Source organism: Monodelphis domestica, chromosome 6 (assembly GCF_027887165.1).
Source record: "Monodelphis domestica isolate mMonDom1 chromosome 6, mMonDom1.pri, whole genome shotgun sequence".
In the NCBI taxonomy this organism is placed as follows: domain Eukaryota; kingdom Metazoa; phylum Chordata; class Mammalia; order Didelphimorphia; family Didelphidae; genus Monodelphis; species Monodelphis domestica.
Window position 1 is genome coordinate 98,732,489 of NC_077232.1, and position 266,466 is coordinate 98,998,954.

General features: G+C 37.8%; 1 protein-coding gene across 8 annotated transcripts; it reads right to left on the bottom strand.

Moving 5' to 3' along the window:
* Positions 1–12,688: 12,688 nt before the first annotated feature.
* PROM1 (prominin 1) lies at positions 12,689–164,582 on the bottom strand. Of its 8 annotated transcripts, XM_056802443.1 has the most exons (30): positions 163,987–164,467; positions 157,040–157,143; positions 153,896–154,366; positions 89,508–89,566; positions 82,178–82,204; positions 79,518–79,723; positions 62,994–63,114; positions 60,681–60,744; positions 58,536–58,625; positions 49,314–49,531; positions 48,248–48,322; positions 45,907–45,970; positions 42,737–42,896; positions 40,545–40,697; positions 37,230–37,353; positions 36,027–36,130; positions 33,786–33,870; positions 33,014–33,160; positions 32,532–32,603; positions 30,858–30,950; positions 30,426–30,443; positions 28,662–28,715; positions 26,944–27,024; positions 26,747–26,815; positions 24,082–24,174; positions 20,622–20,737; positions 20,041–20,064; positions 19,582–19,650; positions 14,808–14,847; positions 12,689–13,998 (listed from the first exon to the last, which is right to left on the bottom strand). In XM_056802443.1, the coding sequence occupies exons 3-29, from the start codon at positions 154,116–154,118 to the stop codon at positions 14,829–14,831; spliced, it is 2,628 nt and encodes an 875-aa protein (XP_056658421.1). In that variant the 5' UTR covers positions 154,119–154,366; positions 157,040–157,143; positions 163,987–164,467; the 3' UTR covers positions 12,689–13,998; positions 14,808–14,828. The 8 variants fall into 8 exon arrangements, with proteins under 8 accessions (XP_056658421.1, XP_007496754.1, XP_056658423.1 ...); XM_007496692.3 differs by lacking the exon at positions 157,040–157,143 and having other exon boundaries at positions 163,987–164,582; XM_056802445.1 differs by lacking the exons at positions 82,178–82,204; positions 157,040–157,143 and having other exon boundaries at positions 163,987–164,582.
* Between the last annotated feature and the right edge of the window lie 101,884 nt (positions 164,583–266,466).

The following is a 266,466-nucleotide window of genomic DNA, read 5'->3' on the forward strand; positions in this document are numbered from 1 at the left end:
AATGAAGATTTGCCTTCAATGGCAATGACAGCTCAAAATCCTGTGGCCCTCTGGGTTGAAAGCCTTTTCTCTAGTTAAAAGTCTAGCTCAGATGCTGTTACCTCCTCATCTTGCATTTCTCCTCAAAGATCTTTTTTTTTTCCTCTTCACATTCTACAATGCAGCATACTCACTTGAACATGTATCATATCCCCAAGGAAAAACAACCAAAATAAAAAAGCCAGACTTTGATGGTAATGCACATTTGTTGCCACTTTAAGAATTCTAAAATATTATTGTTACACAGCCCTTAGAAGCAGATAATGTAAGTTTTATTGGCCCATTTTATAGATTAAAAAAAAAAAGCTTCAGAAGGATTAAGGAACTTGCTAGTGATTAAACACTAGTTAGGAAGTTGTCCAGGTATTCTGACTTCAGGTCCAGGACTCTCTATTACATTTCTCATTGCCTAGGCAGAAGTCACTACTTCAAAAACGGACAACTCATTTAGAAATAGAAGATCTGGCATATTTGTTTTAAATTCTTCTCATTATCCTCTGGGCAACTGTATTTTGTGTGAGAGGTCCCCAATGTAGGCATCTCTATGAGAATCTGCAGGTGTTTTCAAGGCCATGTGATCAACCTTTTTTCTTCTTTTTAAAAAAATTAATTTGTCTTATTTGTGACATTAACATGTTACATTAAAACACAAGGCACCTCTCTCCCTCCTTCTGCCCCCATTAGAAAAGACATCATATGACAAAAAGATATATCAAGATCAATAGATATAACTATATTTTGCCTCTTTAAAAATTAAATTTTATTTTTTCCATTTCATATAGAAAAAAATTTTGATAATGGCTTTCTGACATTTTGTGATTCAGATTCCCTCTCTCCCTTCTCTCACCCCAAGAATGTAAATAGGCTATTATAGGTTATACTAGTGCTTTCATGCAATATATATTTCCATATTCATGTCATGACTGAAGATATAGCAAATATGTAATAAAAATACTCATGAAGGATTTATTTCCCCAGGATATTGTGCTTTGATTTGTAATCAGACTCTAACAGTTCCTTCTTTAGCTTATGGATTGCTTTTTAAAAATTTTAATCATGAGTCCCTTGGGGTTATCTTGGAACTTTGTTTCACTGATAAGAGTTAAATTCTTCACAATTGATCATTAAACAATATTTCCATTACTATATACATTGTTGTCCTGGTTCTGCTCATTTCACTTCTCATTACTTCACATAAATCTTATTCGTATCCCTTGACCATTTATCAATTGGGAAATACTTTGTATTTTTATAATTTGGTACAGTTCTCTATATATTTGAGAAATGAGATCTTTGTCAGAAATACTTGCTAAAATCCGCCCCCCCCCCATTTGTTGTTTCCCATATAATCTTGGTGGGTAGAGAAATTTTATAAATTTAATGTAATCAAGATTATCCATTTCATTTTTCATAATGTTCTCTATGTCTCATTTAGTCATAAATTCTTCCCTTCCTCCTAAGTATGTATGTCTTACTTATTTCTATTTATTAGTTCTGATTGACCTTTTGACATGAGTTAATACTATTCATAACTTTGATGGTTCCTGGACCCAGGTAAGACCTTAGGCATTTTATAGCACAAGATGATACATGAGTTACTACAGGGACACAGATACCACAACCCTTACCCTTCAGGAGAACCCTAATACATCCAGATTATCTAACTCTTCCCCAGATTATCAATCCCTTCAGGCCATAGTTTTGCTTTAACAAAAAGAAGTCTTAATTGACCTCTAGCTCTGCCATTATTTTACCCTCTCTGTGCAATTATATGTCTAAATACCAGTCCAGAGACCTAGGCATTTCTTGTGTTTAGTTGTACCCTCTAGGCAGTGTTGGAGTGAGAAAGAAAAGATCCATCCATCAATCCACCCATCCATCCATCCATCCCTTAAGCAACTAGCATTTGCTAAATCTACTATGTGTCAGGCACCATGATAAGTTCAAGAAGCCCAAAAACAAAAGTGAAAACAGACCCTGATCTAGAAGAGATTATAGCCCAGCAAAGGAGGGAACATGTACATAGAAAAATGTATATAAAATTATTACAAGGTCTTAGAGGAAGGGAAGGAGGCACTAAAAGGTGGGCAAATCAGGGAAATTGCTTATTGAGCTGAGCTTTGAAGGAAATCATAGATTCTGGGGCAAAGGAGAATAGGGAAGTTCATTTTAGGAGCAGAAGGACAGACAACACAAAGGCAGACAGAAAATGTAATGCCACGTGTAAGGACTGTATTATAGGTTAAAGGGCATAATAGGGGAGACTGGAATGGTAGGATGAGGTCAAGTTGTGAAATGCTTTAAATGTTAAACAGAAGAGTTTATATTCATATTGGAGAAAGCTGGGTAGCTCAGTGAAGAGTGTTATACTTAGAATCAGGAAGACCCAACTTCAAATCTTAACTCAGACACAAATTGGAGCTAATAATAGCATCTATTATTGTGCTGAGGGCCAAATGAGATAACCTTTAAAATACTATATAAGTTCTAGCTACATTCATTTGATCCTATAGGAATGGTGTCCTAATTAAGCTATTAGGAGGAACATTATCTTTGCACTGTAAGATTTAAAATAATATATGGCTTAAACTGTAATAATTAAAATTAGTTGACTGCCATAAACTGTGGCAGTTAAAAGAGTGGGAGCCATAAACTGTTAGATTTAAAATGGTTGAAGGCCTTAAACTGTAATAGTTAAAAGAGTGATGTTGTAAACTGTAGTGAGTTAAAATGGTGGAAGATATAAATTGTGATAGATATAAGAGAGGGTGAGTAAATTTGACCGCAGGAAATATGTTTCACTACAGTGTCTTGGTTTTTAAATCAAATATAAGGTGGTCGCCAGGGAAATATTCCCAATTATTCAAATACCCAAGTCAACTGGGTTTTATAGAGATTTTAATTAATACAAATGTGGAATTAAAGAAAAGAGAGAAAGAGAGAAAAAGGAAATAAGTATGAAGGGCCTTAAGCCAACATGGCCTAGACCTGAGTCTTAAGAGAGAAAGATCAGTCAGTCAGTCTTTTAACACTCACCAAAAGGTCTGTCTAAGCAAGGATTCTAGTGACAACAGGCCAGCTCCATCTCAGCTGACTTCACCAGAGAGAGTTCCAGCCAGAGACTGTTCCAAAGGGCCTCTCTCCAGAGCCTCCAGAGGGACAGAGTCCCCTCAGAGGAGCTCCAGTAAGACTTCCTTAGAGATTGTCCTCCAAGAGCTTCCCTTCTCCAGAGCCTCTCTCAAGAGATTCTTCCCGAGCGATCCTCATCAGAGATCCTCCAAAAGGATTTTTCTCTCAAGAGATTCTGCTTTTTCTTATATAGGGGTTTTTTCTCCTATGTCACCTCCCCTAAGTCCTTACATCTACCAATCACTGTAGACGTTTTCCAAAGGACTGCCCATCTGAATTCCTTCTAAGTCGACTAATCTCCTCAGTAAGTCTGAACCAGAAAAAATGCTGCTGTGTAGACTAATCTCCTCAGTAAGTCTGAACCAGTGAAAACACAGCTGAGTCAACTAATCTCATTAAGAGAAAACTTGCCCAACCCTTTTAGGTACCTAGCATCTCATTGTATCAATTCTAAAAAACAGGCATGGCTCAAAGAACTCCTTGCCTTATTATAAGCATGGGTCCAAGTACTTTCATTGTTTAGCAAGGATTTTTCTCCCCTAAAGCAGTCTTAAGTATGGGTGGAGTTGAGGTCCTCCCATAGCAAGGATTTTTCTCCCCTAAAGCAGTCTTAAGTATGGGTGGAGTAGAGGTCCTCCCATTTCTGATCCTGACGAGTTCTCACATCAAAAAGGGGAATGTTTCCCAGTAGGGAATTTGTTCCCATGGAGGATTCCTCAGTGTGGAAATTTTTACACAAGTCTGAGAAATTTCAAGATTTACAGCACCCAACAGTTCAACTTTGTGATGAACCTTTCCCAGTCATTTATTATCTTGCCATATACAACAGAATAAAATACAATTGTGTTAATGTTGATTCTGGACCGGACCGAGATTTTGAACCCAACCAATCCTATATGATTGAATCACCACATTTGATATAAAGTACATTTTAATGCCTTTTCCCTTGTTTTCCACTGCTCATTTTTAAAAATAAGGAATATTGTTCAAGTTATGTGTATTCACCTATTTAAAGTATTACCTTCCCATCTCACAAATATCCTCATTTGATAAGTAAGGGCTGTCCTATCAGACAGTTGGTGTGACCAAGATTAGAGTTTAGAGCCAAGATTTTATCAATTCAGTGCAATCAAATGTCCAGTCCACACCAAAAAAAAAAAAGGAAGACTGTGTTGGAAGCCAGGAAAAGAGAAATTAAATGTATATTAACCTATGATGCTGAGTCAGAACAAGAGAAGAGTTGCCATAGTAATGGATATTGTAGAAGAGTAAGGGTACAGCATAGATTAGGTCCAGTCTAAAGGAATTACCAGACAGAAAAAGAAACAGGTTGAGAGTAAAATATAAGGTTTATCCAAAAGGAATGAGAGATAAGGTAAAACAAAACAAGGTGAGAACAGAGCTATTCATTCATGATCCAACTACATGCCGTGCTCAGTATATGCTCTAGCAAAGTGTCTTTTCAGTGGGTTTGTATCAGACCATGAAGTCTTCTTTTAATAAAAATCGGTATTAATTGCTTTTATATCATCTGAACACCTCCCCTATCCTGAGAACTATCCCTTATTTAAAAAAAGAGAGAAAAGAGGAGTTCAGCAAAATTACTACATTAATAAAATCTGAGCTTATTCCATCTTCCACATTCATAGTGTCACACTTTTGCAAAAGAAGGGGACACATTTTTTTCAATTCTTTTCCATTGTCAAACTTGGTCACTATAACTATATAACATTTACTTTCATTCTCTTGTGCTTTCCATTTACAATGTTGTGGTCATTAAATATATATATGTATTTATATACACGTACATGTGCACACACATAGTTCTGTTTATGCCATTCTTCATTAGTTCATGTCTTTTCATTTTTTTGAATTTTTCACATACATCCTTACTGTGTAGTAAAACTCTATCATACAAATATGCCACAATCAATATGGCTATTCACCAATTGATAGGCATCAGCTTGGTTTCCAGCTCTTCCCTACCACAGAAAGTGCTGCTACACATATCTTGGTGGATACTGGATGTTCCGTTCTGCCTTTAACCTTTTTGACATCTATCCCTATAAGTGAAATCTCTGGGTTCAAGATTATGGGCACTTGAGTCACTTTTTCAGCATAATTCCAAGTTGCTTTCCAGCATGGTTGGACCAATTCATCAACCCACCAACATGCTTCTCTTCAAAGGGTAATGCTGTCATAGAGTAGATGATGCTTAGTTAGGTTTGGAGACTTGTCAGAACCTCTCACATTCTGCGTCTTGCTACATAGATTTGACCTAATGACTACCTCTTCAAATAGTCATATACCAGTGTAACTCTATTGGGGAATGATTACTTGATTATATTCTTGGTCTTTTATTCATTCCTACTACATGGATGTCTGATGGAAAACTTATAAAGGAAGACCACTGCTATGCAATTGATGCATCGCCTATCCCACACTAGCTTAATAATACAACTGTCAGCACTTACAAGAATTTCTTTTTTGTGTATTTTTAAATCTTCCACCCAAATCATAACTACTTATTGTAGTTTTTGGCCAATTCCATCATTATTGAACTTTGCCTGGCAAGTAAGATAATTTGGCTTCAAATCAACTCATTAGTCTAAGAATATTTACAAAGAGGAAATGCCTACAGACTTGAGGCAACAGGAACACATGGCTATTGGCAGTTTCCAGTTATTCCCCAGGCTTATTTGAGAGGCATCGATGATGATGTTTGAAGTATTGTGGGAATTAGAGGGGACCATAGAGGTCAACTAATTGAACCATTCTTTATTTACAGACGAGAAAGCTTGATACTAAAAGAGAAGTGACTTGACAAGTTTGGAGCCCAGATCTTTTTTGACTCTTAATCCAGCTATTTCCAAGGTACTGTGCTTCCAGGAAACCTGAACATAATATACACTCAACAAAAATTTGAATTGTCCAGATGGCAACATTCATATACAGTTTTTAATATTATTTTAAAAATAATAATTAGCCATGCATTGTGGTGCATAACTATAATCCTTGCTATTGGAGTGGTTGAGATTGGCAGATTGCTTGAGCTGAAGGGTTCTGAGCTGCAGTAGGGCTAAAGCTAATTGGGTATTCACACTAAGACAGGAATTAATGTGGTGAGCCCCTTAGGGGCAGTGCCTCCAGAAGGAGTGAAACAGCCTACGTGGGAAATGAAGCAAGCCAAAACTTCAGTTTCTGTGCCAATCAATGGTGGGATTTGGCTCATGAATGTGGAAGAGGCATGAAGGAAGAGAGAATTTACATGTATGCAACACAAGAGTAAAAGACCTCAGCTGTCAATCAAGGTGAACATTCCAAAATAGAATGTTCCCAGGAAAGTGAGTTGGAGCCTGGCCAGGAGAGGAACTGAGAGACTTCCTTAGCTTCTGGATGAAGAGGGAAGATACTGAGAACTGATCCCTATTAGCTTTTGTCCTAGGCTGAAGGACCCTTGGGGGGCTTCTGGAGTTAGGCTGAGAAGAAATTAACTTTTGTTAGTGGCTTTGTGTAATTAGAAGAAGAAAGAAGATTTAACAGTTGTCCTTCCATCTCCCTAATAGACTTTTGTGTCACAGTTGTGACAGGACTGACATTTCCCCAAATCCTCCTAATCCTCCTTATAGATTAGGGACAACCTCATCCCTCTCACCTCAATTTCCATCCTGTCCTATTTTTCACAATAAACCTCCTTACCTGAGAAAGAGAACAAGAGTATCTTCTCTAGACTTCACAGTTCACCTTTGAGTTACATAGAAAGGTGGCTGACTAACAAGGGGGAAGGGAAAGGGAGGCAGGAGGGCGTGGGTGGAAACTGGGAGGTGAAGAGAGGAGGAGGGTAGGAAATATCTTGATCTATTAGTCATCAATAGTGATCAACAGGCAACCCCAGAGTACCTCTCTAGTAGCATCTCTCTAGTCAAGCCAGAGTATCCATTTACTACAACCAGAAATGTCTCTCACACATTATCTATTTCTAATACATGAGTAACTGCTGCTCTTCTAGGTTGGGTGACATAGATATCCAACCTTTAAAAAAAATTAATGAGAAACTGGACTTGGGATACTTTAAGATGAACGGTACATTGCTTTGTACTATACATTTGAAAATAAAAGCTTTGGGTGAATCAATTACTAACTACCTCAGGGTCAATATTTATGGCTCCACTGTCCAATTCTTGTTTTTTAAAATTCAAAATCATTTTATTTTAGGTCCATTGAGAAATAAAACAAGATGCCTGTCATCTTAATGACTTTGGGACATCATATAAACCATTAACATATTTATCATATCAATTTAATGGTGTTTCCAGTACACAAATACAGACAGGACTCTGCTGGTATTTGATTTAGCAAGGAATAATTACTGACTTATTTTGCTTCTCTGCCATCAAATAAACTATACAAAGGTTCAATCCACTCAAGGCCCCATCTGAATGATTAGAAATTTCAAATCAGGATATGAATTAGATATGCATTTTTAACTATGGGATTATAAACTGCTAGTGCATAAAGAGCTACTATGTTTGGTGCAAACTCATCTTTCAGTAGGGATAAATTACCATAAAGAATTTAACCCTTAAAATTTTTCAAATCAAACAGTTTAACTTGAAATAAATTACTTTACAATTATTTTCTTTTTAAAGTCAAGGACTGGTTTAGAATACATATGATTTGTTTTCAGTTCAAAGACCCTAACCCTAACCATTACAAAACAAGCAATATGCTATCAATTATACATGTGAAATCATGCAAAATATATTTTTATTTTAGCCATGTTGTGCCCCTTCCCTCCAAGGCAGTTAAAATAACGTGAAAAAATTTTTTTTCAATTTATTGTAGGGTCAGCTAGGTGGCTACTCAGTGGATAAAGTCAGGCTTGGAGATGGGAAGTCTTGGGTTCAAATGTGACCTCAGACACTTCCTAGTTGTGTGACCGAAGCAAGTCACTTACCCCCTCCCCCACCCCACCCCCAATTGCCTAGCCTTTACTACTCTTCTGCTAGGAACCAATACACAGAATTGATTCTAAGACAAAATTTAGAAAAGGTTTTTTTTTTTAAATTTACTATGCCTTATTTTTAATGTAGTCTAATATTATATCAATTTTTTGGCTGTTATGTCAAACTGTTGGAACCATTCAGAAAGGATGATTTTATCTATCATATTTGTATCCTCAGTACTTAGTACAAAAAGGTCCTCACCTGATGATTAATACTTGTTGATGCATATTGAATTTGTATTCCACTAAAGGCTCTAGGTATTGTTTATGTAAACTACTGTCTAGTCATGCCTTTTATCTTATTCCTTTACAGGAAGCGTTTTGAACCCAACTATAGGATTTTCTATTAAATGGTATTCAATTTCATCTCAAGAAGATTCAGCTCAGATGCTGGGAACTCACATGGCCCGTCTGAGCTCCTGAAAAACTTGCTGCTGTGTTTCTAGGATCTTTGCTTGGGGTCAATAACATTCAAGGATGTGGCTGTGGACTTCACCCAGGAAGAGTGGAGTCTATTGGACAGTTCCCAGAAGGAGCTGTACCTGGAGGTGATGCTGGAGAATGTGCAGAAACTAATCTCTGTAGGTCTTCCAGTTCCTAGAGAATATTTTACCTCCTGTTTTGAGAAAGGGAAAGTACTGTGATTGCTAGAGCAAAAAGGGCCCAGGAGCTCATGTCCAGAGGCAGAGACTAATTTTGAAGTGAAGGAGATGTTTACAAAGCTGAGGCTTTTTGTGGAAGGATCTGGCCCCAAAGAAGCATGAATGCGGATCTTCATGACTTCATTTTGATTTTTTTTTTGCTTTAAAATTGCAATGTTTAACATTATCCTTTTAGTTGTAGTGCTTAATATTAGACACAATGGCATCTGTAGAATAACTTCAGTCTAAGGATGAATACAGTTCATAAGATTGTGGGCAATAAGAGTACATTTCATATAAAGGCACAATAGTTCTTTCAGGGATCAACAAATTGTTACATTATTATTGTAAAATAAAATCAGTGCCTTTCAATGCTTTTTGTCGTTTTAGAGCTCGAAGAGACCATTCGCAAATTATTTTGTAGAGACCCTCTCATTTTAGAGCTGAAGAAACTGAGGTCGTGACTTCATTTTGAAAGAAATCTGTGACTCTGAAATCAAAGTAAATAAAAATCTAAAGAGTGGCTGTAAATTTGATGTAACTGCAGAAAAATTCAGCCAATATTCAGTCCTAAATCAGTATATGAAATTGTCTTCAGGAAATTAATTTTGCCAGGATGGTGAATACAGAAAATGCTTTCCTGAAGAAGTAGGACTTGTTCAGTCAACTGAGAAGCCTCCTGAAAAGCCCATGTATCAAGGTAATCTAGGAGGAATGGCCTTTGACTGCAGTTTAGACTTTATTAGACATCCAAAAAGTAAACATGCAGAGATGGTTTCTGTGAATGATAAGGGAGACTTTCAGTCAAAACTCTGAGCTTGCTATACATCAAATAATCCATTTAGGAAAGAAACTTTGTGAATGTCAACACTGTGGAAAGTCTTTCATGAAAAGGGTCCAACTTGCTGCACATCAGAGAATCCACACTGGAGAGAAACCTCATGAATGCAAACAGTGTGGAAAGACTTTCACACGGAGGAACAGTCTTGCTACACATCAGAGAATCCACACTGGAGAGAAACCTTATGAATGTAAACATTGTGGATAGCTTTTCACACATAGGAGCCATCTTGCTGCACATCAGAGAATCCACACTGGAGAAAAACTTTATGAATGTAAACTCTCTTGCTGAACATGAGAGAATATACACTGGAGAGAAACCTTATGAATGTTAACAGTGTGGAAAGGCTTTCCCAGAGAGGGGCCATCTTGCAGTACATCAGGGAATCCATGCTGGAGAGAAATCTTATAAATGTAAACAGTGTGGAAAGACTTTCACACATAGGAGCCATCTTGCTGCACATCAGAGAATCCATACTGGAGAGAAAACTTATTTAGTGGGATAAAATCCTGCAATATTCTATATAATACATTTTTCAATATTAGTAATGTTAGATTGGAAATTTCCTATAAAAAATTAGTGAAAGTTAGGTGCCCTTCTCAAGGGAGATACTAATCTCTCCTTATGAAGAGAAATCCCCCCTCCCCCAGGAACTTTTTCATATTTACTTAAATGTCTGTCTTGTATTCACTATTCTAATATGGCCCAAACTCCCCTTTTCAAATTTTTTAAATTAATGGTTTAAGAGTTAAGATTGCCATTCCCATGGGAAAAGTCTTAAAACTTACAGCTACAATTTTAACTCTTTGTCCTAAGTGTTTCAATCTGAAAGGCCTTGGTCATGTCTAAATTCTGACTCAATTTAGAAATTGCAAACTTAAATGCTCCAATGGGTTCAACAATGCTGAGAAATGTAAGGAGGGTAGAACAAGTGTGTAATTAGAATATGTTACCCTAAAAAAAACTATGATTTCCAGCAACTCACTCTCTGTCCTTACATGCTGATATAGAGAGGATATAAATTCTGTAGAGTTCCATCTCTATCTCTCTTCTCTTCCTGTGAGGGCAGCTGTGGAAATGGGACTTTTGAGAGGTAGAAAAACTTAAGTCATATGGTTCCCTTTTGTTAGATAATAAACTTTATAAAATATAATACTTGGAGTATTAAGACATTAATTTAAATCTTACAAAGTTTCTTATCTGCTCATTTGAGCAGGGATACAGACCCTGAGATTCCACTCCACACATTATGAATGTAAAGAATGTGAAAAGGCTTTCACCAACAGGGGCCATCTTGCTGGACATCAGAGAATCTACACTGGAGAAAAACTTTATTAAGGTATACAATGTGGAAAAGTTTTCACACTGAAGAGAAATTGTATGAATGGCATCAATTTGGATAGGCTTTCACATAAAGCCCTACAGTTGCTTCATGCCAGAAAATCTCCACTGGAGAGAAGCTTAATAAGTGAGGTTGATCTTATAGTTGCCACTTTTTGATTATTTAACATAAGAGGACCCATACTTGAGAGAAACGTTAGAAAGATGACTTTAGGCCCTTAGGCAACAATCATCTCTTCTTCCCAGATGAGAATTTCTTTTGGATAGGAGTCTTATTACTGTCCTGATAGAAGACAATGAAATGGAGAATCCAGAGCTTGTTCATTATGAGAAAATGTCTTCTGATCAGACCAGTTCTAGATGGATTCCCTCTAAGAAGGCTTTCATCCAGAGATCATCTCTTTCTTCATCAGAGAATTCACAGTGCAGAAAAACTTAATGAATGTGCTCATCATGTATGTGTTTTCCTGAGGAGGGTGATGATTTTTACTTATAAATCTGAGGAACCACCCTACAGCTATTAAATTAAAAGGACAAAAGTTGAAGGAGAAGTGGGAAAACTGAGATTAACGAACTATTGAGTGGAGTTGTGAAGTGGATAGAGCAATTTTGAACTATGTCCGAAGGGCAGTAAGAAACAAAAATGACCTATATGTATTTTTTAAACCCCCAACACTTAAAGCTGCTCTTTTTAGGGTGACAAAAAGTAAGAAGGAACTTATAAATTGGGAGATGGCTGAGTAAATTGTGGCATATTATTTTAATGTAATCCTATTGTTTTATGATTAATGAGGAGGAGCTGCAAAAAAACCTAGAAAGACTTGAGAACTGATAGACACAGCAATACCAGAAGAATCACTGAACATTATGACAGAAATATTGAATACAGAACAACTATGAATTGAGTTATTCTCAACAATACAATGATGCAAAACAATCCCAGAGGACTGATAATCAAAACTTTTATCTGTTTCCAAAGAACTGATGAAATCTGAATCCAGACCAAAGAAAACATTTTTCACTTTTTATATCTTAGTTCTTTGTTCAAGTTTAAGTTCCACAGAAGGATCAATATGGGAAAATGTTTTATATGATTCTACATGCAGAATTTATGAGATTACTTAACATCTCTTGGTCATGGGAGAGAAAATCCAAGACTCAAAGTTTGAAAAAATATTGGATGTTGTTTTTACACATAATTGTGAAAAAATAAAATATTAAATGATGGGGGAAAAAAAGAAGATTCAGCTCATTGTCTCAGCCTGCTGAAATATTTTTGGATCCTACACCCAACGTATTAGCATCCCTTCTAACTTTGTGGAACCTGCCAATTGTATAAGCATGTTACTCATATCTTCATATGAATATAATAATAATTAATAATAATGATGAACAATAGTACAAGACCAAGGACAGATCATACCAGACGATGTTCTAATGGGATGAGTGGATAAAAAATGTACCATCTCATTCATTATTTGAAGAAATTTCATAGCATATACTTTAAGTGTATGTGTAATATATTACTATTTCCAATTTATGCCTTAAAGAGATTTTTCTGTATTTCTAGGGCTGGGCACACAGTAGATACTTAATAAACGCAGGCTAAATGGAACCTAACAAATTTAAGTTTTTACTTGTAAATCTTGTTGTTCCCCCCACAAATGAATAAAAACAATTGTCATCCACAAATCAATTAGGCCATATTATTTTTATTGGAATGAGTTGGGGACATCATTTTTTCAAATGAAAAATATAACTCTTAAAAAAACTCTGACATTCTGTATAATTTTATACATGTGCTACATTTTGCCTATCTGAAATGTCTTTTCTGACCCAATGGGTAAGTAATCTAACAGAAAAAATTCAGAGCAAACAATCATTATGCATGTTCACATATTTTTTGGATCTCTTCCCAAAGAATTATTTATCATAGAAACAGAAAAACAGGGGATCTGGAAGATAATAGTACTCTTCTGGCATCATGTCTATCTGAAAATTGTGAGCATTTTCCAGGTGGTCTCATTTTAATAGCTGAGTCATTTAAAAACCATACAAATTATTTTTGTGGTCAAATAATCTTGAATCTCTCAATTCCATTCCAGGTGTCACTTCTAAGAGATACAGCTTCAATTTTTTTTTCACCCAGCTTCACAGATCAGAGAAACTGATTTAAAATCTCCTCGAGGGGATACCTATAAAAACATTCCAGTTTCCAATGACCTGAAGAAACTAAGCACCCTATATAGCTTTAATTTTTTAAAATCACTATGAAACTGGTCTGATTCTCAGACTTATCTTCTGTGTATTCTTTTCAAAATGATCTTAATGGATCATTAAAAGAGTAGAAGAAATACCCTGTAGGTGGTAGGTGGGCCCCAAAGGACATACTGTAGAATTCACACACACACTTTTAGTGAAAAACGGATTTTTCAACAATACCGACAGTCAACACCAATCATGCTGGTATACTCGTTTTAAAAGTAAATCACGCAATACTAAGGTTTTTTTAAACACTCATAAGACCGTAGTAATAAAAAGAATATATATACAAAATTGCTGCATATAAAATGTATTTTAAATGTAAACATTGTCAGTTTAATGCATTTTCCATGTAATAAAATGAAACAATCACACATGAGCAGTTGTTCCATGAAAAATCATTAAACAGAGCCAATAAAAAGGAATGGGTGATTTTGAGATAGAAACCCAGTGTAAAAAAGTAAAAACCAAAAACTAAACACCGCCCCCCCAAATTTAAAATCCAGTGGCATTAGCCTTGAACAGTGGTCAACCAGTGAATGTACCAGTGATAGAGCTCTAGTCGTGAAATGCACCATGTGTTAGCTCATATCAGAGCATTCCAAGTCATGTCATATGGTCTGTTGATTTAAAACTCTGTGACTAGGAAGCCATCAAAAACCATACTGGCTTTGAAAGGTGCTTGTAGATCCCCAATATAGGTAGAATTCTATATTTTCTTCCATGTAAATATCTTGAGGCTGGAAATTAAGGATCAAAAACTAAGTTAAGAAACAATTAAAATCATCAAAATAGGTTCAATGTAATTCAGAATCCTAAATAAACCCTTAAAACAAATATGTAACAGACTAATGGTTTGGTACCTGGGGCAAACAGCACAAAATATTCTCAACTGACCTTTGCAATTCATTATATGAAAAAACATAAAATAATTAAAATGACCTTTACTTATAGATTTCAACACTACTGAAAAAAATTTATTGCTATGATACAAAACCTCCCAGTTAAGGAAATTTCCTCTATCGATGGAGATTGATACTTTTTCTGAATTGATAATCTCAGGGGGCTGCCTAGAGCATCTGTGTCAAACTCACATAGAAATAGGGGCCAGTAAATGGTACATAGGCACTCTGGAAGCTATATATTGACATAGTTTTAAAAGGCAATACCACCTATGTTTTAGTGCATTTTTTATTTATTTTGTTAAATATTTTCCAATTATATCTTAATCTATTAGGTGGGAGAACACTGAGCCACAGGTGTGTTTGACACTTTTTTGTACTAAGCCATGAAAGAATTGCTTCAAGGTCATGCAGTGTGATTTCAGAGGCAGACATAAAACTCAAGTATTTCAGGCTCTATGGCCAGTTCTCTATCCATTATGTCACAATGATCTCAACTAGCCCTGGACATATATAATGTTTAACAGGCTGGCTGATTTAAAGGGTAAAGTTTCTATCATAATTCACCACATATGGCCAGGTTCTAGAAACTAAAAATTGATTCTGCTGGAGTCACAAATTATTTAGTGTAGAAATTTCTAGCTTACCTCATCCAATTTCAATCTCTTCTACCACCGTCCCGTGGCACTAAAAAAAGAAAGGAAGATGTAACAATCGTGGAATGGGGTGTTATAGAACAACCACAGTAACAAGGAAAAGAAGACCTAAAGCCTTCTAGGACAAACCAACCTCCTGAATACCAGTGGCAAAGAAAGCTTCTTAAATGTTTAAGATGTAATGGTATCCTTATAGTAAAGTCATGGAAATAAAACATTGTCATTTAAATCAATGGTTCCCATTTAATGGTCTGCAAACCCTTTGAAGTTTTATGTTACAAATCTATTTTTCCTGTGTAACAAGAAGCATGTGCCTCTCTTTAGATCTTACAATTATGACTATAGAATATAAAATTTAACACAAAACTTTTAAGGACAAAAGTTATCACTAGAAATTGGAAGTACTTAATAAATCTAAAAGAATATTATCAGGAGATCCCTGAGGACAACAATCATAACACATTGTTGTAAGGGGTTCACAGAACAAAAAATTAGGAAACAATGATCTAAATGTTTCTAGCATTTTTTACTGATTTTTTAAAAAGTAAAAACCACTAAGAAATTGTATTAATGTTGGCTCCTTTGTACACTGTCAGGTACAGGGGAAAAAAAAACCCAACACTTCCCTTAAAACAACATGTAGGGAAAACGTAAACTAGCAAAAGCTACAAAAAGAAGAAAGCCAGGAAAGAATTGCTCCCCAATAGGATGTTGATTTTTTCCTCTCATTTCTCTAAAGGATTGAAGGCAAACTGTATTTTAGAATAGACTTTATAACAGACAAGAACCTGTGCTTGAAAGCAAACTAATGCTTAATTTCTACTTTATAGTCAGCCTAATGATTTAGAGTCCAGTCATTTGAATCACAAGCTAATTATGGTTGTCTAAAGTAAATCTGTCCTGCTAATGCATTACTCAGCTCAAAAAAACTGCAAAAAGAGTCTCTCTTTTCTAGTCACCAATAATAAAAAATTATAGCCTAAATGTAACTTGAAAAATGTCTCCCAAATCTGCTTCTCCTCTTCATTCACTGTCCTAAGCCCCAAGTTTATACACACATATACGGATATACATTTATGTATACACAAACATAAATTTCTTTCTCACTAGATTTCTTATCTTTCTCCTTACTGTACTCCAACCAATTCTTTGTATAGTAATACAAAGTAACACAAATGCCTATTTTTGGACCCCAGAATTAATGGGTAACAACAAAGCTTTCAGAAAACCTAGAAAACTCCAAGTCCAGTAGCCCTAGAAACGCACTAGTAGTGTGATGCTGGAAAATCACTTAACCTCTGTCTAATTCTGTTTCCTCAACTACAAAATGAGAAAAATAATAGCACCCATGTTCCAGGGTGGTTGGTTGTGAAGATCAAATGAGATAATATTTTTAAAGCACTTAGCACAATGCCTGGCACATAGTAAGTGCTAACCATTATATGTTGTTCCTTTTCCCTCTCAGATTAGTACCATTTGATCTGTTCCTTCTTAAAGTAAATAGCCCAGACTTGCTATTCCCTTCAAGCCTCAGTGGTTTAGGCAGAAGCAACATTCTTATGCCCAAAGGGCTTTAAAAGAATGCATGCCCTTTGATCCAGTCACACCACTTACTAGGTTTGTATCTCAGAGATAAAAAAAATGGTATTGGTTCTGTTTGTACAAAAATATTTATAGCTTCATTTTTTGTGGTGGCAAAAAACTGGCAAATGAGGGGTTTCCATCAATTGGGGAATGGTTGAACAAATTGTGGTATCTGATGGTGATGGAATACTTTTGTACTGTAAGGAATGATGGACTGCTTGACTTTTATAAGAAATGGAAAGACCTCCATGAACATTATACACAGTAACTCAAACACTGTGGGACAATCAAATGGTATAGACTTTGCTACTAAAAGCAAATTTAATAATAATAATAATAGTTCCCACTTATATTATGCTCCACACATATGCATCCTCAAAAAAGCCCTGTGAAACAGGTATTACTGCTGTTTTGCAAAGGAAGAAACCAACAGTCACTAAGATGAAGTGACTTGTCTGGGATCCCAAAACTACTAAGTATTAAATGTAGGATTCAAACTGAGGTCAACCTTGACTCCAAGTCTAGTTCTCTGTCTTACTCTTCCACCCCACCTTTGTAAAGGGCATCACAGACCTGTTTTTTTTTTCCTTTTGGGAAATTGTATCCCTATGTTTGATTTATCTTGCTGCAGATTCAGTTCCTCACCAGAGACAAATTAAAGTTACTGAGAAACTATATATTAAAAAACCAGGGGAAATCCAACTCTCTGCTCCCCCCATTCTTCCATCATGGTCCATAAAACTGAAAGTTCTATTCTGAGCCATCAAAACATCCCACTAGCTCCATAACATAAATTCAAAAGAAGTTTTCAGAACCCATCATGCAACAGTGTTTCTGTTAAATTTTATGGGACTTGGTAAGCCCGAGTGGCTTCCTGCAAGAATGTTTCTCACCAAAGGACTCCACTTTCTTCCTTTCCAACCTTGAACACTTTGCTACCAAATATGTTCCCGCATGTAATATGTATCTCTCGCTTAAAAACACTATCATAAACTCATGGAAACGTCCCAGAGGCACAAGCTTCTAAAGAGAAGTATTTAAGTTCATTTTGTCAAATTCATTTCCATTAAGCATCATACTCTTCTCAGAGGAGAAACCTTGGCTCCACAAACTCCCCAAAGGCTCTGTGGATAGACTTCAAGGAGTTTGTGAACTGGAGTGGGAAAACAATTACACTTTTATTTTCACTAACTTCTAGGAGAAATTTAGCATTCCCTTCAATTATTTAAAAAAAAGTTTTTCTCAGAAGGGGTCCATCATCTTCACCAGAATGCCAATGGGGTCTATAAACAAAAATCTTAAGAAGTGCTATCTTAGAGTGAGTTATATATGAGGGGAGCTGATGTTCCAGACACTCAATTCATCTCCAGATTGCTCCCTTCATTTGAATAAAGTTCTAATGGAAGAAGAACCCATGTGGCTAACCAAGACTGCCCAGATGATAGATGGTTCATTTTCTAAGTATTATCACGACCAGAAAGTAAACTGTTCTTTAATGACTCCAAATCTCAATGGATTTCACTCCCTGATTTGTACTGGAGAAGAAAATGACTTGAATTTTTATCATCAAAATTTGCTATTAAGCATTGGGTGTGGAGGGGATTTATTTTTTTGTTATAAATTTTTTTTCAAGATTATTTAAGAAGAGACCAAGTATCCAGGGTCCAGTGTTTTTTTGTTTTTTTGTTTTTTGTTTTTTTCCCCTACAGGAAGAAAACTTGAAGAGAATGTCAGCACTGTGGCACAGAGTGGGTAAGCCTATATTTCTTTCAATGTATGTCTGTGATCTCAAAAGTGGCTAATCCTTCTAATGATACAGGTTGTAATCTGTCCTTGTCTGTCCACCCTGTGAGATTCTAACCCACGTTATTTCCTAAACCTAGTGCAGGAGGCTTTCCTCCATACCTCCTGGACAATGTGCACAGTAAGGAAGCTTGAAAGCTGTCTTTCAGAAGGTCAAATGATGTGGAATTCAGAAGACTTGAGACAGAACCAGTATTTACTGCAGACTAACTCCCATACTCACAGACATCAATTAACTCTTGCATTAAATGAACTGACTACTCTTGTCAACACTAGTTTCCAAAATGGGCAAAATAATTCTCTAAAATTGACCCTGTAAAAGTCCGTATAATGTGCACGTTTTAAACAAATAAAGGGATTTCTCTTGGGGCAGCTAGCTGGAGCAGTGAATAGGGTGGGAGAGAGATTCATCTTCCCAGGTTCAAATCTGGCCTCAGATATTTACTAGCTGTGTAATCCTGAGCAAGTCATTTCACCCTGTTGGCCTCAATTTCCTCATCTGTAAAATGAGTTGAAGAAGGAAATAGTAAGCCACTCTAGTATCACCCAAATACACAGCTTAAGTGAAGGAACAACAAAATCAAGTGATTTCTTGCACCCTAAATTTCAGAATAATTACTCTGTCTTCTTACCCCCGTAGCAACACCACCATTAATTGGTGGGTGCTACATTTCAACACAGCTTTTCACTGAGTGATAAAAATGAAGCACGCATTCTGTGTCACTGCTAATGACAATCTCCCTCTGTTGCTATTACTGTAACTATAACTATTAGATCCCAAACTTCAAGGTAAAAGTTCCTAGAGCATCACTCACAAATGTTTGCTGACACGTTCAACATTACAGAAAACTCTAGATTACATGTTTTTAAAACTTTTCTTTCAGAAGTCTCTGGTCAAATATGCTCTGCATTATCTGTCTCTCTCCATGGCAAAGCAGCAAAAAACAAACTCCACGGAGGTCTGCTGTATAAACTGAATGAGCCTCAGCACAATGTGACTCAGTGATTGTGGAGTAAGAGAACCAAAGATTAAATAAAACATATGCATGCACTTAATCATCAGTGGCCTTTCACCTGCTCTACCTGGCCCTTTTAAGATGACTTCATTCCGTGGTATTTTATAGAATTATTCATTGTTTTCTTGACATACCCAAAATAAGTGAAAGGATTACCAAATCTAACACAGTAAAGGGCACAATTGAAAAGACCAACCACTTAAAACAAGAGTTGTCATGCAAAAATAAAAGGGGGTGGGGGAGGATTTAAAAACAAAAATTTTAAGAGTGATTTTATGCATGCAGAAAATTTAATTGAAGGATTAATACAATACACAAAGAGCCAGGACTACAAGGCATGCAGTTTCGGATTTTCATGTTACCTTGTCATAACAGGATTGTGAAGACCATATAAATGATCTTTATGATAACCATAATTACCATTTTCCATACTGTAACAAAATAAATATACCAAAAAAAGACTTATGTTATTGCTAAGATGAAGAGTGACAACATGGATTACAAAGACAATGTAAATGGCAATGGAGAATATGTAAAAATAAGCTAATGTTGAAAGGTCAACTCAAAGTCAGCATCCTTTAGAAACCACCACCAAACACCCTAAACAACTACTTCTGTACATTAAAGATAGATTATATATATTATATATGCATATAAATCTGTTTTTAAGAAGCTTTATATTTACTTTATTTTCATCTGGACCTGTTTTATCATAAACCTGTTTCTTATTAATGAATGGTCCAGCACTGAGCAACATAAATTCCCCCATACCCGCTTTATGACAAAATTTTAATAAATACTGTTTAAAAAAAAAGTCTTACTTTTTCATGGGTATAGTTTCAACACTAAAAGATATAAAAAAGGGAAATAATTGTTATTTTAAAAATTCTCATGGAAGTCACAGCTGCTTTCCCAGATTGCCTTTCTACTGCAGTAGAATGGATATGTAAAAGGATGTGCAAACTTGGAGAGAAAACAGGCTGAGGGGCACAATGGGTGAAATTTAAAAAAACACACAAAGAAACATAGTGTTTAAGTTTACTGGACAGTGATGGGGGGGAAACATATATGGCTAAATGAAAAGTAGTAAAAACAGTTATCATAAAGTGAAATGCCAAGTCCCTGAGACAGAAGAACTGTAAAGAAGAAACAGAAGATTGGTTAAAGAAGGCAAGGAAGTGAAGGAGAAAATAATTAAGGCAAAGACCACTGAAGAGAGCAATATTTAGTGTGCCTAATAATTGTTCACACTGGGGAGGCAGCTATTAACAAGAGTAGCCATACAAGGCCATCTCGGTTGTAATGTCAAAGGAGATTACTTGGCTGGGGGTGATGGGGAGACTTTGAGAAATCTTTATTTTAATGTCAGGTCCTCATTCTTCCTTTAAGTACTCATACTTACTCATCATACACATCTTCTGAATCCATTCGACGATAAAATTTGGATAGCTTTACAGCAAAAATTATAGCAGGAATCAAAAATACTGTGGCAGCTCCTAAGCCAAACCAGAATGTGTTCTAGAAAACAAAAGGCAAAATTTAAGTTATGTATCATTTGAAGCACAGGAGTGATAAGAACAGTGGATTAGTTACATTAAAGTTCCTAGGTTCAAAACTGAGCTCTGGTACTTAATATCTGGATAACTTTGGGGAAGTCGATGGTGTCCTCTGGGCATCAGTTTTGGAATTTGTAAAATGACAGCATTGGTCTAAATAAAGGGTCTGAAGCCCCCTTCTAATCTGTCCTTCACATACCTGCCAAATGATATTCCTAAAAGCACAGATATGTTATGCCTCTCATCTACTCAAGAAGTTCCTATGACTCTTCTTGCTCCTAATATAACAAACTTTTTTTTTTTGGCTTTTAAATGAAAGGTTCTTAAACTGGGGCTTAGAGATTCCACAGAGTCCCATGGATTGATCTTAGGAAGTCCATGAACTTGACTGGGATGGGAAATTTTTTTTAATTTTATTTTTACTAACCTCTGACTGAAATTTAACATTTCTTTCAATTATGAATGAAAAAAAAAATTAGGAAGGGGATTCCATAGGCTTCACCAGATTGCCGAAGGGTAATGCCAAAAAAAAAAAAATAAAAAAGGATTAAGACTCCCTAGACTACTATATCATACCTAATTATCCTTTTCTCTCTCAGAACTCTATGAAGCTGCATATTGCTAGTGGAAAGAATGTTGGAGCTGGGTTAACATCACCTGCTAAGTGTAGATGTCTTATCTTACCTACTGAACAATGGGCACTTTATGGGCAGAAGACCACGTCTTACTGGCCTTCCTTTTAGTGATATAATCTGTATATAACAGGGAATTAAGTGTTTATTGAATTAAATTTTATCAAATCACAATCTTCTCTTACAAAGTCTATCATCTATCTATAATACTTTATATGCATGTGTTTTCTCTGATAGCCACAACAAATATAATACCCCAAAAAGGTTTTATAGGAATGCAGGCATCTGCCAAAATGAATTCTTCATGTGAATGACTAAAATAAAGACTTCAATGGCTTCCTCCCCCTCCCCAACCTCAAACTCCCAAAGTTTCTTTTCTTCAGGTCACACATGCACAGCTCCTTGAACAATTCCTCACGTGATGGTGACCATTGCCAAAATATTCTGATCACTTCCCCTCCATGTGCACTAATTTGTCAATGTCCTTCTTTACATGATGAGCCCAGGATTGAAACCCAGCATCCAGATGTGATCTGATCAGGGCAGAGGACACTGGGACCTCTATCTCCCTTTTTCTGGGTACCATTCATTTATGAAAACAGCTTTAAGTCTGCATGAGCTTTCTTTGGCAGACTTCTGACACGATCCATTCACAAAAGGGATTACAGCCAACTGAAAATATCAAGCCCTTTCACAAGAAATCAGGTGGCACCCATTCCACAGGGCCAGTATTTGACCTTAACTGCAGAACTTGACACATATTTCCATTCTATGGCATTTTATTTGATCCAGCTCATGAAGACAAGAACATTTTGCCTAATAATTCTGGCCATGTCTCCTAGCTTTGTGTCACCCATACTTCTGACAATCATTTCCCTTTGTTTTCAAAGAATCAAAGATTTAAGAGTTGAAAGGTAACTCAGATTCCAATCTCCTTATTTTATGTAAGAGGAAACTGAAGCCTAGGGAAGCTTCATGATTTGTCCATTATAACAGGAGTCCCCAGGTTATTGGACTCCAGACCCAGTACTCTTCTCACTGTTCCACATTGCCTCCTCAAGTTATTAGTTAAAATGTCAATCAGTATAGAATAAAACAGAGCATTTTTTGACATTTATTTCCTGACATGTTAAACTGAAAGAAGGCAGCGGCAAATAGTAATTGCTCCAAAGCACTACAAAGTTCTAAAGAAAGTTCCGAATCTGGGATTAAGTTATGGTTACCATAGTTTTAATGCCAAGAACATTTTATGTTGCCCTGATTCTTTGAGTAAAAGAATTAGCCAGGAACTGTTTATCCATGCTTTATTATAATTGATAGGTACTAAGGATAGCTTACATTTATGTGATATTTTACAACTATAAGCACTCTTCCCATATTAGTTACTTTGATTCTGACAATCCTTGGTAACCAGAGCAGGTGTTATTACCTCCATTTAACAGGTGAAGAAACCGAGGCACAGAGAAAATTACATGACTTTCCCAAGCTTACATGTGCAAGTATATTTGGAGTTTGGAATCACAGAAAGTTAGAACTGGAAATAACTTTACAATATATTTAGTCTAACTAGTGTGTAATTGGAAACCTGTTATCCTAAAAACTACATTTCCTGGGAGGCCACTGACTTCCTGTTATTACGTACTTCCTGTAGATAGGGGATATTAGGCAGTGGGGTGGCTGATCCCAGCTATCTTTGCTTCTTGTCATGACCATGGTTGTGGTAAGTAGGGATTCTAAATAGACTGATTAGCCATGGGAATGTGGTTTTAAAATTTTGTTACCTTTTTATTCCTTTATTTCTAATGATCAATAATAAATCTCTTAAATATAACATTTTTACTACTTGACATTAATTTTAATTTTTACACTAGATAGAATACAGTTGTCCTAACTTGGAAGTCCATTCCCTCCTCCTGCATTGTAAAAGACAACACAGTCTTTCCTAACCATGATACAATTAATTTGATTACCCAATCATTTTGGATTCAGGGGAGTTTACTCTAACAAAATTATCCAGAATCTTAGCTTTATTTCTGAGATAATATTTGTTTAAAATATTAAGAAATGAACACACACACAGTGTTATAGAATTTAGTTGTTCACTCCTATCTGACTATTTGAGACCCCATGGATCACTGCTATCTATCCATGAGGTTTTCTTGGCAAGGATACTAAAGGGGTTTGCCATTTCCTTCTCCAATGAATCCAGTGTATCTTTGTCAGGCAATCAGAGGTTAAGTGATTTGTCCAGAGTCACACAGCTAAGACGTGTTTGAGGCTAGATTTGAGCTCAGGAATTTCTGACTGCAGGCTTAGCACTCAATCCACTGAGCCACCTAACTGCTTCCTTGGCTTACAGAGGTTGAGTTGCCCAGGGTCACACAGTTAGGAAGAGTCTCAAGCAGATTTGAACTCAGAGACTTCCTAGCTGTCTGATCCTGGGCAAGTCACTTAATCCTGTTGACGTTAGTTTCCTTATCTTTATGGCAAAATATTCCAGACTCTGTCAAAAAAACCCAAAATGGGATGAAGAATTGGAGGTGACTGGAAAATGACTAACAACAACAAAACTAAATAAGATTTTTCCTTGGAAATTGGATAATACCAATGAAAAATGACTTGGGAAACTACAGCAACAAAGTTGAGTCAATATTTTCAGACAAAAATCTCTTACCACAGAGTTAGTTATGTAGCTACATAGAAACACCTCCACAGCAGTATCTACAATGTTGGCAAGGGGTTTGCAGGTTGCCACATCCATGGTGACCTAAAGAGGGAATTAGAAGGAAAAAAAATGCTTAAAGAAAAGTATTTCCAAACTTGAGATTCCTCTTAACCCAACCCAAACCTTTATAATAATAAAATTCTGGCTTTAAAAACCTTTGCAAAAATGTATTAACAACTTCCCAAACTTGTGTATATCGACAGAATCCTTTATTTATAAAAACAATACTACCCCTCGTATGTTGGGTGGATTATTTCCCAGAAGTCAAGAGAGATCTGTCCTGAGTCATCTACACTCTGCTGTTTCCCCAAAAGCTAAACAGTCATAGGACAGATAGCTTATGTTTAGAGTACAGCTTATGGCCAATGGATCAGAGAGAAGCAAAATGGAACAGTTCAGAATCAAATCCATGCCACTTTCATGTATGCCCCATCATTTTGGGGGCATGATTAAGCCCACCTCCCAATACTTCTTGTCCTCCTCCAGAGGCCCATTGCCACCACAACAATACAAACTTATTACCATCATCTGGACTATTTCAAGAAGAGCCACTTTCATGCCTCCTACATCGTTAATTCTACTGCCATATTATTCCTTATGTACAGATATCCCCAAGTTATTGTCCTGTGTAAACTCTTTCATGACTATTATTTCCTTAATGAAATTCACAAATTTCACAAGAGGAAAAAAGCATGTACAAAAGTAAAAAAATTGATAGAGTAAGATAAGTTAAAATAATGGCTACAGAAAATTTTCTTATGAAAAATCTAGGCTGGAGAGATCATTTTCATTGGGGTGGGGGGCAGAGGAAAAAGTTTCAAAGGTCTTTATTGAAGGAAGAGAATTCAACAGAAATACATGGAGAGGGAGCAGCTGGGTGGCTCAGTGGACTGAGAGCCGGGTCTAGAGATGGGAGGTCCTGGGTTCAAATCTAACTTCAGATACTGCCTAGCTGTGTGACCCCAGGTAAGTCACTTAACCCCCATTGCCTAGCCTTTACCAATCCACTGCCTTAGAACCAACATTATTCATTCTAAGACAGACGGTATGGACTTTAAAAAAAAGAAAGAAATACATGGAGAGTCAGTATTGGTCAAAGTCTAAAAAGGTAAATTGAAGTCAGATTGGAGAAGGACTTGAATGCTAGAATCAGGCAATAGGGAGGAACTGAAGGCTTTGGTTTTTTTTTAAGTACAGGTGTAATGTGATTACAGAAGCATGCTTGCAAGATTACATACACCAAAGAACAATATGGAAGATAGTTTGGAGATAGAATGGGCTGGAGGCAGGAATATAAGTTAAGAAGAAAATTAAAATTATGTCTACATGAGAAGAGATGGGGACTTCAATTAGAGTAGCTCCAGTATTAGTAGAGAAGAAAGGACTGGTAGAGAAAAATGTCTTGGGAGACAGATAGACAGGATTTGGAAACAATGGATTTTGGTGGTGAAAACCAAGAGGAAAAGGTAAAAGAAAACTTGTGTCTAAGATGATGGGGAAAGTGATGGTGCCATCAACAGAAACAGAAGTTAAGAGGAAGGACAGGTTTTAGATGGAGAGTGATGAGTTCAATATTGATGATGAGTTGGAGGTGCTGGCAAGATATCTGGAAATCTACTGGAAGTAGCTAGAAGAGGGACTGGAATAGGGTATGTAGAAATGGAAGTCACCTACAGAGAAGTGTCATTGAAAGCAATCGAACTGGGTGGGATCACAAAGAAAGAGAAGCTAGAGAAGCCTGAACCTGGAGTTTAATGTCTTCCAAAATGTGATAAAATCCTTCCACTGAATTTCCAGAATCCCACTGTTCTTCCCCTCTTGGAATATGAGCTGGTCCCAATGTACTCTGTGCATATCCCATGCTCTTCTGCCCCTATTACTCCATTATTCTATATGCCTGGAACATTTGGCCTCCCTCACCTGATCCTTCATTCATGCTCCAAGTCTCACATAACACTTGTGAATTCATTGTTCTGATCCACTAGGATGGAAACAGAATACAGTGAAGGGCTGTGTCTTATTTCATTTTTGTGGGACTATTTTTAACATGGTTCTTTGTTCACATGTGCGTCAATCACTGTAATGTCCAACTAATTCAATTAAAGAGAGGAAACTTAAGATGAAGGAAGTGACTTGTTCAAGGTCACGCAGCCAGTTGGCAGTAGAGTCTATGGTAGAACACAACCACTAGGCTGGAAGTCTAGCTAAGCTGAAAGCTTTTAAAAATCCCCAACACTGGAGACCAATCTAGGCAAGCAGCTCCTAATAAAAATTCTCCAGGTGTGATGGAGTTATCAGCACATGAAGATATAGGTTTGAGACAACCTTTGGGTAACAGCCTCTTTCCTTACAACAAGTAACCTCACCAAGGAATGTAAAGGGGGAGGGGGGAGATATAGCACTGCATAGAATTAAGTCAAGAACATCATTCCTTTTTCACAAATCTGGTTTTTCTTCACATTCTGCTAAGTCTCTCCCCTGTTCAAGGAGCTCCAAATTAATTTTATTTGCAGCTAACCAAGTGATAAGAAAATTCACTTGTTAATTTTACTGTTTAGGCATCCGAAATGATATGACTGGACACTGCCAGGCTCATGAAAGATGGCGCACTTACCGAATCTTTGACCCATTGAATATACCGTTCAAAGTAGCCTATGATCACATTCATGTACTTCTTAGTTTCCTAAAAATTTGTAAAATATAAAGTTTTTTAAATATTTGTAACTATATATTCACCCATAAATACATATTATATATTACATATATATTAAATGTACACAGAGACACATTTTAAAAATAAAAAATATTTACCTCAATAATAACAGAGGAAGCATTATTGTTAATGAGGAACTGAGCAGCATTCACGATGGAAATGACCTGATTTACTTTAACCTAGGAAGAAATTATAATAATAGCACTAAACCATATAAGGATATAGTTAAGATTCTTATACAGATATGTAAGATTAACAATAATAGCAGCTTAATAAGTCATATATAAATTTTAAAGTTTAAAAGGCTCTCCCCTGATTTGGGGGGCATGCCTGCACATGTATTACCTATATCAAATTGCTTGCCTTCTCAATAAAGGGGAAGGGGGTGGAGGACATATGAACTCAAAAATTTAAAAAACAAATGTAAAAAATGATTTTAATAGAATAAAAATTTTAATTTAAAATGTTTTAAAATAAAAATATTTTATTATATTTTAATAAAAATTTTAATTAAAATATTTTTTAAAAAATAAAAAGCATTTTCTTCATTTCACTGAGCTGTTGTTAGATAACATAAGAGTTATCTATCAATACTTTCCAAATAAGGAAACTGAGGTTAAAATAACTTGTCAAAAGTCACATTTGAAGAAAATGTCAGAGTTGAGGTATGAACCCTGTTCTCCAAATTCCAGGGCCAGCCCTCTTTCTCTCAGCAGTGACCGGAGAAATTGTTTAATCTCAACCTTGTCTTTACAAATGAGGAAAAGGAGGGGGAGGGATATCTGATCCATGTTTCAAAGGCAGTTTGTGGCAGGAAGTAGACTGGCATCTAAATCTCCTGACTTCTTTCAATTCCATACCCTTTTCCATGATTCCATTCTGCCTGTGGAACCATTATCCATGTGAAAAATGGAGCTTTGAACCCCAGACTTCATTTCCCAGAAGTCCTTGGTAGTTCCCAGAATTCCCTAAAATATCATCCTGAGTCCTCACCTGAGTGCAAGAACACAATTGGTATTTAAACTGACTCTCCGCCTACTTGACTCTCTCCCTGCTTTCGCTTCTAAGCACATGCATCTCTCTACCAGGCAGGCAAGATGTAGGTTGCACGTGCTTTTCTTATTTTGTATTTTCTTTATTTCTTAATCTTTAATAAACCTCATAAAAATACTATACTTTTGACAGAGAAACTAATTTTAATTTTAACACATGACAGCTACAAAGAATGCTAAATGACAGCATTGACTATTAGCACAAAGACATACAGGCTGGAGGGGCTGGCCAGGAGTGGCAAAACATCGACATAGATCATTCTGCACTAAGCTAAATTGTGGTCTCTTGGCACTCAGGCATTTTTGAAATGGATGGAGAAGATGAAGGGTCCAGTCTTTGGCTTTGGAAAACAGATGCTCAACTGGCTCAGATGAACATCTAAATCCATGACTGTGACTCCATCAGTGAGTAGAGTGGTCTATGGCAAATGGGTTCATTGGAGGTCTTTTATGATAACTAAAAATTGAGAAGATCTGTTCTACACCACCAGGACTGCCCACTCTACTGAACTACACTCCAACACCCTGAGTTGGTCATAAAATACTGCCAGATAGTCTTTCATTTTCCTGCTATTGTTCCTAGATACTTACCAATACTTGTATAGAAGCTATTTGTCTGGAATTTAAAAGGAGCTGAGGGCAAAAAGACTTTTATTTATCTAAAATGTACAACAAAGTAACTCTTCTCCTTAAACTGGATAGAGAACATTTTAAAATATTAGAATCTCCCCCAAAGACAAGAACAACATATAATAACAACTTACCATAAGTTCAGTTGCTGTCTTTTGTAATAACCTGATGCTCTGATTTAAAGTGCTCTGGGAAATAAGCAGAAATCACATTTTCCACATCATTATAAGAGACAGCCCAGTCCCTTGTTTTCAGTCCATCACTATTCTGATTTGACAATAATTGTCAATAGGCATAAGTCACGTTCTATGAAAAGCGCTAGAACTGATAACAGAATGACCTTACAAATTTCCCTCTAATACAAGAATTGTCGGAAAATAAAAAAAATAAGCAATTACTTTTGGATAAATTAATTAGAATGAAAAATAATAGTAAATTATAAAAAGCTGATTAGTAATTATTGACTTTATGAATTTAAAGTATCTCTTTTTTAGTATTTTGGGTGCATTGTATGTACATGGGAGGGAGACAACAATGAATATAAACAAAGGAAAAATATAGGGAGACAGAAAATTGGCTAATGAGCCTTGTCTGAATTTTTCTAAATGAAAGTATAGTTAAAAAATGAAACTTAAAGATCAAGATTTTTTTAAAGTATATTAGCAACATAGTAATACAAGCTCATTTCTTTAAATAGCAGTCCATTTTAGGTCTGCACTAATGGATATGAAATTCATATTCAAAATAGATCTCCCCAAACATATCCATGCCTGCTAGTTCTATTCGTTGGGTATATACAGATTAAGATAAAACTTCAAATAACTGAAGATAGTAACAACACCTTTATGGATCTCCTCGCTTATCTCTCTCTTCCCCTTAAGTATTCCTCATCAATCCTTATATGACACTTTTTCATCAAATTAAATACAAGAAAAATGTATTAAGCATTTGTGATGTCAGTAAGTCAGTAAGTACATTAAGCTATGGGTAGACCAAGACGAATTGAAAACCAATCTCTGACCACAGTTCCATTCTCCTGGCAACTACTTGGCTTTGACCCAATGAAATCAACTGGTTGGTTTTGGTCTTGGAATGGTTGATCACCCTTCCTAAATAATAGTTGATCCCATAATAGTTGATCCTCTATTCACCTAACAATTATTTTCCTAAAGCTCAGATTTAACTATTACCCCAATCCTGTCAAACACCCTTCAGTGGCTCCCTATTACCTTCATGATGGAAAATGGAAAAAATCCTCTACTTGGCTTTCAAAGCTACCCTCCCTATCTTTCTGGTTTTCTTGTCTTTTCCTTCCTCCTCATACTCTATGATCCAGCGATACTGGTTCACTTGCTGTTCTTCAAACACAACACCCATCTCCATAGTAAAAACTTTTGCAATGGCTCTCCCTTATGCGTGGGATGCTCTCAGCATCTCCTGGCTTCCTTGCCCTCTCCCACCCTCAACAATGAGTTGAATTGAGTGTCTTTCTTCTGAGATTGACACTCAAGTTATTGAGTATAGATCTTCCAAGGACATAGTTGTTCACCAACTGTCTCATCTCCTCTAATAGAATGTGAGCCCCTTGTGGGCAGGGATTGGTTTGTAGCCATTTGTAGTGCTTATCTTTATCTTAGGTGCTTTTAGCATAGTGTCCAGCACACAAGTGCTTAATCAATATTTGTTGATAATGAGGATCATGCCCATTTGTGAAAGATTCAGTTTCTCCAAACACTTCATAGCATACACATAATTATGTTCAATTTTATTAAGGGGAAAGAGGTAATGGTGACAATAAGGACAAAAAGAGAATCAAAAACAGTGAAGAGGACCAAAAAAATGGAGAAAGACAACAATGATTCATAAGGTTATCTATTGTATAAAAATAAGGCACTTACCCTGGCTTTAACATATTTCTTGACAGTCAGTTAGGAGAGAAAGAATTGGAAAATAAGTAAGAGCCAATTTGAAAAGAAATATAAGCATAAAGATGGACCCACAAGGCATTCTTACAACAGTGGAATTTTTAAAAGGATGTACCTCACTCACACAAATAGGAACTCAGACAAGGAAAGTCAAAGTAGAAACCAGCAAGATGGCAGAAGCAATGGCTATTTTGTTTTCAAATGTCTTCAAAGTTTGCAGACATTTGAGTAAAGCAGTCAAAATTTTTTTTAAAGGTGCATGTTTGTAAACACTAAAACCTAGCTTAATGTATATGAAATGGAAACATGCCATTCCTCTAATCTAGAGATGATTTTATGAAATGGATTTTTGGCAAGGAAAAGAAAATGACAATAGTGAGCTATGTCTTAGATACTCATGTTTACCATTTCTTGCTCCATAGGGATCACATGTTGATGATGGATCATTCGAATGTTACTCGCATGCCCTTTCAGGGCATTTTCCAAAGCTCCTTTGGGCTAGAAATATTGTAAAAATAACTCACGATCAGTAGGCACTTTAGACTTCCTAGGAAAAATAACATTAGTAACACGAACTGATCTGGGAGCATGGGATGGACATGCATTGCTTCATTTAGAGGGATCAGCTGGGGGTGTAGACAGATCCATTTGGAGACTGATTTTTAAACTTTTCTGGTTCATTTGTTTTTACAAAAAGTGAATGGGTAAGGGAAAGAAAAAACAACTGCCTAGTGAATGGAACCCCAAATCAAGGATGCTTATTCAACTTCTCTGCTACCCTCTCTCCATTTAATGCTCCTTTGTTATACATTCTACAGGGTAATATTTAAAATACCAAGTCTCTGGGCTCTCTTATGCCCTTAACATGAGAACTCATGATAATTTTTTCAATGCTTTTGGTAGAATTACATCAAATTCCCATTCTCTGCCTTGCCTGAAGTCAAACGGATTTCAGTAGGATGTGGTTATAATAATAACTCTTTTTTTTATTTGAGGCCTTAAGGTTTGTGCAAAGCTTTTTCTTTGATAACAACTCTGGGTGAAAGAGAGGACAAATATTATTATGTCCATTTATACAAATGAGAGAACTGGGATTCTGAAACTTAAGTCAAATGCTTTTCCCCAGAGCTATAGGACCAGGAAGTAAGAATGCTGGGATTCAAACTCAGGTCTCCAGACTTTAAGTCCAGGTTCTCTTGCTCTATATCACATTGCCTCCCTCTAATAGTAGCAACCTGAATAAAGTGACAATATTTACGTCTTCCTTCATAGAATCAAAAATAATGCTACAGACATTCTTATCTAAAACCTTTATTTTCTCACTAAGATGCATCCCTGATTTTTCCTGCTTAAGAGCCCAAATCACTTGCACTATGCTTTGGGAGCATCATTGTAACATAAAACCTGAGTTCTAAAAGGCAAACAATGAAAATATGCAATGAATCCATGGAGGCTCTCTACAACGAATGGGTGAAAAAGACCAGTAAAGCACCTAGTGGAATGCCAGCATCAATACAAATTTTCAAAAGCATCAAGCCTCTCGTTTTTTTCTCTATTGCACACATTGTCAAAGCAAAAGTGAAAATGGAGTCATTAATAAAATGATGTATGCTTGAAGTTGTGAAAGTTAAATGGGCAAATGTTGAAGATTAACTATATATCAACATGCACTTATGAGTCATTTTTAAGTACTTTTTGTTGTGTTGGAGGAAATCTACTTTATAATACTGAATTCCCTTCTAGAATGGACCATATTAATCCCTCCTGTGGAAGACCTCCACACAAGCCATTCCTAAGCTTTGTTGAAGAGGTTTTCCGAAAGTTCTATTCCAGAGTGGGGGACATAATGTGGTAGACAATTCCCTCTTTTAAAGGTCAAGTTCCTCCAAGAGTGGGGCCTGATTCATGCAATTCTCAAGCTGAGATTCCTTAGTAGGAAAAGTGGGAGTCCAAGGGTTGTTCCACATAGAATGAAAATAATAAAAATCTTTTGCATTTAATGTCTGCCAAGCAAATTACATACATTATCTCATAACAGTTGTCAACAAGATATCATTCAAATCAATAATTTAGCCTTACCAACTGTTCTGCTCTTGCTTCTAAGTCATTGGCAAATGATAAAAGATCCACTTTTGTTATACTTTTATTGACCTGAAAAAGGATGTCGGGAGATTCAGGTGAGAAAAGCAGTAGAAATATTTAATTCACCTGTGAATGAATGGGTGAATGAAAAAGTACTCCTTAATAAGTGCGTGCCAGACATCATGCCGACTGTTGATAATACAAAAAACAAATACAAAAACGCAATAGTTTTGGCCATTGGCCAACAAGGAGCTTACACTGTACCGTATATGTCATTCAAAGAAATTAAGCGACTTCTTTGGAGTCACCTAATTGATAAGCCTCAGAACTAGAATTCAAAGCTGGATCACCAGATTCCATATCCAGGTTTGAGCTATTTTTACAGGTCAGAGAATCTGTATCATCATTTGTAAAAGGCATAAATACCTTCCAAGTTTTAATTTTCTTTAAAAAATGATTCAAGAATATAAAAATCTTACCTCAGCCAAATAAGCTGCAAAATCGATTCCGTCTATTCCTGAGTAACTGAAATTCATGAGGTTCTCTTTTCCTACTTCATCCAGTAAAACAATGCTGCTAAGGTTTATTTTAATACTTTCAAATTTAATCGTTAGATCTTCGGTATACTGTTTTAAAAGTACAAAAAAACAGAGGAAACAAATGAATTTATTCTGCTGAGATTTGGAAACTGAATTCTTTAAAGTCCAAAGAAAAAAGCATTATTAAGTTGATTTCAAAAGACATTTATTAAAAATCTCCTGAGTGCATGGCTTTAGGATAGGAATTGGGGACACAGACAAAAGCATAAACAGTAGACAGCACCTAACAATGGGAAGAGAGCAGGATTTAGTTAGATAAAATGGGTTCAAATTCTGACAGATCTTAGGGGCTAGTTACTACAGACATGATTATCCCTATTTGACCAATTGTCAAATTGAAGTTTAGATATCTTAATAACTTGTCCAAGATCACCCAGGCTAGGAAGTGCCAGAGATGGCTATCTGAATCAGGTCTTCCTGACTCCAAAAGTCCAGGGAAAGAATTCTGGTCTTGTAATGAAAGGAAGAATAGTCCTTTACATGATGATTAATCTCTCTCAGACTTGGGGAAGGGGAAATCATGTACCAAGAGACTCCACTGTTAAGACCATTTATTACTAGTAAACCCACAAGGGATGTTCTGCAGCATATGAGAGATAACTTCGTTACATGGAGTAATATGTCCATTACACACTGAGTTCTATTGACTTACCTGACTAATGGTCAGAAAATTGCTGATATTGTAGAATTTATCAAGTTGCAGAGAGGTATAAATGCCTTTATTTTCCTTGCAGTCACTATAGGAAATAAACACATCGATCATATTCAGAAAGGCAGAGCTGGTGCTATCTCTGCTTTTGCTGATGATTAAGAGCAGATATCTGACATTTCTAGTTCTTGGGTTGGTTTGTTTTTCAATCTGAGAAGTGAGAAGGGGTTCTTATTTCCGACGTCAGGAAAACCAAGGCCCATGGATACCTTTCCCTCCAATCTTGGAATTATACCCAGACATTCAGTCAGTATTGCCTCCTGGATTTTTCCTGGTTCCTTTCCAATATAGATATAAGCAACAAATGGCCATGGAAAAATATCCTAGGAAACAAATCTCCAAAACTCTATAAGGAAGAGTGGAAGGGATCAGAATATTTAAAGCAATAAGGAAATGTTTGATTAGAAATGGAAGTAGGTGTATCCTTCACCCAGAAGAAAGGGTGAGAGATGGGTGTCCTGAGTAATAATTAATAATATATATTGTATAATTTTATATAACTTATATATGACATTATAAATAATATTGTATAATAATAAGCTTTAAGGTTTGTAAAACACTTAGCATATACTCTTTTCATTTGTCCCTCACTAGAACCCTCTGAAATAGGTGCTATCATTATCTCCATTTTTCAGGTAAACAAATTGAGGATAAAAGACTGAGACTTGCCCAGGTCACACTGCTAGTAAAATCTCAGGCAGAAATTGAACTTGGAGGTTATCTCAAGTCCAATACTCAATTCTCTAAAGGCTACCAGCACATTGGATATAGGGAAGAATAGGACAAAACCCAAAGGATAAGAAGGCTCTATGGATAGAGGGAATCCCCACATCAGTGAGAAGGCAGAATCTTTGAAGCGTTATGTAGCTATCAAAGACTTCTCTCCATCTTCCCTTAGGACTGCAATTCTTCCCCTATTCCACCTCTGCTCCTATTTTATTTGGACCTAGTACAGATAAAATTAAATTATACGGACTGATCATATCCAGGGAAATCTATAAAACCAGCATTAACTTTCCAAATCAAGAGCAATATTCCGTTATATGACCCTGAGCTAGTCACCAAATTCTCTGTGCTAAAGTTTCCTTATCTGTAAAGATGAGTAACGGTGGCCAAAGATTCACCTCCCAATTGGAATCACCCACTTGAACTATATTCTTCTCTCCTGGTGTGACACCCTCATCCTACCCCTTCCCACAGTCTCAGATCCTTACCGCTCTCCTGTCTTCTTCTGGAAATCCTACCCGGGATGCTACCAGTGTTGGTGAACTGGGACAAATCACTTGATCTCTCCGTAATGCTCTCAGACTATAATTTTCAGAGGGGGGCTGACCTGTGTTAGTACAGGGATTTTCCTTATCTAGCTGTTCCTCCATCAAGAAAAATCACATCTCATCCTTATACATATTTTAAGATTTCATATTTGATTTCTTTCCTCATTAGAATCTGTTCATAGTGCTAAGTATACAAAACTCAAAACAAACAGGCATTTCTCTGGGTGAAGTAATGGGTGGGATACTTTTAAGATTAATACTTTATTTAATGCTTTGTTTAACATTTTAATGTTAATGAGTGACAAAATGGAGCACACAATGAATTCTCCATATTTGCAGAAGACAATAGGCTTTTGCAGGTTGTTAAGTGCTCGTTCAATGAAGATAGTTGTAGCAAGGTCTTATAAGACCTTGTGAATGGGGAGAACAAAAGGACATGATTTTCAATGTGTAAACTAATGCATTTAAGGAAAAGAGATACAGAATTGTGTGTTGTGGGATTTACACTACCCAGGAAAGAGTTCTAAAAATGCTTATATACTGTCTCCTGGTTAATGGTCTACAATGAACTTTCTTCAGAACCTCGTGAGATGGTTAGTGCAAATAGAGTTAATTCCTATTCGACAGATGAAGAAGAAGGTCACAGAAATGAAGTGACTTGTCCATAGTCATACAGCTGATAAGTAAAAGAGCTGAGATTCAAACTCAGATCTTTTGATTACAAATCTAGTTCCACTTCCAGAGTAGAAGGCAAAATGGAGCTCTGGGGGTATGGAGAAGAGCCACTAAAATAATGAAGGGATCGTATAAGGAAACAAACCAACACGAAGGCAATGCTCTCAGTCTGAAGACAAACAAATAAAAGCACCATCATATATCAGACTAAAACTTGCAAGGATGATTTCTTTACCTATAAACTTGTTCAAAGGTGAGATTCACATCAGGCTTTTGAAACAGGCGACCCGAAAGAAAGCTACTCCATTGGTCATTGAATAAATAAGGAGTATCCAAAACCTAGAATCCAAAAGGCCTCTTATTAAGAGTTTCACATTTGAAAGCATATAGGTAATTACGTTAATAGGAAAAATAACCTCAACATTACCCCTTCCTCTTCACTTGCTTTATATGTGAGGCATTTCAAAGACTGCTTAATTTTCCCATTTTACTCTTCCAGATCTTTGCTTTCCAGTTAAAAGGTAAGAAATGGATCCTAAGACTAGTATGGATTTTAAATACAGGGTTCTACCAAGAGGAAGCATATCCAATAAAACACCAGCACCTTTACTCAGTACAGGAAGATGCTGACATGCAAGAGTAATTGGTTTGTATTCCAGTATAAAGCCAAAAGGATTTAATTGAACAAAATAGTCTCTAGGATCTAGTTTCTGCTAGTACAGTCAAATAACTAAAATATCTTTACTACAACCAGCACATTTAATGGCATAATTAGCAGTTGTTTTTTTTCTGTAGGGAGAGAGCTAAAACCAAATGGGAATAAAGACTCTTTAATCGAATATTCCCTCTCCTGATGGCTGAAGAAGATCTTTGGTATGGATTTCTGCTTCACAAAATACTTTTTCTTTTTTTAAAATTTATTTAGAATATTTTTCCATGATTACATGATTCATGACACATCCCTCCCCCCCCCCCCCAGGAGCTAACAAGCCGTTCCACTGGGTTATACATGTATCATTGTTCAAAACCTATTTCCATATTATTCATATTTGCAGTAGTGATCCCCAATCATATCCCCTTTGAACTATGTGATCAATCATGTTTTTCTTCTGCATTTAAAACTTTTTCAAATATAATTTATTTATAAATTGATTCTACAAAGAATGCTCATTGTTCTAAAGGACAAATACTACTAATAAATGCAGCTTATTTTATTTACAACCAAGAATCTAAACTAATTAGTTCCTTTCTCTTACTGACATAAAGGCCTTCAATTCATTTGATTAATCACTTCCTCCTATCTTCTCCTTTATAGTTTTTGCCTCTTTGCTCAAGCCCTGCCTCCTATCCCCCAAGTCAAACCCCTAAGGAATTGAAAAGTTTGCATAATGGCATCAAAATACATAGGCACAAAAAAACCCATTATTAATATCTTTACCTGAAAAATAGTCCTTTCTTTAAAGGGTTCACAGACCAATTTTTCTACATTTCCGCCCAAAACAAATGTGAAAACCACTACGATCATCAATGCCCAAGAAAACAGGAAACTGAAACCAACTCCACTGGAGGGACAGAAAAAAAAAAAACCAACACATACCCCAATCATATTTTAAGATGCACAAAATATTCATTATCTTTGAAAACAATATGTGAAAACATGGATTTATGGACTATAGCTTTATATAGGTTGCAAGTCAGTCCAAACCATTAAAGAAATAATCTCCCCTTTGAATGCAATCAAGCTCATCTTTGTTCTCCATATGGCCTTAAAAATTGGTGAATTTATGCCTGTTCTATCAAATAAGGTATTAGGGTCCTAATGTCAGATATGAATAAGTGTTATCTGATGACATTCCTAATAACTATGGGATGCTTCAACATCAAAGGTTTAATTAGAGCAAACAAACAAAAAACTGTCTTGTGGGTTATATTTATGGATAGTTCATTAACATTCATTAAGGCATGGATGAAAGTTAATGGTAGAAATGGAGTTCAAGGTAGGAGGTCCTGCATGTAAGGGAGAAAGTCAAAGTTGATCACTTCTAGGAGATAAGAGCCTAGAAGCATCTGGAAGAGTAAAAGTCATCAAGAATTAAGGAGAAGGAAAAGGAATAAAGGTGGGATCAACACTAACTTGAGGAGTTGATTCAATGGCTAAATTGGGCACATTTCAATCCAATGAGGCTAAATTGGGACATTATAAAGAACTCTTTCCTCTCCAGGTTTAGTGGCACCCCTCTTACTCATATGGGATCAAAATGGGGGGCAGATTAGGGGAAATGTTCCCCTCTCTCCTCCCAGTCAATTCTGTGTCCACGTTTGCTATCAAGGATTTTATTATTATGAACAATTTGCCATTTCACTCGGTTCAACTCAGCATATAGGCTTTTAAGCTACAGCTAATTCTTTTTTTTGCAGGTACCTTTTTGTTCTCTCTACCCCTCCAGGCTGAATTTGATAGGGGAGTCATATCACCATTTCCCTCCATCCTCCCCCCAAAAGATAGAAGAAACTGCGGCTTAAATGTTGCCACAACTAAATTCACTTCTTCCTTCTGGGCTTCAAAGATCATTTGAATAGTTTTCCAAATGAAATAACACATTTTCCTAACAATTCTAATTAGTCTGATTATCCTGACTGCGCTCACCATATTTTCTACTCCTGCAATTCTCTGGTTCTTTACCAGATGTCTACAAGAGATGCATTATGTCTATAAAACAAATAAACGCATGAGTTGTGTTGAGGGAACTGACACAAAAGACAAGGGATCACCACCAAACCCTCAGGATCACCTGAAATAAACTTTGCAATAACTTGGTGTTAAAACCCATTATAGACAATGAATGAATTAAATTAATTAAACTGAAATTAAATGAATAAAAATACTCATCTATTTTTGGGGTTAGTATCTCCCTCTTTGTTAATCACAGAATATGTTACATAAACTACAGGAATAATATATCATATTAAATCATATATAAGGGGGGGAGAGAGGAGAGAGAGAGAGAGAGAGAGAGAGAGAGAGAGAGAGAGAGAGAGAGAGAGAGAGAGAGAGAGAGAGAGAGAGAGAGAGAAAGAGAAAGAGAGAGAGAGAGAGAATATTTTTAAGCAGAAGGGGGGGGTGGCACTTGTTTTCTGACCTGAATGTCACACTTTGCTTTTATCTCTAACTGTAGTTTTGCTGGGCTGGGTTTGAGATTTTATGAAAGGTACACTCAGTGACTACACAGCAATTTAATTTCCCTTGTTCAAATCACTTACAAAAATGGAAATCTAATTCCAATGCTGCTTTTGAGTTAAGGGACTTCAAAGTATAAGGATTTTAAATAGCAAACTCATAATCAATAGTTCTCTAAATATGGTTTCAATTTTTGGATCCAATAAGCACATAAATGGACCTTTCCTTTGGGAATTTAACATCTTAGATTTAAGTGAATGAATATATGTCCTTGCTCTCAATTTCTATTTTAGGGAGGCAGAGAAAGAAGAGTTTCTTCCTCTGCTGGACCCTGATAGCAGTCTGGTTCATAGGAAGATTATAAAGCAAGATTCTACTGTTATTTTCATTTCTCCTTACTCTCTTCCACTCCTCATATCTAATCAGCTGCTAAGTCCTATATTTCTATACTTATTATATCTATCATATTTGTCCCCCTCTCCTTCCTCTAGCACTGCTGCTACCCTGGTGCAGTTCTTCATCACTTCACACCTAGATCACTGTAATAACACAGGCTGGATGATCTTACATTTTTACCAATTGAGTTCAAAACCTGTAACTACACATTTAGAAGAATCTGAAACTGGTTGGGCAATTATCTCCAACTTTTAAAAATGTAAAAATATGTGAATTTTTAGAAGAGACAAAACGATATCAATTGGGGCAATAATGTTTTTAAATGTCTTGCTATTCACTAACAATTAAGGAGACTGACTGAATGTCAATGCATGTTTCAAATAATCTTTTTGATAAATTCAAATTATTTTGATCGACTCCTTTGTAAAATGATTAAATCATCACTATTTTTGACCTTGAGATCTGACTAATCAAGTACTCATACTAGCAAGTAGAAGCAGCCTCATTTCAGCCTTTTTTTAGTATTATCCTTAATCAAGCATTTCTTTGAAGGCATTATCTTAAGTCATTTGTATGTTTCATAATCATTAATTTAGTTAAAACTAAATAATGTAATCCATAAATCCATTTAACCATGCCTTGTAAAGTACAATATACAGAAAACAGAGCCATGGTCAACCTCTCCACTTTGTGGCGACACCACTTTTCTCATAGGATACCTTGAATATTATCTGTAACATGGGAGATAATCTGACATATAGACCTAGTGAGGGCATCTCAATTTCCAAATGATTAAATCAAATATTTAAACTTAATTTCTTCCTTATTTCAGCCAAAAAAAAGTAAACAGAATTTCTAATATTTTCTTTCCACATTGAAAGGATCATCTTGTTTGCTCCCTTCTTCCATAGGGTTCATGAATCCCACTTGGAGATCACTAGCTCAGATGCTCATTTACCCACTGGAAAGGTACCCAAACAAATGAAACTATATATGAAAAGCTGCACATTTACCTTTTAGATCCATAATTTGGAGGACCCAGAAATGGGCTTTTGGTTTCTTTATATTATTAGATTCTATTGTAATAATATAATGGAGATCAATCCATTTATCCTTTCTTCAACCTGGAAACTCTGGACCACTTCCCCTGAATGTGTTATAAACAAAGAAACAACTCACGCCATTAGGAAGTTGCCTCCAGTGTTTGATACACAACCACGGTTGGTAGGAGTCGTGTGCTTGCTATAACCACAGGCACCACATAATAATCCCAGGTAGTAAAAGACCAGAATCAAGACCAGCAAACAGCAGATGATTAAACAACCCAGCCACCTAATGGAAATGACAATCAATATATGCATAACATAGAATTTGCACATTATGCAACAAATACTGGAAACTGCAATGGGAGAGGTCACTTTCTTCATTAAAGTCTTTTTTTTTTTAACTCAAAACTGCCACGGATGTTCACCTATATTTTAAAAAAAATGTATGTCTTTCCTCAACCAAGCCTAATTAAAAAAAAACTCTAGCTCCTCTCAAAATATAGCTCAGATGCCACGATCTACAATTCTTTCTCATTCCTCAGTTGTTAGAGCTTTCCCAAAATTACTTTGTAGTGACTTCTTTGAAATTACTTATCTAGTACATGCTGCATTTCCCCAGAAGAATATATAAACAATTTGAGAACAGGAGCTAGTTTATTTTTATCTTTGAATCTCTAGGATCTTGAAAGTAGAAAGTACTTAATACATGTTTGTTGACTTCAATTGCATCAGATGGAAAGTGGTCCCATAAGCAGGTCCTAGAGTGAGATGGAGAAACTCTTTATTTTGGTGTTGCTTTTGAGATTTTCTACCTGGTTTATTAGAAGGTATTGGATTAGTATTGATTGCAACACACATTTTTCATGCCACTTTATTGGGGTCTAGACTTCTGATTTTATCAGTATAGAACAATTCTATATGAGGAGAAAGACTCATCCACCACTGCAAATCAGCAATGTGCCTCAATTTACTGTCATCAAGAGTTGACATGGGCTCCAAAAGGTCAAGTGATTTGTCCAGAGCCAATATACCAAGATGGGGCATTGGCAGGTCTTGAAACTAAGAATAGCCTGACTCCTAGGCTAAAACTATTCACTGATCGTTGCTGCCTCTCAGTCAATGAATATACCTTAAGTGCTTATTATGTGCCAGGGAATACTTAAATAAGCTTTCTTTAGAGACTATTAATAAATATTTCTTTTAGCCTTGTCAAGTCTTTTCAAGGTCAACGCACATTTTGAGTATTTTTTGCAATGCTTAGGAAAAGGAGCAAAGGAAAACTAATTAGAAGAAACACTAGGCTTCTTCCCAAGGACTTTACCTACAATGCACTGCAATTATAGGAATGAACTTCAGGAGCATTATTCCATTTTCTAGGGTGGAAAAAAGATCCAGATGCATTAAATATTTAGAAATGTTATGAGCATCCTAAATCAGGTGCCCAAAGAACGTCAATCTCCATTTTACAGAGATACTGTCAGTTTGGCTAGGCGTTCTAGAATAATGGATGTTCAATTAGTTTTAACTGGCATGCCCACAAGCTTTAGCAGTCTGTCCCAGCAGCTGAGGAGTCTTCAAGAATGGGAGATGTGCAATGAAATATTTGAAAACAGTGAAATAAAACCAAATGAAATCACTTTAACGCTATACTGCCTGGCAGAATGTCTCACTGAACTACTTTCTTAGAAAATGTGGCAGAGCATATAAAGTGGTCTCAGAGCTGGAATTATATGGGTTCATAGCTGTGTGATCATATAAAAATACCAATCTCTCTGAATCTCATTTTCTTCATATAAAAATAATAGCTCACATTTATATAGCAAGTTCTCTGTGCCAGGCTCTGTGCTAAGTGTTATATAATTATTATCTCATTTGAACTTCATGATGCCAGGAGGTAGATACTATTATTATCCCCATTTATAAATTGAGGAACACAACATTTAAGTGATTCGCCCAGGGTCACGTAGCTAGTAAATAATATTTGAGGCTGGATTTTAACTCAGATCTTCCTGATTCCAAGCTCATGCTCTGGCTATTGTGCCACCCAGTTGTACTATTCAAATATAGGATAAACCAAATAGTTTCTGAGGTCCCTTTCCATGCTGAAATTCTTTAAAAATATGAAATTTTCAGAAGACTTTGCTTCATCTTCACTCGAGAATTTCTTAAGTCAATTATTTCTGACCATATAGACTTAACAACTACCAACCCATTCCCTTGGTAGGTGATTTCCTTACACATAAATGTCCAGAAAATCTAGAATTTAAAAATCCGTGTACCACTGAAGGTCTTATCTACTTTACCATCGCCAAGACAAGCACTCACCTATAGAAATCATATTGTTCAACTAATGGGAAATACTCTTCAACGTACGTCTCAGTCTGAGTAAGATAAATTACGGAATCTGTTAGTATCTTCTGAATAGGAAGCTTCTTTATTAAAATGGTGATATTTGTACCAATGGAATCCAAAACACTTTTGACATCTGGAAATAAACACATCTCTGTTGTAAAATCATCGACCTGGAGGGGAAATGTTTCAGAAGCAAAAAGAAAAACACAAACCCATACCAATGCTGACTCCCCAACCCTCCTTACTCACATGCTCAAAACAAAACCAGGTGCTCAGGAAAGAATAAATATGCCCAGACCATCAAAAAGTGGCTACTTCACCAAAAAAAAACCACTATATTTACACATAATGAGATGAGACAGAAGGTACAATCAAGCCAGAGTTTTGGGGGGGTTTTGTTTTTTCCTATTTAATTGAATAAAAGATGAAAAGTTCTTGGAGATGATGAAATTGTATTTCCTGCACGGAGGAATAGTCCATCAGAAGCAGGTAATTTCCAAAGACATTTCTGGATAAATTCCACCAGGTGACTTAATTCTGAGATGAAACACAGTCTTTTGGAGTCTTTGACCTTTTCTCAGGGTGCAAAATGAAGCATTTAACTCACATTCCATTACACTTTCACCACATACTCAAAAAAGGCTCAGGACCTCATAGCTGAAAAAACCTGCCATTTCTCAGAAACTGAAATGGGTTAAAGATGTATCCAGTGATGAGTCTGGGCCAATCATGCCACACCACAGAAACATAAGCTTTGAGAAAGGGGAACGAACTTGAAACTCTAAAGTTGGCTCACCTATCGTCCTCTTTCTACCCTGGTAGCTCTTTACCCCCTCCTGATCACTGACACATAACTACTATGGCCACAGTTTTCCCAGGCTAAATGTACTCAGTTATTGTTGTCTGACAGAAATTAAAGTTGGACCAGGGAGAAAGCTTATGTCAGGGGTCCTTAGTGTAGTTTGGGGCTTCTGGGAGGCTTTGGAGGTCTACCATCTGTTTCTGACTTAAGGGTAATTACTAAGACAGAAATAGAGGTTTTTTTTAATGGATATAACTAGATTCTTTCTCTTTTAGGAGAATGCATGTTCCTCTCATCTTCTGCCCAGAATTAATCTTTCCTTCTAATGATGAATATTTTCCCCCCAAAATGTCAATACATAAATAAGTTCCAAGATACAAGCTGTACTAACACTGTGATCATTGTGTAATTTTAAAGCACTGGGAACAAGATCATATAAAGAAGTTGCTAAGAGTTTAGGGATAGTATCTGGCCCTAGAAGCAACCCAAGAAAGAAGTAGCAGATGTCCTTAAGAGGAGTGACTAACTGCATCTTGTATTTTATCTTTCATAGCACCTAAAATACACCATAGAGGGAATGCTATAAACATGGCGACTCATGGCTGATTTCATAGACAAGCTTTGAACCATACTCTGAACTCCAGTGACCTAACTCTATCCTTGGTGCTTTGGCACAAAATCTATGTCTGTAGACAGAAACTAATCCAATTACTTTTCATTCAAAGCTTTTCTTTTTAGCTGTTTTAATGACTTGTTTCCCCTATATAATGGTGTGACTTTGGACTTGGTCCAATGCCACTTTTAGTAAGATGGTCATTATCATCTCATTCAATTGTGTGTTTACACTAGGGCCTAAATACCCAAGACTTTTCTCAGGAAAATTAGTCAATTCCAGGTGGAATCTACTCAATGAAATTTGAAATGGCCTTCTGAGAAAACTCTGGCTTATTTTCAGACAACTCCACATGGTACATGTAATTTATCACCCACACTGTGAATATGACTTGACAACACTTACAAGGAAGGGCTGTGTATATTGGTGGACAGGTCCACAGAGGAAGCAAAAATTAAATAGAGATTAGTAAGCAAATTTATATGAACATTAGCCACACATATAGTCTTTAGACTATAGCAGGTTAACAATAACATTGCTGTTGACATGTCTTGAGGAAGCATGAAAAGATTTCCTTGAAAAATACCACAAAAATCATCTATAATCTATACAATGGGAGAAAATTATTTTAATAAAGAGTGTTACTTTAATGGAGAAATTTCACAAAAAAAGTATTTTGTAATATAAATATATCTAAAGAGATAGACTATTTCCACAACTCGAGTGTAAGCTCCTTAATGACACATAGCATGTATTTATCTTTGCAACTCTCCTAGCCCCTGGCACAGGACTTTATACACAGTAGGCACTTAATCAATATCTATTGAAGGAATCCATGTTTTAATGGTGCTTTGACAGCAATCCTAATAAAGGAGGCACTGAAAATATGGTTTATAGTTTTTGCAATCAGAATGATTAATCTAAGACATATCTGTAGAGACAGATTGCCTCTGTAAAATGACCAGTCTCAGTTTATCACAGTAACACCAAAAATAATTAATTATAGTGTACTTTCTTGCTTGTAGTGACAAGCAACCATATCCTACTGGAACAGATTTCCAACTTTTAAGACCTGTAGAATTGTTTTAAAATTTCATCTGACTCTGGAATTATTAGGAGGAATTATGTGTATTTCAAACACCATCTCATCAGCACTGTAGAAAATAGAAGTTTTTCTTAAAAAGCTTACAGGAAAAAAATAGTATATGCATAAGCTATCTAAGAGTTAACTAGTGGTATAAAAACACAGTTACAGATGAGAAACTTTGGGGGCAAGGGCGAGTTATGGCCATAGAAAAAGGATTTAAATAGGATATAAATAGAAGGATAGTGCTAGAATTTAATGCCACTTGGGTTCAAACGTTGATTTAAATTATCACCATTGTGTGTCCTTGGACAATCAGCCAAATGACATTACTATGAAGTCTGTCATAATGGCAAAGTTTGACAGGAGGAAACATGTGGATATACTCCATAAAATATTAAACTGGAAGAAAAAGTGAAATATATATATATATAACAATTTTGGTTTTGCTGATAGCTACCATTCAAGTGAAAGAAGATTAACATATCAAGAATGTCATTTTCTGAAGATTCAAGGGCCAAAGGGACACCATTTTTCTAACCACTTCTTTAATTAGAAGACCTGGATAGAAGCATGTTTCAGATATTGTAATGCAAGCATCAGCCACACAGATGGAAAATTATTCTATGCTTTATCAGTCTCACCTGACAGAATATTCTTGGTTTGATTCTGCACCAAATCAGGCGTATCATTAAATGCTGCATAGCCCTAAAATATATGTTGGGGGGAAAAAGGTGGATTCATACAATGATAAAAAAATTAGTTCATACTTATTCTCAGCCTTGACAATGACAGAAATGTATTATCTGATTTATAGACACAAATAACACCAAAAACAAACAGCTCCCACTTTGCCCTTTTAGATTTTTTTAAAATAACTTTCTAGCAAAGAACTTGAATAATGTTTTTCAATAAGAAATTCAGAGCAAATATTAGCTTACAAATCCTCACAGCAGCCTCAGGAAGAGGGAGCGACTTAACTAATTCAAATAGAGGTAGGGTATAAGATGTCTTTGTGGAAATATATTCCCGAAAATTGGGCCATAAAGTGAATTTCTGAAACATATTTTCCAATTTATTTCCAGTGTAAAATTGGAGATCTGTTCCCACAGACAGCTTAGAGAGATGGGCTAGCCTTAAAACAATAATAAACTTTACTAGTCAAAGTATATATGATGTAGTAAAACTTGAGATTAAAAAAAAAACCCAGCCTTTTTTAAAGACCTTTTTTAGGGGTCTCTTTTAAAAGTCTGTATATATATTTGCTGGATTTCTTAATTACTTATTAAGTCTCTCTGGGTCAGTTATTGGCAGTTCAAGTGTTCATTTAGTATTTTGGTAAGATATATATATATATATATATATAAGCTATTTTATGGTTCTGCCAAGAGGGGTATCATAGGGTACGAAAAGGATTACTATGATTTATTTTTTTCACTAAGTGTAAATTTTCATATATTGGATTTGCCCTAAGCTAAGCATTATCAATGTTTGAACATATTTATGTACATGTCATATCCTTTACCCATCTTGCCCATTTGAAATTAGGACTTACATCGTATCTTCCATGACACTCCTATTTTGTTGTGTCTGATTCTATGTGCCAGTACTCCTCATTCTCCTAATGAAATGATCCTTCATCTCCTATGTGTGGCCATCTACCAGATATCTATACAGTCTCCTCTTCTCTCTCTACATTTTCACCCTTAATGGACTATTCCAGCTGGTACCACATTTCTCACACTCATCCTTTGTACTTACTATCCCTTAAGTCTGAAATTTATTCTCTCCCCTACCCGCCATGTCCCATGGTTCCTCCTATGGAAAACTTTCCTTGATTTCCCACTTCCCCTCCACCATATATTACCATTCTGACCCTCTTCAAATGATATATGATTGAATCATCTGTAGTGCCTTCACTTTGCATGTCACTTAATAATAATGACAGCACCAGCTGACATTTATCTAGTGTCTTACAAAGATCATCTCATGTGGTCCCAATAGAAATCCTTTCCCCTCTTACAATAAAACCAAAATATTAAACTGGAAATTAATTAGAAAATATGATTCCACATATAGAAGTTACCTCCACAGTTTTAAAATAAAGCCCCACTCTAATGCAAGGAGTACATCTTCCTTTTTCTGTGCCTGTAGCACAAAAGTCTAAACTCTGGCAGGTTCTACCAGCCTGGAAAAGTTTCAAATCCATTTCCAACCACAGAACCTCCAAGGTCATGAACACCCAGTTAAGTGGTTACTTGATGATAAATTCTCTGATCATGGTAACCCAAGAAACAAAAGGTATAACAGTCATGATTTGGATTATGTATTGTCAACCTATGTATTTTGTATGTATGTGCATTTTTATTTTATTTCATAAAAATTTATTTAATTAATTAATTTAGAATATTTTCCCATAGTTATATGATTCATGTTCTCTCTCCCCTCTTCCCACCCCCTCCCATAGCCAATGAGCAATTTCATATGTGCATTTTCAGAAAGAGGACTGTAATAAATTAGAAAGGAGGACTTGTTAAGACACTGACAAACATCTATGAGCAGAAAAAAGGGCAGGCCAATCCTAGAGAGCAAGGTCTATCTAACAGGGTGACTCTCCTGAATATTGCAGTAGTACTTACAAGATATTCAAAGCCCCAGGGAAAGTCCTCTAGCTCACCAAGGTGATTTTCAGTGTCATATTTATGAGATGACATGGTTGAGAATAGCAAAGAATACAAGGTAATGCTGGGACGCAACAGGCAGCAGTGAGAAAGAATACCTGCTTGGAGATCATAGTTTCAAGGGAGTCCATAGAGGTATATAGTCCTTCATTCATTTAACAGTAAAGAATGACATTATCTTGGAGAAAAAACCCTCTTACCTCTTAACATTTCACCATTTCTTTTCTTGCCTCTCCTTCCATTAAATACAGTTCTATCATTCAAAATTAATCAGGATAAGCTACAGTACCTTCCAGAAACATACCTGTTGGACCAGACTGGTTAAATCAATTTTAAGAACTTCATTGACTTTGGCAAGCTGTGAGGTCACTGGTAGAAGCTAAAAAGGGAACAGAATTTCCATCCCCCCCAAAATGTCAAAACATGTAATAATATTGGTAAATCAGTCATTCAGGCAGTAAACAAACATTTACTTACTAAACATTTGCTATGATAAGACACTGTGCCATGGGTTGAAAATACAAAGAGGAGCAGAAACACAGTTCTTGCCCTCAGGGGGAGTTATATTCTAAATGGGGGAAGATGACATATAAAAGGGAGCTAACCAGCAAGATTAGTTTAAAAAGATGTTAATGGGAGGATGAGGAGTAGCAAGGTTGATTGTAAAGATACAGACATGTGAGATCAGTAGGAAATCCTCAAGGAGAGAGTTTCTCCCACTAACTTGAGTTTTCTTCAGTTACTTAGAGCCATTGGCAAATAAAGGGATACAGTCACATTTAGACAAAGAACTCAAAGCCAGGATTTCCTGACTCCAAGACTGACTTTCCTAGATGTTTTTAAAAATTTCTTCTGTACAAGTGTGGGTAAAAAGTTTACATGCCTATAATCAGTGCTATTAGGGAGCCTGAAGCTGGGGGGCTGAAGCCTATTAATTCTGTGCTGCAATGGGGCTGAAGCCTGCAGAATTAAACCTGGCACCAATATGGCGAGCCCCCAGGAGGTTCCAGGCTACCCAAGAAAGGATAAGGAAATGTAGAAGCAAGATCAGAATGGTGAGCAATTAAAAGTTAGGGAGACCGATATCAAAAAACAGAATACATCCATTATGTAAAAAGTCCCTATAATTTTCTTTAAAAAAAGGCTCCATCTGATAAAAGCTGAGCTTCCTCTTGTCCATATTCACCACTTGACCCAGCACTGAATTTTAATGCAAGAGGTCTACATTCACCTTATTCTCCCTTGGTGCCAAATCGAAAAGGAGCCCAGTGGATAACAGCTTCACCCCATAAGCTACTTTTCTCTTAGGGTGTTAAGGCTAAGCTTGAGAAATGAAACTCTACCATTAGAGACGAAAGAGCTTTTCTTACCCGACTGAAGTTGGCGTTGATACTCAGCTGGTTTAAGGAATTTCTAATAGCATTGCAGGTAGAGGTGGCCTGAGCCATTGAGCAGGAAGCATCACTGAGGGTATTTCTCAGATTCTCTTTGGCATCTGTCAGGTTAGCACTGAGACTTGTGGTACCCTCCTGCAGGATCTCCAACGAAGCACTTACATTTTCTAATGCCTCTCGGGTTTCTCGGATTGCTGTGGACACGACACACACACACGTATATTCTTTAGGACACAGGAAGTCATTTAGATGATGAATGACAATCAGTTCTGCGGCCGCCATGATGTTGGCGATTATATAGCTAATGATACTGTTATGAATTTGGATTACTATTTTATTTTAAGAAGCAATCAATCAGAGATATATGCCAGGCGGAAAAGGCAGGGAGAAGCAAAGAGGCCATGAAGAAGTGGTTTCTCTTCAACCCTGGCATGCCAGGGACTTCCCCTCAGATGCCCAATTTGGGTTTGAACCAGGAGATAATGGTTAGTACCAACTACAGGTACCTGCCATTACAAGTTAGTAACGTCATCCTGACTGCTTTGGATGAGCCTGGATAGACTGGAAAACATGGGATTTGGGTGAGTCAACCTTAGAGGGATCACACTGTTGTGTTCTTCAAGGAGTTTTGTCTCAAAATCTTAATGATCCATCAGTGTCTAAGGCTTCGCCAAATAGCCTTGATTAGAAGTCACCTAATCCATCTCTTTCTACTACTCTAGTAGACTGAAAGCCCCTGAGGACAAAAGGCATTTACTTTTGTTAACTCTCTATAAATGATTGATTCAATGGATTGAGAACCTGACAAGCCCTACAAATTCCAAATGATTTGGGTCAAAATTTACACTGAGAAATACTTTACCTAAACCCCCCCCCAAAAAAAAATGCCTACACTTCCAGCATAATATCTAAGTCTCTTATTTGCTTCCCCAGTTTACTGGGTCAAATATTAGACATTTCTGGCCTCCAGACCTAATTTGAAATTTAAAAGATTTGAAAGAGATGATGAGAAATCCCAGGCAATGACTTCAATGAGCCTGGAGATTCTCAGTGCTATTTGTTGAGGCTCACTCAGTTTCACTATAGTAGTAGATGTAATAATATTGCAATTATGATCTATCCAATTTTCTCTCCTTTTGGGATCTCCTTAACTTTGACTCATCAGGCAAATATAAGAGTGTAGAAAAAGATTTCAATTACAATTCTATGATGACCAGGAGAAAATAGGCAACTTGAGAATACAGTAACTAATTTCTTCTTTTTTTTAAACCCTTACCTTCCGTCTTGGAATCAATAATGTGTATTGGTTCCAAGGCAGAAGAGTGGTAAGGGCTAAACAACGGGGGTCAAATATCTTATCCAGGGACACACAGCTGGAAAGTGTCTGAGGCCATATTTGAACCCAGGACCTCCCATCTCTAGGCCTGACTCTCAATTCACTGAGCTACCCAGTTGCCCCATACAGTAACTAATTTCTAAATTAAAAATACTGTTTTAAAAAGTTTTCCTTTCTTTTTTTTTAAAGAATAAATTACTTTGTAAACTCAATTGCCCCAGCTAAGATTCCCCTTTTTAAGTCATTTTTTGGTCATTACACGTAATTGGTAAAAAAAAAAATAAATAGATGAAAAGTCAACTTTTGATGAATTTGAGATTCAAACAAAAAATTACTATGAACTAAAAATTCAAGTAAAACTGTATTTTTCAACCACCAGGAATTGGTCCCAAGAGTGGTAGTTATATGGCCTTCCATGAGTGATGTTGGGGCAAAGCCAAAGAATACGATGGAAAATTGTTAAAATGTTCAGCTTGTGAAAGAGAGCTAACACCTATATTCTGAACAAACTTGGTGACAGCATGTTACACTGAGTAGGAGGCTAAGTCTTGGGAGAAGACCTGTGGTTGCCTAATAATTCACATAATACTTTCAAGTTTAAAAAGTACTTTTCTTACAAAAATCCCATAAAAGGAGGTAACATAAGCATTATTATCCCCATTTTAAAGATGAGGACACTGAGCTTCAGGGAGCTTTATTGACTTTCCCAAGGTTATGCAGCTAGTAAGTCAGATAAGCATATAAAGCATTTATTAACTTAATATGTGCCCCACACCAGTAAGCCCCTGCAGTAGACCCAGGTCTCTTGACTCCAAACCAAGAACTCTTTCATTCTATGCAGAGGACATTCCTACTGGATTTGCAGTCAGAAGACCCAGATATGAGTACAAGCTCTGCCATTTGCTAGCTCTGTGGCCTTGGGAAAGTTGCTTCATCTCTGGTTTCTCAGAGTGACCTCAGGGACCCTTGTGTATCAAATGAGGACAGTAATACTTGCATGACCTACCTCATTGGGTTATACTAAAGGAATTGCTCTCTAAGCCTTAAAAGTGCAACAGAAATGTCAGTTTTATCCATGTGATAGTATCAAACATTTTTCCTAGGAAGCTCCTTCTTGGGTAACTGAGGCATAATCTTGGCTAGACACTAGAGAATGAATTAGAAGGACTCACCATCGCCAGCTGCATGGGCTTTTCATTAACTCAGTCCAACACTTAAACCAGGATTCTGCTTCAAACAGTCTTTTCCCTGAGTCTTGAGGCCACCCATGCCATAAGCACCAATGGTCAAGATTTCACTGTATTACCCACCCCACCCCAATAAAACACAGCACAGATAACACTAGGCACACACAAGGATAAAATACACCAAAATGAGGAACAGAGTACTAGAATATAGACTCCACACCACATAGCACACATTTTAACTTAGGGTTTGGGTTTTTAATTTTTTTACCTTTGGTGACCCTTTCCACTTTGACTACAAATTAAAAAAAAAAGCAAAAGAATGATGGATAATGAGGAAAATAGAATGACCTGGACAAAGACCGTAGTGCATGGATACAATCAGATCTATGACATTTCAGGTGCGTGACCAACATCCCCCTTCATATCTCATGTGGTCCCCCAAGGCACTAAATAATACATACTTGTATTTTTTTTCTGAACCAGAACATTATTCATAGACCCATCCTGACCCCACTGCCAACACATACAACATACAATACATACAACTTTTTACCACTATTCTAGATCCAATACCCAGTCATAGAAATAAAACCTTGAAAGTGCCCAAACATCATCCAGAACACAGTATGCTAAAGGTTTTAGGTTCAATTTTCTATTTTAACTCAAGGCTTCCTTAGCCCATTGCATGATGCACTTTTCAATCTCTCAGACAGGTGGGACAGTGGATAGGATGCTGGAGCTGCAGTCACAAAGACTCATCTTCCTGGGTTCAAATCTGGCTTCATACACTTCCTACCTATGTGATCCTCGATGAGTCACTTCATCCTGCTGGCCTCAATTTCCTCATCCATAAAATGAGCCAGAGAAGGAAATGGCACACCATTCTAGTATCTTTGTCAAGAAAACCCCAAACGGTGTCAAGAAGAGTCAGACATGACCGAACGACAACACGTCTTCATGTCTCCTTCCCATCCCACTTCTCAGGCAAGGTTCCTCACAGAGAAAATCTCCTAAAGGAAACTTGACTGACACTCTTAAATGCTCCAAATTCATTTGAAATCTCATCACTATCAATATTCTATCCTTAATACATTTATTCTAAGTTCTGGTAACATAAGAGGAAAAGATCATGAAGTCAGAAGAAAAGGGACCTCAAAGGTTATCTAGTCCAACCTTCTTATTTTATAGTTCGGGGATAGTAAATTTTAGTTATTTATGCTGATAAGAAAAAAACCCAAAACCTATAACTCTAGAAGTATAAGAAAAATTTCTTTATCAACATTTAAAATTTTTAATTAAAAAATATGCTATATCCAGTCACTACGCTCCTTCATCCAAAGATGCTTCAAATCTCACCTCATACACACAATGGCTGTGTAACTCTGAATAGCATCACCTAGCCTCTTGCAGCCTGTTTTCTCATCTTTTAAGCAAGGATTATAACAGGGCTATTGTAAGGCCCAAATGAAATGACATATAAAGTTATAAATAACTATATGAAAACTGCACTAAACATTAGTGATTATAGAAATGCAAATCAAAACACCTCTGAGATATTATGTCACACTTATCAAATTGGCTAAAATGAAAAGGGCAAAATGATAAATGTTAGATGGAACTGTAAAATGATCCACTATTTTGGAGAGCAATCTGGAATTATACAAAGAATTATAAAACAGTGTATATACCTTTTGACCCAACAATGCCACAATTAGGTTTATTTCTTAAGGTGATCAGGGAAAAAGGAAAAGAACCCCTTTGTTTTAAACATCCATAGCATCTCCCCTGAGTGACAAAGAACTGGAAATTGAAGGGATGCCCATCCATTGGGGATTGACTAAACAAGTTGTGGCATATGATTGTGAAGGAATACTACTGAGCCATAAGAAATGACAAACAAATTAATTTTTTTAAAACCTGGAAAGACCTACATGAAATGATAAAAACAATTAGAACAAGAGAAAATTATAAACAGCAACATAAATATTGTTTAAAGAATAACTTGTGTTGTCTATCTCTAGAAAAGGTGCCAATATGCATATTTCTTTTTGTCAAATGACTGCTTCTATAAGTGGCTCAGTGGATTGAGAACCAGACCTAGAGATCGGAGGTCTTGGGTTTAAATTTGTACTCAGACACTTCCTAGCTTGTGACCCTGGCAAGTCACTTTGCCCTCAATTGCCTAGCCCTTACTGCTCTTCTGCCTTGGAAGAGATATTTAGTATTGCTTCTAAGAGAGAAGTTAAAGAGTTAAAAATCAAAAAAATATATCTATTTTTAAATTGGAGGAGAGGGAGGGATCTAATGTAACAAATAAATAAATTTTAAACTATCTAATATATACATATATACACATATATGTATATCTACATATACAGGGAGGAGGGAGAAGAGGGGAAGGAAAGAGGGGCAGAGAGAAAGGAGGATGGAGAGGATAAAAGGGAAAAAGAGAGGAAAAGAAGAAATGAGAAAGGAAAGAGTGAAATAGAAAAAGGGTGCAGGGAGAAAGAGAGAAGGGGAAACAGAGAATGTGTGTCTTATGCAGAAAGTGAACATTGCCTAGATTTCAATGTATGTGTTCTCTTTTGAAACAGAAGCCTAGGATTTTGAATGTGAAGGCACCACATATCTGGTCCAATCCCCTACCCACCTCCCATTTTGCAGCAGCAGAAAGTGAGGATCATATAAGTGAAGTGAACTGTCCATGATCATTCAATTTATTAGTTTCAGTTACAACAGGACTAAAGCACTGGTCTCTTTATCCTTTGGTAAGTGATACTTCCAAGGTGCTAGGCTGCCTGTGACGAGACCATCATCATTCAGCAATGCACATTATAGGACCCCAAAGAATAATTACTATGAATTGCTAAAATAAGACAATGATCATTTAATGCAAAATTATTTAAATGGTTATAAGAAGTTTAAATAGAATAAGTGAATAAAAGACACACTAATAGAAAAAAGATATCTCTTTTTAAAGATTAAACAATTTAGTCCATCAGTTCAGAGAAATCACCATTGCTGAAATGCATACTTAGAATTTTGCTTTTCTCTGAAGCTCATTATCTGCTTTAATGTGCATTTCACAGACTTCACGGAATCACAGAGTTAAAAAGAAGCCTCAGGGCCCTTGAAATCAAACCCAGTCCTTTGACAGATGAGGAAATTCCAGACCCAAAAGAAAGGTGTAGGGTCTATGCTTTCAAATTACCAATGCAATGCATCTTACTTCCAAAGATGACATAAAGATTCCATTCCATCCCATTAAACTAGATAGTACCTGAGGATATCACACATGCAATCCCTGCTAAAAGAATTCAGAACCATATGTGTGTGTTCCCCCTCTCTTCCCCTTTACTGGCTCTAACATCTAGGCAAATTGATCTTATTGTTATTCAATACACAGAGTATTCCATCTCCCACCATACAGCATCATACAGTCAGCTCTCTCCAGTCCTGGAATGCACTCCCTCCTATCTCCAATGTCTTAGATACTTTAGTTTCCACGAAAGCTTAGGCTCAAGGACCCTCTCCCCCCCTTATCTAAGGCTTTCCACAATCTCTCAAGATACCAGTGCTTCCCACTCTCACCCTCAGCAAAATGATTGTGTGTTTGATCTGGATATATTGTGTGTATATTTATAAATGTACAGCTTGTCTTTGTATTCCTAGTACCTGTGCTAGTGCCTATCAATCAATGATGCCGATTGATTGAAGAAAAGGAAAATGGCATAGGAAAAAAATACCTTCTCTGGAAAAACAAAAACAAACACTTTTGTCCTGATTTTAATCTCATTTAATTCTAATTTGTATAAGGGGCAAATGTTTCTAAGACATTAAGGTCAATAAAACTAAGGAGCCAACCAACCCTTAAAAATATTACTTTCTGCTATTGGTAAACTGTGCTTGCAGACTTTGTATAGATGACAAAATGAGGTCCAAGAGAGATTAAGTGACTTTCCCAAAGTCATATAGCTAAGTTGGCCAAGGGAAGATTGGAACCCAGTTTCTGATTCCAACACTTTCTCAAATTTTAATTATTTTCTAGCAGAAGAGTTTAACTACTTTGAATAGACTGAAAAGTCAAAGAATAAATTTTAATCAGAGATTTATTTTATGGTTTTAATATGGAGGCAATAGCACAACTCTTTTTTCAAAGCACAAAACAGAGATTGAATGTATGAGCATTGCCATCTCATTGATAGAAACGAATCTCAGGAAGCAATTTACCCTTCTTGAAGCCTGAGAGTCTATAAATTTAAGAGTCATATTTTTAAAAGTGAAACTTTTAAATTCTCATTTGTTATTCAGGCATTTCAGTTACATCCAGCTCCTTCATAACCTATTTGGGATCTTCTTGGCAAAGATACTGAAGTGGTTTATCATTTCCTTCTCCAACTCATTTTATAGATAAGAAACTGAGGCAAACAGGGTAGAGTGACTTGTATAAAGTCACACAGATAGTAAGTATCTAAGACCAGATTTAAACTCACTTGACTCCAGGGTCAGAACTCTACCCATTGTACCACTTAGCTTACTTTCTCATATATGTGAAATCATAAGAGACATTAGAGATCTTTTTCAATCCCCTAATTTCACTGGGGATTGATTACTGTGTAGTGCAGTTACATGATTTACCCAATCTTGCTAAGGGATGGATTTGAAAATATTTTTGAAAAGTCTAATTTTCCTTTGATTTGTCCAAAAGCTCATCAATTCAACAGCATTCACCTAAAACCCAGAAGCCCAGAATGCCCTTTCTTCTAATCTTCCCCTGCTGAATGTCTATGAATCTTTTAGAGCTTTATTTAAATGCTATTCCTTTCATTAAACCTTTCTAACGACCTTCCCTCACAGACCTAGCAGAGCATATTTCAGGTGTCTCTCATACATGTATCGTGTATGTATGATGATCTGTGTGTGTTTCTTATTTTCCCCCTACTAGTCTATACGCTTCATAAGGGCAGAGACCCACTTGTCTGACCTCTGTATCTATCTCTCCCAGCCCATGGCACAGGGGTCTGCACGAACTGAGGTGGGGGCTCAGGAATTATTAGCTCAATAAATAATATTCCCAAAGCCTATGATATGAAAAGCATCTCCACATAATTGAAATAAGCTTATATAGGAAAATCCAAACCTAAATACAGAAGCTAATGGGTGACTCTACAGCGACAAAAGGATGTAAATAAATAATTTAATATGAATCATGGAATTATTAATTAATTAAAATGAAAATTTTCATAATATTAATTTAATAAAAAAGACTTTGAATAGGATTCTTCTAAATATTAAGTCCCAAGAATATAAAAATGATTCTGGTTTTAACCATTACATTGATTTATCACTTTAGGAGAATGCCTAAGGTATTTGCTATGAATAGTATGTTATTTATATTCATCACATTATATGTAATGATGTTATAAATAGTATAAGAGGTAAGGTGGCATCGTGGAGAGAGAGAGAATTTTGGAGTCAAGAAAAGGAGGTTATAAATCCAGTTTCTGGCATGTACTAGCTCTGGGATCATGGGCAAGTTCTTTCCCATCTGATTGCATCCCAGGGAGCTCCCTTAAGATTACAGATTACTAGCAGTTTCCAGTCTATCATTTTACTAGCCTAAATCTCAATTTCCTCATCTGTAAAAGGAGGTCACCGTAGATGGTCTCCAAAATCCTTTCTAACTGAAGATCTAGGATTGTAAGGATAATTTTAGGGTTGTGACTTAAATTAAGAGCTAAGTACCTTCATTGTTACAATCAGGAGATAGCTAAATCCAATCTTCACAGGATTTATAGCAAAGGAAAAAGTATTTATAACAGGCATTCTCAACACGAACAAAATCCTCAGGCCAGATCAAAAAAGAAAAACATAATCCTCTAAGAGCAAAATTAATAGAAAGTTTGAAAAGCAATATTGAATGACATTTCTATAAATGCTTATTTATTTCTATAAATATTAGCTAAGTATGCAGGTGGCTAGAGTGCTTCAAGATCTGGAGTTAAGAAGACTAATCTTTGGGAGTTCCAATCCAGCCTCAAAACATTTACTAGCTGTGTGATCAGTTAACCCTTTCATCTTAGTTTCCTCATCTGCAAAATGAGGAAATGTCAAACCACTCTAGTATCTTTGCCAAGAAAACCCCAAATGGGGTTACTGAGATTTAGACATGACTGAAATAATGGAACACCTAGAGATTAAAGCAGATGGTAGAAGCTACCTCTTATAAAATTCCTCTTCAATGCACTTAATTTTTTTATTTTAATTTTTTAACTCTTTTCATCTGTTTTATAATCAATACTATATATCGGTTCCAAGGGGTAAGGGATAGGCAATGGGGGTTAAGTGTCAGAAGCCAGATAGGAACTTAGGACCTCCCGTCTCCATGCCTGGCTCTCTATTCCTTCACTGTACTTTAAATAAATATGGAAGATGCTAATATACTATTTTAAGTTGTTGATGGTATCAAAATGAAATTTCTACCTAAAGTTATGTGTTTTCTCCTATCCTGTGGCCCCCAAAATAGCCTTAACTGCACCCATCAGGATACAGGAAACCTGGTTATGAAAGAGGGACTATATTGGTAGAAAGCATCCCAAAGACTAAACACTCTCCACTCACCATGCCATTTGTATAATAGACTCAGTTAGCAGTAAAACGCAACATGGTTCTTACCTCCTGCCATAGTTAGAACTGCATCAAGCGCTGGAAGGACACGTTTTCCTAATTGATTTCGAACTCGGCCGCCCAGCAATGGTCCAATATCTGCGATAAAAGGAACCAAACTGACCATGAGGAAAAGGCTCTGTGCATTTCCTTTTCATTCCATTGAGGTTGTGACAGACACACTTGAAGAGACCTTTACTTAAGACCCTAAATGGGAAATAGGCTGGATTCTAGACCAATAAGAGCCTTAAGGTTTTTTCCTTAGGTAAACACAGGTATGATTAAAGAATACATGCCTGGTCCCTCTTTACTACACACTGAATTGGAAAGATTTCAGCCTCTGGTGCCATGAAAAGGTGTGTTTCTGGCATGTATCTAAAGTGTAATGGCAACCACAAGTATTTATATACATATATATGTATGCATACATACATAATTTAGATAAATAACTATTGTTCTAAATCATACTATTAAAGAAAAGAGAAAAAAAAATTGGGGAGAAGGAAAATATATATATAAATAAATCTCCAGGATTTGGAAACCACTCACTTAAGATCTGTGATAGCTTGAATTAGCTTGACCAAAGTCAATGAGATTCCATTAGTAGAATGGGTTTCCCACATGAATTTGTGATATCTAAAAAATTATAGGAATTTATAGGAATAAACTATTTTTTAAAAGGATTCTGCAAAGTGACTGTTCATCTACAAAGAGAGTGAATTTCAAATGAGGCTTTTTCTATTCATTGAAGACAGTCAGGAGGCTTCTATCTTGAAAAGTCTGGTTGGCAATCAGTTGATTATATGTATGTGAAATATAAATATTGGAAGGTTGATCTACCCCAGGGCCTTGTACATAGTAAGATCTTAATAAATCCTGGGTGAAATGAATTAAAATATTAAAATGGTTATTTCTATTTTAAAAAATTATAACTGTTTCCTCCTAGTAATTCATATTTGCTCTCTCCAAAATTATTCTCTAACTATAGAGATTTAAGAGTATTCACACATTTATGACCGCCACAGTTCAGCTTCATCAAGTTAACAACCAAGTCTACCACAATTTGCTGCATAATCATCTATATTCAATCACAGATGGGCAAACAAAACACAACTTTTAAAAATATTTTTGCTTTCTAATGCCATGGATTTTAATGCAATTTAATGTATTTTTAAACGTAAAAATGTTAATGCAAAAGTCTTTTCAGAGGGAAGTATCAGAACCACCAAAATACACAAACTGAGAGAGTTTCTCCCATTATATATTCTCTTCTTTGGCAGGAATAGCAACCCAGAAACCAAAAACAGTAAAGGCTCCCTCAATCTTGGAGTCACCAGTGCTCCAGAAAGAACTGACCACACTGTGATGAAACACCATTATCAATGACTATAGAGAAACTAAAAAGGCAAAACTATACTGATTGACTTTGAAAGAACATTAGAAGGTATGCAGATTACACTTGGAATAAACTCTAGCTCTTTGCTATCTCTCTCAAACTTCGAACCACAGACTACTGGCACCAGAAAGGGCTTCAGAGATGATCTAGTTCAACCTTTATTTCATAGATAAGCCCCTGTCTGTCCAACCCCATCCTGACTGGCATCACTTGGATAGAGGCAGCAAGGCTAAATGGAGAGAGTTAACCTTGAAGTTAGGGTCCAAATCCAAGTCTTGGGTTCAAGTCCTATCCCTTTGTACAAACTGAATTCAAGACCCTTTCAGTTACTTTTGGGCAACTCTCTAAGATTAAGTTGCATAAAAGGTAGAGATTAGGTAAGGGAGTTTCTGATCTCTCTCTCTCTCTCTCTCTCTCTCTCTCTCTCTCTCTCTCTCTCTCTGTCTTCCCTCTGATTCTCTCTCTCTCTGTGTTTCTCTCATATGCACACACAAAACTAAGAAGATGACTAACACGCTGATCAGATACTACTCTGAAGCAAATTTAAAAGATGAAAGTTGCATAAAATATACAATTATATATATATATAGTTTTGGACTGTATCATTGAAAGAAAAACCACTATGAACTTGCGAGTCAATGGAATATTGACTTATGTTGTATATAATTATAATGTGGACTAGATTGAACTTTCTATGCTTTATGAGATATTTTCCAGACTTATAAAAAATAATAAATGAAATGGCTATAATTACTTACTATTGAGATCTAATAGTGCTTTATTCTTTGGCGCATCATATTGGTTCAATAGATAATCAATTTGCTAAAAACAAAAAATATAGAAAAAGATTAAGCATTGCTCATAAAAATTCAAACAAAATGGCACAAATATCTCTTACATATTAGTAAACATTTTTTCCAAACTACCTTGTATTCATTTTATATATTTATTACATATGCATGGTGTCTCTCCTATTATAAGGTAACCTCCATAAAGGCAAGCATTTCAATTTTGTCTTTGTATTCTCATTACTTAGCCCAGTACCTGGCACACAGAAAGTCCTTAATAAATCCTTATTTTAAAAATACCCTTATTTCTATCTTAGTAACAATTTGAAGACAAAACAGACAAAAGGGTAGGGGCTAGGGAAATGGGATTAAGTGACTCACTCAGGGTCACACAGCTAAAAAAATCATCTAAAGCAAGATTTGAATCCAGGTCCTCCTGACTCCAGGACTGATGCTATCTATATCCACAGAGCTATCTAACTGACCAAATAAATGCTTATTGACTGATTTGAAGTTCTGCTCAGTATCTATGCTTTTAGCAAAAGAGAAAGAAATGTAGATAGGTTTAACTTGCATTTAGGGTTTTTTTACATTTAGTTTTTTAAGTGATAAAGTTTTATAATAAATCATATAAGAATCTTAAAAATGGTTCAAGTAGGAGGATTGTAAGTAGAAATTATTGCAGTTCTTATTAACGGGATTAAGAAAATTAGATAAAAATAACTAGAAATAAAATTCATCTCCTCTGGCCCTCTGTTCCAAACAAGATCTAGACTCTATTAAACAGCTTCTCAAAATCCAATGGAAGGTTTAATATTCATTGTCTGTTAGAACATGACAGTCTTGGATGTTGAGTGAGCAATAATCTCATTGGACAGAATTTTTCCAGGTACCAAGGATATTGGGGAATCTAACAGAGACAATCCAACACCACTGGCTAGAGTTTTATTATTGTCTCTGCCCCCACCACCTACATAGACATCACCATTACAGCTCATCACTCAAAGTGCTTCATAGTTGATTTATAAAGCCCATTTCTCACAGCGAGTATGGGAGGCAGGAAGTGCAAATGCGAGGACTAGTTAACAGGATTTGGGACCTAAAAAGTCCCAAAGACCAGTCCCCAAATTCTCATTTTACAAGTTAGGAGCACAAAGCCTGGTGAGGTAGAGGTTGGGACCCCAAGTAGGTAAGTCACAAAGCTGGGAGCTGAACCTACTAATTCCTGTGACTCTCAAATCTAGGATATTTCCTACCATGCCATGCTGCCTCACATTGTACAGAGGATAAAACCAAGGCTTAAGGTTGTTATTTAGTAGTTTCAGTCATATCTGCCTCTTCATGACACCATTTGGAATTTTCTTGGCAAGGATACCAGAATGGTTTGCCATTTCCTTCTCTAGTTCATTTTACAAATGAGGAAACACAAGGCTAAGTGACTTATCCAGGGCCTCCCAGCTAATAAGAATCTGAAGTCACATTTGAACTCTGGTCCTCCTGACTCCAGACCTGGGGCTCTATTCCACTCTGCCACCTAGCTGCCCCATCCTCAGGGGTTACATATGCATTATTCTTTACTCTGTTGTGATGGCTTTCTTGTAAAGGAGTAAGAGAAGCCAGAAACAACAGAAGACATCATCTACCCTACTTAAAGCACAGCTTACCCTAAGAACCAAATAATTTGATTCCTCATAATAGCAAATCACATTTCCCAGGATGTCCCAGAAGTCTTAGTGCAGGTCAAAGATATTAAAAGCTTGAAATGACACCAGATTTGGGGGACACACTGGATAGCACGGTTTCCTTCACCACTCCATGAAGTAGAGCAATTACAATGACTATTATTCCCATTTTACAAATGGCCAACCTGGGGCCCAGAGAGGTTAAGAAATATGTCCAGTCACACAGATGGGTAGAATTCGCTTTCAAAATAAGATTTTCTGATTTCCTATCTAGTACTCTTTCTATTAGACCAAACTCCCGCTTTTAAAGTCACTATTTCTAGGGGCATCCAAGTGGCTCAGTGGATGAAGAGCCAGTCCTAGAGATGGGAGGTCTTGGGTTCAAATTTTGCCTCTAACACTTCCTAGCTATGTGACCCTGGTCAAGTCACTTAACCCTCATTGCCTAGTCCTTACTACTCTTCTTCCTTGGAACCAATACACAGTATCAATTCTAAGATAAAACAATTAAAAAAAAGTCACCATTTCCCCTCACAAAAGAGTTATAAAATCATTCGAAAGCAGGATTTCGTCATCTTATACTAAGAAATTATATTATTACCCTTGGCGTATCAGTCAGCAGAGCTCTCATGTCTTTAAAATTACTGTTTAATAGCCTCCGGGCTCCTCGAACTTGAGTCGTGAGGTGCTGGTTTGCAACAAAAGCACACAGAACACCAAGACTGCAGAGACAAGAAAGAAAGGAGAGATGTTGACTGGCATGGTGGGGGATGCTCTGGCAGAAACAGACATGGAACAGTCAATATGGTCCAGTCATTCTGGTTCTTCAGGGACCCACACTCTTTCTACAGTCATAAAGAAGAGGCAGATTTCTCCCCACCCTCCTGTAAACCTTTACAAGGCTTCTGGAACAGAGTTCACAGCACTTCTACTGCTGATCTGTGGTCCAGAGAATTAAATGGAATACTCTCATGAAAGCCATTTCCCTCTCCTTTCCCCCCCTTTCCCTCTTACCTCCCCCCAACTCCCCACATCCTGCCCCAAACTACACATTCCCCCCCAAGACCATATGTTCTCTGAAGGCAGAGAGCATTATCTTCCTTCACCTTCTCACTTCAAACTATTTCTTTCCCATTGTGTAGATGCCTGATAATTGTGTCTCATTTCATCAAATGAGAAATCACCTTAACCCACATCTTTTAAGGAAGTTGTTCCCACGCCATGAAATTCTCAAATGTGTTTTCTTTTTTTAAAAAAGGAATCAAATGTGTTTGCAAGATATTGTTTAATTGACTTAATTTAATTTTTGTAATTTATCATATATTTATATATTACATAAATATATTTATATTGAAGCAACTAGGTAATTCAATGGATAGAGCTCTGGACCTGGAATCAGAGACCTAAATTCAAATCTGGCCTGAGGCTCTTAGTAGCTCTGCATGACTCTGTACACCTTTATTCCTCAGAGAAAAAAATGGCAAATATTTGAGTATTTTTGCCAAGCTGTGGTCCACAAGGTCACAGAGTAAGACACAACAGAAAAACAATGAATTAGGCCAGAGTAATTTATTGATGTAAATGTATTTGGTCATTAATTTTCACAATGACTCAATGTCTTTTAGTGAAATGACAGAGAAACTAGATTCAAATCCTGCTTCTGATATTAGTGTCCTTTAAAAAGTCACTTAATTTCAATGGGCTTCATCTCTGAAAAATAATAATATTGGACAAAGCCAGTTCTAACTATGATTCTATGTGCTTGCAAACATTTCAAACATCTTTTAAATGTCAACTGCTCCTTAATTCACGGGTTCATTTTTATTCCAGAAGTTCATTCAGCCACTAGGTGGAGATATGGAACTAAATACAATTTCACAAAACTAGCAATGATACATGACACATTTTTCTATAGTCTTAGTATGGAAATCTTGCCCAGTGGAATTCAGTTTGAAGGTGTGCTCCCCCTTTGAGGTGCTCAAAAATGACTAGTGAGAATTTGTTTTGCAAGTGTCCAGGCCAAAAGCTAAATTTGTCTATTTTCCTTTTTTTTTTTTAAGATAAAAGTAACTGCTGATATTTGCATTAAGTTTACAGGAATTATCTATCACCTCACACAAGGATTGGGCTACAAAAATTAGCAAATATTTTGTTCTGAATGTTGATTTCCCGATTAAAATAAAACAACAATGCTCTATATGGTCATTAGGTTTCTAAATAAGCCAGACAAAGATGTATTTTGTCCAGAAAGTATTTGAAGTTCTGGAAATAATCTGGTATTGTTTCCATTGGGGAAAAATGCTTTTGTATTCTCAGCTTGGAAGAGCAAAATCCCAATTCCCCCTTATATGGCTGGTGATGTTGGGATCCTTGATTCTTCTTGTCTGCTTGTGCTCCAGGCTTAGAATGGGGATTTCTCCATTGCAGGAGATTAACAATAGCCCTGAAGATTGCCCTTCCTTCTCTTTACTCTTGATCAGATTTTAGGTATGGAAGAGCCCTTAGAGATTTTCTCGTGAAGCTAGGACATGAACCAAGGTGTTGGTGCTCCAAATCCAGTTTTGTTTCCACCTGTTTCTCTTTTGATTCAGGTCAACCTCACCCCCAAACATTTCCCACTTGACCCATAGTAAACCTCCAAGAATTGGGAGGTAGAGAAGGGTTACTGGGGAGCGATCCTAGCATCTAGAGTGGAGGAGGGGAGGAAAGTGGATTTCTTGTAATGGGCTCTTCTTGGGGAGTCATTTATATGGAAGGCATGGGCTGCTTCATTCCTTTTTCTCAAGAAATCATTTTAACTCCTACAGTATAAAGACTAACAATCAGAAAAGGAACCCAGCTGTTGCATATTGAGTGCTAGACATGTACAAGTCCCTGCTGATTCCAAATGAATTCAATTAAGATAAAACAACAGAATGTGAAATAGATACCATACAAGTGAATAGCACCATTGATGCTAATCTCAGATCAAATTTTAAGATATCATGAAATTTCTATTTGAACCATCTACCTCGATCAGCCTGTTGAAGTGCCAGCCACTTGTAAGGCACTGGAGATGAAAAACATCACAAAGATGTAATCCCTGCCTTCAAGTAATTTACAGTGTAACACAGAGCTGGAGATGAAAGACTTAGACATTTACAGTAACTAAAATATGTATCTTGAATGGTATAAGCAGAATCACTCTGAATATGTCTGTGGGTATGAAGCCAAATGGATAATTCAAAGGCAGTGACTTATCAAGTGAACAAGAGAAAGATGTTAGATTTTCTGTTCATATTGTCAAATGGATTTTACTGTACTAACTAAATAGCAAATTATTTTTTAAAATCAGAAGCTTATAATTATCTATTTTCTTCCCACTTTGACAGAAGGGCTTTTGTACTACTTTGAATCAGAAGCTATTGTCAAGGGTAACCAGACTTAATGTTGTTTTGACAGAAGAGGCTGCTCTCTCTACTTTTTACTTCTCTGAAATGCAAGCATTTCAAGGAAAATCAATTTTTCAAATGTACATAGAAAAGTACAGCTAATACTCCTAAGCTTCAACTTTTTAAAAGAGTGACATTTATAAAGCATTACTTTTGTGGTAACAAAGAACTAGAAACAAACTCAATGTTCTATTATTTATATAGGTGTGTATATGTGTTTACATGTATACATACATACCTATATACATGTATATATACACATATGAAGAAATGAAATATTATTATCCATCAAGAAATTACAACCACAAAGAAATGAGAACATCTTCCTAACTAAGGGCTCTTAATCTGATGTTGGTTTAAAAAATGTTTTGCTAAGTATAATTAGTTTCTATTTCTTAAGTATTTAATTTTATACAATTAAATGTTTTTAATTATCAATTTTAAATTTAATTTTTCTTAGAAAAGAGGTCTGTGAGCTTTACCAGGTTGTCGAGGAGGGGGTGTTGTTCATGACACAAAAATATTAATTAACATATTAGTAATTTACAGTGAAATAAACAGAAACATATACACAATGGCTAGAATAATATCAATGGAAAGAATACAGAAGGAAACTAACTTCTGGATAATTATAACAACTAATTTTGGTATCAGAGAAGAAAAAAATCATAAAATTCATTTCTCGTTTCTGCAAAATCCTTGATGCGGTACTTAGGAAAGAAGACCCAGTGTTGAAAAAGACCTCAAAAGTGAGCCTTTCATTCCTTAAAAGGAATTCCTCACTTTGGGAAACTTGCTTCAGTTCACTAGGAAAGCAAGAATTTAGAGTCTGATTTGGTTTCCCCAAATTAGCCATTGTTGATAAGGAAAACCTCCAAATTTTAAAGTGCTAAAGTGTAGCACTTTAAAAGAGGACTTTTTTCACAATCTCAGGATCTGAATGATGTGGTAATAAATAAGGAAACCCACATGTCTGACAAGAGTGAGAATGATGTTTGATGAATCATGGAGCAAAGCGGTTTGAAAAAATAACACGGGAAAACCACTCTCCTATTGGATTAAAACGTGTGTGTGTGTGTGTGTGTGTGTGTGTGTGTGTGTGTGTGTGTGTGTATGTGTGTGTGTGTGTGTTGGCACTATATAACTGTATCAGATTAATGTGGTGATATAAAATATTTATGATATGAGATAGCTATAATTATATTTATATCCACAACTAAATATCTGTATTTACTCATTAATATATTTTAAAGTTTTTATTAAGCATTACGTTCTTAGCACTGGGGATACAAACAAAAAATTGAGATATTTGTCTATATAGATGGATATCTATTTTTTCTTTTTTAATTGGTCATATCTGACTCTTCATGACATCATTTGGGGTTTTCTTGGCAAAGATACTAGAGTAAATTTACCATTTCCTTCCAGCTTATTTTACAGATGAGGAAACTGAAGGAAATAGGATTGAGTAACAAATATAGCTAGTAAATATCTGAAGCCATATTAGAACTCAGGAAGATAAGTTTTCCTGACTTCAGGTCCAGCACTTTATCCACTGTGCCACTTTCTTACCTACCTACCTATCTATGTGATTAGAATGACTAATCCTTGAACCCAAGCTCACAAAAGCTTTTTTACTTTCTAGGGCTGCTGTTTCTCTAGCCCTAGGTGATTTACATTTACCAAAGCAGAATCAGTAATTACATTTTCTTAAGAATGAATTCACTTCTGGGCAGCTAGGGGCTCAGTAGACTGAGAACCAGACCAAGAGATGGGAGGTCCTGGGTTCAAATCTGGATTCAGATGCTTCCTAGTTGTGTGACTATGGGCAATCCACATAATCCTCATTGCCTAGCTCTTGCAATTCTTCTGTCTTGGAACCAATATGCAATATTAATTCTAAGATGGAAGGAAAGGTTTTTTTTTTTTTTTAAGGATAAACTCAGTCTGAAAAGGATCAAGATTCAAATGTCACTGATATTAAATTACCAAAATTCATTTTCTTTACTAAGATCTGGAAACCTCATTCAGCTTAGTAATTTGGACAAGTCAAGGGAATATCTGGTTTTTCTTCACCTTAAGAAAAGCTTTGTAAAAATTCAACGATAAAAAGGAAACAGGAGGTGGGAGAAGAGTGAGGAAGAACTTGACATTTTCTAGAATAAAGACAAACGCATCTGTTTAAATAGTCAACTCAGAGAAGGGTAGATATTGTACCTTCTAGTGATGACCAAACAGATTACATGAACAGATGTTAGCCATACCAATCTGGTGGAATTCTAGCTCTTTCGACATCTGCAGCTGGGAAAGGGCTCAGACAAAGAGAGGCCAAGATAGAAGATTCCCCAGTGTAAAATATTTCTTCCCTACTACCTGCTCATTTTTATAAAAAAGGAAGAAAAGGAAAAAGAAAAGGAAAATTGGACCAGAATTCTCACAATGAAATTAGCAATCAATTTCCTTCAAATGTGGGAGAGGACCCTGAACTTGTATTTAATATCCTCTTTTTGAACCAGATAATGGAGTGAGCTAAGAGTTCTGAGCTTTTTAAAAATAAAAGCTCTGTTAAGTCAAGAAGTATTGTTTTTGAAAATACACCAAGTCACTGAAATACTTCTTCAGGTGGTATAAAGTCAATTGTTTGGGATTATTATTAGGACTCAATTATTATTGACTTGATGTTTTATTATTAGGATTAAAAGGGCTATTAAAGATTATGCTGTCAGGTTTTCTTTATTTTAAAATTTTGTTAGCTTTGTTTTTCATTAGTGTGATGATGGTATAGAAATACCATCCACCAATGGCAACTCTTCTTTAATTTGAGATCTTAGAGAGTTGCTGAGGACCCTAAGAGGTTGCCCATGATCACAGCCAATATTTATTGGAAACATTAGGACCTAAATCTATATCAGATTGTTTCTTGGCTTAGGTATGGGGAGGGGCGAGAAAGTGAGAGAGGATGAGTGGAAGGGAGGAAGAGAATCTGGAATTCAAATTTTTTTTTTACGAATGTTAAAAATTATTTTTCCATGTAATTGGGAGAAGAAATATTAAAACTTTTTTAAAAAGTATTAGGACCTGAACCTAAGTTTTCCTTCTTTCAATCTCAGCCCAATGTTTGCTATATCACACTGCCCTCATTTTTATTTTACATATAAAGAAACTGAGGTCCAGTGAGCCTGATTAACTGAAGTAGGTAATCACATTATATGTAATATTAACTTTTACAAGGTACTTTCCTCAAAACTACACAGAATTGGTAGGTGGCACAATTTCCATTTTAGTGATCATAGTTTTGGGTTTTTGTTTTGATCATAAAAAAGAGAAGGAAGGCTTTCCATAAGTGTGTGTGTGTGTGTGTGTGTGTGTGTGTGTGTGTGTGTGTGTGTGTGTGTGTGTGTTTATTCATGGAACACTTTTAAATTTAATCTGCATCATTAACATTTTTGCTATTACTTTCTTAAGTCTAGACAATCAACAAAACAGTAAACCAAGCCCTGATTTTTAACATTTGCTGATTGCTGAGGTGCAGCTGGCTCTGGCACTACACTCCTTTGGTTATTGGAAAGTATCTGGATATCATCTATTGCAAACCCCTCATTTTAAAGATGAAGAACCTGAGGCTCAAGAGAGGAAAAAGTAAGTGATGGGGCCACAATTAGAAAGCTCATCAGTTGCAGAACTAGAAGTAAAACCCACAGTACTGTAACAGATAATATTTGAGGGTATATTTAAAGGATAAATGATAACTAATAGATCAGGTAGTTATCTTCTTTTTGCCTACCCTCCTCCCTTTAATACCTCCCTTCCTCCCCTCTTCCAATCTCCCTTCCTCTCTTCTTCTTACTTTCAGTTTCCCCTTCCCCCTTCTTCTTCAGCCTCCTTCTAAGTCACTCAAGGTGAGCTATGATGTTTCAGAGGAAATACTCCTTTCTCTTCTTTATCTCAATTAAGGGTTTATTGGGGAAGACAGGAAAAGATGAAAGATGGAGGATTTCAGTCACTAGCATGAAACAGAGTCAGTCAGAGAGAGAGATATGGACTATTGTCCTTCTTCTTCTGCCTTCAAATCAGCCAGGTCACTTCCAACTTGATTATCCCAAGTCCCAGAGATAAATCCAGCTTCTTCCTTCCAAGTCACCACCAGCCAAAAGACCTCAAAACAGTCAGCAGTTGGCTCTTGCCTCCAACTGTTTCCTGGTCACATTCCACATGGAATTTTCCTTTGATTGACAGCTGACCCATTTCCAGCTTCTGTCCTTTGCATGTATTTTCTTATAATTTCTCTCTTCTCAACAGTACCAGAATCTGATACTCATTCGATTCAATTAGTGCTTATGAAAATACCTGCTATATATTTTACCAAATACTATGATGTACACCATTGGTACAAAGATGAAACTCAAAAAACAACACTAAAAACAAAACAAAAAATATAGACCTTATTCATAAAGAACTGCTATTTGGAGAAGGCAGCTGGAAGGGGAGTGGAAGGAGGGACCCAATGTGTACATAGCTTTGAGGATTTTTTTTAATTGCACCAAGATGTTTCCTTCACTCTGTATCATCCCCTATTCCGCGTGTCTATTTTCCTTCTTTACAACATCAGGACATCTGGAATGTTCTTTCTGCATGTCGATGTTCATTTCACCTTTCTAGTTGATATCTTCTAATTTCACTGAAGAAATCTTGCTTTTCCTTTAGTCCTCATCTTTTAGTATTGCTTATAAAATCTGGAGTGATTAAATCCTGGTCAATGGACACTTGAATAAGTTCTTAAGAGGACTATGTGGGATTCAAAAGGGAAGGATTCACATAATACTTGTACTGGGTCCCCCAACCTGTACCTAAACAAAAAAGAAGCAAAAGGGGACTGTTGGGATGAATTAATATTGGGAAAGACCTCAAAGGTCAAGCTTGAATAGATTATAGTTCACATTTTTAGAGAGATGGTGGGATGCAGTGGAGGGAGCACTGAATTCAAAGATAGGAATCCTGACTCAGACACTTAGCAGCAGTGCCATCAACCCTGGCTAAATCACTGTAAACATTTTCTTCTGTTTGCTCACTTATAAAATAGGAATAAGGGAAGCTAGGTGGTGTGGTGGATAAAGTGCTGGTTCTGGAGTCAAGAAGAACCATCTTTTTGAGTTCAAATATGGCCTCAAGACACTTACTAGTTGTGTGACCATAAGCAAGTCACTTAACCCTGCTTACCTCAGTTTCCTCATATGTAAAATGAGCTGGAAAAGGAAATGGCAAGCCTAGTATTTTTGCCAAGAAAACCCCAAATGGGATCACAAAAAGTCAGACATGATTGAAAAACTAAATGACAAAAATGAGGATATCTGTAGTATTTCCTTCATAGAAGGATCCAATGAAAGATCCAATGAAATAAAATATACAAAAGGTTTTGCAAACCCGGAAATGCTATGTAAAATGTCAGACATGTAGTTGTTATATATACATATAAGTGTGTATACATACATTTATGTGACTATATGCATTATTTAAAATCACATCTAGTCCAATTCACTCATTTAACAGTTGAAGCCTCCAATACATCACTTTCCCAAGATCACACAGGTAAGCAAGGGGAAAGAAAAACCAAGATTCAAACCCAGTACTTCTGATTGTTGCACTCTTCCCATAGTACCAAACATTGCCTCTTTATACCCTATTCTCTGTCCAAATGAAGCCACTTGGCTATAACTATACCCCTACACCTTCTCTCTTCCATGTCTGTGTTCTCATCATTCTCTAAGCCTGAATTGTCCAATTGTCCTTTCTCACTCCAATCCTTGATTAGAGACTTTCTACTACCATTTTAAAAGACCCGGAAAATTCTACTCCCTTCCTGATGCCTTCCTTCATCTCCTCAATCAATTATTCAAAAAGGCACTTAGTGCCTTAAATATTTGTGTACCTCTCATATTTTACTAGACTGTGGACTTGGCGGGGAGGGACTGTGTTTCCTTTGTCCCTAAGCACAGTATTCTGTATACAACAAACAGTTAAGAATTCTGACTGGAGGTTAAAGAGCAGGGAAAAACTATCATAGCTAATAAGTCAGCTGAGACTCAAGTTCCATAATAAAAGAATCCTATGGACCAAAAAAAAAAAAAGAAAATTCCTCTGAATGTTTGATGCTAATGAGTTCTCAAGAGCAAAAGAAAAAAAAGGAAGATAAATTTAGCCACTATTATTTGCATGAATGGAAGTCAAGCATATTTCTGGTTTTAGGGCTTTAACAGGTTTATAAATTTTATATATTTTGACATTTTAAATATGTTGTAAATAATTCAGCCACTTAGGAAAGAATGTCTATGAGATATGACCAATATAGGTTTGAATTCCAGGAGAAGAAAAGTCCCAAATAGGAAATAAAAGCAAACTTTTTGCAAATAAATGGGTCATTATTTTATGCATATATTAATATGTAGATATGTATCTAACTATAAAGATATCCAGTAAAATATGCTCCCATAATTATCTCAAATATATTAAGCAGGAATGAAACAATCAGCTGTTATTTATCTAAAACAAAATGTTAAAAAAATAGATTTGGGGAAAGCCAACCTATTTCTAGGTTTTTCAGAATGACACTTTCTCAGTTACAGCTGATTAGTAAGGACACATCTACAGAATCAGCAACACTCTACCATATGTCTCCAAATGAAGCTGAATTCCATGGCTTACAGGAAATGCTCAGGGCTCCTTGCTGGGGATGACAAGTATTTTGGCTTTAATTGACATTTTTTTTTCTCATAGCTAGGGAGGTGGTTGGATCCCCCACAGCTTCAGGAGCTGTTCATTCCTAAGGACACTTCAGAGGAAGAAATGACAGTAAGGCATCTGGTGTTACCACTGATTCTTATCACAGACTGCCTTAAGCATCAAGTGTGAAGAGAATTCAGATCCCAAAAATGATGCTACACTTTTAATCTATTCTAACTCCAAATCTTGCTGAGGAACACCAACCACAAGATAAAACTTAGCCCTTTTCCACAGTGAAGAAAGATAACAGAATAATTAAATTGAAATTTAAAATTTAAAATTAGGGTTCTAATTTTTTATTATCAAAACCAATAATTTTGCTTTATTTTTTACTGATATTTAACTGTTTTAACTGATTTTTTGCTGATTTAACTGATAATAATATATGTGTTCTAGACCAGCCCAACCATGAAGTTTTTATTTTGCAATCGTTTTTTAAAATATATTTGTTATTTATTTTTAACATTCTTTTCTTTTCAAATTTTGAGTTTCAAATTCTCACCCTGCATCCTATCCACTCGCTCACCAAGTAATATATCAATTATACATGTGAAAATCATGCAAAATACATTTACATAATCCCTCCAAAAGCAAGAAAAATAAATAAAATAATGTGAGAAAGTTAAACTTCAATTTGCACTCCAGAGTTCATCAGCATTTTTTCATCATGAGTCCTCTGGAATTGTCTTGGATCAGTATATTCATCAGAGCAGCCAAGTCCTTCACAGTGGATCATTATTATACAACATTGCTGTTACTGTGTACAATGATCTCCCAGTTCTCACTTCAATCTGCATCAGCTCATCGAGGTACAGCCATTTTTCCCCCTAAAATCACCTTGGCTCATCTTTTCCCACAGAACAATAGTACTCCATGACAATCATATGACACAACTTGTCAGCCATTCCTCAACTGACTTTTCTCTGATTTTCCAAGTTTTTGCCACCACTGTGTTTTTTGTAAATATGTGATATTTACAAATATTACAAAAATATTATAAATATTTGGTCTGATTTTGTAGACTGTTGGGCCTAGTGCCTAATCATTCTCCAGAATGGTTGGACCAGTTCACTACTCTACCAATAGTTCATTAGAGTAACAATTTTTCCTTCCTCCCCTCCAGCAACTTTCATTTCTGATAGGTGAGAGGTGGTACCTCAAAGTGGTTTTAATTTGTCTTTCTCTTATCAATAATGATTTAGTGAATGTTTTTCACATGATTATAGATAGCTTTGATTTCTTCTGAAAATTGCCTGTTTATATGCCCTGTGACCATTTTTCAACTGGGGAATGGATCATCTTAAAATTTAACTCATTATATATTTTAGAAATGAAGCTTTTATCAGAAAAACTTACTGAGAAAATTCTTGGAGTATTTCATTGTCTATGGAACCTTTAAGCAAAATGTAATTTCCCTGATTTTCCTTTTTAATTGAGTTATTTTTGCTTTTGTTTTGTCTAAGATGATGTTTGCTATTCTTGCCTTTTCTTTTAGTTCAGCTGAAGCTTATTAGATTCTTATTAGATTAGATTAGTTCTAGCCCTTTATTATTATCCTCCATGTGTCTTTCTGTTTCAAATATACCTTATATAAAGAACATATTGTTGGATTCTGGTTTCTAATTCATCCTATTTTCTGCTTCCATCTTATGAGTGAGCACATCCCATTCACATTCACAGTTAGGATTACTCTGTATTTCCTTCCATCCAATTATCTTGTTTCTTCTGTTTTTTTTTTCTGTCCCTCTTTATAAGCTTATTTTGCTTCTAACCACTGCCTCTCTTAAATCTTTCCTTCCTTTTATCACTCAACCTCCTTTCTCTTATTCTCTTCCCCTCCTATTTCCTGAATGGGTAAGTTACATTTCTGTACACAACTGAGTATGTGTATGTATTTCTTCCATTTTTAAACCATTTCTGATAAGAGTGAGGTTCAAGAATTGCCCAACCCTGTCTCCCATTTCCCTCTCTACTATAAAAGTTATTTTTTATATTTATATTTGAAAGTAAAATTTTCCGTATAGCTCTGTTCTTTTCAACAGGAATGCTTGAGATTCTCTATTTAATTAAATATCATCCCCCCACCCCTCCAAGGATATTTTACCAGATAATTCTTGGTTGCAATCCTAGCACACATGCCTTCCTACATATCATATTATAAACCTTCTGTTCCTATAACTAGGAAATCATTAAATCTTGTGTGATTTTGGCTGTGGCTCCACAATATTTGAATTATTTCTTTCTGACTACTTGAAGTATTTTCTCTTTGTCCTATGAACTCTAGAATTTATCTACAATATTCCCAGGAGTTTTCATTTTGGAATCTCAGATTCTTTCAATTTCTATTTTACTCTCTGAATTCAAGATATTAGGGCAATTTTCCTTGACAATCTCTTGAAATATGATGTGTAGGCTTTCTTTGATTATGGCTTGCAGGTGGCACAATAATTCTTAAATTATCTCCCCTCCATCTATTTTTTCAGTCAATTGTTTCTCCAATAAAATGGTTCATATTTTCTTCTATTTTTCATTTTTTGACACTATTTTATTCTCAATGTCTCATATGGTTATTAGCTCCCACTTACCCAATCCTAATTTTTCAAATAAAAATTTCTCAGTAATATTTCCCCCAATTACATGTAAAAAAACAATTTTAACATTTTTTCCCTAACATTTTGAGTTGCAAATTCTCTCCCCCTTGCCCTTCTCCTTTCCTAAAATGGCAGGAAACATGTGCTATTGAACAAAACATATTTTCATAATCATCATGCTATGGAAGAAGCACCACACACCCACCCACCCACACACACATACCATGAAGAAAATAAGGTGAAAAAAAAAGTATGCTTCAATCTGCATTCAACTTGCATCCTTCAGATTCTAGGTCTCTGACTGGAAGTGGATAGCTTTGTCCATGAATCTTTTGGAGTTGTCTTAAGACACCCCAATTTTAATTTTTAAGAAATTACTTTCTTCAGTGAGATTTTGAGCCTCCTTTTCTACTAGTGTATTCTGCTTTTTTTAAAACTTTTTTTTTAATTTTTTTCCATAAACCTTTTTTATTTTATTATTTTTTTTGAAAAATTTTTTAAACTTTATTTAATTGATAAATTTAGAGCATTTTTCCAGGATTTCAAAAATCATGTTCTTTCCCTCCCCTCCCCTCAACTCCCTCCCATACCCAATGCACAATTCCATTGGGTTTTATATGTCTTTGGTCAAGACCTATTTCCATATTATTGATATTTGCACTAGGGAGATCATTTAGGGTTTATAACCCCAATCATATCTCCAATGATACCTGATCAAGCAGTTGTTTTTCTTCTGTGTTTCCATTCCCACAGATTTTCCTCTGAATGTGGATAGTGTTGTTTCTCATAAGTCTATTCTGCTTTTAAACAAGTTCCTTTTTTTTTTCCCCCAATGAACTTTTGTGTCTCTTCCCACTGGTCCATTTTTTATCAGCGCTATTCTTTTGTGCCTCTTGCCAAATGGTTAATTCTCTTTTCATAATTTCATTGCATTATTATAATTTATTTTCCCGATTTTTTCTACCATTTATCCCTTTAACTCTCCCAGAAATTCTTATTGGGATTGGATCCACTTGGCATTTTCTTTTGAGGCTTTCTTTGTACCTAGATTTTGAGAGGTTTGTTTTGTTCTTTACATTGCTTCTTTCTTCTGATTTTATGTCTTGGTCTTCTCTGCTACAATGGTAATATTTTATGGCAAAATTCTTTTTTTTTGTTTTTGCTGTTTGCACATTTTTTCTAGCCTATTTCTTGACTTTGAACTTTATGTTAAAGTTGGACTCTATTTACCCGAATAGAAGGCACTCTTCCAAGCTTCAACTTTTTCTTGCTCCTGTTTTCAGAGTTAATTTTGGGGTGTCTGCAAGTTTTGGGTGCTTACAAGATGGTATAATCCTGGCTACTGCTCTCCTGGTCTGTCCTCTGGTCTCCTGTAGCTACACACACTAGCACTCCTCTTTGCCTCATAAATGACCAGGGCCATAACCAACCACTAGCACTGCTCCCTACCATGGAACTATAGTCCAAAACTACTTAAGGGCAACAGAATAGCCAATCAGAACCAACTATACTCAGTACCAGGTAAGGGTTTCCTCTAATCTCTTTCTGACCCTTTGTATGACCCCCTTACTCTCTTCTGAGCTGAGAGCTTCTGAGGATACTATAGCTGACCTTGCACTCCAGTGTCACAAACTTCCTCTGCCAATCTGCTGAGTTTTATTAGGTCAGAAAATCATCTCCCTATGACTTTTTCTTGGCCTTGCCTCTCCAAAAATTGAGGTTTTATTTTAAAGTTCATTTTATTTTTAAATTTTATTTTAAAGTTTAAAGTTCAGCTGGGTTGCCTATAATCTACCATCTTGGCTCCCAATACTGTCATTTTAAATAAGACTCTACCTTCCTGAAGGCAAAACATTGTGACTAGTAGTAAAGCAGGTGTGCATGAATTTTCAAAATCTTGCATTTCACATGAACACATATGCAAATGACAGTTATAATCAAGATATAGAGACTCCTCTAAGTTATTTTCATAAAGAAATGTAAACAGAATCACAATTCTTAAATTTCCTAACTGCACTTTTTCCATCTAGACCCAATGGTCAGGTCAGTGTAATGTATGGCACACCACTAGTAATATTAGACAGACATCTAGGTATTCATGTATATTTACATTCAGGTACAAACTATTTCATGGAGGCATCTATGGGCCCACCCATAGTCTCTCTCCCTCTTTGAACTCTCCTGGAGTATTTTGATTGAGTATCTTTCTTGTTCCCATCATATTCAGTCTTATGTAATGCTTCAAACATGCTATGAACCTTTTTCATCTAAGGTTACAAGGTAGCTTGGTATATAAGATGCCAAACGTGGGAGTCAGAAAGATCTGGTTTCAATTCAGATATTTATTATCCTGATTCAATTCTGATATTTATTATCCGAGTGAGCCTGGGCAAGATCCCTCTCTGTGTGTCAGCCTAATAGAACAGTAGTGAGGATCAAGGCTTCCCTTAAACCAATAAGAGTGAAGCTGGGCTAGTGTCTTTCTGAATTTAGAGAGAATGACTCGTGTCTCACTCCCTTACCATCTTTAAGACTCTTGCCACCTCCTTCCCCTCACACTTCTGTCATGAAGTCTACTGCCACTATCCCCAAAGTCTTATCCTCTGATACCTGGCCCATTCCTTTCCCAACAGAACATGTGGAACCTACACTCCAAGAAGCTAGTATCTTATTATACCCCACTCCCTTCCACCACCTCCCAAGAAAACAGCAGAATTCAGCCTCCAAAATATCAGCAAAACTCAGTGTCTTTTCCTGAAGAGGATTGTGTGCAAATTAATCAGAATTCAGCTGTTAGCAATCAAGAAAAGGGTCAGTGAAATCAGGGTTCTCCTCATCTTACTACAATGACCACAGTCCCTTTAAAGAGATAGAAAATACAACCAATTATCTGAATTGGGACCTCAGGGAACCTCCTATCTCTGGTCCTAAAACTAGCAAACTTCCCTCTCTGAATCTCTGTGATTGAGCATTAAAGACTCACAGAGTGAAAACTCCTTTCCCCATCAACCATGCTTTTGGTCCCTCATCCCAAGCACCTTGTTCTTAACCCACCTGTGTCCTTTGGTTGTCTATTAATATTTCTGTGCCATCAATCAAGGGATCAGCCCAGGCTCCTTCAGGATCCTCCATGTAACAACCATATCCAAAATATATTATTTTTTTCTTTTTGTCTCAAATCAAAAGGATCATGATTATATGTGTAAATATAGTCATCTGCGAGAATCTGGGTAACTATTTCTAGTTATGCCTCATAAAACAGAAACTAGGTTATCATTAAAATCATTAGCATTATAATTGGATCAAGTAGGACCAATGGGTAGAAATTAGTTGGGAGAAGATTCTGGCTCAGCATCAGACTGAAGTTCCTAATAGCTCCAAAACCTGATTCTATGAAAGAGAGTTCATCCCCAAATGAAATGGGGTACAATCTAAGTCAGTGAGATCCCCATCACTGCACATATTCAACCAGAGGCGCTATGGTCATTTTTTCAAGATGTTTAACAAGAGGTAGGGGACTAGACCTAGATGATTTCTAAGGGCTCTTTCAGTGCCAAGATTCTCTTTTTTTCCCCAAAGATGAAAGGTACCAAATGGGTAAATAGCAGTTATCAAAATGAACCCCTAACCATAACTCTGAAGGAACTTGAATGAAATCCTCTGGAAGTTGCATTTTTTAAATTTTAAAATGTTAATTAATAACTGATTCGGATTTCTAACTAGCCAGCAGATTTCCTCCAGAGTCTGAACAGTCGCCAAAAACTTAAGCAGGATTCAAAAAAAGAGATATGAGGGTGAGCAACCAGGTAGTTAGGCTAAACTAGAGAGAAGAGAGGCTTAAGTGAGAGCAATTAAGCAACTAGTCAACAAGCCAAAAAAAAAAAAAAGGCATAAGTATGAGCAGCTAGGCAAGAAAGGTGTGAGAGAGCCATAAAAGAGGCTCACTTCCTCTCTATACCATCTTATACACCCCTTGTGACATCATCATTCAGTCCCTCTCTAGGACATCCTAAGAGGTTTCTAATTGAAAAACAGGCATGGATTGCAGCTAGGTGGCTCAGTGGATAGAGAGCCAGGCATAGAGATGGGAGATCCTGGGTTCAAATCTGGTCTCAAACACTTCCTAGCTTGATGAACCCCATTGCCTAGCCCTTACTGCTTTTCTGTCTAAGAACCAATACACAGTATTGGTTTTAAGACAGAAGGTAAGGTTTGTTTTTTAAACACATTTCTTTCTATTTTTCAAGTTTCTAAATAAGATTCAGAGCCATGGGCACAACCTGGGAGTATAACCAAGAATGAGAGTTGCACATTTTTTTTACTTGCCTCATTATCAAGGAAACCACTAAGAGTGATGCAGCAAAGCAGCCCCTGCGACATTCACCATTTTTCTTCTGCCTCTGATGCATCTCTCCTCCACAGTTGTTGCAGCAACGGCACATGCAGAAGCACAGCCCCACAAGAGGGAGAAGGAAGATAAATAGCAATCCCAGGCCAGCCAGAATAATAAAGCCGATTTCATAGTAGGCAGCCTGTGAGTCAAACAAAAGGAAGAGGACGTGTTATGCCCCAAAGCACTGCTGGCCCCACAGTTCTCATTTCATAGACAACCAATTTCCTATCCCACATCTTGATTCTCTTTTTCGAAAACCAAAAGAGAACAGAGGAATGAGTTATCGATAAGATGGTAAAGGGGACAAAGGTTTTGGGAACTTTTCTTGGTGTCTTCTGCTCCCAATGAACTTGGAAGAAATCAGAATGCAACTCTCTAAATGCAGATCAACCAATGGCTTGATTATAATAAATTAGAAAAGGGTTTGCCTTATTTTTGAGGCTTCCTGAGATGCTTAGATATCACAAATAAAGGAAAACATTGCTTCATATGATGGATAGAAAATGTATGGGTTGTGTTAAACCAAGGGATGGAATGAATGGATTCAAAAAAGGGATTAGAGAATTTTTAAGAGACAAATTTAAAAAAAAAAGGGGGGGGGACTCTGAGAACTTGTGAACTTTTGAGTATAGAGTAAAATAAAGCATTTTTTAAATTTTCTTTTTCTTGCAGTATGGATAACATGGAAATACATTTTACATGGTTTCACATGTATAATGGGTATTGTTTTGTCTTCTCAGTAGATAAGGAACAACTGGAGAGAGGGAAAGTATTTGGAATTGAAAATAAAAAATTTAAAAATTAACTATAAAAGAATCAAAAGCAACAAGAATAGACACCTCATCTTTAATGTTGACAGCAGGGAATACAATCATGCTCTCTTTTCTTTCCTTCACAGTATACTTCTCTGGACTTCTGCTGACAACAATATTCTAGAGAGCAAAGACCATGGGTATGACCCAGTATGGCTGCTCATGTATCACTACTATGTCAAGAGCCAAGATGATTTTGGTACATAGTTAAGTGATTCAATAATATCTTCTCTGAGCCGGGTCTCAACTTGCCTTAAACCCAGAAAACAGGATTCCAAAATATAGCATGAAAAGAAACTAACGAGATTCAGAGAATTCATCTCATTCCTTCAGCCATGCATACAATTACTTATGTTTGCTCAAAGCAATGCATTTACATAGGAGAAATGAGGAATTTTGTCATATGCATTTGATGGGAAACTCAATGTAGCAATGTTTTCTGCATCAGGACAAAGGAAAACCGTGTATGTGAGTGCATGTCTGTGTGTGTGCATGTGTGTTGTTTTATTCTGATATGGCATTCCATTGGCAATTTGAAAGAAAACTTCAAACAGCACTGAGTCAGACAGAACATGATACTTGAAGCTATCTTCTTTCATGTTGGAAAGGTTAAAAATCTCCTAACAGAATGGACTGACCAGCAATCAATATCACCCACCATTCATTCGGGGCCAACTTTAAAACCATGTGAATTTCTTAGAGCAGCTGGGTGGCTCAGTGAATTGAGAGCCAGGTAAAGAGACCGGCGATCCTGTTTTCAAATCTGGCTCAGATACTTTCTAGCTGTGGCAAATCATTTAACCCCTATTGCCTAGGAACCAAAACACAATATTGATTCTAAGATAGAAGGGAAGGATTTTTAACAAAAAATTTACTAAATCACAAAACTTTTTAAAGACTTCAAGAGTTACCAGATTGTCAGAAATCCAGTTACATATATGCTAAATTCTTACATTAATATTATATTGCAACTCTTACTGGATACTTTTGGCTTTTTCTAGTTCTTCTAATGAATTTTTTTAAAACCCCAAGAGTCTTTGAGATCAAATAGAAGATGAAAAATAAGTACTAAAATAAAATGCATCAAATTAATGATGTCAACAATATTTTACACCATTTTGCCTAACATCTCTACCTAAAGTTTGAAGATAATATCAGAAACCTGTCATTAAATATATGTGTGTGTGTGTGTGTATATATATATATATGTAAATATATATATTAATTTCATTCCAGTGATTCTTAAAAATACTGTTCTTTCCCCTCTTTTTTTTCTTAACCATTATTCTGTATCTTAGAATTGATTCCAAGGTAGAAGAGTAGTGAGGGCTGGGCAATTGAGGTTAAGTGACTTGCTCAGGGTCCCACAGCTAAGAAGTGTCCACAGTAAAATTTGAGGCCAAAATTTGAAGCCTCCCCATCTCCAGGCCTGGTTCTCAATCCACAGAGCCACCTAGTTGTCCATGTTATTTCTTAATACAAAGAGAAAATCTGAATTTTATAGGAAATAGCTTATTTTTAATATTGTGTACATGACGAAAATCTACATAAAACACACACACACACATATATATATACACACATACATAGGTGAATTCACAAAAGTTTAGAGTGAAGAGGAGAATTTAGGAACTAGAGAAGATACCCAGATAAAGTAGAACCCATGGATATTTCATTGAAATTACCCCAACAAAGACATTACAGGTCATCTTGGCAAAATTATTACCATTGGCTGCTTTTAGTCAAAGTACAACATAGAATAATATCAATGGGACAATTACCTTTAGTGCCAAGACTATATGTTCTGGCTGTGGAAGTCAAAGCAGATGAAGTGATTTTGTAAGGCAGGGACAGCATGCAGCAAAAAACAAAACAAAACACATAAATGTAAAATCATGGAAATAGTTAACCATAACTAAAACTAAGTATCTTGAACAGAAGAAATAAATGACAGACACAAAAAAGAGGGAAGCAGAAAAATACAATGCCTTTTTCTCTACTGGGGTGGTCTTATTCTCTACTTAAACCCTCATCTAATGCCTCTTTGTTGTATGGAGTTTTCCATTCTAAACTCTCAAAAGCTTTTATGAGCAGAGAGTTCAAAAGCTCCAAAGGGCACTCCCAAGCAGAAGGGCTTCCAAATGGCGCTAGTAAACAATGCTTGTTCAAATATCAACCTTACTAAGTTCAGAAATTCATCCACAGAAATTTGGCCACCAGGCAATGAATTTTTTTGGCCATAGTATCCCATAAAACCATCTGTTAAGGCCTGGAATATGGTTTAATTTATGTTAGAAGAAATGGAGTCTACCATAATAAATCCATAAGTCCTAAATCATTGGGTGCTTCATAGTTCTGGTAGTTGTATTTTGGTTTTAATTTCTTTTAATACTATCAGTAAGTGATTTTCTGCCACAGGATGGACTGTTCAGGTGTAGTTATTATAAATTCTAAATCAAGACTTCTTAGTCTTTTTTTGTATTGTGATCCCATTTGGCAGTCTGGTGAAAAGCCTGTGGACTCCTTCCAGTTTTTATTTTCCATTATTTTTAAATTCCATTATTTTATCTTCCATTATTTTTGATGCATATAATAAATAAGATTATAGTGGATACCAAATATATAGAAATAAAGCTTAACTCTTCACGTTCAAATGCATGGACACTCTCCCTCCCACTAAAATCTATCCACAGATTCCTTAGAAGTCTCTGGATTGACTCCATTGTCATCAACAAGGATTTATTGAGCACCTACCATGTGCCAAGCATTGTGTTAAAGGTTGAGATACAAAGAAAGCACAAAACATGGTCTCCACCCTCACAGAGCTCACTTTCTAACGAGGGAAGAAAAGACATATATACAAATTATATACAATATAAATGGGAGATATTCCCAGAAGGAAGGCATTAGCAATGGGGTGATTGGGTTTGAATTTGCGCTGGGTCTTGAAGGAAGCCAGGAGGTAGAAGTGAGGAGGAAGAACCCTCCAAGGATTGGGGACAGCTAGTGAAAAACAAGGAGTCAGGAGATAGAAGTACCACATTCCTGGAACAGAAAGAATAAATTAACCTCCCTGCCATCTAAACCCTTCTTCAGCAGTTCTTCAAGGAACTATGACCATTCAGAATTAGGATATCCCCCTTTTGCCAATTCAGATGGAAATCCCCCTAAGACATATTAGATATTCTCTTAGAGTTGCTGACCCCAAAATTCAACATTCTGTCACTGGTGACAAGTACCTCTGAACTTTCGCTAGGCTTGTCCTTTCGTCAACAAACCCAATCAATCTATCACCAGGCTTGTAGCCTGGACCTCTCCTGCCTGGTAGGACTTGTCAGAGTTTGTGCCATGGTAAAACCTTTGAGGATCTGGGGTCATCCATTTAGGTTTCTCATGACACGAGGCACAAATGTATTTTCGAAATAGAAGAAACTTTACCCCCTCAATTTTTTATTCCTGGGAAAAAAGTAGTTAGTCATGAAGGGTACTGGGGAGGGGAGGGGGTTGTATGCTCAGGTGACAGGAGAAAAGGATATTAAAAAAAAGGCAGATATGCTAAACTCTTAATTTTGTTCTTAAAGGAGCAAGGTGGCCATGGCAACACAGAGCCCAAAAACATGAGGTAGAAGGGAAAGCAAGGTAGACTTTGAAGACTAGATCTTCCCTGGGCCTCAGGCCTTAATAAATTAGAAAGGGAAATAGTTGCAATATTAATGAAACTTGTAGAAGACATTTAAAAACTCCTTGTATGCTCTCATTTTCATAAATGAATGAGCACTAGGACATGGAATTAAGGGAATGCCAGAAGGCCAGCAAGTCAAGTGCTGAACCTGGCCCTATCTCTTAGGATGCCAGCCCAGCTCCTCCATCCCCCAGGCCATGCATGCTAGGGTGGAAGGCCTGCTGTGTCCAGTTTCCAGATATCACATGGTCTGCTCTGGCCACATATAGATAAGCTTTCAGGAGAAAGCCTAAAGTTTCAAAAACAGCATCTACAAACAATAGCTACATCCTACCAAAACAGGTTGTTTTTGTCAACTGAGCCAAAGAATTCCTTAATTGAGGTTGTTTGAGGGTTTTTTTCTGTTTGTTTTAAAAGGTGAAGCAGTGATGTTGTATAAAAGAAAACCAGAAGCAGCTATTTGATTTAGGGCTTCTCTTTCAAGGTTTATGAACAAACACAACTCCTTGAAGATGGGAATTATAATTTAAGATTTCTTTGATTCTTCCATTAGCACCAAGATTCTTCCATTAGCTGGACCAGGCACACAATGGACACTTAAAAACTGCTAGGATGGCTAGTAATTCCAAATGTATGACCTGGTAACTACAAATAAGCCTCCCAGAAAAAACATTTCCTGAGGCACCTACACATCCCTCTGGGTGCACAAAAGAGTGCCCATTTTTTTTGTCTTTTACCCAATATGTGTTTCTCAGTGGAAGAAGTGTAGATCAAAAGATATCATCACCTGGGAGAGAAAGAACACTTAAACTGACTTACCTTACACAAAAATGGGTAACCAATCATTAGAAACTCAATTACAACTATGATGAATATTAAAGAAGCACTTCTTAAATTACACAAAAGGGTTTAATTAAAGGCAGTGGTGGGAAATTCAAACAAGACTGCACCTGGTCCAAGAAGAAAATTCAGGAAAGAAAAAGTAACAAAATGATTAACCAAATAAGGAAAACTTAAGTATTTAACACAGGTCCAAGGAAAATTAAGAAGGTGAAGAGATGATCAGTGGAAATAAACATGGAGGGGTTTAATGTGACCATACAAAGCTCTTACACTCAGTAATGAATTGGGAACCAACCATGAGGCAACTAAAGACTTTGGATGGAAATGATCAACAGTATGAAGATGAAGAGACAGCCAGCACTCACCTTGGAATCTGATTCTTGAGTAATTTAGCCATACAGGCAAAGGGGCAGGAATTTGAGGATTCATCAATGAAATCCAAGAAATAATACATTCCATTACTATAACACATCCAGTGACTATAAGGTAATGATGCTGAATTCAAAAGAAAAATTAAAACTTCTGCAGTCAAGTAAGTGTTGTCCCTGCTTTAAGAGTTGTTATTCATTTGTTTCAGTCCTGTATGATTCTTTGCTACCCCATTTGAGGTTTTCTCAGGAAAGATACTGAAGTGGTTTGCCATTTCCTTCTCCAGTTCCTTTTGCAGATTGCCCCAGCTTAAGTCTCCTGCATGCTTTTCAGCTGTTTTTTAAAAAAATTATTATTATTTTGTTGCCGTACCCCATGAGATTGTAACTTCCTTAAAGCAGGATTCTGAAGGGCTTCCTTTTTTATTGTATTCGTATTTGCAATTTAGCTCAGTGTCCAGTACATGGTAAATGCTTGATAAACATCTAATCTAATCTGTTGAACTTGTTATCTAATCTCTCTAAATAGTAACAACTCTGAAATAAATATCTGGTCTCTAAAGGTGATAATGTTCATTTGGAAGTTGAAATTTATTCATCTCTTGTTTTAAAAAAAATCAGTCTATTTTACAGCCATAATATTTTTTGGAGGTACAGATCTGTTACTAATGGATGCAGGAAATTCTTAAGGAAGAAACTTCTTCCAATACAGATCTGCAATTCTGCAAATTGGAATCTTGGAGAGTTACTAAAGAGGTTAACCTGTGGGATTAAATAACTGCTCATTGCCAGCCTGTCAGAGGAGGGATTTGAACCCAGGTTTTCCTGAATCTGAAGCTGGATAGAATCTACTCACTACATGACTGCCTACCTTGCAATAAGGATACTGGGAGGGAAGGGATGGCTTCCTAGACGGAACCAATTAGCTCTTTCATGATCAAGGTTATAAGTCAGAGAGATGTCAGTCTTCTCCCCTAAAAAGGTGACTTTTCTAAAGCCTCTGTGGCCTCAAGGGGCAGTTATAATTTCTTTAAGCATTAATTAAAATGAGTCACCCTTCTGTGACAACAAACCCTCCTTGATCCATAAACCGTGATAAGTCAATTGGATTATTTGTGACAGGAAGAGTATAATAAAGGTAATAAGGAACAAGGTCAGGTGGAAAGGACTCAAATCAGCCCTGGTGGGACTAGGAGAAGGGAGTAGAAGGGAAAGAAAGGTTAACTATTAATTTGCTATGCACATGTAGCAGTGACAAACAGAAAAGGATAGAAAATGGCCCCTAAAGATAACCTTTGCCCATACAATCCAGGGCAGGAGGAAAATGACTTAAAAGAAAAATATAAGTCACATCTAGGAAGATCGGGTCATGTCATAATTAATCTGGCTTCCAATGTAATCACTGATCTTGACTCCGGAAGACCGTTCATGACACATACTGCTCTCTTGTTAGTAAAAGGCTGAAGATTATAAAAGCAGAAATATGCCAAATAAGATGAATGTGTCAGTTAATTTTCCTTAAGCTGCTTTCTGATGGAAAGGACAGGGCTCCATGGAGAAAGGCTATTTGGAAATGGCAATGATTGTTCTTTAAAGAAGCACTAATACATTGTATGCATAGAGAGTGGACCTCAAAGTCCAGCACATCAGGGTTCAGGTTGGTGCCTCTCACATATCCTGGCTGTGTGACTCTGACCAAATAACTTAATCTCCTAATGCTCTAGTCAACTCTCCAGAGACTAGAAATTGCAGAGAAAATAGCTGCCTACGTAGGTGGAGGGAATTATTTCTACTGGGACAGTTCTCTATACCTGAGAAGCCACAGTGCTAGGCTGTAACCCTATACTAACATGAAGTCCTGGGTTCCAGAAATACAAGGAAACATACAATACATCTTTACCCACCTCACTTTACAGGGGAAGAAACTGAGGTTCAGGAAGGGAAGTGACTTACCCAATGGGGTTCAAACTCAGACTTTCTGACCCCCCAAAAAACTAGACCACATTTGGGTGAGTTCTAATAAAGCTAACTAACACTTCCCTAATGAAGTGATAGGAGACTCCCAAAGCACCCAATGAACATGTTGCTGCTACCCATCAACATTAGAGTCCTCAGACAGCCTATGATCCTACTCATGAGGGTTTCCAGGTAAATTACGTAGTTCTCCATCTTTTCTAAACTCAGCTCCTTTACCTCTAACGTACCCAACCAATTGGTGCATCTGATCTATTTGGGGGTAGGCTCAGAAGGACTCTTTGAAGGCCAGGAGAGACTCAACTCTACCACCTCACCAAGTGTAGCATGTTTTTGCAGCCCAAGAGTTAACTGCTGCCTTTTCCTAAAATCTAGCCTTCTGGCCCCAGTGCTCCTCAGGGACAGTGCTATGGTTTTAGAACTATCTCTTAGTAAGGAGTTCTTAACTTGGGGCCATGACTGTGGTTAAAAAATATTTTTATAACTATTTCAGTAGAATTGTTTTCTTTTGTAATCTAATGGTGTTCTATTCATAAAAATATTATTCAGGGGGGCAGCAAGGTTGCTCAAAGATTTGAGAGGCAGACCTAGAAATGGGAGGACAAATTTGGTCGGGGGGGGGGGCGGGAGAGGGAGAGCAGGAGAGGGAGAGCAGGAAAGGGAGAGAGAGGGAGACGGAAAGGGAGAGGGAGAGGGAAAAAAGAGGGAGAGGGAGAGGAGAGGGGAAAGGAGAGGGAGAGGGAGAGAGAGGCAGAGGGAGAGGGAGAGAGAGAAACAGAGGGGGAGAGAGAGGGAGAGACAGAGGGAGAGGGAGAGACAGAGGGAGAGAGAGAGACAGAGGGAGAGGGAGAGGAAGAGGGAGAGACAGGGAGAAGGAGAGACAGAGGGAGAGGGAGAGACAGAGAGAGGGAGAGACAGAGAGAGGGAGAGACAGAGGGAGAAGGAGAGACAGAGGGAGAAGGAGAGACAGAGGGAGAAGGAGAGAGAGGGAGAAGGAGAGACAGAGGGAGAGGGAGAGACAGAGGGAGAGGGAGAGACAGAGGGAGAGGGAGAGACAGAGGGAGAGGAGAGGGAAGAGGGAAAGACAGAGGGAGAGACAGAGGGAGAGGAGAGGGAAGAGGGAAAGACAGAGGGAGAGGAGAGGGAGAGGAGAGGGAGAGGGAAAGGGAGATTGATTATTCTCAGACCCACAAGCTTCACCAGGCTGCCAATCGAGTTCATGATACAAAAGCCCTGCTCTAGAATCTCAGGGTATGGTCTAAGCATTCTCTCACAGCCCAAAACCAGTTGCTAGTAGCCATACTAAATTGCAGTCAAATTACATGGCAGGCTTCAACTGCTAGACCAATTAATTCTTTAAGGTACAAAACAGTGGGAATCTTTCTCTTCCCAGAGACCAAAGGAGGGAAGGGCTGTAGGGTTGGCAGTGGTATACATTTTTTTCAGATATATAATAACATTAATGGCCTTAAAGAGTTAAGTATACCTCCCTGAGTATGAATAAATCTGATTCAATCTCCTTTCTGCATAATATAAGCATCATATAAATGTGTGAATCATTTGGGGTCTCCAGGGTATATGTTAGTGTCTCTTCAGAATATCTGCACTCATGTGACACACCAATCATCTAGATGAGTCAATGTCTCCATTAAAGTACTTTGTTGACTTCCAAGAAGTGACAGGTCAGTTATTGAGAAATTTCTTCTCCAAGAAACATTATTCAGATGTTATGTTGAAAAAGAATCCACCAACAGGGCATGACCACTGGCTGGTGATCTTACTACTCAGGACACACAAACCTTTGGCATTCCTCTTCCCACCCCCACTCCATCCCCCCAAACCCCAATATACCCTAACAATCTAAGATTAAAGGAACAGAAGTGTCCATTGTGAGGCTTAGTTTTACAGAGAATGGGTTATACCTTGCTGAGTGATGTCAAGTCAACACCTATGGAATTTCAATCTGAAATGAATCCACTCTGAACAAAGTTTTGCTTTTAGGTTCTGCTTTTAAAATATTTTATAAGTTTAGGAAATGTAATATATACGTCTAATGGAAATTTGACTAGTGCCCTACAGGGCCCTAACTCAACCTTCCCACAAACACATTAAGTCAAAATAGGTGTCAGACACAAATCTAGTAACGAGTCATTTACATGGTCAGTTCTGATTTCAGGTCAGACAAAGCACATTCCGACTTTGAAAAACACAAATGACCCACACAGAGGACTGAAAAAATATTACCTGCTGAGAATCACTCTTTGTGTCCTCAAACTGTAGTCGTATAACCTTTCTGATGAGGTCTAAGAACAAAACCAGAGACAAAAAAAAACCCATTAGAACAATGACAGTTATCAATAAAAAGATCAATAAGTAATTTATAATATCCCATGGTTGCATTCTGAAAATTAGGACCATGAAATTTTTTATCTCACTTTATTTTAGGCTTGGAATACAGATAACAAACACAAGCAATAATTATATAAGCACTGTACACTTGACCATTAAAAATAATAATAAATATTTATAGATATTTTTATTTGATTCTTAAAAATATTTTGATATTTACAGAATGCTTGAAAGGTTTGCAAATTGCTTTCACTAGTACTTCACAAAAATCTTGTGAAACTATTAGACCTTGTAGACAATCTTTTTGTACAATGAATCCTCTTATAATTTGCTTTCAGTCAGTTAATCAATCTGCATTTATTAAGCATCTACTGTGTGCCATGCACTATATTAAACTTTGGTAAAGTTTAGCTTTTTATGTTAGGTAAAATGGAATGCACCTGTATTTATTAGACTTTCCAGAAAATATTTGCTCCATCATTTTTTGATTTTAGTTTTTGTTTGTGGACACCAAACATCAGCAAATTGCAATGGGGAAAGGAAAGGCTTGCTGCCAGGGAAAGTGCATTAACCAGCAGATTTTACAAAGTGACAGCCTTAACTTTCCAATCTAAGCCCCCAAACTCAAGCACAACAGACTCCACTCTTTTACAACAATAATCCATTTCAAAGGCTCATTCATTCTTTCAAGTCTGCTTTTTTTAAACAGACCTTGAAAAGCTTTGATGTGGTGTGTGTCAAATACTGAGAAGGGATAAGGTGAAGCAAGCATGGGTTATCAGTCTCCTTATATATTTGGAACTGATGGGGTATGGGGGGGGGACAGAGAGACAGAGACAGAGACAGAGACAAAGACAAAGACAGAAACAGACAGAAAAGAGAGAGAGAGAGAGAGAGAGAGAGAGAGAGAGAGAGAGAGAGAGAGAGAGAGAGAGAGAGAGAGAAGGATAATCCAGTGTAGGATGTGATGAGGTTAAGAAAAAGATTTAGAAAAATACTCTCATAAAATCTGAGGAGAGAACACTTTCAGTTGGAGGGATCAAGGAAGACTTCTTAGAGAAGATAGTCACTATGCTGAGAGCCTAGTGATAGATTCTTAAATTGAAAATGAATAGGTTTTGAGTAGTCCTAAAAGGCATTTCATTCATTCATTCAACAAATATTCATGAAGTGCCTGCAGTATATACAGAGATTATTGTGTTTGGCTAAGTTGAGTTAAGGAATAATCATGTCCTCATTGATTTTAAACACTACTAAACAGAAAAAGTATACACAGCATTCACACATGAGCTTTGTGACCTCTATTTCTGCAGCTCAGAGACTGGGTAGGTTTTTTTGTTGTTTTGTTTTGCTTTTTTTTTCTGTTCTCAAAAATGTTTCAAAAGGATGAGAAGCAGGAAGTCCTGACTACTGAGAAGATTTTGGCAGAAACCTATATATCTTTAATAAAGAAAATGAACAACATTCATGTAGGTGAAAAAAGCCCTAAGATCTTCCACTGAGAGTGATAAGATGCTGCTGGGATCTCTCATCGATTTCTCTTCCTCAGCTCTCTTCAATAAAGCACTAAGTCACTGAAGAATGACTAAGTTGATAGCATTCCACAGTAATCTCAACCCAATTCTCAATCCCTTGGTTTTATGTCACCAGAGAAAGATTTCTGAGGGAAAGTTTCTTGGGTAAAATATGAATTTGGGTTGAAATCTTAAAAAACGTATTCTGAAAATACATTATGGAAAGGCTGAATATCACTCTTTCTGTAGAACCCAGAATGATTGGCAATTGTTCTTCTGAAATCTTGGGCAATAATCACAGAACTTTTGAAAGCCTAGAACTAATTAGATCCTAAAGCCTGCATGGCCTCTCCTTGATGAACCTCAACCACCCTTTACAGTCAACTTTTAATTATCTACGCTCTAATGATAGAGTGGGTCAGTGTTGGTAGGTATGTCAGATTTATTATGGCTATCAATTTGGAAACTCAGGGAAATCCAAGTTTGAGGAATTATCTACTATTTAATAAAGTAGTCTATCAACCCTTAAAGAGGAAGAAGAAGGCTGCAGAGTCTTGTGAAAGATTAAAGAATTTATATGCAAACAAGTAAGAAGAATCTTGTGTATATGGATGTGTATGTATATACACACATATGTGCATATATAATTAATGAAAGGGTTTACTAAGCTCTTCCTCTGTGCTAAGCATGGTGGTAAATGCTAGAGATATCAAGAGAAAAAGGAACACAGTCCCTGCCTTCAAAGAACTCACAATTCAATTTGGAAACAAAGCATATTAAAAAACATTCTGCGGCGATTTCCAGGTAAACATGGCTGCAATCTAGACATGAATTGCTTCCTCTCCCCAGCACCCAATGAAATAGATTACCTCAAAAGAGCATAAAAATCATCTTTGGAAGAACGGAGGGACTCTAAAGTAGGGCACAGCAATGAAGGTATGTGGGGTTTGAACATTTCCACACAATAAGGAGGAGAAAAAGGGGGGCAGCTGGGTAGCTCAGTGGATTGAGAACCAGGCCTAGAGACGGGGGTCCTAGGTTCAAATCTGGCCTCAGCCACTTCCTAGCTGTGTGACCCTGGGCAAGTCACTTGACCCCCATTGCCTAGCCCTTACCACTCTTATGCCTTGGAGCCAATACACAGTATCAATTCCAAGACGGAAGGTAAGGGTTTAAAAAAAAAAAAGGAGAAAAAGCTTGCACCCAAAATGTGATCTGAACTACCCTCCCCCACCTCACCTACAGAACAAGAGTAGGGACCAGCACGGTCACTGGAGACAGCAAGTAAGTGAGGAATGTCTCTGTAGTGACTGAGTGACTGGAGGGGGCACACCAAGATTATCACACCAGGGTCCTTGGGATCTAACTAGGACTGCCAGGGAACTACCCCTCAGAGCAGTTTCACAGGTAACTCCTGCACAAGGGAGAGAAGAGACTACAGACCATGCAGATGCAGGCACACTAACAAGGACACAGGCTCACTAACAAACTGCGGAGGCTGCTATGGAAGAACCAGCCTGAGGCAAAAGTACTGCCACTTAAATCCACAAAAACCTGCCCATCTCACTCAGACCTCTGACTAAAAAGAAAAGGGAAAATCACCAAAGGGATGGCTCATAGTGCCCAAGATCAACCCTCCAAGAGGAAAGGGGAAAAGTGACTACTGAAAACTTTTATGGACGGAAAACCCAGGCTACAGTGGAAAAAGAAGATGAAATTCAAACAAAATCAAAACCTTCCCAAAAAAATGGAAATTGTCCACAATCTCCAGAAGAACTCAAAATGGAGTTTATCGAAAGGATGGAAGCCTTCTGGCAAGAAAAATGGGAAAACTTTCAGAGAGAGGTCAACAATCTGACTGACAAGAACTCCCAATTGGAGAAACAGCTGGAAGCCTCAAACAACAGGGCAGAACAAACTGAAAAGAAAAACTAGCCCTTAAAGAACAGAATTAAGCAACTGGAAGACAATGAACTTGCAAAATATCAATAATTAATAAAGCAAAGTCAAAAACTTAATGAAGTAGAAGAAAACATAAAATATCTCACTGACAAAGTGATAGACAAGGAAAACAGAGGAAGGAAAGACAATTTGAAAATCATTGGGCTACCTGAAAAACCAGAGATAAACAAAAATCTCGATGCCATACTACAAGAAATAATCAAAGAAAATTGCCCTGATGTTCTTAAACAAGGGGGGATACAAATTGAAAGGGTACATAGAACACCCTCTATATTAAATCCCCAAAAGACAATCCCCAGGAATATAACTGCCAAATTCAAGAGCTTCCAAGCTAAGGAAAAAATCTTAAAAGAAGCTAAAAAGAGAAATATAAGATACAAAGGAACGTCAATAAGGATTACACAAGACCTAGCAGTAGCCAGGCTAAGAGACCGCAAAGCCTAGAACACGATATTCAGAAAGGCAATAGAAGTGGGTCTTCAACCAAGAATCAGCTACCCATCAAAACTGACTATATACTTCCAGGGGAAAGTATGGGCATTCAACAAAATAGAAGATTTCCAAGTATTTGTAAAGAAAAGACCAGAACTAAGTGGAAATTTTGGCTGATTTAAAATAAACCACTGTTTAAAAAGGTTATAGCAAAAGAAGAAAGGTCAGAATTAGGGGAGGATATCAAAATTCTGGGGAATTCACAAATGACAATCATAACTTTGAACGTAAATGGGATGAACTCATCCATAAAACGTAGACAAATAGCAGAATGGATTAGAATCTAAAACCCTACCATATGTTGTCTTCAAGAAACACACATGAGGTGGGTAGATACTCACAAGGTCAGAATTAAAGGTTGGAGTAAGACCTATTGGGCCTCAACTGACAGAAAGAAGGCAGGAGGTACAATCATATCTGACAAAGCCAAAGCAAAAATAGACCTGATTAAAGGGATAGGGAAGGTAAATACATCCTGATAAAAGGGAGTATAGACAATGATGAAATATCACTAATCAACATGTATGCACCAAATGGTATAGCATCCAAATTTCTAATGCAGAAACTAGGAGAATTGAAGGAGGAAATAGATAATAAAACTAAACAAGTGGGAGATCTGAAACAACCACTATCAAATTTAGATAAATCAAATAAAAAAATAAATAAGAAAGAGGTAAAAGAAGTGAATGAAATCTTAGAAAAATTAGAGTTAATAGATATATAGAGAAAAATAAATAGGGACAAAAAGAAATTCACCGTCTTTTCAGCAACACATGGCACATTCACAAAGACTGACCATACACTAGGTCATAAAAACATGGCATACAAGAGCAGAAAAGCATAAACAATTAATGCAACCTTTTTAGATCATAAGGTAATAAAAATAATGATCAGTAAGTATACGTGGAGAGTAAAATCAAAAAACAATTGGAAATTAAATAATATGATGCTCCAAAATTGGTTAGAGAACAAATCATAGAAACTATTAATAATTTCATTGAAGAAAATGACAATGATAAAACATCCTTTCAAACTTTATGGGATGCAACCAAAACAGTACTCAGAGGAAAATTCATATCCCTGAGTGCATATATGAGCAAATTAGGGAGGCAGAGATCAATGAATTGGAAATGCAAATCAAAAAACTTGAAAGTGAACACATTAAAAACCCCCAGAAGAAAACCAAATTAGAAATCCTAAAAATTAAGGGAGAAATTAATAAAATTGAATGTGATAGAACTATTGAACTAATAAATAAGACAAGAAGCTGATACTTTGAAAAAACAAACAAAATAGACAAAGTACTGGTCAATCTAATTAAAAAAAGGAGTGAAGAAAAGAAAATTAACAGTATCATAGATGATATGGGGGACCTTACCTCTAGTGAAGAAGAAATTAAGGCAATCATTAAAAGCTTCTTTACTCACTTATATGGCAATAAATATGCCAATCTAGGCAATATGGATGAATATTTACAAAAATATAAATTGCCTAGATTAAAAGAAGAAATACAGCTCTTAAATAATCCCATATCAGAAAAAGAAATCCAACAGGCCATCAAAGAACTTCCCAAGAAAAAAATCCCCAGGGCCTGATGGATTCACAAGTGAATTCTATCAAACATTCAAAGAACAGCTAATCCCAATACTATACAAACTGTTTGACATAATAAGCAAAGAGGGAGTGCTACCAAATTCCTTTTATGACACAAACATGGTACTGATTCCAAAGCCAGACAGATCAAAAACAGAGAAAGAAAACTACAGACCAATCTCCCTAATGAACATAGATGCAAAAATCTTAAATAGGATACTAGCAAAAAGACTCCAGCAAGTGATCAGAAGGGTCATCCACCATGATCAAGTAGGATTTATAGCAGGAATGCAGGACTGGTTCAATATTAGGAAAGCCATCCACATAATTGACCATATTAACAAGCAAACCAACAAGAACCACAATAGATGCAGAAAAAGCCTTTGATAAAATACAACACCCATTCCTATTAAATACAATAGAAAGCATAGGAATAGAAGGGCCTTTCCTAAAAATAATAAACAGTATATATCTAAAACCATCAGCAAACATCATCTGCAATGGGGATAAACTAGATGCATTCCTAATAAGATCAGGAGTGAAACAAGGATGCCCATTATCACCTCTATTATTTAACATTGTACTAGAAACACTAGCAGTAGCAATTAGAGAAGAAAAAGAAATTGAAGGCATTAAAATAGGCAAGGAGGAGACCATGTTATCACTCTTTGCAGATGATATGATGGTCTGCTTAAAGAATCCTAGAGAATCAACCAAAAAGCTAGTCGAAATAATCAACAACTTTAGCAAAGTTGCAGGATACAAAATAAACCCACATAAGTCATCAGCATTTCTATATATTTCCAACACATCTCAGCAGCAAGAATTAGAGAAACCCATTCAAAATCACCTTAGACAAAATAAAATACTTAGGAATCTATCTCCCAAGACAAACATAGGAACTATATGAACACAACTACAAAACACTCTCCACACAAATAAATAAAACTAGACTTGAGCAATTGGAAAAACATTTAACTGCTCATGTGTAGGACAGCCTAATATAATAAAAGTGACCATCCTACCCAAACTGATCTATCTATTTAGTGCCATACCCGTTGAACTTCCAAAATTTTTTTTTACTGAATTAGAAAAAACCATAACAAAGTTCATTTGGAAGAACAAAGGATCAGGGATATACAGGGAAATAACGAAAAAAAAATACAAAGGAAAGCAGCCTTGCAATCCCAGATCTCAAACTATATTATAAAGCAGTGGTCATCAAAACAATTTGGTACTGGCTAAGAGACAGAAAGGAGGATCAGTGGAATAGCCTTGGGATAAGTGACCTCAGCAAGACAGTCTATGACAAACCCAAAGACCCCAGCTTTTGGGACAAAAATCCACTATTTGACAAAAACTGCTGGGAAAATTGGAAGACAGTGTGGGAGAGATTAGGTTTGGATCAACACCTCACACCCTACACCAAGATAAACTCAGAATGGGTGAATGACTTAAACTTAAAGAAGGAAACTATAAGTAAATTAGGTGAACACAGAATAGTTTATATGTCAGACCTTTGAGAAGGGAAAGATTTTAAAACCAAGCAAGACAAAGAAAGAGTCACAAAATGTAAAATAAATAATTTTGATTATATCAAATTAAAAAGTTTTTGTACAAACAAAACCAATGTAACCAAAAAATTAGAAGGGAAGCAACAAATTGGGAAACAATCTTCATAACAAAAACCTCTGACAAAGGTCTAATTACTCAAATTTATGAAGAGCTAAATCAATTGTACAAAAAATCAAGCCATTCTCCAATTGATAAATGGGCAAGGGACATGAATACGCAATTTTCAGTCAAAGAAATCAAAACTATTAATAAGCACATGAAAAAGTGTTCTAAATCTCTTATAATCAGAGAGATGCAAATCAAAACAACTCTGAGGTATCACCTCACACCTAACAGATTGGCTAACATGACAGCTATGGAAAATAATGAATGCTGGAGGGGATGTGGCAAAGTCAGGACATTAATTCATTGCTGGTGGAGTTGTGAATTGATCCAGCCATTCTGGAGGGCAATTTGGAACTATGCCCAAAGAGCGCTAAAAGACTGTCTGCCCTTTGACCCAGCCATAGCACTGCTGGGTTCGTACCCCAAAGAGATAATAAGGAAAAAGACTTGTACAAGAATATTCATAGCTGCACTCTTTGTGGTGGCAAAAAACTGGAAAATGAGGGGATGCCCTTCAATTGGGGAATGGCTAAACAAATTTTCATATATGTTGGTGATGAAATACTATTGTGCTAAAAGGAATAATAAAGTGGAGGAATTCCATGGAGACTGGAACAACCTCCAGGAAGTAATGCAGAGTGAAAGAAGCAGAACCAGGAGAACATTGTACACAGAGACTGATACACTGTGGTACAACCCAAGGTAATGGACTTTTCCATTAGTGTCAATGCAATGTCCCTGAACAACCTGCAGGGATCGAGGAGAAAAAACCAGTACCTACAAGCAGAGGACAAACGGTGGGAGTAAAAACACCGAAGAAAGGAAACAGCTTGACTACAGGGGTGGAGGGGATATGATTGAGGAAAGACTCTAAATGAACCCCTTAATGCAAAAACGAATAACATGGAAATGAGTTCAGTTTGAGGACACATGTGATACCCATAGGAATCACGCATCGCCAATGGGAGGGGTGGTGGGAGGGGGGGAGGAAAAGAAAATGATCTTTGTTTCTAATGAATAATGTTTGAAAATGACCAAATAAAATAATGTTTAAAAAGGGAAAAAAAAAACATTCTGCTGCAGAGTAGATGGAAAGTTTGTCCAAGATATCTTAGGTTGTATAAGCTGGTTCATGGCAGTGTCGGGGAACTGCAGAGAATACAGACAAGACAGCAAAGATGGAGATTCAGTGGTTACTGGTCATGGAATCAAGAAGATCTGAATCAAATTTGGCCTCAGACTCCATCCTATCTGCCTCAGTCTCTTCAACTGTACAGTGGGGAGAATAATCATACCTACCTCCTAGGATTGTTAGGGGATGAGGAGAAAATATTTGAAAGCACTTAGCCCAGGACTTGGTATATTGTAGGTACTTAATAAATGTTTATTCCATATCTCTCTCTCTATACACACATACAAACACACACACACACACACACACACACACACACACACACACACACACACCATATATCTATGGTACCCTGGTGTTCCTCAATTTCATCAGATGGAATGAAATTTCCTATGATTGGTGAAACAGCCTGGCAATGACAAACAATGTAGAATGTGCCAGTTGATGGTGGATCTTCCCATCTTTTATATATATATTATATATATATATATATATATATATATATCCATTCATCTGTCCCAGATGGGTCTAAGGATATATTACCCTTCTTTCATCTGAATGTAAATGTTATCATAATTAGTAAAATCCAGTCATTTTTAAAAGGCTGCTTCTTTCTCCATCATCACTCATACATTTCCCCTCCTATGCTTTCCGTAAAGCCTGCTCATCAGAATAAGCACTGAAAGAGGTCATTGTGGCACAGCCTCCTACACAGCAGTCTATTACATGTGGTCCAGAACACTTCACCCTTGCTCCTGCCTTCTCCAATGAGTGAAATGTCTTTACATCAATTACTGCAGGAAATCGAGACTACAAATTCATCCTAGATCTACACTCATTGCCCATGAAGAAATTAAAAAGGATATAATTATATATCATTAACAAACATCTGCAAAACTCCAAATGCATTATGCCAATAACACATGCTATATCGGTAATATACCATCACTTGCCACTCCCTGGGTCAAATGATGGCCCCTGATCATTATCACAATCCCCAAGCTCCCTTCCTGGAAGGCACTGCTTAATTATACCAAAAGATGGTAATATCTAAAAATAGATTATCTCAGCTTCTCAAGATGTGTTAACAACATATATGCTTCCTACTCATAAAAAAAAAAGGCAATACCATCTTCTGAAATAGAGGTTAACACAAATCCACATGAAATGGATGTTCATTTTGTATAGAAATTCTCCCTAAAGCAGTCCACACCCCAGGAGATGATTCCTAATTGTATTTGTTGTTGAGAAGACCTCGGTCTGCTAAATCCTAAATCCCATCAAGAAGCTGCCAATCTAAATGTAAATTTATGTAAGATGAGTTATGACTATGGATGTTTTGACATCGTAAGATATAAAGCAAATGGCAGATGAATGGCACCCTCTTCAGATAACCGGTCAAAAAGGGAAGACCAGAAAGAAGAATGTCATCAGTGTAGCTACAATGGCAGTTCAGGGCAAAGGCTGTCCTAACCAGTAGTATTGAAAGCTGTGATCAACAAAGGTTGCTTTTGGAATGCAAATGTTTATTATGAAGCCCAGGAAGCAAAGCTGCAAAGAATATTCCATTCATCTTAACAAGTACACACCAACAATACAGATGAGGACATCAAATCTCAGGGATTGAGGAAAGTCAGGCTGTCCAATTACCTTTTCTATTCACCAAGCAAGCTTTTAATAGAAATCTGGTCAGAGATGCTGAATTTAATAACTTTGAACATGGATGTTGTATTGTTTTTCAGTCATGTCCAATTCTTCATGACCCTATTTGGAATGTTCTTAGCAAAAATACTGGACGGGCTAGCCATTTCCTTGTCCGGCTCCTTTTACATATGAAGAAACTAAGGCAAATAGAATTAAGGGATTTGACCAGGGTCACATAGCTAAGAGGTGTCTGAGGCCAGATTTGAACTCAGGAAGATGAATCTTTCTCTCTCCAGTCCAAGCAACTATATCCAATGCACCACCAAGTTGAACATTGTCAAAACACACACACACACACACACACACACACACACACACACACACACACACACACACATGGCCACAGGTGGAAAGAAAAGGCACAGTTCAGATATTCAGAAGCCAAATGTAATAAGGAAGTGCTGAGCCCTAAGGCAATGTGTGGAAAGAGAAAGAAACTGAGTTGAAACCAGGAGGTTCAGGAGTCTTCTCTCTCATCTACTTTGAGATTGGAGGAGCAGGGTAATCATTGTGATTGTCATGGGACATGATCAATGCATAGGCAGTGAGTATAGAGAAAATATACAAATGGATTCAATTTCCCACAATGCTTAGGGAAATAAAAATCCATTTACTAGGGATGGAGAAGAGGAAAAGAATAAGGCTGGAAAAAGAATATTCTTTTGTGAACTATATTTGTGGAATCCACTTCCCAGCAGGACTTGGGCTAAAACTCAGAAGAAGAGGCCAAAAGTCTATGAAATCTGTTTAAAAATTTCAAATTCTAAATTTAAAAAAAAATGTCCTTTTCATCCTGCTCCTGAAGCTACCAGGTAGCAAATGGCACTGATAAAGATTATAGTTGCTTGTATTCTGTTTGTGTCTCTCTCGATCTCTTTATCTTTATTTTTCTCCCTTTTCCTCTCCCTAGCTGCTTGTTAAGGCCAGGGAAAATGGGGTAGACACATCAGAGACCTTTTTCCTATACATGGTCTCATCTTCGTTGTCATATCTATGTGCCCAGGGCACTTCTCCCCCCACCCCTAAAAATGCCAAGAAATAAAACAATAACAAAGCTAATAGGAAACAGAACTATAGGGCAAAGAAGGGCAGTCGGTACCAAAGATGGCTGAGAAATAAACTAAAAAGTCTGATGATGGGTTATAACATTTCAGGTAAGGAATTAGCAATGTCCAATGTCCAATGGACATACTCAGGTTTACTCTTTGCTACCACAATGTAAAGGTGAAAGGATATGATTTTTCTCTTTAAAAGCTTTAACTCTGAGTCGTATTCTCATTTTCTCTAGAGTTGCCAGTGGTAACTCATTTCTCCTTAGTCCACTAAATTTTACTCTTCCTTCATTGATTCAATTATTTATTAATTTCCTTCCATGTAGAGAGCACATGAAGAAGATATAAAATTTAGATGGGGCAGCATGTATCATACTTTGGCTTACTCTTTGGTAGCTTATATCCAAATCATTCAAAGTGGCATATAATTCAGCATTTCAATGTGATGTGTTAATAATACAAATATCTTTTATAAAGATCTCATATCCCATATCTATAAGGAATTGGCACATTCTCCAATAGATGGTCAAAGGATATGATCTTGCAACTTTTAGTTTAAGAAACAAAAACTATTAACAGTCATATGAAAAATTTTCCCATTCACTCATAAGAGAAATACCAAGTAAAGCAACTCTGAGCAACTCATAACCATCAGATTAACAGAGATGACAAAAGAGGAATACGGTGGTTGTTTGAGGGGCCAAGAAAGGAGAGGGACATTGCTGCACTATTGATAAAGCTGTGGATTTTTTTTCAACCATTCTGGAAAGCAATTTGGAACCACAATCAATATTGCCTCTGTACCTATGTCCCATAGAGCTGTGCTGGAGAAGACCTGGTCCTTGCCCCTGCCAGAGGGGCCACTCCCCATCCCCCTTCTCCAGTGCTTGGATCCATTTTTCACTTGCCCCACCTCTCCGCCCAGCATCAGAAGGGAAGTACTTCCTCCCTCCCTGGAAATGCCCTGGCTCACAGACAGCTTGATAGTATAGTTTGGGCACATGATCTCTAAAATGTTTGCCAATGCTGCCATCGAGGTTGAGGACAGAGAAAGGATCCATATTACAACAATACCTAGAACAGTAGAGAAATGGGAAAAAAGCATTCATGACTTTGGGAAACAGATAAATGGTAATGTATGAATATGATTTGGCCATAAAATTGACAAAGAATGAATTCAGAGAAACACAGAGAGAACTGATACAAAGTAAAGTAAGCAGAACAAGTAAAACAATTTTCAGAATGACTCCAGTAACTTTAAAAAATAGAAAAACAACTTTGAAAAACATCAGGATTCTTGATGACATTGTAGACTTCAAAAATCCAATGACATACTATTTTTCATTTTACTTTATTTGTGTTTTTATTTTGGAGTTTTGGTTTTATATGAGTATTCTCTTATAACAATGAACAATGTGAAAAAATGTTTGGCATGATAATACATGTATAACCCAGATCAAATTGCTTACCATATTGTGGGGGGAGACACAATTTAGTTCTTATAAATTCAGAAAAGCATGTGAAAAATTGTTATTACATGAAATTGGGAAAATCAAATATCTTTCTTTAAAAGTCTGTTAACAATCTAGGTTGTTGGGGGGTTTTTTGACAAAGGATGGCTGATTATAGGTACAAAATAAAGACTGTTTCAGGACCCCTTTTCACTCCTAAAAATGATTAAGAATCCCTTCCTCCAGAGCTTTTAGTTTATGTGGTTCTCATAATATTTATAATATTCAAAATTAAAATATCTTAGTTTTATTATTAAAATAATTTTGATCTTACAGAACCTTTAACAGGTCTCAGGGACCCTCCCAAGCCCACTCTGGAGGTCCTTGTACCACAATTAAGTTTGCCCCAAACAATGCTGCCTTTCTGATTCTATGAAATAAAAACCAGGGAAATATATGTAAACATATAACTTACATTTAAAAATCATTTGTAGTGTTGAGACATATCTAACTGACCATATGTGCATAGAGTTTTAGATGACTAATAATCCTTGGTCTTAATGTCTAACATATTTTCTAACGAGTTAACGAGATCTGCTTGGTAGGGATCATTTCCAGGGCAAATTATGTTAATGCTTTCAATCTCTTCCCAGACTTCCATGTTCAGCCACTGGCCATCTGTCCTCACACATTGCTGTTGGAATATTTCTCTCATTACACTTTTACATTCTACCTTGCAGTATGATTTTAATTCTTCTGCTTTAGGGAAACTCCTTGAGGGCAAACCCTGTTACTGTCTTCTTTGTAGTCCCCACAATGCCTAGCAAAGGGCCTTGGATATAGGTATCATTGAATAAACAGCTACTGAATCAGTGTCAGTAATATACACATCTAACTCCATCTGTATAGACCAAAGCTCCTGCCTTCCTTCTCTTAGCATGGAGTCTGAGCACGTGGGCTCAAATCCCATCCCCGATATTTATTCCCTCATGTGACCTAAGGCAAGCTACTGAAATTGCTTGGGCCTCAATTTCCTTATTTGTAAAATGATAGGAATGAACCAACTGGCCTCCAAGGTTCCTTCTATGATCCTTCTATGTTTGTGATAAGTTTAGTTTCTGCCTAATTAATATATTAACCAGGTTGCTGTTAAATTTCTGAACCAAACTGTCCCCAAATGTCAAATATGACAGAAAAGAATTAATGAAATATACTGCCCTATATACACAGTTAACTCTCAAATCACATGTTCACTAATTCACTAATTCACTTATTAAGAGCTTATTAAGAGGTTCCTCCTATGAAACCTACAGGTTCATAGGAGATATATAGATATAAATAAATACAAAACCAGTACATACAAAATAATTTCTAGGAGGAGAAGGTACTGGGATGTGGGTGAAGGGACAGGGGAAAGAAAGGGGTGGCTTAAAATATGGGACTTGAGTTCAACCATGAAGGACGTTTGGGAGTCTTCAATTTGGGAGTGAGGAGGGAGGGCATTCCAGGCATAGGCAAAGGAAGAGAAACATTTCATCTCCTCCCAAAAGAGATGGAATAGGATGTACAGGGAATAGCAAGTAAGTCAGGTTAAACGTACCATGTAGAAAGGAGAATAATGTGCAACAAACCTGGAAAGTTTAAGGGTACTAAAGGCAAATAAACAGTTACATTATATTCGAGTTGCAAGAATGTACCAATGGAATTTCTCCAACAAGCATGGTATTTTCTGACGTGCTTGAAGAATATAGATTTGCAATTAAGTGGCTAAGAGATTAGAGAGGGGGAGAAACTGGATATGAGTTAGCCAATTAGGAGACCACTGAAATAGGGCATGTGAATGGCAGACCAAGAGATAAATTAAGTTAGTAGCTATATAATAGTATGCTATATAATAGCATATAATAGTAGCTATATAATAGTATGAAGGAAAGGTTTAGATGCTGAGAAAGAAGAGTCAAAATTTGGCAACTAAGTGGATATTAGGAAGGGTAGTTAACAACTACTGATCTGTATTAAGATGTATATCTAGGTACTAGGGGGGATGGTATTATCCTGTCATCAACAGAAAAAGAGAAGTTAGGAAAAAGGAAGATTAGTTTGGGGAAGAAAAGACCAACCAGTCCCCTTCTAACCATTGGCCATCTTCAAATGGAGAGCCCACAGATATATCAAACTCAACATGTCCAAAATGGAAATCACCAACTACTCTCCATGCCTCACCCACAACCCCCTTTCTTCCAACTTTCCTATCTTGGTTATGGGAATCATCATGCCCCTTCCATTATATCTTCCCAATATCTCTTACATCTGTTCCTTTGTATCTACTCACCAAGCCACTCTCTCAATTTAGGGTCTTCACCTCCTCTTGCTTAAATATTATAGCATACTATGCAGTGGGTAGACCAGTGGAATCTGAAGAGGCCTGGGGTCAAGAAGTCCTAAGTTTCCTGAGGTACCACTTCACACATATCAGATTGGCCATTATGACGGTAAAGGAAAATGACAAATGTTGAAGATGTGGCAAAATTGGGACATTAATGTATTGTTGGTGGAATTGTGAATTGATCCAATCAATCTAGAGGGAAATTTGTAATTATGCCCAAAGGCTATAAAACAATGCACACCCTTTGAACCAGTAATAATACCACTATATCCCAGAGATTTTTTTTAGTGGGAAAGGACCTACTTGTACAAAAATATTTATAGTTGCTCATTTTGTGGTGGCAAAGAATTGGAATCTAAAGGGATATCCCTCATTGAGGAATGGCTAAACAAAGTGTGGTATATGCTGGTGATGGAATATTATTGTGCTGTAAGAAATGATGAACCGGATGATTTCGGAAAGAGCTGGAAAGACCTACATGATGCAGAGTGAAATAAGCAGGACCAGAAAAGCATTGTACACAGTAACAGCAATAATGTAGAATGATCAACTGTGACAGCCTTGTCTATTATCAGCAATACACTGATCCAGGATAATTCTGAGAGATTTATGACAAAGAATGCTATCCACTTCCAGTGAAAGAATTGTTGGAGTTGGAATGCAGATGAAAGCATACAATTTATCACTTATTTATTTGGGTATATGTTGTGAGGTTGTTTTATAAGATTAGTCACTTACAAAAATAAACAATATGGAGGTTTGTGGACCAAGCCTAGAGACCAGAGGTCCTAGCTTCAAATCTGGCCTCAGATACTTCCTAGCTGAGTGACCTTGGGCAAGTCACTTAAACCCCATTACATAGGTACAAATCTGGGAATTTCAGTGTAAATTTAAGTTGAAAATGTATCATGATGGAAACAAATGAATTTGTTCCTTTTTCTTGCACTTTCACCTACAAATGTTCTCAGGGTTTGTGTGGTTTAAATATGTCTCATGACATATTTTATGTACTATTGGCTTTACACCTACTGCTTTTCACTATTTTATAAAGGGATCCTAGTCATATTCTACCATATTTCTTTGTAATGTTTTTTTAGTGTACTTAACATTTTTTGATATTGATAGCTTCCTGTTTTACATCAACTTTATTTCCAAGTATGTCCCTTCCCTTTCCATTCCTGGAGAGCTTCCTCTTGTAATAAAGAACAAAAAAGGAAGAGTAAGAAATTAGTTCAACAAAACCAAACAACACATCAGTCAAGTCCATTTCTTACGTATTCTATAACCTTGGTCTCTTACTTTTGCAAAGAAAGAAGGGAGAAAAAACAAAAACAAAAACTCTACAACAGATGCATATCTTCAAAGTAAAACAAATTCCCCCCATTATCCATATTCAAATTAATGCTTGTTAATTACAAAATAAATACAGGAAGAGAGGTCCATTCTAATAGTTCTTCTTTGGTGTCAAGCTCAGTCATTATACTTTTATGATACTCAGTTTTGGTCAATTTTTTGCTTTTCTTTCCAGTTACAAAGGTGTAGTCATTTGTGGATGACTTTATTCAGATGAATTTTTCATTCTAAACACATATTGCCCTTGATTGATACATATACCTGGAATAAGTCAGGCAATTTGAGGAAAGAACAGTTGGAAAGATCAGGGGTTTCACCAAGGAGCTAACATCTGAGATGAGTTTTAAAGGTTCTGCAAAGTAGAGATGAATAAAGGGCATATTTTAGATATGATGATGGTGAATGCTGCCGTGCTGTGTCCAGGAAACAGTTTGGCAGCAATGAAGAACATAGAAGAGAATAATATGAATAAATCTGGAAAGGCAGATTGGAACCAGATTATGGAGACACTTGAATTTGTATTTTTTCCTAGAAAAAATAGGGAGCCACTGAAAGCTTCTGAGCAAGGAAATGACATGGGCAGATCTGCTTTAGGAATATTACTGTGGTAGGTCTGTAGAGGGTACACTGTGTGGAGGAGTAGATTGGAAGGAAGAGAATAAGCATTTATATAGTACATACTATGTGCCAGGCACTTTCTACTGATGTTATTTTATCCTCACAACAACCATTTGAAGTATGTGCTCTTCCATTATTATCTCCATTTTACAGTTGAGTAAACTGAGACAACAGGTTGAATGAATTACCCAGGGTCAAATGGTTTATGTCAGAGATCATATTTCTATTCAGAACTTCTTTTATTTTAACCAGTTACATGTAAAAATTTCCACCTAAGTTTTCTGAAGTTATATAATCCAAACTGTCTCCCTCCCCGTTCCTGGACCTGGCAAGCAATTCAATCTGGGTTATACATGTATTATCACATGAAACATATTTCCAGGCCAACAACATGGTGAGGGAATCCTTGTGGTTGGGAACAAAATCTAGAATAGGCAGATTTTCACAGAATGATTTCTCAAAGCACTTTATATTATATTTGTATTTATATATATATTAAAAATCAGTACTGTATATTAGTTCTAGGGCAGAAGAGAGTAAGGGCTAGGCAATGGGGATTACGTGACTTGCCCAAGGTCACACAGCTGGGAAGTATCTGAGGCCAGATTTGAACCCAGTCTCTGAGTCTGGTTCTCCATCCACTGAGGCACTCAGCTACTGCTGATCCCCACTCTCTTTTAATTCATTATACACATGAAAAATGTCGATTTGACTTCAGAAAGCAAAATAGCCTCTTCCAAAAAAGGTCTCTTGTGCATCTATTCTGCTCATACAAGATTATTTGTGATACAATCATGGAGATAACTGTTTAATGGCCTTCTGATTATGAACAGGAAATGAGCCATAAAATGGTGAGGTGTAAGCTTGCCAAAGGTTTTTGCTACATTCATGGAGCATTTCCTGGGCAAAGTCCAACTGGAAGAGGGAACCTTCCTCCCCCCTTCACCCCCCCCCCCAGGGTTGGTGAATTTGTTCATCTGATACTGTTTGCAAGGGACTTAACTGATTGCATCAAGGACCAACATGCCCAGTCTTAACGTAATCCCAGATTACTCAAAAATTATTAGCCTAACAATACACACAGAAGAAATTAATAGAGGGAAAAGGTCTATTTTGTTCAGACTAAGACAAGGAAATGGATGGCCAGTTCACTGAATAATATACATAATAAATAGACATATCTAGGATTAGATCTGCAGAGGGAAATGAGTTGGACCCAGAAAGAAAGAGAGGGCAGATGGGTGATGATGCAGTGGATAGAGCACCAGGTATAGAGTGAGGGAACCCCTGGGTTCAAATTCGGCCTCAGACATCTACTAGGTGTGTGACTTAACCTTGTTGTCTCAGTTTCTTCATCTGCATGATGAGCCAGAGAAAGAAATGGCAAACGACTCCACTATTAAATGAGATAGTTGTAAAGTGCTTCATGAATCTAAAATGCCATGCTATTATTATCATTATTATCATCATGATACTTTTATTACTATTATTATTCCCCTTGCACAGAGTGATTGCTTAAGAAATATTTGTTGAATTAAGCTGAAATGTTTATAAAGTTTTACTTCCTATTAGCTATTCTTGACTAAAAGCCCATTCCTAATTGAAAAATTGCTATTGGGTTTACAGAAGGGAACGTACATGATCTCCAGCTTCTAGAGTATTTCTTGGGAAAAGAAATGTTGTAAATCAGATTGCAAAAAGACCAAGGAAATTTGGGAGGCAAAGCAATAGGCATACTTTGAATAACTTCATTAAGAATTCAATGGCTTTCAGAGGCAAAAGCAGCTGTTACTTAGCAAGTATGTCATAACTGAAACATAAAAAGGTGATCCCTTTGTTTATTCGAGGGTGGCATTTTCCTGGCCGCCTTCAAAATCATTTTAAACAATGTCTGGATCCCAGCCAAGCTGCTGAGTAAAATGAAATTTTATCTCTTGTATTATTTTCTCTTTGACTGGCATTATAAAGTGGAAAGAACTGCTCACTACTTCCAAATAGGAACAGAAAAGTGAATTGTGATCTCACAAATAAATGGACTTTGTAAAATTATAAAAATACTTTTCTGGACTAGAGGCTACAGAAATTGACAGATGAATGATGTGGTGAGCTGTCCAGGCTCAGGAGTTCATCTCATACAATCTCTTCCTTTTACAAAGGAGGAAACTGGGGACAGGTTAAACTTGCCAATACAGTTCAGCAAATCTTAGCAAGAATCAATTCCTGGAATGAATCAAACATATGAGGTTCATAAAGCTGGATCTAGAAGGGCCCTCAGGTTTTCCTGCCCCCAGGCCCAGCATTACACCACCAGCTGCTTCTCTGTTTTTAAATAATGGAAGGAAATGCTAAATTTCTATTTGAGTTTAGGGAAAATAAAGACATAACTTTTTCTCCCATCCAAGTTTATAAACCTCTTGTAATCTATCCACAGACCCCTTAGGGTATATGAACTCCAGGTTAAAAATCCTTGATTTAAAGGCAAAAAGAGGAGTTTGTACTTTGTGTTAGAAACAAGATGGGGAGCCTCAGGAGCTTTTTGAGAAGATAAGAGATACAGTTAGCCCTAGACTTTGGGAATATCAATTTGGTAGCTGTATGAAGAATGGATCAAAGAACAGAAAGTCGGGAGGGCAGGGGATCCCATTAGGATGCTAATACAATAGTCCAGGTGGGAGGTGATAAAGGTCTCAGCTAGAACAGTTGTTATGTGAGTAGAGAAGAGGGAATAGAAACTCACAGTGCTATAGAGCTACAATTGGTGGCTTTTTAAAAAAGAAGTTTAACTGTGAAAAGAAGGAGAGACATTAGATGAGAGCTTGAGGGTTTGTTGTTCAGTCTTTTCAATTTTCTCTGATTCTTTGTGACCCTGTATAGGATGTTTTGTTTTGTTTTTTTTGGGGGGGGCAGATTCTGGATTAGAGGGCCCTTTCCTTCTCTAGTTCATTTTATAGATGAGGAAATTGGAGTTAAATAGTGTGAATCAGGATCACAAAGCTATTAAACATTGGAGGCTGGACTTGAATTCAGCTCTTCCCAACTCCAGATTGAGTGCTCTATCCACTGTGCTACCTAGGATAGTATGAATATTTGTTAAGCTTGGAAGACTCATCTTCCTGACTTCAAAACTGGCCTTAGATATTTACTAGATGTGAGATCTTAGATAAGTCACTTAACCCTGTCTGCCTCAGTTTTCTCATCTGAAAAATAATCTAGAGAAGAAAATAGCAAACCATTCCAAGTATCTTTGCCAATGTGAAGATGGGATTAACTCTCCCCTAGCTATTTTTAGATTTTAACCACCAGAAATGTATAGACCCCAACTTAAGGGGAGGGGAGAGGTCTATGACCTACATGTGCTAGTGAGTGACAAATCAAAAACGACTAACTGCCCCCGGGGCAATTCAAAGCAAAGCTAAAGCTGCAATTGGTCCACATAGAAGTGAAAGGAAGGCACAGGAAGTGATGCAAAGAACTGTCTTTAAAAATGGTGGTAACTTCCTGTGACCAGCTTTTTCTCCTTCGAACTTGGCCTTGGAGGAGCTCAGTCTTGGGACCTCAGACTGCTCTGGGATTTTCCCTTAGAACTACCATGTGGTTGAGTGGAAAGGCTGACCTTTTTCCTGGCTTTCTGGAGGTACCAGCCTCCGGAGAGACCCCTTGTCTTGGAGGAGGACTTGTAGCTAGAACCCTTGTTTAATTTGCCTCTGGGCTCCCATTTGCTGGGGCCTCTGAAGTCCTGCCTGGTTTGGACCAGGCTGGAGTAATTATCTACTCTCTCTCTCATTTCCCTTACTTTCACTCTTTCTATTTTGTAAATAGACCACCATAAAAAGTCATTCTGACTTGAATAATATCTTTTTGGTAACCACATTTTTATATATTTAGTCCAACCATTTAATTGTAACCCTTACACCAGGAAAACCTCAAAATGGAAAAATAACTGAAATGAGAAAGACAATTTCTCCTCTGAAAAGGAGGAATGGAAGAGGGAAGTTTGGGAAGCTTGAGGAAGAAGCTACTATGGGACTGTGATGGTTGGTCATGGGGAAGATGAAAGGATTGTTTGATCTCAGTCAGTTAATCAGCAAGAACTTACCCAGTTTTCTACATGCCAGGTAGTCTGTTAAATTCTGGGTATGCAAAGAAAAGGTCAAAAAAAAAACACCCAACTCTCAAGGAGTTAGTTAACATTCTTTTTATTTAAACCCTTCCCTTCTGTCATTGAATCGACCCCAAGTATTGGTTCCAAAGTAGAAGAGTAGAAAGAGCTACAATTACTCCTTGCCCAGGGTCACACTGCTGGGAAGTGTCAGAGGCCCCATTTGAAGCCAGATCCTACAGATTTCAAGAATGGCTCCCTGTTTATTGAGTCTCCAAGCTGCCCTGGAGTTAACATTCTAATGAGAAAGATGGGTTAACAATGCATACCAGATACCTACAGGGAGTATATGGAAAGGAAACAGAAAGAAGACATTAGCAGCTTGGGAGCCTGGGAAATGCCTGATGTAGAAAGAAACCAGATAAATTTAGAGACAGAAGTGGGGAATGAGTGGAGTAGGGAGAGGGCATTCAGAAATGAAGACTAGCCCATGGAAAGGAACCAAAATGAGGGATGAAGTTCCATGTCTGAAGAACTTCAAGTAGTCCATAACTATTGGATTCAAGCCTGAATAGAGGCAAAAGGTATAAGAAGGCTTGAAAGGCAGAAAGGAGAGAGAGGAGAGAGGGGAGAGGAAAGGGGAGAGGGGAAAGAGTAGAAGGGAGATGGGAGAGGGAGAGGAAGGTGGGGGGGAAGGAGTTCAGAACAACAGCTGCTTTTGGGGACTGAGTTCTGGGTGGCACTTCCTTTTTGAATCCACTAAGCTGGACAGCCATAATGGAGTCAGTCAGAGGATAAGCCAACCCCTCATAGCCTTCTTCTTTTGATGAATTTGAAAAACTTCCCTCCTATTATATAGACTTTGAGACAGTTTTGCTATAATTTAAATTATCTAATTTATTTTCTTTTTTAAAATTTTTTTATTTTTTAAAAAACCCTTATCTTCCATCTAGGCAATGGGGGTTAAGTGACTTGACCAGGGTCACACAGCTGGGAAGTGTCTGAGGACAGATTTGAATCTAGGACCTCCCATCTCTAGGTCTGGCACTGCCCTCCTAATTTCTTTTCTTTTTTTTTTTTTAAACCCTTACCTTCCATCTTGGAGTCAATACTGTGTATTGGCTCCAAGGCAGAAGAGTGGTAAGGGCTAGGCAATGGGGGTCAAGTGACTTGCCCAGGGTCACACAGCTGGGAAGTAATTTATTTTCTTGAAAGCAAGGGAGAGAGGGTAGAGGGAAAACAGGGAGATCTCTGCTATTTCCTATGGCCACTTTTGATGGTGAGATCAAAAACTAGCTTCAAGGAATATAGCTTTGAGTTCCCCTAAGGGAAAATGTAATCCAAAATTGTCTTCAGTTTAGGGCAAGAAACTTTCATTCAGCTCAGTCAGGCAAAAAGGGTTTGAGAAAAGTATCTCTCTCATCCAGCTCTTTCCCAGGGTCTTAGATAAGAAGACTGACCAGAAATTTTCTTTGGCCAACAATTTTCCTTTTGAATCTTCATGAAACTACCCCATCCCCCACAGGTTCTGAATGCTCCATTGGCCCCTCCAGACACATTTTCTTCAACTTTGCAGATCTTCCTTGTTTTTGGCAAATTCCTTGTTCACACCGGGCTATTAAAAAACCTTTAAATGCCCCAAAAGAGGACTTGATATTTTTATCTTAGAGGCAATAAAGCCACCAGAGTAGCCCACTGCAATCCTGAAATCCCAAATGGAAACAACCCATTAGGCTATGCTTTCCCATCTGCAGGGATTATAGGAATGCTGCTACCACATTTTTTAAAATACAATGTGATATGGTCCAGCTATAGAGTGGCACATCCCACTAAGGATGAAGTGTTCTTGAAGGTGTGCGGAATGCCTGTGTGTCCCATGACTCCTGTATCTAGCTACACACATATGGAAAAGTTGTTTTTTGCTGGTACATCATTTTTTAACTACTTCCCTTGATTGTCTTTTGGGTGCGGTCCACGTCTTGAATATTTCTGTCATTGTATCTATAAGAGCTAGGGCATTGTTGATAGTTAAACCAAATGTTGCCCATTGTAACTGTGAAGGGTTGGCCAGAGACCTCAAACTTATGACTTCTTTTTTTAAAGAGATATGGGTCCCACAATTACAGAAATGAGAATTTTTCAACTTTGTCATTTTTAAGAGGTTTGACTTTTTCTCCCAAGCCAGTACAATTAGACTTCAGGGCAATCTCATGGCCACAGGAAACATGAATCAAATGGAAATGGAGGCAGTGGAGGCAGTAAACTAAGGAATAACATCAATTTTAATGCATCCCTTTCCAATTATCCTTAAGATTAACTTCCCCCAGAAACTTGTTTCCTAGACAATGATTGAATTGACAAATGAATAATAGAACCATCACCACATATGCAGAAAAGGCAGGGTGGCACAGTAAAAAGGGCCATGGATTTAGGGTCATAGGATCATGTGATTCGATTTGAGGTACAAGGTAATTAAATAATTTGCCAAAAGTCCACACCACTCCTGTGTCTTGGAAGATCTGATCCCAAGACATGAGCTCTTTCAGACTTCCACATGCCTATCCTCTACCCCAGCCTCCCAAACAGTTAATCCCAAATACACGGGGTCCAAATCCAAGATATCCTATTTAATCTGTAAGATTTTGAGGAAGTATTTTTTTTTTCCTGAGACTTGATTTCTCATGAGGGGATTGGACTAGATTCTAAACATATGATGACTCCAACGAGTTCTTTTAGGAATTCTATTTTCTAAGGATTCAAAAAGAAGTAAAATGAACCAAATTTCAAGATTCAAGCTAATAATATGGCTATATGCATGTCCCTTCTCCCTTGAAAGACAAGAGTGGCTAAAATCCAAATAGGAACTTGACTGGATCTGCAAATTGCTAAGATAAATGTTAGGTAGGAGAAGAGACGAGAGGCCACATAGTACAGTAGAGAGTGAGCCTTGGGAGGCAAGAAGACCTGAGTTCAACTCTTACCTCTGACATACGATAGCTGTGCAGCTCTAGAAATTACTTAACCTCTCATTCCCTTCTTCACAACTCTCTAAGATAGTAAATTGCTGAAAAAAATAATTAGCTGACCTGTGTTGGGGAGAGGGAGTGCCTCACTAGAAAGCTCCCTCTACTGATGAAAATTCTTTCTAGTGTTAAAAAAAAATGATAGCTCACATTGAGAGAGCGCTTTAAGATTTACGAAGTACTTTATATCCATGATCTCATCTAATCATCCCAACAACCTTAAGAGGTAGCTACCATTATTGTCTAACAGGACTTTCTCAGGGTCACAGCTTGTGTCAGAAACAAAACTTGAACACACATCTTCCTGAGTCCACATCCAATACTCTACTACAATTCATTGCCCTTCCAATGACTAATAATTGCTACTAATTGAACAAATCAATATTAATCATTACAGCTCTGAGGAACAGTCAAACAGGTTGTGGTATATGATGATAACAGAATACTGCTATGCCATAGAAAATGATGAACAAGATGATCACCAAAAAACCTAGAAAGATGTGTAACTGGAAAATCTTGGACCTTTGGACTCCATCTCCCAGAATTCTTTTCTTTTGTCCCAAGAATCCTTTCCCCCTTCCTTCACGTTTGCATTTGTTACATTTGGATATAAGTTTTGGGGAATGGCTCCCACGTCCTCACTTTTACACGTGTGAGGCTGGTGAGCTCTCTCTGTTTCTCTAGCCTTTTATTTTCTTTGCTTCAAGTTTTGTTATTAATAAATCTTATAAATATAATACTTGAAGTATTGGATATTAATTTTTAAAATTTGCAGACAATGAAATGATGGAAAGTGAAGTGAGCAGAACCGGGAGAACACTGTACATAGGAACAATAATAATGTGTGATCAATTGTGAATAAATTAACTATTTAGCAATGCAAAGATGCAAGACAACTGTAAGGAACTCATGGTGCAAAAGGCTATCTTCCACCACAGAAGGGATAGACGGAGTCTGAATGCAAACTGAAGTGTAACATTCTTCACTTTATTTCCTCCATAAATTTTTCTCTGATGTTAACTGATATGTGACTTCTTTCACAACATGATAATCATGGAAATATGTATAGTATGAAAAAGGTGAGAGTGAGAGAATATGGATTGCAAAATGTCAGAAGACAAATATTTGAAATTATATCAACATGAAAAGAAATTTGTAAAGAATATTAATAATTACAGCTCATCATTCTGATACTTTAAAGTGTAAAAAGTACTGTTTTTCATAACAACCTTTTACAGGTGACAAAATGAATATTCCAAGTGGTTGTAAGCTTCTCGTGCGGAGTAGTAGCAGAACCAGGTCTTCTGACTTCACACCCAGGGCTGTTTCTACGGTCCTGTTGCCTCTTGTAAGAAATCCAGTAACTGGAATCCTTTTGAACTTAGCTCAAAGCCAGCTGCTGTTCTTTAGTCCCAGAACAGGCCTTTTAAAGCAGTCTATCATTCTTAAAAGGGGCAAATGAATTCTTCAAGAGATCTTTATCTGGATCCTTTGCTTTGTCAGAAATTCCAAGTACCACATCACCATATGCTTCTAATAAATGATGTGGGGCAACATTTTTATTCCGGACTATATTCCATTGCAAAAAACACACTTTTGCTTATCCTGAAGAATTCTCAGTGATTAAGGGGCACTTAGACACACTGTAGCTTGGCAAGATAATATGTTCATGTATCATAAAGCATGAAGCAGAATTAAAACATGAGTATTTGCATGTTGAGGATGGGGTCAAAGGGAATCTGAACGGTGCCAAATATTTCAGCAACAGCAACTGAAATGACAGGGGATTTCCTGAGTTCCTTCCTTTGGATACAAGAGAGAGCCCCATCATTAATTCCAGCAAGACATAATGAATGTATGTCAGCTCCTAGGGGAGAAGTTACTCTAGTCATTCAATAAAAAGAAGGAAAACAGCACAGAGGAAAGTATTGACAGCTACAGTGAAAAAATATAACTATGGATTTTTAAAAATTATTTTTAGGGAAAAAAGAAGAGAGAGTGAAGGGAAGGGAAGGAGATGGAAAATTTAAACAAGAAGCTATCTTCCTGGGATACTTCCTCTATATACTGAGAGGCAGGGAAATAGAAGTGCTATGCATCCTAGTCTAAAGCCTGCTTAACTCCTAAATGCCTAAACATTAAAGTATCTCCTTGTATTCTGCAAAGCAATGTTTCACCCCTGTGTGGATGCCACAGAAAGTTTTTCTACTGCATGAAAGAGGGACTTTTCTGTAGAACCAAAGGGCTCCAACAAGGCTCCAATGGGCTCAAGGACTTGAAACAAAAGACTGAGAAGTCATTTTGTCTTTGTATCCCCACTGTCCAGCAGAGTACCTGGCACGTAGTAAGTGCTTAATAAATTTTTATCAATAGATAAATTGTTTAGCTCTCTGATTTGATACATTTGTTGTTGTTCAGTAGTTTTCAGTCTTGTCTGATTCTTCTTGACCCCACCAGGGGTTTTCTAGGCAAAGATGCAGGAGTGGTTTGCCATTTCCTTTTCTGGCTCATTTTATAGATGGTGCAAATGAATTACCCAGGGTCACACAGCAAATAAGTATCTAAAGTCAAATTTGAACTCAGAAATTTTGGACTCCAGGTCCACTGCTCTATACAGTAAGCCACCTAACTGCCTTAAAGGAAATCCTTTAAGAGTTTCAAGTTCATGTCTTATGAAGACTGACTGAAGAAATAGGGAATTTTTTTTAATCCTAGAGAAAAAAAATCAGGTGACATGTTAATTGTTTTCAAATATTTGAATATAGTCATATGTAAGAGAGACTGTTCTTGGTTTTGTACTGCTGGATCTCTGAAACAGAATTAAGGAATAAGGCACAGAAATCTCAGCGAGGTAAATTTAAGGTCAACAAAGGGGGGAAACTTTCTAACAATTAAAGGTATTCTGTGGCAGAATGACTCACATGGGAAGTCATAGTACCTGTCATTGTTAGAAATCTTTTGGTCAAGATTGGATCATCTCTTTTCAGATAGATAAAAGAAGGGGGTCTTAGGCACAGTTTTGCCTAGTTCTGTTTCTTTCCACTTCTGAGATGCTGCAATGTCTATAAATGGTTCACAGAAAAATTCATTCATTCCACTCAAGTATTTATTGAATGCCTACAAATTGAAGCTTTTTTAAAGCCCTTTAGGAGATATAGCCATCTTCTATCTAACCAATACCAGTTCTGTAAATTTGTTTCCTTGGGCAACAGGACATGGGCATAGGAAACCTCTATCCAAATGCATTTTCGCTACTTCCCTAGTAATCACTATTTTGAAGAATCATAGAATTTAGAGCTCTCAGGGGCCAAGTCCATTTTTTATTTTACAGATGAAAAAATTGAACAACTAAGGACATGTGATTTGCCCAAAGTCACACAGAAAGTAAGAGATAATGGAGTCAAGATCTGAAGCTGGGTCCTCTAATTCAAAAGCTATTGATCTTTCCATACTAAGAATTGGACCTGAAAAAAACAGTCTCATTTAATTAAGCTCATCTTGAAGATCCAGTTATCACAGCGTAGATCCAGGAACCTAGTCTTAAGAAAGCCTAGTACATTTGGTTATTTTGGTACAAAATGGCCAGTTTTTAGATAGTATCATATTTTTCAAAATAAATGAACAAAGTATCTCTGCTTATATCCCTTAAAAAAAAAGGAATACATAAGAGACCTGTTCTGTGAAATCTCTGCCATCCAAGACACTGACATAAAAGGATAGAGCAATTTAATACAGTTCAACATCCATTCACTAATCATAATACTCTAAAGTTGTAATCATCAAACACTCTGGTACTGGTTAAGAAATAAGAGTAGTGATCAATGGAATAGGTTAGGTAATCAATACACCGTAGTTAATGATCATAATAACCTAGTGTTTGAGAAACTCAAAGATCTAAGCTTTTGAGGTAAGAACTTGCTATTTGACAAAAACTGCTCAGAAAACTAGAAAGCAATATAACAGAAACTAGGCATAAACCAAGATCTCACATCATATATCAAGATAAAGTCAAAATGGATACTTTAACTAATCATCACACTTCCATGTAGAGAGTGCCATGATATACCCTGGAGATGACTCAAAGTTTAGGGAAGACATGGTCCCACCTAAAAAGGAGTTTCTAATCTAGTAGTGGGGGACAGGACACACACAAAGAACTAGGATACAAAATGTGCATAAGAGACACACAACCCAAGAATTACAAAATGTGGGGGTAGTGGATGCAGACCACTGAGAAGGTGGCATTAAAAAGATGGAAGTTCAATAGGCAAAGGAATTATTGGAAGAGGGATGAGAATTATTCTGTTTGGCCCCAGAGAACAGATTGAAAGAGGAATGGAGGAGGAAGTTGCCAAGAGACAAATTTAATAACAACAATAATTGTTTTTATTTATTTATATAGTTTACATATAATTTATATAATTCTTTAAGATCTTCAAAACCTTTTACAAATATTACCTTCCTAATAACTCTACAAGGTAAATGCTATTATTGTCCCCATTTCATAGAGGAGGAAACTGAGGCAGAAAGAGGGTGAGGGGCCTGCCCAAAGTCACACAAGTAGTAAATGTCTGAATGTTGGCCTTTCAGTCTCCAGGTCCAGCACCCTCTACTTCGCCCCCAGATGCCTTCAGACTTAACATCAGGAAAACTTCCCAATGTTTAGTTATCAATAAGTAGAATGGGATGCCTCAAGAAGTTGTCTTCAAATTGTGAGAGTAGAAATACAGAAGAAAAACAATTGCTTGATCACATAGGTTGACTGGGATATGATTGGGGATGTAGACTCTAAATGATCAACCTAGTGCAAATATCAATAATATGGAAATAGGTCTTGATCAATGACACAAGTAAAACCCAATGGAATTGTGGGTTGGCTACAGAGTGGGGGGAGGGGAGGGAAAGAACATGAATCATGTAAACATGGAAAAATATTCTAAACTAACTAAATTTTTCAATTAAAAAAAGTGGTCTTCAAACAGAGATTATGAAGATTCCTTTTGTGTATGGGTTAGACTAGATCCACTGAAGTTCCTTTTAATTCTCCAAATTCTGTGATTCTCAGCAAAAACAAAAAGATGGGGGTGTAAAGGTATTGTGGCAGGCAAGCAGAACTGAGTCTGTCTGGAACACAGAGCATTTGACAAGAAATAACATGAGATGATGCTAGAAAGACAGGGTACTTCCACATTGTAGGGGCCTTAAATGCCAAGCAAAAGTAGAAACTATCCTGCAGGCAACAGAAAGCCATTGATTGCTGAACAGTGATCTAGACAAATCCAAAAGATGTGCAGTTTCTTGCAGAAAATTTAAAATGGGTAGTGGGTTCAAACCCAGAGTCCATGAGATTATTTCCACAAAACCCCAATACAAATACTAATTTTGTTTGTTTAATCTTAATGGATCCTTTGTTTGCAACAAATGCTTATTAACATCAGGAGATAGGTCTATCCAGTCAGGGAAGGGAGTATTATGCCAAACCTCCTGTGAGTTTATATTTATATGTATTCATTAGCTGTAATAGATAGGAAATCCCCTAAGCCTGGATTGTGATAAAAAGGAATAATTTATTAAAACTTAGCCTGAACACCCAAGTTTCCCCACTGCAAATAAATGCACCAGAAAAATCCTTCATATAAATATGGAAAACATACCGTCTTTATCATGCCACCCAATCTGGAGGCACATAGAATCCATCCTAAGTCTCTGTATGGCTTCCCACTAACTTCTTTCTCTTTAGTAAAAAAAAAGATTATATGCATAAACTTCTAAATTGCTCCATACCTCATCCTCCCAAAATACCTATTTTTATGCCTTTGTCCAAATGTAAACTTTTTATGCTTTTTATGCCTTTGTCCAAATGCAAACTTACTCTGATCATCACTGATTAACTCACTGTCTCTCAATTTGGATAGACTTTCCTCAAGACCAGTTCTCAGGAAAGTTTATACAGCATTTGTCTGCTTTTCTATCTCTACATCTTTTCCCAAAACACACACAACCTTTAGACTGGACCATGTCCCTTATCTTGTTAATGTTCTTATCTATGGATCCCCTAATTCATGAACATTACAGCCAGGCAAGATGCTATTTGATTTTCTTCCGATTCCTCCCGACTCCATTCCCAAATGTCAACTTATATTTAGGAACACGATCATTGCTGTGAATCATTTTTATCATCCTATGGAACCCTTTCTGTTTACAGAGGAGGGAATTCTAGCCCAGAAAAGTTCAATGAGCTAAAAAGGTAGTTAAGGTGATTGGGGTATGTGAGGTGTTCAGGAATGACTAGCATCTCTCTGGTGGGTCTGTCAAGCCCTTCTCAGGGACACTTTCCCCTTTTGGTATACATCTACCACCCAGCTCTTACCTGAGGTTCCAAGAAGCTGCAAGGCTGCACCTCAGTAAAACCATCTTGGCAGATAAACCAAGTTTATCTAATTAATTAATTAACTAACTAATAAGCTTCAAGCCTATAAGTGAGTTAGGAGACATGTGAAGACTTCTCCCAGAGGAAGGACCAGGTGAGAACCATCTGTTCCAACAGCCATGAAGACAACAGAAACAAGCTTGGTCGGATGCCAAAGAAGCCAAAGTCACTCATTGCATCCTAGGCCATCATAGTCATCCTGACTGTTGTCCTCCTACTGTACTTCAGTGCCTGGAAGAAAGAGTGAGGCCAATGACTTTGTGCAACTCTGTCTCACAGAAATCGAATTCTCAATCCAGTCAAGACATCATCCCATGATATTATTGGTCCTCTTCAAAACAGAGGATAAGCCAATAGGTGAGAGAGCCCTCACTAGTTCATGTTCTGGCTTTTTCTATTAAAAAATACAGCTTGATTCCTGCAGCCTCTTCCTAGGAATGGCAGCTCTTCTCTTACCTCTCTACCTCCTTACCACAACCAAGAAGGATTCAAAGTGAGAGTAAATAAAACTCTCCCTGAAAGGGCAAAAATGCCAAAGAGCATTAAAAGGTGGTTTATGAAGACAGGGCAATACATGAAGAAAAAAAAAAGAGAGAGAGAAATAAAGCCAGCTTCATAGCATCAGAGGATTCTGGGTGTAGACCTAGAAAGAGACTTAAAAGGACATCTAATCCAAATCTTTCATTTTACAAATGACAAAACTGAGGTCCAAAAAGACTTTTAAGTGACCTGCCAGTTCTCAAAGCATTAAACATAAAGTGTATAGACATTAAGATTTTTTACTAACAGATCTAAAAAAGGTGTAAAATAACTAAAATTTATATAAAGTGTTAAGTACATCAGATCATTTGATTCTTACAGGGGGGTGGTTATCCCCATTTTTTTATGTATAAAGAAACTAAGGCAGACAAATGTTAAGCCTAGGATCACAGTGCTAATTAAAGGCCTGAGAAAGGATTTGAAGTTGGGATCTTTGTGATGCTCACCAACTCTAACCATTTCACCACACTGTCTCTCATTACACTCATAAGATCGCAGGATTTTAGATCAAGTCTTACTACCTGACTTTGCAGATCAGAAAACTAAGGTGAAATTAAATTAATTAATTAATTAGATCCCCTCCAAAAAAACTAAAATGAAATTAATTAAAGTAAAAAAAAAGAAAGAAAACTAAGATGTACAGAAACTAAATTACTTGCCTAGAGTCCTATAGCATGGAAGAGCAGAGCACCATAATCTCATCCCAATCTAATCTTTTCCACACACGAAGCAGTCTCTCATTACTTTGCAGCAATCTTTTACAAATTGTGCCACAAAACCCCAATGACTGTCATTCCCTTAAAATACTATATTTGGAGTCAGAAGACATGTCCAAGTTGTCCTCCTTATTAGATGTATGACCTTGTGGTAGTGGTGTTCTGCCATGTCTGATTCTCCATGACCCCATTTGGAGTTTTCTTGGCAAAGATACTGGAGTGGTTGGTCATTTCTTTCCCCAATTCATTTTACAGATGAGGAAACTGAGGCAAATAGATCATGTGAATTGCCCAAGGTCACACAACTAGTAAGTATCTGAGGCTGTATCTGAACTCCAGTTTTCCTGATTCCAGGCCAAGCACTCAATTCCCCTGTATGACTTTAGGCAAGCCATATGACCTCTCTCAACCTCAGTTTAACTCACAAGAGTGTTTTACCATAGTCTAATTAATTTCCCTTCAGCTCCAAATCCTGTGATTTGTCACAAAAGGGAAGAAAAAGATTTCTCTAGGTCACCTTGGATTATGGCCATCTCTAACTGTGTAGAATAGATGTAATTTACTAAAATTGGCTTATAGCCAGTCTTTTAAAAAAATTACTTATGTTTATTATAAAGTTGGAGATACTTTCACAAGTTTAAAAAAAATTCCAGGGCAGCTAGGAGACTCAATGGATAGAGGGCTAGACATGGTGACAGGAGATCCTAGATTCAAATATGGCCTCAGACAATTAATAGCTATGTGATCCTAGGCAAGTCACTTAATTTCCAGTGCCTAGCCCTTACTGTTCTTTTGCATTAGAACAATAGAGTATTGATTCTAAGATGGTAGTTAAGGGTTTAAAAAAAATTCCCCACATCTAAATGCTTATAACATTTTAGCAAAGAATGAGTTATAAGACATTTACCCCCATTGTATGCTGGATGGCACTGGGGCTTGGGTTCTCCCAATATGGCAATACTTTCATGATACAAGATTTCCCCACTAATACTGCTCTTCCACCAACTCCTCAGAACTCTCCAAATTTCAAGAAATTCTCCTACTTTTACTCTAATTATGCTTTAGATTACACACACATAATTTCTGTAATTTAGGTAATCTCCTTTGATGTGAGTCTTAAATGCCCTAGAGAGAACCTTAACCACTACTAAAATGGGTTAACATTTCCTCAAGACATTTTCTCTTTTTAAAATCCAGTACCTTCAAATTAAAGGAAGTATTACACCCTAAGATACAAAATGTGCTCATTTCAAGCATCTATGCATTTCTTTCTTTACATCTTCACTCTAGTTCACCTCAAAGAAGGTATAGAAGGATCCTAAATTCTTTGGAAAATTAAAATCTAGCCCAGGAGTTTTAAAGTTCAGAATAGGAAGCCCCTCAGCAACCCAAATGCAGATCTAGAAGAATATAGTAAGGGAATTATATAATGATAGGAGTTATGGAGTATGAAGCCTGAAAATCACTTCCCCTCTGGTTGACCTAGATCTGTGTTGGCAAATCTATGGCACCTGTGCTGGAGGGGACTGCTCCCTTTGCCCTCTCCACATGTGCCACATTTTTTCACATCACCCACCCCTCTACTCTGTAGCCCAATGGGAGTGATTGCTCCCTCCCCCATCTGGGGTAAAGCAGATAGACTCACATGTGGCATAAGGATTGCAGTTTGGGCACTTGGTTTCTAAAAGGTTCACCATCACTGGCTTAGATGGTCTCTAGAGTCTATTCTGAACTCTATGATCTTATTAACCCAGTGAGGATACCCTTACTGAATTAAAAGAACACAATGACCTTTAAAAAAGCCCTAAGCTATTGTCCCAGGTATGGGGTCCTGGGTAGAAGGGAACCCCACTTCTGACAGTAAGAAACTACCAGTGAATTTTCCCTTGGAATAGGTTATCCAGGGAGATCCAGGAAACTTCACTAGTTTAAAGAGTTGTCTTTGATCCTACCCACTTCATTGCCATTGGGAACCACCTCAATCTCATTCATGATACTAAAGATTTCTAGTCATTTTGACAATGGAAAAAAAATTCCCTCAAGCCTCTTGGTACCCCAAGCCTGCTGAAACAATGATTTGACAATGACGTGTACTCTGGAGGCTGGCTGGTCAACCCCAATGATGCCCATATCAAACCCATCAAGCCAATGATGACTATGTCAAGCCCAACCCATAGCCAGACCTTAATGACTCCACCTACTGTTCTGGCAACAGCGTTAACATTATCATTATATAAAGATAATCACATAAATTGACCCTGGCCAGCTTCATCTGAAAAGAATCATATTACCATACTTATTACTATCGTCCTTGTGTTAGCTCAGACCAGCCCAGGGGCCACCACAGAGGCTGCTATAATCCAAGTGTTGTAGGGAATGAGTATTGTATTTGCCAACCCAGAGAACCTGGGTTTGAATCTTTGATTCTTATTTACTATCTTTGTGCCTTTAGGCAAGTTATTTCACCTGGAAGAGGGGCAGTTTCCTCCTCTATAAAATAGAGTTTGAGTGAACTAAATGATTTCAAATGTGTCAAAACATTTCAAATGTTTTCAACTCTAAACTGATAATAAATTATATGCTATATATGTTTGAGGGCATACAAAGAAGTAACAGGAGCATGGAAAAAATTATGTAAAGCTATAGAAAACCTCATTTACAGTATTATTCCAATGATACCATCTCTTGTAATAATGCTCCATCTACCACTTTCCAACTAAGTCACAACACTGGGCAGACTATGCCTCCACTTTGAAGTCAGCTCTTTTTAGATCAGGAACCAGAGCCCCAAAGCGTTGGTAGACAGATTTCAGAAGGTTTGTGCCCTTGGAAGGAGGAAAAAAATCACATCTTTAATTTCACTTCTTGAAATTAGCATTTTCTTTCATTAAGTAAAAACAGTATTCTGAGAAGAGGACCATAGGCTTTGCCAGACTGCCAGAGGGACCCAGGACACACACACGAAAAATAAAGAATAGCAAAGCCACTGTATTCTTAATCCAGATTTTTTTTTCAATCAACATTGCATTAGGATCATAAATTTATGATTTTGAATGGAACTCTGAGATGAGATTATCCAGTCCAATCAATTCATTTTACCAATGTGGAAAATGATGTCCGCTGGAAATTATATGACCTGCTTGTGGCCATATACAGAAAAAAGCAGAGAAAGGATTAAGAGCCCACATTTTCCAACTGTACATTGCAATGACTCCTTCTCCTGCACCACACCATACCTCTTTGAATGGAGCTGCCTCAGTGAGGCAGATTGACTTCAGCTAATTGAGTGAGGGAAGAACAACATTCCCCTAGATTTTATAACCAGAGTTTCCTATACTCTTTCCATTAGACTTTGCTTTTCTCTAAAACAGAAGAGAGGCAAGGGGTAGGCTTTGGGATTAAGTGACTTGCCCAAATGCACATAGCTAGGAAGTATCTGAGATGAGATTGAACCCAACTCCAGGCTTGGCATTCTAACCACTACCTAGTTGCCCCTCATATACTCTTTAAGAAACTGATTATGCCCACTTATATAGAAAAGCAAAGGTAGAGATTACCCGGAACAGACCATGCAATACTCTTTGGTAACTGTTTTGGGTTTTTTTCTTGGGGGGGGGGCACTTAAAAAATTTTCCCTCTCTCCCCACCCTTCTAGCTCCGAAGTTCTATTTAATTTAATTCAGTATTTAATTGACTATATGCAAAGTATCAATTGTGTGTGACTCTGTGGCACTGTTTTGGCTTTTCTTGGCAAAGACACTGGAGTGGTTTGTCATTTCCTTCTCCAGGGGATTAAGGCAAAAAGAGATTAGGTGACTTGCCCAGGGTCACCCAGCTAGTGGATGCATGAGGTCAAATTTGAACTAAGGTCTTCCTGACTCCAGGGTCAGCATTATTCTATCCACAGCCACTACCTGCCTAATATTAATATATATAATATAATCTATGTAATATAATATACAATATAAAAATATAATATAAAATGAAATATATTTTATATATAAATTATATAAATATATTGTGTTATTTTATGTTGTTAATATATGACATATTAATATATTTAAGGTTATTAGAAATATACCCGATTTTTCATCACTCCTCCCCAACCTTTGCTGAGGGTAAAAAAACCATCAGTTCTGACTGACGTGAAATATTTGCCCTGAGTGCCATCCAGGTGCCTCACTGCATTCTTGGTACAAGTGGAGGGTAGAGGTAATTAGCTGTTTGGGTTTATATACTCTAGCATTAGTGATGAGTGCAATGTAGATTTAGAGGTACAACCTCATTTAGCTAGATTTCATTTATCTCACAACCTTAATTATCTAAAACTCAGCTGAGAAATTTTGTAACTTCATTGTTCTAAAATCTTGAAACAGTCAAAATAGAGGTTACAAAGTAGATGCGCTCATGACTCTTGGGTTCTCATTTGAAGCCTATTAACCCTTACTTTAGGCACTATGTTAATAAGCTTGTCTTTTCCCTCTTCAAATTAGAAACTGTCAAATTTTTAAGAAGGCATAAAATTGGAACAAGAGGTGACAGCTAGAAATCCTTGATGAGAAAAGAGTAAAAAAAAATTTAAAAAGCAGAAAGAACTAAAAAAACCAACAGCCCAATAGCCATCATGTATAAAGGTATTGCTGAATTATAAATATACTAAATAACATCCAAGTTTTCCCTTAGCCATAGAAAAAAAGGTTAATTCTACTCAGCACAATCTGTTTAAGAAGTTAAGAGAATGCACAAAATGTTAGAGCTGGAATGAAGCTCAGGAATCATCGCCCACCCCCTTAATTTTTATGATGGAATAGAGCAAAATGCAGGGGGCAACTAGGGGGAACAGCATAAAAAAATACCAAAACTGGAGTCAGGAAGACTTACCTCCCCAAGTTCAAATCTGGCCTCAGATACTTACCAGATGTATGACCCTGGGCAAGTCTCTTTTCCCTTTTTGCCTCAGTTTCCTTATCTGTATAATAAACTGGAGAAGTTAATGGCAAACCACTCTACTATCTTTGCCAAGAAAATCTCCCAGTGGAGTCGGTAAAGAGTCAGACATGCCTGAAAAAATGACCAAAAGAGGAAACTGCAGCCCTGAGGGGAGAAGTGACTGCTCAAAGCTCCTATAGCTAATCAGAGGTAGGGAGGACACTAGAGCTAAGCTGTAATGACTTTTCCATTAGGCCAAGATGCCCATGTAATATTTTTTGAGATCAGTTCCACAGAAAAATAAATAGCTTTATCATTTGAGGGGCCAAATTCTGGTTAGTAGGAGAGTTTACCCCAAAGGAATGGCTCATTCCCCCCAACAATTCCAAACAAATGAGATAATACCATAGTCTTTAAGACTCTTTCCTTTTAGACCCCAACAGGGCTTCCCGATGCATGGAAATTAAGAATAAACAGAATGTGATAGCATCAACAACAGAGCTGAAATCAAAGCGGCCCACGTCTAATTAAAAAACAACCCCCTCCCAAAAAAGGGGGGAATTTTCCCTCTGAATTTCTTTTCTGATGGCTCCATGACAAATGATGACTCAAATATCCAAAGAGACAAGTGAGAAGAGTCCACAGTGCCTAGTACTTTGTGCAGAGCCCAGGAAGGTCAGCAGCCTGGCTCAGACAAACTAAGGCAGATATGGAATTTACAAATATGTACCCTGCCTTCAGCTTCCCGTAGATGCAATTTGGGAAAAGTTATTAGCTACACCCCAGGCAATCTCAGCAACGACTCCATTTCTGCCCTCTCAGTGCCAGTGAACAACAAAATCCCCATTGAGAAACAATATAAGATCTCCCTTGCTCAGATACTACATGCTTTTTTTTTTTTTTTAAACAGAGCCAAGATGACCTCTCTAAGGATGATTCTAATCGCACCTCCTGCATTGGGGAAGACTGTCCTAGATTTAGACCTCATGTCTCTCCTAACAACAAACCACCCAAATTGCCTCTTTTGATATTTTTCTTTTCACCTTTTGTCAAATTCTTCCTCTCCTCCTTGCTTGCTAAGAATTCCTTTTTATTTCGTAAACTATAGACTGATCATTTTCTGGGGGTTTTTGTTTGCTTGGTTTTTAGTTTTACTTTCTAGGGAATTTAACATCTGGTCATGCCTGCCCCCCCTCAGCCCTAAATAACTTGAACTCAGGAAGGCATCCATTTGTGCCAAAGACACCAGATTCATGCTAGATGACGACAAAGTCTTGAGGCTGTGCCACATGAAGATGAGTTTAAAAGAATCAAGGATATTTAGCCTAGAATGAGAAAACTGGGGGTTGGGGGTAGAGAAAAAACATGCTGTCTACCTTTAAATAGTAGAGAGGATATCATATAAAAGAAGGATTCGGTATATATTCTCTCATCATGAAAGAAGGATTCAGTATATTCTCATTAAAATAGAGGTTCCTTTTGATAAAGGATTGTTTCATACATTGTATCTGAATCCTCAGTGCCAAGCCCAGTGCCGGGCAAACAGTAGGAGCTTAATCAATGCTTGAGGTTTTAATGATATTATTTGATTCTAGAGGGCAAAATCATGAACAAGGGGTTTGAGCTGTAAAGACATCAATTGACTCTTGATGTCAGACAAAACTTCAAAAAGAATCGTGTCAGTAAGCATTAAGCACCTACTATGTGCCAAGCATTGTACAAAACTCTTAAGTACAAAAAGAGAGGGGGAAAAAAAGTCCCTACTCCCAAGGAACTCACAGGCAATTGGGGAAGACAAAATGCAAACAATAAATAAACAAGATACATAAAGAATAAATTAGAGATAATCTTAAAGTGAAGATTCTAACATAAAAGGGATTCAGGAAAACCTCATTGCAGAAAGTGGGATTTTAGCTCAGAGTTGAAGCCAGAGAAGCCAGATTGAATGGAATGGGTTGCCTCAGATCATTATCTACTATAAATAAATATTTTTAGAATTGTAAAAATGTAAAGTGTCATCTCAACTACTCAGATGGTTCCATGATCTCACCTATGTGAGACCTCCAATGGTACAGACCACGAATGACCTCTCTATGCCTGCACAATCCTAGCATTCTTTGCTCTGTGTAATTAGAATTCGTCTCCCCAGAACTCTCTCTCCCAACAGCCATTTTCCTGCCCATCTTACATGCTTACATAGGTAGGATATATTTTTATGTGACTCCTCCCCTCGCTCTTTTTTCCCCTGTTCATGGATGGGAAAGTTGGCTTTTTGCCAGGCAGGAGAATTTTATTTCACGTGGTCATACTTAAGTTTTGTTCTTCTATTTCTTCTACTTCAAGTGATTATTAATAAATCTTATAAAAATAAAATATTTGGAGTAATTGGATATTAATTTAAATCTTACAGCTCCATATTATCATTGGATTGGTCACCAGGGAATCTAGTTCAAATGCTGGGGTACCTGCTCACATTTCATCATTCATTACTTTGAAGGCATCTCTTGCTTCAGTTCTTCATGGTCACTTATTAATTATTTCTGCTATCTTTTGTTCATATACATCAGATACTCAACTTAACCTGTCTGCCTCAGTTTCCTAAAATGGGCACCATAATAAAACCTATCTCACAGGGATGTTGTAACTGAGACAATATCTGAACACTGCTTAGCATAGTCTGGCACACAGAAGATGCTTCATAAATGTTTATTCCCATAGTTACAATTCTTCAGAAATTTCAGCATTCTAAAGTCTTACAGCCATACCATACCAGTAGACTATTGGTAGTAAAAAGGCAGCCATTATTTTAGGGAGAACTTTGGAATCATTAAAATAATCTTGCAATCTCCCAAATGTAATTGAATACATTTTATTCCTCTTTCTCTTCTATTTTGGGCCCAACCAATCCATTGCAGGGTCTATCCAATATATAAATCTGTGTATGTATGTACACCAAAAAAGGAAAAGGAGAAAAGAAAAATATAACAACAAAATAACTTCAATCAATGAACTCTGATCATAAAGGTCAGGTAGGGCAAAGCTGTTCACCACTCTCAGGGACATTCAGCACTGGTTCTTCATGGAACAGATTCTTTACAGAGCTAATGAGGTCTTCCAGATGTTTGAGGATGATGATGTGCTGGCTTCATCAAGCATAATCTTGCTTCAAAATGGCGTGCATTAGTTGGTGTTCTGTTCCCACTTAAATGGGTTGTAACCACTGAGAGTCTGAGAAGATGGTTTTATGAACTGTTATGGCCAACGAAAGTCAATGGCTGGTGGTCTGTCTTCTGACGGTAAGCCCCTCTCGACTTGGGAAGGCCAGTCCTCAGATACTTGGATCATTTGCGGCTAAGTTCACATTCTAAGTCTAAATTCTAGTGTCTAAGTGTTCTAAGTGTATAAGACACATTCTAAGTGTCCACTGGCAGAACCTATAGTTCTGTATAATAATGAAGGGAAAAGGGAAGATCTTAATGGAGATGATAAATATTAATCAAAATTCTTAAAATTTCTAAAGTACTCAAGCTCTTTTATTAATTTAATGTGATTAAGAAAAGTGATTTTTCCTTGTGGATTCATTGTTTATCTCAGGGAAAACATCTGAGAAGCTGTATATCTTGTTTCTAAAGGTGGTGAGACAGAAATTCAACATGTTTATTTCTATTTGCAAGCAATACTTTGGAATGACCTTTTAAAGAAACCCAATTACATGCTATGCAGGCTTCCCTTGGAATTCAGTCAGCTTATACTAGGGTGGATGGGGCTGCATTAAGCAGAATGTCATAGTCAATCCAACTCCTCCCAGTCCTGCTGTCTAAATCTCATTATTTCAGGCTTCTCGGTTATCCATCCTATACAGGGTTATTAAGCAGCTCCTACAGCCCATCTTTCTCCGACATGCCAGGCCATTTCAGGGCAATTAGGTTTGGAAGGGATCCATTTATAAGTTTCAGGCTCAATTATTGAACATGTTAGATTTAATAAATACTGGCACCAAACTAAAAACATTTGTTTTTTTTTAACTATTATCAATTATAACTTAGAATTTTATTTATGGATCCCTATCTGGGATGATCATTTGAAAAAGTTTACAGAATATGAGACATAAAGTCACTATATCAATATTTGTCTCCATCGCTTATAGTTCTCAGAAAGACTCTCAAGTCATTTATTTCTACAACTTAACTGATTATCCATAAAATCAAACAAAAAGAAATTATGGCATTTTGTTCTGTTTTTAAATCATTTGGCCTATTTAAAGTTGTTCCAAATTGATAAACTTTGTCTTTGAGGTTTGAAAAGTAATTTTATGACCTCTTATAATAAATATATCTTGTTTTTCTTGTCACCAGGACAAAATTTTATCTTTCTGAGGAACTGTTCAGGAGTCAGGCCCATCCAAGCCCTCTCTGATAGCCTCCTTAGCCCTTGGGTCCTAAGGTAAACAAGGAGGGGATATCTCTTCCTTGGAAAGAAGGTTATTAGGTATAATACAGTAACATCTGACAGATCCAAGCCTCAGCCTCTGACTGACCAGAATCTAACTCCTTTTTCACAATATGGTCAGCTAAAAAGCTAGACACAGAGGGAGGGTAGAATTCTGGGCATACACAAACCAGACAACTCACATTTGGTCAATGCTTCTCCAGCCAAAGCACATGTCATCTGAAGATCTTAGTTTATTTGCTACTTCTCATCGAGTCATTTTTTACTTTTTCATTTCCAGGTCAGAACAGTGCCTTTGGGTATTCAACTGAATAAGTATTTCTTAAGTGCCTACTACCAGCAAAAATAGTGCTTAAGGCACTAGGACACAGAATGAACCAAACCTGGAGCTTATAATCTAATAGGAATTAAGACAAAGGAAGAGTGGAAAAGGAGGGGTCCAAGCAAGGTGTTACAAGAAATAGAATTTTCTCACACGATTTTTTACTTCTTTCCCTTTGGCTCCAAGTTTCAAAGCCTTGCCTAGATCTTAAGACCTGGCTGGTGTAGGTACCCCTCATCCCACATCCCATCTCTGGTTCAATGATGGTTTCTATGATCATGGCAACCAAGAAATCCCTTGATGTGGAGAGTAAGGTGAGTGGAATGGGAAGAAAAGAAGGTACTAACCACGGGAAGAATCACGAAGAAGTTGTTCCAGTTGAAAATCCTATGTCCTTCTGTGATCCTCTAAGTGGCTTAACCCAGTGTACCAAGGCTAAGAGCAAACACCAGGTTTGATGGTTTGGCATTCTTTCCAGTATAATAAAATGCACAGTAGGTCTATTCCAAACCCTAAAATTCTAGGATTCAAACAGTTACTTTTTTGACTAGAAGTTCTATGGCAAGAGAAGTCTTACCCAGTGACTATCCTAGATTTATATTGTTGCAATATGGTAGCTGGGGAGGTGGGTTGGGAGAGGAATGGATTTAGTCCAAGATTCAGATTCGTTTGGGTGAAATTTTATCCTTAGGTTGAATAAGCAGAAGACACTGTAGAAGTCATCTAATCCAACTCATTTTACAGATGAGTTGAATGAGGCTCAATGAGGTTCAATGATCTACCCAGAGTCTCACAGCCTGAAAACTAGAGAACTGGGATCCCCAGGTCCCTTGCATTGAATCAAGTTTTCTTTCCACTCCAAAAACAAACAAACAAACAAACAGGTCCCAGCTTACCTTTGGTTATGATAAAGGCCATCCTATGTTATTTTAAATAATGATATAATTATAACACTACATAGTTGGTAGAACTGTAAATTGGTCCAACCATTTTGGAGAGCAATTTGGAATTATGCCCAAGGAGTTTTTAAACTATGTTATAGCCTTAGACCGAGTTATACTGGGTCTGTTTCCCAAAGAGATCAAGGTTGGGTCTATTTTCCAAGAAGATCAGGGAAAAAGGAAAAGAACCTCTGTTCTAAAATATTTGCAGCAGATTTCTTTGTGGTGGCAAACAACTGAAAATCGAGGGGATGTCCATCAATTAGGGGCTGGTTAAATAAGTTGTGGCATATGATTGTGATGGAATGCTACTACAACATAAGAAATGATGAGCAGGTTAAATTTTTTAAAACTTTGAAAGACTTACATGAAATAATGAAGAACTAAACAAGTAGAACCAAGAGAACATTAGATACAACTACAGAATTATTATTTGAAGAACAATTTATGAATGTCCACTTCCAAAGAAAGAACTGATATATAGAAACACAAAAGGCATAATTTATATATACTTAATTTTTTGGTGGGTGAGGTCTTCTATGGTACAAAGAAACAGAGAGGGGATGAAATATCTGTGAACTCTAGTACCCCAACAAATAAATAAATTAACAAAACATAAAGGAAGAAAAAATTATATATAATGAGTGCCATATTTCAAGAACACCCAGTTTCTTTGCTCTCCAAAGAAGCTATTCACTGATACTTTGCTAAAAAGTTCTTATTCTGACAACAAATACCACTTCTTGACAGGCTAGCTCAAGTCCCATATCTTCATTGAAAGTCTTTTTTCTGGATAACTGAAATCATATTGATCATTCCCCTTTGCCCTACCCCATCTTGATCATTATTTCTACCATCCTCTGAACATAGTAGGTGCCCAATATTTACTGAATAATAAAAAAAGACATGTTGGTATTTTGTTATACTCCATTTAGACTCAATTTCAGAGTTTGATCATATATTGTGGGAAAACTTCCCAATAATGAGATCAGTGTTTCTCAAAGGGTCTATGTGCTACAAGATAACCAAGTTTCCACTAGACATGCCATGAATTATGTTTCAGTTATACTTGAAAACTCAATCTATGCACAAGTCTCCTGATGGAGTCCCACAACTCCTCATGGGAGAAAATACCATGTCATCCATAAAAATGTTTAAGAGACACTGAATGAGAGCCATCTCAAACTATAAACAGACTGCTTGGGAATACTGTGTTGGGTTCTCCACAACATCAAAAGTCTTCCAGTGGAGACTAGATGGCCATTTGCCAAGTAATACTGTAGACAGCATCCCTGTTCAGATGCAGGATATACTAGATATTCTCTGAGGTTATTTTCAACTTTGAGATTCTTTTATTCTATGACATTGGAAGCAAGAGAGATTGGCTTTTTCTAAGGTCTCAGCATTTGCTAGCAACAAAGATCACACTGGCACCCATGATTCCTGACTCCCAGGCCAGAAAGCTGTTTTTGTTTACACAGCAACAGACGCATATCAAGCACTCAACAAGTATTTGGTCAATTAAATGGAGCTGAGTTATAAATGAGACCATATTATAAACAGGTCTTCAGTTACTTTTTAGTGACTTCTTTTGGACAAGGTCCAAGTCAGAAAGACTCAGATTACAATTATCTCAGTAAGAGATGCCCATGTCACTTGATGTTTCCTTGAAGGCTGGACTCAAGCCTCTATGCCCTTTTTGTTTTATCCCACTTTAGGCAGGCTCAAACCAATATGCCTTAAATGTGAAATACCAACCTCTAGGAACAATGATAGAAGAATCAATCTAAAACCAAGAGCCAATTTAAAGTGTTAGCCAAAACTTTAATCCTTGCTTTAAAACTTTCCATCTGGGAAAATTTCATGAGTGTTGTTTGAACAGGGAGAGAAAAAGCAGATCTGGGCTGTGGGGAGGAAAAATGGATTGTGGATTGAACCCAAACAAAGAAAACCATACTTGTAAAGCTGGTGGCTCAGTGGATAAAATGCTGGGACTGGAGTTAGGAAAGACTCATCATCCTCAGTTCAAATCCCATTCCAGACACTTACTAGCTATATGACCCTGGGCAATCACTTAGCCTTATTTGCCTCAGTTTCCTCAGCTGTAAAAGATGCTGGAGAAGGCAATGGCAAAGCATTCCAGTATCTTTGCCAAGAAACCCCATATGGGATAACAAAGGGAAAGGTACAAATGAACAACAAGTTTTTAAAATCAACCTGTCCTCAGGGATGGATGACTCCCACATAAAGAGATTAATAAAACAGACAATCAATTCTTTCTACCATATAGCATCTATTTATACAATTCACTTTTCACATATTCCAGTTTCCAACTAAATTGCACTTTTTCCAGCCTGTATGAGAGAACGTATCAGTGAGTTTACATGAAAGATGTAAACTTCTATCACAGGAGGTTTCCAAAGAAGATGTCAAAAAAGCAAAGGGAACAAGGCCTGAGGGAGGAGAGAAACATTCAGGACAGAAACCACCCAACAAAAGGCATCCCCTCAAAACAGGAATTTAAGACTAATGCAGGATTTCCTTAAACAGCCCAGGGTTCTAGAAAAGTGTTCCCCTGTTTCCCATCTCTGTATTTGTTCATGAGGCAGGTCTTTTCCCTTGAAAGCCCTTGAAAGTCACCCAGTTCTTTCCCTTCTCTCTCTCTTCATCTTCAAGATGACTTGCATCTATACTACCTTCAAATGGCATTTTAAAACTGCAATATTTTTTATAAAATCTTTTGGGATCTTCCTGATGCAGAGTAAAATAAAACTCTTTAGAACTATCATAACATTTTGTGCCTTTGCTGTGTTTAAATGATGTATCCTGCACAAGAGTCATCTCTGTTGCACCTCATTAATGAATCCTCCCTCCTGGAAGGTAAGCTCCCTGCCCTGAGGCTGAAGGACTAACATCCATCCCCCTACCACTGGACCTGGTAGATACTTGTGTCGATATTCTCTTCACCAGAAAACAAATCACAATCCCTCTTTGTCTTATTAGGTGGGTCTGGGAAAGCTGTCATGTTCTAAAGTTTCATTACAATATTCTAAATCAATTAATTAAATAAACATTTTCAATTCTTAAAAAAAAAATAAAGTTTCACTACACTGCGGCCAAACTGGTGATGGATTTCTCCAACTTATCTGAGCTAGGCTTCTAACAAGGATAGACATTCAGTAGTTATGAGGACACTTTAGAGCTGGAGGAGAAGAACTGTGAATTTACATCCATACATGGAAACTCTTTCCACTGATTCAAACCAGCAACCCACTGATAACTAACAAAATCAGAGAGTTGCTTATGGCATTAAAAAGTTAAGACTTGAATCTAGATCTCTGAACTCCAAGGACATCCTTCTATCCAAATCTATAACTTGTATGTGTAGCTCAACTTGCCAATAATCTACTCTTCTTCCTCCATTTCTCCTGTCTTTCTGGGACTCTGGCTACCCTACCTACCCATAGGATATATCTTCTTTCCACCTCCTTGAATGGACTCCTACCACAGCCAAAAGACAACTTTCTTGCCACCAATGTATCCACATATTCTCTTTACTAATCATGGATACGATTTTACATGGATCCTTTTCTTTCTACCACACCTTTTGAATTCCAAAAGACCATGCATGGCAAGAGCTCCATGGAACATTCCTTAGGAAGCCTTAAAATGACATTCCTTTCCTAGATACAGAGAATGGAATGCTAACTGACCTCCCACTGTTGCCATCCCCACAACAAAGCCAAAACCCAGAGCTGGAGTTTGTAGAGATGCCAAGGAAATCTGGGGGGGGGGGGGGTAGGGGGAATATATATATATATACATATATATATATATATATATATATATGTATGTATGTATGAAAGAAAAATTCAAAGATTCCTGAGTTTTGAGGGAAATTGGTTTATGGCTTCCCAGTTTCCACTTCGAAAGACATACCAATGCTTTATTACAGTTGCAGGCTGCAGGCTACAGGAATCATAGTGTCAACTTGTAACGGTTTAAATGATTGTTTGATATGTGGCCAACAAAAAAGCTACTTCTTCCCAAGCTGGTACCACAATGCACCGCTTTAAAGTTTCCTCAGTTATAAACTAAAAGCCGCTGCTAACTTCCATTGCAGGTTTCACCTAAAATATCCCAGACAGCTAGGGAGTTGGCTAGGCTTAAAGCTCTCCAGGGAAGAACATTTCACAGTCTCCTTCAATAAATCCCCTTCTAAAAAGTAAAGGTTGTTAAGCACTGGAAACAAGTCCTTATAGCTGTCCTGCTGTTAAAATTTAAACCTATTTTCTCTTTTTGGTTCCTCAGTGAGAATGCAGACCAGCTGCCTCTATTTTTCATTTAACCATCTTCATGTCCTTGAGGACAAGTCTCTTCATAAAAACTCTTGACTGCCACATTCAAATTCTTTTAACTTTTCTTGTTATTCTTATTTTCTAGTGATTAAAGTGACATTTCATCAAGCCTGAAACAGTGCACAGACAAACAACAACAAAAAGATCCAAAATTACTCAAAAGAAATTGACCTAACTATCTACACAGGAAAAAAGGAGTGGATGCAGAATAACTTTTGCCCAGATTGCAACCACTAGTTAACAGACAGGCCATACAGCTATGCAAGTATCTTCTTGAACGGATGATGCAAATGGATAATGAATTTATCCCAAAAATGAACAGGAGAGCAAGTGAGATTGCCTTTGGGGGATTTTACATGTGACCCCAGCACCCAGTGCAGTGCCTCATATAAAAATAAATAATAAATATTGTTGAACAATTTTAATTTCCTGATGCTTTTAATGGTGCCAAGCCTCTACCTAAAATAGTGAGCTTGCCCAGTAAGTAAAGGTGAAATTTATCCTACCCTCAGTCCATTTATTTTCTCAGCATTCATTCAACAAACATTTGTTAAGTATTTAATATGGCGGAGTACAAAGAATCTTGAATTGGGAGACCAGAAATCTGAATTCTAATTCTAGTTTTCTTATTAATTCATTATGTAATCTTGGGAAAGCTGATTAATTCTTCTATGTAAGGATAAGCAAACTTAAGGGACTGGACTGTAAAGTCATAAGATAATGGAAGTAGAGTTGGAAGAGCTCTTCAAAGTCCAATTCCCTCATTTCACAGAAGAAGACATGGAGGCCCAAGGAAATTAAGTGCATTGCCTAGGGTTACACTTAATATGTATCTGAGGTAGGATTCGAGCCTAGGTGTTCCTGACTCTAAGTCCAGCACTCAATCTGTTGTGGGGGGCTTTAGGTGAACCCTCAGGATTCGGGAAGGGTACCCTTTGCAAGGATGCAAGGCTGAAACTTAGCTTAAAAATAAAAAGAGAAATTTATTAATTTAGAAGGTAATGTTGAATCTGGCCAGGAGGAATCATAGGTGGAAAACTGCCTTCTGGGGGGACTAGCATAGATGGAAAGCTGCCTTCCCCAGCACACCAAGTCTGGGATCTTTATACTCTTTACAACAGTGAAGATGTGACTCAAGACGTATGCATTGAGGCATGAGGAGGGGGGAAGGATTGCCTGAAGACATAGGGGGTGACCCTCATAGTTTAGAGGACAGATGGATGTCTGAGATACAACTTGATGATGTCAAGGAAGTGCATCTCTCTGTCCATCTCAAATCTAAAGGACAAAGCAATGAGAATATTCACAAGAATGTAGGGAAGCAAAGGAATTTCCCTGCTTACAGTTTGCCTGAAATACTTCTATAATTTGGGGAGTACAATGTCCCATGCCATCTCCATGACACCATGTTGGCTCTCATGAGATCCTGCTACACAAAGCCTGTTGCCCTCCATTCTCCTGTCTACTCATCAACCTGTTTCACCTACCTTTTTCTCCCAGAGATGATCAGAACTCAGAATCCTCTCCCAGCAGAGACAGTTTTCCTCTTTTATTAAAATAAAATTTATTTATTTGCTATATTAAAAGATCCAGTTAACTCCCTCCTTCCCATCCTTCCATTAAAGAAGACATCATTTGGCAAAAAAGATATATGCTTATATAAAACTATGTCTTACTTCTTTCTATTTATAAGTTTCTTTCTCTGGAGGTACACATACAAGTCATTCTTCAAATAATATTTCTGTTGCTATATATAATGTTCTCTTGGTTCTGCTCATTTCACTCTTCATAATTTTATAGCATCTAGAAGGAACTTTGGCATACTGAAAAATGTCTGTCCTAAGCAATAAAGAGGAAATATAAAAGATGGAACCTTTAAAGAGTTCAAAAGTTCGTTTGAGAATGAGACAAATTCACAAATACTATATCAAATTCGGAGACCCAGATCTATGTTGTCCAAAGTCTACTCTGACCCTGAGAGCCTTTTTTCCTTACTGAATTTAACAAGGTCAGGAAAACTCCTCATTTAATGTAGCTCATTCTTCTACTTTAGTCATATCTATTTGTATGTGTTAGACTTGGAGGAAGGAGTTTCCCCAATCGTTCTCTCATCTGTCATTAACTGGATATATTTTACTCTTAGAATTTGATCACCATGTATGACCCAGTGATAAAAGAAAATAGACTTCCAAGGAGAGAGTGGCTATGTCTATTTTCTCCATACTAGTTTCTATCCTCAAACCAATTCATCCAATGTTCCAAGACCCATTTCTGCACAGCTTTTCCACTGCTGAGGACCATTCACATACCAGGGTTTTTTGATACCCTGGGCAGTGATGACTGAAAGAAGCATGGTCATGGACTCATCAGCAAAGTAGGTTTGGTGAGTTCACAGAAACTTCCTGACTACTCGGTTCAAGAAAAGAGTCTAAGTTCTGATCATCCCTTCAGAGAAAGGCAGAACGAGAAGGAAGGGCAATAGAGGACAGCAAGCCTTCTGGGTCCAGCACAAATCCCATGAAAGCAGAACACAGAGGATTCCAGTCAATGTGTCTCATGCATACATGGAAGCCATTCTTTGGAAATATTTCAATTAAAATCTTATAATTGACTTCCAGGTAATCATGGCTGCAATCTAGACGCCACACGCTTCCTCTCCCTGGCACTGAACGAAATAGACTACATCAAAGGATCATAAAAATCACCTCTGGAGGAACAGAAGGACTCCCCAGTTCCCCCCAGTACCCCACAGAGGCGAAGGTATGTGGGGTTTGAACATTTCCACACTATAAGAAGGAGGAAAAGCTTGCACAGAAACCTGAACTGAGCCGCCCTTCCCCCCCCTCCCCCACCAAACCAGAGTGAGCTACTGGAGCGCTCACTGGGACAGCGAGTGAGTGGGGAACGTCTCTGTCTGGGGGGGGCACTCCAGGATCCTTGGGATCTGGGGACCGCCAGGAAAAAACGTCTCAGGGCGGTTTCACGTGAGAACCCGGAGCTAAGCAGAGGGGGTCCACGGAGCTGTACTCGGGGTGGTTGCGCAGAGCATCTGGACAGAGCTAAACACCAGGGGCAGACTATGCGCAGATTATCTGGATGGAGCTGAACACAGGGAAGTTTGGCCTTGATCAGGGTCCCAGCTCTCTAAGAAACCTCGGAGGCTGGGAAGAACTAGTCTGAGGCAACCTAAATTCACAGAAAACCCGCCCATATCACCCAGACCCCAGACCAAAAAGGAAAGGGGAATAAAACCACCAAAAGGATGGCTCACATGGCCCAAAATCAAGCCTCCAGGAAGAAAGGGAAAAAGGTGACTATTGAAAACTTTTATGGTGGAAGTACCCAAGGAAAAGAAGGATGAAATCCAAAAAAAATCAGAACATGCCTCCCAAAATGGAAACTATCAACAAGCTCTGGAAGATCTCAAACTGGAACTTATCCAAAAGATGGAAACCTGGAAAGAAAAATGGGAGAAAGAGATCAGCAGTCTGACAGATAAGACTGCTCAATTGGAAAAAGAGCTCAAAGCATCCAATAGAAGGGCAGACAAGGCTGAAAAGCAAAACCGGTTCCTAATGACCAGAATTAAGCAACTCGAAGAAAGTGAGATCATAAAACCGCAAGAATCAATAAAGCAAGCCCAAAAAATTAATGAATTAGAAGAAAATATAAAATATCTCACTGAGAAGGTCACAGACTTGGAAAACAGAGGGAGAAGAGACAATCTCTGAATTATCGGTCTCCCAGAAAAACCAGAGATAAACAATAAACTTGATATTATTCTACAGGAGATTATAAAAGAAAATTGCCCACAAGTTCTGGAGCAAGGGGGCAAAATAGAAATAGAAAGGATTCATAGAACACCCTCTATACTAAATCCCCAAAAGACAACCCCTAGGAATGTAACTGCAAAATTCAAGAGCTTCCAAGAAAAGGAGAAAATCCTACAAGAAGCCAAGAAGAGGAGCTTCAGATATAAGGGGGCTCCCATAAGGATCACACACGACTTAGCGGCTAACACACTAAGAGAACGCAAAGCATGGAACACGATATTTAGAAAGGCAAGAGAGCTGGGTCTCCAACCAAGAATCAACTGCCCAGCAAAACTGACTATATACTTCCAGGGGAAAGTATGGGCATTCAACAAAATAGAAGATTTCCAAGCATTTGCTAAGAAAAGACCAGAACTTAGTGGAAAATTTGATATCCAAGCACAGAAAGCAAGAGAAACATGAAAAGGTAAATATGAAAGAAAGGGAAAAGGAGATAAATCTTATCTTTTTCTTTAAGTCAAACTCTCTTCTATAAGGACTACATTTACATCAAATTATATATATTAATATGTGGAGAAAATGTTTTGTGTAACTCTCAAAAATTGTAGCATCATAAGAGTAGTGAGAAGAAACATGCATAGGGAAAGATTGGGGCATTAAGAAGATTTTGGGAAAGTGGGGGCAAAGAAAGGAAAAGGGAGGGGGGAACCGTCGATAACACTAAGATTTACTTCAAGAAATGGGGGGACGTTAATAGAATAATCTTTCTCATATAAAGATGCACATGGGAAGGGGAGGGGAAGAACTCTCATATGAGAAGGAGAGGAAGAGAGCGTGAAGTGGAATTACTTAAACCTTACTCTCAGTGAAATCAAATCTGAGAGGGAAGAACATCTAGATCCAGTGGGATCCTGAATTCTATCTTATCCATTAGGGCAAGAAAGAAAGGAAAATTAAGGAGGGAGAGGGGGAAGGGAGTATAAAAAGGGAGGGAAGGAGAGGGAGGAGGGGAAGGGACCATAAAAATGGAGGGGCTAGAAAGGGAAGCATCTCAAGGGAGGGGACTAGAGGGACTGACCTAAAGTAAATCACTGGTTCAAAAGGAGATAGCTAAAGAAGAAAGGTCAGAACTAGGGGAAGATATCAAAATGCCAGCAAATCCACAAATGACAATCATAACTTTGAACGTGAATGGGATGAACTCACCCATAAAACGTAGACAAGTAACAGATTGGATTAGAACCCAAAACCCTACCATTTGTTGTCTTCAAGAAACACATATGAGGCGGGTTGATACTCACAAGGTTAGAATTAAAGGATGGAGTAAGACTTTTTGGGCCTCAACTGATAGAAAGAAGGCAGGAGTTGCAATCATGATATCTGACAAAGTCAAAGCAAAAATAGACCTGATCAAAAGGGATAGGGAAGGTAAATATATTCTGTTAAAAGGGAGTATAGACAATGAGGAAATATCATTAATCAACATGTATGCACCAAATGGTATAGCATCCAAATTTTTAATAGAGAAACTAGGAGAATTGAAGGAGGAAATAGACAATAAAACCATATTAGTGGGAGACTTGAACCAACCACTATCAAATTTAGATAAATCAAATAAAAAAATAAATAAGAAAGAGGTAAAAGAGGTGAATGAAATCTTAGAAAAATTAGAGTTCATAGACATATGGAGAAAAATAAAAGGGACAAAAAGGAATACACCTTCTTTTCAGCACCACATGGAACATTCACAAAAATAGATCATACACTAGGTCACAGAAACATGGCACTCAAATGCAAAAAAGCAGAAATGATAAATGCAGCCTTTTCAGATCACAAGGCAATAAAAATATTGATCAGTAAGGGTACATGGAGAGCCAAATCAAAAATTAATTGGAAATTAAATAATATGATACTCCAAAATTGGATAGTTAGAGAAGAAATCATAGAAACAATTAATAATTTCGTTGAAGAAAATGACAACAGCGAGACATCCTTTCAAACCTTATGGGATGCAGCCAAGGCAGTACTTAGAAGAAAATTCATATCCCTGAGTGCATATATTAACAAATTAGGGAGGACAGAGATCAAGGAATTGGAAATGCAAATCAAAAAACTTGAGAATGAACAAATTAAAAACCCCCAGAAGAAAACCAAACTAGAGATCCTAAAAATTAAGGGAGAAATTAATAAGATCAAAAGTGACAGAACTATTGAGCTAATAAACAAGACTAGAAGCTGGTACTTTGAAAAAACAGACAAAATAGACAAAGTACTGGTCAATCTGATTAAAAAAAGGAAAGAAGAAAGGCAAATTAACAGCATCAAGGATGAAAAGGGGGATCTCACCTCCAATGAAGAGGAAATTAAGGCAATCATTAAAAATTACTTTGTCCAATTATATGGCAATAAGTACACCAATTTAGGTGACATGGATGAATATATACAAAAATACAAACTGCCTAGACTAACAGAAGAAGAAATAGAATTCTTAAATAATCCCATATCAGAAAAAGAAATCCAACAGGCCATCAAAGAACTTCCTAAGAAAAAATCCCCAGGGCCTGATGGATTCACCAGTGAATTCTATCAAACATTCAGAGAACAGTTAATCCCAATACTATACAAACTATTTGACATAATAAGCAAAGAGGGAGTTCTACCAAACTCCTTTTACAACACAAACATGGTACTGATTCCAAAACCAGGCAGGTCAAAAACAGAGAAAGAAAACTATAGACCAATCTCCCTAATGAATATAGATGCAAAAATCTTAAATAGGATACTATCAAAAAGACTCCAGCAAGTGATCAGAAGGGTCATCCACCATGATCAAGTAGGATTCATACCAGGGATGCAGGGCTGGTTCAATATTAGGAAAACCATCCACATAATTGACCACATCAACAAGCAAACCAACAAGAACCACATGATTATCTCGATAGATGCAGAAAAAGCCTTTGATAAAATACAACACCCATTCCTACTAAAAACACTAGAAAGCATAGGAATAGAAGGGTCATTCCTAAAAATAATAAACAGTATATATCTAAAACCATCAGCTAATATCATCTGCAATGGGGATAAACTAAATCCATTCCCATTAAGATCAGGAGTGAAACAAGGATGCCCATTATCACCTCTATTATTTGACATTGTACTAGAAACACTAGCAGTAGCAATTAGAGAAGAAAAAGAAATTGAAGGCATTAAAATAGGCAATGAGGAGACCAAGTATCACTCTTTGCAGATGATATAATGGTCTACTTAAAGAATCCTAGAGATTCAACCAAAAAGCTAATTGAAATAATCAACAACTTTAGCAAAGTTGCAGGATACAAAATAAACCCACATAAGTCATCAGCATTTCTATATAATTCCAACACAGCTCAGCAGCAAGAACTAGAAAGAGAAATCCCATTCAAAATTACCTTAGACAAAATACTTAGGAATCTATCTCCCGAGACAAACACAGAAACTATATGAACACAACTACAAAACACTTTTCACACAACTAAAACTAGACTTGAACAATTGGAAGAACATTAACTGCTCATAGGTAGGACGAGCCAATATAATAAAAATGACCATCCTACCCAAACTCATCTGTCTATTTAGTGCCATACCCATGGAACTTCCAAAAATTTTTTTTACTGATTTAGAAAAAACCATAACAAAGTTCATTTGGAAGAACAAAAGATCAAGGATATCCAGGGAAATAATGAAAAAAAAATACATATGATGGGGGCCTTGCAGTCCCTGACCTAAAATTATATTATAAAGCAGCGGTCATCAAAACAATTTGGTACTGGCTAAGAGACAGAAAGGAGGATCAGTGGAATAGACTGGGGGCAAGCGACCTCAGCAAGACAGTATATGACAAACCCAAAGATTCTAGCTTTTGGGACAAAAATCCACTATTTCATAAAAACTGCTGGGAAAATTGGAAGACAGTGTGAGAAAGATTAGGTTTAGATCAACACCTCACACCCTACACCAAGATAAATTCAAAATGGGTGAATGACTTGAACATAAAGAAGGAAACTATAAAAAAATTAGATGAGCACAGAATAGCATACATGTCAGACCTTTGGGAAGGGAAAGACTTCAAAACCAAGCAAGAATTAGAGTTACAACATGCAAAATAAATAATCTGGAATACATCAAATTAAAAAGTTTTTGTACAAACAAAACCAATGTAACCAAAATCAGAAGGGTAGCAACAAATTGGGAAACAATCTTCATAAAAACCTCTGACAAAGGTTTAATTACTCAAATTTACAAAGAACTAAATCAATTGTACAAAAAAATCAAGCCATTCTCCAATTGATAAATGGGCAAGGGACATGAACAGGCAGTTCTCAGCCAAAGAAATCGAAACTATTAATAAGCACATGAAAATGTGCTCTACATCTCTTATTATCAGAGAGATGCAAATCAAAACAACTCTGAGGTATCACCTCACCTCACACCTAGCAGATTGGCTAACATGACAGCTATGGAAAGTAATGAATGCTGGAGGGGATGTGGCAAAGTGGGGACACTAATTCATTGCTGGTGGAATTGTGAATTGATCCAGCCATTCTGGAGGGCAATTTGGAACTATGCCCAAAGGGTGATAAAAGACTGTCTGCCCTTTGATCCAGCCATAGCACTGCTGGGTTTGTACCCCAAAGAGATAATAAGGAAAAAGACTTGTACAAGAATATTCATAGCTGCACTCTTTGTGGTGGCCAAAAATTGGAAAATGAGAGGATGCCCATCAATTGGGGAATGGCTGAACAAATTGTGGTATATATTGGTGATGGAATACTATTGCGCTAAAAGGAATAATAAAGTAGAGGAATTCCATGGAGACTGGAACAACCTCCAGGAAGTGATGCAGACGGAAAGGAGCAGAACCAGGAAAACATTGTACATAGAGACTGACACACTGTGGTACAATCAAAGGTGATGGACTTCTCCATTAGTGGCAATGCAATGTCCCTGAACAATCTGCAGGGATCTAAAAAATACTATCCACAAGCAGAGGATAAACTGTGGGAGTAAAAAACACCTATGAAAAGCAACTGCTTGACTACAGGGGTGGAAGGGATATGACTGAGGAGAGACTCTAAATGAACACTCTAATGCAAATACCAACAACAGGGAAATGGGTTCGAGTCAAGAACACATGTGATAACCAGTGGAATCGTGTGTCGGCTATGGGAGAGGGAAAGGTGGTGGGAGGGGTAGCGGGGAGGAAAAGAAAATGATCTTTGTTCCCAGTGAATAATGTTTGGAAATGACCAAATAAAATAATGTTTAAAATTTTAAAAAAAAATCTTATAATTACTCTGCCTGGGGACCATAACTATTGTATTTATCCATCACCTATCTGAAACCTCTGTTCAGTGACCAGTGACAAATGGGGGGGGCTCTCAGATCATGATTTCCAATGCTCCCCTAAAGACTGCTACATTTCTTAATTTTTTTTCCCCTGAGATTTTTGCTTACCAATCCACAATAATAAGTTCATATATCTTTCATCAAGAAGGCACAGTAGAAGAGAACCAAAACTCTTGGGAAAATGTAAAGGAACAGAGAAAGGGCCACCAAGATATTCAGGTTAGATTCCATTCAGTAGGGACCTTACTTTCTACTACAAAAAGAACTTTGGATTTAGGGAGGGAAGATCTAGACTGGAATCTTAGCTCTACTAGATCCCATTTAACCTGAGACAAGTTTCTTCATCTATAAAATGGAAGAGCTGGTCTAGATGACCTCTAAGGTCTTTTCCAACTCTAAGGCAATAAGCCCATCAATACTTAGATTAAAACAAAAATAGCCAGCTGCTTCTGAATGATACTTTTAGGCATTTCCAGAGCTTTTTCATAACATTTCCTCCACTGAGACAATCAGTCAAGGTAAGATATACTTAAAATAACCATAGTAATAACACTAACATTTATATGGTCCTTTGGTTGTCAAAGCACTTGTAAATCTCACTTTATCTTCACAACAACCTCTTATAGGTGATATTATGATGTAAATCTTACAGATAAGGAAGGGAATCTAGTGGAAATCAAATTACCTTTTTCACAAGCACTCAGCTAAGTAACAGAGACAGGAGTCTTCCTGTATTCAACAATCTACCCCTTCACCTGGAGGTCAGATTTGTGAATCACTTTACAAATATGATCTCATTTTATTCTCACACTAACCATTGGGAGGCAGATATTATCTTCATTTTATATATAAGAAAACTGAGGCAGAGATTAAATTACTTGCCCAAGTGCCCAAATAGCTAAACAGCTAGAAAATATCTGAGGTTACTTTTGAACTCAAGTTTTCTGGAGTCCAGGTCCATGCTCTGTCTACTCTTAACAGTCATCAAGAAACAATCCATAAGCCAATTGCCCAAGATGGCAGGGCTGTTTCAGAATAAAGCTGCCAGAAACAGGATGGATTTTCCCTTTGGGCAAGCAGATGCTCATAGGATTGGCAACCATCCATGGCCACCAGTCCTCATTCATATGGCTCCCCTAGTTATAATTCAGCTTCCTGGACAGCCAAGCTGGATTAGTAAACAAATACATGAATAAGTGAACTGCAAAAGCCCCTCATATTTATTTACAGGAAGTAATCCTTTGTATAGTACTTTCCTCCTAATCACCAGGGGAAAGGTGGTGCTAGCACTGTTTTCTCCATTTCAAAGATGAAGAAGCTGGGATTCCAGTAAGTGAAAAGAGGTCTAGAAGCCCAGATCTCCTCATGACAAGACCAGGGCCATCCCCAACATCCCAGGAGCTTACAATTAGTCCTCATGGCTAAATCCCTGCCTCCCAGGGAAGTCTGATCAACCAGGGCCCTGCTCTACCACCCCAAAGCTGCTAATGATCCAGGATAGGCATAAAGAAGAGAATCCAGTCCAGTCCCTGTGCCTGTACAAGTACAGTTTGCCCTGGGGAGACTTGTGAGATAGATAAGAGTGGTTGCAATAAGCACACTATCCAACCATCCAGAGATAAGAAAAGGACTTACAAGCACTTTTCTTGTATTTATTTACTATTACTCAATCTCTCCCTAGGGTTCCCAGCCTGATGTGGTAAAAAGTTGGCCTTCAAATAAAGGAATGACCAAAAAAAAAAGGCATTTATTACCCTCTTACACTACTAAGGATGTGAACAGAACAAGTTAGTCTTTGCTTTGGAGGGGTCCAAACTCTAATTGAGAAAGGTAATAAATAGAAGATAATTCATCTGCAGAGTAGATGAGAAAGGTCCAGAGTCCTCAGGAGGTGACTAGTGGGTGGCTGGAAAAGCCCAGGAGTCCTTACATCCCATCTTTGATAAATAAGGACATGGGGCTCAAGGCAAGTCACCTATGAGTATCCAGGTAATTATCCAGGACCATAGATTTCAGGCATTTTAAAATGCTTTACTATGTTCTGGACACAGTAGTTGGTAGGAGAAACACAGAGATAAAAGTGAAACAAACAGTCCTGGCCCTCAAAAGACTTTATATTCTATATTAGAAGGAGTTTCCCAGGAAGTCTCCTCTCAGGGTTGTTGTGGGGATCAAATGAGATATGTATAAAGCACTTGGCACAGCATTTGGCACATAGAAAGCAGTAAATAAATGTTAGCTATTATTATTATTATTATTATTATAAAGAAGTGCATTTTACTATTGTATATTGATTTTTTTCAAAGAAAGCAAAATTTAAGTATTTTTAAAATTCCAAATAACTAACCACTCTACCACCTAGCCACCCCAGAATCCCAAAAACAAATTACAAAATTTTCCAAGAGTTAAATTACTATGACTGAGGTGGGGGGGGGAGAGGAAAAGAAAACGATCTTTGTTTCCAATGAATAATGTTTGGAAATGACCAAATAATGCTTAAAAAAAAATACTATGACTATCTTGCCCCGTTGTTGTTCAATCATTCCAGTCATGTCCCACACTTCATGACCCCATTTGGGTATTCTTGGCAAAGATATTGGAATAGTTTGCCATTTTCTTCTGCAGCTCATTTTACACATGAGGAAATTGAGGAAAAGAGGATTAAGTGACTTGCCCAGGGTCACATAGCTAGTGTTTGAGGCCAGATTTGAACTCAAATCTTCTTGATTCCAGGCAGCACTCTCTATCCACTGTGTCAGCTAGCTGCCCCATTTGGCCCCAATTCATATCCAAAAAACAAATAATAAGAGAGAATCCAGCATTTCCCAAAGCAGTCCATTTTGCTTACCCCAACTCTTAGGAAGTTTTTCCTTGATATCAAGTCTAAATTTTTCCAGTTTCCAGTTTCCCCTTTGGGGAAAAGCTGAATAAATCTATTCCCTCCTGTCCATGGCAGACCTTTAAACATTTAAACACAAGATCTTCTCAAGTCACCATCTTCTTTTCTTAAGGCCAAACTAATTTTAGTTTGGATTCAGTAATCCTAAATCCAACATGGCAAAAATCAAAGTATGAGGTTGGTAGTTTCCTAATGATTATAGGTCACGTGGAACAAGTACGAAGAGACATTTTGGGGAAGAATTTACAGGGCTTGGTGACTGGTTCAAGGCTGTCTAAGAAAGAGAGGAATCAAAAATGACTCCCAATACTTTAAGCCTGAGAAAAAAGTGTTATAATCAACAAAAACAGAAAATTTTAAAGAAAAGGAAGATGAGAGGAAAAGGGAAGAGGGAGATTAGGGAAAGAATGATGAGTTCAGTCTTGGCCCTATTTAATTGAGAGGAGATCCAAAAAGCAATCAAACTAAACAAACCTACTCTCTGGCAAATTCTGGCAAAATAAGACTTCATTCCTGAATTCTGTGAATAATTTGGTTGGGTTTGACTGACTATAAATGGCTTCATTGAGTTTAGTCCGTTTTGTCTTGCCAGTTTATAAAATACCAAATAGACTTGTTTGAAGAAGTGGCCAGGCTCACTCTTGATAATCACAATAGATCTTCACATTTATCTATGTTGGATTTTTGTAGCTCAGCAGAATAAGAGAGGTGAGCAAGTGATGTCCCATGAGACTACTACAAGGCAGTTATCCCATTTATTGAGCTATAAAATAAGGCTGAAATATAGACATATTCCCTGTCCAGAGTATTTAGGGAAGGAAAAATGACCAGCAATGTTCTTTAGGGAAATTTTCTCTCTCATTTTTGTTGAAAGAATGAGGGTATGATTCAAACCCCAGAAGTTTGATCTGATGCTCAGAAATCCCACTTGAGGAGATATTTTTTTCTCTCCCAAGGAGAAAAATGAGAAATTCTTGGCAAAAGCTACTAGTGTGGTGTTAAACACTCATTGATTGGCTGAAGCAGACAAATATGGAAAAATTCCATTATATTTGGTATTGAATCTGTGAATTGGAATTTGCCATTGGTCAAATCACATCAGAAGAGATTCACATGGAAATGGCATGGTGAAGAGTTAGAAAAAGGTAGATCATCTCTGTTTAACAAGGAATTTATCTTCTAAAACATAGGATCAATATAGCTTGAAATAACCTTAGAAACTAGATTCATGTTACTTTTTTTTTTTTACAAATGAAAATAATGGAGACCCAATGAAGGGAAAAAAACCTTCCCAATGTCATGTGTCTAATAAGTAGCACAGACAGGGTACAAAAATCACAGCCTCAGGTCTAAATTTAAGGGTCTTTTTATTCCACTACAAATTGTATCTTAAATTATATATAGTTAAATGTGTGCGTGTGTGCTTATTAAAGGCCTTTAAATAACGACTCATTTTTTGAGCTTTTGTACTTTTGAGCTTATGAACACCAATGAAGAATAATCACAGATCCATTTCTTAAATCTGACTGCCCCCTCAAAAAGTTGGAATGATGAGATCAAAAATATAAATAGGTTTTCTGATTAAATAGATTGATTGAAAATTATAGGCAGACCTATACTATTACTAAACTTTTGAATTTGACCTCATGGAGGGATACAACATGGTACCAAACCAGCTTTTTATTGAGCATCTGTCTATGCCAGACAAAGTGAGAACCACTCTGGCTACCCATCCTTACCTGTGCCCCCAACTCTTTCTGGAATCAGCCTGGTCTCTTATTGATGAATTTTCATCTTCTCTTATTTGGAAGACCATTTTCCACTTGTTTTTCTTAGAATTGGGGTCCTAAGAAACCTGAGCTGTTAAGAGTGCTATCATCAGGGCAGTTATAGCACAGTGGATAGAACACCAAGGCTGGAGTGGGGAAGATCTGGGTTCAAATTTGACCTTAGATACCTCCTAACTGTGTGATCCTGGGGAAATACCTTAAACCCCATTGCCTAGCAATTGCCACTCTTCTGCCTTGGGGCCAGTACTTAGTGTTGATTCTAAGAAGGAAGGTGAGAGTTTAAAATATTTTTTTAAAGTGTTGTTATCTAACAGATCCAATTCTTCATCTAAATGGTCCCTAGCTGACTTCAAGGAGAGAGTGGTTCTCTGACAAGCCTCTGAAGGACATGACCCAAGTCCATCTTTCCACATGGGCTCTGGATAACTGGATGTGTCAGATATCACATTCAAAATCTGCCAGGCCATCTCCTATGTATCTAAAGCCCCCCTTTACTCCATGGGAGCTCTAAGTGGGCTACATAGCCCTAAGTAGCTTGGCAGCCACATTTAGCCAAAATGATGGAGAAAATTAATGTAAATGACACACATACAAGAAAAGGGGAGAAGCAGAATTTGAACCAATACCTTTCTAATTCTAATTTATTTACTTATGTCCCAAATACTCAGCACTGAGAATACAAAGACAAAAATGAAAAGGTTCCTACTCTCAAAGACCTTATTTTCTCAGGGGCTGGGGGGCTGGGAATAGCAGGTACACAAATTACATAAAAAGAAACTACATACAAAGTAAATACAAAGTAATTTCAATGAGATGGCAACTAAACATCTGGGAAGGGAAGTAGTTAAAAAATGGCGGCATGTAGAAGGTAGAACTTGAGCTGAGCCTTAATGGAAGGTAGAAATGGGAAGGGAGTGAATTCTGGGCATGAAGGGACAGTCTATGGGTGCAAGGGATAGGATATAGTTTGCCAAGAGCAGTTAGATCACATTGGTTGCATAAATCGCATGTGAAAGGAAGTATTGCAATAGTGTAGAAAGAGAGGTTGGAGCCAGACTGTGAGGTACTTAAATATGGGCCAGAATAGTGAGTATTTTATCCCTGAGGCAATCATGAGCCACTAAAGCTTACTGGGCTCCCAGTCCAGTATTCTACCCAATATACCAGTCTACCCTCTCTTTATTAGCCTGGTACAATTGGGTTCTTGAAAGGTAAAACGTCTCTGTCCTATATGTCCTTTTAAGTATGGTACATTTGGTGAATATCAAGCTTAAAAAATAAGGATCCAGGGAACAAGCTAATTAAGTGAGCCTCCTTTCAGTAACAGGTTATTCAATACAATCTATGCAAACTTTTTTCCCCTTCACTCTTCAAGCCTTGTTGCTAAAACATTTGGGATTCTCTTTCTTTGAAATAGGAAGACAAAAGTATTGATGAAGATTAAGAAGCAAACTAGGCCAAAAGCTCACAGATTATACTCAGATTGAAATTCTTCTGAAGTCTCAGCCTAATTAACAGCAGGGCTTTGAGTTATATACACTCCAGAGTGCAGCTAAAGCTTTATGGGCTGACAAAAGCTGCCTTCTAGCTTTATCACATTGATTGAAAACTAAAAATCAGTGCACTCTTAAAAAACAAATTACCAAGAAGCCTTCCCATTAAAAACAGAGACAGTGAAATGGAACAACATATGGAAAGAAAGATTATGGGATTAGCTAATTACATGATATGCCTAAGAATACTACACAGGAACCACTTCATAAGGGGGAGGGGAGTCACACAAAATTTCAAATAAAGCAAATGCATTTTCTCCATTAGCAACTTCCCAGCATCCTTTTTTTCCCCTTCAAGAAAGGAATACAAATTACAGAGACCACACTGAGCTACAGTTTCTTAATCTATAATATTTACACTTAAAAAAAAAAAGACCTTCAAGAAACTAAAAACTATTCAGAAATGATTACATTGGCATAATAATTATTATGCATATATTTTTATTCTTTTTAATAATAGTTTATTCTCCTTTCCCCTTCTGATGATTAGTCTCATATTTGAATTTTAATGTACTAACATAAATATCTGAAAAAAATCTCCACTTTTTTCAATTAAAAATGAACACTGGGTGCAAAGATATATTGTTTCCTGGAAGTCTGGTTCTTTAATAACAAGTGCTCCCTAACCTTCACTTCATCCTTGCAGCACCAAGACACTCCATGCCCCTCAATATACATAATATCTACCCCTGGGGCTCTGGACATATCAGAAACTCAGTTATGGTTACTGAATAGACTTTGTTGAATCTGAAAATATTTCCACTGCCAGGCTAGAGTAGCAGAAAAGTTTGTAAATTAAAAGTAGAAAAAAATTACTTTCAATTTAAAAAATGAACAAAAAGTTTACTAAAAATATATGCATATAAAATACATATACACACCTTTAATGAAAAGTGGTTGACATGCTTTATATTATTTTTTTGAAGCAGGAATTCTGGCTAATTTAATGAAAATGTCTTTCAAAATATACATCAATGAATGATAAGCAAGATGATTTTTTTAAAAATCTAGAAAGATCTGCAGGAACTGATGCAGGGCAAAATAAGCAGAACCAGGAGAACATTGTACACAATAAGAGGACAAGGATTATCTATGAAAACTTGGCTGCTTTCCGTAATGCAGTGATCTGGGACAATCCTGAAAGATTTATGACAGGGAATGCTAGCCACCTCCAGAGAAAGAACTGTCAATCATCTTTCATATCAAGTGTTTTATTTTGGGGTTTTGGTTATATATGAGTTTGCTCTTACAACAATGACCAATATGAAGTGTGCTTTGTATGTCAATAAAAATTAAAATTAAAAAATATATACAACAATAACTACCCCTCACAATAGTCCATATAACTATTATGGCAATTCCATAAAAGGAAAAATTGATTTAAAAAATAGCAAGCAATGAATACAGCTTTTAAGTTCAATGGAATTGGATAGCTAACCAAAAAGTAAACCAATAAATTATCCAAATTCCATACCTCATCTAACAGATCTTTCTCAAGAGCCATTTTTATTTTATAATCCCATTTTTACAAAGATAAATTAAACTTTTTAAAATAGGATGATAGGACTGAAATGATGCACCTAACATGACACATATTATGTGCATAAATGAAGAGCAGACATCCCCCAAATTAATTAGATAATTCCCTTCCCCCACAGTCCAAATACTTATAATTCATATGTATGCACATCTTATTTAACACCTGAGCACCTAAACAAGCTTGGCCAGGACTACCTTTGCCCAAAGCAAAGTCTAACATTTGCTCCAGAGATGGACTGGAGTTAAATTTTAACAATTCACACTTCAACGTTACCAAGAGTCACCTTTAAATAAAAATAATGAATTTTTTTGAAGTATGGGATGCTCCATTATGAAGTTTCTACACCCTCCCCCCAAAATTAACTTTCCCACTAAAAGCAAAAAAATAAACCCAAACCCACCATCCATAATTTGCATTCTACTTCTTTCCTTTCTCTCAGATATTCACATTCCAACTAAGACTCTTAACTAACTACATCTCCTTTGTCCATCCACCTTTCTGTCTTCCTGCCCTATATTTATGTGTATAAACTCCTGACAAAATAAAGGATTAAAAAAAGAAAGAAACAAGGAGAGTGCTCTGCCACCCATCTCACTTACCTTCAGGATAAGGATGGGGCTGCACCACAAAAAGGAAGGCCTTGACGATGCGAAACAAAATCTCTATTGGTCCAGGCTCGGAATGTACGTTAGTTTCATAGTTTATGGCAGGTAAAGAGCCCAGATCCAAAGTGTCAACAGTTGTCTTGTGCACAGAGTGGCCCTCTGAGACAGGACCTCCACTCAGTCCCAGCAACAGCAGGAAGCAGAGGACCCAAGCCATGGTTTAGCAAGATTCTGATAACATGGGAGAGGGTTTGGGGGGTTTGTTTCTTTTTTCTGAAGCTTGGAAATCTTCCTGGCAGGTGGAGTGATGGGTTTCTGTGAAGCTGGCCAGTGGCAGGGTCAGGTGTGCTCATCAGCCCTCGGCAGCCTCTGCTGCTGCTGCTGCTCCTCCTCCCCGGATTAAGAGGGCATCTGTTCTGAATTGATGGAGGAGATCTTGTCCAGGAGTGAGTCGGGGCACCAGGCCTGGCAGAGATTAAAAAGACATTTCACACCCACACCCTTCCTTATCCAGCAACTCACACCCTCCCTTAAAGAGCAATTCCAGGAGAATTTGAGTTTGAAACTCCCACCTAAAGTGTAAGAATGCACATTTCCCTTAGGTAAGGTAAAATATTAATAACAATAACTCACATTTACAAAGGCTGTAATGGTTGCCAGGTGATTTACAAAAGCTTTTTAGAGCCAAAAAAACAATGGAGAGATGCAGACTCCATTATCATCAGTTTTGATTTACAGATGAGGAAACTGAGGATCTAGATAAGGTGATTTCCTTCAGGGTCACCCAGAAGAGTAAGTAGGAAGGAAAGGAATGGACAAGGGCTTTCTACACTCCAAGCCCAGCATATTATCCACTCTACCATGTCAGCCATCATTCCTCCCCTTCCTTCCCCCCCAGCACCAGAAATGTTGGACCTCAACCCTGGAATGATGGCTCAGATAAGCTTTTGCCTCATCTTGCCCAGAACCATAACTACATTCCACATTTCCCAAACACCTCCACATTGTGTCACATCCAGCCTTGGGTTGGTTCCCCCATGAGAATGTTAGCTCCCAAATGGAAGAGGCTCTTTTGCTTGTTTTTTAATCCCCAAGCACTTAGGACATTACCTGGAGTCTTAAAAGTGCTTAATAAATGCCTGTGCCATCTATCAAAAATGGGATGCTTTTACATTAGAAATTAAACAGAAATTTGTAGTAATGCTCAGACAAGAAGAAAAGGAAGGGGGTGAGGGAGAGGACTTCTGAGTCCTCTGGAAGAAAAAAAGCATCACCTTCATTTGGAAAAATGATGAGTTTCAACTAGGATGATCTCTAAAGCTCCTTCCAGCTCTGGCTCAAACATTCAGTGAGTCTATTCTGGGATTGTTAAGAAGTCATACAATATGCTCTGGCCATGCCTTTCTTGTAGGATTCCAAAGTATGCAGCAACCTTATTGCATGCAGAGGGTCCACTCAATTTTCCCAGAGTGGGTAAGTGCTTCACATTATTACTACTTGTCAGTTTTATCTATATTCTATTTCCTAAAGAACAATACAGGTTGAATAAGGGGCTGGCTCTCAGGGGTCCAGAATTGCTTAGGCTGCTCAGATTTTTGAGGTCTGATAACCATTTAACAAAAAAAGAAAATATAGGGCACACAAAAAAGTAAGACATAATTAGAATTTATTATTTAGCAAATGCTTTTCTGGTCTTTTTCCATTGAAATGCCCTAATTTATTAAGAGGAAATCTGGCTTTCATACAATGTCATATTTGACATTAAACTTGATGAAACTATTCAAATGTTTGTGTACTGGTGTTCAGAGGATTTTATAGTTTAAAGGTATCTCATAGATCACCTAGTCCACCCCCATTAACTTATGAGTAAGTGAAATTGAGACCAAGGTCCATATAAATAATAAGTGGCAGAGCTAGTATTTCAAAGTTGCTATATTTGAAAATCTCATATTTAAGAATATGTCCAATGGCTCTCGTGTTCCATACCTGGGCCTCTTCACACAGTCATAAAGAAGGATGCTCCCTCCTATACCTCAGTCATTTCTAGAGTCTCCCCTTCGCCCCTTCCTTCAGCAAGCTCTTCCTCTTTTGAGTGCATCATGCTAGCCAAGTCCTGGTGGCTTTAAGTCATTCTCATTTCATAAAGAATTCAGTACTTGGCTCAGTCTTCCTCTTACCCCAGTCCTTACACTTGTACATGTTGTTATCTCCTCTAATGCTTCTCCTTTCTAGTTTGCCAACCCTAAAACTACCATGATCCTTAGCAGACAGAGATGCTCAGTGTTGATCACATTGTTAAGTGCTCCCACCTTCACAATCAATCTACAAGTAAAATTGCCTTCTTCTAACATAGCTTCTTATCCTGTCCCTAGAGCTCAGCCCTCCTAAACCTATTCTGCTCTTCACCCCACAGATCCTGCACTAGCTTTCTCTGCTCCAGCTTCAGTGTCCTCACTTCAAAATCTTGATCCCAGTTTATCTTCACTCTATTATATTCTAGTTCTATTCAACCCTATCCAAACCCCCATTCTAGATCATTGCCATATGCTTTTTCTGCTCCTATTCCCAGCTTCTAAACACCAATGGAATAAGTTAAGAGAAGAGACTGTATTTTTCCATTAAAAATCTGTTATCTGATCTCACTGGTAGACAACATTATTTTTATTCTTTCCTGATTGACTCATTGCACTAACGTCAGTGGTTTTTTCTTCCTTTTCTTCCTTCTCCCCTTCAAGCCAATGCCCCAGTCCCAAACATACAAATCCTTCTTTCTCTCAGCAAAGGACTTTATCTCATACTTCATTTTAAAAAATGAGGCCATCTGTTGAAAACTCCATGTAGTCCCCAGTTTTACATTTTGAATCACTTTAACATAACTCCCACTCCCTTTGTTCCTTTTGAAGGGAAAGAGGTAGTCCTTTTCTTTGCCAATACTAGTCCATTTACATGTGCTTTTGATCCCATTCCACCCCATGCCCCTTTGAGCTTTCCTTCTCTCTAATTTTTAATCTCTCATTAATGACTGAATCCTTATGGACACTCTTTCAAACTGCTAACAAATACTCCTAGATCTCCATCCTTTAAAAAAGACTTTCATTTGAATCTCCAATCCCTTCAATTTCTGGTCTTATATCTCACCTCTGTTGGGGATTCCTCAGCTGAAAGATCCTAAGATCCTCCAGGAGAGCTAGTCCTCCTTTCTAGGTCCTCTTGACTGGAGGTCAATGAATCAAGAGGAAAGGCTAGAAGAGAATAAGTTTAAATAGCATCAACTGATGGGAAGTGGACAGGTGGCTAATAACCACAGAAGAAAAGGAGATAATACACACATACTGGGTTTTACACAGCTGTAGGGCAGGTGGCTCAGCCACATTCCTTATTTCAGAGGTAGAGAAGCTGTCAGGTAATTTAGGGGATGGGAGGTGTCCCTTGGAGATTATCTTAACTGGAGGAACTTCAGGGTCACCCTTACTGTTCCAGTCAGTTCTTTCCCTACAGTTCAGATCATCAGACCATCTTGGGGGTGGGAGGGAATGTCTAGTTAATCTCATCACATTGTCTAGGTGCGACAGAAACCAGCCCCCCCTTTTGAAATACAATAAGAATAATCTATGGATGGGTTCCATTTCTTTGGCCTCAAGGTTACTATTTTGGGAGATATTTGAAAAGAAGAGACTATAATTCCCTTAAACTTACAGCATATGTTTATGGTTTATTTTCTCCACACCTTTCTTCCATAACCAATCTTCCAGAAAAAGCCATCTACACTTTCTGCCTAAGCTTTCTCACCCCTCACTCACTTCTTGCCCTCTAGCTTCCAAATTCATCACTCAACTAAAACGGTTTTCTTCAAGGTTACCAAGGATCTCTTAATTGCCACATGATTGCTTCTCCATCCTCATCTGACAGCACACAATAGTGCTGATTATCCCCTCCTCCTAGACAATCACTTCTCTCTAGGTTTTCATGACACTCTCCTCTCTTGAGCCTCCAGCCTGTCTAGCTAACCCTCCATCTCTTTTGTTGGTTCATCATCCCTGTCTCATCTCCTATGTGTAGTAGATCTACCCTGGGCTTTCTCTCCTCCTCAGCCTATTTTTCCTCTTGCTCTGACCCTCTGCCTCCCGCCTATCTCTCTTCTTTCTCAATTGTTTCTATGGGTTAAAATCATCTCTATGTATGTAATTCTTAATATATATATATACATATATATATATCCCTCATCATCACTTGCCTCCATACTTCCAAATGGATGTCCCAATTACATGATTCAACCAAGTATCACAAATCTAAAGCTGAAAGGTGCATGAAGATATCATCTATTCAAAAAAAACTTCATTTTGCAGATGAGGAATCTGGGGCCTCCGGAAGTTACGTGACTTTCTCAAAGTCACAAAAAGAATAAGTATCAGAGATTGAATTCGAATCCAGGCCCTCTGATTACTGAGCCAGGACTTATTCCAATAACTAAAAAATAAGTCATCTTTTTCTCGACCAAGTTTGCAACCCAAGAGTCATCTTCAGTTCTTCTCCCTCTGTAAACAATCCATGGCCAAATCTAATCAATGCTCTATCTCCAGTCTTATCTTTTAAAGGACAATCCCCCAAATTCAAGGCCCTATCACCTTTCTTCTCCATTCTCCCCTCCACAGAGCTGCCAAAGGACTATTCTGAAAACAAATCTCTGATCATGTCACTCTTCTGCTCAAAAAGCCAGAGAGGCTCCCATTACAGTCCAAGTAGATTTGTCTACTTGGCATTTAAAGTCCTTCACCATATGATCCCAGGCTCTCTCTCCAAGGTGATTACAGGTTACTTTCTAGTATATACTCTACATTCCAGTCAAATTGGCCTCCCTAGTGATTCCTGGTTCTTTCCTCCCTCAATGCTTTGCCCAGATGCCCTGGGGGGCAGCCTTCAGCCTCCAATTTGTCTCTGAGTAGTAGAATCTCCATCATCCTTCAAAGTTCAGCTCCTTCCCAGACACCCCTCCAACAGTGGCAAATACGCCACAAAATTACTCTGCAGGTGTTTTGTATTTTTACTTTCTGCGTACACCCTCCTCCTGACAACAGGAGGGAAGCTGTTTGAGAATAGGAGCTGTTCCTTTCTGTCTTTGTATCTGGTACATGGTAGGTGATTAATAAATGGCCCCAGGTGGAATAAGATATCATAAGCCTTGCTGGCAGGTAAAGGCTACTTCATTTTCAGCTATGGGCAGGGAAAAAAATGAGATTTAGGACAGTAAGTCATCTGAGTCACAACCTGCCCAACTGGAAAATCCGTGATGTAGAAGGGCACCAGAAACCAGATGCAAAGGCCACCTCAGGCATAGTGCAACCTGATTAAAGGAAAATGAGCCAAGACTGAGTCTTAGGATTATAACCTCTAACTCACTACTGATGCTCACGTTCACACAGACCTCCATTTGGAAGATTCTCATTACATCATGCTACTGCATTTCCTTGAGTTATCAGAATTTGATTCAGATGTGGGGTCTTATTAATAAGAGGGGGACCTTCACTTTCTATGCTGACACCTAGATTAATGAAACATTGAATATAAGTGAAGTTACATACTCAACAGAAACTAGAAAGGACTTGCACTCTGATCTATAAACAGTCAGAACAATTCTACTTCCCTCTTCTATGAGCTTCCTCTTTCCACAGGCACTGCCTGGGGAGCCCCCCCCCACCCCAGATCATCTCACTTTATAGCATTACCTGGGGAGAATAAAAAAAAACACAACTCATCCTACCTTACAGCACTCCCTAGAGAGCCACCAAAATAGAGAAAGGACTTGCATCTTGTATGAGGCACAGAATAAATAACCCCAACCTAGCTTTCCAGACTTACTGGGCAGTAAGTAGTCTTTATATTTGTGTTTCCTGTAGCACACATTTTTTTTTTGGTAGTAACATAATAACTGTTTATTGATTACTTGATAAAATACAGAGAAACACAGGAAAACTTGCAGGAACTGATTCAAAGTGAAGTAAGTAGAAATAGAAAACAATATACACACTGACAACAACAATGTAAATGAGAAAAAAAATTATGAACAAGAATTTATCATCAATCACCAAGTAATTATTATTATTGTAATTACTAATTACCTTACTGCATGCCGTGCTAGTTGCTGCACAAAGAGAATCAGACAGACTCAGGAGAGAATTGCCAAATGTCAAAATTGGCCTAAAAAGATACCACCACATCCAATGGTGGCAATTCTATTGAAATCGAATTGAATTGAAATTGAAAACACAAGATTCTTAGGGTAAAACAAAACGCTACAAGAGAGATGACCAGCCAATAGAATCTAATTTCAGTGGCATAAAGTTTATAGGTCTTTGAATCTTGTATAAAAGCAGAAGGAAAAGATCACAACAGTGGCTCCATTCCCTAGGGGTAAATGGATTAATAGATACGGCACTGCCACAGTGGAGAAATTTTAAAAATCATGAACTTAAAGCTGGAAGGGACAATTGGGGTCATCTGATTTGAACTCCATTTTACAAATGAGGAAACTGAGGCTTAGGTAAAGTCACTGGCCCAAGGCCACAAAGTTATATTCTAGGATGAATCCTGGTTATCCAAGTCAATTCCAGTACATATTGCTACACAGGAGAAGAGATACAACTACAAGAAGGAAAAGGAGGGTAAGGATGGGATCCTTTCATCCTCTTCACCATTCTGCCAATGGCTAGCTTGTTTCACATTAATGTTCTTATGTCTTATTTTATCTCCCAAATCAGATTAAGAAGTTCATTCAGGGCAGGCATCTTAATTCTTTTGGGTACTCCAAAGTGGTGCTCTGTGCACAGTTAAGCCTGCAAATTATGGTCCACAGTAGATTTAAGGCAGTAGTAGGATTTTATTGGCAGCTTTAGGGCAGATACTTTTGTGGCTTCTCTGGGCTCTTCCAAGAACTCCCTCAGTGACTATCCCTTATCATCATGCCTTGGGGCAGGATATCTATAGAGAACCTCTGAAGTGTGTTATCTGAAGGATAATCTTGCTTAGGGTTCTGAATCTCCAGGTTGGGAGCAAAGGAGAAGGAAGAGGTATGATCATAGGGAACTAGGTATAATAGGTACAATAAAATCTCACAGGACTGACACAAACACATCATTTCAAATCAGGCACCATCTAGTCAGACTCATACCCAAAAGACATTTTTCACTAAATCATACCTGATAATTGGTAACCTAGCTTCTGCTTGAGGGCCTCCCTAATGAAAGAAAGGCCTCCAGGGATACCACATTCCACTTTTGGGCAGCTGCTGGATCTGGAGTCAGGAAGACTCATCCTCCTGAGTTCAAATCCAGCCAAGACACTTATTAGCTGTGTGACACTGGGCAAGCCACTCTGCCTCGGTTTCCTCATCTGGAGAAGACAATGGCACACCACTCCAGCATCTATGCCAAGAGAACCTCAACTTGGGTTACAAAGAGTTGGACACAACTGAAAAACAATAATTGTTCCCAAGGTTTTTTCTTGGCATCAAGTCTAAATTCACCTTTGCTATTTCCATCCATCACTCATGGACCTGTCTGATGGGGCCCAATAGAATCACTCTATTTCTCTTCCATGAGGGTTTTTCAAATAAACTCACTGCTTTCAAACTATCTCTATATTTGCTACTGACCTAATTTTAAATCTCTCTGACTGGGCATCTGGGGGATAAGTAGAGGAATTTAGAAGGATATTGGAAGCTAGAAGGGACCTTGAAGTCATCAAATTTAACCCCTTTGTTTTATAGATGAAGGAACCAAGTCTCAGGGAGCTTAATATTAATTTGTCCAGAGGTAACAAGGTTTGGTAGTCCCATAGCCAGGACTAGTAAGATTCTCACTCATAAGGTGGGAAGGGATCCTTGGTTCAAAAAAAAAAATCATAGCTTCAAAAGGAATATAATTAAATTGATCTAGGGCATCTGAAACTAAGGCTTCTAAATTCATGGCTCTTTGCACTTAAATGAGAGTGGATTTAAAATCAAAGGGTCTCCCAGTTCCTAATCTGTCAAAGATAGCTAATACCTTTGTCACCTTAAGCAAGTCTTACAACTTTCTGGGCTTCAGTTTCTCATCTATAAAATGAGGGGGATAGGCTGGATTATCGCTAAAGTTCCTTTCAGCTCTAAATCCTAAAATCCCCAGGCCCTTGTCTCCAGTAAATCCATCGTGCTTTCCCCTATAGATAGAACTCTCCCTTCTATGCAAGCAGAATCACAAGGGTTTTCTACTTAGTCTAATGAGAGCTTGGGGAAGGGGAAGAACAGAAGAATCCTAAAAGTCCCTATTTGACACATTATTGCCTTAAAAAAAAAAAGTCAGTATCTGCCACCAATAAGACTGATTCCCTTAACTGTTCAACTCGGTGGAATGGTCCCAATGGAAAAGATACATGTTTTCTGTGACTCAGACCTCAAAACTCTGCCTACAGCAACCAATTGTCACAGGCAGAGAAAGAGGATTTCTCCCCATCCCTCTTCTCTTTTTAAGTATTCTCCAGGCAGGCAGCAGAGTCCACCAACTCGATACTGACCGCCCCCTTCCACCCACCACCCTAACCCTCCCCGTGCATTAAGCCACGGCATACAAAAGGGGTTTCAAAGGATGTAAGCTAAAAGGAGAGTGGAGGGGGAGGGGGGCAGACGCTAGGAATTTATCCGCTGAGGGGGAGGGGCGGGGGCGAAGGGGAAGGGGCGCGTGGGTGTTACCCCGAGCAACTTGACTGTAACTTGCCGAGTGGAGAGCGTAACCCAGCAGCCCCTCCGGGCTGGGGAGGGACAACGTCATCCCAAGCCCCCGCCTAGGACTCTCCCTTCTACACCGTTTGGTTGCCCAGGAGAGGGACAGGGCAGAGCCCAGCTGGGACTCAGAGGGTTTCACTGAGGGGGTGGTCAAAGGCGCCTAAACTCCCAGGCTGAAACCAAGCTCCTCCTCTCTCCATTTTCTCTCCTTTGTTGTCCGGGGCCAGTGTCTAGGGACTTAGCTGGGGCTAGTCGCGGGTCCGTGCCCAACTCCTCTCAGTACAAATCCTTCCCAATACCCCATCTCCACCCCCTAGCAGTGGGCAAAGCTGGCGCTTCCACCACCGCGGAATAATCGAATGCTTCTCTTTTCTCCTCAGTTTCAGAGGGCTCTGCGCTACCTCCCAAGGATAAGCAGGAAGATGCCCCTGGCTAAAATCCCACTGGGGCTCAGGGGTCCGGGGTGGACGATGGAGGAGGAAGGAGACCACAACAGAGCTGGGAATTAAATGCACCCTCTGTGACCCGTCTGCCAGTTAATTTCTGCTTCTCCATTCCCGCAAACTAGGTAATGCTTCGTCTCCATACCTTCCTAGTAGGGGAGCAAAGCAGGAAGGAAGATCAATATAGATTCCTCGGGGAATCTTGGTCCTGAAAGAGATGCCCATGTTCATGTTCACCTTAGTAAAGAAGCCCTAGTCCTTAAATAAGCCCCCGTTTCCCATTATACCTCCCACCCCATCTCTCCCTACAACTCTCAGCTTCCCAGAGGGCGAACCCGAGGTCCCAAAGGACCTCAGAGAAGTTCACAACATGGGGAGGGGGAGGCATGGAATTTATCTTTTCCCCTTTTCTCCAACTCAGTTTCAACACAGACCCTTTTCCCCTCTCGTCTCTTCTCTTAAAGCCCACCCTACCCGTAAAGCGAAAACCCTTCATCTGCGCCGCTGGAAAATTACAGCAGAAAGTCAAAAAAGTTTGCTCCCTGGACGCGTCCCCCCTTCTAGCCCCAATTCCCAGTGCCCTAGACCCAACCCTCCATCTATCGCCGAGCTCGTCTAGCCTCCACCTCCCCGAGTCGAATACCTCTTTTGGCCCGCAGCCCCACTCTCCCCACTGGAGCTCCTGCCCTACACCCCTAATACTGGATGCAGAGTTGGGGGAGAAGGGGGAGGAGGCAATACTGTTTTCTCCCCACTTCCCCTAGCCCATCATTCCATTGGCTTCCAAGTGCATACAGTCTCCCCTAATTCCCTCTCCCTTCTTTCCTTCCTTCCCATAGGTATTTTCCCAGCTACTGGAAAGAGGACTCAAGGGGGAGGGTACTCACCGCCCAGCAGCTGCTTGCAGCTGCTTCTCCTTTCTCCCTCCTACTCTCCTAAACACCTAGTTGGAGGGCTGCAGCTGCGGCCAGGGACTAGGCAACGTCGTGGGCTCCCGGTGCCCCCCAGCAACAGCTGCTGCTGCTGTGGCTGCTGCAACCTCTTTCCTCTTCCCGGGGAGCGTAGAGTCTCTCAGCTCTCATACAAACCAGCCTCCCTTACCCGCTCGGTGCTCGGCAACCCATGAAGCTCCGGCTCATGAATGATTTATGAGTCACAGAACCCGGCCTCCAGTTTCTGGGGACCACCAGGCAGGGTTCCGGAGACCCCTCCCCTCTACGCTCCCAGCACGCCGCCGCCCCCCACCTCAGACTGCGTACCAGCCGGTGCTGGGTGTATGGAACCGAGCTCAGCCTCCCGATGGGGAGAGGGAAAGGGGCTTTTCTACTTTGGGAGGTTTGCCCTAAACGTAGAACGGCAGATTGGTCTGAATCCGCGCCCCCTCCCTTCCTCCTCCCCCTTCCCCCACTAGAGGGGGAGGAGGCTACACAGGTTTGCAGCGGACCTCCACCAGAAGGTCGTAGAAACTGGGGGACCTGTTGCGCTCTCAATGTGCAGCTTAAGCCATTGTGATTGGACGGGGGGGGGGGTGCTTTTTGTTTTCAAGAAAATAGTCTCTATTCCTTCCCCCCCCCTTCCCCCCAACCCCAAAGAGTTGCAAACATATGCAAAGAAGCCTGGTAGAGGGCTAGGTTGGAAAAGCAAGAAATGTGCTCTTCCGGAGGGGATCGCCCGGGAGGTGTCTTTTTATTTTAAAAACATTACGGAATTTGCAGCCCTGAACTAGGTTGGCCTCAGGCACTCGGGAGACCAGACTTTGGTCTAGCTAGCCCCAATTTGCTGTAGTACCCTGGGGCTTCCAAAGAACACTAAAAACACACACACACACACACACACACACACAAAGCCCCCGAAATCTCATTAAGCAGGTTCTGTCTCTGTGCATCTGTCTGTCTGTAACTGGTTTTCTGTCACTCTGTCTCTGTGTCTGTCTGTCTCTCTCACACAAAGAGTATGTAAGTCCGAAGTGTTGGAATTCTTAATTAATGTAGAATTCAAATCTATGTCCTCCAACTCTGTAATCTTTGTTTCTAGATCACCTTGGCCACCTTATTTGCAACTGTTACAAATTTATCTTCTTGGATAATTTTAGAAGGGAAGGGGTAGCTCCAGGGAACTTAGTACTTTTCCCAAAATATGGTCAGCTCTCCTGGAATCCTAGGTGACAACCAGAAGCCACATTGCCAGCAACTTGAGATGGGTGATTAGGGAAGACTCGGCTTGCCCTTTAGCACTCTCCCTTTTCCTTTTTGGAATCATTCAACAATTCTATATTAAGGTCTCATGCTTGGCACCGGGGCATAAAAGAACAAAATGAGAAACAATCCTTGCCTTCAAGGAGCTAACGTTCAACTTAGGTATTGGGACATTTCTAGGTGGTGCAGTGGATAGAGCACTTGAGCTTGAAATCAGGAAGACATCTTCATGAATTCAAATTTGGCCTTGGCCATTTACTAGCTGTATGACCCTGGACAAATCCCTTAACCCTATTTGCCTCAGTTTCCATACCTGTCAAATGAATCAGAGGTGGGGAAAAGGCAAATCACTCCAGTATCTCTGCCAAGAAAACCCCAAATGGAGCCACAAGAGTCCAACAGGATTGAAAAATAACTGAACAACAGCAATTACTAGTTAATTTGTAAGGGGGGGAGGAGTTGGCAGAGAAGGGAAAACTTCCTGGTAGAAGGTGATTTATGCCTTACGGGAAGTATTTACCCTTCCTTCTCCACACCAAATCACTTATCTCAAACATATCCAGTACAATCCACCTTTTAGATAAATACATAAAGTTTAAATGTCACTAGGGATCAGGGTCATGAGTTCTGGAGCTAACTCAAAATGGAGCTACGTCTAAAATGAGTATTTGAGATGGCAGGCAAAAGATGAAGATAATATCTAGACCTAGTTCTATGCAATGCTATGAGGAAAGAGCTTTGCAAAACTTCAAGCATAATTTCCATGTGATCTATTATTCTTTTTTTTTTTTAACCCATACCTTCCATCTTGGAATCAAGGGAGAAGAGTGGTAAGGGCTAGGCAATGGGAGTTAAGTGACTTGCCCAAGATCACATAGCTGGGCAGTGTCTGAGACCAGATTTGAACCCAGGACTTCCCATCTCTAGGCCTGTCTCTCAATCCACTACCCAGCTGCCCCCGTGATCTATTATTCTTAATAGGAATCAAAAAAGACAGCCTGGAAACCTGAGTTCAAGATATCCCTCTGACATAAACTAGCTATGTGATATATAGCCTATATGTAGCTAAAACTATAGATTACAGAAGAATTCTAAGTGGGAGTTTCCTACCTAAACTGACCTGAGTTCTGGACCAAAAGAAAACCTAAACAAATTGGGCCAAGAGCAAAAGACTCAGGCTTACTGGGTAGGAAACGATTTGGATGTCTCATGCACAATGTTAGGAAGTGTTTCCAGGTCCCAGTGCTATTCCAAAAATCGTTCCAATGCATAAAGGAGTGGAAAAAGAATTGACTGGCTAGAGGCACAAATCCTAGCTTAAATCAAACCTGTGTGGCCAACTACTTTTGTGTCCTTGGGCAAATCATTAACCTCTCTCCAGTTACTCATCTTTAGGTGAATAGGTCTAGATATGTGTCTGTTTGATTCTTTCAACCCATCACAATGCAATGTGAATAGATCACAGTGTGTCCTGGATTTAAGATGGGCTTGAGACATAGATGGACTGTGTCACCCTGGTTAGACCAGTTGGGCTCTGAGACCTCCCTCTAGTTCTAAATCTAAGACCCATGAATCAAACCAATCACACTGTTGTCTAAATTGACCCCTCTCCAGAAGTCCTCTCCCTCTGAAGCTTCATTACTCTTGTCCCTGGACCTTCATGACTCTGGAAGAGACAAGGCAGACACTTTGTGCCACTGCCTCACAAATTCAATTCATTCCCAAGTCAAGACATTACCTGGTGTTGCCATTGGAACTCTTCAAAAACAAAGGAGGACCAACAACAATAACATCTTGGCATGGTCACATAGGGTTCTAGACGTCCATGCTTATAGAGAGGTGGCAATCTGTAAGAGTAGAGAAAGTACTCACAAGAATGAGAAGTTGGGAGCCAGCTAGGTGCCTCAGTGAATTGAGAACCAGGCCCAGAGATGGGAAGTCCTGGGTTCAAATTTGAACTCAGTCACTTCCTAGTTGTATGACCCTGGGCAAGCCACTTAACCCCCATTGCCTAGCCCTTACCACTCTTCTGCCTTGGAACCAATACACAGTATTGATCCCAAGATGGAAGGTAAGGGTTAAAAAAAAAAGAATGAGATCATGATTCCTAAAATTAACCAATTTGTCTATAGTGGCCCAACGCTATGTTATCATCTTCCACCAAAACAAATCATTAGAGTAAAATGTTAGGTCATCATTTCAATTCTATTTATAGTCTACAGAGGAACTTAAGTGGAAATTCTTTTTTTTAAGTCAAAATTCAATTCACAGACATTTTTATTAAGCACCTACTGTGTGCAAGGCAGAGAAAAATTGTAACATAATGGATAGACAGCTGGCCTCCGAGGAAAACCAGAATTCAAGTCTCCTCTCTGACATCTATTGTCCATGATGCTAACTAAGAAAATACCTAAATTTTACTTAAACAACAGGTTGCAGATCTACACTGGGAATCTGAATAAGTGAATAGTTAATAATTCATATAGTACCTACTATGTGCCAGGAACTGTGCTAAATGCTTTACAAATATTGTCTCATTTGATTGGTAGAGGGAATTTCCTCCTTAGGAGTTTTTTTTTTAACCTTATTTTCTGTCTTGGAATTGTGAGTTTAAAATTAATAATCAATGACTAAGTATTATATTTTATAAAATTTTATTAATAATAACTAAAGCAAAAGAACTGCCTGAACTCAGCCTGGTTGCAGGTCAAAAAGAGAAAGAGGGAGGAGTTACAGCCCCTTAAATACAATCGCACAAAACATAAGGATGCAGGAAAAGGGAACTTTGGGAAATAACTAAATGACTTCTGGGGAATGAAGTCCAAAGGTATAAAATCTTCATTAAATCAGAATCAATACTAACAATCAGTTCCAAGGCAAAGGAGGGTTAAGTGGTAGGAAATTGGGGTTCAAGTAACTTGACAGGGTCACACAGCTAGGGAAGTGTCTGAGGCCAGATCTGGCACTCCATGCAATGAACCACCTAGACACCCCAAAGAAAAGCTTACATTACCTTTTTTTTAAGGCAATCAAAATGAATTCTTCTAGGATCACACAACTAGGAAGTGCCTGAGGCTGGATTTGAACCCACATGCTCCTGATTCCAGACCTGACATTCTATCCATGACATCATTGGGAGTTTTCAGCATCAATTATATGACAAACATATAACAAGTATAGGCTAAAAAAATTTTAATGCATACAATGTTAGGCACTGGGGATACAAAGACGAGTCTGAAACAGCCCCTGTCCTCAGGAATCTTCTATTCCAATTGGAGGATCAAATTTGTATGCAAACACAGCAGAATTCAGTAGCACAAAGTAATTTCACAGAGAAAGAATACTTCTAATGGGGGGGGGGGTCAGGAAAAGCCTCAGGTAAACGATGGTACCTGAACAGTACTTTGAAAGACAAGTCGTCCAGACCTGAGGGACCCCTGATGGAAAAAGCAGAGGCAGGAGATGTAGCGTTGTACATGGGGTAGGCTTCACCAGCCAATTTGATTTAAAAGGAATATTTATGAAAGGGAAAAATACGAAATACGACTGCAAAGGTAGCTGGGAGTGATAGAGTTGGAAAGACTTTAAATGATAACCTAAAGATTTTGTAATAATAGCAACTAGAATTTATGTGGTGATCACTCTACTAAACACTTTACAAATATGATTTCATTTGATCTTCAGAACTACCAGAGTTAGAAAATATTATCTCTATTTTACAGTTGAGGAAACTGAGGTTAGGTGACTTGCCCAGTCATATAGCTAGTAAATGTCTGAGACCAGGTTTAAACTTGTCTTCCTGACCCCAAGCCCAGCACTCTGTCCACCTATTGAAAATGTTATATCGATAATTCCTTTTTTGGGTACAGATTGGATTTGATTATTTCATTTTGTAGTGATGCTTTCCTACTCTTATGACCAAAATTTTGTCATCTGGAAGTACATTTGTCTCAAAGACATGCCAACACATATACACATACATGCATGCAAATTTTCAGAATACCTTCCACATTTGAAAATAGCTGCACAGGGAATAACTAGGTGACTCAGTGGCTTGAGAACCAGGCCTAGAAATAGGAGGTCCTGGGTTCAAATATAACCTCAGACACTTCCTAGCTGTGTGACCCTGGGCAAGTCACTTAACCCCCATTGCCTATCCCTTACCACTCTTCTGTCTTAGAACCAATACTATATTGGTTCTAAGACAGAAGGTAAGTATTTAAAACAAAAACAAAAAAACAAATAAATAATTAAAAATTAAAAAAAGAAGACACCAAAGAGACTAAGAGATGATGGCAAGGTGGGTGAAGCATTCCAGCATGAGGGGCTGATAGTCCAAAGGCAATGAGGAGAAAGAGAAAGAAAGAAAGAAAGAAAGAAAAGAAAGAGAAAGAAAGAAAGAAAGAAAGAAAGAAAGAAAGAAAGAAAGAAAGAAAGAAAGAAAGAAAGAAAGAAAGAAAGAAAGAAAGAAAGAAAGAAAGAAAGAAAGAAAGAAAGAAAGAAAGAAAGAAGAGAAAGAAAAAGAGAAAGGAAGGAAGGAAGAACAGAAGGAAGAGAGGGAGAAAGGAAGAGAGAGAAAGGGAAGGAGGAAAAATAACACAAAGGTGCAAAGGTGGAGGTAAAAAAAATGGAGACTCACTCTACCTTTCTCCCAGAGGGGCAATTTTTTAAAGCACCAGATCTTTTAACAACAGATTATTGTTGGAATATTCCTTTTGAAAATCTGCTTCTGCTACCAGACATAAGTCCAAGTATGTATCTATCTGATTCTTTCAGCTAATCACAATGCAGCATGAAGAGATGCAGGCAGGTGTTGTTAGGGGTTGAAGAACAGCCTCAGGCATGAACTGATGATGTCACTTCTGGCCTCTCATGGCTCCAAGTGGCTCTCCAAGATTAGGAAGCAGAGCAGTTGAAATCTTCCTTAGTAGAAGGAATTTTCTCAGCCAATGAAATCAAGATACAAAGTCAAAAATGAAAACAGTCTTTGTCTTTAAGGAGCAAGCATTTAATTAACATTCCATTGAGAGTTGAGTGGGAAAATAACACATACATGAATAAGTAAATATAAAATATACATAAAGCAGTCTTTGAGGGGAAGGAATTAGCAACTGGAGAGATTAGGTCAGGTCCTGTGTTTGAGGGGGTAGGTGAGCTTAACTAACTTCAAGAAAACTAGGGATTCTAAGAGATGGGAAGAGTGGGTAAGGTTGGAAAGTAGTGAGGCAGCTGGGTAGTACAATGGAGAGTAATCCAGGAATAGAGACAGGAGGTCCTGGTTTCAAATATGCTCTCAGATACTTCCCAGCTGTGTGACCCTGGGCAAGTCACTTAACCCTGGTTGTTTAGCCCTTACAGATCTTCTGCCTTGGAATGGATACTTAGTATTGATTCTAGGATGGAAGGTAAAGATTTTTTTTAATTGTATTGGTACTGTTGACACCTGAAAAATATAACTTAACATTACACTTAGCTCCAGTTTCCATATTAGAGAATAAAATTGATAGTGGTCTCTTTTTCCTTTTTCATTTCGTCTTTCACTCATGCTATTAAAACAAATGCAACATGGGCTTGGGCTTTCTTTTTCTCTTCATCAGATCTACCATACATAAATGTACTATCTATAAGCATAACCTGAAGCCCAAAATACATGAAAGAATCATTACTTTGTTATCTGGCTATTGAATTACAGAAATATTATTCTTGTCAATAAAGCCTATGGGTAGAGAAAGAGAAACCAGATGAACAGGAAATTGAGATGAGACATTTACAAGAGAAAGTGTTAGTGCCCCGGTTTTTATAGAGCATCTCCTCTCCCCAACTCCCTACCACCATCTTAAAAGCCAATTGGGCTATTTTCAGATAGGGAAACCTTTCTCAAAATTGGAGTGTGTGTTTATGCTATGTTCAGATGACAAAATGTTGCACCGTAAAATGAAAGAACAGAACTTAGAGTTAAGATCACTGCTGGTGAGAGGTTGAGAGCTTCAGGCATTGATACAATGATTCATGAAGTAAAGTTGAGAGCAGAACAAAGAGAAGATAAAGGAGAGTGATGCTGACACAAGTGATAGAGTCTAGAGGATGCCATCCCTGTCTGGATCCCCCAACTTTTGTATAATTCTATGGAGCTTAATAAGTATTTGCTGAATTGAACTGACAAAGAAGACATCAGACACCTAAACCAGTGCAGGAAATCTTAAATTCATTCATTTTTTAAAAAAAGTATTAGGGGACAGTTGGATGACTCAGTGGATGGAGAGTCAGGCCTAGAGATGGGAGGTCATGGGTTCAAATCTGGCCTCAGACACTTCCCAGCTGTGTGACCCTGGGCAAGTCACTTAATCCCATTGCCTTAAAAGAAAAAAAAAAACAAGTATTAAGCTCCTCTTATATGTAGAGATACAACATTTAGAGAAGAAATGGTTCTTGTCTGATTTATTGAAAATTTGACAATGTCATAGTTGTTGGGACTAGTGGACAAGAGAAATGTCCTTATTACACTGTTGAATGTCTCAGAAAGAGCTGGTGATGGCTGTATCCCAACAGCCAAAGGTACCAGAAGCTCTCTTTCCTTGTTCCTGGTAGTTCACAGAATTAGGGAGCTTTTCCTGTCTCAGTTGCCAATGATCTTTGCTGTAGCCTCCTGTCACCAGGATATAACAGGCTGGAGCAGGAGCCACTAATCTTGACTGCCCTAGAGCAAGGGGCCGGAGCATGTGCCTCACTGGAAGGGGCCAGGGCACAAATCCGTCCCTATACATGCTCCATGGCCCTCATTACCCAGCAATGTATTCTTTTATTTTTTTAAACCCTTAATTTACATCTTAAAATCAATTGTTCCCAGGTAGAAGAATGGTAAAAGCTAGGAATAAGGGTGAAATGACTTGTCCAGAGTCACCCAACTAGGAACAGTGTATTCTTAGTAGGTTTCAACATCCTTTTCCATTCTTCTAGTATAGATTCCTTGGGAATATCTTGGCTTTCTGCAAAGTTCAGTCCATGTGCTCTTATAGGCAGCCTTTCCTAGTTGTCTTTGTTGCAAATGCTCACTCCTTCCCTTTCAAATTAACATGTGTATATTGAACTATTTACATGTTGTATCTCTACTTCCACCTTACAGTAGAATGTAAGCTCTACCAGGGCAGGGACTATTTAATTTTGGTCTTTATAACCCTAGCACTCGATGCAGAGCTGGATTTACAAAATTCTTGTTGGATTGAAATCAAGGTCTTTCTTATGTTCAGCTTTTGAATCCTCAAGCATAGTGTGGTGTCTTGCACACAGTAGACACTCAATAAAATATTTATTTGAATGAATTCTTAGAATCATAGACTTGGAGCTAAAAATGATCTTAGAGGCCATCAAATCCAGTATCCTAATTTTACAGATGAAGAAACTAAGGTTCAGAGAATTTAAATGGCTCATCTAGAGTCTCACAGGTAGTCAGAGGGAAGGTTTGGACCCCAATTCTTGCTGATATGAAATTCCAAATTCTGTCTGTTGTCTCATCCTGCCTCACTGTCACTTTTCATTGTCAGATTTTCCCTTTATTTATTTTTCTACCATTTCAAATGATGCATTTCTTTTTTTTAAATCCTCTTTTATGTTGTTCATTTCAAGTCCTTTTAGATAGCATTAAACCTCCCATTAGATATTCTAAGAATTGCTTTTACATACAAATGGATTTTGAATGAATGTGTGTGTGTGTGTGTGTGTGTGTGTGTGTTTTCCCCTTGACAGGACATTTGCTTGTCCTTGGCAAAGCAGCATTAGGAAGGTGTGCAGTTATGTATTTTATTCCTAGTAGTCTTGATGGGTCATGATGTTTTATAGAGGCTCTTCTCGCTTTGTTTCTATTTTTGTAAAGCAGCTGGTGGCCAAGCTCACTAACCAACACCTTCTTGCCCTTGTGACTTTGCTCATGTTGATCCACATGCCTAGAATAACCTTCCTACAGCCCCATTTCCAACTTGACTGTGTCCTACTCAGCCTTCAAAGGCCACCTTCTCCATGAAGCATTTCCCTATTCTCTCAGCTGTGTCTCATCTAATCTCCTTGCATGTTGGATAGCTCTTTTGGACTTTTTTTTAAACCCTTACCTTCTATCTTAGAACCAATACTGTGTATTGGTTCCCAGGCCGAAGAGTGGTAAGGGCTTGGCAGTGGGAGTCAAGTGACTTGCCCAAGGTCACACAGCTAGGAAGTGTGTCTGGATTTGAACCCAGGACCTCCTGTCTCTAGGCCTCATTCTCAATCCACTGAGCCACCCATATAATTATGGAATTATTATATTTTAATTTATATTCATTAATACCTCCCCTCCGAGATTGTTTTCTTTTCACACTGCTTATATCTTGAAAGTCCTTAGGTATTTCATGTTGTCTCTCCTAAATGTTTATGTTGTTCATATGCTTATTCACCTTCCCTTTCTCATTGGCATGTGGGCTCTTTGAGGGCAGAGACTTTGGTTTTGCCACTTGTATCCTGGATGCTAGGACAGCATCTGGCACATAACTATGTACTCAGTAATGTTTTGGGACTTGCCATGTGTCTTATCTTGCAAATAGAACTTAAGCTCTTTGAGGGAAGGCGTTTTGTCTTATTTTTGTTTGTTCTAGTGGCAGAACAGAGATTAGTCAAATCTTCTGATGCTTCAGCCCAAAGATCTTTCCATTAGAATTCACATTCCACTGCATGGTCCCTACTGAAGCCTTTTTTCTTCATCATGATATAGATTTGCTCTACAACAGATTATGCCAATGGAGTATGAACTTCCATAGATCATACCATGCTGAAAAGGTCTTTGAGGGTGGTACTGCAATGATCTGTGTGCATATCCTCAGAAATCTAGACATTTGAAGGGACTCACACCAGAGTTGGACACTAGGACATAATATTTTTGTCCATATTGTTATTGTTCTGTCATATCAGTTCTGTCCAATTCTTCATGAACCCATTTGGGGTTTTCTTGGCAAAGATACCAGAATAGTTTGCCCTTTTCTTCTCCAGCTCATTTGACAGATAAGGAAATTGAGGTAAGTAGGATTATGTGATTTGCTAGTAAGGGTCTGAGACCAGATTTGAATTTGGGAAGATGAGTCCTCCTGCCTCTAGCATTGGCAATCTATCCGTTGCACCACCCAGTTGCCTCTTTTTCCCCCCTTGTTATTGTTATTTGGTCATTTTCTCTTGTGTCCCACTCTTTGTGATCCCTTTGATGGTTTTCTTGGCAAAGATACTGGGTTGTTTTGCTATTTCCTTCTCCAACTCCATGGCAACTCATTAAACCATCTACAAAGGTGTGTTATGATTTGCAAAGGAAGTATTTTATATAGTTTCAAGGTTTACAAAGTGCTTTGTCTAGATTATTTCATTTGAGCTTCACAACAACCCTGAGAGTTAGATGCTTTGACTGTCCCCATTTTATACAGAAGGAAACTGAAGCTGACAGAGGTTGTGACTTGCTCACGATTACACAGCTAGTAAATGTTTCTGAGGCTGGATTTGAATTCAAATATTCTTGACTCCAGACCCAGCACTCTATCCACTGAGCCACTTAGATACCAAATATAAATAGAATAACACAATAAAGTAAAATAATAATCACTGATCCTTAAGATGTTAAAATATTAAAAACTAGGAACAAAAAGAAAATTGTTTTCCATCTTTAAAAGAAAAGAAAAACAAACCTAAATTGTAAAGTGTTTTGTAGGATTTAGGATGATTGAATTTGTTGTTATTTGTCTAATATTATGGGATGATGTCTTGATTTGTGAGTGAATTGGATTTAGGTGAGGCATGCTTGCACCAGAGTCATAAGAGACCTTAGAGGTCATTGAGTCATTTTCTAAGTCATTTTAAAGTGAGGAAACTGAGGTGAGGAGTGATTAAGTGATTTAGCTAAGGTCACCCAGGGAGTGTTTTCTTATACATTGAAAACACTCAAGCAGAACTTAAGAAAAGCAACCTAGGAATAATGAAGCCAGTGTAGCTCAGGAAAAAAATATTTTTTAAAAAATTGTCAGGTATGTTAGAATGCAATTAGACAATGACAGGAGCCTCAGGGAACCGGAGCCAAAAGATGTACTGGAAGACTGGAGAGAGCAACTAAAATAAAGGAAAAGTCACAGATTTGCAGTGGGAGAAGCATTTGCATGTAAAGTAATTCTAAGAAACATTTACCAGGAGATTTCATATAGCATAAAAGTACTTGACGACATAAGCATAAAAGAAGTTTATTTTTTATTTTTAAGGAATGCATAGTTTGGAGCAATGAGGGGTGGGAACAAGAAAATCTCTTAGGAGAGATCAGTGAATTCAACTGAATAAATAACTTTATAAATGTCTATATTATGTATGACACCATTGTATGCCTAGGGACATAAAGATTAAAAATGACTCATAGGGCAGCTAAGTGTCTCAGAGGATTGAGCCAAGTTCTGGGTTCAAAGCTGGTCTCAGATACTTTCCAGCCATGTTATCCTGGGTAAGTCACTTAACCCCCATTGCCTAGCCCTTACTTCTCTTCTATGGTATATATTTCAAGTCAATACTTAATATTGATTCTAAGATGGAAAGTAAGGGTTCAAAAAAATGACTCAGGTCCTCATTCCAAGGAGCTGAACATAGGGAACATAGTCTGGGATAGAGGAAAAGGGAATGGATTTGGATTTAGCTGATTTTTCTTTAGATTGTGACTCCAACACTAGCTCCTTGTATGACCTAGGACCAGTTATTTCATAAGATTATGAACTTTGGAACTGGAAGAGACCCTATGAAGTTATCAAGATACCTTTAATTTTATAACTGAGGAAACAGGAAGTCCAGGAAGGTTCAGTGATTTCACCTGTATAGCCAGGGTCACAGAGACTGTAAAGAGCAGAGCTAGGAGTCAAGACCGGATCCTGTGACCTTAAAAGCTCTTTCAGTGCATGAAACTGCCTTCTCTGAGAGGTGTGCTGGAGCCAGCCTTTTAAATGGAGCTGGAGCCAGAATCCTTTTTAAAAACTGGTGTCAGTGATTTTTTTTTCACCAGCTATATCTATTTTTATTTCATTTATTAATATCATACTTATTTATAGTTTACTGTTTCATTATATTGAATAGCTAAGCAATTATATAATTAACCATTACTGTAGATACCACTTACTGCATAGCATTTAAATCATTACTATTTAAAAAATCATCAGCTCTCTTGGAGAGCCAATTGTTAAATTTTCATCGTAAGCATTGTAAGCACTCTCAATTGAGTAAAGGCTACAAATCATGTCTTGTTCTATTTTTTTTATTTGTGCTAATTACCTAGACATAATAAAGTGATGGTGAAAGTATTAACAATGCAGCTTAAACTTGAAGTTTGCCTAAGCACATTTTTTCCCCCAGAAAGTCAGTTGTTAAACATTTTGCAGCACACTCTGGGTTTCCTCTGGGGAGTGAGGGGGTTGGCTTCCAGGGCATTTAAATTCTTTTCCATTTCAGGATCCTGTGAAAAGAACTGGAGAAGCATTTAGAAATCAAATCCAAAATCCTCCTTTCACCATTGAGTTCTAGAAAGAAAAGCTTTTTATTATAGAGTCACAGTTAATTGACAGAGCTTGGATCTGAACCTGGGTTTTCAGTGTAGCACTTTACAGATATATTGATGTGAACTTTAAGATAAGCCATCATTACATGTATTTGGGGAAATTATGTCTATATATACAAGCTATCCAGGACAAACAAACAAAAAAATGACTTAAAGCTATTTGTGCTGGGATTGGTTTCTTTAGTCCAAAATATTGATCGTGTTGATCATGGTCAATGAGACAGAGCTCCAGACGCTGGTATTAGAAAATGGAAAAGACTCCATGTGGGCCAATTTAAGCTAAGTCAATTTAATTCAATTCCATACCATTTATTAAGTACCTACTATGTAGCAAGCATCGTGCTAAGCTTTGAGGATACAAATCAGAAAGAGCAACACAGTTCCTGCCTCAGGGAACTATATAACAGGAGAAAACAATACACAAAAGGAGGAAAGAAAGAGAAAGGAAGACACCAAGGGTACCTGGTGCAGAGTCATCTTGTTCAGCAGAGTTGAAACCAGACAGAGGAGCAGACCCAAAGTGGAGTGAACTGAAAGCCCAGTTTCTATCCTCCCTTAAGAAAAGTCTTGGGAGAGGTTTGGTAATCTACCCTTCAACCCTTTAATCAGAGGGGAGAAGAAGTTGAGGGAGGTGGTATCTAATCATCTTGTTCTGTGCATTTGAACCCCAGGCAGAGCAGCAAATGCAAAGAGGATGACTAGGGTATTTTTTAAAGCTCATGTTTTATATAAAGATGGGAAATGGGAGAAGAAACCTTTCTGAAGCATCACTTCCATACTTTGAGGGGCAATAATAGATTTACAACTATTTCTTCAAACCTCTGAGCTCCATGATTACCCCTGGGTTTACCCTTTTGGTTGGTCTTCTAAATTTCCTTTGAGTAATTCTGAAGAGTATTTAGAGTTAGGAGAAACTTTAAGCATTTAGTCTGATCTGACTTGACAGCGCTCTTCTTTCCTCCCTTCCTATGACTTGGTAACTCAGCTGGCTATCAGAGCTGTGGGTTCAGTTGAGACCTGGACCAGTCAATTTCATGGTAACCCATGACTTTTCACCATATCTTTGGCAAAATGTGCAGGGTTAGAATAGGATGAAAGGGCTTGAATAAGCAACCCAGGCTAGCAAATGTCTAGCAAAAGAACCCCAAAGTAAACACCTTTGCCCAGCTGAGAAAACATGCATGACCCAAGGATTTCACCTCCACAAAAGGAAATGTTCATCTAAAAAGCATTTGTATGAAGTAAGTTTTAGAAACAATTAATAGGAGATTTAATATCAAATCTCACCTCAGACACTTCCTAGCTGTGTGACCCTGGGTAAGTCATTTAGCCCCCATTGCCTAGCCTTTAGTGTTCTTCTGCCTTGGAAGCAATACACAGTATTGATTCTAGGATGGAAGGTAAGGGTTATTTTTTTTAAAAAAGGAGATTTAATATTGCCTGAAAGTTCTTAAAAACAGAAACATAAAGGATGGGGAGTTTTTTTTAGATTACTTAGTTTAGAGCAATAAGGGAAACAAATAGAAATTACTTCCAGTTCTGTGGCATATTTAGGTTTAATGATAACTTTTGTATGTGGGTCACTTTAAATTTTAAAAAGAACTTTACATATATTGCCTTATTTATACTTCAAAAACAGCTTAACTTTTATTATCCCATTTTACAAATAAACTGTTCCCCAGAAACTGTGCCCATGGCTACCCAGCTAGTTGAGCTTAAAGCTGAGACTCTGATCTGGATTTTTCTGAATTCTAGGTTGTTGTTGCTGTGTAGTTGTTTTCAGTAATGTCTGATTCTTTTGTAACCCCATTTGGAGTTTTCTTGGCAAAGATACTGGAATGATTTGCCATTTCCTCCTCCAGGTCATTTTTTCTTTACCAAGCAGGAAACTGAGGCAAACAGGGTTTTATGATTTGTCCAGCATCACACAGTGTCTAAGGCCAGATTTGAATTCAGGGCTTCCTGACTACAGGCTCAGCACTCTATCCACTATCCCACCTAGCTTCCCTGAGTCATATGGTACTAAGGATTATCACCATTTTACAGCTGAGTAACTTGAGACCCCAAGAGGTCACCCAACCTTGTTTGGGTCATAAGGCTGGTAAGCACTAGGGTCAAGTCTTCTGATTTAAGGATTAGTCTTTCTTGTCAGTATCACTTTCCCCAGCATTTAGAACCAAGTTCAGTTCCAGTGAGTGACTCAGCACAGTAATGTGCAAAGGATCTCTACTAGATTTGAGGATGCTCCTTTTCTATTTTTCCTGTTGGATATGCTTTTTTTTTAATCCTGACCTTCCATCTTAGAATCAATAATGTGTATTGGTTCCAAGGCAGAAGAGTGGTAATGGCTAGGCAATGGGGTTTAAGTGACTTGTCCAAGATCACATAGCTAGGAAGCATTTGAGTCCAGATTTGAAGCCAGGAACTCCCAGGCTCTAGCTCTGGCTCTCAATCTCCTGAGTCATCTGTCTGTCCCCCTGAGGATGCTTCTTAAGGATATCAATGGACACAGGATCCCTTCAATTTGGACATTCTCTCTACTGATTCAGACCACTTAAAAACTGTCCATTTTTTAAATCATGCCTTGGATACCTGAGGACTTGGAGATGTCTTCATTGTGTATTAGAGGTAATTGACTTTAATGTCCTTATTTTTTAGTCAAGAAAAGTGAAATATTAGAGAGATTAAGAGGTTTGGCCAAAAAAAGGGTGCTAAAAGACTGTCTGCCCTTTGATCCAGCCACAGCACTGCTGGGTTTATATCTCAAAGAGGTAATAAGGAAAAAAGACTTGTACAAGAATATTCATAGCTGTTCTCTTTGTGGTGGCAAAAAACTGGAAAATGAGGGGATGCCCTTCAATTGGGGAATGGCTGAACAAATTGTGGTATATTTTGGTGATGGAATACGATTGTGCTCAGAGGAATAATAAAGTGGAGTAATTCCATGTGAATTGGAACGACCTCCAGGAATTGATACAGAGTGAGAGGAGCAGAACCAAGAGAACATTGTACACAGAGGCTAATACACTATGACACAATCAAATGTAATGGGCTTCATTAGTAGCAATGCAATGATCCAGGACAATTCTGAGGGACTTAAGAGAAAGAACATTATCCACCTCCAGAGGAAGAACTGTGGGAGTAGAAACACAGAAAAAAAACAACTGCTTGATAACATGGTTCAATGAGGATATGATTGGGGATATTGACACTAAATGATCACCTTAGTGCAAACATCAACAACATGGAAATAGGCTTTGATCAATGACACATGAAAAACCCAGTGGAATTGCATGTTAGCTATGGGAGGGGGTAAGGAGAGGGTAGGGAAGGAACATGATTCTTGTAACCAGGGGAAACTATTCTAAATTGACTAATTAAATAAAATTTTATTTAAAAAAAAGAGGTTTGGCCAAGACCATGCAGGCGGCAAGTGGCAATGCCAAAATGGTAACCCAAGTCATATGATTCCAAATCCCATGTTCTTTCCATTTCTCTTTCTACAGTAATTTCCAAAATATGATCTCTTCCTCCTCCTATTCAAATTTGGATCCAATCTATGGATGCAAAGGTTAAATAGGATGCAATCTCTGCTCTCTGGCACTTTTACTACCAAAGGAGGGCAAGGGATACAAAGGACGAGTAAATGTAAAATTTAAGGCAATTAAGCCATCCTGGAATCATGTAGGCATCATGTACCATTACAGAGTCTCGGCATATCCAAAGATGAATTAGGAAAGTTCTCTGTAGTGTCATGTAGGTGGCTCAGTGGATTGAGAGCCAAGCCTAGAGATGGGAGGGTCCTGGGTTCAAATATGGCCTTAGACCCTTCCTAGTTGTGTGACCCTGGGCAAAATACTTAACCCTCATTACCACTTCTTCTGCCTTGGAACCAATACATAGTATTCATTCTAAGACTGAAGGAAAGGACTTAAAAAATTGTCTGCTCTAGAGGTACTAATAATAATGATGATGTTAATAATAACACATTTATAAATCCTTTAAGATTTTCAAAGTAACAGCCAATATTTGTATAGTGCAGAGAATTGCCGAGCACTTTTAAAATTTTATCCTCTCAGAAAACCCTATGAGGTACATGCTCTACCTATTCCCATTTTACAGATGAGGAAACAGAGATTCAGAGAGGTAGGGCAATGGTAGTTTTGCAGGGGAAATGAGTCCTGTACTCAGGTAGGTCTAAAACAAGGCAGAAGTGTAATTGGAGAAGTACAAAGTTCAGATTTGGGTCAGATGGGCAGAAATCGCTTGTGGCCAGAAGAACAAAGGGGTATTTCTCTAAGTTACATTCATATAGGCCAAAAGGAAGTTTTCATAAACAAAGGAAACTACTCCACCTAAAGCAAATGAAACACGTATTATAAAGGGCCCTCATTTTCCTGACAGAGGCTTTTTTGTTACTTAAAAAAAGTCACAAAAATAATGCCAAAGTTTCATTTGTTTTTCAGCTAATTATTATTCCTGGGATGGAAGCCTAACCAGATGAAGAAGCCATGCCTGGGAGTTGTGTGTCATATTTTCAGCAAATAGGACTTTCAACACTTGTTTCCCTAAAAAGCTTGGCAATTGCCAGGAACCCTATTCAGAGACTTCAAAGGGGCCTAGAAAAAGACCCAACAACATGCTCTCAGCAGGGCTTCCTGTCCTAAGCTTGGGTTTGCAAGCTGAGAATTCAGAAACAAACCTGAAAGGACTAACAAGCCATCATGTTTACTGTCATTGAACTGAAAATTCAGGGGATTATAAGAATATCTGTAATGTAGAGAACTTTGTCAAATTTACATGACTATGAATCATTCCCCAATGGATTAAAGGTCAAAGGGCGTGAACAGACAATTTTTGGATAAAGAAATTAAAGCCATATATTGTCATTTTTTTAAAAAGAGTATCTGTAAGAGTGTATATTTCAATGGCTTCAAGATTATGTAAACTCACAGGGAAGGAATAATGCTTGATATTTATGTTATATATTATCTTATTTTACCAGTCAATCAAACTATGTGCCAAGGTATTGTGCTAAGCTCCAGGAATAAAAAAAAAAGTCAAAAGACATTCTTTGCTCTTTAAAACAAACAAACAAACAAACAAAAACCCCCATATCTTCTGCTTTAGAATCAATACTAAGTATTGGTTCCAAGGCAGAAGAGCAGTGAGGGAACCAAGAGAACAGTATATATAGTTATAGAATTATATATATAGAATGTTTAACGAATAACTTGTGGATGTCCTCTTCCAAAGAAAAAATTGATAAATTGAAACACCAAAGACATAGTTTATATACACATATATTTCTCATCAGATAATACCTTCTCTAGAGTGCAGAGGTGAAGAAGAGGAGATACCTGGGAATTTTAATGCCACCAACAAACAAATAAATAAATTAAAGAAAAAGAAATAAACAGGACAAACTGGAAAGAATACAAGGGAGTTAAGAGAGATTTGGAAAGGCTTTTTGTAGATGGTGACATTTTAGCTGAGACTTGGAGGAAATCGGAGAAGCCAGGACACAGAGATGAAGAGGGAGAACATTCAAGGGAAGGGGGACAACTCTTAAAAATGTCAGGAGGTAGATACTTAAAAATACTTGTGAGGTAGATACTACCAACATGATTCTCCCAACTGATGAAATCCAAAAGGGTCCACGACTTGCCAGTGGTCACCTAGCTAGTAAATGTCAGAAGTGGGATTCAAACCCAAGCATCTCCTTATTCCAAGACCATTGCTCTTGTCATTAACTCATGTTCCCTCTCAAAAGACCTCAAAGCTCTTCTCTGCTTCAGATTCTGTCTACAATATTGTATTTAATTCTATTGTGCTACATTTTAGGAAGGGTATTGATAAATTGGTATCAGCTCAGAGGAAAGGGACCAAAATGATTAAGGAAACTGGAGACTGCCTTTGGTGGACCTATTGGGGAAGGAATTTGGGATATATAGCCTAGAGAAGAGAAGATAATGAAGAGCGTGTTTCTTGTCCTCAAGTACTTGATGGAATAGGCTCTCTAGAGAGACAGTGTGTTCCCGTCACCGAAGGTCTATAAACAGAGGCTGGATGAAAGATCAGCGGTGTTGTGGAAGAGATAGAAGTCTCTTCTTCCTAATCCTGAGATTCTATGAGTACAAGATCCTTCAATCTGACACTTTTGTTTCCTGGCTCAGTGAGTGAATTTACCCCATTGCTCTCCAAGACACTATCCCCATATTATAGAACTACCAAAGTTAGTGAATAATTATGTTACTAAAGCTAGCAAGAGAACTCTTTCTCTCTTGGTCAGTTCCAGAATCCCACTTCTCCTTGGAAAACTCTAGCTTAGAACCAAGCCAAATGCCCTCACTTTGGCCCAGCTGTGACAGCTGTCCTCTTTGTATAGGGTTAGGGATAAAGCAAAGGCAAGATGCCAGACATTTTAAATAGATGATAATATGCTTGGAGAGTTTCCTCTTCTTTTAATGCCAAAAATGTTCTATTTGTTTCCACAAAATTGACATACATCTACTTTACCAGTAGTGTTACAAACATCTTCCCCTTAGTTTGGGGGTAGGGGGTGGGGACGACATATAGAAATAGGTATGGCTAGCCCTGGTCAAAACTATGAAATAGGTGAAGTTTGGCTCAAGTGCAGCTTTGGCACTCATTTATTGTATGGCTTTAAGCAAATCATTTTCCTTTTCTAAGCCTCAGTTCTACTCATCTGCTTAATGGGAATAATGATTCCCATTGCTTAGAACACTTTAAGGTTTGTAAAGCATTTATGAACATCTCATTTGATTTTAACAACCTACAAAGGAAATAGTGCAAATCCTAATATCTCCATTTTAGGAATAAAATGCTTTTCCCAGGTTAACACAGTGTCATAGCCAGGAGTCAATCCTAGAGCTTTCCATCTACCCAACCCAGAACTGACTCATCCACACCAAAAAGTCAAAGGGCTCTTGTGCAAAAAGATCTTTCTTAAGTGCTATATAAGGGGCAGCTAGGTGGCTCAGCAGATTGACAGCCAATCTCAGAGACTGTAGATTCTGGATTCCAATCTGGTCTCAGATATTTCCTAGCTATGTGACCCTGGGCAAGTCACTTAATCCCCATTGCCTAGCCCTTGCCACTCTTCTGTCTTAGAACCAATATGCAGTATGGATTCCAAGATGGAAGAGAAGGGTTCTAAAAATAAAGTGCTATAGAAATGTGAGCTATTATAATGACAAAGCTCAAATATATCTATGATCTCTTGGATGTGGATATTCCCTCCAGCAATGTAGATTGCCACCCCTCCTGCCCATTTTGTCTCCTTGCTATCCATGGACTCCCTTAAATTCACATAGAGGTTCCATACAGAGTGCTAGCATGCAGCCAGTACTCTTGCAGTGGAAAGGATCCCAGTAGATCATTTCTTGCATAATATCTATAATTCCAGGTCCGAATTTTATTTTATTTTTCTATATTTCTCTCTATATATGTTATATATTTCTATAAATTCTCTTCCCAAATTAGACTGTGAACTGGCTGAGAGCAGGGACTATCTTCATTTTCAATTTGAATTTTCTGGAGCTTAGTGCTTGGTACGTACCCCAGAAACCCAGGCAAACTGTTATCAGGGAACTCCCTTGTTTTTTCCTGACTCTGAGCCTAAAAACACCCAATGACCCCACCTAGGGTCCTGAGATGACTATCTTCCTTTGATCGTCCTCTAGATGGACAGAAAGATGCACCTTCAGGCCACACCTTGATCCTATCAGACATCTGTTTGTCCCCTAAAACTAAGGAATCTTTATGTCCCCAGGAAGACCCCAGTATGATCATCCCATCTCATGCCTGAGTAACTTTCTTGTAAGAAAAATATATAAAACCCCAGAACTGATGTTGTCTGGGGGACAGCCTCTCCATCCATGGTGTCCCCATGGGGGAACAGTCTTTCCTTTCATGCTGTCCTCCCAGGGAACTGCTCCCCATCTTGCTGTTCTACCTTGCTATCCTCCTGGCCACTCTCAACATTACTTTCTAAATTAATAAATCTCTTTTTGTTTTTAAGCTAAGTTTTGGAGTCATTGCATGCTTGCAAAAGGCATCCTTCCCGAACCCCAAAAGGCTATCCTTCCATGCCCATAACAGTACTATATCTTTTTTGTATATTCTTCATTCATTGGTTCATTGAATTACCACCTACCCTCACCACTCTGCAGCTCTCTATCCCCCTCTGAGTGATAATCATTTTTAATTGTTCAGAGATTTCGTGTCCTGTGACTCACAACCATATAATACCACTGGGCCCATTATGGGAGGATTCTGAGACATTATGAAAGTTATTTTTCTGTTTCCTTTTTAGGCCTCTTCTCCATCTCAGTGATATTTCTCTCTGTCCCCCTAGGTACTCAGTGACCCCATGATATCCCACAGATGCTTAGGACTCCCCCTTCGAGTATGACCCTAAGCCTTTCCATGTCCTCCATCAAAAGTTCTGTTGTATATGATTTGTCAGGGCCCTGCTTGGTTTTCTGTTAATTTGATAAACGAAGTTGACACATGCCTGAATGTATCACTCCTTTCTAGTAAAATATTTACAATTTTTGCCAGGAGTTTTTGGGAAATTATGCCTTAACCCCCACATATTAATGCCACTGGTGAGAATTTTAGGCACAAAGGCACATAAGAGGATTTAGGGAAGGGACCTCACAGATTATAACCAGTCACCTAGTCTGAATTCACATTAAAAAATCTGAATCTAGGTGCTCCTCTTTTCCCCCCTCTCTTTCTCTGTCTCTCTGTCTCTGTTTCTCTGTAGTCTCCTCCCTCTCTGTCTCTGTCTGTCTCTTTCTGTCTTTCTCTCTCCCTCTCTCTCCCTCTCTCTCCCTCTCTATCTCTCTCTGTCTCCGTCTCTCTGTTTTCTTCTCCCTCTTTGGCTTTGTCTCTGTCTCTGTTTCTGTCTCTGTCTCTGTCTCTTTCTGTCTCTGTCTCTGTGTCTCTGCCTCTGTCTCTGTGTGTGTGTGTGTGTGTGTCTCTTTTTTTTTTCCTCTCTCTCCCTCCCCCTCCCTTTCTCTCTCACTCTCATCTAAACCTGCTGTTTATTTTCTTCGTCTTTTCCACCCTGCTGTTTTGGGGACACCAGTGCCAGCTCATGAATTGTGAGATTACCATAGTTTTGAATATTTAGAGGTTGGCTCTCCTTCCCTACAGTTGTCCTCAGGCCTGTAGGCAGATTTAAATTTGGCCAGGGATCTGGCTGAGTTTTGTGTAGTGGAAAGAATGTTGAAGAGTGCTGATACCTCAGGAGACCTGGCATCCTGACCCAGCTCTGCTTTAACAAGCTCTGTCCACATTGGCCACGTTGCAGAACCTCAGTTTCCCCATTGGTTAAATGAAAGAAGGTCCCTTTAAACTTTTGGATGTTATAATTCTGACTATTTTCCAAAGATCCATACATGCAATATCTGTGCCAGTGTATGGTTTGTAGAGAATTGTATATGTTTAAGAAGTTATAATAAATATATATATATATGTATATATATAAATAAATTTGTGTGTGTGTGTGAGAGAGACAGCCTTCTTGTATTGGGCAGCTGCTTTGGACCAAATCTGTCTTGGCTCTTAAATCAGTGCCATGAAATTCTATGATGTCAGTCACTATTAATGTTTGGGATATCATTAAGAGGTTTAAGAAAGCTTATATTAATCTGCCTCATTTAACCCCCATATCTAAACTGCCTCAGTTCCATTCCTGTCTTCCAAGATGCCTCTCATTCTGCTTAGGTAGAAACAGCTACCGGAGATTACAAACGACTTTGATCGAAGTCAGTTAAAGTAAATTTATGCTTACTGAGTCAATTTATCAAGGCAATGCATTTTTTGGGGGTGGGGGAGGATAGGTTACTCTTAGAATTGTACCAGAATTTTTCCTTTTCCTCGCTTTATCTTATTACAAAAATACTCTCTATTTTGGTTCCTAGATTCCCACAGCATATTTTCTTTTTTAAGAAACCTTTACTTTCTGCCTTGGAATCAATACTAATTATTGGTTCCAAGGCAGAAGAAGGTAAGTTAGGCAAAAGAAGTTAAGCAACTTGCCCAAGGTCACACAGGAAATATCTGAAGCTGATTTGAATTCAGGACCTCCTGTCTCTAGGCCAGCCTGTCAATCTACCAAGTCACCTAGCTGTCCCCAGCATATCTTCTTCATATAAACTCTACTTGCCTCCCCCACTCCCTCATTCCTTTTCTATTCTGTTCTTTTGGAATAAGGTATAGCCTTCTGAGTCATATTTGTCATGGGTCGCATCCCACTAAGACTCGGTGATGCCCATATGGTCAAATTTGCCTTCTCATTTGAGGGTCACTGGTTCTTCTTTCATTTTCTACATTTGCATGCAGTCATCTGAGGACAGGAGAAATGGTGTTGGCTCCTCTTTTGCATTTTGTCTCCTGTGTATTTCTCAACTTCTCAATTGTTATTTTTCTTCCTGTGTCTTAGTGGCTGCTCTCTAAAATAATAAGCTTGATAGATACATGAAGGTACATTTCCTCGTCTCTTTTCAAATTTTTTCAATCAAATTTTCACTTTTGATTAGACTCTAGACAATAATCAGTTCCTGTTATATATGCTCTATCTTTGGTCAAAACTCCACCATTACTGTATTTTAAATTGGGTTCTAGAAATCTGAGTCCTGTTTTCAGATTCTATCTTCATTACCAGCCATTTCAATACTACTTTTCTCCTGGAAAGGCTTTGCCTTTAATCATCAGCAGTGCTGAAAACTTGTGCTCATAGAGCCTTCAGTTTATTGACTATGTCTTCATAAATCCCGTATAATGCTTTGCAGTTTGCCTTTGGAAGTATCATTTGTTCCCTGGTAATCACCAGAAGTATGTAGTGGTCATTGCATCTGACAAGTCTTAGGAGACCTTCTGCCTTTTCTTGGACACATTCTCCAGAGAAATGTTCTCTATTTTAAAAGTCAGGTTGACAAATAGCTACCTTCTGGCCTCTCCTGTCCCATCCTGTCCTGTCCTCTCATCTCATAGCCCTGAGTATATGACAGAGAAGGAGAGGAGGCTCAGGGAAGTGCCTTGGGGCATATCAACAGTTACAGAGTATGCTGTGTAGTTTGGATAATGTAGATAATTTTGGATAATGTAGATAATGGTCCAGCAAAAGAGTAATCCAACTAATAGCAAGAGAAGGAATAGAAAGTAGTGACGTGGAAATCCAAAGAAGAGGCAATATTCAGGAGGAGAGGATAAAGAATGGTATCGAATGCCACAGAGGGATCAAGAAAGATGAGGATTTATGGAAATAGGCTTTGATTAATGGCACATGTAAAACCCAGTGGAATTGCTCCTTGGCTACTGGAGCGGGGTGAGAAGGTGAGAAGAGGGGAGGGAAAGAACATGAATCATGTAACCATGGAAAAATATCCTTAATTAATTAATTAAATAAACTAAAAAAAAGACAGATTAGGATTGAGAAAAGGACATCAGATTTGGCAATTAAAAGATAAACGGTCATTTTAGAGAAGGCAACTTTTAACTGAGTAATAAAGCCAGAAGTTTGAAAGTTTAGAAGAGAGAAGAAAGGAAGTAGAAGCAAGTGGGGATAACTTCTTCAAGGAGTTTGACTAAGAACGCAGGATGAAAGCTTATAGGGATGATAGAATCTAGAGAGAATTAAGCCCAGAAACTTGGATGTAAAAGAATGAAGAAAATAATAGATTGAAAGGATGAGTGTGCATGCATGCATATGTGTGTATGTGTGTATGTGTAAGTGACAGAGACATACACACAGAGATTTGGGGCCATCTGTCATAAAATAAGAAAGTGTTGATATCAATCAAAAAATAAACATTTATTAAGTACCTACTATGTGCCAGTCACTGAAGAGGCAAAACACAGGCATTACCCTCATGGACTTTAAAGTCTAAGGGGGGGACAACTTGCAAACAAATATAGACAAAGCAAACCATACACAGGATAAAAAGGAAATAATTAACAGAAGGAAGGCACTGGAATTAAAAGGGATTGGATAAGGCTTCCCGTAGAAGGTGGGATTTTAGTTGGAAATTTTAGGAAGCCAGGAAGATGAGAAGTTGGAGCAGAGGAGCAGGATTGTTCAAGATCTGGGAAACAGACACAGAAAATGCTCAGAGCCAAGAGAAGGTGTGTCTTGTTTGTGGAAGAGGCCAGTATCACTGGATCAAAGAGTACATGTCAGGAAGGAAGGTGTAAGGAGACTGGAAAGGTACAAGGAAGCTGGTGATGAAGGGCTTTGAATACCAAACAGAGCATTTGGTAATGCCTCCTGCAGGCAATATGGAGACTGTTGTTTGTTGAGTAAAGGGGGATGATGTGATCAGACCTGCGTTTTAGGATTGGAGTGGGGAGAGACTTAAGACAAGCTGAGCCACCAGCAGGATACTCAAGTAATTCAAATGTAAGATGATGAGTGTCTATATCAGGGTGATAGCCATGTCAGAGGAGAGAAGGGAATATATTCAAGAGATGGTGCAAAAGTGAAATCAAGGAGCCTTGGCAAAAATTGAATTTGGATAGTGAAAGATAATCAAGAATTCAGGATGACCAAAGTTTTTGAACCTGAGGGATTGGGCTGATGGTTCTGCTCTTTACAATAACAGAGAACGTGGGAGTGGGGCAGGCTTTAGGGGGAAAGATAGTGAGTTCTATTTTGGTTGTATTGAGTTTAAGATGTCTACTAGAAGTCCAAGTTGAGATGTCTGAAAGGCAATTGGAGATGCAAGACTGGAAATCAACAGACAGTTTGGGGCAGGAGAGGTAGATTTGAGAATCATCAGAATAGGATAGTAATTAAATCAATGAGAGGTGATGAGATCACCAAGTGAAGTATTATAAAGGGAGAAGAAAAGAAAACTCAGGAAAGAATCCTGAGGGACTCCTACAATTGGAGTCTCTGGTCTGGAAGAGGATTCATCAAAGGAGACAGAAGGAGCAGTCAGTCAGATAGGTAGGAGGAGAACCAGGAGAGAAAAATGAACTAAAAACCTAAAGAGAAGAGAGTTTCAAGGAGGAGAGTGATCCACAATGTCAAAGGCCAAAGAAAAGTTGAGAATGAAAATAGAGAACATGCCATTGGATTTGGCAACTAAGAAATCATTAGTAATTTTGTAGATAGCAGTTTTGGTGGAATAATAATGTTAAAAACTGGATGTTAGAGGGTTAAAAAGAAAACAAGAGAAGAGAATGTGGAGGCATCTATTGTAGAAGGTCTTTTCAAGGAATTTAGTCAAAAAGGGCAGAGGAGATGTAGAGTGATAGCAGTGACAGGTCAAATGAGATTTTTTTTCAGATGGGGAGAGACAAGGGCATGTTTGTATGTGTTAGGAGATGAGTCCGTTGACAGGAAGAGACTGAAAATAAGTGAAAGAAGGGGCAGCTAGGTAGGAGGCTTGGTGCATAGATGAACATATCTAGAATCAGGAGGACCTGGGTTCAAATTTGAGCTTAGACACTTTGTATGACCCTGAACAAGTCATTTAACCCCAATCACCTACCTCTTATTATTCTTCTGTCTTAGAATTGATACATAGTGTTAATTCCAAGACAGAGGGTAAGGATTAAAAAAAAAAGTGAAATAATACAGATGGCATAGAGGGCAAACTGTTGGAGGAAATGGGATGGAATAGGATCATTTGAATAAGTAGAAAAGTATCAAGGATATGTTTGGAACAGGATCATTTGAATAAGTAAAAAAGTATCAAGGATATGTTTAGAAAGGTTGATTCTGGCAAGGAGAAAGGCTATCTCATTGGTATTAAAGAAATAATAGTGAATTATGTTAAGAGTTTGTGAGATGAAGTTAAGAAAAAAAGAGAAACTGAGAGAAAATGGTCTCTTTTTTATAAAAAAAAGAAAAAAATATTAGTTGAAGTTGCTAAAGAACATCTAATAGATTGATATCAATTCTTTGAATCTACTTATTCTGAATAACTTTGGATTCCAATATAAGGAGGTCCACGTCTCTTTATATTGTCAACAAGGCTTCTGTGAGAGACCTTGTCAAATCCCCAAATGTTGATCTCTATTTCTTCCTTTAAGTCTGATAACAGGCATTTCAATATTTAATAGAATAATGATCATTGCTATCTATAATAGTTTTGACAGGACTCTGAAGAGCCATCAAAGAAAGATATTGAACAGAATTTGTAATTAAATCCATTTAATTTGCAAAGCCTCTTATGTAAAATACTCTGTTGAATAGCAATAAAGATTGTTGATGCTTCTGAAGATTCACAGTTTTGTTGATGTGAATATTGTCTCCCCAAAAACAGATTGTGAATTCATTATACCTCAGTAAAGCATGAGTCATCATGACCCCCCAAAATGTTCAACTAGTAGCTGACCTAAAGATGATGGGACTCTCCAAACTTATTTGGACCAGTCCTTTCCTTGGATGATAGATAAAGAGGATCAGTATTCAAGCCTTTCTGGCTTGGTAGGACCTGCAAGAATTTGTACTCTGTTAGACTAGCCTTTGAGAACCTAGAATCACTTTCATACATGATGAAGCATTGGAATAAGATTAAATGGAGGATACTATTGCAATATTACATTTGTGTAATATAGTTATGAGAATTATAACTGTCCATTAAAGTCTTATTCCAAGGTAGCATCATGACATAAGGATGTGCAATTATAAGTGTTGTTTTCTTCAATCATCTGTTTTCTTTGTATTCCTAGAAAGGAGCACAGTGCTTGGCACATGACAATTACTTAACAGATACTTTTTCATTCACTCATTTGTTTGTTCATTTATTCACAAACATAACTTTGCTTCATGCCGCCCATGAAAGAAAGTTTTAACTCTAATCCTCCACTAAAGAACTACTGGGGAGCACTAAATTTGGATGGAATCAGAGGAGTTGGGTTCAAATTCTAGCTCTGCTACTTATTATATGTCTGTATGACATCATGTAAGTACCTTAAAATTTTGGGGTGTCACTCTGACCTCTGAGGTCTCTTCTTGTTCTAAATTTAAGTTCCTTCTCTGATGTCTCAACAGGTATAAAGATAATTCAGGTCTCTCAAGGGTTATGCCAGGGAATTGAAAATGTGGGTACATTCTTCCAGTTTGGAAAGGCTTTGGGCATATTCTGAGTGATGGATTGTATATCTGTTTTCCAAAGTCTAGTCTACCCAAGGTCAAATGGTCTCCTTATCAGTTTGGCCCCATAGTGATAAATATTATGGGCACAGCAGCTCTTAAAGACTGTTTACTAAATTTATATGAAGGCTGCCATCTGAATAGAAATAGGGAATAAATACCCTGCCAACAAAACAGTAGGTTGTTGACGCCTCAGAAATATAGGGTGATGACAATATAGGGAACGGATAAGCATTTATAGAAGCATCTACTGTATACCAGGTACTGTTCTAAGCACTTGTCAAAGGTGCCAAGTTGACCTGATGTGATGTGATGATAAACCTGGATTACTTACCTCTGGGGGTGCTAAACTTGGCAGAAATTGGATTTTTGAGGTTCATAGGATGGCCTATTGCAGGACCATCATTGACCCCTTTTCCTCCTTTTGTTGTGGCCTGAAGATCATTGTTCTCAATAATTTAGGATGATGGTAACCCCACTGGTTGAATCTTTGATTACTGCTCCCCCCTTATATTCTTTTCAATTCTAGAGTCCTTATTCTTGGTTATCTTTGATTGCCTCTGTCTGCTCTCAGGGTGTTTCATTTGGGACCATATGTCCTCTCTGGTATGAGTTAAAATTCAATCATAATAAAGGCCAATATGCCTCTTTTGTATATTTGTCCAAATCCCAAAGCAGTTGTAATGGACCAGGATGGGACTGTATTCTATCAGCTTCAAATTCTTTGAGACTGTATGCTTGCTTCAAAGGACAATTCCATAAGGAAGAAAAAGGAGACACTTGGAAGAAGGGGGAGTCACAGGGTAGGATGGTCATGGTATCACTTGGGAGATGGAGACTACCATCTAGGTAGTGGCACAATTTATTTCTGGTTATTGATAGTATAAGGAGACAGAGAAAAAGAGATTTTCCTGCTATGATTGGGATGGTGGAGAACAAAAACTCCAAGTAAAGAAACAAAATCAGCAATTTTTGATTTAACCACCCAAAAAACTATGTTTGCCCTAAACTGGAGGGAAAGTCTCCAAAATTTTCCACCTCATTCTTCACCCAGGGATAAGATCTTAATCCTGTGTATGTATGTTGAGATTGTTTTCTCTATTAATTTACTAATTGTTTTAATAATAATAATAATATTTACATAGCAATTATATGTTTCCAGGTACTGTGCAAAGTACCTTATTTTATTTGATGTTGACAAAAACCCTGGGAGGTAAATGCAGTTATTTTCTTTATTTTAACCGATCAGAAAACTGAACCAGAGAGAGGTTGTGACTTGCCCAGGATTAAAGAGCTAAGAGGTAAGTAAGACTATATTGAAACTCAAGACTTCTTGACTATAAACCAGTGCTTTGTTCACTGCCCCACCTACCTGCTCCCAGTTTTAATTCTAATTAATTAGTTTTATTTTTTGAATAATTTTTTGTACTTTTAAAATGCATATTTATTGTCTGAATTGATACCTTGGTATTAACTGAGTTTAGATGATATTAGAAATTCCTTTTCAGAATGTCTGGGTAGTTACTGTTGTTGAGTCATTTCAGTCATATCCAACTCTTGAGGTTTTCTTGGCAGAGATACTGAAGTGGTTTGAGATTCCTTCTCCAGCTCATTTTATAGATGAAGAACTGAGACAAAAAGAGTTAAATGACTTGCTGGGGCCATAGAACTAGGAAGTATCTAAGGCCATATTTGAACTCAGGAAGGTGAATCCTGACTCCAGGCCTGAGGAGACAGTAGGAACATTTGTTAAGCAAGGAAGAGACTTGGGCCTGTTTGTAGTTGGCAAAGAATGAGCTAAAAGTCAGAGAGATGAATAATTAAGAGAAAAGGATGATTTGGGGGGCAAACCTTCTTTGTCTACAGGATATCTAGTCTAATTATTTTCTCCAACTTTATTCTCTTCAGTATCATTGAACATATAATTGAGGGAAAAATATTAGCAAATAAAAATAAATGGAAAATTCTTAGGAATGCCATAGTCAAAATCTAGAGTTTCTAGGTCAAAGAAAGAAAAACATACTGCAAGGAGCCAGAAAATGATTTCAAGTGTCAAGTAACTGTACTCAAGATCACACTAAACGTGGTAGCAGCTACTATAAACAAGAGAAAATCTTTGGGGAAAAGAATACAAAGAGCAAATGACATTAAACCAACAACGAAAAATTATTATCTTACAAAATTGGAAGACACTTAGCTGGTACAATGGCTAGAATGTAGGACTTAATTCCTGCTTTACCCACTTATTAGCTGTGTAATATTGGGCAAGTCATTTAGTCTCTCACAGTCTCAGTTATCTGATCTGTAAAATGAGGGGTTGGATTTGATGGTTCCTAAAATGCCTTCAACTCTAAATCTATGATCCTATGAGTATAATTCTATAGGTAAGCATAACAGACATGTAAAGCAATGGAGGATTTTCAAACATTCCTACTGAAAAGACTAGAACTGTGAAGAAAGTTTAAAATGCCAACACAGGGTTAAGAAACCTAGATTGGCAAATACATTTGGACAATTGGAATATTGGGGTTATTATATTCCATTGGGGGAAAAAGAGGTAAATCTACCTTCAAAATCCTAACATCTTCAAAGGGCATCGAAGGGGTTAAATAAAAAGCATAAAGTAGGCTTTCTTTTATTTTGAAGATACCAAGAAAGGAAAGAAAAGGAAGAAGTCAACATTTCTCATTAATGAGCTATCCTATGTGTTGTGGTTGTTGAACCATTTCAGTGGTGTCTGGACCTGGACTGGGGTTATCTCCTGCTTCAAAGACTCTTCTGCCTACATATTTCCACTGACAACAAATTAAGACATTGATTCTTTCCAGTTACATGAAGAAGAGTAGAGATCCCAGTATTAAAGACCCCCAAAGCTCCAGATACTGTCCAGAATACCCTTTTAATAATTTAAACCCTTACTTTCTGTCTTAGAATCAAAATTGTTTATAGGTAACAAGGCAAAAGAGTGTTAAGGGCTAGGCAATTAAGTGACTTGCCCAGGATTGCACAGTTAGGAAATGTCTGAGGTCAGATATGAATCCAGGACTTGCCATCTCTAGGCCTGGCTCCCAAACCACTGAGCCATCTACCTGCCTCTTCAGAATACCCCTTATATTTCTTCCTCTCCTTGAAAAATGCAGCAAATGCTGATTTATTATACTGCTGAAGATATGGAAAGGTAGGTAAGAACTGGGCCAGGGAATGAGATTAATGACTGCACTAGGCTCAAAGGAGAGTGAAAACTCATCTAGAAACAATCCTCTTCCCACAATGGCTACTTATGGAAGGGACCAGGATCAGTGAACCTAACATCTTTCCTCAAGGGAGGATGCTGAGGTACCTTTACAGCTTAGCTTTGTCAGGTATATCCCACCAGCAGAAGAGGAAGAGTCAGAAAGGAAATAGAAGGGGGAAAAGGTTGAAATGCTAAAGATTTTTAAGAGAAAGAAACTCAATAAAAATCCAGAATGCAAACTGGTAAACCAAGAGGGAATATACTAAATTTATATTGAAGGATGAGTAATAAATCCTCATAGAGATTACAGAACATCCTTAACAAATATTGGAAGATAAGAGAAAGTAAACCAATGCCCGACAAAGTAGAGAATTATGGTGAATCCCAAGAAAACATAAAATAATGGGAAGTTCCAAAACAATTCATAAGAGAAGAAAGTGGAAATAAATATGTAAAAATGCAAAGCTTTTGATGCAAAAATAAAACTCAATTATCATATGAGAAAAACTTAAATCCATGGTGGAGAGTTTCTTCAAAAAAGTGAGAGATGAACAGAATTATAAAACCAAAACACCACAACGGGGGAAACAATACTGCACAAACTTCCCAGAACTTCTGAACACAGAAAACAAAGAACCATTGAAAGTACCCATCAATCACCTCTAGAAAAACAAACAATTCCATACTTCAAACTTCATCACATAACAATTAAGTTGAACAATTTCAGTGACAAAAAAGCTAAATCTACAACCAGCAGGGAGAAAGACCTTCAAATATAAAGGAAGGAATGAAAAGAGTGAGACATATATTTTCATATGTAGACAATGTATAGATCTTTTAAAAATATATTCTTATTTTTTTACAAAGGAGGGCTTTTATTTTTGAGGAGAAAAGTTAGTGAAGTGAGAGGGGGAGTATAATGGAAATAGAAAAGAAGGAGGAAGAGGAAGAAGAAGAGAAGGAAAAGAAGAAGGAGAAGGAGGAAGAGGAAGAGGGAGGGGAATGGGATGAGGAAGGAGGAGGAGAAGGAGGAGAAGGAAGAAGAGGAGGAGAAAAAGGAGGAGGAGAAGAAGCAGGAAGAAATCAGTGAAGTATTTTAAAAATACATTGAAAAGAAGAGACAGTATGTGAACTAATGTTCAATTTGTTATATGCTTTAAAAAAAACAGGCTGTAGTAATAGACTTTCTTTGTTCCATATATAATCCCTTTTAGGATTTCTTGTATCTGAGAATATCTATGTTGATGTTTGTCAAGTAATGAAATTTTTTTCTTTCTCATTTCTCCCTCATTTCCTAGCTAAAACTCTATCTTTTATAGGAAGCCATTTTGTTTCCCATCTCTCTTAATTCTAGTAGACTCTCACTCACTATTGATTATTTAGAACTGATATTATCTCTAACTTGTTTGTACATAGTTATTTTCATCCATGTAATGAGAAAACAGAACTTGGAGGGGGGGAACTCATTCTGGGAAAGATTGGAGGCAAAAGGAGAAGGGGTCAGTAGAGAATGAGATGGATAGACAGTGTGGTAGAGGCAATGAATATGCACTGGAAGGACCTGGTGTACTGTAGTCCATGGGGACACAAAGAGTCAGACAGGATTGAATGACTGAACAACATTCTCCCCAACGTCTCATTAGATTTTGAGATCCTTGAAAGCATGGACTACTTTTTGCCTTTCTCTTTATCTCCAATACTTAAAGTTGGCACTTAATAAATGTTTATTGACTGATTTATAAAAATTAAAACTAAAATCCTGTAAAAAAAAAAAGAAAGTATCACTCTGAAGGCAATGGAGGATTTGTGGTGAGTATGAGAGAGCTACCACACACAAGAAGAAAGTGGCTCATTAAAATGGAACACATGCCTCCTTCAGAATCAAAGAATTCCGATCCAAATTCTGCCTTTGATTCTTATTTCTTTTGACCTTGGGCAAAGCACTTCCCCTCCCTAAGCCTAAGGGTTCATCTGTAAAATGAAGGAGTTGGATTAGATGATCTCTCAGGTCCCTTTTAGCTCTGAATTTTTGAAATTATGCCATAAAAATCAGAGTAAAAAAATCATCAAAGAAATATATGGTTAAGAAAGATGCTGCATTCTTGGGACTAGGGTGAAGAATGGCCAGTCGACAGCCTTTGTGTGCTACAAGTATCTTCTTAAGGTCAAGAGAACACAAGAAAGCATGTTGAGTGAATTTTGTAGAGTGGGTTTGTGAGGGAACTTTGAAAAAATTACATGGGATGAGCAATGCTCACATCAATGAGATCATTGGTCTAAATGAAAATTTTGAGCATCTAAACTTACTCACCAAGCTGTTTGTGGAGCTAAAGAAGGTACACTTATCACCTAGTTCATCCTCATTGGACCTAGTAAATACTGTATGAGGAAAGAGTTGAGTAATATCTGGGTCAGATTAGGTTGTAAGAATTTTATAAATGTATCTGCCCGTGTCTCTGCATGGAAGACATTGCTCCTCTTGTTCTATTTATTTCCTTATCATATTTATAAAAAATTCATGTAAAGAGAACCACAGGTGGTCACATATTGGATGAGCTTGGAAGGGGTATAGAACAAAGACATCTTATTTGCTGGTTTGTTGACTGCTAGCTCTTTTGATTCTGTCTTATAGAAGCCAAGGGGATTTGATCTTACCTTTTGCTTAATTGATTGGTTTCTTGATAGTTTTAATAAATAAATTATTTTTAAATTTAAATTTTAAATTTAAAAAATATTTTAAAAAAAATATTAATAAATAAATAAATAAATAAAATAAAAAATAAAATCAAATTTTATTTTATCTTATGACATTTTATTTCCCTGCAATTATATGTAAAAACAATTTTCAACTTTAACTAAAATTTTTTCTCTCCCTAACTCCCTCCTTCCTACCCACCCTGCTTCCTGAGACAGTAAGCAATCATATAGATTTTACATGTGCAATCATATAAAACATTTTCCCATATATAATAAAATTTTAAAATATTTCACGTTCACACATAGGAACATGTTACCTACTTAAACCTTACTTTGACAACTTGGAACATGCAATGTTAGCATCCTAAGCCTGTTCTGTGAAATCAAAGGTGTGGGTATGAGGAAAGGGGAACATGGGTATGACAACACAGACTCCACCCATTCCATATGGCCAACCACATACCAGTTTGTGGTATGACCCCAGAGCCTGGTAACCTTCTCTCTGAGAGCAATGTGGTAAAGTGAAATGACAAATGCCCTGGAGCAGGTAGACCTGAGTCTTAACCTTGCTGCTAACTAGCTATGTGATCCAGAAGGGTAATTTGTCCAACTTTCTCTGAAGGCCCATATTTATGCCCCTGTAAAATGAGATTAGGCAGGACAAAATGGCAGTCAGGCTAGAAGGTCTAAGATCTGGAAGACTTATCTCTAAAAGTTGATTTCTTGGAGACGGGTTTCTACAGAGCTACAGTGAAGTATCTGTGATGTAGTAGAAAGAAACATTTTGGAGTAAGAAGTCCTGTATTTACATCCAGATTTGCATATTGTCAACTGGGAAAAAACACAGAACTATTAAATAGTCAAAATCACTTTTTAATCAAGGGAAAAAAGGGGTTCAGGGCTAATAGGCCTCGACACAGAGCTGTGCGCCGCACACGACTGCACAGAGTCCGAGGATTGAACTCTGGCCGCTCTGGTCACTGATCCCTGGGAGTGCCACTGACTCAGGATGGACTCCACGGAACAAAAAAATTTGGGGAACCTATATACCATTTGGGGAATCCAGGGGCAGGGAAAGATGATTGACATCACTATGGCTACAAAGAAAATGGGAGTGTTCAAACTACATTGACAGAATACTAATCAAGCTTGGGAAAGGAATCATAGGGAGACACTAGGGTGTAAGAGAAGGGACTATTTACAATGGATACTAAAGGATGGTTCCTCCCCAGGTATGGTTCTTGGGAAAGGGTTTTATACAAAAGGGGAGACTACCTAAAACAAAGAAGGTCCTTAGCATATGCTTAGTCTCACCCAACTAGGATTGTCATTCCCCTGAGGGTCTCCCACTCAGTCTGAAACTGCCAGCCTGGGATTCCCTTCAGGGTAGATTCCCATGGGAAAAGGGAACAAGGACAAGATTTGGGGTCTCCAACCTATAAGCTAGCCCTGAAACTTAGTGTTCATCAGATCCCACTAGGCCACAAGTTTGGGATTCCTAGATTCCATGTTGACAATATCTACAATCTAACTATATAACTTTAGGCAATGCATAAAGCATAGATTTAGACTTGGAAAATTATGTATTAAATTTTGGTTTCCCTCCCTTCGTTCCTTCCTCCCTTCGTTCCTTCGTTCCTTCCTTCCTTCCTTCCTTTCTTCCTTCCTTCCTTCCTTCCTTCCTTCCTCCCTCCTTCCCTCCCTCCCTCCTCTTATTTTCTGTCTTAGAACCAATTCTAAGGCAGAAAAACAGTAAGAACTAGGCAACTGGGATTAAGTGACTTGCCCAGGATCAATGAGCTATAAAGTATCAGTTTTGAACTGTTAAATTTATTTGTGGTTGGACTCTGAATGTATTAATTGGGTGGTTACCAGGGATTTAATTTCTAAATCTCAAAGTGAATTACTTAAGTAAATGGAATTTATGGTAGTTTATTTACAATATTTGCAATAGAAGGAAGATATTAAGGAATGAGAGAGAGAGAAAAAAAATTCTGGCTTCTTCTGATACCAGTTAGAATCTCTAAGCCCCAGCCAGGGGAAGAGAGTCTCAAGAAGATGGGCCTTACCTGGAGGCTTCACACCTCCAGAAAGGTGGGGTCACTATGTCAGCTTTTCACTCACCAAAGGCGACAGTCTAAAAGAAGTCTGCGTGTCTGCCTTCCGGTTGCTCCTCAAGAGTCTGTCTTCCAGTCACTCCTCTGAGTCAGTGACCAAATGAATGAATGAATGTCTGTCTTTCCTCCAGCTCCAAGTGACTGATCCTTCACTCCAAGCCCAGGTGACTGACTGTTCTCTTCAGTCTTTTCCCCCTCTATTTAAAGACCTTTTTCTCTTGGGTCACCTCCTCTAAATTTTCATGTCTACCAATCACAGATGCTAGTAGAAAAGCAGATACTTTTCTCCAGGACTGCATATTCTTTCCTTATCACCTTCTTTGGTTAGATTTGATCTTTTTGGGTTACTTAAATCCTCTTATGTTAAGTTCACCTTTTGTAGTTACTTAATGCCTTTTTGTAGTTAAAATCTAAAAATAGATTGTAGCTTACAATTCTAGCTTCACTATAATGGGAGAGCTAAGTACCTTCATTGTTTCAATCAGGAGATTACAATTCCATCTTCACAATAAAGAAAGAGCTATGCGTCTTCATTGTTACAATCAAGAGATAGCTAAATCCAAACTTCACAGAACCCAGGTCCTCCCAATACCAGACTTGGCTCTCCATCCATTGAGCTACCTGGCTGCCTTGGTCCTACTACTTTATAATTGCATATCTCTGGGCCAATCACTTCCCTTCTTTCAGAGGCAATCATAACAAATAACAAAATTATGTTATTTGAACAAGTTGATCATTCAGTTTCCTTCAAATAACTCTATGGACTTAATTGAGGCTCTTTATATCTTAATTTTCTTCATCTACAAAGAGGAAATTCTAATAATAGATAGGGCTATCATAAGGACTGAATGATACAATGATACAAGAACTTAAAAGTGACCTATTAATGCCAATATTAAGATCATTACCCTAGAGTTCAAGGGCATAGAAACCTCACCTTACTTGCTACCTGTTGATGGCTTTTTGGAGTTTTACCTCTCTCTGCTTCAGTCTATTCGTCCCATGTCTCAGTCTTCATTAAAGCTTCTTGGTAGAATTGGGATGCTATAAGATGCAATATAGAAAGCACTTTTTCCATCCTGAAAAATACTTCAAGTAAATAATACAATAGCTAGAACTGTTCATATTCTTTTTTTAAATGAGACATTCATTAAACAAGCATCAATATTTGAGTTTTAAACACCAGATTTGAGTCAGCTAGATGGATCAGTAGATGGAGAACCAAACCTAGAGACAGCAGGTCCTGGGTACAAATCTGGTCTCAGATACTTCTTAGCTATGTGACCCTGACCAAGTCACTTAATCCCAATTGCCTATCCCTTACTTCTCATTTGCCTTGAAACCAATATTTATTATCCATTGTAAGACAGAAGCTGAGTTAAAAAAAAAAAAAAAACCTTCAAATTCAGCATTATGTAAGTGGCCTTTTTTCTTTTTTTTTTCTGTCTGAAAAGCTTGGCTTCGAGAGTCACAGGTTGTCCTCAAGTTGAACTAAGTGTTCCGTACTATTATCTTTCATAATCCCAAGGCAACCTTGGAAGGTAAGCAGAAAAAGTGTTAATAACTCCATTTTCCTGATGAGAAAACCATCCTCTCCATAACTAAGTTAAATCTAATTCATATTGCTCAACTTAAACCCAAACCTCCTTACTCCTTTCTACTTCAACTTGTCTCTCTACAGCTCACGCTTATTCATAAATTCATGAAGCTAAGCTTCTCTATTTATTTATATTTTACTTATATTTATTATAAGCTCCTGTCTTATGCAGAGAACTGTACTAGTAGTTTGGGGAGATAAAAAGTTAAGCCATAATTACTTTCATCAAGGAACATGGATGACAAAATTTACACAAATAAGTATAGTAGTCATTAGCTCAGTTTCCTTATCTCCAAAATGGAATTGCTGGTTATGAATGTCTCTTCTAGCTTTGAATCTTTGGTGTGTATATAAGAATAATCTAAGGATAGCTGAAATCTGTCCAAGGAAGAACTGCCTCCAATTCTGGGTTCTGGAAAGAGCTTGTGGAAGAAGCAAAATTTGGAGTCTTCATATTAAAAAAGATATATTAACATCTGCTTTGATGCTGTGCTCCAAGGACTAGAATCTAAAGCTTATGTTTATTGACTGACCAAGGGGGCTTTTCATTTGAATTTTAGCTGAAACCAATACCAGCTCCTTTTGTTCCTAGAGTTTAGCTTCTTGGTAGAACTGGGATGCTATAAGATGCAATATAGAAAGCACTTTTTCCTGTACATTTGTTGCTGTTAAAATGTGTCTGACTTTTCATGGGGTTTTCTTGGCAAAAATACTGGAGTGTTTTGACACTTCCTTTTCTAGACCATTTTATAGAAGAGAAAACGGAGGCAAAAAGGATTAAGTGATTTGCCTAGTTTCATTTAGCAAGTAGGTATCTGAGTCTGGTTTTGAACTCAAGTCTTCCTGAGTCTGATACTAGCATGCTATCCCCTGTGCCATGTAGCTGCCCTACAGTTGTTCTTATGTGTTTTGTATATATGTATGTTTTTGTATACATTTGTTTTTGTGTATATATATTTATATATGTTTTTCATGTATAGAGATGTTTTTTCGTGTGTGTGTGTGTGTGTGTGTGTGTGTGTGTGTGTGTGTATAATTATAAATGTTTTTCGCTCATGTGTTCATTTAAAGATGGGTCAAATGGGCAAAAATGTCAACAGGTAAAAATGAGGGCAAGTCACCTAGGCAGTAGGAACAGACTGAGCAAAGAAAGAAAGAAAGGGCAACAAAAGTTTCTGAGCTGTGGAGAGATAAGTTGTAGTGGAAAGAACACTGTCCTTGGAGCAAGGAGCTTGGGTTTGAACCCTAGAATGAATAACAATGAATAACATGAAGCCTGTTTGATCTCTTTGGTGGAAAGAATGGCTTCCACCATCTGTAAAATGGGGTTCTTTCAATTGCACAGCTCACCTTACAGGATTGTCTTGAGGATTACATGAGATGATGATGCAGAATATGCTGTTCAACTTGAGGGGCTGTAAAGAGGTCAGTCAAGCTACCACTGAGATTAGACTTTCTGCTTTAATATGAACTCCTCCTCTTTGACCCCTTTGGAATTCTACAAATTTTTATCCTGCCTTTTCAGGTTGTTCAAGAATAATACCTGGGCAGTCTCTACTGAACAAAAAGTGCTACCTTGTCAGTCATTTGTGTAAATTAAGTTTAATGGCAGATAATTAATCTGAAGCATTTCGAAGAAAAAGAAAAGGTCCCCCTGAGCTTTTACTAATTAGTACTTGCCCAACCCTAATGCCCAACTACAAAATGGACTGGACTAAATTAAGCCACCACAGATTGGGTTGATTCAGGTATGCATGACTAACCTCTGTTCAGCTTCTCTGATTCTTACAGTGTGACTTCAAGATTCCCAGAAAGGGAATGGCTTCAGAGAGAATGGAAATGCTATTTTAATTGGCGTGCATGGGGCAACTCACTAGGGGAGAATGCATCCTGCTTCCTCCTTGCCACTAATCATTTTCCTTGTGCATTATTTAAATACAGTAGGAAATTGTAAAGCTTTTAGTCTATTAGAATGTAGCTCTCAAATAGAATCTGCCTCAACAAAAACTTTCTTTCTTAAACTACATAATGCTAGCAATGTGAAGAATATTAGAACATTAGACTGTTCATGTTGAAAGGACCTTAGAAGCAGAAAACAGAGTGGTAAAGCTGAAAGGGACTTTACAACTGAAGATATTAGAATGAAAGAGAACAGAAATAGAGATCATCTAGTACAAGACCTTTTGAGGATGGAGTAACAGAGAAACTGACTTAAAGAGAGGTAGCCTCCATAGTCACCCTCAACTAGTTAGAAGGAGAGTAGAGACCAACACTCAGCCTATTTCATGGAGTTTCACTTTGATTCAAGAAAAAAGTTTTAAGTTTATGGAAGATCTATTTTAATAAGCAATTTCTCACTAAAGGAAAATACAATTTTAACAGTTGTATAACTATAGCAAAGTATAAAGGACCAACCCTAGAGTCAAGAAGACCTGGGTGCCTCTAATACATACTGTCTATGGATCCTTAGGAAGACTTCTCCAAGATGGTAGAAAGGGCAGATGAGAACAGTTTGTTACAGTGGCTCTGTGGAGTGCTTAGAGTTTGGTCAGATTTCAAAGAAGCCAAGATCATCCATTGCCTCCCAGCTATCCTCAGTCTTCCTGACTTTTGTCTTGCCACTGGACTTTGATAACTCTGGAAGAGTGAGGCTGATGACTGTGTAACTCTGCTTCACTTAAGTCCAATTCATGCACAAGTCAAGACATCACCCAGGAGTATCATGGGTCTTCTTTGAAAACAGAGGACAAACAAATGGTGTGAACTTGAAGAAATCACTTACCCTCTCAGTGTCCCATGCAACTCTCCAAGATTATAAGTTGCAAATGAGTTGCCAGTCAGTGATAGTGGAAGGATACAAATGCAAACCCAATCTTGAAACCCTTTGGCATGGGACTCTCTCCTCACTGGTAAAGAGGAATGCCCTTTGATGCATACGGTCACAGCAACACTGCGGGGAGTGGGAGAGCTCAGATCTCTTCAGGTTTCTTTGGACCTTCTTTGAAGTCAAGAGTCTCTTCAGGCTCTACAAGTTGATTTGGGTGCTTCTAGTTTTCAGGTTCAAGAGAGAAGATAGTAGAAACCAACTGCTAAAGAAGGAGATTCTGGGAAAAAGCTGACATGAGAGGAGCCAGCACTCTCCATCATATCTCTATCTCCAGCTGAGTATGTGAATGACTTTGAGGAACCCTCTTTTGGGTGAGATCCAGGACTCTTTTTTAGTTAAGCTGAATTACCTCATTCCCAGTCAGAAAGCTCTGTATCGTCTGATATATATTTTCATTGACTCCCATTTTTCTACTGACTTGGATAAACTGGTTTCTTATCTTAGTGCTGTGCATTCATTGTGGAACTGTTATATTTGTTGGGAAAGCAGTGTAACCTTATATATTAAGATTGGGGGGGGCAGCTGGGTAGCTCAGTGGATTGAGAGCCAGGCCTAGAGACGGGAGGTCCTAGGTTCAAATCCGGCCTCAGCCACTTCCTAGCTGTGTGACCCTGGGCAAGTCACTTGACCCCCATTGCCTACCCTTACCACTCTTCTGCCTTGGAGCCAATACACAGTATTGACTCCAAGACGGAAGGTAAGGGTTAAAAAAAAAAAAAGATTGGGGTCCTGCTTCTCTCCAATAATGAACAGCAATCAGAAGTTAGATTGAACCTGAAAACCTCATCCCCTAAGATTATATACATATAGATTTATTATGTTATATTTATGTTTATATTATGTTTATAGTTATACAACCTGTATTAGAATAAATAAGTAAATATATATTATATAGAATATTATATATTTTATGTAATATAATATAAATCTATATATTAGAATAAACATTTATTCATTTATTTGTTCATTCTATCTAATACATATTGTATAACAATATTTAAAGGAAGAGGAAGACATGTAATAATAACCTATTACTTCTTCTCCCTGAATAAAGCAGAATGGTCTCAAGCCCCAATGTCTTGCTTCCTGTCTGGTGGGAATTAAAATCTGGAAGAGTCTGGAGATGTCTATTCTGTCTCCCTTTGATAGTCCCTTGCAACATATGGGCTTAGTGAATTTTGGGGTCTTGACACATATAATAACAGTAATGATAATGATTAACAACAATAATAACTATTATAATTATTAAAACTGAGAGGCAATGTGATATACTGGATAAGGAATTATCCTTGGAGCCAGGAAGAACTCAGCTCAAGTTATACTACTGATATCTAGTGGCTCTGTGATCCTGGGTTAGTCATTTATCCTCTTAATACTCTCTCTAAGACTTAAAGATTAAAAAAAAAAAGGTACCATATCTATGCTGGTAGAAGGATTTTCCTTAGTGGGGAGTTCCTTAAACTAAGAAAATCACAGTTCCATTTTGTAACCCTATTTCTAGATGGTCTATGAGTGTCTTGTTGTGTTCAACTTGCTCTTTAATATGTACCAGCCTACAACATATCAGGATTTATCATGGGCCAAAGCTTGAGAGCTAATAATAATCAGATCCTATCTTGCTAGGCATTCAATAGGTGCTAAGTTTTATAGCTTGCATTGATATGCTTCTTTCCACTTTTGCACTTTCCACTCTTTCTTTGAATAATCTGCAGTGATCAGTAATTCTAGGCTCTGAAAGAATTACCCTTTGGCAATTTCTTGTGCCAAGGACTTGTTTCTCAGCTGCCATTATAAACAACAAATAAATACTCAGCATTCAACTGTTTATTTAATACTCATCTTTTAATATATCATTTGTTGGCCCAGTTGAGACTCCTGTCATTTTGAGGCACTTTTTAAAGATTGGTTTGGAAGGATTGTCAGAGTGCTTTCAGCTTTCGCTGCTACTAAGCCCCCTATAAGTTGGCTGACTTTAGGTGAATGTTGAAGATAGTAATAGTTATATTTCTTTTTAAAAATACATTTTATTGATAGCTTGTGTTTTTATATCATGAAAAATTTATGGTATTTCCTCTCTTTCTTCACTCAGAATTGCCATCACATATAGGAGGTAAAAGTCTTATTTCAGATATATATATATATATATATATATATATATATATATATATATATATATATATATATATATATGGGCATCCTATCTGACAAAGAATTGTTTTTAAGAAAAAGAAGAGAGAAAAAAGCAGCAAAACCAATCAATACATAAAAAAATATGGAAACTATATGAGGCATTTTGCACTCATTTTCCTACTCTTTAAAAGATTCTCCTGTGTATTTCTTAATTCCAGAAGAATGATTTCATCATACTTTGCAGGTTGCTCACTGTACCAGTGGTATCACTAGAGTCCAATTGACTAGCATTTTGTTGGTTCCTGACAGGTCTTCACAATGGCTGTGGCAGTTGGGTTGTGCCACAGAGAGAGTTCTGGCTCTGGAGTCAAGAAGACGTCACATTCAGACACCACAATGGACACTTACAAGCTGTATTATCCTGAGCAAATAATTTATTTTATCTACTTCAGTTTCCTTGACTGTAAAATGAGGATATTAATGCTATCTACCTAGCAGGGTTGCTGTGAGGATCAAACAAGATAATGTTGGTAAAGTGATTAACACCGTCTGGCACATAGTAGGTGCATATTTTCTTTCTACTTTCTTTTTTGCTGAAATGGTCTTAGGTTCCACAGAGTCCTTGCTGTCTATCATCTTATCTGATGCCCCTCTTCTTTACTGTTGCTCCTGCTTGTGTCTTGGACAATGGATTGGACTTTGAGGGGATTATTATTATTATTAGAGTTATTATTGCTGTTAATCAAATTACCCTTTGTATGATATTATAAATAATGAGATTAATAACAATAATCTACTTTTTAATTTAATAAGGCATTAACAAAGACTTTTAAAATATTTTCATCCTCCATTATGTTCAATTAAATGGCAGAGCCAGCTATTTAGAGACTGTATGCTTTTTGATGTGACAGTGGTTTTAGTTTGTTGTAACTGTTCATTACCCCAGAGATGAAATTCAATTCATTGAGCAAATTTTACTCTTTAGAAATGACCCTATTACAGCCTGAACATTTTTTACTCTAATGTGTGTTTCCAATACAAAAATGTTAAAGTTATTTCCTCAAGAATTGGTAATGATGAGCTCAAAAAACTTGATCTCTTCATTCTTTATCTTGTATTTCCTCTAATTGGTTTAGTCTATGTAAGTCCTTGCATTGGGGTAGCATAATGTCATGAATGGAAAACTCTCCTTGAAACCAGGAGGATCTGGGTTCAAGAGCTGCCTCTAATTCTTATTGGCTATGGGGCATATGCAATGAGTCAATTAACCTTTTAATGCTCTAAAACTGTTGGATTTCAAAGAATGTGCCAAGCTGCATGCCCAGTCAGTTTCCTATAAAATCAATGAAATCACAGATTGTGGATGAGAGAGGTGCAGTGTCTCTGAGACCTGGCAAGCTTTGGTTCCTGATCCCCTGCTAGTACAAGATCCAGTTCTTATTTCCTGCATGCAATCATTACCGTTAATATTGCAACTTTCTTCTCATCTCAAATAGCTTTGGATGAGTTGCTGAGTAAGCTCTAACCTGAAGAAAAAAAAATAATTAGATGCCATTAAGTATGGGCATCTCCTTTTTAACACTTGATTAAGATTTATTTGGGGCAGAAGCTTATGTTTTAGAGACCTTACACATAAACAAAAAGGAATAGGATTCTTTTCTTATCATTGTGATAAGTGTATCTACAATTTTTTTTAAAAGTCCATCTACTTATATTTATATTTACCCTTTGGCAAGTTAGACTCAAATAAAAAATTCATGCATGAGCAGGTCCAGCTGTGCATCCTTCCAGAAATCCATAATAAATGAGGTGTGGAATACTCAAATATTAAAACAAAAATGGTTAACCTAATTCCAGTTTCCTTTTTTTATGAGTCTGTCAGGTAGGAAGAGAAAGATAGTATGGTTCTTTGCAGTCTCTTTTATTTTCAGCTATTTCACAAAAAGAAGAAACTGATATAGTGATATATAGTAAATACATGTTTATATGTGTATTTACTTTTTTGTTTTTATTTATATTTTATTTTATTTTTTAATATTTAATTTTATTCAATTAATTAATTTAGAATATTTTTCTATGGTTACAAGATTCATGTTCTTTTCCTCCCTTTCCCCCCTTCCATAGCCGACATGCAATTCCACTGGGAAACTGATATATTGGATACAGCAAATTAAAGTAAAAACATATGGATTCAGTTATTCTTGAAATATAGGTTATCTAAAATATGTTTGTATCTTTTAGACAATATCGTATCAAAACTTATTTGGGGATTTTCCAAGACACAAACGCCTTGAAAAGTATTGTGTGATATTTTTCAGATCCCAAATCACTTCTGAGTTTCATCACTTCTCTTCCTGTGGAAATACTGAATGGACATTAAAATAGGAAATTCTATAGGTACTGAGTTTATCATCCAATGCTCAGTAAACAATCTCAGTTTATTAAAGGGAGAAATTAGCTGCTTTCAACTCATGCTATCATATGAAAACTGAAGGAGAGTTCAAGATCATCAAAGGGATGTGAGAAATTATTGTTCAAAGAGTTTATCCTTATGACATTCTTTTTTTTTTTAAGGGAGAGGGCAAGAGACAGAAGATCTCACTCCAAATCTGTTTTCTTATTAGATATGTGACTATGGGTAAGTCACTTAAACTCTTTTGATCTCACTTCAAATTTTTATAAAATATTAAGTCAAAGTATCCAGTTGCTTCTGTCTATAAATCTGATGATCTTTCCTATGTTTCACATGCATAAGGCCATCTAACCCTTAGCATCCAACTTTCTTCTTTTTTATCCTATTTCCTCAAGGATCCACTTTGCTTAAGGCAATATTTGGCTAACCAATAAACTAATACAAGATGGTGTGTTGATGATCATTCATGAATTAATTGGAGTAAGCATGGAACCCTGATCCTTCTTTTTCTTCCAAGTATCTTCTATTCCCATTAAAAGGGAGATTCTATAGATAATACTTTATTCTGCAATGCCTTTGGCCATGATAGGTAACCACCTGTTCATTCTACCAATGTCTAAGGTCATGCCCATCAGTAAAATACCTCTAGGAGCTAGAGCTGTCTCATTGAGCACAGGCAAATGATCTGGGAGGTAGATCCATTGAGACCTAAGCCCTAGACCAAATTTTAAATTTGACTTTATCTAGCCTGCTGATGACTGGTTGAATGAGTAGAGTCCTTGGGTACCAAAAGGCAGATGTTTGGATCTTTTCCAAGCTTCCCCCCCCCCCCCAGATCATTAAAGTAAGCATGTGACCTCTTGGAAATGGCATTTGCAAAATGGAGGACAATATAATATATTTGCATTATGTGGACAATGATTGTGAATTGAATTAGAATTTCCAAATTGGAAAAGATCTTAGAAATCACCTGCTTTGAATTCCTCATTTTCTTCATTAAGCAAAGTCTTGACTTAGAACTTAGTGATCCTCACTCTCTCTCATTTTAAAAATAGTAAGCATTTATATAAGGCTTTAAAGTTTACAAAGCACATTGCAAATATTATCTTATTTCATCCTTCCAACAACCCTGGGAGGGAGGTGCTATTATTACTTTGATTTTGCAAAGAAAATTTTTGCAAAAACTGAGGCAGTCAGAGGTTAAGGGACTTGTCCAAGGTCATATGATGAGTGAGGTTGTGTGAGGTTGGATTTCAGCTCAGGTCTTCCTGTCCTCAAGTCTAGATCTCTATCCACGGTGCCACTTAAGTTACATATAGCTTTGATAAGCTTGGTTAGTTCTCCAGCTTATAGAATGAACATTAGAATCTATATATCAAAAGCAGAATGACTCTGCTGGAGACAACCAAGAGGCAACTCACAGTTTGATAGCCTGGAGACCACAAGAAAAAAGAAAAAAAACAAACACAAAAATGAGAATAGCCCTATGATCTGGGGTTACTGGATTCAGGCAAAGAGAGCCATATACCTCAATGTTCCCTAAAGGCATCTCTTTATTTCTAATCATATAATGACTAGTCCTACCCCCAAATCTACCTCATTGTGGGTAGAATTAACCTGGCCAGCTCTGTTGGCTGAAGACAAGTTCTGGAAGGATTTCAAGGAGAGGCTCCATGAAGGCTCTGGTGTCCAAGGACAAGCATGACTATGTTTAAAAGGATAATCACCAGTTGATGGATTGTTTTGTTTTGTTTTTGGCTACAGTAATTCATGAAGTTGTCTGCTAAAGTTTGATCTGTGGGATTGTGATCTGCATCCCTGGAAGAGGCATCCCCCCTGATGAAATCAAAGATCTTTTGAAGTGTAATAACAGATGTTCATAATAATAAGGTTGAGTAATGGAGAAAAAGCCTTAAATCATGTTCATTGCTTTCTGTTTAGAAAGATAGGATGGTACATGATATATTTTGCTTCAAAAATATTTTATTTTCCCAATTACATCAAGAAATAATTTTCAACATACATTTTCTGAAATTATAAGAACCAAATGGTCTCTCTCCCTCCTTTCCCTCCCCTCTCTCAGAGATGGTAAGCAAGTTGATCTAGGCTATACACACATTACCATGCAAAACCTACTTCTATCTTGGTCATGGTTGTAAGAAAATACTCATATAAACCATACCCCCCCCCCAAACCCCATAATTAAACTAGTGTGAAAGATAGTTGCATGATACATTTGGGAAAAGATTTCCTAAAAATTAAATGTTTTGTTGGACCAGTAGCGTCCTTAATCTATTTAGTTAGGAAATCTTTTCCCAAATGTATCATGAAAATATCTTTCACACTCGTTTAATTAAGTTCACTAAAGATGTCCATCACTGTGGAGAAGGGGCCCATTTTTCTTGCCACCACCAATACCAGTAACTGACCAATGGCCAGAGGCAAAACAGCCTCCTCCCAATTTCTCATTCCTGCTCTCAGTACAGCTTTTGGGCCACCATCCCAGGAAGCAACTCCTGACCGTTTCTTCTGGGATGCTTCAGTACAGCTTCTGAGATTCTTTACTAAGCTGACACTGGAAAATAAAGTTTCCACCACCAAGTCCTTAGGACTCTCAATGACTCAACACTAGATGTAAATATGATTACCCATAAATGTGACTCTGCATTCAGAATAATACATGTAAAATCCAGATCAAATTGCTTACCATCTCCAAGAGGTGGGAGGGAGACAGTTTGGATCTTATAATTTTAGAAAACATATGTGATAAATTGTTATTATATGTATTTGGGAAAATAAAATATCTTTGAATAAAATAAAAATTTAAAAGACTTCATTTCCTTCTATTTTGCCACTGTACCTTTAGGACCTATTTGATTTGTAGGTAAAATTTCTTAGTTGGGCTGACTTCTTTATTAGAATTTGAGCTCACTAAGAGGAAATCCAGCCTTATCTTCCTTCCTTCCTTCCTTCCTTCCTCCTTCCTTCCTTCCTTCCTTCCTTCCTTCCTTCCTTCCTTCCTTCCTTCCTTTCTTTCTTCTTTCTTTCTCTTCTTTCTTTCTTTTCTTTCTTTCTTTCTTTCTTTCTTTCTTTCTTTCTTTCTTTCTTTCTTTCTTTCTTTCTTTCTTTCTTTCTTTCTTTCTTTCTTTCTTTCTTTCTTTCTTTCTTTCTTTCTTTCTTCCTTTTCTTTCTTTCTTTCTTCTCTTTCTTTCTTCCTTCTTCCTTCCTTCCTTCCTTTCCTTCCTTCCTTCCTTCCTTCCTTCCTTCCTTCCTTCCTTCTTCTTCCTTCCTTTCTTTCTTTCTTTCTTTCTTTCTTTCTTCTTTCTTTCTTTCTTTCTTTCTTTCTTTCTTTCTTTCTTTCTTTCTTTCTTTCTTTCTTTCTTTCTTTCTTTCTTTCTTTCTTTCTTTCTTTCTTTCTTTCTTTCTTTCTTTCTTTCTTTCTTCTCACCTTACCACAGGAAAGCGGGTAAGGTATAGGCAATGGGGATTGAGTGACTTGCCCAGGCACAGCTAGGAAATGGGTTTTGCTTTTCTGTTTGTCTTCAGTACTAAGCCTAATGTTTTGTACATTTTTCGTTTAATATTTTTTCAACCATTTGTTCCTTCATCCACAGTCCCATGATTCTGAATACATGACAGGTTGCTCATACTTAGTAGCTGTATGACCTGAAGCAAATTACTTAACCTCTCAGAGACTCAGTTTTTGTGTCTTTATAAGTGAGCACAATAATATTAGAACCTGTCACATGGTTGTAAGGAAAACACTTCGTAAACCCTAAATTAAGATGGAATTATGAGTAATTATTATTGTTATTACTATAAATTGGTCATTACACACCAAGATTTAATTAGCTCTCTAGGCAAAGGTTTTTTTCCACTATCAGTGATGGGTTTCTAAATGGTCATTTGTTTCCCAAGGAAGCAGACAGTATTATCTTGAGTATAGTGCATTAAACTTGACCCCAAGCTGCAGACAGGGCTGTGAAAATGACAGGAGATCGAGAATAATTGTCCCCAAAGGACTGTTTTAAGATACTCCCTTATTCACTTTCTTTGTAGTAAGTACACCCCCACCATCATTCAGTGGCTATCTAGGTGATGGATAATACACTGGACTTGAAGTTTTTTTGTGGACTTCAGGTTGTTAGTTCTAAACATTCCTGTCACATCTACAGCTACAAATAATTGGATTTTTTAAAACTTTATCTTCTGTCTTAGAATCAATACTATGCATTGGTTCCAAGGCAGAAGAGTGGTAAGGGCTCTACAATGGGGGTTGAGTTTTGCTCAGGATCATCCAGTTAGGAAGTGTCTGAGGTCAAATTTGAATTCAGCACTTCTTCTCTCTAGACTTGGCTCTCAATCCACTGAGCCACCTCACTGCACGGCCAAACAGTTTGATTTTGGTTCCAATTTTTTCCCCCAGTCATCTCCCTTATTTTACAGATGGGGAAATTGAATACTGGAGAAGACCAACAATTTGACCCGAGTCAGATAAAAAGGTGGTAAAAGGTCATGCCTTAGATCTAGTTCTCTTGAATTCTACCCTTTCTAACACTCCATTCTGATCTTCCCAAATTAAGGTATTAGTAGACTGATGCCTTTGGTCCTTGTTGTTTTGATCCAGGCATAGCTTTCATCCTTACCATGATCTGTTTGGGACTTTAGGTTACTCAGCACGGGTTGCCTCTTCCCTCCTGGACTCTGTGCTAATTAAGACAGGGATCTTGCCTGATCTAAGTTTTTATCCTCCTAGTACAAAATACAATGCTATTCATACAGCAAGAACTTAATTAATGCTTACTGAATGAAATTGAACTCAAGAAAATTCCTATAATTCGATTCCAAAAGGTTTGGAGTGTTTAGTCATTGAAAAACTACAGAAAAATGTTACAGCAGGTATCTATCTCTTTGCCTTGCTTAACACCTTACTCTCTTCCATTCACAGTCTTGGCAGATGCCATTACACTAACTCGACATATTTAACTAAAGCAAGGCAACTCTTTATAGTTAGGCACAGATGCCAATCGGCATTAGGTGAGTATTGTGCTCCAGGATCCCTCACCTATTCTTATTTATTCTGGGAGTACCAATGGGACCCTTTGGTTCATCTTGAATGGATTAGAACAATGGTGTTTGGAATCAAAGTGTGGGTTCTTGGTAATGCCACCCTTTCCCCAAGGTGAGCCCAGAGTGCTCCTCTGACTGGGAATATAGGCTAAAGATAGCCCAGGACCGTGAACCCAAGAGCTTTGAGAATCACAATGCTTCCTTCCCAGGACCCTCAGCCATCATCCTAGGAAGAGATGGTGGCCTGGCAACTGCCCCCTCAGTGCTACAACCACAGCTACTGAAGCCTCAGAAAATAAATTTCTTGTCTTTGGAATTGTCAGATGCTTCAATGTCAGAGACTATCAGTTTAAAGGACACTAGAGGGGACAATTAGCTGGCTCAGTGGATGGAAAGCCAAGTCTAGAAATGAGAGGTCCTGGGTTCAAATCTGACCTCAGACATTTCCTAGCTGTGTGACCCTGGGCAAGTCACTTGACCCTCATTGCCTAGCCCTTACTGTTCTTCTGCTTAGAACCAACACACAGTATTGATTTTTAAAAAAAAAAACCCTTACCTTCCATCTTGGAATCAATACTATGTATTGGTTCCAAGGCAGAAGAGTGATAAGGGCTAGGCAATGGGGGTCAAGTGACTTGCCCAGGGTCACACAGCTGGGAAGTGTCTGAGGCCAGATTTGAACACAGGACCTCCCATCTCTGGGTCTGACTCTCAATTTACTGAGCTACCCAGCTGGCCCCCACCATATTAATTGTAAGACAGAAGGCAAAGGTTTTAAAGAAATAAAGGACACTAAAGAAGAGGCATTAACATCTGCTTCTGTGCTGCTCTCTAAGGACTGTGGATCTCTCTTTAGAAACCTATATGCCTGGAATCTCCCCTTAGGAATGTGAGTTCCTTGAAAGCAGAGACTCTTTTCTATTTGTATCTCTAATAATTAGCACAGTGATTTGCATATAGTTAGCCTTAATAAATGCATTCATTCCTTTTAAGACAGGATTCTAGGGAGAGTAATGGGAATTATTAAACATAATTATTAATATTAAATATTATACCCAAGAAACTTATTAATATTAAATATGAAACTCCTGGGCTAAGAAAGGTGTGCAAGGGGGAGAGGGACAAAGGTCTCTAACACCTCGCCACAGCTGATAAGAGCCTTCGGAGCCTTATTGACACAGCTCTAGCACTAGATGCCAAAGGAATGCTAGGAGATAAAAAGGAACCCAGTGAGTAGTGAAGGCTGGGTAGGCAGGAAGCAGCCTTCAACCTTACCAAGCGAAGGGGAGCAGGGCATTAAGAAAGAGCAAAAGGCTGATCACTTCCTGAATGAACCTGCTGTTCGTCACCCACATCTGGGGAGTCCTCTCAGACCAAAGAGCTAAAATTATGTTGATTATGCCCAGAAGCGTGTTGGCACTAGCTAGTGTCAGGAAGGACAGATAGGAGCCTTCCTGCCTTTCCACTCCTCGCCCTAGGAAGGAGCAGCCACAGCAGCGGTAGCATTCGACAGCTTTGGAGGCAAAGAGCATGGGAGAGGGCAGAGCTTCTGTGGATGACAGCTGTGGAGGCGGAGTGGAGGGGCAGCTGCAAGCAAAGCTTCGGGACCCTGAATGACAAGGGGGGCTTTAAAAAAGCGGAGCAGAACAGGTTGCCAGGATGGGAGCGAGAAGTGTGTGAGCGGTGACCTGATTTGGAGTACAGATTTTCCTGGGAATGGTCCCTTTCCCTCGCAGGCATGGGAAGTGGCGAGAAAGCAGAGCCCACCTTCCCTCCCTCCCTTTTTTGGTGAATGGTGGTGAGAAGGACTCCATCACTTGGCTCTCTGTTCATTGTGGACGAAATCCTTTCCAATTAAATGCTTTCTTATTTAATGTGTGCTCTCTGCCCGGGCCAGGACTTTTGTGAGAGAATGCCTCGGATGGGAGCTCAAGAGATTATGCCATGTGGGGTATTTACACGAGGGTAATTACCCCCGAACACTACCCCAGACACTCTGGCGGAGTGAAGGGCTCCAGATTCATTTGGGACTCACTCTAAGATGCTGAAGGGTATGGGCAGGAGATTGGAATCTCATAGCCTAATAACTTAAAAAAAAAAACAAAACCTTACCTTCATTGTGTTTATGTTTGGAGATTTCCTTATGAAAATGTGCAATATGGAAATATGTTTTGCATGATAATACATGCATAACCTAGATCAAATCTCTTGCTGGCTCTGGGAGGGGGAAAAGGAGAGAGGGAGGGAGACAATTTGAATCATATAATTTTGGAAAATCAATGTGGAAATTTGTTATCACATGTAATTGGCAAGAAATTAAAAATTAAAAACAAACAAACAAACAAAAAAACCCCCTCTTACCTTCCATTGTTGAATCAATACTATGTATTGGTTCAAGGCAGAAGAGTAGTAAGAGCTTAGGCAATGGGAGTGAAGTGACTTGCCCAAGATCACACAGGTTGGAAGTCTCTGAGGTCTGTATAAATGGAGATTTTGAACCTTTGACTGCAGTGATGGTGGGAATGGCTGAAAATGGCTCATTTTCATGGGCAGGTGGTTTTTTATCCCCTTTATTCCTTGATTTCGAATGATCTCTAATAAACCTCCTGAACTATAATATTTTTATTATTAGATATAAATTTAATCCTTTCAGGTCTGATTTGAACCCAGGACTTCCTCTCTTTCAATCCACTGTAGATTTTACAATTAATATCCAATACTCCAAGTATTATAGAGTTTATTACAATACAAAATCTGCACCAATGAGCCATCTAGTGCTGTCTCATAGTTTCTTTATGTTTATAATAAAATTAGAGGGAGCTTCTTGGGAGTGGTCTCTCATTTTGGCCTTGCCAGATTTTCTGAATAAGTCTACACATCTGACCAGTGGGTAGGGTCAAAGCATGGTTGGATCTGCCATAAAATGTTGAAGATCTGGAGGGACCAGTAGAATCAAGCAATACTGTTTTATTCTCTAAAGGCTGTATGCAACAGTGCTATCCATCAAGACAATCCTTGGGGTTGTGGGTATTGGCAGCAATATTCTCTGAAAAAGAATCGGATTCAATCAAAGCATATGATTTTGCCCTTTAGTTTATTTGGGTTTTGGTTTTATATGATTATTCCCTTACAAAAATGAATAACACAGAAATATATTTTGCATGATAATACATGTATAATCCAGACTGAATTGCTTGCCAGCTCTGGGAAGGGGGAGGGAAGGAAGGAAGGGAAACAATTTGGTTCATATAACTTTGGAAAGCTTATAGGGGAATTTGTTGTTACATGTAATTAGTAAAATAAAATATCTTTACAAATACAAAAAAGAGTAAAATTCTAGCCATGATCTAATCCCAGAATTGATTAATTGGAAGACACCTCAGTGTCTAGACTGTCTAGGAGATTGAGTGGATATTATACTGGACTTGATGTCAGGAAGATCTAACTTTGAGTCCTGCCTCAGACACTAGCTGTATGGTCTTGGACAAGTCAATGAAATTTTTTTTAGCCTCAGTTTCCATATCTGTAAAATGTGGGTAATGATAACACATACCTCATAGGGCTATTGTGAATAACTGAGATATTTTTAAAGCATTTAATACACCTTAAAGCGCTCAACAAATTCTTATTATTGCTGTTGCTATTGATAAGACTAACCCATACCTGAAAGTAATCTCTGCCATAACATGGGCAATGAGTTGTCATCCAGCCTCTGTGCAAAGACTTTGTTGTTGGAGGAGGAAAAACACATTTTTGGATAGCTTTGATTGTTGTAAAGGCATTCCTGACATTAAACCTAAATTTTCCTTTTTTGAATTCACTGTTCCTGGTTATGCCCTCTTGGGACAAACACAAGAAGCCAAATCCCTCTTTTATGTGATAATTACTCACATACTTGAAGAGAGCTATTCTTGTCCCCTATAAGTCTTATCTTCTCCAGGCTTAACATCCCCAATTCCTTCAACAAATTCTACTAAATGTTAACCAAAGTCTGGCTCAATCAAGGCATTGAGTTTTTCTCTGGAATCCCCAAATACAAAGGGATTAGAAGAAATCAGGGATAGGTGCCTCAGAGCTTCAAGGAGTGAGAGTCTCTCATAAATGCTTTACATTTATTATCTAGTTTTTGGTCCTCACAGCAACTTTGTGAGGTAGGCATTGTTATTATCTCAATTTGGCAGATGAGGAAACTGAGTCTGAGAAAAGAGAAATAATTTGCCCCGGGTCCCACAGCCAGTAAATGTCATAAGCAAGATCTGAATTCAGACTTCCCTATGCTAAGTCTGACACTAGGGAGTCAAGGAGTTGCCTGTCTGACCAGATGACCCATACCAAAGAAATCATATGATGTCTTTGGAAGAATGTTCGTCATAGATAAAAAATAATTTATGAAAAAAATCAGGATCTTCAGAGATATAGTCCTCCCCATGAAAGCTGACCTCTGAGAGAATCCTTCTTCTTTTCTATAACAGAATATTGGACTGTAGGGACTCAATGGGACAGTTCTTATGTTCTGAGAACTCCTTGAACACCCTTCTTGGATTTCACTCAAAAATATGAAACAAATTCACAGAAGGTTCCCTGTTATTCCTTCCTTTTCATCTCCTGTCACTCAGATTCCTTCTGCCACTATTTCCTCCTTCGTGCCTGTCTCCCATGAAGAGATGGTCCTCAAGGGCTTGGGATCACACAGCTAGGAGGTATCTTGGTCCAGATTTGGACCCAACATCTCTTGTCTTTAGGCCTGGCTCTCAACACACTGAACCACTAAGCTGTGCTCATGAAGTGTTTTTAAAACAATAAATTGGTCCATCTTGTGCAACTAAAGAAATCTTTTTAGACATTATTATTATTAGTCATCTTCCAGATCTAAATCTAATGAACAAGCTCTCTATCTTGCAGGTTCTCCAGTATTGAGCAATCCACTGTGGGCCAGGAAGTTTCAGCCTCTCCTGGGGAGGATGCTCCAAAGCCCTGAAAATCATAATAAGTGAGGCACTCTGCAGGGATTTGAGCAGCAGAGTGAACCCCAAGGTTCTACAAGTTGAATTATTTACGGCATCCACATTGGTCTGATTTTGTTTTTAATTAGCATCCTGGGAAAAGACTCTAGCCTCCAAGCCCTCCTGCGGAATCTACCACAAAGCTCTGTAGAGCCTTCAAGTTGTTTTGTCAGAGCGTTCAGCATGGACCACCATGGATAAAGTGGTTAGTACCTTTCTGAAAACAAGCCAGGGCAGAGAATGAGCACTTTTCCTTTGTAACAGGGGTCCCTGTCTCTCCAGGTTCTCATGGCCATCCTTCTGCCCCAGAGGCAGGTCTGGTGTGCAGGCTGGGAATTGAATCCAGGCACAGATGCACATTCAAAGAGATTTTTTTACCCACAGAAACCCAATAACCTAGAGGCCCTATAGGACAGTTTGTCCTCCTCTATTCTTCCCTCCAGCAGTGCTGACTGATGTTTTCTGATTATAGTTCTGTGGCATCCATGAAGTAAGGAGGAAAACAATTAGCCAGGGAGAGCTGAGATTGTGCCCACACAGACTCCAGGTGCTTGCTTAGCAAGATTCCAAACAGAAGGTACAGGATATGGTAAGGATGTAGTTAGAGCTGGCCTGACTTTTGTTTTTTAATTTCCATATCTAACAAACACCAACATGAGTGACCATTTTCATATGCAAAAAAGATCAGGAAAAGAAGACTGAACTAATTTTATTACACATAACTTATTATTACTATTTTTATTTATTATATACTCAACTCAGCACAAAAGTCAATGCTGTCTCTTTTGTTTGTGTTGCCTTTGAAATGACTTTCCATCACCTTGAATCCATCACCTCTTTGTCACAATGTAGGGAGCATGCATCTTGAGCAGCCTTCTGAGGGTTGTGATTAGTAATTCATTAATCAGAGTTCTTAAGTCTTTCAAAATTGTTTTTTCGTCATAATGTTTTATTCATGTTCATTTCACTCTATATGAGTCCATTCAAATCTTCCTAGTTTCTCTGACTCTGTTTCTTGGATTATTTCTTAGAGTATCATGCTACTCAATTACATTGATATGCTATAATTTTTTCAGTTATTTCCCTAAATGATGGCTATCCCCCTACTTCACGTTCTTTCCATTTCTACAACAAAAGGTGCTTTTATGAATGTTTCTCTCTATTGGAATCCTTTCCTTTTTTCTTTTATCTCTTTAAGATTTGTGGTAATGGTATTGCTAGGTTATAGTTTAATGATTTATTGAGTAGAGTTCCAAATTTTTCTCCATAATGGTTGGATCAACATATCTCTATCAAAGTATATTTGCATACCTGCTCTTCCCCAACAACTTTTTTTGGTCTTCTTTGCTACTGTGATGGGTACAAGGTGGATCCTCAGAGTTCTTTTATTTTATATTTCTTTAATTATTAATGATTGATAATATTTTTTCATATAACTCCTTATTACTTGATCTTCCTCTTTTGACAACTGCCTGTTCAAATATTTTGACTATTTATCTTTTGGAGAATGACTTATGTTTATATGTATATTTGAATTCATTTCCTTAAAACCTAGATAACTGATCTTTGTCAGAGAAAATAGCTGCAAATATTTTTTTCTTACAATTTTAACTCCATTGATTTTGTTTCTGCAAGAGGTTTTTGTACTTTATGTAATAAAATTATCCATATTATTATCTATCATTTTTCCTATCCTTTTTTTGGCTAAGAACTCTTCCCTTATTGATAGTTGTGAAATATTGCCTTCCTCATCCTCTAAATTGTTTATGATATAACCATTTATATGTAGGTCATCTGTCTAACTGGAGTTTATTTTGGCATATATGTGAGATGTCCTAAACCTAATTTCTATTTTACTGCTTCCAGGTTTTCTTGACATTTTTTGATAGATAGCGACATAAGCATCAGTAGTTGAGGTCTTTGTATTTATCAAACATTATGATATGTTTGCTTCTAGATTTTATATTCTTAATCATTCCCACTGATCAATGGGTTACATTTTAATCAGATAAACTAATAGCTTATGTATTTTGTTACTTAAAAGAATCAAGCCAGCTCTTAGTTTTATTTATTAATTAAAAGTATGATTTTGCTTTCAGTTTCATTAATATCTTTGATTTTTGACTGTGTGACAGTTAAAAATTCTAAGAGACTAGTCTGGGTAAGAACATCAATTTATTGGTTAGACTAGCATTAATTAATAATTAATGGTTGATGATCTCTTTCAGTGGTCAAGGACCAGAAAGTTCTTTTGTGCAGATCCATAAATACAGTTTGGGAACTTATCATTCAGTCCTTTCCTTGGCTATCCCAAGACATCTCTAATTGAATAGTTAATGAGGAGGTGGCCCATCAAGACTCTCAACCCCTCCTAACCCCTGGGTGATGGTGTTCAGTCACCTAGACTGAGGCTTATTATTTCCCTTATATATTAACCAGACTTTATGGGGGGAAAACATTCCTTGGAGTTCCTAAAAACAAAGGAAATGTGTATAAAGGTCAAAGGACTGACTGGAGTCTCTAATTTAAAACCCAGATATAAAAAAAGATCAGTATATATTAAAAATAAATCCTCTCATTGCTAGTCTAATTATTTGTTTGTTTGTTTAGTTGCATGCCAAATTAGCTCATTGATCTATTCTCTTGTTGATGAAAGTGTTTAGTGATATAAATTTTGCCAGAATCCCAAAAGATTTGTTATATTGTCACTTTCTTTGATAAAATTATGTCATTTTCTATGATTCGTTTTATGTTTCATTCCCATTTAAGTTTGGATCTTTTTCCAATATTTTTATTTACTGTAATTTTATTGCATCATGGTTAGTATAGAATGTGTCTAACCATTTTCTTTTCTTTATTTATAAAGGTTTAAATGCCCTAGTATGTGGTTAATTTATGTAAATATATTATGCACACCTGAAAAACTATATACATCATTTTCTCTTTCCATTCAATAGCCCTCAGAGATCCAGCATATCTAACTTTCCTAAATTTTTATTCAAGTTTTTTATTTCTTGTTTATCACTTCGTAAGATTTGTCTATGGCTGATCAGGGTATTGAAGTCCCCAACTCTCATAGTCTTATTATAATCCACTTTTCCCTGTAATTCAACTAGGTTTTCCTGTAAGTACTTAGATATCATGACAGTTTGTGTATACGCAATAATTATTGACATTATTTCATTGTCTATAGCGTTTTTAAGCAAAATATAGTTTCTCTACTTATTTCATTTAACCAAAACTATTTTTACTGTTGCCTTGTCTGAGATCATAATTGCTATCCCTCCTGTTACAAGTTCACTTGAAACATAATAAACTCTGTTGTGGCCTCTCATTTTAATACTTATATAATTTTTATGTTTCAAGAGTGTTTCTTGTAAACACTGTATGGTATCCTGTTTTCTAAGATATCCTGCTAAGCTTATCCCTATGCCTGTGTTCGTATCATTTATGGCTATGTTGATTAATTGCGTTTTTCCCTCCTAGATGTGCCTCATCTCCTCATACCTTTTCCCTTTTTTGCCCCACCCTGAAATCTTATTTACAAAGAAGGTAATAATCATAACATAACATAATAAAATAAAATAATTATAAAGGGAGAAATATGATCAACACTAGTGATCTCTAATTGAAGTGATCTGCATCTATTCCATTGTTCAACCTTTCTTCTCTTCACCTAGACCTGGGGAAGTGGTTCTACTAGTGTATTTCTTTCCTTTTAATCCACCCTCTACTATCTACCCATCAAAATCAATGTTTGTTTTGCTTATGATCTTTCCACTCTTTCCTTGAACCTCCCTCTTAAATCCACCTTTTTTCCCCTCTAGCATTGCCTCTTTCCCTGCTGCATTTAACATCATTTGACATCAGAGTCAATAGGTATTTGTGTGTATGTATTTGTGTGTTTTAACTCTTTTTTTGAAATAGTTCAGACAAGAGTGAGATTCACATGATATCTGCTCTTCAGTACTCTTCTTCCAAGTTTGCATACTCTTTACCTCAACCAAATCATGGAACATAGTAAGTTCTAGCAACTTCTCTTCTTTGTTTCTTCTTTGTTTCTTCTCCTAAATTCCCCCTCCCTATTTTTTTTTCTATTAAGTATATCGAAATAGAGGAAATGAGTTTTGAGTGATACTATATATATAACCCAGTGGAATTGTTTGTCAACTCTGGGAGGAGGGGAGGGAAGGGGGGGGAGACAACAAGAATCATGTAACCATGGAAAAAATAAAAAAAAATAAGGATATTAAAACAGAAAAAAAAACTCTTTCAGGACTTCTGTCATATTTAATTCTCTTTGTGACCTTTGAATTCTGAATGAATGCTTGTCTTTTCTCCCCTTTTATCATGTAAATACTTCATTTTTCAGCCACTTTCAATTATTCAATTGAATTTTTTTTAAATTCAATTATGCATTTGCCTCTCTAGTTTTCTCTTGACTATTTGTTTACTATTCAAATTCTTACTCTGGTTTTTTTTTTTTTAATCATGAAATGGGAGGTCCTAGGTTCAAATTTGATCTGAGACCCTTCCTAGCTGGATGACCCTATGCAAGTCACTTAACCACCATTGCCTAGCCCTTACTGCTCCTTTGCCTTGGAAGCAATCACAGTATTGATTCTAAGGTGGAAAATAAGGGTTTAAAAAAGAAAGAAAGAAAGAATTCTATTAAAATTTCATTACACATCCACACCTTTATCATTGCAGGATAAATTACTTTTGATTGCAAGCTTTTGTCTTTTCCATTTTCATATATTACATTCCACAGTTTTCTCTTTTTTATAGTAGTTGCTGCTAAATCTTGTGTGATCCTATGGTTTCTTGGCACTTGAACTTGGTTGCTTATAATATTTTTCTTTGACCTGGAGGCTTTGGCTTTCACATTTCTGAGAACTTTTGATTTTGTTCTCTTATTCCTTTTTGTCTCCTGGAATTCTGGAGTTCTACTTTGCCTATTTTAATTTTCAAAAAGTCTTTTGGATAAAACTTTCAAACTTCGTTTATAAGTTATTTTTTTCTTCATCCATTTCTTTCCTGTAGAACTTTTATTTCATGGATTTCTTCCATTAAAAAATGTAATCTCTGTAATTTTTGTTCCCATTCCATATTTCCCCTCTGATACTCTTCTTGAAGTTGTTGTGGAGTTACTCTTTTCTAATTTTACCATATCAGGTATCTACTGACCCAAATTTTTCTTCTCATGATTGCTGTTTTCTGGTAATATTTCCAAGCCCAGTTCCTGGTTTGAGTTTTTATGCCAGAACTAGGCCCTTTCCTCTTCCATTTTCTTTGATGATGTCCTGTTTGGCTCCAAATTCAATTTTCTGGGCTCTTGACATTGACTTCTACTTCCCTTGATGCATCTGCCCTGAAAGTGTTAGGTTAGCATCCCTATTTAGTTTTATGGTTAGCTGTTGCCAACCAGGGCACTGCTATGGGCTGTAGTTCCCACTGGAGTCCACCCCTTGGGTGGTGTTACAGGTTTCCCTCTTCCCCAGGGCTTCCCTGGCTTGGGAACTGCCACAGGCTTCTGGCTCCCCCCCTCACTCCCCAGTCAAAGCTCAAGAGGGATGTGATGGGTCTTCCAATACTTGTAGCACCCAGCTGTCATTTTGAGGAGTTCTAGGATGGATGAAAGAACTTACTGATAATTTTCATTAGGTTTTTAAAAATTATTCTTTCATATCATACCTTTTAAAAATAACTGTTAAGGAATATATAGAATTAGGCTATTCATTGTAGCCTTGTTTCTCTCTCTCTCTCTCTCTCTCTCTCTCTCTCTCTCTCTCTCTCTCTCTTCCCTCTCTCCCTCTCTCTCTTCCCTCTCTCTCCTCTCTCTATCTTCTCTCTCTCTTCTTTCTCTCCTGCTTTCCTTCTACTTCTCTCCATCTCCTTCTCTCCCTCTCCCTCTCCTCTCCCTCTTCTTGCCTGCCCTCTCTCTCTCTTCCCTCTTTCCTCTCTTCTCTCTCTTCTTTCTCTCCTCTCCTCTCCATCTCCTCTTTCTCTCTCCTCTCTTCCCTCTTCTCTTCTATCTTCTGTCCTCTCCCTTCCCTTCTCCTCCTCCTCCTTTTCCTCTCTTTTACCTTCTTTTTTTCTTTCCCTCTTCTCTATTTCTTTCTGTCTCCTCCTCATTCCCCACAATGAGTTTGGAGATTTCAGTGGAGAGAGTGTTAGAACTAAAGAATCTGAGATCGAATCCTATTTTGCTACTGTGAGGCTTTGAACAAGTCATATAACTTTTCTGGGGCCCCATTTCCTCATAATTAAAACAAGGGATTTGAACTAAATAATCTCTAGTGCATTTTCAAGGTCCAAATCGATGATCTGTGATTTGTCAACAATATTTTTGCTACCTGAATTTATTAAAATCATATATGCAAAGAACGTTAGCATTTACAAAAATGCTTTTTTAAAATAACAATAACTCTGATAAAGGTGGTACAAGTATCATACCAATAGAGAGGCAAAAGTCCCTTCTAATGGAACTAGCCTATATTTCTAGCCTCAGTATTTATATTACTCCCTTCCTGCATTTACCAAATTGGTCTTGTTTCTGTTCCTAAAACACAATATTCCATCTCCTGTCTCAGAACTTTTGTACTGGTCATCTCCATGCCCAGACTTCTCTCCTTCAGTAGTTCCACCTTATAGAGTCACTCTCCTCCTTCAAGATGCAGCTCAAGAAGCACTGCAACACAAAGTCATTCCTGATACCTGGTCCCATCTACTGCTGCCTTCCTTTCTCAAATGCTTCATTTCTTTAGCTATTTTGTGTTTATTTTATATTTATTATGCATACATGTATAGGTATAGGTATTGAATGCCATATGGAATAGAAATCTTTGAGAATAGAAATGATTTCATTTTTTTTCTTTGTATTCCTAGCACCTGGTCCAGTGCCTGGTATATATCAGGAGCTTAATAAATGCTCGTTGCTTTTTGATTGTTCTGCTTGTTGTCTGATGGGACTGGCTCATCCTAACAAACCTTTTAAGTGTCAGAGCTGGGATTTAACTAGGATAATATTAATTAGCTATCATTCACATAGCACTTTACCCATCTTATCTCACTTGATCCTTACAAAAATAATATGTAAGCTAGGCAGTATTACTATTATTTAAAGAGGAGGAAACTGGGAGAGGTTCAATATCTTACCCATGGCAAAAAACTAAGCAAGTATATAAGGCAGGATTTGAAGTCAGATCTTCCTGACTCTTAGGTCCAGCACTCTTTCCATCAAACTGCCTGCCAAATCTTGGAATCCAGATTCTCTAGTTCTAACACTCTTTCCACTGAAATCTCAAACATGTTTGATTGGGAGAGAGGTGAGGAGATGGAAAGAGTCAGAGAAGAGGGGAAAAGATTTGGTAGGATTTCTAACACAGTACACTGCCTTTCACTGAAGTCTTGTTTCAATGGTAATAGATGAGCTGATCATGTGGAGAAGAAACCCTACCCAAGGCAATGGTTCTCAATCTCTTTTGTATTATGGACCCAGGGAAATCTATGGTTCTCACATCTCAGAATAATATCTTTAAATGCATAAAATGAGATCCATAGAATTACCAAGGAAACCAATTGCATTGAAATCCAGTTATCAAAAAAATGTTTAAGTTCATGACCTCCAGATTAAGTACTTCTGCTCTAGATCATTTGGTCTAGTTCCCTCAAATCACATTTTTCTTCCATCAGTAATAAAATTAATTTACTATCCCCAAATTTGATTTTAATATTATTTTAATATAATTTAATGCTATTTTAACAAATAACTCCCTGGGAAAAATACTGTGCAATCAAACCTTTCTCTTTGTTGGGATTTGGGAGCCTGGCAGGGAAGGGCTGTAAAAATCATAGGAAAGCAGGGACCGAGAGAAATTGATTATTGAGGACGTTGTTCAGCATCCTGGAATGATAAAACACTCTGCAAGCACTGGGCAAAGTGGTCGTCATGAACATTTCTCAACCCAGGCAACCAGCAAAGCTTTCCTGAGGGACTGATCATTATAGCTCCCTTCTTACTGTGTACTTGGGCACCAGCCCAGGAGGCACCCTGTGAAGGGTCTCCTTCCCCAAGAACACTGGAGAGGTGTCGTGAATAATAAGAGCCTATACTTATAAAGTGCTCTGAGAGTTATAAAAGTGCCTTCCTTCCTTTCATGAGTGAGGTAGGTAGCTTGAATATCCTCATTTCCCAGATGAGCAAACTGAGGCTCAGAAAGGTTGTGACTTTTCCAAGGATTACAGTATTAGGAAGTATCCAAGCTGTGGTTTAAATCCAGGGCTCTGATGATTTTAAGGCCAGATCACTGTCTCTTTAAAGAAGATACTAATTCCTCAGTAGTTTGTACTGGAACTTGGGTCTTTCCTTAAAAATAAGTTTCATGAAAACTATGACGATATTTAACAAATTATTTCTAAGAAATTTTAGAGACGCCAATACAAATTGTCAGGACTTGTTACTAGAATATTTCTGGGACAAGAAGTGTATCAATTTCAGGGAAATGCTCATTTTAAAAATATAAATAAGATATTTTCATTCATAAATAGACTTTTGCTCAGAACATGTGGAGGGATTAAATTTGCTCTGATTATAGTTCTACACATAAATATTTTGCAGCTGGGTGACTCAATGGAATGAGATCCAGGTCTATAGACAGGAGGTCCCAGGTTCAAATCTGACCTCCTGTCTAGCTGGGTGACCCTGGGCAAGCCACTTAATCTCATTGCCTATTCCTTACCACTCTTTTGCCTTGGAACCAATGCCCAGTCTTGAGTCTATGGTGGAAGGTGAGGTTTAAGAAAAAAAAAAGATTTTAAGGAGTGGTCAGAGATTTTGATGTGAAATTAAGAAATAACCTTAGTTTGGTTGTGTCTCTCTTTAAAAAGACTGTGATCAAGAGAGGCTCTGCCCCATGGATGTTCTGTGTAACCTGATATGTGAAAAATAGAATTCATACATACCAAAATGTTTCTATGTATTTATTCATCACAGTGAAAAAGGATTTTTTTTTTGTTTCAGAAATAGTTCAGTTCAGAGGTTATTACAAAAGTCAAAATTGGGGAGGGCTTGACCTAGGGCAGCCCCAATGGGAGGAGAAAGGAAGAGTCAGATGCGAGAGACATAGGAGAATAGACTTTCAGTTGGAAGGGACCTAAGCAACTATCTACAGAAATGGATTCCATCGTCACTATGACTCACAAAAGGCTCGCCAGCATTTGACTGAGGGGCTGAAGTACCATCTACCAAATTAGACACACATATATGCATATACTGATGCACATATACCAATTTATATGCACACATATAAAATGCATAAAAACAATTCTCTGACTTCTTGAAGGAGCTCATTTCACTTCTGCCTACTGGGGCCAACCAGGACAAATCCAACCCCACTTGCCATTGATGATCCTTTAACTATCTAAAGACATTGGTTGAATAACTCTGGGGGGTTTGGGGACTGACAGGATTGGAGCTGGGACAGAGGAAAAGGGGAAGCAAAGAGAAGATGTATGTGTAAAGATCTGAGCCTGAGCCACAGAGAATATAGTCCCATTGATACCAAGAGGGAAATTACTTGAGGGCAGGGAATAAGTGCTATTCATTTTTATATCTTCCTTTGAAGACCTTTGTACAGTCCAAAAAGCATCTCAAATGGCGAGATATGAAATTCTCCCTCTGGCCCTATTTTATCTTAGAAGCAGGCCCAGATTATTTGAGATTAATTTTAATTTTTACAGTACAAAGAATGCATTTAATGAATGTTTACTGAGTGAATATTGCGTGAAAACCAAAAAGAGGAAAATGATTAATTTTGTATAGGACTAGAAATGCTGATAGAGTGGAATGGGAAGGATCTATAGATGACAAAAAGAAGTTTGAAAGATCATATGATACAGGGTAAAAGAGTGCTAAACATGTATCCAGTTGACCTTAGTTTAAATCTTGGCTCTACCGCACTCTTTAGTGGCAAAAAATTGGAAAATGAGTGGGTGTCCATCAATTGGGGAGTGGCTGAATAAATTGGGGTATATGTTGGTGATGGAATACTATTGTGATGAATGGAATAATGAACTGGAGGAATTCCATGTGAACTGGAACAACCTCCAGGAACTAATGCGGAGTGAAAGGAGCAGAACCAGGAAAACACTGTACACAGAGACAGATACATTGTTGCATAATCGAATGTAATGGACTTCCCTACTAGCAGTAGTGCAATGATCCAGGACAATCCAGAGTAACTTGTGAAAAAGAATGCTATCTACATCCAGAGAAAGAACCGTGGGAGCAGAAATTCAGAAGAAAACATAGGATTGACCACATGGTGCGATAGGGATGTGATTAGGGTTTTGATGTTAAAAGATCAATCCACTGCAAATAGGAATAACATGGAAATAGGTTTTGAACCATGATCCATTGAAAACCCAGTCGAATGGCTTGTCAGCTTTGGGAGGGGGGGAGATCATGAATCATGTAACCACGGAAAAATATTCTAAATAAGAATTAAAAAAAAAAATCTTGGCTCTACCTTCTTACCTCTTTGACCTTGAGAGAATTGCTTAACCTTTTTGCATTTTAGATGTAAAACAGGGGAAGGGGGAGATAGTTTTGGTAGAGGACTTTCCTGCTCTAAATCTATATCCTATGAATTCAGATTTGGACAGAGAAGTTGTAAAATACCTCTGTGTGATTCATCTCCCTAACTCCATATCCATTTCCTTGGTTTTCAATAGCAGCTATGAAGTAGTTTCCTAGAATCTACCTAGTCCTGCGGCTTTGGTTACACAATGAATCTTGGTTTATTTCAGCAGAGCCTTCCTGTTTATATTCTTGATATACAATTTTGTGTCATGTACTTTTTCACCAAAGGAGTTCCTGCTTGCCCTGAGGGACAGGCTGGTGGGGAATGGTGGGGGAGGGAGGGAGGGTAGGTGGAGAGAAGAATTTAAAAAATTTGTATTGAGACATTGAGTTTGATCTAATAAGAGGACATTAAGCTGGAAATAGGTAGAGGGTAGCTGGAGAGTTGGGATGAAAACAAAAAACATTTATATGGTTCTTTCTCTAAGTCAGGTATATACAATTATCTCATCTGATCCTTTAAAAAACCATAGGAAGAAAGTGCTATTATTATTTCTATTTTACATGTGAGGAAACTGAGGCTGACAGAGGTTAAGTTACTTACCTAGAGTTTCAGTTAGTATACAAAGCCATATCTGAACTCAGGTCTTCCTGACTCCAGGTCCAGAGCTCTATCCATTATACTCCTTCGCTACCCCAAGAGAACTCCCAAGAAAGCAAGACTAGAAATGTATTTTGGGTTGTCATAAATACAGAAATAACCATGAAAATAAGTCATTGGCACTTAGGATCTAAAGTTGCATAGGACTTTAAAGATCATTTAGTATAATTCTCTCATTTTACAGATGAGAAAACTGAAGCCCAGAGTGGTTCAATAGAGTTTTCCAAGGATTATGTTCGTAAGTGGCAGACTAGGACGTAAATATCAGTTCTGTGTTGTTAATCCAGTTCTCTTTCCACTAAATTAGTAGGTCAGTCAATAAGCATCTATTAAGTGCCTATTGTATTATGTCATCCCTGAAGGTATAAAAGAAGGCTCCTGCCCTCAAGGAGCTTACAATCTAATGGGAAGGCAATAAGCAAAAAATATGTACAAATAAATTATTAATAATATCAAAAGGAAATTAAGCTGATTCTTCTTCAGAATGGATGAAATCCCTGAAAGAGAGTGTAAAGAGAAAGGTGACTGGAGGGCTGAATCTCTGGGGATGTTCATAATTGGAAGTTAAGGATTTTAAAAAGAGATTTTGTTGTTCACTCATTTCAGTCATGTCTGACTTTTTGTGATCTCATTTGAGGTCAAAAGGTACTGGAGTGGTTTATCATTCCCTTTTCATTTTACAGATGAGGAACTAAAGCAAAGAGGTTTAAGTAACTTGTCCAGGATCACACAGCTTGTAAGTGTTTCAGGTCAAATTTGAACCCAGGAAAATGAGTCTTCCTGATTCCAAATTCAGTGCTTTAACCACTGCACCCTCTAGTTGTCCCCACTGCTCTACTCTAAGACATAAGAAACTGAAGGAAATGAGTAGGAGAGGAAATCACTTTGATATGGCTAATTTATTAAAAATCAGAATCCTTGCATTTGCATAGAACTCTCTATTTTCCAAAACATGTTCACAACCATTGGCTTCTCCTGGCAGCAATCGGAGACACAGCAAGACAGTAATATCTCTATATTGTAGATGACAAAAAGAAGACAGGAAGTATAAGTGGCTCCATAATAATGAAAAAGCTGGTAATAATAATAATAGTTCACATTTATATAATGCTTACTATTTGCCAGGCACTGTGCTCAGTGCTTTATAATATGATCTCATTTGATCCTCATAACACCCTAGGAGGTAGATTCTATTATTATCCCTATTTTACAAATGGGGAAAACTTAGCTCTAGGCATTTTTCTCTGGTTGTCCCTAATGCCTGAAATATTCTTTCTCTTCCACTCCAACTACTGACCTCCTGGCTTCCTGTAAGTCCCATCCCAAATTCTACTTTCCACAGGAAGCCTTCTCCAAATCCTCCTAATTATAGGGCTTTCCCTCTTTTAATTATTTCCCATTTATCCTGTATTTAGTTTGTTTTGTATATATTATTTGCACTTTTGTATCACATTGTAAACTCCTTGAGGGCAAGGGCTGTTTTTTGTCTCTTTTTTGTATTCTGTACTTAGAACTGGCACACAGTAGGCACTTAGTGAATGTGTTTAAAACAGAGGTTAGATGACTTGTCTAAGGTCACACAGCTAGCATGTGTCTGAGGTCACATTTGAGCTCAGGGCTTCCTGACTCCTAGCCTATCCCCATTCATGATGCCGCCTTGCTGGATCTAGAACCCTGGTTTCCAGCCTTCTGGTTCAGTGCCTTTTCCACTCTAGAGTCAATTGGCTATAAGTAGCAGCCATGGTCAGTGGGGAAGGTATGCAGGAAAAGTTAATTGGGGTCAGAAGTCTTTTGAGTTCAGCCAAAATGTGGATCAAATATTTGAGGATCTTGTATTTATATTTATGCATTTTAAAATATACAAGCTTATAGAACCAGGGCTGTCTAAAAGCATTATCAAGAGATTACGAAGGCAGCTATTGTCAATAAAATGAAATGACCTGGGACTCCTGTATACCTTGAAAACTTTCCAAAAATAATTTTTCTGACACAGCGAACCTAGCTATATTCCCTAGGAGACAAGTCAGTGCCAGGGGGCTCCTTCTCATCTATTCTACAACAAAAACTTCAGCTCCTGTCAATGCCTCAACAAGTTCGCTGTCTTTTCAGAGCTGGAGAGAGACCAAAGCAATGTGCAATATCCAACCCTCTCCCGGACCCTGGAGACCCCTGGAGGGACCGTTAGCCCCAAGACTCCCAATGATGCTAGCTGTCTGTCACCCCGGAGCCCAGGGGGAGAGGTGATCTCTAAGGTAACCAGCACACAAACCACAGAGGGATGGGTAGATTAATAGCAACACCTCAAGTTAGCAACCAGGGAAAATAAAGAGAATCTATGGAGGACTGAGCACAGAAAACTCTGTTTCCTTAGCAGAGGCCATGCCTGGGTGCTCCACCAGCTGGAAGGTTGTTTGAGGCTTCCCAAGGAAAGTCTCTCCCAGGCAGACATCCTGAAAAGAACCTGAGGCAAGCAGAGAACAATTCATTCTCTGGGTCATCTAAATAGATATAGAGCGTTTTTAAGCACCTACTATGTAACAGGCGCTGCGTTTATCAGAGAGGATAAAAACAAAATCATAGTCCTTGACTTCATGGAATTAAGTTTTTTATTTGAAAATTTTATTTAATTAATTAATTTAGAATATTTTTCCATAGTTACAAGATTCATGTTCTTTCCCTCCTCTCCTCCCACCCACCTCCCAGAATCCACAAGCAATTCCACTGGGTTTCACATGTGTCATTGATCAAGACCTATTTGCATATTGTTAATATTTGCACTACAGTGATCTTTTAGAGTCTACATCTCCAGTCATATCCTCATCGATTCATGTAATCAAGCAGTTGTTTTTCTTCTGAGTTTATACTCCCACAATTGTTCCTCTGACTGTAGATAGTGGTTTTTCTGGTAGATTCCTCCAAGTTGTTCAGGATCACTGCATTGCCATTAATGGAGAAGTCCATTACATTTGATTGTACCACAGTGTATCAGTCTCTGTGTACAATGTTCTCCTGGTTCTGCTCCTCTCACTCTGCATCACTTCCTGGAGGTTGTTCCAGTCTCCATGGAATTCCTTCACTTTATTATTCCTTTGAGCACAATAGTATTCTATCACCAACATATACCACAATTTGTTCAGCCATTCCCCAATTGAAGGGCATCCCCTCATTTTCCAATTTTTTGCCACCACAAAGAGCACAGCTATGGATATTCTTGTACAAATCTTTTTTTTTTTTAATATTATTTTATTTGGTCGTTTTCATACATTATTCACTGGAAACAAAGATCGTTTTCTTTTCCACCCCTCCCCTTCCCCCCCTCCCCCCCCCCTTTCCCTCTCCCATAGCCGACGCATGATTCCACTGGTTATCATATGTGTTCTTGACTCGAACCCATTTCCCTGTTGTTGGAGTTTGCATTATAGTGTTCATTTAGAGTCTCTCCTCAGTCTTATCTCCTCCAACCCTGTAGTCAAGCAGTTGCTTTTCAGCGGTGTTTTTACTCCAACAGTTTATCCTCTGCTTGTGGGTAGTATTTTTTTTTTTAGATCCCTGCAGATTGTTCAGGGAAATTGCATTGATACTAATGGAGAAGTCCATCACCTTCGATTGTACCACAATGTATCAGTCTCTGTGTATAATGTTTTCCTGGTTCTGCTCCTTTCGCTCTGCATCACTTCCTGGAGGTTGTTCCAGTCTCCATGGAACTTCTCCACTTTATTATTCCTTTTAGCACAATAGTATTCCATCACCAACATATACCACAATTTGTTCAGCCATTCCCCAATTGAAGGGCATCCCCTCATTTTCCAATTTTTGGCCACCACAAAGAGCGCAGCTATGAATATTTTTGTACAAGTCTTTTTGTCCATTATCTCTTTGGGGTACAAGCCCAGCAGTGCTATGGCTGGATTAAAGGGCAGACAGTCTTTTATCGCCCTTTGGACATAGTTCCAAATTGCCCTCCAGAATGGTTGGATCAATTCACAACTCCACCAGCAATGAATTAATGTCCCCACTTTGCCACATCCCCTCCAGCATTCATTACTTTGCATAGCTGTCATGTTAGCCAATCTGCTAGGTGTGAGATGATACCTCAGAGTTGTTTTGATTTGCATCTCTCTGATTATAAGAGATGTAGAGCACTTTTTCATGTGCTTATTAATAGTTTTGATTTCTTTGGCCGAGAATTGCCTGTTCATGTCCCTTGCCCATTTGTCAATTGGAGAATGGCTTGATTTTTTGTACAATTGATTTAGTTCTTTATAAATTTTAGTAATTAAACCTTTGTCAGAGGTTTTTATGAAGATTGTTTCCCAATTTGTTGCTACCCTTCTGATTTTGGTTACATTGGTTTTGTTTGTACAAAAACTTTTTAATTTGATGTAATCCAGATTATTTATTTTGCATTTTGTAACTCTTTCTAATTCTTGCTTGGTTTTGAAGTATTTCCCTTCCCAAAGGTCTGACATGTATACTATTCTGTGTTCGCCTAATTTTCTTATAGTTTCCTTCTTTATGTTCAAGTCATTCATCCATTTTGAATTTATCTTGGTGTAGGGTGTGAGGTGTTGATCTAAGCCTAATCTTTCCCATACTGTCCTCCAATTTTCCCAACAGTTTTTATGAAATAGTGGATTTTTGTCCCAAAAGCTGGGATCTTTGGGTTTGTCATATACTGTCTTGCTGAGGTTGCTTGCCCCCAGTCTATTCCACTGATCCTCCTTTCTGTCTCTTAGCCAGTACCAAATTGTTTTGATGACCGCTGCTTTGTAATATAGTCTGAGATCTGGGACTGCAAGACCCCCTTCCTTTGTATTTTTTTTCATTAATTCCCTGGATATCCTTGATCTTTTGTTCTTCCAAATGAACTTTGTTATGTTTTTTTCTAAATCAGTAAAAAAAATTTTTGGAAGTTCCATGGGTATGGCACTAAATAGATAGATGAGTTTGGGTAGGATGGTCATTTTTATTATATTGGCTCGTCCTACCCATGAGCAGTTAATGTTTTTCCAATTGTTCAAGTCTAGTTTTAGTTGTGTGGAAAGTGTTTTGTAGTTGTGTTCATATAGATCCTGTGTTTGTCTCGGGAGATAGATTCCTAAGTATTTTATTTTGTCTTGGGTAATTTTGAATGGGATTTCTCTTTCTAGTTCTTGCTGCTGAGCTGTGTTGGAATTATATAGAAATGCTGATGACTTATGTGGGTTTATTTTGTATCCTGCAACTTTGCTAAAGTTGTTGATTATTTCAATTAGCTTTTTGGTTGAGGCTCTAGGATTCTTTAAGTAGACCATCATGTCATCTGCAAAGAGTGATAATTTGGTCTCCTCCTTGCCTATTTTGATGCCTTCAATTTCTTTTTCTTCTCTAATTGCTACTGCTAGTGTTTCTAATACAATGTCAAATAATAGAGGTGATAATGGGCATCCTTGTTTCACTCCTGATCTTAATGGGAATGGATTTAGTTTATCCCCATTGCAGATGATATTAGCTGATGGTTTTAGATATATACTGTTTATTATTTTTAGGAATGACCCTTCTATTCCTATGCTTTCTAGTGTTTTTAGTAGGAATGGGTGTTGTATTTTATCAAAGGCTTTTTCTGCATCTATTGAGATAATCATGTGGTTCTTGTTGGTTTGCTTGTTGATGTGGTCAATTATGTGGATAGTTTTCCTAATGTTGAACCAGCCCTGCATCCCTGGTATAAATCCTACTTGATCATGGTGGATGACCCTTTTGATCACTTGCTGGAGTCTTTTTGATAGTATCCTATTTAAGATTTTTGCATCTATATTCATTAGGGAGATTGGTCTATAATTTTCTTTCTCTGTTTTTGGCCTGCCTGGTTTTGGAATCAGTACCATGCTTGTGTCATAAAAGGAGTTTGGTAGGACTCCCTCTTTGCTTATTATGTCAAATAGTTTGTATAGTATTGGGATTAAATGTTCTCTGAATGTTTGATAGAATTCGCTGGTGAATCCATCAGGCCCTGGGGATTTTTTCTTAGGAAGTTCTGTGATGGCCTGTTGGATTTCTTTTTCTGATATGGGATTATTTAAGAAAACTATTTCTTCTTCTGTTAGTCTAGGCAATTTATATTTTTGTAAATATTCATCCATATCACCTAGGTTGGTATATTTATTGCCATATAGTTGGGCAAAGTAGTTTTTAATGATTGCCTTAATTTCCTCTTCATTGGAGGTGAGATCCCCCTTTTCATCCTTGATGCTATTAATTTGCCTTTCTTCTTTCCTTTTTTTAATTAAATTAACCAGTACTTTGTCTATTTTGTCTGTTTTTTCAAAGTACCAGCTTCTAGTCTTGTTTATTAGCTCAATAGTTCTGTCACTTTTGATTTTATTAATTTCTCCCTTAATTTTTAGGATCTCTAGTTTGGTTTTCTTCTGGGGGTTTTTAATTTGTTCATTCTCAAGTTTTTTGATTTGCATTTCCAATTCCTTGGTCTCTGTCCTCCCTAATTTGTTAATATATGCACTCAGGGATATGAATTTTCCTCTAAGTACTGCCTTGGCTGCATCCCATAAGGTTTGAAAGGATGTTTCGCCGTTGTCATTTTCTTCAACGAAATTGTTAATTGTTTCTATGATTTCTTCTCTAACTATCCGATTTTGGAGTATCATGTTATTTAATTTCCAATTAATTTTTGATTTGGGTCTCCATGTACCCTTGCCGATCAATATTTTAATTGCCTTGTGATCTGAAAAGGCTGCAGTTAATATTTCTGCTTTTCTGCATTTGAATGCCATGTTTCTATGACCTAGTGTATGATCTATTTTTGTGAATGTGCCATGTGGTGCTGAAAAGAAGGTGTATTCTTTTTTGTCCCTATTTATTTTTCTCCATATGTCTATTAATTCTAATTTTTCTAAGATTTCATTCACCTCTTTTACCTCTTTCTTATTTATTTTTTGATTTGATTTATCTAAATTTGATAGTGGTTGGTTCAAGTCTCCCACTAATATGGTTTTACTGTCTATTTCCTCCTTCAATTCTCCTAGTTTCTCTATTAAAAATTTGGATGCTATACCATTTGGTGCATACATGTTGATTAGTGATATTTCCTCATTGTCTATACTTCCTTTTAGCAGAATATATTTACCTTCCCTATCCCTTTTGATCAGGTCTATTTGTACTTTGGCTTTGTCAGATATCATGATTGCAACTCCTGCCTTCTTTCTATCGGTTGAGGCCCAAAAGATCTTACTCCAACCTTTAATTCTAACCTTGTGAGTGTCAACCCGTCTCATATGTGTTTCTTGAAGACAACATATGGTAGGGTTTTGGGTTCTAATCCAATCTGCTATTTGTCTGCGTTTTATGGGTGAGTTCATCCCATTTACGTTCAAAGTTATGATTGTTATTTGTGGATTCGCTGGCATTTTGATATCTTCCCCTAGATCTGACCTTTCTTCTTTAGCTTTCTCCTTTTGAACCAGTGATTTACTTTAGGTCAGTCCCCCTAGTCCCCTCCCTTGAGATGCTTCCCTTTCTAGCCCCTCCCTTTTAATGCTCCCTTCCCCTCCCCCCTCTCCTTCCCTCCCTTTTTGTACTCCCTCCCCCCTCCCCCTCCTTGATTTTCCTTTCTTTCTTGCCCTAATGGATAAGATAGAATTCAGGATCCCACTGGATCTAGATGTTCTTCCCTCTCAGATTTGATTTCACTGAGAGTAAGGTTTAAGTAATTCCACTTCACGCTCTCTTCATCTCCTTCTCATATGAGAGTTCTTCCCCTCCCCTTCCCATGTGTATCTTTATATGGGAAAGTTTATTCTATTGATTCCCCCCCTATTTCTTGAAGTTAATCTTAGTATTATCGCGGTTCCCCCCTCCCTTTTCCTTTCTTTGCCCCAACTTTCCCCAAATCTTCTTAATGCCCCAATCTTTCCCTATGCATGTTTCTTCTAACTACTCTTATGATGATACAATTTATGAGTTACACAAAACATTTTCCCCACATATTAATATATATAATTTGATGTAAATGTAGTCCTTATAGAAGAGTTTGACTTAAAGAAAAAGATAAGATTTATCTCCTTTTCCCTTTCTTTCATATTTACCTTTTCATGTTTCTCTTGCTTTCTGTGCTTGGATATCGAACTTTCCACAGAGCTCTGGTCTTTTCTTAGCAAATGCTTGGAAATCTTCTATTTTGTTGAATGCCCATACTTTCCCCTGGAAGTATATAGTCAGTTTTGCTGGGTAGTTGATTCTTGGTTGGAGACCCAGCTCTCTTGCCTTTCTAAATATCGTGTTCCATGCTTTGCGGTCTCTTAGTGTGTTAGCCGCTAAGTCGTGTGTGATCCTTATGGGAGCCCCCTTATATCTGAAGCTCTTCTTCTTGGCTTCTTGTAGGATTTTCTCCTTTACTTGGAAGCTCTTGAATTTGGCAATTATATTCCTAGGCATTGTCTTTTGGGGATTTAGTGTAGAAGGTGTTCTATGAATCCTTTCTATTTCTATTTTGCCCCCTTGCTCCAGAACGTGGGGGCAATTTTCTTTTATAATCTCCTGTAGAATAATATCCAATTTGTTGTTTACCTCTGGTTTTTCTGGGAGACCGATGATACGGAGATTTTCTCGTCTTCCTCTGTTCTCCAGGTCTGTGACCTTCTCAGTGAGATATTTTATGTTTTCTTCCAATTCATTAATTATTTGGGTTTGCTTTATTGATTCTTGCTGTTTTATCATCTCACTTTCTTCGAGGTGCTTAATTCTGGTCATTAGGGACTGGATTTGCTTTTCAGCCTTGTCTGCCCTTCTATTGGATGCTTTGAGTTCTTTTTCCAATTGAGCATTCTTATCTGTCAGACAGCTGATCTCTTTCTCCCATTTTTCTTTCCAGGTTTCCATCTTTTGGATAAGTTCCAGTTTGAGATCTTCCAGAGCTTGTTGATAGTTTCCATTTTGGGAGGCGTGTTCTGAATTTTTTTGGATTTCCTCCTCATTCTCCTCTTTTCCTTGGGTACTTCCACCATAAAAGTTTTCAATAGTCACTTTTTTCCCTTTCTTCCTGGAGGCTTGATTTTGGGCCATGTGAGCCATCCCTTTGGTGGTTTTATTCCCCTTTCCTTTTTGGTCTGGGGTCTGGGTTATATGAGTGGTTTTTCTGTGAATTTAGGTTGCTTCAGACTAGTTCTTCCCAGCCTCCGAGCCCAGGTATTCAGCTCCACCCAGATAATCAGCGCTGGTCCGCGTTGTTCAGCGCAGCCCGCCCCAAGTACAGTTCCGCTGGATTCTCCAGTGAAAGCGCCCTGAGACGTTTTTTCCTGGCAGTCCCCAGATCCCAAGGACCCTGGAGTGCCCCCCCAGACAGAGACGCTCCCCACTCACTCGCTGTCCCAGTGAGCACTCAGCTAGCTCACTCTGGTTTAGTGGGGGAGGTGGTGTGGGGGAAGGGCGGCTCAGTTCACTTTTCTGTGCAAGCTTTTCTTTCTTATTTTAGTGTGGAAATGTTCAAGCCCCACATACCTTTGCCTCTGTGGGGTACTGGGGAGTCCTTCTGTTCCTCCAAAGGTGATTTTATGCTCCTTTGATGTAGTCTATTTCGTTCGGTGCCGGGGAGAGGAAGCGTGTGGCGTCTAGATTGCAGCCATGATTACCCGGAAGTCTCCAAATCTTTTTTCTTATTATCTCTTTGGAGTACAAACCCAGCAGTGCTATGGCTGCATCTAAAGGCAGACAGTCTTTTAGCACCCTTTGGGCATAGTTCCAAATTGCCTTCCAGAATGGTTAAATCAGTTCATGGAATTTACAACCTAATGAGAGAAGACAATATGGAGAAGAGAGTGAGAAAAAGAGTGCAATGTGGACCTGGTGGCTGGAAAATCCTTTGGAGGCTTGATTATGGTTCTATTCAAGTCTTACCTAAGGTTCTGATGGGGATTGGGGGAGAAGATGAGGATTATAGCTAGAGTGTAACAGTATTCTCCAAATGTAAAGTCTCTTTCTCTGTCTCTCTCTTAGAATCAATACTAAGTATTAGTTCCAAGGCAGAAGAATGGTAAGGGCTAGGCAATTGGAGTTAAGTGACTTGCCCAGGACTACACAGCTAGGAAATATCTAAGGCCAACTTTGAATCTGGGACTTCTCATCTCCAGGCCCAGCTCTCTGTCCATTGAACCACCCAACTGTCCTGTAAAGACTCTTGAAAATACATGAATACTTAACTCTAATTTATCTCTTTCATAGAGGAGAGCAAAAGTACCTAAAAACCATGTTAATCAACACACACTTGACTGACTACTGAGTGCAATGAGAAGGTAGTCTACGGTAATTCTAGTTTAGAATATAAATTTCTTTCTAAAATTGTATGGAAGAATATTGTAAGATTATGAATAGAATCACAAAATTTGAGGTGGTATGGAATAGTGAATAGAAAGCTGCTCTTGAAGCCAAGGAGACCTGGTTTCAAATTTTGCATCCGACATATCCTGGCTGTGTGACTCTGGTCAAGTCACTTAGGATCTTTGCGCTCTGGTTATCTCTCTAGGAGTATACATTTCAGAGAAGATGCTGATCCAAACTGGCTGAAGGGCTCCCTATAACAATAGAATAACAGCTGTAGGCTATATCCCTGTTTTCAACACCCCATAAAACAGAGAAGCAGTGGAACAGAGAAATAGTAAAACTAGTTTAAAGAAAGCTTAGTAAGAGACAGGTCAAGCAAAGACATACCAAGGATATTTAAGGATTAAAAAAAGAAAAGAAAAACAAACTGAAAAAATATAAAAGACCTATCAAGATTTTTATAGCAAAATTTTTTAATCATCAAGGACAGAGGAATCACCATATTTGTCCTGTAACATCACAGTTCTAGATATACTTATAGAGGATGCAGAAATGTCACTCAAGAGAACAAATATAGGAAAAGTAATGAGATTAAATTAAGTGTACCTGGAGGAGATTTGTAACAGAAGTGAGGGTATTGAAGGACTGATTTACAGTATCTAAAGGAAAGGAAAATACCAAACATATAGAAAAAAATCTTGGACCTTATTAATTCTGAAAAAAGATGAGTAAGAAAATATCAGTAACTACTAACCTATATTCCTATTTTCTTAACTATATAAGATATCACTAGAATCATCTTCATATACATTAAGGGCATCTCTCTTTCATAAAGGTATTAGTAGGTCATCTGCAGTCTTTCAAGAATGATATCACATTACCTGAACATGAACCAAAAGTTGTAGAGAATATGAAATCCTTCAGTGCCTATTGGCTGATTTAAAACAAAATGAAGTATAGAAAAACCTTAAAGATTTTCTTCCAACAAAATGTCTCTCATGAATAAACTAGAATTTTCCCCTACATTGTTTGAACATTATAGCAACAGATATGACCTTATTTGACAACTTTGTGATCACCAATATCCCGTGAGGAATAAGACAAGGAGACAAAAGTGGTTATAAGGTACTTGGCACAATTTGGTTCCTCTGTACACTACTGTTTGTATTATTATTATTTTTTAAAATCACTCATCTTCCATCTTAGAATCTATCTACTAAATACTGGTTCTAAGATAGAAGAGAGCCAAGGGCTAGGCAATTGGGATTAAGTGATTTGCCCAGGGTCACACAGGTAGGAAGTGTCAGAATCAGATTTGAACCCAGGACCTCCTGTCTCTAGTCCCGACTCTCTATCCACTGAGCCATATAGCTTCCCCCATTTCTGCTATTTTTATCAAGCTCTAGAATGTGGCAGAACCTCCTGAAAAGATCTATAATCACCCATTAGATTGTTCCTGATCATCAACATAGAAAAAAAATAAGTGGATAAGGAGTGTCAATTGCCTGGATTATGATATGCAGTTAAATGGTTTCTCCATATATACAGATACATACGTGTATATTACACACATATATAAAGTATTGATTTGTATATGTGTATATACACACAATATATATACATACATATATAATAGCATTTAGGGAGTACCTTAAGGCTTACAAAGTATTTTACAAATAGTCTTATTTCATCCTCACAACGACTCTATGAGGTAGATACTATTATTATCCCCATTTTACAAATAAGAAAACTGAGAAAGACAGGATGAATGGCTTGCTCTTTTATTATTATTTTTAAATTTTATTTAATTAAAAGAATTTTTTCCCATGGTTACATGCTTCATGTTGTCTCCTTCCCCCTTTCCCTCCCACCTCCTGGAGCTGATAAGTAATTCCTTTGGGTTATACATGTATTATCACTCAATACCTATTTTTATATTATTCATTTTTGTAAGTAAATTATCTTTTAAAACCAAAACCCAAATCCTGTACCCATATAAACAAGTAAAAAATCAAATGTTTTCTTTTGTGTTTCTGCTCCCACAGTTCTTCCTCTGGATGTGGATAGCATTCTTTCTCATAAGTCCCTCTGAATTGTTTTGAATCATTATATTGCTTTTCATTTTCTCCTTTATTATCATATTGTTATTATTAGCTAATATGTCCTTAGCTCACACAGCTAATAAGTGTTTGAGGCTGGTTTTGATATCCAGGTATTTGCAACTTCAGGACAAGCACCACCAGGTTATTATTCTTTGAAACTGAAGATGACCAAAATGACATCACCACATCGGGGTCAATGTACAGCATCTTATTGTGGCTGACCAGACCAATACAAGCTTGGGAGGCTCTACCATTGGTTGGATACAAGTAGTTGGCATAGTCACACATATATGCATATATGTATATACATACATGGAGAGTATCTTAAAAGATTTTCTCTTCAATTTAAAATTTTTAAAGTTTTGGGATTCTTCCCCCCCCCCATCATATAATATACAGATAAATATCTATATGTACATCCATATGTATTATATATTCATATAGACAAACACACATACACACACACAAGTGGACAATAAATTGGGGCCAGGACTAAATGGCAGGAGAGTAAGCTTGGTTATTATTATTTTTAAATTTTATTTAATTAAAATTTTTTCCCACAGTTACATGATTCATGTTGTCTCCTTTCCCTCTTCTCTCCCACCTTTAGGAAGTGGCAGAGCTCCTTTATTGACCCAAGCTTCTATCCTAAAGATCTGTCTTTTAAAAAATACCAGTATTCTACTGTTTCATGGAGCACAGTCGTCTCCAAGAAATTAAAAATAAGTATCACCCCAAAAAAGTATTGGGGAAGCACACAGTGGGCATAAGCTGGCTTTCATGTAGAGTAAATAAGAAACTTTAACCAAGAACTGGTGAAAATGTATTAGATTTGTGGCAAATCTGAGTGCTCCATTGGTATGTTCAAGAGATCCATGAAAAGGGAGGAAGAATCTTGGCATTTTGGGAGGACCTCCCTGTGATGAACTTATGGAAAAATATGGACAGGAATCAGTGGTGTTGGGAGGCTCAAATGAGATAATGGATGCAAAGCACTTTGCAAACCATAAAGCATTATGGAAATGCCAGTTATTATGAAGATGATGTTGAACTTAAATCACAAGGCCTCCATTTGAATGATGGATTCATTCCTTAAACCTTTTACTTTATTCTTGCTGGACTCAAACAACGTGCATAGAGGAATACCTGTACAAAGGCCTGCTGCTAAGTGCTCTACAGAAAAAAGATATGCACACACTTTTATTGGTTTTTATCATATTATGAGATAATAAAAATGCTTTTATCAGGTGATTATTAATACTTTCTCAAGTCTTGATAATTAAAAAATGATAAATCGATGCCTGACTTACGGCAATTGACAATTTTGGATGTTTAAGATATTCACACTGAAAATTTAACAATCCATTCCTGTGTCGGAAATAGCTCTGGCACACCCTAACAAGAGTACACAGCATGGGCAGTCATGGATGGTTTGCAATTTTCATTATTGGTGGGAATATTCAAAATGATGAGATTGTAGATCCACTTGAGCCTTGAGTAAAGTTATGTCGATATACTCTGATTAATTTCTTAAATATCACGAAAAGCAATACTATTGTAGAATACAAATTCCTCCAGCACAGAGATGTTTCACTTTAATCTTCACATCCTGAATACCTAGTATAGACCATTGCACCTAGTACTGTAAGTTCTTAATAAATATCTGCTGAATTGAATTGTTGAGTTACTAGGTGGACTTTACCCTATGGGACCAAGGTCAAAAAATGGACCATTGGCCAAACTATTTCGAGCTCCCAACGTTACAGTGAGGATGGTATGAATGACCTCTTTGTAAAACCTTGGTTGGATGATGTTATTCAGGATGTGTCTATACTGGGCTTTTCCAGAATGGGATCCACCTGGACTGAACCATCTATAATATCTCTATTTGGAATCCAGTCAAGCATGGCGAGGCCAACCCAAAACCAAGAATGCTCTGTCTAGGAAATGTACAACGAAAAGTCATGTCAGATAAGCCTGATCCAAGGGCTTTCCTTTAAGTTTACCTGATTGGAAAAAGCCAGATGATCTCTTTAGAGTTGGGAATGAATGGTTTATCACCTGCCACTTGAGCCTCCAATGAGTATCGGGTCATCTCCTTGGGTCTCCTTCAAAGCAAATATCTCCTCCCTGAGGCTTAATAGGAAGGTTGGATTCCCAAGTGTTTGTATCCCTGTCTCTGGAGATGTAAACATGACAACTTGGAGGCACCTGTGGGGAAGAGAATCAGACTTTAAAGAATGTCTAAAGACTTAACAACTAGTCCAACTGGTGGTCAAATCATGGACTAGGAGCATGGTTGTTGAGAAAAAAAACAACAACCTAAAAAACAATCTTTTATACTTCTGCCTCTATTTGGTCTTTAAATAGGCATTACCTTCTTACTTCCATGCTTTTCCTTAAGTTGTTCCCTATACCTAGAATCTCCTCTCTACCTTTCTTTATCTGTTGAATCTCATCTCAAGTTGAGCTCAACTTAAAATGCAATTTTTTATTTTATTTATTTAATTTAATTTTAATTTTATTATTCATCTACAAAGTTTACTTAGGTCAGGAAATGTCTCACTTAAATTTTATATTTTTCCAGAGCACAATGCAACATTATTGAATGTCATGGTAGGCACTTAATAAAGGCATGCTGACTGATTTTTTTTACATGTCTAAGTTCTCCTAAACCTGGGATATAGCAGGACCCAGTGGAATGGAAGAGAGAATAAACTAAGTTAGTGGAATGGAATAATCAAAGATCTGCAACATGAGGCATTCACCTGGTTGAGGGACAACTCCTGCAGGAAGATTGATCTTTCGGTCCTCTCCCTGTGCCTGCTGAAAAAAGTTGGTTTCATAAAATTAGAGAAAGTAGTATACTGTAGAGGGAGAGGCTCTGCTATCTGGACCCACTCACTGGTATCCTGTATACTCAATGAATATTCCTTTGGTCCATTCAAAGCATACAATCAAAAGGGAAAAGAAAAGGTTAGCAAAATCAACATATATATATATATATATATATATATATATAATGTGTCAAACACATAGGTCCTCTCCTCTGCAGGCAGAGGAGAGAAATCCATTTTCTCAACTCTTCTCTGGCACCAGCCTCAGTCAGAAGGCAAAATGGTTTCTCTTTTTTTGTGCTTGCCGTCAGCATTGTTATAGTCATCATGTATTTTGTTTAGCCGCTTTTGCTCACTCCCATCATTTTTATCAATTCATCTACATCTTCCCACAGTTCTCTGAAACTTTTTCATTCATCATTTCTTGCAGAGCAGTAAATTACCATCCCGTTCCTTTATGCGGCATAGTGCGGATAGAGCACTAGCCTGGGCTCAAGGAAACTTGAGTTCAAAGCCTGCCTCTGACACTTACTAACTAAATGACTCTAGCTAAGCCACTTCAGCTTTCTGGGGTCCAGATTCTTCACCTACAAAATGAAGATAATAGCACCTACTTCACAGGTTGTTAGGAGGATGAAACGTCCTTAAAGCAACATATAAATGGTAATGATCATAACTTACTTCACCATTCCCTAATTGATGGGTATCAACTTTTAGTTTTCTGCTGCCACAAAAATGTTGCTATAAATACTTTGGTGTAGAAGGGACCTTCTGTCCTTGACCCCTTGGGGGTTTATCTGGTTTCCTCATTCTAAGAAAGCACGCTAGTGGATATGTAAAAATGGAGCTTTTGAACCCTAGACTTCATTCCCCAGAAGTCCTTGGTATTTAACTGGCAGTAATGCCTTCCATGCTCTCTTCTCTTCCATTGCAATGATGTAGCAAGTATAGTGGTAAGCTAAGCGCAGTGATTTTAAATCGGCTAATCAGCCATGGGCACGTGGTTTTTATTTTGTATCTTTATTCCTTGACTTTTAATGATCCTTAATAAACCTTGTAAAATATAATAATTTTTATTATTAGAGATATAATTTAATTTTTACAGATGGAGTCAATGCCAATGCCATGGACCAACGCCAGATTCTGGTCCAGATCCAGACAACCTCCAGGTCAACCTAGCTCCCCAAAAGAAATCAGGTGAGATTCAAGTTACCATGCTTTTGTTCTGGTATAGCATCGACACTAGAATATGCAAATATAAATAATAAGAGCACTTATATTCACATAGCAGTAAGTAGGAATTTAATAATTGTGTGCTGATGGATAGTTCTTACACATTTAAGATCTCTACATAAGGATGAGAGGAAATATGCTACTTAAGAGCAGACAGTGACCATGGCTGTCTTTGAACAGAATTATGAAGCTGACAAAAGCCCTTCTATCCTTTATATTACCCCTGCTTCTAGTTATTTAACGCTTCTAGTTATTTAACAAGAGAAACAGCCTTGCCTTTTGATTGAGGCTGGTGCCAGAGAAGAGTTGAGAAAATGGATTTCTCTCCTGTATTAAAAAAAAAAGATAAAAGAGGGGAAGTTTTGTTTTGTTTTGTTTTCTCTAGTGCCAGCCTCTGTTACACTCCTCTGCCTGTAGAGGACCCTGGCCTCTCAGGGTCACAAGCTATGGTGTCCATTAGCCTGGGTAGCCTAGAATGGATTTGGACTTTCCATCTACCTCTTCCAAAGTATCCTGTACCTTCTAGAAGTCCCTACTAGGTTTGGGAACGTCACAGGCAACGTCCGTTGGAATGCTGAGATGTTCCGAAGAGCATCTTCGGATGTAAGTAAGAGGAAGCACAGAATGAGATGGAGTGAAAGGGATAAGCTAGTTGAGTTTGATCTACAAAACCCATTTCTTTGTAGCTCTCCCTGTCCTTAGCTTTGTGGGCTTTAGATCTGTATTTCCTTTCTCACAGCTGGATCTTCCTCCAGAACAGCTTGACTCCCAGGTTCTGCTCATTGTCTTCCCCGTATCCATGTCTGCCAAAGAGCCAGCTGCCTCCTCAGGACCACACAGGTAGAAGGACTCGGTCACAGCTGCTACCACCTCCCTAGGGGGAGTCCTCTGACACCTGTTAATCCTTTAAAGCTCTGGGCTCCCTGGGGAGAGGTCGCCTCCTCCCAGAGCTGCCCTCTGATGATCCAGGATGCCTGTGTGGCCCTGAAGGTACTGAAGTGGTTTGATGTGACTCGGTTCTGCTGCCTGGCCAGTGAATGGTGACACTCGAGACTCAAATCCAAAAATCATCTCTATCTGCCCAACCTGTTCAACTCTCAGTCCCGTCTTCCTATAGTTCACAACATCAACCCAACAAGCGGGGGGGGGGGGGGGGGGGGGGGGGGGGGGGGAGGGGGGACCCTTCCTGCTTTCTCCTGGAAACACTCAGGCTGTCTGTCACAGCTGACAAGGGACCAGACATTTTTTTCCTAGCACACATTTCCATGAAGAGCTGCTCTTCTTGGAAGTTCCTTAAAGAAATTTATTAACACTCAGTGAGGGGGCAGTAAGGTGGCTCAGTGGATTGAGAACTAAGTCTAGAGATGGGAGGTTCCTGGGTTCAAAATATGACCTCAGAAACATCCTAGCTATGTGGTGACCCTGGGCAAGTCACTTAACCTCCATTGCCTAGAACTTATTGTTTTTTTTTTTGCCTTGGAGTCCATATTTAGTACTGATTCTGAGGTGGAAGGTAAGAGTTAAAAAACAACAACAATAACAACAACAACAAACCCAACACACTGTGGGTGTTTTCTAGAGTGATAGCTTTAACTTTTTAAATCAGATGAGCAAATTAATGATAATGGGTCACCTCTTAGATAATAATGCCTGAGAGGCACATATTTTCATCAGGTTCTTAAAATACTCTTCCTTTAATACTTCCAGGTTTAGTGATTTCAGTAGCATGCATACTCTTTGGCAGACTGTAAACCCTGTGTAATTTAGCAGATATTGAAGGGTGGCTGTGCTAGATACGCTCAGTCTATCAAGAAGCCAGTCCTCAAGGCTTTTCCAGTTACATAGCTTCTGACAGAGCTCTCATTTTCTTGGCACAACCCTCGAGAGTCTGGAACCATCGTTTCACCACACTGAAACATCAGACTAAGTGAAGGATGATGAATGAAAAATGAGAAAGCATTTGTTACTATGGTGGGTGTTTTAGAGGTATGGCAGGCTGGTGATTAAAGGGAGGACATTTCAGTGCAAAAAGGGTTTTGGCCCCTGTAAGATTATACCACACTGATGGTCTTCAAGCAACAAGACCACTAATCAGAGCAGTAGGATCTCCTTAAAGATCACAGTGTAGAGAGGGCAGTTGGGTAGCTCAGTGGATTGAGAGCCAGGGCTACAAGTGGGAAGCGTTGGGTTCCAATTTGACCTCAGACTCTTCCTAGCTGTGTGACCCTGGGCAAGTCACTTGACCCCCATTGCCTAGCCCTTACCACTCTTCTGCCTTGGAACCAATACACAGTATTGATTCTAAGATGAAAGGTAAGGGTCAAAAAAAAAAACAGTGTAGAGAACTGAGTCATATTGGGGGTGGCTGAATTAACACAAGATGGTGCTCATAGTGGGCATTTCTCTTCTGGGACCACAAGAGTATAAGGGGCAGGACACATGAGGGATGAATATGCAGGTAGCCTCCATAATAAAAATACCCAACCCTCTTGGAAAAGTGGATAGAGGGCAAGCCTTGTAGTTAGGAAGAATTAAATTCAAGTCCTGTGTCTAATATATACTTGCTATGTGACTATGGACAAGTGACAACCTTTCAGTGTCCCATGGCAGCTTTCTAAGACCAAGTTGAGGAAGAGATGCTGATCTGAACTGGGAGGAAATCCCCACCCTTCGATTCCTCCAACAATGTTAAAATTACAAGTTAAAACAAAACAAACAAATAAAAAGAAACCCACACAACTTCCAAGGACCAGTTTTAAATTGGATGAAATATCAACTCCCTATTTTTTGACTCTAAACTTCAGCAGAATTCCTGAGCTTTGGAATCGCTAATGAGTATCAAGTCACCAACTTCTCTCAGCCATATTGATTTGATGCTTATGTTCCTCCAGCAGCAACCCAAGACTGGTCTATGCCATCTGCCCTTCTCCCTCTGTAGCTTCATTGCTTCTGACCCAGGAAATGATTACTTCCTTTCTCCTTTCCCCAAGGACTTCCCTAATTACCTAAAGGTCTCTGTCCTGACTCAGGTAGATCCTAATATCCCATGCTTGGAGTCCAAACTCAGCCACTTACTAGGTGTGTGGTATTGGACCTGACACTCCCTTTCTCTAAGTCTCTTCTCTTTTCTGTAAAATATGCTTCTTAGATTAGATGATCTCTTGTTACAACCATAGTATTTTCTGACATGACTATTGATTTATAATAACATTTTTACTTTTCTGCAATGTTTTACAGGTTTCAAAATCCTCACAATAGTCCTGTGAGATAGGTGGTGAAATGATCCCTATTTTACCTGTAAGGAAACTGAGGCTCAAAATTTAAGTGACTTGTCCAAAGTCACCCAGTCAAGTGGCAGAGAGGATTTAAATCTAAGTTTCCTAGATTGTAATCTATTGAACCAGATTTGAGCTAACCTAATCCTTACCTATCTATCTAAAGATCCCAGTCCCTACTATAGATAAATCTACACTAACCCAACTCCCCTTTTGATGGTAATAAAGGTAGTGGGTTTTGGCAGTATGGCAGAACAGGTCACAGGGAGAGACCCAGAAGGACTCTCAGAACCAATCATACAGACAGATGTTCCAAATGGTTCAGGATCACACCAGGAAGCTCAGTAGATGACAACAACCCAACAACAAGGTAAGCAGGAAGGGTGGGAAAGACAAGGTAGAAATAGCCACCAAGGGAAAGCAGCCAGTCTCTCCACGTCAAACCAGAGAAAGACCCAGCTCCAACCCCAGTTAACTGTCTCTCCCTTTTCCTCCCACATTCTAGAATCTTTTCTCTGCATCTGCATCTCCCTGCAGACCCACCTCATCTGCTCTCTTCTAACAGACTCATATAGAAGAATCCCTTCGAACTGCATCTCAACATAAAAAAAACACAAATTAATTTTATTTATGTCGTATTGCATATTTTTGTTAAACATTAGCCAACTACGCTTTAGTGGTAGAGGACCACACTGGGGAATTCTTTTGGGCAGCCAGTTTGACACATCTGCTCCAGGAGATGGATGAGACATGGCCAAACAGGGCTCTTCGTTCTTAGTGGAGACAGAGCTTTGAGCAAAGACACAGGACTGACTTTTGAAAATGGGGCCAGTTGTCTGTTAGTGGGGATTACCTGTGGCCTAATTAAAGTTTGAAATTAAAAGATTTTGCAAATGCTTCTCTGCTGAAGACAACATTGGTGCTAGTAGTTTAGAGTAGGGCTACTGGACCTAATTAACATCATTTTAATGAGTATTTCTTGGATGTAATTAGCTGAGTTGAACTGATTAGAAGGGGCGGGGGAAGGCATGTCATTTTGAAAAAGTGTTCTGGTTATTTTTGTAGCTGCATATAAGATCATAATATTTTGAGCTTCAGGGCAACCAGAAAGTCCTCTGGTTCCTTTTCACATTGATAGCAAGTGGCAGGTATTCTAGTCACACTCGCATCCTCTGATTCCATGGCCAGTGTTCTTCCTGCTCTACTACACAGAAGAGGAGACAATTGCTTGCTCATTTGATCTTATTCCTGGGACAGCACTCCCAGCAGCCTCCCTTGCCTTCCCATTCGTAAGACCATCATCATATTTGAGGACTATATCTCATTTAATATTAATATAAATGTAAAATAAATATAAAATACAAATAAAACCAACACATGAGGGTAAAATAGTCCAGGGAGGGACATGTTGATTTAAAAAGCTACATTCATGAACAATGGCAGACTTTATTTGAACATGGTCCATGGTTCCAGAATTGCAGTAGAGATGGATGGAAAAAGCAAAGAGGAAATGGTATAGTCTTGACAGCAAGATAATTGAGGAGATGACCAGAGAGTAGCCAGTCAAGAGAAACATGACTAGTGGAGGGGGCTTTCTTGGAATAGGATCCAGGAGAGAAATTCACCACTTGGTCAGACAATCAGTCAACAAGCATTATTAGGTGCCTACTATGTGCCAAGGACTACTTAGGGCTAGAAATACAAAGAAAGGTTAAAGAAAGTCTTTGCTTTGACATTGGATTAATATTTTCTTTGGGCTATGGGGCTATATTATTAAGCATTATGGTCAAGGCTTCTAGGAAAATCAGAGAATTGTCTTGAACACCTACCAGAGTATTTCCAAACAATAGTGTCAATGTTTTAGCTCATGAATGCTGCTTAACAAGTTGAGAGGTAGAACAGGGAAGATGATGCTGATGTCAATAAGATGCCAATTGAGTTTCTTTTAGATTTTCTCTCTATTTTGAAAGGTTCTCTTATACAAATAGTCTATGTAGTTCGAGAATCTACCTTTGATTTTTTTTTTTTTTACATCTTTCTAATTTAAAAAATTTTTAAAAAGGGGTCAGCTGGGTGGCTCAGTGGATTGAGAGTCAGGCCTAGAGACGGGAGGTCCTAGGTTCAAATCTGGCCTCAGACACTTCCCATCTGTGTGACCTTGGGCAAGTCACTTAACCCCATTGCCTAGCCCTTATCACTCTTCTACTTTGGAGCCAATATACAGTATCGACTCCAAGGTGGAAGGTAAAGGTTTAAACAAAACAAAAAACAAAACAAAACAACAACAAAAAACTTCATGGGTTTTATGCATTGAGGAAATGACCTTTATTTAGATCCAGGCAAGAAGAAAGTATACCTGACCCCTTAAAACTTATTATTTCTCTTTCTACGGTGGAAAAAATTCTGGATTTGGAACCAGAGAACAGGATTTTGAATTCTGTTGTTCCTATGTAACATTGGGAAAGTCACCTAACTTCTCTGGGAAAGTCATTGAAAAATTTGAGAGGGTCATGCTGGATTACTTCTTAAATTGCCTTCCAACTCCAAATCTATGAATCTATCATCTGTCTCTTCTTCACAAAGTATTTCTAAGAGTCAAAAGAATATAACAAAAAAGAGGCTTTGAAAGGTATAAAGTCCTTCAAGATGGATTTTCAAGTCAATTAGAAGAAATTATTCTCTAACAATTAGAATTGTTCAGAAATGGATTGGACTGCTTTAGAAGGAAACTATTTCCCAGTCACTTGAGTTCTCCCAGGAGAAACAGGATGACAGCCCAAATAAAGTTGAGAATTCCATAGAGCAGATTGAGCCTCCGGGTAGCAGTTGGATTGGATGGCCCCTAAAGTCCCTCCCAGTGCTGAGATTCTGTGACTCCTATTGGTTCACAATTCAGAGAGTGTTCAGTTTCCCAGTAATTAACACTCTTCTAAGTAATCTTTTTACTCATTTTTGTTGATGGAGGTGGGAAGAGGCATCTGTGTGTGCTAAGAGTTAGATTTCAGTTTCATATTACTAAGCATATAATTTTTCCATGACCTCAAATTTATATCCTTTTGACACATGTCAAATACTTTATCATCTGACCTTGTTGCTTAGAAACGTAGCCAATTATAAAGGAATCAACTGAAAGCTTGAGGCAGGATTTTTCCTTTTTCTGTCCTTCATCAGTGATCACTACCATGTTGGGCCATTCCTGGCTGGCACTAGGAAGGGATAAAACTTTCTAAATTCAATATAGAATACATTTCTAGCATTGATGTGTTACAGAGCAGACCATGGGAAAAGAAATATGCTGTTTGTGTGCACAAAAGGGGCTTTCTTTCCAGACACAATGAAGACTGAGTAATGCTCTTCTTTTCTGAAATGTTGCCTTTGGCTCATGCCCATCCAAGATAATTTCACTCCCAATTTATTTGCTCTTGGCACATTTGAGGGCAGAAGGTAAATTGAAGACGTTGAACTATAAGTCGTGGGTGCTCAGTCCAGAATTGTGCTCATTCCATATGCCATCTTTTAAGTATTTGTGGGACCAACTGAAACTGCTCACACTCAGACCAAGGCTGGGGATATTTTTTTCAAGCACAGTTTGGGGAATTATCCATGCGATGAGAGGGATGGCACCTTGGAGTGACCCCTGTGCTTATTCAGGCTTTGAAATTACTTCAGCACAATTTACACATCATGGGGAAAAGGAGGAAAATAGGAACAGCAGTCCCCACACACCTGGTAAAAGGCAGGACAGAGTTGAACTTGTGAATGATGCTGTGGTTTATTAGCCCATTGTCCACAATGAGAGCTGTGATTATACTCAGCTAGTGACCCAAATCCTTATCATGGTAGGGAAGCCATTTACCCTCTATTATTCACAGGTGGATGGGATGTTTCATAGAATTATAGAGACCTTGGAGATTCCACTGAATTCTGGGGCTATGTGCAATAGGAAGTATTCTGTGAGAAAATGCTAGCTTCATCCCCCCTAAAATATTAAGCATGAAATGATGTATATATCAAAAATGCTCATGCTATATGAGTTTTTTTTCATTATGAAAATAGATTTATTTCCATTTTATTACAAAATTTCCTCAACATCCCCTTACCTGGGGATTCTTTTATGATAAATAGACTTAGTTTACCTTAGTTCAGTTCTCTCATTTTACATATGAAGAAACTAAGACCCATAAAGTGATCAGGATTTCATTGGCAAATTAGTGGTAGGACCAGAAACAAGTTTCAGAAGTGTCAAACATGCAGAGGAAGGGAATGTGTAGTCTAAACCTAATTTAAAAGTATTAGGCAACAGAGGTATGTTTTGCATGAATACAAATATAACCCAGATCCAATTGCTTACCATCTCTGAGAGGGAGCAGTGAAGGAAGGAAGAGGGAGACAATTCGGATATTATAATTTTGGAAAATGTATGTTTAAAATTATTTCATGTAATTGGGAAAATAAAATATCTTTGAATCAAAAAGTAATTGGGAAGTAGTTACAAAAATATAAAAATATAATAAAATATAGATAACATTACATTTTCTTTATTTTTGGAAAAAATTATTTAATTAGTTGATTTAGAATATTTTCCCATGGTTACAAGATTTAGATAACATTACATTTTAATTTGGGGTAGCTAGGTGGCTCAGTAGATATAGAGTGCCAAGCCTAGAATCAGGAGGACTAGCCTCAGATACTTTCTAGCTGTGTGACCCTGGGCAAGTCACTTAACCCCAATTGCCTAGCTCTTAACTCTCTTCTGCCTTGGAACTGATACTTGTATTGATTCTAAGACAGAAGGTAAGAGATAGGAAAAAACAAAAATAAACCAAGTTGATATGCATCCTGCAAGGATCCTGATATACAGATTAGTAGTGCCTGGTTCTATGGCTCTATTTAAGCTTGCCACCATTGGCTGAGATAGTTTCTAAAGTGGCTTTCAGCCATCAATCTTGAGATCACATGGGTGTTTTGTGGCAGGGCTGACTCTGGCTCATATTATTTTATTTATTTTTTTCATAGTTGATCATTGTACTTTATTGCTGACCATCAACATTCTTCTAGTTCTGATCACTTCACTTTACATCACTTCATATAAGTCTTTCCAGGATTTTTTATGGTCATTTAAAAATTTTTTTTAATGTTATTTAATTAGTCAAATTAGAATATTTTTCCTTGGTTACAAGTCATGTGTTTTCCCTCCCCTCCCCTGCCCACCTCCCATAGCCAAGGAGCAATTCCACTGGGTTTACATGTGTCCTTGATGAAGACCTATTTCCACATTATTGATGTTTGCACTAGGGTGATCGTTTAGAGTCTACATCCTCAGTCATATCCCCATCAACCATGTGATCAAGCAGTTGTTTTTTTTTTTTTTTGTGTTTCTCATATCCTTTTAGATCAAGTTTCATGCAGGAACAAAATGAGGCACTTGTAGGTCATTCAACAGTTAACTAAAGGTCTAGTGAAGAAATCAGAGATTCAACAAGGATATTCTAGCACTCACCATCACAGACAACCCCTTAGTTTCCAAATGGAAACTCTACTGTTAAGTGGCCATCCCAAGGCTGACTCCAAGTAGGTGGACCTTTTTTTTTTTAAATTGAAAAGTTTTATTTAATTAATTAATTTAGAATATTTTCCCATGGTTACATGATTCATGTTCTTTTCCTCCCCACTTTCCCCATGCCCCTCCCCTCCCAAGCTGATGCGCAATTCCACTGGGTTTTACCTGTATCATTTATCAAGACTAGCTGAACCTTTTTATGCCCACAGTTGACCAGGAAGTCAAATCAATATGACCAGAGGTTACCAGGAATGTGCCTCAAGAGACACTATGTGAAGGCACAGTTTGGGCTTTAGTCTCCAGAGCCAATGAAATCCTGGCTACAAAGCTTTAAACTCTTTCAGTAAAAAAGCAGCCCAACATCTATGAAGAAAGGGGTTAGGGCAGTGATGGGCAACTTTTTGAGCTTGGTGTGTCAAAATTTGCCAAAAAAACTGAGTATAACTTGTGTGTCGTGTCACTTTGAGAAAAAAAAACACATCATAATTTTGCTATATTTATAGATTAAATAACAAAAATGTATAATTGTAATACATAACTGTATTTAATAAACCAAAAACTAATTATTTAACTTACCTGCTTAGCAACTACTTTGTTCATCTGTCAGTCGGTTTCTTTTGTTGGTCTTGATATTATTTAACTTGTGTGGGGTGCCATGAACTAAGAGATAAGGGAGGAGGTGGGAGAATTCTTTAACTAACCTGCCTCTTAGTAACTTTTTTGTTGCTGAATTTCATTGGCTAAATCTCCAATTGAAGGTTGGTATTTTGTACACTTCAAGCCCAAACAAGCGCTACTAACTTCACCTGTCAATCTATTTCTTTTGTTGGTTTTGATATTAACACTGAGAATAAGGCCTCACAAAAGTACGTAGAGGGAAAAATTGTGAGTAGAGCCATTGCTATATTTTTCAGGGTACTAAAAGTGTCTGGTAATGGGTTCCAGGCACTCTTCCATTGCACATGGGCCAGAGCCCCACCCAGTCTTTGGCTGGCCAGTTTCCTTCAAGAGTCAATTAAAGTTCCACTTTGCATATCAAACCTCTCTAGGCCATTGAAGGTCTTGGTGATTTTGCCTTCAACACTACCTTGTATCTATGCTGTATGCAACTTGCATATGCCTATGTATGCGCATGTTGTCTTCCCATTAGAGTATTATTTATCTTCATCCAGGGCAGGGATGGAGCCAGTGAAGAGTAGGTGCTTAATAAATGTTTATTGACGAACCTTTTCATTTTTGTCCTTTGTATGTCCAGCGTTTTACCAATTCCAGGCAGAGCAAGCACTTAATTTTTTTAATGCATTCATACAGCAGATAGTTAATAAATAAATGCCCAAAGGTTAGGTTAATTTATAGTGGGGATTACTTTTCTGACATAGGTTGGACAGAGACCTCTCTTCACCTTGAAATTCTATGGTTCTACAAGAGATTGCCTTCCAACAGGACTAAAACAATACAGGGATTTTTTTCACTGGACTTTTCTCAGAAAATCGAACTCATTAATGAAATCTTCCTTCCCTTCCCTTCCTATTAACTCTAGTCCTATAAGCCTAACATTCCTATTAACTTTAGGGGCTCCCAAAACACTGAGTTTTGAAAAGTTTGTTCTCTGACTTTGTCCTTAGATAAGCTTGGTTTTCCTCTCTGTGGTTTATTATTCCCTCTAAAGACAGAGTAGGAACATTCCATCTACAAAACAAAGCAAGATTTTGATGGAATGTGCTCAACGGAGGTTAGTCCCTTCCATACAAGTCTATGATTCAGCTCCCATAACCTACCTGTTATTGGTTCCTTGCACATAAATATTACATCTCTTGTCTCACTGCCTTTGCACTATCAGCCCATCATGTTGAAATGCTTTACCCATCTTGCCATCATCTCTTAGTCTCTTTGGTGTCTTCTTTAAAAACAGAACAAAAGGGGGCATCTGCGTAGCTCAGTGGATTGAGAGCCAGGCCCAGAGATGGGAGGTTCTGGGTTCAAATATGACCTCAGACACTGTGAATTTTAGATTTACTCCACCCTGCTTAGTCTTTAGAATTTTAGCAATCAAGGAATGTCTACACCCCCACTTAAGGATTAACTGTGAGGAGGATGGCCTATGACCGACATGTGCTAGCAAGCGACAAATCAGAAACAACTGACAGACTCCCCTGGGATGTCCTAAGTCAAGCTTAAGCTACCATTGGTACATGTGAGATGCAGGAAGTGATGTAAAGGTCTATATATTTCACTTCACTTCCTCTCTCTTGGAGACGTTGGCTTCTTTCAGTGTTGGGAGCTTGTGGCAATGTTCTTAGCGTGCTTGGTGAGTGGTTTAGGATGATTCCTCTTTTCCTTTACCTCCTAAAACGCTATCCTCCAAGGAGGCCCCTCATCTCAGAGGAGGCCTCCTGGCTGGAAGCTGAGCTAGATTGAGAAGGCCCCTTGGCCTAGGCCTCTGAACTCCTATCTGGCTTGCCATTGCAGTCCAATACCCTTTCCTCTCTCTCTTCTTTGTATTTTCTTCCCTCTATTGTAATTAAACCACCATAAAAATCCCAAACTGACTTGAGTATTTTATTGGGATTGAATTTTAATCCCTGGCGACCACTAGCATAATATATTCAATCAACAACCCTAATTTTACCTTAACAACACTCCCTAGCTGTGTGACCCTGGGCAAATCACTTGACCCCCATTGCCTAGAGCTTACCACTCTTATGCCTTGGAACCATGACACAGTATTGATTCCAAGACAGAAGATAAGGATTAAAAAAAAACAAATAAAAACAAAACAAAACAAAACAAAACCCCTTACCCTATGTCTTAGAATCAATATTAATAGCCTCAAGGCAAAAGAGTGATAATGACTAGGCAATGGGGGTTAAGTGACTTGCCCAGTGTCACAGATCTAGAAAGTGTCTGAGACCAGATTTGAACCTAGAACTTCTCATCTTCAGGCTGATTCTCTTCACTGGTCACCCAGCTGCCCCTTTGGCTTCTTTAAGACAGCTCAAATCAAACTTTCTGCCAGAAGTTTTCTGGTTTCTCCATCTGTTAGTATCTTTTCTCTGTGATTACCTCTCCTACTCTATCTTTTGTGTCTATGTTAAGCCAAGCCAACCAGCATTTATAAAGGACCTATCATGTGCAGGGCACTGTAATAGGCCCTGAGGAGGTGAAGAAAGGAAAAAAAATACATTACCTGCCTTCAAGGAGCTCACAGTCTGATGGATGGGGTTGCTTACTACTTGTCTCCAGCATTGGAAGAGAAGTTACTTTAGAATAGACACTAGGTTTGTTTTTGGTTTTGCCTATCTTGGTACCTCTAGAACACTGACTATTTTAGGAAGAATTTTTGAAACCTGTTTTCTCTGAAAGCGTTAAAGGGAAAGTGCAGCACCTATGTATATTTATGGCATTGACAGAACATCTTATCCTGTCTTGAGTTTTCCAATAAAAAAGGATGAAAATATGAAATTGAAAGGCTTAAGTTTACATATTCTGACAGCCTCTTCCTATTTATATCTCTAAGTTTCAGTTACCAGGAGATATGATTACTGAAAGGGGCCAGGGAGGAAGGTAGATATGACAATGGCAAATTAGAATTCTGTGATACCAATCCTACTGTGTTAATCAATGAGACAGTTGTAGTGTCATATAGTACTCCTCCCTCTCTCCCTCCCTCCCTCCCTCCTTCCCTCCCTCCCTCCCTCCCTCCCTCCTTCCCTCCCTCCCTCCCTTCCTTCCTTCCTTCCTTCCTTCCTTCCTTCCTTCCTTCCTTCCTTCCTTCCTTCCTTCCTTCCTTCCTTCCCTCCTTCCTCCTCTCTCCCTCCCTCTATTTCCTTCCTTCATTCCTTCCTTCCATCCTTTCTCCTCTCTCCCACCTTTTCTTCCCTCCCTCTCTCCTTCCTTCCTTCATTTGTTCGTTCGTTCCTTCCTTCCATTTTAGGAGATTTGGTAAACTATGACCCAAGGACCAATCTTGCCCATCCTCTGTTTTTGTACTGCCAGAAAGCTAAGAATGTTTTTAAAAAAATTATTTTAAATATTAAAAGTCATTCTTAGCTCACAGGCCATACGAAAACACATATGTACCATATTTGGTCTGAATATTATCCAATTCCATTGGGTAGGGAGTATAGCTATTGGACATTATCCCCATTTTGCAGATTAGGAGTTTCAAAGGCAGTGATTTACCAGAAGGTCTCTGATGGAGTTAAGTAGACGATAGAGGCAAGGATTTTCCTGTTCTATACTCTGTTCTCTTTCTACTTCACTATATGTTCTCTTTTTGTTAATCTTTTAGTTCTCTCATTTTGAGTGACATCTTTTCATAATTGTCTCAAAAGAAATTGATTCCAGTTTCATTGTGGAATTTTAAGTCCCAATATTGTAGGGTAAAGATCTAAATAAAATAAAAGATCATCAAAGTCTAGGAAAACACTATCATTTGGTCTGTAGAAAAGCTTTCTGATCAAAGGGATCATGGGTGGCACATTTCATTAGAGTGATTCCCTAGGGAATTTTATTTTTTAAAGGGGATCTCATTTGAATGCTCAATAATAAACATCTTTATTCATGAAACTAAATATAACTATACTCAATGTATTAAAATTAGTAAACTTTATTTTAAAATATATACTTCAAAATGAGAAACAAAATACCACTGTGTGCAGGGGTAACATTAGGGTATACCTATGCACAACTTGCACTCATACCCATATTCTGTTAAAATGGCAAGATGTAGTCTCTTAAGCACACTTCACTAGTATTGACTGATGGATGAGGTTTTTTTTGGGGGGGGAGAGGAGGGGAGATATTGCCCATTTTCATAGGAGAAATGCCTCCATCATTTCATTGTTATAGGAAGTTCCTAGGGAGAAGGCCTTTTCTAACGAGGCAGACTAGCAACTGTTCTCTTGGGAAATGTCTTGAAAACCAAAAGTCAGCTTGTCACAGCAGAACTTGAACCCAGGTTGCCTTGCTACAGAGTTGGGCTTACTATTCATTATGCATACTGTCTCCTAGTGGAAGGGATGTAATTATCAAATGAGTTTCACTGGGCTAGACATTTAATTTATAGACTCTCCCCAACAACCTAAATTAAATAGTTATGACATTGGGCAAGTAATTTCACCATAAGCCCCAATTTAATTATCTGTAAAATGTAGGGGGATAAAGTAGAGGGGTGATAGATGACAAATTATAGAGTTCCTTTAAACTCCAGAATACTAGACATTATGTGTTTTGTTTTTTCTTCTTCTCACAATGGAAATGGTACCAGAGCAACAAAGAATGTAAATGAATTAATTCACTGAGGATACAGGAATAAGGTCCAGTGCTTGAGGCTGGAGTTTATATTCTATCAAGAGAAATATGACAGAATGCAAAAACTTGCTATCTTTGCCCTTTAGTATTCCATATTTCTGAACTGTTGAGGGTACCAACAGCTTCTCAATCATTCTGACCTACAGTTTCATCCTTGACTCCTCACTCTCATTCATCCCACTTTATTTCATTGCCAAATCTTCTAATTTCTACTTCTTCACAATATCCCTTGTATCTGTTCCCTTCTCTCCATTTACATAGCCATCATCCTAGTTTAGGCCTTCATTATCTTGTTTGGACACTTGTTGAAGCTTTCTAATATGTCTCTGTGCTCCAATCCATCCTCTTCTTGGTTTATTGATTCATTTTCAGCCATAGGTTGTACTAGATTTACAGAGGCCCCTTTCAACTCTAAAATCTTGTGATTCAGTGAGGGATTTTCCATGAATAAAAATGGAAGCAGTAACAAAGAGATTTTTCATTGGACCACTCACTTGCCAATGTGATTTTTCAAAAGCACGGATCTGACCGAGCCATGTTCTTCCCCAATAAAATCCAGTGGCTTCCTATAACTTCAGCATCAAATATAAAATCCTTTGTTTGGTGTTTAAAGCCACAACCTGGCTCCTTTCTATGTTGCCAGACTTAACACTGTATTTCAGGTACAACTACTTGTTATTCCTTACACAGGAAACTCCATTTCCTGACTCCATGTCTTTTTCCTTGCTGTCCTCTAGGTTTGGAATGCTCTTCCTTCTAGAGGATCTCTAAAGCTTCTTCCAATTCATTATCAGTAATTTCATTAATTCCTTTCCATCTCTAAGAAGCTGTGAATTCTCCTTGTTCATTTAGCCATATCTTCCTTTTTGTGGGTTGATGTGGATTCACTTCTTTCAATGATATCAGTTCACTGGACATTGGAAAAAACAGATGCTTTGCATGCCAGATAAGAAGTCTTATAGCGAGTAAAAGTGCAACTTTTAGCACTGTAAACCTCAAAATTCCTTAGACTTATAAATGTTGAAAATTTCACCATTGGGAAATTTTATACTTGGAAAATTTCTTACTGATAGTCTATTGGAATGTGAACCCCATTGGCATGGGAGGTTCCTCCTCCTCCCTTCTTAAGATTACTTTAGGACAGAAACCTTTTGCTGAACAATGGAAAGGGCTTTGACCTATGCTTAAGCATAGAACAGGAATTTCTTTGAGTCATGATTGATTTTAGAATTGATACAATGGAGATACTTGGAATCAATCTCCACCCTACTCAGTCCTAACAGGATTGAGGAAGGGCTGCAGCATAGATCAAAATTTAATTATTCCAATTTCTACCCTACTCAGGTTAACAGGATTTAGGAAGGGCTGTAGCAAAGGATCAAAGATTTAATTATTTGAAAATATGACCTTCAACAGACATGTGCAAAGCCAGAGACCTCTGGGCGGTCCTGGGTTAAGCTAGAGCCTCCATTGGCACAGGGAAATTGATGGACAGTAATTGGTAGATGTGAGAACTGAGGGGAGGGAACTTGGATGGTTTCCTTAAAGATAGGGGGGTCTGAAGACTCAAGGGTGGTGGTTGAGGAGTTTGTCTGAGTGGTTGGAGTGTGCTCTGAGAAGCTTGCTCTGAAGGAAGCTGAAGGTGGGGGCTTCTGAGACTGTTTCTCCATTTTGGTCACGTGAGTAATAGGGACTGATCTCTTTTCTTTGCCCCAGCTATCTAAGGGCTTGGGCCTTTTGGCCCAGCCTAAACAGAAGGGGTATTTAAGACCTATTCCCTTCTCTCCCTTTTCTCTCTCTCTCTCTCTAATTCCTTTCTTCCTCCTGTTGTAATTAAACTCCATAAAAGAAGGACTGCTGACTTGAGTTTTCATTTAGGAATTACATAGCTGAATTCCTTGGCGACCTTAAATTAATATATATCAGTCTTTTAAAGTGATTTCCTTGTCACAGCACTTCAGCAACTTCTGCACCCTTTTCCTTATTCTATCATTGTGGGTGCAGTTCTAGAAGAGGGTTTCATAGTACTGAGGACCATCTTTCATTACAGATATAATATAATACCTATAATTTGTTAGAACTTTCGACAATAGTCTAACTGGAAAGGAACTAAAAATCTTTCTACCTGCTAGAACTTATACTCCATTGACATAGATTTCATGGTATTACCAGAATTACTTCTCTGCCATGATAAGGCTTTGAAGTAGACCTTGGTGTTAACTTCATAAATTTCTAAAAACTAATAAGTTTGAATTACTTACCTGGTAAGATTTGATTCATTATGCAACATCAGAATGAATCCAATAGAAAAGGAAAAGAAACTAATGCAATTCCTAAATTCATTCCAACTAAAAATATATGTAGAAAGAAGTGTCCAATACATACTCTCAGGTTACTTCTGAGATTCACAGAATTTAACTTTGGAAGTGAGAGAATTTATTTTTATTACATTGAATTATTTCTATTCCTGAGTCCTGAATTGAGGCTTAGACTCATCCGTCATTCCTCTGTTCCTAAGAAATTCAAATGTCCCACCTTGAAAAATCTTCCATTGTACGCAGATGGAAAAGAGAGATTATGAGGTTCCTCTTGCTCAGGAAACAAAAACCAGTCTAAGCTAGAAGAATCTGTCAAAAGAACTGAATATTTGACTCTCTCATTAAGAAACATTAAAGAAGGATAATCCTGACCCGCCAGAACTAAAATTTCTCCCCCTAGTCACTATGGACACTAGACTTTTACTTTACTACCAACTGTCACCCAAGGGTTAGAGAGGGGTTGAGATTTTTGATGGACTACCTGTTCTCAAGCTCTTCATTTGACTGGTGATGTCTTGAGATATCCAAAGGAAGGGCTAAATGAGTTCCCAAAATTCTCTTTTTATGGATCTGTGTGAGAGGACTTCCTGGTCTTTGATCACTGAGAGAGATCACTGACCAACTAATTTATTGGTTATTGCTAGCCTGACTGATAAATTGATTTTCTTATCTATAAGCCAGTATCTCAGGATTGTAAATTGTTACAGAAGGGATCTTGCAAACATAAAAGGAACTCTTTTAGCTGGTATTTGAAAGGGATTGAGGTATTCTATATAAATAAAATTATTTCCAGCTCTTAAAACTTTATATACCTAAATTTGAAAAACAAATCTGTTTATAAAGAAGTGCAGAAAATATGAGTGACAACCAAGGAAACTAGAGATTCTAATGTGAGGGAGGAAATTTGACCTCATAGATAATTACTGAGACTTGTTGGTATGGGGCCCAGGACTGGTAGCTTTAAGTTAAGGTATAATAAACATGAAAATGTCAACCGACACTGAAAAGCCTTTTTGACCAAGTCCAATACCCATTTCCATTAGAAACACTAAAAAATGTAAGAATAAATGGACCTATAGTAGAAACAAATCTATCCAAAACTAAGAACAAACATTATACATACTGGAAAAAAACATTAGAGACTTTTCCAATAGAGCACAGATAAAGCAGAGATGTCCATTATAAACACTACTATTAAATATGTTAGGAATTATATATATATATATAAATAAAACAATAAGAAAAAAAGAGACTAAAGAGATGAGCATAATAATAACGAAGGAAACAAAATTGTTACTTCTTGTAGATGATTTAGTTGACTTAGAAAATCCAAAACAGTCAACTAAAAAGTAATTGTAACAATTCTGAACATTGAAGGACATAAAACAAATACACATAAATTAGAGAAATTCCATTCAAAATAACAGTATGTAGAACATATTTGGAGATTTATTTATCAACACACACACGAACCATGAGTCCAACTACAAACACTGTGGAAATTATTTTTAAGTTCTATGGATAGGGGAGGAGCTCATAACTAAATAAGAGTTAAATAGAAGAAAAATGCTCTAACACTAATAGAGGAATGAAAATGAGATAATTTCTGAGGTTCCATCTTCCTGTCATTGGATTGGCAACATTAACAAAAAAAAAAATAACAAGCGTTAGATTGTCTGAGGAAAAACAAGCACATTGATACACTTTAAAAAATAAAAGCATTACTTCTAAGATGGAAGAGTGACGAGGGCTAGGCAATCAAGGTTAAAAGTGACTTGCTCAGGGCCACAGAGTTAGGGAATATCTAAGGTTGGATTTGAACCTAGATCTTCCCAATTCCAGGTCTGGCACTTGTGCAGTTATGACTATGTAAATTTTCTTTTGTTCAAAACAAAACAGAACTCTTGCTCTGATGGTCCTAATTTGGATAAAAAAACTCACATTTCAATGTTAGTAGTCAGTTTCAGTCTTTCTCAAGTAAGATGATGACACATAAGGAGGGATTCTCTAGACCTAGGATTTTTCATGGTCATTCTCGGATCATTTTTCTTTTCTTTTTCTTTCTTTTTTTGTAACTACCTTTGGTAGCTGAGTTCACTCTATTCTATAGATGAGGAAACAGAAGTCAAGAGAGGGCTAGTGACTTGCCCAAAGCAATGTAGACCGTAAGCAGCAGAACTGGAAATTGCGTTCCCTTATTTCTTTATACCACACTGCCAGTTTGAGAGATGTGGCAAGAGTAGGCTTTATGAAGATGATCTATGGGTTTTAGAGGACGGCAAATTCAAGGCAGTGGGTAGAGTGCTAGGTCTGATCTCAGTTTCCTCATCTATGAAGGGAGGATAATAGTAGCATTTACCTTTATAGGAGCTGTTGTACGGATAAAACAAGTTCTTTAAAAAATGCTTTGTATACCTTAAAGCACTATGTAAATATTACTATTATTAACAATGTCAACCTTGTGATATGAGCAAAAATAAAAGTTAAAGAACTCATTGTTAGGTTGAATTAAGAGAACCAGAGGACCCAGAACATGGAAGTTGATAGTCCCCTCGAACTCTGCCTTGCTCATACCTCATCTATTCTTTTTAGGTCCGGGTGGCACATATTAAAGAAGATCCTAATAGGTCAGAATGTATCAAGAAGAGAGTAAGTAAGCAGGATGGTAAAGAACCACAAGATAATGCCACACAAGATAAGCTGAAGGAACTAGAGACAATTAGACCAAAGAAGATTTAGGAGGAACATGACTTGTTAGTGGCAAATATCTGGAAGGGGTGAAACTTGTTCTGCTCATCCTCCAGCAGAACTGGCAATAAAGAATGGAAGCTGTATATAGAAAGCTAGATTCTAAATGCAAGGAACAACTTCCTACAAGGTATTCACAAGAAGAAAGGGTTGCTTTGGGAAGTAGTGAGTTCCCCCTTCCTGGAATTCTGCAAGTAAAAGATGACCATTTGTTAGGAGTGTCATAGATGGAAATATTGGTCTGGCATGGATTGAATTATATGATGTTTAAGGTTCCATCGAACTCTAAGACTCTGACTTCTTTTCTAATTTCAATGCAGCCTGTAGCATGCAAAAGTCCTTTTCTGGGTTTGCAAC

What these genes read in the sequence shown, in the direction of transcription:
- PROM1 (XM_007496692.3), bottom strand. Translation starts at nt 154,118, where the DNA reads ATGGCTTGGGTCCTCTGCTTCCTGCTGTTGCTGGGACTGAGTGGAGGT. An exon ending in TCAACGCCAACTTCAGTCGG is followed by an intron (nt 48,323 to 49,313) that starts GTAAGAAAAGCT and finishes TTCCCTTTTTAG; the next exon opens with CTTCTACCAGTGACCTCACA. An exon ending in AAGCAAGAGCAGAACAGTTG is followed by an intron (nt 30,951 to 32,531) that starts GTAAGGCTAAAT and finishes CAATATTTCTAG; the next exon opens with CCCAAAGGAGCTTTGGAAAA.